General features: G+C 38.8%; 4 protein-coding genes across 8 annotated transcripts; 3 read left to right on the top strand and 1 right to left on the bottom strand.

The window, feature by feature from the left end:
* The first annotated feature begins 100,081 nt into the window (after positions 1 to 100,081).
* KIF2A (kinesin family member 2A) lies at positions 100,082 to 157,741 on the top strand. Of its 4 annotated transcripts, none has more exons than XM_058824336.1 (21): positions 100,082 to 100,272; positions 123,643 to 123,737; positions 124,980 to 125,099; positions 125,533 to 125,587; positions 127,590 to 127,712; positions 128,266 to 128,366; positions 130,737 to 130,832; positions 131,578 to 131,632; positions 134,566 to 134,728; positions 138,038 to 138,128; positions 138,276 to 138,339; positions 138,746 to 138,837; positions 139,078 to 139,220; positions 139,939 to 140,143; positions 143,102 to 143,212; positions 147,413 to 147,480; positions 149,165 to 149,248; positions 150,401 to 150,551; positions 152,018 to 152,119; positions 154,114 to 154,249; positions 156,034 to 157,741. In XM_058824336.1, exons 1-21 carry the CDS (start codon positions 100,209 to 100,211, stop codon positions 156,117 to 156,119), a joined length of 2,205 nt encoding a protein of 734 aa, XP_058680319.1. In that variant the 5' UTR covers positions 100,082 to 100,208; the 3' UTR covers positions 156,120 to 157,741. The 4 variants fall into 4 exon arrangements, with proteins under 4 accessions (XP_058680319.1, XP_058680318.1, XP_058680321.1 ...); XM_058824335.1 differs by having other exon boundaries at positions 149,165 to 149,278; XM_058824338.1 differs by lacking the exon at positions 149,165 to 149,248 and having other exon boundaries at positions 127,590 to 127,655.
* Positions 156,915 to 164,630, bottom strand: DIMT1 (DIM1 rRNA methyltransferase and ribosome maturation factor). 2 transcript variants are annotated; one of them, XM_058824339.1, is made up of 12 exons: positions 164,464 to 164,630; positions 164,251 to 164,324; positions 163,837 to 163,923; positions 163,409 to 163,470; positions 163,204 to 163,297; positions 163,053 to 163,102; positions 162,141 to 162,264; positions 161,932 to 162,024; positions 161,167 to 161,231; positions 160,834 to 160,897; positions 160,253 to 160,359; positions 156,915 to 159,524 (listed from the first exon to the last, which is right to left on the bottom strand). In XM_058824339.1, exons 1-12 carry the CDS (start codon positions 164,516 to 164,518, stop codon positions 159,482 to 159,484), a joined length of 918 nt encoding a protein of 305 aa, XP_058680322.1. In that variant the 5' UTR covers positions 164,519 to 164,630; the 3' UTR covers positions 156,915 to 159,481. The 2 variants fall into 2 exon arrangements, with proteins under 2 accessions (XP_058680322.1, XP_058680323.1); XM_058824340.1 differs by lacking the exon at positions 164,251 to 164,324 and having other exon boundaries at positions 164,464 to 164,581.
* Positions 164,631 to 165,487: 857 nt separating this feature from the next.
* On the top strand, positions 165,488 to 250,024 carry IPO11 (importin 11). The gene is made up of 32 exons (XM_058823356.1): positions 165,488 to 165,554; positions 166,033 to 166,100; positions 172,444 to 172,528; positions 172,815 to 172,958; positions 176,302 to 176,402; positions 185,450 to 185,522; positions 188,810 to 189,013; positions 190,638 to 190,770; positions 191,725 to 191,783; positions 192,579 to 192,627; positions 193,833 to 193,903; positions 195,250 to 195,442; positions 196,196 to 196,348; positions 196,576 to 196,619; positions 197,517 to 197,607; positions 198,782 to 198,829; positions 199,463 to 199,568; positions 203,492 to 203,618; positions 205,606 to 205,639; positions 205,821 to 205,861; positions 206,915 to 207,031; positions 208,404 to 208,517; positions 209,659 to 209,774; positions 211,236 to 211,312; positions 216,198 to 216,277; positions 216,859 to 216,939; positions 219,261 to 219,356; positions 220,857 to 220,970; positions 221,856 to 221,977; positions 241,090 to 241,185; positions 244,562 to 244,646; positions 249,523 to 250,024. Exons 4-32 carry the CDS (start codon positions 172,821 to 172,823, stop codon positions 249,685 to 249,687), a joined length of 2,928 nt encoding a protein of 975 aa, XP_058679339.1. The 5' UTR covers positions 165,488 to 165,554; positions 166,033 to 166,100; positions 172,444 to 172,528; positions 172,815 to 172,820; the 3' UTR covers positions 249,688 to 250,024.
* LRRC70 (leucine rich repeat containing 70) lies at positions 231,495 to 235,124 on the top strand. Its single transcript, XM_058823358.1, has 2 exons — positions 231,495 to 231,621; positions 232,122 to 235,124. The coding sequence occupies exon 2, from the start codon at positions 232,160 to 232,162 to the stop codon at positions 234,056 to 234,058; it is 1,899 nt and encodes a 632-aa protein (XP_058679341.1). The 5' UTR covers positions 231,495 to 231,621; positions 232,122 to 232,159; the 3' UTR covers positions 234,059 to 235,124.
* Positions 250,025 to 288,358: the final 38,334 nt, after the last annotated feature.

Genomic DNA, 288,358 nt, shown 5'->3' with positions numbered 1-288,358 from the left:
CTCAAAGGGAGGACAACAAAGGGGACAGCTGTATCCACAACTCACTGGATGTCTGTAGCAGTTGCAGCAGTCTGTGGGTCTGCCCAGGTTCACAGGCAGAGGAAAGAAATTTGATGTGTGGGACCTGCACAAGCATTCTACATAGAGGAGGAGAGCAGATACCTTGCATTCCTCTTCATGGTCATTTATAACCAGACAGAGCTGACCACAATCCATCCCTGAGTTATAAAATAATTCTCAGGCATAAGGGAATAACATTTCTTGGCCAAGGTAATTAGATTTCAGCAGTCTCAGCCCACAGGACAGTACTGTCTACTCTGCAGAATACTTACTCCAGTAGCTGTAATCAACAAACAACGCTGAAAAAATTCTTGCTTGAAATAATATATATTAATATAGGAGCATAATAAATAATAAATACTCTTAATACTGATGTAAATAATATATCGTGCTAGATTTGTGCAATAAATAATGCATAAATATATAATCATCTTTTAAAATTATAAAATTAGCAACCCTGATCTTAACTTATTAAGGTGCTCCAGGAGAAGAAACCTATAGGTTATTCAGAGCCTGAATCACTATGGTAATTGTGATAGTGTAGCTGAGAGTAACACCAGAAGCACCACATGAGGAGGCAAAGGAGTAGAGAGTTGCCTGGTGCATCACAAAACAAACAATAATGTACTTCTCAGTTTTATGTTCAGGGCTAAAGGTCAGTTGATCTACTGGGTGTGCTATGTTTTTTTGTTTAAAAAAGTTGATTTATTCCTGATTCAAGGCCTTGAGCAAGTTGTTTTCTAACTAAGATGAAATAGGGCAGCACATTCAGCAGCAGATTTAGGAGAATAGAAAGATCATTCCTGTGATAGACCTGCATAGAGTTATTCAGGGCTATATCAGGGAGATACGTTTTGGCTCCATTCCCAGAGTCCTCATAACACCTTTTATCTCAAGGCGCTGTACAAATTTGGGCCAATTAACATGCAGGCAGTCCCTTTGGGGTCGGCCTGTTTAATTTGGTCTGGTTACCAGAGGAAGACACTGGTATGTAGATTTCTGGGGCAGATTGGTAAAGATTCCCACTCTTCTTCAGAGTGTGTTAGTATGGAGTAGCTAGTGAAGCCATTGTATCTCTGGCCAGACTTTCTGAAGACTGTGATCAAAATGTTTTGTACTCTTCAGCAAGTGTGCCAGACAGTTTTCAGTGCTCACTGGTGAGAATAGTGTCTGAATGATTAATTCAAAACCACAGCAAGACATCACTAGAAGAAAATTATTTATGTAGCTTAATCATGGGTAGTTTTCAAAATTGACCTATGATTTTTCAAAGGCATTTGAGCTAAAATTGCAGGTGTGTACCTGGCAGTATTTTTGCAAACATGTAAGAGAGGGCTAATTCCTTTCCCTCAGGTAGAGCTGTTAATTGTGGAAATGGCCTGTGAGAAACACACAAACTAACCATCAGAAAACATCACTTGCTACCAAAAAATCCAGGTCTAAAACATGTGCTGCTCTCTTACATGAGCAATGAATTCTGTGACTTCCAAGCTCTACTAAGCAGCTAAAGGAATGGAAATCTCCAATATTGTTTCAGGGTATTTACTTGGCAGCCACAGAAAGAAGCAAAAGGTTTCTCTCCTTTACGAAACCATGTAGGCGGCAATAAGGTGACTTCAGTGTTGTGATTCACTGAATCTCAAATCCCATAAAACCAGAAACAGGGGGCAGTAGACCAAGATCAGTTTAAAGCAGATGAAGGATAACATTTCTCTACAAGGTGGGTGTAGGAATTTGTTGCTACAAGAGATGGCAGAAGTGGACAGTGCTGGTGGGCCCCATGTGGGGTTGGGCAAATCAGAGGATGGAAGATTCCAGAAGTGCTGCCAGAAGAGCTCCACAGGGAGGTACCTTCTGGAGTCCCTTCCACCACAACTCTCTCTTCTGGGGAAATCTGTGGAAATCTGCACACAGGGGCAGGAGTTGGCCAGGCAGGTCATGGCCAGGCTCACAAACCCTCACAAAGACACAATGCAGGGAGGGGTGAATTGTCTCTTGTATCCAGCAGGACACTTCTTATGGCCCTGTCTCATGGTGCAAGGCAGGTCTGCGGAGGAGGCACTGGCATACCCCCCTGCAAGAGGGAAGCAGCTGTGTCTGGTTACGTGTGCTACAGCCCCTCATGCAGTGGCAGAATCTGATGAGAGGACTGCAGTGCCAGAAGGCAAGCCACGCTGCCTGGGGAGGCAGCATGAGCTCTGCTCCTGACTGCTGGAGCACTCACCACCCTCTGGGTCTGCTGCTAAACTCTCACCACAAAACAGGCTCTCAGCTTCCAGCCCAAATTCATGGGTCAGAGTGTAAATGGCAGTGCCACTCTGCCTCAGCAGGAGATTCATTTCACCTTGCTCACATGGAGCTGGGCTAGTCTGGACACAGTCAGGGGTGCCTCTGAAGAGAGCCAGGCTCAGGTTCTCCCCACAAAAGACTCAGATCCAACACTGATGAGCTGAAAAGCCACAGCTGGCTCCAACCAGCTTTATCTCTCTGAGGTCAGTTAGTGAGCTACTGAAGTAGGAAGGTCACTCAGGTTGCTTTGCTTTGTCTGTATGCGATTCTCAATTAAAACTAGAGAAGTTTTATTCTGTGTGAGACAAAACCAGATCCTGATGCCAAGGCCAGTGACAATTGCATAGTGCATGAAGGAGGTACCATCCACAGAAACCCATGATCTACAGATTGCTTTCTTAGAATTTCCTCTTAGATATGATTCAGACAGCCTGTCCTGGGGGCAATAAAATGGCATTTTCCCCTCTGGAACTGTTTCAAGTAGGCTTTGAAATTGCTGGGTCTCTTGTGTCTGGATTTTAATTTCTGCCTAGACCCTTACCATTTCATCAGCTACAGAAAGCAGAAATTGCACCAAGTCATTTGTCCTACTCTCATTCTAGCGTCTGAGGAAGCAGAACATCTCGAAAGGCTGTTGAAAGCAGAAGGCTCAACATGATCCTCTGCTGCTGGCTCAGCCAACACTCCAGATATCCTGACAGTCAGGATCTAAATTGCCTCACTGTCATCTGTGAAGACTTAGAGCAGTCCAGCAGGCAGTGGGGTGAAAGGCACAGTGCCATAGTATGACATTCATCAAAGACTGGCCTGGTGTCTGGGACACCACTCAGATGCAGTGATAGACATCAGAGCAACTGGAAAATAGCCTTGAAAAAAGGTGTACTTCTGCAGAACAGGAGTGCTTGTGGAGCTGGGGAAGAAGCAAAATGGAAAGAAGACCCATCAGCCAAACATTTCTTCGACACAATCTTGAGGGAAGTGAAAGAGACATGGAGTTTTGCAGAAAGATGTGAGAAGTATTTAAGTTTGTAAATGGAGTGATCAAAGCATGAGAAAATTGAACCAGGTCTACCAGAACCAGTTCTGTTTTGTTCAGTAAAGATTTCCTGAAGGGAAGTCATTACACTGCTGATTCCTGGCAGCTCCAGCTCCTCTCTGTACCAGATCCCATGCACCATGAAGGACAGGGATTCATTTGATGATTGTAAGTAAATACACATTACATCTGGCTTTCTTCACTCCCTGCCACTCAGGAGTGTGATCACTGCACTGTTCCCATGGAAAGCAGGGCCTGTGGACCTAGGCTGCCTGAGGGGTTTCTGGGCTCCTTGCAGCTAAACTTTGGGGAAGCAGACATGCTGTAGCTGTTGTGCCTGAGCAAGTAGAACCATGACTTCCCTAGGAGCTAGCACAAATTGCAGGCAAGGCCCAGAACCCCTGTTTTTCACGCTTTCAGGTTTCAGTGATAAATTAATTCAGCTCCTTAAGATAAACTGTAGCCTACTGAAGTTCGTGGGAGCTTTGCTACCAAATGAATGCTGCTGAGATCTCACGTAGGGAATGCAGGCATTTTTGAGGTAAATTGATCTTCTTTTCCCTGAGCTGAAGACTTTTGAGTATATTTTGAGAGGGAACCACATTTGCAGGGAGAATGTAAGAAAGGGACGAAAAGAAAGCCTTTATATTTGTTTCATTTGAGCCTGTGTGCAAATTTATTATTAACTTTTAAGAACTCCTCAGCATATTACTTATTTCTGAAACACCTTGGGATACATGTTAAGATCCAGTTCTAATTTTTATTGCAGTGATGATTGATCTTTCTGAGTATTGTAGCTTGCCTCCACTGGGTCAGTTAAAACTTGGGAACAAAATATTATGGTATTGCTCTTGCATTGCAGTTTTGCTCTTTTGTTAATTTTGGATGTAGTCCTAGATGTAGCAAAATTATTGAACTTGGTTTTACTTAGGTCTCTAATTTCTGTAGCTCCTCTATTACCATGTAGCAGGGCACCATATAGGCACAATAAATAAATAATACAACACTGAGGGCTGTAACAAATCACAAAATACATTATTAAAAATTAGGAAATAAAAATTCCTCTGTTACTTAAATAGAGATTGATTTTATAATGTGGAATGCTGAGGAGAACTACTGGAAATTATATGTGAGCCTGGAGACACAGAAAATGCACTGTAATGGGTGATTTTCTCCCCCAGTTAGAAAAACAAAAAATCTCAGTGAATGGATGCATTTGTCAAATGGAAACTGAGTTCATGGCCCAGGTAGAGTGCAGTGCTTGCTTCAGTCATGCTTCAGTAGGATGGTGTATCTGCTCAGCCAAAACACCAAAACAACACAAGCTGGTGCTGCAGGCTTACTCTTTATGCCTTAAACTTAAACAGTGGGATATGTGAAGAGGTTTCAGGAATGAGGCATAGGCACTGCCCTCCCCTGGTTACTGGGACACCTCTCAGTGGTTTTTCTCAGACTTTGGGAGAGGGTCCTTGGCAGAGATGGAATCACACCTGGGACAATGATGTGCTGTGGGTCTGGTGTGGGTCCCAGCATGTCCAGCTTTTTGCTACATCCTTGGGAGAGGTTTGATCACTGCAGAGCATCAGGTGGAGCAGCAAAGGTTTGTTTGCTCCACCTTGTGCCCCACAGTGATCAAACCTTTGCCCAGGTCGCAGCACAGTGCCAGAAATGTGGAGCACTGCTGAATGATCAACATGCCTTTCTTGTTTTTCAGTGAAAGGAGGGAACCATATGCTCAGTATCTCATTAAAAGGCTCACAGCAGAGTCAAGTCCTGTTCTCATTAAAGATCCCTTTCCTTCTTGCCTCAGGTACCTTTTTACCCTTCCCCATGAGCAGGAGGAAAAGAATTACTTAGGGAGCTGGGCAATTCTCCTCTGCACAGTGGAAGGACCTGTGACATATCCCCACCTTGCTGGATGTGGCCTCAATGTGCCCATGCTTCTTTTAGAGTACAGCATCCCTGCTGTGAAATCACGGAGCTGTGCAGAGTCATGTTGAGTACAGCTGTTTTCCATGCTGAATACTAAGAAGTAACACTCACTTCTTTTTCTGTCAGTAGAGCTGCTTTTTAGCATTTTACCCACTCATTATCTCTGACTCCTTCCAGTCGTGAAAACGTTCAGGGAGGATTTCCAGCCTCCCTGAATAGCCTGCTTCTGTGCTGAACTCCACACCTGGCAAAGAAATCTTCCCGGTGTCTCCTCTGATCTTCTCAAGGCACAGCTTGCAGCCATTGTTGTTTTCTGTGTCATCTTTCAGGAGGGGTTTGGCTCTCTCTTGTTTCTACATTCCCTTTGAGTTGTTGTAGGTGGTCACTCCTTTGCCCACTCTCTTGTGATTGAATATCAGCTCCTCAGGCTTCTCCTTGTCAGTCATATCTATCCTGGTAGCCTTCTCCTGGACCCCATTTCCAAATCCCTCCTTATCTGGGCTCTATCTTGGGAGAGCAGAATCACTGAGTGGAGGGGAATGAAAGCATCCCTTGACCAAAAGCCTTACTCCATCTGATGCACCTCAGTGGGCATCTGGCCTTGCTCACAGCAAGTGCCTCTACCTGCAGTCCACTCCAAGTCCTTTGGTCCATTTCAGCAGGGTGGTGACATTGCCTGGCACTTCCCAGCTGTGCTGTGCTTCTGACTGTCCTGCCCAGTGGACAAGCCTTCTGCTTCTCATGGCTAAGCTTCATGGGGCTACTGGTGGCTTGAACCTCTGCCTGGATTGACACCCTCAGGTATTTTATCTTTAAGGTGATTATTGAAGTGTTGCTCTTCCCTGCCTAGGCTAATCTTCCCCATTTCGTGTCACCTGCGGATTTGCTGAGGGAGGGGGTTTCTCTGTTGCCATGCAGGCCACTAATTAACGTACTCCACAGTTTCAGTATCACAGAAACTAGACCCTTCTCATGGCTGGGCTTCAAGAGGCCACATTTCAATCTGTTAGCACATTGGAGATTGAAGAATGGTGGCTCAACCTTACCATCCTCACCAGGACAGTGCCCAGCTTTACCAAACACAACTCTATTTCCCTGTTCCCTCCTATCCTATTCAGCCCTTACCTCTGCACAGCCTTTTTCTCTGTGAGTCAGAGTTGGTTCTGCATCCCTGTACTGAATTTTCTGCTGAGAGTGCCATGGAGAGGGTGCAGTGTGGTAGTGAGGGTGGTCTTCTGTGAAAAGGACTAACACCTCAAAAAGAAGACCGACACCATTTGCCCTTAGAGAGTAGGGGCACTGAGCTGCTCTCCAGGTTCATTTGGAGGACAGAAATTACCTCTTTCATATATAACTACTATTAACTTGTACCTCTATTTGGTCTTCATGTTAAAGTTGGTACTTTCAGTTTACAACATGAAACAGTGCTGAGTTGTAATGCACGTAATTAAAATGGGGGAGAGTGACATGGGGGACCTTTCAGCCAAGCCAGCAAACCTCCTATTGACTCTGCTATATGATTTATGAGCTGGAAAACACTGACATATGAATACCTTAAAGTACAACTACCTGCAGGCTATTTTTGTTCTTCTATTTCTATGGACAGGCCTGAAAGAGCTTTAGAATAGCCAACTTGGCCATTGCAAACATTACAGTTTTATGGATGCCACCTGACACAAATTAGTTCCATGGATATTCCCTCATCTCCTGCATGGATTTCACAAGAACACATGAATTCCTTTACTGCCCCAGCTGCATCACCAGTGGTGCCTTCTGCAAAGCTGGCTGGAAGCTCCATGGCTACACAGGGTAGACATGCCTCCTGCGCCTCTGGAGCAAGGATATGGCATCCCCACAATGCAACTCAGCTTTTATTTTATGTTCCAGAGAGGTGGCCAAGAGACAGCAGCTCGAGCTGTGGGGGTCATGAACAGCAGTCACTGACCTCACTGAACTTATTGGAGAGTTGGATAACTGGTCTAACACAGCTCCTTCCTGCTGCCCCTGTTTCACAGCTCCTTTTTCATCCCTTCTTGCAAACTTCCCTGTGGTCAAGCTGTATTTCTTCATACAGACATGTTTAATGTTTATGCATATGGGTTTTCATACTATTTGCCTAGGAAGTAAAAGGATTAAAGGGACTGCTTTATTTACTGCAACCCAAATTCTCTACATCAGCAACAGCATTTTTATGTATTCATATAGCCCCCATTTAACCACTCACAGACAGTTCTTACATGCACTAGAATTGGGATGTACTTTGTAGGATGACTGCCACTGACAGCACACCAATCCTGGCAAGCCTTTTGGTAACACATTATGGCAACAATTCATCATAAATGTCCCTTTGTTATGAAACCATAACCGTATGGTTATGAAACCATTTTGTTTTGAACTCAGTGTGTTGCAATATTGAAACAGGCAGCATGACATAAAGGGTTCGGAGAACCCTGATGTGACTCTTCTCCTTTCAACTCCCATTGTCCTGCAGTGCTATCAGCATCTGAAGGGATGGACTTTGCTATTTTGATGTTGCTAAAGAAGAGAAGAAAACATAATACTCTTTGTGATGCAAACAATAATTGCAATATTTGATAGGTATTTATACAACACATGAACTACTTTTCAGGGCTTCAAAAATAATTATCGTTGGAAGTTTAAAACGTATACTTTTTCAACTCCTATTTTTGCAAGGTTTTTATTTGCTTAAAGACCTTTGTTTTTACAGAAGATGATATTTAGCTGTAATGTGAAAATATTATATACTCTTTAACAGGTCATTCTAAAATTAATTAACTGCTTAGGTACAAGGTATTTATCTGAGGGGATGTCTTGAAGGACTAGAGTCTCTTAGGGTAGGGTTTCTGCTTCATCTCAACAATGTGAGAGTGGGGTCAGGATGATTCTCCGTGTGATGGAGCCTGCAGCTTTCAGTGATCCAGGACAGGGACTGTCATTGCACGACCAGTGTCATGCTGGCATATCCTGCCAGCTCTTGGCCACAAGAGCTATGGGACCTTGACAGCAGCACGTTGCGAGCTGCCTGGGGTAACCAACCCAAGCTGCCCCCTTTCTCATGGGGCAAGTGCTGCAGTGCTGGATTTCTTCAGCCTGACCAGCTCCTGACACTGACTATGAGAGTGGGCCACCCCCAAATAGCCATCGAATTCGGGGTGAGGCTGCAGGGCACAGCTCTCTACGGCACAGCTGGGCTGCACTGGGGACAGGACTGTGCCAAGGGTAGGGACGAGGAACAGGTCTTCTGTATGTTTTCCAAAGGTGTTTACTCCCCCGAGGGTCAGGGACAGAAAGACATTGAATCAAAAGCACTCATCACCTTATAAACAGGGGCGGTCCCAGAGGAGGATACAGTCTTGAACCAGTTGGGAGAAACTGGGGGAGGAACACAAAGCAGGGAATACAATTCTAAACCGACAGGGGGGTACAGGGGAGAATAACAACTCAAATAATCCAGTGGGGTTTCAAAGGATACAAAATTGATAGGGAAGTTTCTAAAGAAAGGGGCAGGCTTGGGGAGGGATTTACATTCAATGGGAGGAGGAATAGGAACAAAAGGGCAGGTCTTTGGTGAGATGGACAACTAGGGCAAAACTGACAACACGGGGGGGAAAGGATCAACCCATGGATAGTAAAATATGTTATAACAATGCAAAATAGGAGGGGGTTATAAAATTGACTACTAGGACCAAATTACAATCAAAAACACGCACCACAAAACGCAATAACTTCATTGACAGGGAAAATTTACTGCAGGGTGGTGAATGAAGAGAGAATAAGGACAAAATAACAATTCAAATATGTATAGTGGAACAGAAAATGAGCAGCCTTTATGGTCATGATATTGTCATACAATGCATGAATCCAACAGGTCCGTCAGAAAGGTTATGCCTGTCTCTTGGCCATTTACACATCAGTGCCATAGAAGTGTGCTCAAGAGGTACACAATAAAGACTGTCCTCAGAAAGCTGTGTTGAGAACCATGAAATCAATTTTCACATGAAACAGCAAGGTTAGGCTTGCATGATCAGTCAAATCTGATTTTCTCTGCTTGGTCATCTTGGAAGAGTGAATCAGGTAAATGTCTGGGGGGTACCTTGCCAGCAGTCTGATTGCAAGTCCCATTTTCAAAGGACCCACGTGTACTTCTCATTTGTGACTGAAGGCAGAGTGAGGGTTCCTTCACTGCACATGTGCCCACCCTGCTGCTGAGCAGGCCTGGTGAGGCTGCTTGTGCTTCCTCTGACAAAACGCACACTGGGGAAATCAGGCTTTACTCACAGCCTGGCCTGTGGGGGAGAACTTCCTCTCTTTCACCATTACTTTACTGGTTTAGTCCTATTATTTGGGCCTTCCTAGTCTAGCACCATTTTCACAACAGAGCTGACCTCTGCCTGTCAATAGAGATGGCTAATTAGGAAAACTTGTTTTTGTGGACCAGCTGGCTCACATGGATGCCAAGTTGAGAGCAGGAGTGGGTTCTGTCAGCAGGCTGCAGTGACTCAGTAGAGTGAGTCCCTGCTGCAGGACTTGGACAGCAAAGGCAGCCTTTTTGGAGGAAATGCATGGAAAAGATTTGAAGAAAATTCTGCAAAATTCTTCCTATTCATTAAAATGAAACCAGTACTTTGGAACAATGTTTCAGGGAGAAGAGCTGCTTTAGTTTTCACATATTTGCAGAACAGGAAGTATTTGTCATCCTGAATAAGCTGTGAAAAAGTATTTTTAACTTGTTTAATTACAACTGGCACAGCTAAATGCTAGAGGTGGCCAGCTCTCTAAAACATGATCATTACCAGAATGGCACTATGGGAGCTCTGCAAGGGTAACTGTAAGCCAGTTCGCAACTCTCTTTTATCATTAAGCCATCTTTAACAGCTGAGCTCCCTGCTTCATTTTAAAAGGCTGAACATTAAGGATTTTACTCACAACAGCATTAAAAGCAGGAATAACTTGGTTTTTACCATCAGGCAGATTGTCTTTCCACTTAGCAATGATAACAGAATCGTTACCTTTGCCATAAAGTGGTTATCACCTTCCATTTCTAGTTATAAACCACATATATACATGTACACGTATATGAATTCCACTTGTGTGATTTGGGGTGAGAAGAGCTTCTTATTTTCCAAACTCTTAGAATGAGACACTGACAACAATTTTAAGTCATTTTCTCTTCATGGACTAATTGCTGTTAAATCCCCCTGCGCCCCAGTGCATGTGTTTAAGACTGTGGTGGATAATAAATTGTCATAGAAGTAGATCATTTGGGGATTTGTCCCTATATTCATTGTGATTCTAGGACCTCTCTCCCAATACCAACAGGCAAGTGTCAGTTGCTTCTGTCTCCATGTGGTCCCTTCCTCATCTCAGAGATGTTTTCCTCACTCCTGCAATAAAACATGGCAACAGAAATTAGGAGCTGTGAGTTACTGTCCCAGGCAGAGATTCTTTGGCACATACTGCTGGGTCGTGGTCACATTTGCAAGCCAGCTCCGAGGGCGGACAGAGCCTGCATGCACACAGGCATCAGGGTAACATGATTGTGGTTTAAGTCCAGTGAGAGGTGTCCTAGGTGGCTGTCCCATGAGGGAGCCAGGCAGCTCCAGCAGTGTCCTTCTGTGATGCTTTAGTCCCTGCTTGGGTGCTCCAGGGCACACAGGGTCAAGCAGAGCTGTCTGACGCGGTGCTGCACCATCAGGCAGAGTGTGCCTGGAGCTGTGCTGTGCTAAAGCAGCGGTGAAACAGCTTGAAGGCTGCTGCCAGGAGCTGCTCTGGCTGGGGATGCCACAAGAGTGGAAGGAGGGTGTTAGTGATCACAACCATTTCCGCAGGAGAGCTAGGAAAACAGTTCCTGAAGGGATGGACAAAGGGAGCATTTCCTTGGACCAATTCCCCTGGCTGGCTGTTTTATTTATTAGCATCCATCATTACAGATTTTCTTTCCCCTTCAGACTTACTCTTGTTTCAGATTTAACAAGATTGTAAAGTGTTAAAATTACTAAACATTGGACCAGATTCATATTTCTTTTACAACTGTTAATTCACCCTGTCTCCAGAAAGGAAACTACCCTTCTACAGCAGCATAACCAGATCAGTATCTTTCTGGTACCTCTACAGTAGTTTTCATATCATACTTGTTTTCTACAAAAACAAGTCTGTTATTCAAATAAAGCCTTTTGATTTCTAAGTTTGGCACAACAATCAATTCAAGTTACAATGTCTTCTGCCATTATTACATTTTTATTGTAAAAAGTACATTAGCTGTTCTGGTTACAATCATGAAGAATTTGTGAGAATGAACACATTTTGTACCACTTTGTCCTCATTATAGTTTAATGATGCTCTCAATAATGGATTAATTCAATGTCACTTTCCACAATTTATCCTGAGAAAAAAGAAATTCAAATAGTTATGCAGCTTCAACAGGCAGTATTCTCTAGCTATTTTGGTATCAGTCTAGAGATTTTATCAAGAAGAAAAATAGTAAGAAAATGTACAGTCCTGCTTGAGAGAGAATGTAAAGGGAATGTGTAAAATGGTGCAGGTGACCCAGTCCTTGTGACTGCCTCAAGGTCAAAATCTCAAGTCCAGATGCTATAATTAAAAAGATCTAATTTTCATTTATTCACTGTTTCCAAAGTGGAGCGAAAACAATTATTTAAAAATTAATATTTGAAAAAATTAAAGCTCTGCCAGTCAGATTCCTCACAAATGTATCAATTTCTGGTCATCATGAAAACTTGAAATAAAAAATAAAAAAAATACACAGACTATATTCAAAGAGCAGTCAAATGTATTAGTAACTGATGTATATATATACTTATCACAAACTACCAGGAAGTTACACTTCTGTGGTTTTTTGCCATATGCTGTCTACTACAAGTCCTGGATACCTACCTTGCCTTACCTACCTAACCTACAGAAGAAGCAGAGCATGAAGAGTAACTGCCAGGTTGCATCCAAGATGAAACTGGACAAGAAATTCAAGTTTTGGTGCTCTGGCCTTTGGAGATTACTTCTGTCTCCTCAAAACCTCGACTGTGATATGAATAAACTGGAGCAAGAGGAATTTTTTTTGCTGCAGACTACTTTTTTTAATCTGTTACATTAAATAAGCTAGTGAACCCAAGAATGATTGATATACCTAGTTGGCATCTTCTTAGAAGCCTATTATTGAACTAAAAGTGAACTTTATTTGATGTACTCCTCCAATAATCCCTTTTGCACCAAGAGTTTGTCTGGACAGACTGGGGATCTAACTCTTGTGCCCAGGGCTGCTCTTAATCTCTTCAGTGGCTGGCTCAAGGCATTTGCTTGGTCTGAGATTACATAAACTCTAAATCTTTTAAAATTAATGAAATAAATGTGTTTTTCCACATAGACAGCATCTAATCCCTTATTTTTAACTTTTTAAATGATTAAACATAATTACAGTGTTTCTAATTAGTAATATTTACTATTTAAAATTGTTATAGCCTGAAATTGCATCTGGCTTGCCACTATATGTTTTGAAATATTTATAGGCCCAGATTTTCAGTGCTCCCTGGATAAAAAGGAGAACAGAGAGGGGGAACCACCCATGAAAAATCAACAGGCACTGTCGGGGCCAGCAGGGCACTGCCAGTCCTCCAGTGCCTGCCCATCCCGTCCCGTCCCGTCCCGTCCCATCCCTCATCCAGGCAGTCCCCAAAGGATGCCCAGTGCCCAGGACTGTCAGAGCACTCCTGGGATCAGCTCTGGCAGCCCAAGAGACACTCAGAGCAGACAGAGATGTCCAGTGTAGCTCTTCTGTGGCCCTTCACCAGTATTCAAGGTGCTCATTGTGCTGGGCCGAGGTGCAAATATGAGCCTGAGTCTTTGCTGGAACAGGACTTCATCATTGCCAGTGGACAGGAAAATGTTTGAAATGAGCAAAGATGCATCATTTGATCTTGCATGCTTGCTTGCTTTGATGAAAATCTTAATTTTTGAAAAATTTCTTCTGTAGATATTGTCAGAAGACATTCTGGGTCAGCAAGCAATTTATAAAGAACAGATGTGGCATGAAAATATGAGGAATTCGACTGGAAGTGATCCTGTTTGAACTATGAGCATAAATAACACCCAGCTTGGTCCTGCAGGGTCTGGACCCTGCAGGGATTGCTGCATCCAGGGACCCTCTCCATCCTGTAACCTCATACATGAGCATGGGTACTGTTTTCCTGCTCTCCTTTTCCCTAATGTTCTGTACAGCTGATTCTTAGCTTTGGTTTGGTTTTTAATAAATATTTATAATTAAATAAAGACATTAGACTTTACTGGAGGTGTGGCTGATAACAATTATGAGAAAATCAAATGCTCCTCCAAACCATTTGTGAAGTTAATGGGATTCTAATACAGGGCCAAAACTGTGACTCAAAGAGGCAAGTGCTGAAGTTCAGTTAGTTAAAAACATAATCCAGCTTTGGCCATCTGTCTGCCCTGTAGATTTGGAGACAGGAATAAAGGAGAAAAACCTGCCTAACTTTGTAAACTGCTATTGCATTCATATTCTGCACTGTGTTTGGACTGACATCAGTACAGTTTTCTGCCAATTTATGTGATTACAGTTGCCAAAATGCTTATTCACACATAGACCCGACTTGTCTGCATTAAGTCCTATTTTTAATTAGTATTTGAAACCAAAAATTACTTCAACAGGAAAAGGGGCATGTAAAAAGACATTTCAATGCATAATTTTCATTAGTATTTTACATATGTTTCATGTTATTATTACCTATTTCAATCTCTGAAAGCTCTCTAGTTCTTTTCCTAGTCTGAAAATTTTGTCTGAGATGAATTCTAGGCAATCAATCGGTTTCAGAAGTCTGGTGTACTCACAGTTATGTTCTGCCATAAATTCCTTTGTATTCTCTCTGCACGTATTTTAGTAAAGTTTTTGTTGGTGATTCTTCTCTGTTGCCAGCTTAAACTTCAGCAGACCCTTTAGGAGATCATAAAAAGGAAAACTATGTTCCTGGAGCAGGATGTGAAGGTATCACAAGCTTCTCTACCCCCATAACATCAGATCTACCTTTATCTGCCAGTCATGCAAATGCAATCATGCGGTGGGACTGACAAACCAGATCAATCACACTCCTCATCATTACAAGGTGATGGAAATGTCCAAGAGGGCTGAAAAGATGCTGGCACTTGGGAGGAAACTTTTTTCAAGTGAGTGCCTCTGTACATCTTTGGGCAGATGGGTCTTTCTTTGCAGGGCCTGGCTGGTGCACCCAATGTGAGAGTTTTGTTACAGGGCCCGTAATTAACAACTAATGAAATCCCCCTCGTCCCCAGCCTCCCCGTAGGCCAGCAGCAGGTGCTCCTATTTTCAGACATATGCGAAATATCTGCCAAATCATTTGGCACATCTCAGCGAGAAATGTGCCAAATTACCTGTCACCGCTAAAATGCCTTTTTAAAAGAAAGACAAATGCTCCCACGGCTCGGTTTGCGTGGAACCAGAGTGCCCTCCCGTGGAGCCGCGCTGCTGCCGGGGACCCCGCAGGCGCTGGGCACCGCCGGCGCGGCCACCGCGGGACGGGAGCGGAGCTGGAGCGGGGCTGGGAGCGGGGATGGGAGCGGGGATGGGAGCGGGGCTGGGAGAGGGGCTGGGAGTGGGACTGGGAGCGGGGATGGGAGAGGGGCTGGGAGAGGGGCTGGGAGTGGGACTGGGAGCGGGGATGGGAGCGGAGATGGGAGAGGGGCTGGAGCGGGGCTGGGAGCGGGCATAGGAGCGGGGATGGGAGCGGGACGGGAGCGGGGCTGGAGCGGGGCTGGGAGCGGGGATGGGAGCGGGACGGGAGCGGGGCTGGAGCGGGGCTGGGAGCGGGCATAGGAGCGGGGATGGGAGCGGGACGGGAGCGGGGCTGGAGCGGGGCTGGGAGCGGGGCTGGAGCGGGGCTGGGAGCGGGGCTGGGAGCGGGCATAGGAGCGGGGATGGGAGCGGGACGGGAGCAGGGCTGGGAGCGGGGCTGGGAGCGGGCATAGGAGCGGGGATGGGAGCGGGACGGGAGCAGGGCTGGGAGCGGGGCTGGGAGCAGGGCTGGGAGCGGGACTGGGAGCGGAACGGGAGCGGGGGTGGGAGCGGGGCTGAGAGCGGGGCTGGGAGCGGGGATGGGAGCGGGGCTGGGAGCGGGACTGGGAGCGGGGCTGGGAGCGGGACTGGGAGCAGGGCTGAGAGCGGGGCTGGGAGCGGGACTGGGAGCAGGGCTGAGAGCGGGGCTGGGAGCGGGGCTGGGAGCGGGGCTGGAGAGGGGCAGGCAGCGGGCGGGCAGCGGGCGGGCAGCGGGGCTCCAGCCGCGCCGGGAACGGAGCTGAGGAGGTGCCCTGGGCTTGGAGCTGCCGTGCTGCTGCTGCTGCTGCTCCGGTGCGCGGCTCAGCTCAAAACCGCCGCGCAGGAAACCGCCGGAATCTCAGGATTCCAGGCACGCCATCGATCTTAGCAGAAGGCGTCTGAAAGAAGAGTGGATTGAACTTTTCCATAGGACAGAAGAAGAGGGAGGCGTTTTACTGCTGATGGTGACTGATGAAACTGGTGAAATTCTCTTTCATCTAATGTTTTTGACTGACATGTTTGAGGCGTTATTGTTGGATATTTCCTAATTTTTATTCCCTTTTATCATAATCCCAGGCTCCCTCTCTGGAGATTTTAATTACCTTCCCGTGTGTTCTTTCAGTATGAATAAATTGTTGTTTTATTTATAGCCATCTTCATAAAAGATACCTCAAAAACTTGATCTAGCAGAAACTTAGCTGCAAGTAACACTTGACAGTGTTCTTGCTGTGCTCCTTTCTTCCAGCTAACAACCCCATATGACCAAACTACAGAAGACAGAAAGACAGGGTTGACTGTGTCCCTAGAAAAGTCATCACACCATGTCAACAAAGCTTTGGCTTTCAAATCCATCTGAGTAAAGGAGCAGCCCCCCCAGGGTAATCTTGTAATTATCCACAGCTCAGTTATTGCAAAGTAGAACACAGCCTGAGCTCACTTATCAGCTTTTCACTTATCTATGATGAGTGTTTTAAATACAGTGAAGTCCCTAACAAAAAAGAAAAAGAAAGACATTTAATCCAGTCTTGTGACTATACCAAGCAGGATCTTGGTCTGCATAGCCTCCTCTGCCTCAGACATCAGCAAAGTCACTGAGCATCTATCTTTTGGTCACACACCAGGCAATGTGACCAGCATTGTGATCCTGTTTGTTTTTTCCACTTGTACTTGGGGGACAGGTGTCTCTTTGACTTTGCTAAGCCATTTCTAGCCTTTTCTCAGCCAAGTGTCTAACAGTCAATTGCTAACTGCCTCAGATTGTGGCTCACTTTAAAATTCCTGCAAAGTTACTATCTACTATCCTTACTGTTACTATAGCAGCTTACCTTTCCAAGGCACCTGTCAAACCGAAGCAAGACAGTGAATGAGCACTGAAATGAGACTTTTGGGGGCTTGAAGAGTGGCTGATGTTGCACTGCACACTACATGAGAAATGACATTTGGGCAAACACACAGGGAGCAGTTCCACCAGTGAAAACACCTGGTAAGTGCCCTGAGAAGATCGCACCACTGTCTTTTTCCAAATTCTTTTTTGCATTGTGCAATGAGGACCTTACTTTCTTTGGGAGATGACGTACTCTGTTGCTCCCACAGAGAAACCCTGTTCTCTGGACTTTGCTATAAAGCAAAGCTATCCCTTCTCTCTTCCCATGCTGCCAGCTCTGAAAGGCACATCAGGCAGACGTGGAGGGGCTGTGTGCATGTGAGAGGTCTGCGTGTGCACGTGTGTTTGTGCACATGCATTGGGTGCTCGCAGGCTGCTCACAGGACATCTCCAGCAGCTTCTAGGAGGTACATCCACAGCTGTGATTCAGCACTTGGCAGCCCATGAAAGCATTTCTCACACTCACTCTCTCTGTACTGAAATGCTCCATCTTTCCAGTCTTAAAAGATTTACCATGTTGTCTAAATGCCCCCTGTGACCAAAGTGACGACAATGTTTTCCCTATGTGCTCATCCTACTTTCTGGAAGGAGCTATGGGGCAGCTGAGATCTGCCCAGTGAGGATGAAGGTGCAGCCATGGGAAATCTTACGCAACAGTCACTTTGAGCTCTGAACCACATCAGGTTTGTTGTTATTTTTCTTGTCTGTGATGCAAAAAGGTGCAGCTGTTTTGGTTTTGTACAATAGAGAAAGAGCAGAAGTGGGAAGGATCTCACTATGGGAGACATTAACCACAACTGATGGCACTGTTGAGCCAAGTAGGTCAGTCAAAGCCCAAATTAATTAACTTTTCCAGCAGGACCTGATGCTTAGTGTGCTTTGAGAGACACAGATCAAGCCAAAAGTCTGGCCTTGTCCCAAGCTGTGGCTGCAAATGATTCCTTCTGCTTGGGTGGGAGTACCCAGGCTCACCGTGCCACTCACAGTAGGCACTCTTTCAGCAATTTGATTTTCTATGTGGCATGCCATGCCTGTACTTCCAGAGGGATATTTCACAACTTTCACTGCAAGTTATGAAATAATAATAGGTGCAGCATGGTCCTCAGGCACCTGAGCAGGTGCAGCTCCAACAAGATGTCCCAAGGGTGTGTGCTGCAGCAGGAACTCTGCCAGGGAAAAATGAAAGCAGGGAAAGGCAGGTACTTGTCACATGTAAGCAAGCCAGTGATTTGCCCATTGAAACAGCAGTTCTGGTTTTAGCCCTCAATTAATGGAGAGGGGGAGGAAACTGCACAACAGGCCTGTAGCACGGAATTGGAAGATGAGTAAATTATATGCTTCAGCTGAACACATGTAATTGCTTCCTATGCTCCCTCTGCCTTCCTTATTCCTCTCCTCCCTGCTTGGAAGCAAGGATGGGAAGGCAAGGAGGACAAGCCTTCCTCCTGCTCCTGCAAATACAAACAAGCAGGTAGGTATCTGGATGGGTTTTTCCATTTGCCTAGCAAAGGGCTCACAGTGGCTTGCCTCAACTAAAAGTTGGTGTCAGCAGTTAACTAGGCTTCTCCCATTGGGCAAAGGCACAGACTTGGCAGCAGAAGGAAACAAGGACTGTTCTTGCATTTCTTTTGCTCTGAGCGGTGTGGTGAGTCATTGACAGTCCACAGTGATGTGTGTGGCATTTGCTCTTTTTTTTTGACTGGAGCTGAATTTCTTATATGGACACACACAGGCACTTGCTCGCTTTGGATCTGTTCTGAAAAACCCAGTACATTTTCATCTCCTGCCAGTCCTGGTAAATGCAGGAATGGAGAAATGGAGAAAACAGTAAGGCAAATGTTTTCAGACTCCTGAGTCAGTGACAGAGAGAAAATGCAGAATCAAGAAATACAGTTCAAAGTGAGATTTGGTGGCATATGGACATTAGGCTACCCAGAGTGTATTGAAAGCGAAGGGAGACGACCCATCCTTTGATGCACATCGAACTCCAATTTATTGATCTACCAGCCACTTTTTATAACAGTGTTAATTAAGCTCATACATATTGCAAAACCCGAGCTCACCATAGGTCACAGATTACACATTAACCCCTCCTTTTGTTTTCAATACCTGTGGTTTGTTATTGAATCCAAGATTTATTCTCTCACCCTGTTATGAAAGTTCTCAATGCCTCCATGTTTGTCAACTTTTGCTTTCCCAAATCTTATCCAAGGACAAGATATTTACTTGTTATTAAAAACAACCTGAAAACTTCTGCTGTTTACATAAATGTGCCTGAGAACTTTTGTTGTTTACAGAAACAGGCTTTGAGAATTTGCTCCTCACAGCTGCCTTTTACTTTTCCATCAGCTGTATATGATTATGGCATGTCTGAACAAAACTCTATAAGCCATTTCTGAGCAAAATTCTCCAACAAGAGTGGCTGCAGCTACTGCTGACAAATATGTTTTTAAAGCATGCCTTCCAAGCCTGACTGCCAGTGAGCAGGCTCTCCTGTCTCAAGTACAGATCCCATAGGTAAAAGGTTCCTATTGCCTCTCTAAAAGGTTCCTATTGCCTCTCTTGAAAAGCTGATATCAGCCATAATTAAAGATGGAGTTCGAAATGAGATGAAGCTTGAGTCTGACTGAACAAGGCAGCTCCTCCTACAGTTGTGTCAGATACCAAGTCTATGGAGGCAGACCAAATGAAATCCAAAAAACTAGATTCAAATATCAGAGTAGCCTTTAGGTAGCAAGGTAGGGATAGGCGCTGTTAATTAAAATAGTAGCCAGAAGTGCACTTGACCACAGTGAGAATTCATAGTCATGAGCAGAGGGTTTCTAGCCTCCAGGCATCCATCCATTGGGTGCTCCCCTGAACCACAGGGGATAACCCCTGCAACACACTGAAGGTCCCCACAGCTGTCATGGTGGTGGATGGGAGACGTCAAAAACTTTGACTCTGAAACCATTTCAGTGCAAAGCAGAGCAGTTTTTAGGAGATTTACACTTTGTTTGGCCTAAATGGGAACAGCCCCCTTGCTCCTGCACTGTGGAATGGCCTGGACAGAGGGAAGCAGGGCATTGCTGTAAAAGCAATTCCTGTTAATACACATTGCTCTTGCTCCCCTTCCTGTAATAGCTGGGAGTTTCTTTTGTGCAGCATGGTGAATTCAGCACTACTGAATGTGGAGAGATCAAATTAAGTGTAAATCTGTTCCATCACTTAAGGCTTGTTTTTATCAGCCTTTTTTTGTTGTCTGAGACATGTGAGGCAATCCAATTACATGTGAATAGATTTGTGTTACACAGAGCTATTTCAATAGTCATGTACCTCTCTTCCTTCCTGAAAAACGTATCAAAACAATTTATATGTACATTTGAATAAGGCATTGACACAAACACTCTCCTTCAGGTAGAAATTTAACTTTTTCCCTAGCAGGCTTTTGTTGCTATACAAACATGTCTAAGTCACAGTTAATTGCATGGCTATCCCTGAACTTTTCTTTTGAAAGCTAGGGAAGTCATTAGAAAATATTTGTGCATTCCTAACTGAAACCAAGATTTGGTAAATGCAGATATTAAAATTAACCTTTAGAGAATTTCAGAGATTTCTTCAGAGATTTGGCATCTTTAAAGAGGGATTTCTCTTACAAGTTGTCTCTTCCTTACTCTTGCACAGCTGAGGAGCTGTCATTAAGATTAGCTCCGTGGAAGTCACATGAAACAGAGCTCCAGCCCTTCCCTCCTGCATGCACAAATCTTTGCTCAGAGGAACAGGCAGAACAAACAGATTGTTCTGGAGGGTAATTATATAAACATGGGACCCATCTCAGTGCGAGAACAGGAATTAGAGGAGTCGTTTCACATAGCATGTGCAAACTGGGGAGGAAGGGCACTGGGTTCCTGGCCTTGCTGAACAAGTTCACAGTTACAACCTTGCTATAGGCTGACAGGAGGTAAAATGTGATGTCAGCAGGTCTTAAAAAAGGAACTGTAGAAGCTTAATGGAAGGTGGAATAGGGCAAGGGGCTGTGAGAAATGGCCTCCCCTGATGATCCCTGCAGAATAATATCTCCCAAGGGGCATCTGGGATCTGGGAAGATGTGGGTCTCAAAGTCTCTCTGGCTGAACCGGAAGGGTCAGAGCAGTGAAGAAACACAGCCTCTAAAACAAAAGGAATTAATGCTTGTAGTTCCTGTGCAACTAAGTTTGATTATTAACTACAATAATTATACACCTGGTTTTTCCAGTCTCCTCAAGGCCTCACTTTGCCTGTTGAGAGCCTGATCTTGCAATCATTGCTCAGGCTTGAAACTTAGTGCCAGAACTTGTCTTTTTTCCCAGCCACTCAGTTGTTCCTAAGTGCAGTTTCCTGCCAAGTACCATTTCTAGCTTGACCATGCAACATCTCCAGTATCTGATATCAGCATCCATCTAGAGCTGCTGAGAGCTGGGATACAATCTGGGATGGGCTGTGACACACCAGGGCTTGGATGGATGGACAAAACCTGTTAGCATTGATTGGTCACAAGCAGATCTGGCAAGACAGGAGTCTCTGGGATATGACACATAGATGTCTTCCCAGTGGTGAGATTGGTGTGCACAGGTAGGGTCTTCTGTGTCTCTTTGTCTGCCTGGGAGACATACAAAAGTATCTTCCTGTCGTACCCCTAGAGAGACGGATGCAGGAACACAATTCAGGACACACTGCTACAGAAGTGTCCTTCTATTACACAAGATCAGTCTTTTGGCTGGGGATTTGCTGGGCTGCCCCAGAAACTCACTGCCCTCTGTTCCAGACCCTCAGCCATGGATCACTTTGTCCTGCTGTGTTCATTCCATATGGTTATCCCCTATGGCACTAGATGTGCACGGACAGTAATCAGTTTCCTGAAGTTGCATTGACAGTCTGCTGGACAGACTGCACCTGCTCCATGCAGTGACTGAAAACAAGAGTTTGATACTCAGGTATCTCACTGCCTTTTCTAAGTGTGTTCCTTGGAAAATACAGGCCTGTCAGCCTCACTTCAGTGACTGGTAAAATTTTCAGCTGGGAGCTGTTGAAAAAACAGCTGAAGAACAGCAAAGTCGTTGGTCACAGCCAGCGCAGTTTCATGAGAGGAAGTCCTCCTTGTCAAACCTAATTTCCTGTTATGACAAAATAATCCCACTTAGCTGATCAAGGGAAGGCAGTTATGTAATCCTTCTGGATTTCAGTAAAACTTTCAGTACTGTCTCTCCCAGTGTCCTGCTGGACAAGGTGTCCAGCACACAGCTGGATAAGCAAGCACATCGTGTGTTGGGAGAGCAGCTGGTTCGTGGGTCAGGCACAAGGGGTTGCAGTGAGTGGGGTGACATCAGAGTGGTGACCTGTCACTAGATGGGTTCCATGGGGCTCCACCTTAGGCTCTGTGCTCTTCAGCATCTTCAGAAATGATTGGGTGCAGGACTGGGAGGGATCCGAAGTTCACAGATGATAAAACTGGGAGGAGCTGTTGGCTCTGGCTGGGAGGCCTTGCAGAGAGGGCTGGGCAGTCACCAACCACATGAAGTTCAGGAGTAAGGGGAAGGTGCCAGGTTATGCATTGATGTGGGGCAACACTGAATGTACAGACAGATGGGAATGAGAGGCTGCAGAGCAGTGCCATGGAAAGGAGCCCTGGGCAAGCTGATGGCAAGCTGAATATGAGCCAGCAGTGCCCTGGCAGCCAGGAGGGCCACCCGTGTCCTGTGGGGCATCAGGGACAGCATCAGCAGCCGGGCAGGGAGGGATTGTCCTGCTCTGCTCTGCTCTGCACCGGGGCAGCCTCACCTCCAGCGCTGGGGGCACTTTGGGTGCTGCAGTGTAAGAAGGACAGCACTGGAGAGTGTCCAGCGAGGGCATGGAAGGGTGAAGGGCACTGGGGGGAAGCAGGATGAGGAGTGGCTGAGGGCACTTGGCCTGTTCAGCCTGGAGGAGACTGAGGGGAGGCACCATTGCAGTTACAGCTTCCTCCTGAGGGGAAGAGGAGGGGAAGGCACTGATCTCTGCTGTGTGGTGAGCAGTGACAGGACTGAGGGAATGGCCTCAAGCTGTGTCAGGGGAAGTTTAGGTTGAACATCAGGACAAGGTTTTTCACCTAGAGGATGGCTGAGCACTGGAACAGGCTCCCCAGGGAGTGGGGTGGTCACAGCACCAAGTCTGCCAGAGTTCAAGGTTTTGGACAATACTTTCAGGCACATGCTAGGATTTTCAGGGCTGTCCTGTGCAGGCCCAGGTGTTGAATATCGATGATACTTGTGGGTCCTTTCCCTGTCAGGACCTATCAATGACTCTGTGAACTCATGTTCTTTCCTGTTCAAGTATTTTCTCACAGCCGCAATGGCAGATCACAGACCTTGTAAATGCAGGAAGAACTAAAAGTACCCAATACTGTCCTTGGATAATAGGTTGGGCAAATTGATGCTATAGAAAGTGCTCAGTCTGAATTAGATTCTTATTAAGTAGGTTGGGATAGAGTGACCTTGGCCATATCTTTGCTTTCCTTTATACAGATATGTCCTTACTTCAAACAATAAGCTCTGATGCAAAGGCAGGAGTGAGTCACCTCCAAGGGCCTCTCTGAAGAGGTAATACAGCGGAGGCACAGAAATTACTTCAGCTTTTCCTCAGAAGTACAATAGAATTAGGTTCATGCAGGCCCTCTCTCCAGCCAAGGGCTGCACGTTACCCTTACCAACACAGCACTCCAGCTTGCTCCAGCCTGCCATGGCTGCTGGCCCTCACATTTGGCATAAGTCACCAAGTCTTCTGTTCATCAGCATCTTCTGGAGTCAGATATCACCTGTACAGCATTTCTTGTACATGTGATGGTGCCCAGAGACATTTAGTGCCTGTACTGACAGCTGCTTTTTCTGCACCCAGAGTAAAAGTCAGTAGAGGAAGTGAAAAGAGTAAAACCACAGCCATTAGCATCTGCTGTCAGAATTTAACTTTCAGCATTTATCATGGTATGGGGATGGGGATCAATATTTGTCACTCTTTTTCTACATCCTCTACAATGAGGGACTGAGCCTTGCATGGCGTGTTCCCCCTCCAGCCTCCCTTTGCACTAAATCGGTGCCACTCCAGTGTGTAGTCCTGTGTTCACCTGAGGTTCAAGGACTGTAGTGAGATGAAAACGTCCAGAGGAGGGGACCAAAACTGGTGAGAAGGCTGGGAGGAATGTTCTATGGGAAGAGTCTGACGACATTGTTCTTGTCTAATTTGGAGAGAAGGAGGGTGAGGGGGGACCTCACTGCTCTCTGCAGCTTCTTGGGGAGGAGAGATGCAGAGGGACACATTGATCTCCTCTCTTTCCAGTGATGGGGCACATAGGAATGGTTCAGAGCTGTGCTGTGAGAAGTGGAAGGTTTAGGAAGTATTTCAAGAGAGTGGTCAAACACTGCAACAGTTTCCTGGAGAGGTTGATGCTCCCAGCTTGTCAGTGTTTAAGAGGCATTTGAACAATGCCCTTGATAACATGCTGTAGCTTTTGGTCAGACTTGAAGTGGTTGGACAGTTGGACTGGATGAATATTTGATGTCAATTCTGATTGAAATAGTCTGTTCTACTGTATACTAGAGAAGCACTGAAGAGATGTAATTTTGAAAATGCATGGAGTACCCATTTAAGGCTCTAATAATCCTCTAGAAACAAAGAGAGAAAAAAAAACCTGAAAAGCTGTCTACTCTAAATAAGAATTGGTTCTCCACAGTTAGAGATGAGCCAATATAATAAGGTGATACACAGATCCTGCCAAGCCTGGTACATACAAAATTAGATCAATTTTCTGTTCTTTAGTCTGCATAATCTAAACCAAACTGAGTGAGCTTCTTGTGACCTGATTCTCCCTGTTCATGAATGAGAAGAAAACCTGAGATCTTCCACCCAATGATTCTAAAATTCCAGCAGCACAGCTAAACTGCAAACTGCAGCCTACATTATTAAGTAAGAATCCAAATGACTGGGATAAAAATTGAAATCTTAATTACCCTGGCCCTTTTTGACCCAAAGACTTTGTGTTAATACAAAAAGCCCATGTAGATTTTCCATCTTTGTGGATTTTACGACTTAGTACATCTTTCTGTACCTGCAATTTTCTCTTGTGCAGTGCAGAGATATGTGCTTTTACATGATGAATCTCAGGATAAAAATCCAGCAAACAGTTTCCATTGTGATTTATTACTACTGCCATGAACAGTGTTAGAACTTTATGAATAGCAGCATCTGACTGAGATTAGGCTGGTTTATTTTTTTAAACCATATAATGCTTTCTTTTTTCTGATTATGTGTGTGTGTGAAACATTCTTTTAAACATATAAAATACTAGTAAAACTTTATAAAACAAATAATTTGTAATGAATATTATGTTAAATAATCTAGGCAGACATTCTAAATTAATTCTTTGCACAGAAATAGCTGTTAAGCACCAGAGAACAGCAATTCAAAGAATCATAGAACCATAGAATCACAGAATACGCTGAGTTGGAAGGGATCATCAAAATCCAACTCCTGTCCCTGTGCAGGACACCCCAGGAGTCACACCTGTGCCTGGAAGCACTGTGCATGTGCTTCTTGAACTCTGTCAGTCTTGGTGCTGTGGCCACTTCCCCGGGGGCCTGCACCAGTATCCAGCCACCCTCTGGACAAAAATCTTTTTTCTTGATATCCAGCCTAAACCTCTGCTGCTCATTCAGGCCATTTCTTCAAGTCCTGCCACTGGTCATGAGAGTAAAGAAATTGGTACCTGCCCCTCTGCTTCCCCTCGGGAGGATGTCAAAGAGCTCACTGAGGTCTCCCCACAGTCTCCTCCAGGCGGAACAAACCAAGTGACCTCAGACACGTCTCATACAGCCTCGTGCCAAGGCCCTTCACCATCCTCATGTACTCCTTTGGACACTATCTAATAGCTTTATGTCCTTTTTATACTGTGGCACCCAAAACTGCTCCCATAACCCGTGCTGAAGCTGCCCCAGGGCAGGACAATCCCCTCCCTTGCCTGGCTGGTGATGCTGTGCCTGATGTACCCCAGGACACAGATGGCCATCCTACACCACTTAAATGTTGAGGGTTGATACAGATGTAACTTTAAGTATTTCGTTGCTTTTATAAATTGATGAACAGTATTTACAGTATTGATATTCCCAGTACATCACCCACGACCACTGTTGTTCACTGCTTGGGAAGTGAATAGTAAAAAAACAAAAAAGTCTGGAAACAAATTACATACAAGCCTCAAAACAATTAAAAATGCATGCAAATTATGGCACTCCAGAAGTTAATCACTCCAACAGATGGCTGGTAGCTTGTTAATAAGAGTGAAGCAGACATTTGTCTTTTTTTTTTGAATCCCGTATCTTGAAGAGAATAGGAATGCCAAGGGACCACCAAAAATGGGATTACTGAAGCAAAGGGATTTGACTGGAAAATAGTGATTAAAATGTCCCTGGAACACCAGAAAAAAACTATTTGGGGCAATTCCAATCCAATTTTCCACTCTTCCTTACTCCCTGACTTGTTATGGCCTTGAATGAATGTAATCCCCTAAACAAGGATTTGGATGTGCACTGTGAATGTGGGCTGTGGATGTGACTTCACAGGCTGGCCTAAAGCTGGGCTTGCACCTATGCTAACAGCCACAGAGACTTTTCACTGCAGATTTGCAGAGCAAACCCTGGTGAGCAGAGGCAGCTCTTGGATCCTAGACAGCAGAACTTGAGCTTGCTCTTAGCAAAACATTCTGAAGTTGGCTTTAAATGTACCTGTGGGGCTGAGAGGACAAGGTGCTGGTGCTCTAGAAGAATGTTTGCTCTGTTGTGCTGTTGTGTATAATCAAAAGAGAAAAAAAAAAAAACAAACCTTGCAATAGTGTTAAAAGAGTAAAGCAAAAAGCAGATCCTGTTTTGGAAGCTTCCAGGTGTTCTGGTGGTGATGGGGCATACATACCCAGCACTGATTTTCACAATTTTATAGGTTGGTTAATTAGGATGTCTAACAGGTACGTCCAATAGGAAATTCAGTCGCTGCAGTAACCCAGCCATGGGTCAAACTCTGTGAGTTGGTCCAAGGGCTTCTTTACGTCACTTTCTGTTATGACTTCTCAGACTGGTGGGGAAAAAAATGTTCTTCTTGTAGGTCCTCTTCCTGGCAATAAGACTCTACAATATTTGAGGAATGTGTTTAGAAGGTCAGCTTGTTGTTCTAAAATCTAAGAGAAAGGATAGGAAACATACCAGAGTTAATTAAGGAGATATGTAACTATATATAGTAATATAATAGTTGCTTACAGAGCTACAAATATATGAAAATTGTATAAAAAGCAAAAATCTTTTTGGCAACAGTGCACACATGAACACGCATATTATGTACAGTGATTTGTTACGTCTGGTTATTGTATAAAGAATATTTTCACAGTCACTCCAGGCCCTCAGGCCATGCTGTGTTGAGTCACAGGGCCAAGGGCCTGTCCTATATAAGGAGTGTAGGAGAAAACCTTAAGCCAGCAACATCTGAGCTACCTGCAAAAGAAACATAAAACCATCAACATGGCAGGGCAGAGCTAATTAGTAAATCAGAGTGTGGATGCCTCTTACTGTTGCTTCTAGGATCTGCTCTACTGTTTTCACTGACCATGGTCCTGTCCTCTGTAATTCAGTGTGGGATATTGTGGGTTTTTATTCTCTATTTTGGGAGTTGGTGTGGCTGCATATTCCTGTTTCAGGCCTCAATATAATGTGGTTGTGCATCCCAAATTTCTCTCTGCACAGAAGACACAATTTTTATCACAGAAATTTCCAAAATTCAAAAACTCAGAATTTTATTGATGCTGTGAAATTACTAAACCAAAATCCACAGTCTAAATTAAAGATTGTGAACAATGGATGACAGAACCAAATTCTAATAAATAACACGCCACTGTTGCAATGCCTATCTTGCAAGATTGCACTTCTACCTTCTGAAATGACAGCTCACAGATAAATATCACTCTGACAGTCTCTCTCACACCACAATGCATGTGGTTATTGAAGCCTCCCTTTAGCCAGCATGCCCAAAGGAACCTCTTAGAAAGTACAGAGGTTATAAAGTTTTAGTCCATATTCAGATAGGGGGGATATTTGTGGATAAAAGGGACGGGAAGAACTTCCATACATTACTACTGGGATGATAAACAGTCCTTCACTTTTCATCTCTTTTCTGTCTCCCTTGCCAAGACTTACAGTGGTGAGAGGTGGTCCAGGAGATGCTAAAACCTATTTCAGAAGGTTCCTTGATGAGTAAGATATTTAAACCTGTTTCTAAAATCATAAAGTGAGTTTCTAAAAAAATTCACATCTCTGTGATGCAGCTGTAAGATAACGAACTAATTTTTACTGCGCAAAAATACTCTCTTTTCTCTCTTAGCAGCTTTTCCTGCATCTCTGAACTTCACTGCTATGCATCTCTTCTTCAGTCACTCACATCTCTAGGTTTAGTTTGTAAACAGTTTTTTTGATGCCTGAACTTACTTTGACTTTCACCAAAATACATCTGGAAACATTGACAAATCTCAGGTAAATTGCAAATAAAGGAAAACCTCTACCTCTTGAGCAAATAAAAAAACCTTTCTATTGAGCTCTTAGGAGAATATCGCTCAGCTCTTTGCACAGCTTTATACAATTATAAGGTTACATGACTGTAACAGTCTCTCCTTCTATTCTGGTAATTTCTGTTATGTCTTACTGGAATATTAACATAATAATCACAATATACTTCATTGCGACATATTACAAATGAGTGTAAAAAATATTCACTACTTCACCTTCATCCTCTACATGCAGATCACTAGAATTCAAATTGAATGGTAAAAAACATTATTATTTAGTTCAAGTAAAGTAACTTGCTGTTTTCATGCTCAAGTAGAGTTTCCTCTGTATTAGGCATCTAACACCTAAATTTGATTGTTCCTGTTCACCATGTCTGAGATAAGAATCTGACCAGTAATATACATCCTGGATAGTTCAGAAGAATAATTCATTTGCAGATTTCCTCTGTTCATAAAATTTTCAATACTTTAACAACACAAAAAATATCTATGTTTTATATAAACCAGGAATTGGCATTTCTGACTGGAGAAAACTACATCAGACCATCTTACCTTGTTGCCTATTTTATGGAAAGGCATTTGTGTTGGAGAAAAGCTTGGAGGATTTTGAAAATGTAAGCAGAGGAGTCACCCAATAAAAATCATCTGCGCATTATAACTGCAGAACTCTTGACGCATAAGGCACTTGAAAGGGTTACAATGATGATACATGAATGTCAGCATTACCAAGGCTAAAGGGCAAGACATTGCATTAAGTTGTTTCTTATTGCATAAAAAAATTACTTCCCATTTAGAAAATGCTTCAAAATCTAATTATTTTTCTATAATCTGACACTTCCCCTTTTCTTCCTAGCTATGTGAACTACTGGAAGAGGATTCTCAGCTTATATGGATTTCAGCTAAATAGGTTGTCTAATCTTTTCAAGAAAATATATTTTTATATATAACTTTTGAGCACAGTGCCTTAATTATCAGCAGGATTGCTTGTGGACTGAAAACAAAGCCAGTTAGCAAGCTTTGAAATTACATTCAGAGCAAATTACACTGGCAATAGCATTCTTGGAACTGAAGTCAATATCTAGTTCCTGAATTGTGTGCAGCACCCCATGTATCAGGAATTCAAACATGGGTTAAAAAGTTGGAGTATTACCTTCCCCAGGAGCATGCTCTGCACATGGCAAGGCGAGCCTCACCTCTATTGCATGGTAGCTCTCCATCTCTCCATCTTTTCATTTTCTTCCCACAGATCATGGGGAAGGACGAGGTGGTGGGCTGAGGATGAGAATACACATTTTTTCAAACATTGTTAATGTCCTTTCAAGGATCAGGGGTAGGTGCAATAATTTTTTTATTAATCTCTCCCAAATGCCCACAACTTTTATTTTTTTTTTAATAGGCTCTGTGGGATTTATTTCAGTTTCTGCATTCTCAAGGGGTTTTACACCTTTTCTACCTGAGCTTTTCACCTGCTGTGAATAGTCAAAATTTTGGGAAACATTGCAAACATCCCGTGGCAAAGTATAAACTTCAGACCAGTTGACATCAATGCTTCCAACAGTATTACTTCCGAGACCAGCTTTGCCAGCCTATGGCTGGGCTGGGAGTGGAGTCAGGATCAAGAAACAACATAGCCACAGACTGCATGCAGCGCAGTGTTCTAGTTCTTGCAGGAAAATCCTTATCTTCTTGCTGGAGACCCATGGGGTTTGCTGATGCTCTCCATGATGTCTAAAATAAACTGGCTCAGGAAAACCAAGAGGATCACTGTGCTGTGCCCACTTCCCTAGGGAGCCTGTTCCAGTGCCTAACCACCCTCTGGGTGAAGAATCTTTTCCTGATATACAGCCTGAACCTCCCTGACTCAGTTTCATGCCATTTCTTTGGGGTCCAGAATGATCAGTGCCTGTCCCTCCTCCTCCCCTCACGAGGAAGTTGTCAACTGTGGTGATGTCTCCCCTTCTCCAGGCTCATGTGACATCAGTCACTCCTCCTACAGCTTCACCTTTTCACCATGTTTTTTTGCTCTTCTTTGGACACTGTTTAATAGTTGTATGTCCTTTTTACATTGAGGTGCCCAAAACCCCACTTAAGGACTTGAAGTGACACCTACCAGCTACACTCTGACCACATCCACAGCTTTGGTAACATCTGTAGATTTTGCATGGGAAGGTATGGTCTCCATCATCAAATGAAATTTATATGATCAATCTGTTTCTGTTCAAAGGATTATCTGTCTCTTTTCCTCACTGTGCCTATAATGAGAACTTAGAGTGACTGTGGATCCACCCTTCAGATTTCCTTTCCTGAATTAAGTTATGATGTTGTAATGAGAGGCCTCAAAGTCCCCTAAAGGAAACAAAATATAGCATGAAAAAACACAAATCAAGTCCATCCTCAAGAGTCTGAGTCCTACACATGTAATGCTATCAAATTTTCTACTGGAAGCAATCAGGCCTATAGCTTCATTCTGCACAAGGGAACTCCTACTGCAGTGGCTGAGAAGAGACCGCCTGGCACCTCCTGGGGACACTGTCTTTGTCTCGTAGAGACAAGTGGCCAGGCACCTCCTTAATTGTCTTCCACTTCCCCATTATCTCTTACAGCCTTTCAGGGTTAATATGCACTTATAAATGTGAACCACTCCTTCCTTCTCCCGGTCATCAGCATTTTTTCACTGTCTCTATTTTCTTTCTAATGAGCAAGTTTCTTCCTCACAAAAGGGCAACGGTTATTCTTTGCTCTAGAAACAATTATATGTTTGCTTCTTTCACGTGGTTATTAAAACCTCAGATTATTTCCTCACCATTTACTCAAAAGATTTAACACACAGTTCTTCCTAGAGAGGGCAAAGTCAGCTTTGGCTGCTTTTATTAGTTACTTTTCTAAATTAACCAGCCAACTCATTTCACACACTGGTATTTCCTCTTTCTTTTGTCCTCTGTGCTCTGCCTCCAGGTTTCTAAGTACCAACCTTTACATTTTCACCTTCTCTGCAGAAGGGCAAGATACCAAATTCACTGACGTAAGTAGGTGCAGCTTCCAATTAAGTCAATGAGGTTACACCTGCCTATGTCAGCAGTGAATTTGGCTCAACATCCCTAGTGAGCAAAATGTCACATTTCCTGTGCTGAGCAGGACATTTCAAATAAAACACTAGCAAAAACAATTTGGTGGGATTAATTAAACCATTAATTCCACCAAAGCTACATTCAACCTCCCTAGGATTGAAGTAAATTCTCACTAAATGTCTTTGGCTTAATATATAGTAAAGCTTTGGCATGAAATATATTGTTGAGTAACACTGAATTAAGTATCATCACACTGTATTTCTATATATAAATTATATTCATGAACGCATCTGACAGCTTTTAACTATAATACTTAAGGAACTATCAGCAATGGAGCAGATCACGCAGATCTTTAATCTTCATGAATTTTGTGTAACATCTCTAAATTTTTGCAGAAATATATGACGTTTATATCTGTATATGTATATGTATTTGTACAGTTCTCACAGCACACTTGTGTATTCCATTAGCATCTCATTTTGCATCAACAGAGATGGAAGGTTTACAACAGCATTGTTTCCTAATTAATTTTATTTGCACAGAACAGGTAGTGACAAATTTGCATGAGTGAGAGGTAAGAATGAAGTCTTGCTGTCAGCACCTGCACTGCAGCTACAGAAGAGGTCAGCATGTAATCTAAAGAGATTTAAAGCCCAAGTTCAGCTCTGTGATAGATTTCCCTGAACAGCACATGGCAGCTCACAGCCAGGTACATGTGGACCAGAATCTCCATTCTTTGCACTCTTGGGTGTCCTTTTGCTTTGCAGTTTTCATAAAACCCAGATAGGATACACAGCCTCTCACTTCAGAATAAGGATAGAATTACCAATTCTTGTAGGCAAAACCCCACTGCAGCAGACAGAAGGAAAAGCTGGAGATAGAGATAAGGTCCCTGGGGATGAGAGGGAAATGAATTTCTGCAGTATATACTGTTTACAGTAATATTACTAACAATAATATTGTTAATAATATTAACAAAAGACTTCCAAAAATACAAGGTACCAGTTATATTTGGCCATCAGGTGAAAAAATATTGAGCCAAACTTGGAGCATAAGAATAGCAACGTTGAATCTCTGCCTCATTCAGTTTTAGTCAAAATTTTCCCAAGGAGGGAAGACCTTGGTTGCCTTAAAGTCCTCTTCCATCTACTCAGAGAAGTCCATGGAGAAAGGAGGTTTGTACATAGCAGGTAGATGGCCAGACAGGAAAACTGTCTGCCTAACTTCTGTATTACAGGACACCATTATTTTTCTCCCTTGAAAATATAGCTGAATATGATAATATTTAATATTGAATATTGGGCTAAAGATTCCTCAGCCATTACCTGAGTTTGGCTTTATATCAAATCAACTGAAGTCAAAGTCAGGCTTATAATCAAAACCTAAATCCCATCACACAATAGCATAAAACGTGTTTCAGCAACTCTTCCCACTTGAGGAGCAGCTGTCATTGCTGATGCTTGCAAAGATGGTTCCACACACCAAGTGTGAGTGCGGGTGAGTGATTTCATCTCACAGTACACCTTCTCCTGAAACACACTACTCAGCCCTCCTGCTAGAAATTCAGGACTATTACAATTTTCAACAGCTCTGTGTATTCTGCAGGGATACAAATAAGTTTTGCTTTAGTAATTATTTCTGACGTTACTTAAAAGGTTTCTTACTTCTTTGAAAATAGATTAAATGATCAATCTCTGCTAAAATTACAGCAGGCAAATGAAAACCTCTAAACTCCAAGCACTGCTCTGGGCTCAACCCTAAATGTTCTCACAGCTGAAAACTCATGATGATTTTAGAGAAGCCTTGCTGGCATGAAGGATTTGGGACAAGGTACCGAGACAAGCTCTTAAGTTCAGGGCCAGCGTGCTTCATCTCAGCTCATGAGTCAGTGAAGTGGCTGGGGTAAGCCCCCAGGCACAGCACCACTGCAGGTGCCAGGATGAGAAGGTAACTGCAGAGGGAGAGGAACATGTGCTCTCAGTTTTATCCAGGGGGCCATGGCCAGAGACACCCTCTAGGATGCTGTGATTCCAGTGCAGACTGGCAGCACGGCTGTGCCTGGTTTAACCAATCAAGGAACATTTTGCAGCTGATTTCTGGGGTAGTTTCGATAGGTTGTATGGTTTCGCCCCTCAATTGCTTTAACACTCACCTCATTTTAAGCACATTAGCAGCTTGATTGGCGTTGATGGTACAGTTCAGATACTTAAAATTACTTATGTTCTTAAGAATTTTGTTGAATTGAGGCCTTAATGAATATAGTTAATGAAGGTGGGATTCTCTGAGACTTGGACCATCTTTAATCTCACAGTTTACACTGCCAAGTCACTTGAATTCAGCAGAAGTCATTGTCACCAGAAGGAATATCACCTCCCTCTTTCCTAGAAGATGGTCTCCACCACATCCCTGGTGCTGGGACCTGCAATCATATGCCTGTTCCGCGCACATGGCTCGGCAGGCAGCAGGCAGAAACAGGGTGCTAGGGGTGGTGATGGAGGTGGTAGGTGGTACCCCTTCCTCTGGCAGTAGAACCAGTATGTCCTAGTTTGACATATAACCAACAGCACCACCAAATCAAGGAGAAAACCGCTTGTTAAACCACTGGAGTGATTATCTGATAACTAAGTATTGAACAATTATGTCAGAGGTTTAACAAGCATATCAAAATTCTTTACCAGGGAGAGCCTGGAGACTTCAGCATTTACGTCAATTGTCATGAGTGCTTTCAGAGCAACCTTATCTGCAAACAAGAGCATGTACAACTGAGAAACATAATGTGTGTACCACCTAGTGGCAAAGGCCTGGGGTTTCAGTGTGTTATTTCTTATTGAAACAATATGCACATTCCAGGAAGGAGATTCTGTTAACCAGGTGTGCAACTATTTTGGATTTCTCTTCATTAGTGTTTTAATCCATTAGCCTTTTTCATGCTGTATGCCTAAACCCCACACTAATGTTGTAAAGAGTTTCTAAAAATGTTTAATGGCTCTGAACCCCCTGAATATGCTGCTGGTATATGCTACAGTGGGGAAGGAAATTAGATAGTAAATGTGACAGAATCAGAGAGGGACAGACAAATATTGCAATCAGGTATGTAGAACAAGCCCAATGGTTTTAAGGTCAGTGCCACTGCACACCTGTGGCTCATTTGAGGCACAATTCTGGGTGTCCAGAAGCTCAGATGAAAAGGAATGAAATTAAGGGAAAAAACACAACTGTGTTTTCTGCTGGATCAGGAGAGATGACAGCACAGTAAGAGAAATCCAGTTTTCTGTGTGGTAACTCTACAACTATTTAATTCATGTGTTGTCCTTAGAAGTCAAGGGTGAATGCAATATTCTTTTGTATCCTTTGCCATGAAAGGTGAATGGGCTTTCACATGGAAAGTGCACAAAAGAAAAACTCTGGATGGAAATGCCTCCAGACATGGCAAATCCTTACTTAGGCAGGAACAGTGAGATCATAACCCAAGAGAAAATAAATCCCGTCATATTGAAAACATTTTAATTGATAAATGTTCCACTTGAAAATCATTAGACATTATTTTTTATAAGCTGTACAATAAACTTTTCAATTATATGAAGCATAAAAGTTATGCTTATCCTTCACAACCATCCAGTCACTCTTTTCTGAGCAGGTAATCCCATGCCCACACTTTGTGACATTTTCACTATCATCACTAAGCAGAAATGGGCCCACAGATAGACAAAGAGATGTGGCAACAGACTGTCACTTGGGTTTGGAAATGGGCAGAAGCACAGCAGTTTTTCCTAGCCAGGGTGAGGAAACCTGCAGGCAAACCAGGCAGTGAGGGTCTCGTGGCTCTGCTCACACCAGTTTCTCACTTGAGGTAAATCAGTAAAAAGTTCCACCTGAGACCAGGCAGGAAGTCCTGACCATGGTGAAGTTGATACAAAAACCTCTGTTAGCTGCACTTGTGGCACAATTTCACGTGGTGCTTCCAGTGATTTACAGCTCTCCTGAATTGGATTGTGGATTGATACGTTTATTAATCTCACAAAGCTGTTTACAAAGTGAGGCTGCTTGATGAGACTGCAGCATGCATTGTGTGGGGATTATTCCATACCTGTTTCATCATTTCAGTCCTATTGTTGATTATCTTGTGAATATTGCATTAACTTCAGCTTTGTAAAAGCTGCTAATAGTTGCAATTCATGAAGTTGTCAGCTAATTCTATATCTAATTACTTTTTAAAAACCTACACAGCAATAGGGGTGGAAAAACCCATGACTGATACAGCTGGCATTCTAACAGCCAGGGCCAGGGCATCAGCGCAAAGAATTCTTGCACCAATGAAAGCAGAAATGTAATAAATTTAACTACAGATTTAGGGAGGACCCACGGATATCACCTTAGATTGACAAGAGCCAAGCTCTCTACTGAGAGCCTGTTTGAAAGTGATTTGTCATTTAATGACAAAAATAATGACCTGTACAAAGCCATTAAATTACAGGTCCACTAGTGACATGTGTACTGCATAACAAGACCACAGTGTATTTTCTTCTGTGACACTGAATTTCAGATCTGTCTGTTAGACAGATAATAAAAATCCTTTGGAAAATAAGCTGAATGCATCACTCAGTGAAGGGGACAAGTCCATCCATCAGATCAGCTTCCCTCACAAGCACCTGGAGCCTGCCCCCTGGATCTCCACACACCCTCTCACAAGTGAAGCTCCTGGAGAGAGAGCAATCAGGTGAAATAACAAGGGCACACATACAAAACTGCAAAACTCTTGGTTGAGACAGTATATTCTTGTGATAAAAAAACCCGAACCATCTTGTTCTCCCTTAAGAATAGAGAGTGCATGAAATTAAACACTTTTATTGTAGGAATAAAGAGTCTGTCTTCATTAGCAATGTATCAAGAAAACATGAGTTTTGCCTGAGACTAAGAATTACTGAAATCTGTCAAATTTCATAAAATTCAGTGGGTAAGGCTGCCTTTCAACCATATTATGAGAGACATTTCTGCATTGTTTTTGTCCAAGTTGATTTTCCTGAGCTGAGTCCCTGTACAAAGATTTCTGTCTTTTAGGCAGAACTTCCTCTTGCTTAGCCCTGCCACCTCCCATCAAGGGAGAGTGGATTGAGTTTACTGTGGAAAAGGGCAGGCCCACAAAAGTGATCCCACGGCAGGCTTCTACGTCCCATGCACATTCCTCCATATCCTGAAATAAACTGCATTCAAGTCTGTGCCCTTTTGTACCTGCCCACTTTGTTATCTCCCTTTTCTGGTCCTACAAATATGGTGACTTCAGACCAAATGACATATAAGACCTTAATGTCAGACTGAAAAACAGCACCAAGTATTCCATTCATGTAAAGAGGCACAACTAAAGCATGTATTGATTTTAAACTATAATCACGAAACAGCCATGCAGAGTGAAGTGTTTTTCTGAGAAAAAAATACTACATGAATGTACTTTACTGAAGCTGCCCCTGCAAGTGTCAGTAGTGATAGGAAATAGCTGGATTGGTAAGAGTGACTTCTGAACTGCTCCCTTCAAGTATAGGAGAAAGTTTCCATCAGAATTCCACAATTCATCTCACATTCCTATTCCTGTCTTGGAAAAAAATATTCTTCCAGCAGAAAGGGAGTAGCTGTTTTGTCTGGACAAGCAACCTGAAGTGCCAGACCATAAGGTGTCTTCCTACAAGTTACCTCCAGTTCAAGGAAACTTGGCAGCATTTCTCAAGTCAAATGTCAATACTGTCACTTGGCTCTGTCAGTGCAGCAACACGCCCCTTTACAAATATAAATAAGCATTTTATAAAGTTGTGCACTTCTCAATCACATAAGTACATTTATTTTGTTTATAACTGGTAGCTTGATATTATTCTTGTATTGCTTGGATAGTGTTCCAACTGGTTAGATTTTCACACAAAGATGTGAATCAAAACCTCGGGCAAAACAAGAACTGTCTGTCATACCTTTTACTGATTTACAGATAGTTCATGGCCTGCTAATGCCATTCTTAATTGGACTACACTGTGAATAGCAATTAAGACTAAATGGCCACTTGCTGAGAGCTGGTGAAAAAGAAACTGCAGCTTTAGGCATTCACGTTCTCCAGATAAAGTGCAGTTGCCTTGCTTTGATGATAAAGAAAGAAGCTTAATTTTTTAATGTATTAGTGTATTAAAAAAGCATTATTCAATTCACAGCAGGGAAATTGATTTTGGGTAGAATTATATTTTTTAAAGTTTTTTTTCTAGGACCACTTTGAATATTTAAAGGCTCCTGATTGACAGCACTGGAGGTGGGACTCTCCAGTCCTAGAGCAAAGCAGTGACAGTCATAGCTGCAATAACTTTGCCACACTGCCTCACCTATAACTTGACAAAATCATCCCGGGTGATGCAGTCCATGCACTGCTGATCTGTCAGATAAGTACTGGATGCATGATTTGTCAGTGTAAATGAAATCTGTGTAACTATTCACATCTCTAAATAATCCTGAAGTCCCTAACAGCCTATGTAAGATCCTCCCTCCTCAGAGATAGACCGGTGTGAGCGTCATGCCCTTCCTCTATAGTGGTTAAAATAAATGCCTGCAGCAAACTGAAATTATCTTCGGAGGATCACAGGTCCTTACTTGAGGGAAATGTCACATTCACTCCCTTATGGCACCAGAGGAAGGAATTTGCTGCAGTTAAGAGAAAATTTTATATTCCTGAATGGCTGAGCCCGAGGAAGACCACTGATCCTCCCAACTAGCAGCCTGCTGCCTTTCACTCAGGCTAAAGTTGGGATCCTGAGAGTTTCCCAAACTGTTTCCTCCTCAAACCTTTGCCCCACCCTGGCAGCATGCATCATTCCAACTCTGATCCCATTCCTGAAGCACTGCTGAAAAGCTGGTGCCTGGACACCATCTCTGTGGTTTAGCCACAACAGCACTTGGCAGGCCTTCAGCCACAGAGTTGTCAGCCTGCCTGAAGGGATTTTGTCACTGGAAGCCTTCTGCAGTCCGACTGGGAATAAATCCCCTCGTGGGAGACAGACTCAGAGCAAACTGGCTGGATGGGAACAGTGAAAAAGGCAGCTGTAGTCTCAGCTGTGGTCTCAGCTGCTTCATCTCACCCTAGACAGAAAATACAATCAAGAAGATATCAAATTTTATGGGAGGGAAGCCTATATTTATGATGGTGGATCGAGAGCTCAATCAAGGTATCAGCCGTAACCTCTAAATGTGTTTCTGAGCTCTGAATGACAAGACTTCCACATTGGCTTGAACATAAGGAGATCTGATAGGTTTTCTATGAACAAAACTTGTTTCTCTGATACATCCTTACTGAAAAAAGGTCTTTGTGAATCCCAGTGCTCACATCAGTTCCATATGGACTTTAAAAGCTTGAATGCCTAAGGATTTGTCTAAACCATATCACATGCCAGGAATTTCAGCATGAGTTTTTCCTTGTATAAAACATTTAAAAATAGGTAATGTATCAGTTCACAATGATATGTGAACTGTACATACTGTATGTACATTTACATTTACATACTTTTAACAATACTGTATTTACATACTTTTAACTTCCTAAGTCTATTCTTTTCCTCCACCGAGGCCAAGATCTGAGAAGGAAAGGAAGTTTCAATTGCAGGAAGTCTCAATAGCATTAGCTCATTCCATCACAGAGTATTATCTAGCATCATCACTAGAAGGACTTAGCCTGATGAAATAACACTAGCAATAATGTTATTTCATTTTTCCACTCCCCAGAAGGTATTTCTTTACCACTGAGCTACTACTTGGCAAAAATACTGCTGAACACATGCAGGAAATAAAATAAATTTAATCCAATTTATTTTGCAGGTGCAGAGTGACAAGGTCCTCTGCCACTCCTGCAGCTTAGAGATCAGTCTTCTGCACAGTGTAAATAAGAAGCAAGTTGTTTGCCTTGGTTGTGGTAGTGATATAAACAAATGTAGTCAGCCTTTCAATGACACTGTGTGCCTGGGACAGGCCAGAGCCTATGTGAGGGAGGTGGAAGCACAAAGGTCTCAAAGAAGCCAGGTATAAATCAGTAGCAATGGAGAAAGAAGCTGCTTCATTGCTTGTTCCTCTATCCACTTGTGCATCTGAGGCTGGTCAAGGTGAAACAGAAGGGATCAAACAGAAAGCCACTTCCACAGCAAATGATGCACACTGGGAACTAGGCTCTGAAACACAGTCTATAATCTGCTCTGACTCAGAGACCAGATGCAACTAATTGGCACCGTTCCTTAATTAGCACAGAGCTGCCATCCCTGCAGACAGTGCAGGAGTGTGTGCAGTGTGCTGCAGCGGAGCACAGCACCTCTCAGTCAGGACCCCTCTCCTCCCATAATGATGCCCTGGCTGGGAAAGTTACCCTGGGCTAAGAAACACTGGAGAAACACTGGAGGCCAGAGGGAAACCGTGAAATGTTTTTTCCCTACATGCAGGGCCTCATGCAGCTGAGCAGCTCTTGTGGTTCTCTCCAGGCTATGTGATAAGGAGGCTGTCCCTGTTTGTCCCTTTCAAAACCAGAAAGGAAATGTGCAGGAGGTTCCTTACACTTGTTACCTCCTCACTACAAAGGAAAAAAGGCAGTGCTTCCTTTGACATGCTTTCACCTACATTCTCTAAGTGCATTTAGCTGTGCAAACCTTTCCTGTCCTGGAATGGGCGGGTGTTTTCACCTCTAACCCCCAGATTTCATTGTCACTTCAGTACTGCCACATGCAAACAGTTACTCTGACTGCATATTAAGCACATTTGACTAAAAGATTTTACTAAACAATTTGTATAATAGTGACCTACATAATATAGATAAAGCAGCAATTTTTTCTTAACTACCAAAACAGCCTTCAACAGGCAAACTAGCGATTTTTCATTTTTGGTTTCTTGGGAAGAGGAGACATTTTGCAGAATACTTCTGAGACCACATTTGCAGAGGCAGTTATATGTTCTCTTGTCCAAAGGGATCCATCCAAAGTGTCTTCTGCCACACATCCTTTTCATGCTTACTACTCCTCCTGCAGCTACTGAAGCAAGGGACTCTCCTGACACTTATGGTGGTGGGTAGGGATGCAGAACAGTGACGCTTCCAGGGCCTTATTCAGAGCCCTGTCACACTGAGGGAAGGCTACGGGCATAAATCTAGTCTAGTTAGGTTATCCCAGGCATTTCTCCCTCCCAGAAACAAGGCAAGGAGATGCAGAGGCACTTGCATAACATATATTTTGCAGGCCAGATTCTTTACACTCTTACCGTTTACCACATCTGCAGCAAGTCCAGTTGAGCCAGCTTTCAATCCTTTCAATGGTAAATTACATCTCTTTGCGGGGTTATTCTGGGTTGGCATTGCTGCACAAAAACAGAATTTGTCCCTTATTATAAACATTTTATATATATATATATATATGTGTGTGTGTGTATATATATATGTGTGTGTGTATATTTATATATATATTTATATGTTATATATATATACAGAGGGCAACAAATATAAAAAATGCAATTTTTTTTTTGCTGGAAAGGGCTATACTGTCCTTGAAGATACTAGGAAGACCCTAGGAAATCTTCATGCTAAAATAAAATTTAAAATTGTGTCAGACCTTCTCCTTCCTTCTCCTGGGAAGAGTCGCTACATGTAATTACAGTCCCACATCTTAGGCCCAAATAGCTTCCCATATTTACAAGTCTGTGTGCCATCATTGTAGAAAGTTTTTATCCATAAAAAGCCAGTCTTTGTAGCTTGTGCTTGTGTTTCTAAACCGAGACACAGAGTTATGCTTTACTGGCTTTTATCCAGAAGAGATAATGCTGCCAAGTTAACAATGTGTCTGTGAGCTTTTTATTAATTTTCCAATGTACTTTGTCTTAGTGGGCAATGTTGATCTGAAGTTCAAAATTTTCATGGAAAGAAAATAAATGCCTATTAGGAAGTCAGCAATTAATTGGCTCCAAATTTTACTGTAATTTTATGAGCTCTGTGCAAATATATTTGCACAACAAATCCCAATGGACTGAGATAAGGTAAGTTGTATTTTGGATATTTTTAAAATTTGGAACATTCTTGGTAGAAAAAAATTCCTCTCTCTCTCTCTTGCTGCAGTCCTTTACACATGTACAACTTGCAGACATTATGTGCTTCATTCCATTTATGCCACTGAGGCTGCCCACATGCCTAGGAATGAAAGGGCATTTGTGTAAGAATCTCTGCAAATGTTAACCCAAGCAGCAGGCTTGGTTTGGTTTACAGCTCCTCCTACTCGTGGGCTGGAATGGTAGATACTGAGGAAATGATCTGTGGCTGCATGAGAGAGTGCACGAGAAGATTCAACAGGAATTTTCCATAATTCAAACAGCTTGGGATGCTCTCCCCATCTTGAAGGGTTCAGGTGATTCTGATGATATCCAGGGAAGGGAAATCAAGGCTTCAGGGAATAGGAAGGGCCTTGCTCATGACTGGGTTCCTTCATATCCAGCAGCAGACTGGCTGTTTCAACATTTCCTGAGTACTCAATTCCTAGCTGTGAACAAGTTCTCAGATGGGTTTTTTCATAGTCTCCTGAAAAGCTCACTGTACTCCCACACCCTAGACCCTATGGGGCTTATTAAACTCTTTGTAATAAATGCACAAAATATGAATTATGTCACTCAAAATACAGTGTGTCTCAATTCTGACATCAGTCATCTGCCATAAAAACAGTGTGATGCAAGTGAGAATAATATATTTTTCACTGGCATATTGCTGAGAATTGTGAAGATTGTTTCAGCCTGATGATGATAATAATACAGCAACACTAGAGACATGATTTCCTGCTTGTTTGAAAACAATGGAAAATGTAGATTGCCTAGGGAAAAGATGAATTATTTCACATAAATTAAATGAGAAAACCTCTTTGGGGTCCATTATATCTTCCTTCTTAATGTTTTATGGTTTTTATTCTGCATTTTAAAAGATTTAATGTCCTGGCATGGGCTAACTCTACAAATGTCACTTCCCAGGTGAGCTTGTTCCTATGAAATTAAAAATAAAGCACAGAATCCATAACAGACAGAACTTCCACACAGAATAAAATCTCCTTCACTCACTTTTTCCCATCCAGATTATGTTTCCCACAGAAGAAACTTAAGAATTGAATCAAATTAGAGCTAATCAACCATAGCATTTCATAGTTAAGAAGAAGGCCACTTCCCATATGGAATGATGGAGTTTGACAACCTATTGACAATCTTGTGGCTTTTGCACCCATTAATCTGAGTCAAACTGTTTTAGGGAAGAAACGTGAGTGAGACGGAGTCACTCCATATTTATATACTATAGGAATAAGTCCAGAGTTGTTGTTTTGAGGAGCAGATGCAGGTTAAAGACAATTCAGCGCTGTGACAGCCCATTACAATGGACTGTTGGAATGACCTGTGGTTCAGGCTGTGTCTCCCCTGAATGCTCCCATGGGTGTCACTGCATCCATCATCCCAGCATCGTTACTCCTGCTGGCCTCCTGCTGTGCAGGAACAGAAGGAGCTGAGGTTGTGGTAACTCCATCTGCTAAAGCAAGGTCCTTCTAAAACTCTAGGAAGAAGCATAAGAAATACAGGAGCTCCCCTTACTCCAAATTTCCCATGTGAGCAGCACCCAGTCTCACTTGCCTCTGAGCGTCTACAGAGAATTCTCCTGCAGCCCTGAGACGGCCCTGAGGCGTCCCACAACAGCACCAGCTGTACCCTGCACCAAGAAACAACACTACCTGTACCCTGTGTCAAGACCCCTTTGTTAGAAAGAAAAGAAGGGTAGCTGTAATAAGAATTTCTCTTATAAGGGGAATGGAGGCCAGGCTCAACTCCCAAGAAAGTCTTCTGTCCCCCACGAGCTGGGGTAAGGGACATTACTGAAAAACCTTCCAGTCTAGGAAGGCCTTCTGATTGCTATCTCTTACTGCTTGTTTAAACTGGCAGCAACCAAATAACAAAGACAAGTCTGAGGGCAATCAGAAGAGACTTCAGGGCCCTGGGGTGATTGGTAGAGGAATCAGGAGCAATGGTGTTGATTTCAGAATGGGAGTGAAAAGTAGCTGACAAGAGATGAAAGAACGTTTGAGAAATATTAAGACAGAACTCATCTGATAAATCTCCAGACAGCAGAGTATTAAATGAGCATCCTTATTGTTAATCCTTTTACCTTGCATTGTCCAGACCATCATCTTCTGGATGCATACCATGCCACTGTATTGCAGTGATTTTATTCTGGTCCTTTGTTGGATTTTGACTGTCTTCTAAGCAGAAGTAGATCAGTGGAGATATCACAATGTTTACTTTAAAACAATTTGTTCTTTTATGTGAAACAGTGTAATCTTACTATTTCTCCCAAGGCTGATTAGTCCAAAACTTGCTGCCTGAGTTGTTTCATAGCATAGTTGTGGTAATTGCCTGAGCATGAAGACAATTTGTTTTGTTTTGGTTTTGGTTTTTTTGTTTGTTTGTTTTTGTTTGTTTGTGGGTGTGGTTGTTTTGGGTTTTTTGAGATTTTTGTTTGTGTCCAGGAATGACACTCAAGGGCACCTTAATTTACAGGGAAGAAAAACAAAAAGGCATCTATTGATAAATCAGATCATATCTTTCAGACATATAAACTGAAAAATAAACTGGTACACAAATGGCTTCACAGAATTATTGAACACTTAAACCAAATAGTGGATGAGACCAAAGCCGTAGAATGCTTTGTCCCTCACTTATTTCAAAGTCTTTTTCTTACTTAAAGAACTGCTTTCTCTAAATGAACATCTGATTTTTCATAGCAAGTTAGTGTGTGTTCAGTTAGCTCAAAGCAAACAAGAACTAAAAAAAAAGCCCTATCACACTGTTTCATATTTAAAATGCAACACACTATACATAAATATGTACAGAGTCAACAAAACAGTTGCCTTTTATGCAAGAGACATGCACAGAGTTCCTAGAGGACTGTTGTTCTGAGGTACTAAATTTCCCAGTAGGTTCAGAGTACTTTTCAAATGGATAGAGATATTCCCTTCAATTAATAAAATACTGTACAAATCTCATTGGCGTCCATAATTTTTAGGAATTGTCTTACTGAATTAAATGGGAATGCTAATGGAAGAACTAGTCTTAAAATACTTCTAGGATATCTTTGTTTTTAAAAAACAACATGATCTTTAAACCAAATTTTTTGTTTCTCCTGACGTGTTATGCAGATTTCAGCTGTGTCTACCACCCAGACACTGTGAAAAGCCCTGTCATTCTCAAGGATGTGCCTGGAATCCCGATACAGAAGGAAAATACTAACCAACTGTCAGTTGTATTCATTTTTGCAAAGTCCTTGCCAGAATACAAATCTATTTATTTGGAGAAAAACACAGTAGTGTGCTCCTTAAATTCTAGGGTGGGTCCTTTTTCTGAGTGTAATTCTACAGTTGTTATACTGTGATAACTGTTGCTCCTTGTGTGAGTTGTGTTCAGCCATTTCAGAAAGGTCAGAGGAACCAAATAATGTCCAGCTATTCCTCCAGTGAGGCTCTCCTGCACAGGCACTCCCACTTCAGTATCTCCATCACTGAGCAAAAAGTCAGAAACTGAAAGGGAGCTTTATAGAATATCCCGAATTAAAAAGGATCCGCGAGGATCATATAGCTCCTGGCACTACACAGCATCATCCCAGAAATCACACCATTTTACTAAGAACATTGCTCAAACGCTCCTTGAACTCTGTCAGGCTGGTGCGGTGACCACTTCCCTGGGGAGCCTGTTCCAATGCCCAGCCATCCTCTGGGAGAAGAACATTTCCCTAACAGCCACCACACACCTACCCTGACAGAGCTTCATGCTGTTTCCCTGGGTTTTGTTGCTGATCATAGCAGAGGAGAGAGCCCCTTCTCTTTCATTTGCAAGGAAGATATCCACTGCAATGAGGTCTCCACTCAATCTCCTCTTCTCCAGGCTGAACAGGCTGGAGGTTCCTTGTAAGTCTTCACCTCAAGGCCCTTCGCCATCTTCATGCCCTCCTTTGGACACTTTTTTAACAGAAAGTTGTTTTTTTTTTAACAAAAAGTATTTATAGATTGAGGGTAGAGCTTTTCTTTTTAGAAAAAGAAAAGTCTCAGAAACACATATCATTATTTTTGTGGGTCACAAACTATCACCAAAACCACAGAGTGATACTCCAGCAACTTTGTGTTTAATGCTGGTTTATTAGGGATGGAGATAACTTCCTACTCTTCTCATTGAGGACCAGCTCTGCTGAAGACTACAGACATTAATTATAGCTGTACCTTCATTGTTTTTTATGGCACTGACACACAGCTGAATTTTTGTTACAGGTTGTGACTGCAAGGGAGGCAGCTGTCATGAGGAAGGAATTCACCTTATAAGAATACCACTAGTGGTCATGCACAGGTATCAAGCATTCAGACAGAGTCCTGCAGCTCTGCACACTCAAACAAAGTTTTCACATAATTTTTACTCAAAAAATACCTTACAGCAGAAGTGAGGAAAGGCTGAAGATAATGGTAATTATCCAAATATAAACAGAAACTGTTAAAGAAACATCCAGTGTTATAGCTTTTTGGTTGACAAGCATAATCCAATTACTCAAGTTTTGTGCTAGCATGAGTCCAGAAAATAATTATACAAATTAACGTAAATTTTTCAGGCTATTATTTCAGAAGACGTAAAGTAATTGCACAACAATCTAAACTAAATTTCTCCTCTCCAAAACCTGAAAACATATATAAGACATGAGTTTTCTTTTGTGTGCAGAGAAATGAGAGAGAATGAAATGAAGAATGGGTCTGAGTAAATTAGGAGAACAGGGAGAAGAATGGTACAGGGAGAAGGGCTGAGAGCAGAAAGGAAAAACATAGAACAGGGAGGACATCAAGAGGGACGAGGTGAAGACAAGCAAGAGCTAAGGCATATTCTTCATCAAAATTCTGATGAAAATATTTCCTTGAACAGAGCATGAGCTTAGCATGGGACATCAAGAACTATGTTGAATCAGGACAGTTGAGATTTTCAGGAAGAAATTAATACCTGGTGCTCTGTTTCCCTGAAATCTCTACACCCCATAAATTCAAGGGCACCCACAGTGGATAAACAAGCTCTTTCTAAACAGACTACCTGACTAGGATCTCACATCATGCAGGCAATTATGCCACTGACATTCATATACCTTCTGCTATACAGAATATCCCCAAATCCTTTTTGACAGAAATAATTTCTGAACTGAAGTGGAGTTGAGGAAGTGGTACAAGTGGAAATGGGAAGGTGGTGTTCTTGACTTTCAGTTAACAGGATTAATGTCATTGAAGAAAACAAAATTTCTCCAGATCTGTACTGGTGTAATTGAGGGCAGGACCTGACCCTGTGCTGTACTAACCTGACATTTAAGAGGTCAGCGTACTCTTCTCCAGCAGTAACTTTCATGATCTTTAAGTCTAACTGAAGTAGCACAACAACTTTGAAGGAAATTTTCTGGTCCGAGATGGAAATTGAAGCAAAGAGAAGGGAGGCATTGGAGGTAAGATTACCCTATTAATTATAGGGTTCCACTACGTTTCTGAAAATTCATATGTAATCTGGAAGTTAAAATAGCCACTCACTATTTCAGAGAGGAAAAAAATTATTTCTGTATTATGCTGACTAGCAGCTGGCAGAGGTCAAAGACAGCATAGCCATGATACTATTGCTCTTCTCTGAATATGGAATGAAATCTGTTGTATACATGGCAATGCACTCAACAGTGAAATTACTTCCAGTTGGGTTGCTGCTATTTTTACTAATCTCAGCTAGAGTTTAGCTGGCTGTTTTCTCCTGAAGAATCAGTGTAAAGAGGGGGAAGATAATACACTGATGAAAATTACTGTTTCTGTTCAACATCCTATACTCAATAGTATTTTCTAGACTCCTCTAAATATAGCAGTACATGTTTGGATGTAGATGCTGCACACAGTTCAGATTCACGGTGCTATGTGGGAGCGGTGACCTTCCTAAATGCCTTGTGTGCAAATCACTCCCACAGTCTTCCTCATCATCAGCTGCATCAGTTTCTTCTTTAATAGTGAAACAAATTTGCAACAGGGAATTAATTTCCACTGGCAATATTGTTCTTTTTCATTCAAGTATTTTTCAATTTTAAGCACACAAGTAAATTCAGACTCAGACAGACTTTTAATTAAAATGACTGAAAATCCAAGGATGAATCAGATGTGTACTGATGAACAAAATTTCCACAAAAATTGCTTAACTGAACCAGATAGCTTCCCTCCAAATGTCCCATCTTGATCCTTCTGCTGGCCCCAGAAGCAGATTTGGTGTCCCTGACACTCCCGTGAGGATGCCTGGAGCAGTGTAGAGGAGCCAGGCTCCAGCCCTGCCGCACCTGCAGGGTGCTGGATGTGTCCAGTCCCTCCCAGCAGCAAATCCCAGCTTTGCCCCAGAGCCACAGGTGATTTCCAGAGCCCCTGTCCATGGCAAAGCTAGCAGTGACAGTCATTCCAATGGCAGGCTGCTGAGTTGAAGGAGCCTCTGCTTCACGTGAAATTTGGGTCAGAGAAAGATTTCCTTTCAAAATACTTAAAACAACTACAAATCCATAAAGCTGCACACCTGGTTTCAGGACAGCTCTGGTACTCTTCCAAGGTATGAAAATCACTGTCTGTATCAGCCATAAGCTTTGATTAAGAGACTAAGGGGAATCTTATATCCACATGAAAATCCTCACAGCCCCAGCCCTGCAGTTTATAATACTCAGGCAGACTACTGTGTTCAAGTGGAGCAGTATTAACTTTAATGGGGATTCCAGCCTAGCATTTTAAATTGCCAGATCAGAAGCTGAAATTATACGCACACAGGGGCAGGTGTTGACTACTGCATCTTCTACAGTGTGGAACATGTGAGCATTTAACAAAGGATAAAAAAATCATAGAATAACAACTATAACAATACCAATAGTAATTATGACAAAAAATAATAGATAACACTGTCCACAATATTCAACTTCAATTTTCCTTTGATGCCTTAAGTTTTAGCTTTTTTAGTTTTCAGATTCTGTGCTGCTTTAGTGTGTAGTTCTGAGCTTCATATTAAGTGTTGGTAAGCTCTCTTCACAGACTAGCTAGACAAAACAATTCCTTTTCCAGCTTGGGACCAAGGACAATCAATACAAGTTACAGGCCCAAGAGCATTGGGAGTAATTGGAAAATTAACTCAAATATGCAAATGGACCAGAACTTATGAAAGTGAGAGACCTTGTGACTGGTCCTGCTCTTTGTGACCATTCTGGGTTCATCTTGGGTGCAGCCCTGGCTGGGCTCTTGTACTGCCCAAAGTGGATCCATTGAGGCCTTTTAATAAATACCTGCTTTATTCTTTAATTCTGTCCAGCATCTGTTTCCAGGTCAGCCTTCTCAAGGTATCAATTTGAGTAAAACACATACCAATTTTTATTGGAGTAAGATTTGTGACCCACTATGCAGCAAGATGAGCCCAGTTTGAGAAAATTCCTCCCAGAATATTGAAATATTTTGCTGAATAGAAAACATCTTTATACAGAGTTGTTCAAATAAGAAACTTTTTATACTTTGTGCAGCTTTCAAATTTCAGATCATAGTCTAGTGATGGATGGACCTTTTTCAGGACTGGAGGGACTCAGATTCAGCAGGCTCTTGGCTCTCTCCCCAGCACCTAGGCCTGGTCCATTCACCCTTTCCAAGGCCTCTGGATCACCTTTCCCCAAACTCCAGAGGTATGTGGGCAGCACTCGGTCAAATCTCTCCTCTGAACCTCTTGGTTTGCTCAGCCTGGAGGAGAGGAGGCCCCACTGCTGTTACAGCTTCCTTGTGAGGAGAAGACGAGGGGCAGGCACTGGTCTCTTGTCTCTGGCAAGCAGTGACAGGACCGAGGGAATGGCCTCAAGCTGAGCCAGGGGGAGCCAGGGGAGGTTTAGGGTGGATATCAGGGAAAGGTCTTTCACCCACAGGGGGGCTGGGAAGGCTGGAACAGCATCCCCAGGGAGGTGGCCACAGCACCAAGCCTGACACGGTTCAAGAAGCATCCAGACAGCACTCTCAATCAAATGGTGTGATTTATGGGGCTATCCTGTGCAGAGTCAGCAGTCAAACTTTGGTGATCCTCACAAGTCTCTTCCAACCCAGAATATTGTGTGACGCTATAAAACGTAGAGAAGCAAAAATTTGCAGCCATCCCACTCTGTTGTCAACTATTAAAACCTGAATGTAATTTGAATTCAGTTGGTTTCAAGGTAACTGTATCTTTTAACTGGAAAACATAAGAAACTTATAATGTTTTATATTTTCTCCCCTGTAGGCACCTATATACCAAATAATTTTCATTATTGATTTTAGTAAGGTAAATAGCTCAATCTCCTGAAGTTTGTTCTTTACAGCGTTTCTTCTATGCATTTGCTGGACCTGGATAGGATACAGAAGTATCCAGAGGACTGACGCTCTTCTCAGAGGGATGCAACCAGCCCCAGCAATGCCACACTGCCAGTTTAGTTAATCTTCTTGCTCCTTTCTGACACTTCCATGCTTGCATATAAGGACAGTTCAGGGTGAGAGATGTCTTTTTGTGTCTTTCCTGAACACAGTTTAATGACTTCTTATTTTGCCTTCCACAGATTTTAGATATTTGTAATGTTAGACTTACCTACAGCTGACCAAGAAGAACATTCAATAAATCAGGCGTAATCGTGATTCCTGCATAATTACCCCAGAAAATTCCATGATGTGAAAATCCAGAGACTTGTAAAAACCTGCTTGTTTCTGAAATATCTATGTCCTTATGAAAATTGTTTTTCAAAGCTGGTGTGTTTGTTTTCATTGAAAAACAATGAAAATTGTTTTTCAAAGGTGGTGAACTAGTATACGTATATACTATTTTATTTTATATCTATATCTATATCTATATCTATATCTATATCTATATCTATATCTATATCAAAAGAACTTAGAAATAATCTGTATTTTTGACCACCACTCTGGATAGATTCAGTGTACTCATTTTTGGGCTTCAGGAGGATATTGCTTAGAAATATAAACTAGGACAAAATTAAGAAATTCCCTTTGGTGTGATCTAGAGTCTAAATCCAGAGAAATCTTCTCTATCTATATATTTTAGTTTACATATTCACTGGAATTGCCAAGAGGAATTATGTCTAGCCTTGCAGATCAATTAAAATCTGAAATCCTGAAAGACCACTTCCCTAACCACATCCTATCACAGCAGATTGTGACACATTATAAGAGATTCTAGATATTAATTCATTAAGACTTTCTTAAGTGTGTGATATAAAAGCCTTCATAAATCATTATTAAATTCTAGCAATTACTTATATCTTTGTTATTAGATTACTTATGTTACTTAATATTGGACCTGGAATTTCTATTTCCCACTTGAGAACTTGGGGGAGGGCATAAGGACGTATGGAAATGAATAAAGAAATGGAAGAAAGATATTATTAAAAGAACAAACCAAAAACCAAAAAACTAGCCAACCAAAGTATAGTAAAATCAAGTGAACCAACAACCCAAAACTAAACAAACAGGAAATGCTCTTAATCCTTCATATTCTTGGCAAAGGCCACGACTCAGGAGGCCACTTCCCCAAGAACGTGTCCCTTGCTGGTGCTGCTGCCCTGAGCAGTACTCAGGAGCCAGCAGCATTGAGTGGCTCCAGACACTCAAATTTTGCTTTAGACAGCAGTAGACTTGTTTTTGTTCTTGCTGAGGGCTTTGATCTCAGTTTGCCCACCAGTCTCTGTTTTTGTACCGTCCCAGAAAAGCCGGGTATATTCTGTGAAGCTACTAATTGGTGACCCATTAGTATTAATGTGTTTACTACAAGCCGCTTGTTATAATATGAGAAAGACCAACTTATCTCTAAGCAGAGATAGATTATACTTCATAAATTATCTATAAAATTAAATTTCTTGCAGACTATTATTTTTTTAATAATATATGTCAATTCTGTAGGAATATGTTGCCCATTACAAATCTTTCTTGAAAGGCAATAATGTAACTAGGTGAGAAAAAACTGGCCTAACTTGAGCATATGTCCATAACCTTTGAGAAGAGCAGCATGACCTTAGAAGTTTGAAATTGTGTCTGTCTTCCATTAAAGAGACTTCCACAAAGCAAGCACATTTGTTAAGGGCAAGCTACAATGAAGAGTGCATTTCTGAAAGTACAAAAGCAGCAAAATGCATAAAAAGAAAATTCACAAACAGTGAGGCAGTTGAAGGAGAAGAGAGACCCTTTCAGTAAGCCACTCAGTCCATCTGATAAGCCCATATGATTTATCTTGATCCCAGCCTTTGCTACATAACTTCTTTGTGAGTATAGTTAGCTCTGTGTTTTCCCCCTTTACTTAATAGTAGCACTCACCTACAGAATACAGGTCTGTAATGGGATTACTCCCTTCAAACATTTAGAATCTCTTATCCTTTGAAATACAGTTTCTCCTTTTCTCTCTACACACTACGTGTTCTTTCCTCCAGAGTTGTAAAAGAAAGCAATACATACTCTCATAGTGATGTAATAGTTGTTCACTTGTAGCACCCAACCACATTATTTTCTTACTATTTAAAATATTTTCACATTTTCTGTCTTAAATAATTATTTGTTGAGGTATGTAGCCATACTCCCCTGCCATATGTTGACTTGATGAAGTAGTGTATGTTTCATATTGGGAGATACCAGTTTCTTCCTCTTAAATTGTTGGCAAATATCTAGTGAAGGATCCTGTTCTGTTCAGATTTTTATCCTCAATATAGTGCCAGTGCACCATCTAGGAGCTGATGGAGGAATGGACCTGACTGTCTGACATCCCAGGGTTCTTGCATTCTTGACTAGGATGATGTTAATTGATGCCAAACCATGAGTTGTTTAATCTACTGTGTATCTACTGTGATTGTCTAGATTAACTTTTATGCTCTGGCTCCCTGACGATATAATTAAATTCATTTATTCATTAACTTCAATAATTTTCTGTTATCTGAGCCACTTACACCATTACAAGCATCATATTATTGATTGGGGAGAAAGCCCTAGGTTACAAAGACCATCTACTTCACCCCAGGAAATCTGTTTACATACTGTCAGAAGTCACAATTTTCCTCTTCTGGCTCATTTGGCTCAGGAAAACCTGACAGCCCTCTCAGATGAAATGGAAGCAGAAGCACAGTAAAATAGAAGGAAATGAGACTGGGCTACCATGGATCAGCTCATGGACCAAGCACATGTTCCCTTCAGCCAGTCATCCCCTTAAGGTAGCAGTCATCAGCTGGAAACAAAATCTGTTTGGTCTGTAGAGTGCCAGGAGCTCTCTGCTGAAAGCTCACCATCCAAGACACAGTGAAGGTGTCAGTAGCCCTGGTGTACTTCACAGAATTTGTCACCAGACTCTTAGATAAAAAGGAAATCATAGACAAAGAGAATACGATTTAGATTTGTGAAGTCAAGAGGTTTAACATCGTGAAATGCCTGATTGAAGATAGTCATGCAGTGTTGTACTTTGAGACAGGAGCTACAGGGAGGGCAGTCAGAGGGTGGCACAGGTGTGCTGGGAACAGGTGTGCAGTACAGGTGTGCACTTGTCTGCTTCATGGTGTGTGGTGTCCAGTGTCCAGTGCCCTTTCCAGTTAACTGATTTTATCCCAACCCATGATGTTTGCTTTTTGTGCCTCCAATTCTCATCTCCAGCTCTCCACAGAGAGAGAGGCAGAGGAGAAAGGGGCAAGCAAATGGCACAGTTTGGAGAATCTCAGTGGGAGCACTAAACTGGGTAGCACCATTCCTAAAACACATCAGGGTGCAATGGCCAATATGAAGGTTTAGATGCATGGTCAAGATACAAGTGTTAAACCTGTTCGGGTTTCTAGGGAACCTTGGTACTGTTCATCGTGTATATCCACAACCTTTCTGTCAGCTTCTGCCCCATTCATCATGCATGAGTGATATGTAGCCAGGGGTTTAAAGACCTCAGTGCTCTGACTGTTTTCTTCCTAAACTTTGCAAGCAAAGCAAAGGGCACAAAAATGTAGAACAGGTGTGATGATAGTTTTCCCAGTAACCATGCACCTTACTTAGGCCTCCTTTGTATTAAGGACTGTGCAGACATGAAGAGCGATACAGCCTCTTCTTGTGAGGAATTGGTAAATATGACAATCTCAGAGGAAGGAGGATATGTGAGTGTGATAAAAAGCATGTGAGGAGAAAGGGTCTGAGATAGCATTTCAAAGAGCAGTTTGACCCAAATTCATAGTGATATTCCTTCATATCTTCCCTTATGATTCACATAGCATGATGACCTTTAAACACAGCTTCCTTATTCTGATAAGTGTATGTGATAAACTAAAATAGGTAGGTTTAGCATGTTCCTTTTTTTTTGCTGCTAACAACACAATAAAAGCCCTTTATTTGGTATAGTCATCAACCTTTTCAAAAACTGGCTGTGTGACTACTGAAGAGCTCTGGCTACCCCTTATCTCCTGAGCCTCTTTTTGTTTTTTGAACTGCCATATCTTTTCTTACCTTAGGCGTATAATCCCTTCAAAGAAGGTGTTCTCTTTCCCTTTTTTTTTTTTCCTGCTTGTTGCTTCAGCCTATTTGAAATTAGAAGAGACTGTATTCCTGACAATGAGAATCCTTATTTATGTGAGTGCTTTTATTCAGAAAACATTCCTAAATATTCTTGACATACTTTTAACTGTACAGGAACAGAAAGGGTACAACCCAAAACCTAACTAAAGCAGCAGCATTTTATCCTCAGCCCCTATAATTTTATTATTATCACAGTTTTAACAGTCAGACACAATTTATGTCACCCTGTTTTAACACAAAACCCACTTTCAATAAAATTAACTTTATCAATAGATGGTCACAGAGTGGGTGTGTTGTGAAATGTTTGCAAGTTAAACATGTGAGGGCACATCAGAGAGTGGTAGAATGCACAGCCTTTAAAAGGAAGTAAGAACACCTAGGCTGCAAAATTATCACTCTGAATAATTTGAAACCTCTAAAATAAATAAATCTTATATTTTGAGGTAAATAAAATAAATATACCTTATAACCCCATGCAGCCATTGCAGGTGACTTTGTTGTTTTGTTCTTTTTTCTGGATTTTATTTTACTGAACTATATCTTAATCCATGTATCTGCTATGCTTTCTTCTTTAATTTATGGCAGCAGTTTGAGTGCAAGGAGCAGTAGGGGACAAGAAGGTAACAGTATTTGTGTATTATTGGGAAACTGGGTTTTCAGAGACATCATCACTAAGATGATGAATATAAGGCAGATGTAAAAAAAGGAGCTCTAAAAATGAACTTTCATATGATGGTGGATAACAAAAAATTCACTGCAGCTGAGAGAAATGAGTTCATCTGTTCTATGAGTGCTGAAGTATTATGCCACAAGTTTGGGAAAGGCCAGAAGAAGGGTAATGTATCCAAGATCCATGCAGGTAATGAGCTGACTGAAACTGTTGAATAAGAAGAACAGATAGGCAGAAGTAGAGTCTAGAAAATGCTGGGAGGATAAACATAGCTGAAGGTATGTATGCAGAGGAAGCAATAAAGAAGTGTTAAAATTGTAGTTCAGCTATGAACCATAACAGAAAACAATAATAGCATACTCCTACACAAGCTAGCTGGCCGTGGTCTGGATAGGAATACCCTTTGCTGGGTTCAGAACTGGCTGGATGGCCGGGCCCAAAGAGTGCTGGTGAATGGTGTCACATCTAGCTGGCGACCAGTCACAAGTGGTGTCCCTCAGGGTTCTGTGTTGGGACCAGTTTTGTTCAATATTTTTATTGACGATATGGATGAGGGCTTAGAGTCTTTTATTAGTAGTTTCGCTGATGATACCAAATTGGGTATGAGTGTAGATCAACTAGAGGGGTGTAGGGCTCTCCAGAGAGACTTGGAACGGCTGGACAAATAGACAGAATCAAATGGGATGAACTTCAATAAGTCCAAGTGCCGAGTATTGCACTTCGGCCATAATAATCCCCTGTACCGATACAAGCTGGGGATGGAGTGGCTGGATAGTGCCCAGGTGGAAAGGGACCTGGGGGTGCTGGTTGACAGTCGATTGAATATGAGCCAGCAATGTGCCCAGGTAGCCAAGAGGGCCAATGCCATCCTGGCCAGTATCAGAAATGGTATGGCCAGCAGGAACAGAGAGGTCATTCTTCCCCTGTACTCGGCACTGGTGAGGCCTCACTTGGAGTATTGTATCCAGTTCTGGGCCCCTCACTTTAAGAGGGACGTTGAGTTACTTGAGCGTGTCCAGAGGAGAGCAATGAAACTAATAAGGGGCTTGGAACACAAGCCATATGAAGAGCGACTGAGGGAGCTGGGGTTGTTCAGCCTGGAGAAAAGGAGACTCAGGGGTGACCTCATCACTCTCTACAACTTCCTGAAGGGTGGCTGTGGTGAGCTGGGGGTCGGCCTCTTTCTCCGGGCGACAACGGATAGAACAAGAGGACACAGTCTCAAGTTGCGTCAAGCTAGATGTAAGTTAGAAGTAAGAAGGAAATACTTCACAGAAAGAGTGGTCAGAAACTGGAATCATTTACCCAGTGAGGTGGTAGAGGCATCATCCCTTGAAGAATTTAAAAAAAGACTGGATGTGGCACTTGCTGCCATGATCTAGCTGAACAGTTAGAACATCGGCTGGACTAGATGATCTTATAGGTCTCTTCCAGTCTTGAAAATTCTGTGATTCTGTGATTCTGTGAATACTGGTGTGATTCGCACTTAAGAAAAGCATGGAAGTTGGCAAAGGATTGAAAGGAACTCACTTTGACCAAGTTAATTTTAAACTAATCATCAGAAAAGAAGAGAGAAGAGAGAAGAAAAGAAGAGAGAAATATTTTATTTGATCAAAGGAGTTTATGTATGGGAGAAATATTTTATTTGATCAAAGGAGTTTACTTATGGGTGACAGAGTAGTTTAAAATAGTTGCTTGGTTTTTGAAGGTTAAATGTAGTAGCTCAAGCATATTAGGAGAGGATATCATCAAAGGAAAGGTCATAGAGTAGACAGGGACCAAGAACTGTTCTTCAAAGGAGAAAAAGGAGGAATTGCCTAAAAGAAATTTTGAGCTGGTTTTAGGGAGGATGAATAGACCCAAGGAAAGAGAGTAGCACAGCAAGGATGGTTGGCAAGAGCTTCAGGTGTGGAGCGTACTCAGCAACATCAGAAAGAGTAGAGAGATAAAGGCAGGGGATGAGGTGTTTCTCTGTGAGGTGGTTAATACAGATTTTAGTCAGAGGCAGGAAGGACAGAATGAGGGCTAGAACTGAATATAAGGCTGGGATCTTCACAATGCTAGGCAGGGTGCACTCTTTCAGAAAGGTGTCAGCGAGTGGCAGGGAGACTGTGAAGCACTGAACAAGCACTTTGTAAAGCCTGCTTTCTGCTGACATTGTACACTTCATGCTTTCCGTTTTTAAGCACATAGTGCTGCATGCAGGTGCTGCACTCATACTTTCAAAAGGCCTTTATAAATGCGTTTGTTGTACCACTACCTGCACTCTTCATGCTCTTGCATCTGCTGGCAGAAATGTAGACTGGATCTGCCAGGGCCATAGCCCTCATGTCCTGAGGGATCCTTCATGCTCCAGCATGGCCATGCAGCAGTGTCTACCATTTTTTGCCACTGCTTTCTGTTTGAGTCATTTAAAGACTGATGTGTTTCACTGGTCATATTTTGAAACTTTCTGTGCCCCTCACTGATTGGCATAATTTAATTAACTGTACATAATTTGACAACTTCAATAAGGAATATTGTAGTCTACATTATTTGAATTCACTCTTTGGCAGAAGATGTCCTCATTCTTTCAGCTTCTGTAATATATTTTCAATCATGGATATTCAAAATTTTTGGATGGATATTCAACAATTTTGAATACCATATTTATATATTAAAGAGTGTTTTTATGGATATTCAGCCTGAAGCTGTCAACACATTGACCATTTGGAAGGTCTTCTACTGAGCTGCTGAGTTATAAATTAATGATTCATTTGCTTAAGATTTTTCTGTTGCCTTACAGTGCCCTTTTCCTCCTTACTGCCTTTGTCATCAGCTAGTGCTCTTCCTTACATTCCCCAAAATTTGCACAGCTGTAAAAGGAACTTTCAAGTGAATCAGATGTGTCAATTGTTATTCAACAACTTGTGAAGAGATCACTGATGCAAAGAATGCCTAATATGCAAGATGATATGTTTATGTGGTTACAGAATCGGTGTCTGAAGAGTTAAAGCTGATGATGAAGAGACCCAGCCTTGCCATGAAAGGGACTAAGGCAAATGTCAGACCAAGAGGTGTTTCTGAAATGCTCAGACACTGGGAGGCTTGATCTTTGACATTCCAGAAAGAGCCTTATTAAAGCAGGAGGCTCCCCAGTGATGGGGAGCACATGGTTCTGCTTTCTTAGTAGTCCATTGCTCAGAGTAATGATTTGGAATCTGAGACATGGAAAAAGCAGAGCTAGGCAATGGATCTTGCTGAATTCAAAGCAAAGCACCTGTTCACTTACAGAGAAAAGAAGCTGCATTTTCAGGCATATTTATTGCTGACATTGGCAGTGGCACAAGGGAGAAAATACATGTCTTGGAAACTGTTTTCCACTAATCTTCTGTTCTATGGATGGGAGCATTTGTCCGTTGTTTTATGAAAAGAGGTGGTGACCTAGAAAGAATTTAGCAGGAAAAAGTAGGACATAGCAGAGTTTGGTTTACTCTTAATTACTACTCTCCTGTATTTTCTCCTTCTGTTCAGTCAACAAAGAAATTGCAAAATGATAATAATGTATTTGAGATAAAAATTCAGCTGAAGAAGAATTATAGAGTAGTAGAAAGTGCCTCATAGTGGAATAAGATTGGAAAAACAGGAACAAAGTCAGAAAATACAAATATTTATAACCTATATTTTGTCAACAGACATTACTCTTCTTTGTAATAACAAATATTATCACATAAACATTTTGTTAAGCAAGAAAGTAATTTACTAACATAGTGTTCCAAATTTAATTCTTGAATGTTTGTAGAGTTTCTATGGAAACTCACAATCCACAGCATTGAAAGGACATATATGGACTGAGCCTAGACCTGAGCATTCAGTGAGTTCTAACAATTTATTACTTCAAAGTTGCTCCTCTGTTACATAAAAGTCATTTCTATAGGCCAATTAACAGAATAATGATCAGGGAGACAGTATTTAATTGGCTTAATTAGTAGCATGCTGGCCAAATTTCATTGTGCATATTTATCTGAATTCAAGCTTTGAGTTTTACCGAGTAGAGACTATGACAAGTTATTACAGTGATTCTCTCATACAGTTACTTACACTTCATTGCAAAACACGAGGATTTTAAAATAAGCCTAACATTGTGCAAGCTTTTATGCAGCATCAAAATCACACAAAATCGTGCTCACAAATAAGCACATACTACCAAAATGCTTAATCATGCTGTGTGGAAGGGCAAAGTTCTTATTCCATAGATGACATTGGAAAAATTCAAATGGATTTGCAAACCACTGTAGCTTAGCTCTGCTATTTCCTTCGCTACACACATTTAGCTACCTGAAGGATTTACATTGTCACTCACCACCTTTGTTTACAAGTGCCTTCCAAATCAAATTTTGAACAGCAGTGCAATACCTAAAGGAACCTCTGTTTCAATGAGACAAGAAGAAAGTCAAGTGTCTGTTTCCAAATGACTCAGTCTCATTGCAGAACCACTGTGACTTAGGAATACTTTTGTCCATAACTATTACTCTGCTGTGAGGCCCCTGGTAAAGTTTATTAGAATGACTTCCAGTTCTCACCCATGAGGAAGAAAATGAGCTTCCTCTCTCATTTTCTTCTCCCTTGAGCTCTTTAACATTTGAAAAATAAACATATGGCATTAAATTCTCATTGGGTAAAATATGATACATTCACATAGCGTTATTTCTAGTTGCTGAATTAGCCAGAGACAGCTGCATGAGATGTCTGTGTCCTTCATCTGGAATTCAGCAACAGCATTTCAATCAGTGCAATCAGCTTCCTTCCACTGTCTGCCTCAGAGGTCACTGCAGATGCCTTAAAAATAAAGCCGGTCATTACTATCCAACATAAAATATTTATAGCAAGAAATACCTTCACCAAAGGCATTTCATATAGCACAGGGCAATTAAGTTTAATTCAAACACCAGCTTGTGAAGTTACTGAAGGCTTAAGTGTTTTTTTGTCTCTTACATTTATCTCATGGTATCCTCCCTGATAATATTGTTATATTCTGATATTCTTGATAATTGTTATAGTCTGAAAAATATTCTGTTGACACAACAGAATAGTTGCACTAGAATCCACAAAAGTACAAATACTGTATTTTTGAATCTCACTGCTGATCTTTGTTATTTAATCCTACAGGAAGACCATGTTTTTATAGCTTGGATTTTTGCTGAACCAAATTAATGAAAATATTGCACTGCAGAATACCTGGAAACAACACTGGAGGAATTTAATTTTCTCAGCATTTCATTCCTAGTAAAATTGGTGTGGTTGCACTATTCTGCAGCAGTGATTTGAAAAGAAAATGGTGAGGCTAAATGTACTGAAAATCTGACATGTTCCCTGAGCAACAAAGGAATTCAAAGCAAATGTTACAGTATTACTGACAACATCAGTAGTGCTTGTTTAAGCGTTAGCTTCATAAACATTAAAATGGAGCATTAAAAAAGAAAAAAATTCACACAGGCTGCTCTGCCTGGATCAGCTTACTTGTGCTGTTTTTCTCGATTCTCTTTTAAAATAAAAACTTGTCTGCAATAACTGCTTGTGAACTTTGGTGTCTCTTCAGTGGCACCACCTGGCAGATGCCCTTGTCCTTGAAGGTTTTCTTCTTGACATGAGATTTTTATTACTACTTGCCTTCCAATATCACTTCCCGCCCTCAGTAGCTGCACAATGAACAAACCATGGGGAAGTTTCTGACCTGAAGACAGTATATTCTGTCCTGTAGCACTGCAGAAAAGGCACATTACTGGCAGGTGAGAGTGTTGGGTATGTTCATTCATGGGAGTTTATGTGGTTATGCATTTTATCCAGTTCACTGGCAAGCTCAGGCTAGATGATCTGAAGTCCCATGGCCAGAGAGACTGGATATACTGTTTGCCCAGTGTTGGATAGCCTGGGAGAGCCCTCAGATACTGTGAGACACTGGACTGCTGGTGATCAATGACTCAAACATTCAACCACTCCAAGTAACCACCCTGGTGTCCTGAGAGACAGGACTGTAGGTGCTAATGGTTCAAACAATTGGCTGGGTGCTTTTCTATGGATGCATAGTGGCTCCTAGGTGCAGAAGGGCTTGAGGCTACAAACCAGGTTTCCCGATAAGGGAAAAGGCTGATAAGAGGAAAATCCTTCCAGGTGAAATAAATCCTTCCTATCAGGCTAATATCCTCTCTCAGTGATAACGCAGCTGTGAAAACTCCCCTCCCAGGTACTGGGACATTCCCTGCTAGGATGAAGGATTCACCTTGCCAATGGGCCATGATTGATTCAACTACACTAACTTCAGAGACAGCGGCACCGTCTAGGAAGATATAAAAGGGAAGATGATATAAAAGGGAAGATATAAAAGGGAAGATATAAAAGGAAGATATAAAAGATGCAGGAAGTGTCCAGTGATCTAGTGTTACCTCATTCAGGGGAGGTACAGGGGGCATAATCAACCCCATGGACTTGGTATTTTGCAGAATTTTCCCTCAGCACTTACTGGATACTGTCTACAACCACCATCTCAACAAGACTGCAGTCACTGAGAAGACTGGGAAAGGACCAACAGGACATTGTTGGAATCTACAGAGTCATGATATTTTTTCTACTTCATATGTTTCTCTGTCACTCTCTTTTTCTTTCTCCCTCCCCCACTTCCTCTCCATCTTGTTTGCTGTCTTCCCTGCAATCCTTAATGGCAGCTGAATGCACAAGAGCTATAATCATAAATCAGATCCAGCATTAAAAAAAAATACCTTCACATTTATCTCCTGTTCTACTGGTGCCTGCCTGCAGAGGCCAGGTGAAATCCTCAGGTTTCATGATGTGATCCTGTAGCAGTTTTACACCAAGTGCAGTGTTACAAAATTATACCAAAGTGAGAGACTGAGCTGTGTAAAACATCCTCTCTCAGATCTTATTTTGCTTTCATTTTCCATCAGTTCTGTCAATATTCTGTCTTCAGTACCCTCATAGATTTTATTCAGCTGTGATTCATGAAACAGAACACAGAGGAAAGCCTGCTCTCTCCTAAGGAGATTGGAAAAATCTGGGGAGTTTTCCAAAGAAAACTGACAGGAGAGTTTAGGTCATTATTTGAAGTGACAGGAGGTAGACATACTCATTCCAAAGTAGCTGCAATGGCTAAACCTCTGACTGTCAACACTTTCAAAAGAAAGATTGACTACTTTTCCTCATGTGAATTTTTGAATTTTATAACCAGGAAAAATCAGTGGCAGCTAAGCACCATTGGTGGCAACTGTGTAGCTGCCTATTGGGTCTCACAGGAGTAATCAGAGTAAACTGGAATGCTAAGTGTCAAGACTAGGGAGACATGTACAGAGTTTAGTTGAAAAGCTTAAGAAAAAATTCTGGTACCATGAAAGAGATTTTTAGTGCTCTGAAGGGTTCATAATCTCAATGCACATTTGAACACATTAGAAGTGGCTGAAATAAAAAAGAAATGAAACCTTGTGTCTTCAAGTGCCCAGAAAATAAGCTGAAGGATAAGAATCCTTGAGGTACACTGAGTCTCCAGGCTGTAAAGCTGCACAAAGAAGTAGCAACTCTGGTTGTGGTTAGAGCCAAAGTTTCACAAAGGAAGCATCCAGGGGACAGCCAGTGCCAGCACTGCTCAACTCAAACAACACTCAATGCCAGAGAAATCTGCAACAGCTCAAAACTGGCGGGAAATTGATTTTTGTTCTTTTTATAATTTTTTTAAGGATAAAAGTGAAGGCTTCTTTTCAAGACACTGAGAGAATGTTTGAAGAAAAGGTTTGAAGGGCAGTATTAAGGAAGAGAAAAGGAAGAAAAGGGCAAAACGCTGACTTCTCCAATTCTGGAATGTCCTTTCACAACATCTCTCTTATATTTCTCCACCACTGAAGAAGTAGCTACAGCACTTAAGTCAAGAGTAATTGAAGTTATAAGGAGAGCAGAAACCAGACCAAACTAGGTATTATCCTCACAAATTAAACTCTAGAAAATAAGACATCCCACATGTATAAAAGGGCTAAATCTCAACAGCAAATCACAACCAAGTATCTTGTGCGCCCTGGGTGCTAGCAAGTGGCAAAGGAATGAAAAGCTTCCAAGGCTCCCAGCTGCAGAACCAAGAGCAAAATCAGGTAGAAACAGGAAGAAAACAGATGGAAAGGTATCAGTGGCTGTGTACCTCCGGACATGCAGTGCAAGAGCCTCCTGGCCCGTCTCAGTTTGACTCATTCCCTACTAGAGTTCAGAGACACCAAGGCTATTCTGCTTTTGATAGAAGTGACCACGTCTTCACCTCCAAAGAGGCATCTGGAATCATGTTTTGGATGACACACTGGTGACTCAGCAACCACAGCCCTAACTCTGGAATGAGAGCAATTGTCTGATAGCAGTGACATGCCTCATCAGCTTCTACACCCTATGGGCACAGTTTGCCTTCTGACTGGTGGTGTTTATGTGCATGGTCTCCTCCCTTCAAAAAGGAGCCCTACACTCTTTTTCAGCAATGAACTTGAAATACCAGAAATTATGAGAAAGGAGGGGGGAACTAAACCAGAGAAATTAGGTTGTTTATATCTATTTAAAGATGGATGTAGAAATTCAGACTAACAAGTGAAAAACTTACTGGGTATTACAGAATTTGTAAATTATATTATTACGAACGAAACAAACAGGTTTGGATTGGGGCTGGTTTTTGGTCGGTTGGGGTTTTTTGTTTGTTTGTGGGGGTTCTTTGGTTTTTTTTTCATAGCATCTTAAAAGCTAGAGAAAGTTGGATATGAGTATTATCTTTCTCACTAGCCATGAAAATGGGATTGTTCCCAACTGAGACACTGAAGGGTGGCAGTAACAGACTTGTGTACACCAGGCTTCTAGTACATCCTGCTGGACACTGCTGAATAATATTGCATGCTCACAAGTGCAGGGGTCTTTCTACTATTAGCTCAGCTTCCAGTTCTGATTGTTACCACCACTCCCCTTTGCATATGTGTAACATTCCCCAAAGACCATACTTTTCACAGGTTTTTGTTTGTTATCATTACCTAAACAAACCCTACACATTTACCTCCACCTATCTTGCCTGAAAACCTCCAACACATTTGCCTCCATTTCTTCTCAAGTCAGCCTTAATGATTTCAAATATTTGAGAGCATGCAGTAATATTCTACAACACATTTCTGACTGTAGGAGTCCTAGTAATGTAAAATCTCTGTACTGCTTCTGCTTTTGCAGACTGAGAAATACTTAATCTATATCTTTATGTGAATCATGTAGAAGTGGAAGTCCAACTGAGGCTTTGGCAGAAAGGAAGGATTGCTTCAAGTGCTCTACAGCATCCTGACACGCTTAATCTGCGTTTGTTTTTTGGCCTGTTAAAAGCTGATGATTCCTGTCTGTGCTACTGCTGCCTGTTTCATTCCCCCACCCCCTCAGAACACTGCAGTTCATTTTTTCAGTCAATGTGTGGAGACTTTCATTTATCCTCATTGAATCACAGCCTATTTATTTCAGTCCATTTAAACTTAACTAGATCTCATTTTCACTGAGATCCTTTTGAATGCCACCCCAGTTATCTAAAATATTTTCAATCCTTCCCAGCTTAGACTTACATGAAAATATATCAGCCATCCTCTCTCATTTTTCAACCAAGTCTTCATTTGATGGTAGGCAACACAAGACTGAATATAAATACTAACGCCCCGCAATATGCGTGACCAAGCTGGAGGTGAAGCAGTGATTGCTGTGGTTGGTTTTCTCTGTGTGCCATGAGTTTTGGTATTTTCCCTTGCACAGCACTGCTTTAGTCTGCCTACGAGCATGCTGCAGGGACAGTGCAAATAAACACACTAAAGCAGAGATATTTCATCTCTACTTTAACCCTTTGCCACAAAGCTGTTTACACTGTCATTGAAGGAACTTAGACTGGTCTGACATGATCTATTCTTGGCAAATCCATGTTGCCAGTTACTTATGACTTTATTAACTTCTTGGCATTGTCCCGGAATGTGTACATTAGCAAACTGCTGGTAGCAAAATTTGGTTGTGTCTCAGTGGCAGTAAGTCAAGAGAGGACCTCCGGTGCCCTTCTGTTTTTCTGTATTTGCCATCTCTATCAATATCATTACTCAAAAAGCCCCATGACTGCACTCCCTCCCCTCTCTTTGAAGAAGAGCAGACAAAGCAATGTGGGCAAAAGTTTCAGTGTGACTCCTCACCTCTTTTAGCTGAATGTTCTCACCCACACATGGGTCACTCGTACCAGTAAGGACATTGCTACTAAGGACATTCTGTGTGGAGAGACCTTTGTGTGCTGCTGCTTCAGAAAAATTGCAGCTACACTCTGATATTTTCTAAGGTTAACAGCTTGACTGACAACTTTATTTCATTTCGTGTTGGTGGCATTGAACCAGCTGTGCAAACTCTTTTTTGGTGGTCTGGGGATAAAGATGGGGAAAAAAGGAGCATGAGGAAAAAGGAGAAGATAATAAAATGTTAAGGCACAGGAATGTGGAAAACACATGGGTAATATGCATCAGTAGCAGAGATATCAAAAATGCCTATGGAAGGCACATAGAAGACAAAAATGGCCAGATCTGTGTGTGAATTGCAGAAGTGCAGTGAACACAGCCATAACTCATACTTATGTTCATTTCTTTGTTAATTTTAAAAATGTTATGCCCAAATGTCTGGCTTTTATCTTTCTGAAGAGAGGAAAAATACTCCAGCTGAATCCATGTGGTTTTGTGCTTTAACAGTAAGGGCAGACAAACCAAAGTGGGTCTGGAGGTGCTTGGAAGTGGATCTGTCTTCTCCATTAAACAGAGTTCTAATCCCACCAGCATAAATGCCAACATGTGAAGAGTGGATTCTATTTATGCTGCTTCTAGTCAGTCAAAAGAAGCCATGGGCACAGCTTGTGGGGTTCTGAGCCTCTCAGGTACATCTTGGTTTTGCCCAACTGAGCACAGTACCAGAGCCACTGTGGGTAGCAGCACACCAACAAGAATAAAATCAGTACAGCCTTCTTCCCACTGTTATTCCCCTCTGTGGAAATTTTGGAAAAGGAATTTGAAACACAATCCTACTCCCTTTACATGAACATTCTGCCTCTTCTCTTCTCTCTTTTTTTTTTTTTCAAACTACAGTGATTTGCATTTCTTCCCATCCTTAAGCAATTTGAGTGAAATACTGAACTGATTAATATGGCATTTTCCACTAAACTGTTTCAGGAAATGCTGCACCTTACCAGTGGGATTCTTTTGAATAATTTAATCTCCTTACTATAATTAAATTTATATTCTGAAGTTAGTACCTATTTTCCCTGGAGACACTCATCAAAATGTCAAGTGCTCCTTCTAGTGGAACAGCAGTCCCATACTACAAACAAATATATTTATCCACTATTGCTTGCAAGTAGGAGACCTTTGCCTCTATTCTTTGTCACTTCATTTTTTAACATAAGCAAATATTGCATGAAATATCAAACAGTCTTTATGCACAGAATGACAGAATATTTTTAAAAGCTTGAAGAAAAGAAATCATAGTTAACAATTATTAGAAGGGGGTTTTTTGTCTTTTACTAGTGATTTAAGTGTGACTCTTCAAATCAAGTTTAACTGTTTATTTAAATACAGAACAAATATTATGAAACAAAATGTTTGCTTCCCCTAGCTTTCTCAGGGCACTATTTTGCCTCAGAGAAAAGCAGGGTTGTGGTGCCACCACCTGGAGAGCTGCAACAATTTTGTCAGAAGCTCAAGTTTCTGACAGTTGCTGGGACCAAATCCACAAATTTACATATGCGTCTTGGCAAAACTCTATTTGAAATGATAAGGACTGTCCTTTTCCTGCAACATTCAGCTCTGGGACACATGACAATAATTGTCTATTCTGAAATCCAAAAGTACCAGGTAGAATGTATGTCCACAGCCATATTACTTCATACCATTGGCCAGATTTTATAGAATGCATTTGAGATTCTTTTACTTGCTTTTAGTAATTTGGAAAAAAAACCCAGCTAGAAGTTATGGTATGCATTTTGGGAACTGAATAAGTTTCAGCTAGAGTTCACATTATGTATGAAAGACTTGCATCTGTTCAGCATGTTATTACTATTTATTATTGCTCTTCTTGTTCAATTTGGATGTAAAGTACAGTACTGTTTAGCTAGAGATAAAGATAAGACAGTTAAATATCTGTTGATCATTAACTTTGTCTAAACTGAGCTAAAGATAGAACAGTCAAATATTGTTGATCATTATCTTCCTCCTCCTAAGCTGTCATATATAAGCCATTGATGTTATTATAGGAAACAATGCATGTGCAATAAGCAACGCAAGATCAAAACTAAATATTGTTCTATATAACCTAGTCACTGGGAAGTGTGCATCTAGTCTAAGCTCATCAGGAAAGATCCTCCCCAGTCACTGGGGACAGGAGACACTGCTGGAATGCTTTCCCCTGAAACAATTTCCTAACCCTCATGCAGCAAACAACGCTCTGGAAAAGCCCATCTGTCCTCACCATCCCTGGACACAGCCTTCACACAGTAGGTAACCCAGCTTGCAGATGGCCAGATGACTGGTGGTTCTACCTCATCCTGCTTCTAACAACATAGAAGGATCATATGAGCCTAGCAGAAGCAATTTCTCTATGTTCTACAACAGAAATTAAGTGAATGGGCGCTTTAAGGTGCATCTTGGGAGCAAAACAGTTCTCTAACCAAGAGTGTATAGATGTTGCCTTTATTCTCAGTGGTGGGATTTACATGCACATGTATTAGTCATAACTGCTCTGCACTTCCTGAAGCTAATCCTCCTGTTTATCACTTTGCTCACAATGCTCCTATTATGAGATCACCAGACAGGGGAATGACTGTCTGACAACACTGATCAGTTTAATGCATAACATAACTTCATTAGTATCCTGTAAGTACACTTGATGTTTAAACAGTCCCGTTTCATAGTTTGCAAACATTTCCACCCTAGCACATCTACGCCATGCAAGCTTAGTTGCTCCTACTAATCCACTAAAGGAAGCCTATTGCTTTTGTATATAATGGAAAACCACAACAAATGTCTTTCATTTATTGGTCTATTGTATGAAACATGCACAGTCTTTAACCTGCTAACAAAGTTTTAAGCTGAGCCCCCTTAAATCCTACGTGCTCTTATTTTGTATATATTCATAATCTATTGAGTCTGAACCCCACTGCGTTTAGCAGTTGCCCCTGCCCAGGCAGACTAATAGCAATGCAGCCACCCACTCATGCCAAGGATGCCTTTGGGAGATTTTGCCACCAAAATGCATGAGCTTTCTGTCTTCTGATAAGCCAAAATCATCAAGGATCAGTTTGGTGGGGTTTTTTAACCCTTTATAAACAAAATAAACCTCTATGGTTTTAGTTGTTTAAATAATCTTGAGCGTCATTCATGTACCATTATGGTGTCCAAATGGCTGTGTATGGCATGATTCTGAAGGATGAGTTACACGGTATGGTTCTGGATTCAGAAGTACCACAAAACATGTTCATCACAGCAGTTATTAGCTGCTAAAAGAGCTCCTGCAGTGCTTCTGTCATGGGCCAGCCTAGACCCTCTTAAAGGGCTCCTGGAGCACGTTCAGCCATCCCTACTGCCACCCTGCTGAGTATCTCAATTGGTCCTTCCCATCTGCACCTGGTCTGGGCATGGATGTCCCACGTCTCTTCCAACGCAGAATGTAAGAAGTGTCTTGGCTGGCATGGCCCAGAACCAGCAAGCCAGCCTGCCTTCATGGGCAGATCATAAGAGAACAGCCCAAAGTGGGTAGGCCACTGGGAACAGGCTCTTGCGATTTTTTTCATTCCTCAGCTTCATTGGAGAGGTAATGTATTTATTTGCAAGCATTTTATTTTTATTATTTATTTAATTTTTTGCAAGCATTACAGTATGTCCTACTTGTACAGCTCATGTGGAGAGCAAAGTTGCTTAAATAGTGCATATTTGTTAAGGGATGTGTCATGATTTAACCCCTGCCAGCAACTAAACATTACATTTAGTCCCCCTGGCGGGAAGGGGAAAAGAATTAGAAGACTAAAAGGTAGAAAACTTGTGTATTGAGAAAAAGACTCTTTAGGTAAAGCAAAAGACATGCACACAAGTAAAATAAAACAGGGAATTAATTCAGCATTTTTCTTGGGCAATCCAGTGTCCAGCCTTCGCTGGGAAGGCAGGGCCCCATCACACATATGGAAGACTAGGGAAGACCAACAGCATCCGTCTGAATGTCTGCTTCTTCCTTCTGCGTCCCCCAGCTCTATGTACTGAGAATGATACCATATGGTACGGGATCTCCTTGTGCTCATCTGTCCCTGCTGGGTCACCTCCCAGCTTCCCATGCTCTCCCAGGAAAGGATGGGGCTGTTGCAATAATAGGCAGATGAGACTCATTTTCTTCATGCAGGAAAGCCCCTTCTTCGTTAACATAATTCATTGGTACACATTTTTCACCTCGTGTTGAATTCTAATTGGCTAGTAGTTTTTTTGCTATTCAGTTCATTGGTTAGTAGTGGGCATTTTACCTTTCCACCAAATCTCTCAATTTTTGGATTGTTTACATATTTTCTTTACTGATTCTCATGGGACAGATTCATTGTTTATGCAGGTGCAGACTTATTTTGCTCTCCAAGAATGGGTTGCTATGTTTACGGACTTTTCATTCCTCTGATTTTTTCTTATGGGAACTTAAAAGCTACTGCTAGCTGAGCTAAAGTAGCAGGGCCTTATTTTATAAGACCTTATTTTTGTAATATCTCTACCTGTCTGCAGCGTGGGGGAAATGTTTTGAAGATTTATTTCTCTTCACATTATCCTACTCTGAGTTAATTTGTAATCAATTAAATTAACCAAGTTATGTCTGTTTTCTGCATGAGAGTGATCAGTGAGTGACCTCTCCCTGTCCTTTTCTCAACTCCTGAGACTTTCATTATAGTTTCTCTACCCTGTTCACTTGAGGAAGGAAGTGATAGAGTGGCATTGGTGCACACCTGGCTTCCAGCCAGGGTCAAACCACCACAAGCACAATTCCAAAACATAGTCATATACTACCCATTGTGAAGAAAAATAACTCCAGCACAGACAAAACCAGCACAGTATGGTATGGAAAAGATGGATCTGAACTCTGGGGTAGGGAACTAGCTATGAAGTAGAATATTTTTCTCCTTTCATATTTCAGCAATTTAGCAATGCATGACAGGAGCACTAATCTGTAAGGCTGAAAATACCATGTCCCCCTGTAATAAAAAATGAATCTTAAGTGTAGAAAAGCCCAGAGTAATGATATCACTATTGTCCAAATTCATACGGATGTCACTGAATGTGGTGTCATTGAACATGATGATGGAAAATGGTCTTTCCCAGTGGGTACAAATGGTACATAAATCACTGCAATAGTTGCACCACATCCTGCAGCAGAGGAAACCTGGTCATTTTAAATACACCTACTGTACTTATGTGAATTTATTTCATCCTTGAGGCTCTGGTGACGTTTCCAGTTTTTTTTAACAGGACACTATATAAGCTGTTAGACTTCTCAGTGTCACATTTACAGGCTTGCAGTACGAAAAAAAAGGGCTCAATTTGCTAAATTTAACATCAAAAGGTCTAGAGAGAGACAACATACCAAAATAAACTCTCACTGTTTTAATAAATGAAGTGTCTATAAAGTACACTTGGATCTTCTTGGAACTACTACTGAGACATATTCAAAATCTCTGAATTTACAATATAGAATGAAGAATAATCTAGAAATAGAAGGGGTTCTAATGAAAAAATGTTGTGGATAAAAATTGTTGAAGATGCTGTGACCAACATACTTTTAGTTATTGTGTTCTTATCAAGAAGTATGATATGATAATGTTCCTCAGAAAGGACACAGAGAAAGTCTGTGACCTTTTAATTTGAGGGAAAGGAAAAAGAAGTATGAATACTTTTATTAGGAGTACTGATACATATTTTCCTCTAGCATGATGTGAAAGCCTATTCAGCCTTATGCAAAATTGATTTTAATATTTTAAAAGATGCTTAGCTTGTATCTGTTAACTTTTGGTTTGCTTTGGGGTATTTTTTTTTTCTTATTGCTATTATTAATTTCTAGGATTTCAATCTCCTGAGCCTATTCAATGGCTAATTTGCAGAGCCAGCTGTAATTAGCCCTGCTGGGTAGCAGGCTGGTGATGGCAGTGCTCTTGCAGCTTGGGAAGAAGAATGATAGGCTGGACATAATCTCACCCATTTCCAAAGAGGGGATCTGGATTCTCACAAAATCTGTGCTGGCCAGTTATGGAGTCACTTTTTATAGACTCTTCTTCACCAGTTTGGCACTCTGCAGCTGATATGTGATTTGGAAAATGAGTATTTATATCTCATCCATATCTGAGATCTCTCTAGTGTAGCAACAGAGGTTCCCATCCCAAGAAACATTGGATATTTCATAACTATCATATTATTCTTATGAGTGCAGTGGATGTCTGTTTTATACTGGATCTTTTAAGGTGGATAGAGGGAAGCAAAGACTTTTACCTCAAAGAAGTTCATATGTTTATGTCATACAAAATAGCATTTTACTTTTTCAGCATTTTTTTCCCCCTGGATTCCTATCCTGACTGCTTTGTAAAGATGTTTTGTTTCACATCTCAACAATGTCTGCCACGCTGTTTGTACAACCCCAAACCATGTGCCTTGGCTTATTGCTGAGCATGGACAAAACATGCAGTGTCCCCTGTGCAGAGGAAGCCACCCCAGCCTGGCTCTCCACGCTCACAAATGGTTCCGTGCGCCCAGAGCTCCTCACACTCTCCCTGCCCTTGGCTGCCTCCAGCTGCTCTGAGTCACCCACACAACCAGACACCCACACAGTTAGAGTTCCACCTTTGTTCAATCATTGCCCAGAGTCCTTTGATCTGAGCTGTCTGCCCTGTGCACTTCCAGGCACGGATTTACGTGGGCGCAGTACACAGTCACTGCCGAGCAGCCGAGCTCCTGCCCTGCCCACTGGCAGGATCGCTTGCCTGTCTCTTTTTCAGTCACTATTTCCCTTTATGTGCATGCAACAGTTTTCCTGTACTGTCTTGCTCCCCATGGAGAACCACAGCCTTCCTAAGGTATTAGGTTCTGCCTAAGGTTGCTGGTAAAGCTTTGGTTGGTGCAGGAAAAAAAAATCTTGCAAAATTTCATGTGGTATAAAGCAGTATTTAGATACTGCAAGGGTGAATGCCATGAAAATACACCCAAATCAGCGCTGATTTTTTTTTCCCGCATGGTCTATTGGAGAAACAAAGCTAAAATCTATTCCTTCACTAAAGTAAGCATCTGCAGTTAAAGGGCTGATTTATTATAGTACTGCTCATGAGCATTTAGATTAGTAACATTTAAAATATATTTTAAATTTATTTTAGGAAAAATTATGAAATTTGAGAAATGAACCTCTGAAGATGAGATTAATTTTGCATAAATATATTCAAATAAACAATTTTTCTGGCTTCAACAAATTTAGTTTAATAAGGACATTTATGATTATGCCATATATCAAGAAAAGAAACCTGAATTACTTAACTGGGCTCTAAAACTCAGCAAATTGTATGATCCAGAAATATTTAAGTTCCCACTGTAATATTTTTTTAGCTATAAATAAAGAAATGCTTTGAACTGTCTATAAATCTATCCTTCCAAATGTTGAATTCAGCTGTGAAAAATGGCTCATCCAAAAAGAAATATGGGAGAGTTTTTTTTGAGAGCTGAAATCCGTACTCCTCTCAGCTTCAGTGTAGAATATCACAAGCAAGCACATACTTAAGAACAGCCACCTCTTTCCAAATATAAAGCCTAAGCAAAAGATGTCTGACATCTGCTTTCACATGAGGTCTGTACAAAGCAATCGTACAAAGCAAATGGCTCTGAAACACACCCATTTTCACTCGCAGTTTTCACCATTTTGCCATGGCTGTGCACCAGCATAACCAAAAATAGATCTTATCCCCTAAATTCAGTTTTGATTGCAAGTGCCTGCCTGTAAGAGGAAACAACTTGGAGAACCTTTGAACCTTTTACTATACTTTTCAAAAGTTCAAAAGGTTCAACCTTCAAACCTTTGAACCTTCTACTCTACTCTTGAAAAGGTTGTCACATCTAGAGTTTCATTGATATCATTCAATGTCACTTTGGCCCTATAATTCTTTGGCTTAGAATACACTCACTGAGGGGGAAAATGACCAATGGTTTATGCAACTAGTTCCTGAAGAATTTATTAAAAAAAAAACAAAACACAAAATACTTAATTTGTCAAGCTTGAAGTTGCAGGATGGGTTTGAATTGGCAAGTAATATGGGATTATAGACATGAAAAAGGTTTATCGGATTATATTTTCTTTGTAAGAACAAATAGTGATTACATTAATAAAGACTAAAATTCCAGAAAAAAATACATCCATAAAGTTAAAAACAAGACATACAGGTCAATTCTGACACAGAGTGTCTACTTTTAGCCTGGGCCAGATAACTTCCTCCTCACAAAGAGAAGTCTAGATGGTGGGTGACACTACAAGCCCAGTGCCAGTCCTTCCTCATGCCCCTGCCCATCTGCCACCAGCCCTCATCCAGAACCCAGTCACTGCAGGGTGGGTATGGAGCATGTCTCCAGGCACACACCAGAGGCAAAGATGGTCTGCCTGTTCTCAGCATCCCCATGCACTGTGTGCATCAGCACAGCCTGTCACATGCTGCATGATTTATCTGACGCTGGTGAGAAACCTTGTCACCAGGACAGAATACTCAGGATCTCATTAATCCAACTTGAAACCATCACTACAGACACCAGAGCTTCCATGAGGATCGGGGAAGACCATGCCTGGAACTAGCTGTATTTCCAGTGCACAGCAGCACAGTGCATGATTTCTGAGCCTACATAGCATTAGCATTGTTCCTCTGAATGGGTCTGGTCAAGCCCCCATATGCATCCTTTTCCAAAATCCATCCTTTTCCCTGGCCTATGTGATGGTGTGCTACCCCAGCAGCAGCCCCAGCTGAAGCCACAGTCACCAGTGGGGCTGTGCTGGCTGCACCCAGCTCACTCTGGACCTTGGGGCATGGAAGGAACCTGCAGCCAAGGGCTCTTTGGGGCAGTGATCCACGCAGCTTGCTGTAAGCCATGAACAGTGAGAGCTCTGGGCTGCACACCAGGATCTCCTCCTGCCCAGGAACGCCTCAGGGGTGAGCGATTCCTTGCAGCAGCACATTCTCAGTAAGAGATTAACATGGCTTTAAATGTAACTGCTTGTTAAACTTGGACATGTCAGCCGAGAGACACAAAGGATCGATTGTGTACATACAATCCTCCGGACACAAACCACTGTCCATAAACCAAGTCTGTGCTGCTAGGATTGGATCCAGCCCCACCTAAACTCCTCTCTGAGAAGTTTCGAAAGCAAGGGGGCCCTGTCAGGAACTCATGGCTCAAGGAATGGACTTCCCTGACATCTCTGTCTGCCTCTGCCCTCTCTGCTGTAAATAGTTGAGTCTACCTTGCCATCGAATCTTGTTAAAACAGGCACATCTACAGCTGAAATTTGTTACATCAACAAAACATTTGGTAACTTTTTCTTAGTGAAGTGCATGACACCTCCTGCAACAGACTGTCTTCAAAAGTGCAGTTTCATAAATTCATCAGCAGTTTCTCTTCTTTCCTATAATTCATGTTACCTGTGTGCTTTCCTATTGTATGTCCTGCCTCTGGAGTCCTTCAGGAGGAAAGAATGACAGCAGGGGGAAAAGGTCCCAGTAATGTCTTAAGAGCCAGGAGGTCACAAATTTATTTATTCCTTCAAGAACATTACAGAATTGACCATTTTTGGCCTACACCAAGAGACAAAAAATAAAGAAATTTTGAGGTAACATGCACATTAAAAGTCATCATGGCAAAGTATTAGCAACAAGATAAGGCCAGAAGATGAAAACAACATCCCCTTAGGAAGCTAGGAAACAAATGTTTTCTAGGTCAATAAGCTCTATCCCTTTCCACGAGGAGCCCAAACTACAGATGGCATGTTTTCAGTATTGGAGAGGCCACACATTATCTGCAGCAGAAAAAGTCAGTAAACATGAATTTACATGAATAGTGAGAACTTGCCTTTAATAGGTCAGGTAAGATCCAATAGAGGCTCTTCATTTTACACAAGATCAAACAAAATCAAATAGAGGGTTCTTGTTCCTTTTTTTAAACCCAAAGGACTTAATCAGAACAGGTTTCCAGCCTTTTGCAGTTTGTTAATCTTTCCCTTGCAGTTTGCAAGTTTCTCATGGTTCTGTATGGCAATGTAAGATACCTGGCAATAACCTGCCAAAGATATACAAAAATTACCCTGAGACCTTGCTCTTGATAGTTCTCATCTCCTGTTCAAATCCAGAAAAATCAAATAGAAGAGTCCAGGATTCTCCTGCAAATGCATCTGGCACAAAATTTCACTTTTCAGATTTTGGAGCAAGGCACAGTGTGTGTAGGGCAAGTCCTATTTTCCTTGGTGGTGTTCCATCAGCCAGTTCCCTCCGCGCTGGATGTCAGAGATGTCCATAACACATCAGAAAAAGGCCTGTAGCCAGGGAGTGATGATTCACCTCCTCATCTCACAGTGCATACCTTCATGCTTTCCCAGTGTCCTGGCCAGCCAGGCAGCTAACCCTTCAAGGGCTAAACAGACATGGTTAGAGGAACTCCCTCTCCACCAGGAAGGATGCCAGGATTTTCCTCTTATGAAAACACTGTTCTGTATAACAATAAGGTTTTGAGCCCTAAAGCATGGTCAGTATAAGGGCATATGGCAAGGGAAAAAGGTCTAAAAAGCCAAGTTTCTACAGTGAGGGAGTCAGTTGGCTCCCACTGGATGAACTAAAATTGCAGACATGTAAAAAATCAGTTATAGTGGCCTAAAGTTGGAGTTTGATGCAAGTAAAGATGTAGTAATTGAAGAATCTGACTAAAACTCTAAAAGTAGCTCTGCATGCCAGACACAGCACCAAAAGCATCTCCCAAACCCAAAAGGGTGGTTACACAGTTGAGCATTGAAGAAGTCTTGTCATGGGCTCTGCGTGTCTAGCCATGGACCCCTGGGTCATGGATAGAAAAGGATGCAGCTTTTATTTTCTTGTTCAGAAGGAAAATAATTAATTCATTTCTTTTGAAGAGATCTACCACTGTAAATCATAGAATCACAGAATGGGTAAGGCTGGAAGAGACAACAGTGGGTCCACAAATGGGGTATTGCCATTTTACACATAAGCCATAGATGTGCAGGAAAAGAAAGGAGTGATTGAGTGATTTTTTGTCATAGTCAGAAGAGACTATGTCACATGATGCATTCTCTTAGCAGAGGCAATTTATAAATGGTGGAGTTTCTTTTAAGTATCCATTAGTGACCTACCTCCTTCCTCACTCAATTGTATTTTTCACTCTAATTCACAAATTATTTTTCCCCAGCAGCATTAAGATTTAAAGAACCAATGATTCTCTTCAAAGCAAAAGAATAAATTTGAAGGATGTGATACATATCATTTAAAAGTTTAAAACAAAACAGAATAGTACATTATATTTTGAAGTGAATGACTTGAAGAAATCTTATTATAGAGGGCAATTTGCTTTTTGTCTCATACACATATTTTGCACATATTTTGGAAATGTCTGCAGTTCCAACAAAATACTAACATCCCAGGGTCAGGGTGTCTTGTCTCAGGGCTGCTATGGTCTCTGCTCACCATGGGATGGGAGTAGAGTGTGCCTAGCACAGCAACAATCTGGGAAGCTTAAGTACTGCCTGCTTAAATGTAAACAATGTTTCTTTCCAAATCCTTTTCTAATCCCTGTCTGATAAGACTGAGCAGTAAAAATTCTAGTTTGACCTGTCCAGACTTACAGATATTTTCTTGATGCTAAGCACAGGGCATTTTGAGGAATTAACTTTCTTATCTGTCCTTTATTTAAGAAAATTCCTATAAAACCAGTATAGCTGAAAAGTGCAAAGTGAGTGATAAGTCTAATACACTTCAATGATTTTTTTTTTTTGCCCATGTTTTTCTGATGGAAAGATCTTTCCTTGTTCATTTAAATCTTTGCATGAAACAAAAGACAAGTGAATTCAGGATTTTTAGATGTCAGCAGTCACCACTACAGGTCTAGATATCAGCAAGATTTTTAGATATCAGCAGTCACCATTACAGATAAAAACAACTTTAAAAAAATGGCAAATGTCAACATGGCTGATGGGATGATGGCTGAATTAACAGTTTAGTGAAATTATTGTTTCCTTGTGAGAATTAGTACAAACCTAGTCATATATCAGTTCTTTCCTGGAAGTAGGATTGTTCAAAAAACATTAGCCTGAAATATATCAGCTGTCACTGAAAACACAGTGTGCTGAAGGAATGATGGTCTCCTTCAAAACGTAGCTTTAGAAGAGAATATGAGCTTAAACTAACCAGGCTACCTCTATATGGGCCTAGAAAGAGAGCAAAGTCTTAGGTTCTAGATTTCGCTGGGTTTAAATCTTTCAGATCAGTGATTCCCAATCTCTTTCAAGTTATGGAAAACTACCTATACTCAAGACCTTTCAGGGAGCTTCAAGAAATTGACAGCAGTCTCCTGGACTTGAAACTGAAATTCTGTTGTTCTGTTTCAATGGCATCCTGTCTGTCACCCTGCAGCAACCCACTGAGCTGTCATAGGAGTGGCAGAGAGGCGGGAACTCTCAAGCTAGCCAAAATGACATCTGTCACTGTAAGGATTCACAAAAGAACAAAGCATGCAGCAAAACAAAAAAGCACTCTCATAGATGTATGAAAGGATAATATATGCTGGCAGAGACTGAAGTTCTGATAAGCTGAGACAATATTTTCTGACAAACTTCTTGCTCACATTAGTCCACACACATCTGGCCTTCAGCGAGAGTAGCACAACATTTCATTTCTTTTAAAAATTAGTTTAATTTTAAAAAATCATTTATATGGGTCTATCTGCATCAGTGAGTGTATTGGGAAAACGATGGGCACTTTCAAAAGCAATGAAAAGGAAACTAGGCTTGCAGGATTTTCCTGTTAGTCGCACATCTGTTTTTACCAATCCTGTGATGTGTCCAGGTGTTTGGCTGAGTTTTTGCTTGGACATACAGATACCAAACACATGTCAAGTGACCCGATTATTCTTCTTTAAGGAATCCTGCCTGCAGAGCCCCAGCTCCTCCCATGCCTTGCTGCTGCTGCGGGGGATTACAGACAGCCCTTTATTAGCCGTGACTCACGTCAGATGGGCTAATTGTACAAATGCAGCCAGTGTATTGTGCAGCGCCTGTGGATCCAGCTCAACGCGCCTTTGTTCTCTGCTCACTGCGGGGCTGTTGTCCCATCTCTTGGGTAGCCAGCGTTGCATACAAATACCTTGTTTTCTGCCACTAACTCTGCAGCTGAATTGCTAAATATGGGTGCTAAAACCTCACTCTGCTACAAGCCAGTGAGGTTTTCTTACTGCTTCCAATGGGTTCAGGTACATGTGCACTCCCGGATGCTTGTTCCCTCTCAGGCCATTGCTGCTTGTCATGGTTTGACACTGGCCAAATGTCAGGCACCCACAAAAGTTGCTCACTTATCCTTCCCTGCCACAGCTGGGCAGAGGAGAGGAAAATTTAATGAAAGCTTCATGAGTTAAGGACCAGGAGAAAATACTCCAAGGGCAAAACAGGCTCAACTTAGTTGTGCAAAGTGAGTTTATTACTAACAAAATCAGAGGATAATGAGAAATAAAATAAGCCCTTAAAAACACTTTTTCTTCCCCCAGACCCTCCCTCCTTTCCACCAGCAGTGCAGAGAGACCAGGCATGAGAGTTTGGTCAGTCCCTCACCTGAAGTTTTCTTCCGCTGCTCAGGAAGAGGAGTCCTTCCCCTGCTGCACTGTGGGGTCCCTCCCACAGGACACAGTTCCCTGTGAATTTCTCCAGTGTGGTTCCTTCCAACCTCACGAGCAGCACCTTCTAATCTCAAGACCAGCAGTTCTGTCAAAACTGCTGCAGCCTGAGTCCCTCCTATGGGCAGACAGTCCTCCCAAAACTGCTGTGGCAAGGGTCACTTCCACAGGTGCAGTCCTCCAAGGACAGGCTGCTCCAGCCTGGGAGCAGGGCCATCTCTCTCCTTGTGACAGTAGTGGTAATGTCCAGTAAAAGTGGGCAAATAGCACACCTAAAATTCAACTGCTTCATTTTGCTTTCAAATAAGGCATGTGAAGCACGTGCTTCTATACATGAAGCCACAGCAACCCTCTGTGAATACCAACCCATCCCCAGGAATATGCCTAAGGCCCAGGGAGAGGGCTGCCTTGCTGTCCCCTCATCCTGCCTAGCTCTTTGGCTGTGAAATTGTAGGAAAGGGTCAGAATAGTATGATGTCACTCTAAGACAGAGAAGAATGTATGAGACTGATCGAGAAAACATGAGCTGGATGCCTTGTTGATCTTTCACCTGGCTTGAGCAAGGACTATTAACTGAATGATGTCTGGACCGCAGATGAGGTCTCACAGCCCAAGGTTGTTTCATCTGCCCCTCTGTACCTGTCAATGGCCACACGCCCCTCACCATGAAAAACAAGCCTTGTTTGAAATCTAGTTCATTAATATGAAAATGATAGGTGCAATGACCCTCTGATGAGAAAGCTTTAATTGCCACTTCAGTATGTGGAGTAGGATCAAAGTGTTTGTTCTACTTTTTTTGTCAACTGTAAATCCTTTCTGGAAGTAACTGAGATGCTCATTAATTCCCGTTTAGATTTTAATTTACATACCCCTCAGGATGCAACTGAGGGAGAACATGGGCCATGTAAAGCAAGCACATCATGTGTCTCCAAATCCCACCTATGACATGTGGTTGCTCCATTCCTGTGGGACAGGCCAGAATCTGTGGTGTAAAAGGAGAGAGCAGAGAAAACACCTCTGGAGGAGGAAAACATCTCTGCCGGGTCAGGATCTGTCAGTGGGCTGTGTCCCTCCTCCCCTCCTGAAGAAGCTCTTTTAGGTGAGCTTTTTGCCTCTGTGTTCCTGTAGGTCCATTTGTGCATATGTATACAGTGTCAACAAATCTCCCTGGCTATACTTTCTGTTACATCCGTGCCACATGTTAACACTCTCTAATTAGTGTATCACCATGTATCACCCGCAATCCTGAACTTGCTTTCCTGTTGCTTCAGTAAACTGGGCTCTTTGTCAATCTGGATGTGCAAATCCATATTGAATGCGATCACACATGTAGTATTAAATTGGTAAATTGGATCATTTCTGCATCTGTGCTCATGCAATTTTTTCTTTTGAGCTCAACCAGACTTAGAGTGCTAAACTGGCTTTAATGAGAAATTTAGCCCAGCCACACCCAGCTCTTCCGGTATCTGTACAACAGCTGGAACATAAGGAGGTTTATTTTCTGCTGAATTCCTATACCCTTAATGCAATAGCAGTGAGAGAGCCCTGGCTGTGAAGTCCTGTCTTGCTGCCCTGGGAAATTCCCATGGTCCTGGCCCTGGGAAGCTGCTAAGCCCTACTGTGCCCTGTAGGTCACAAGAAACAAAACCCTTCTGAAATGCAGCTGTCCATCATTGGTCTGTGTCCAGCATCTCCACAACAGCTTTCTGTCAGCTGAGGTGTGCCAAGACCCATGTGCAGCTTGGTGACATCAAGCACAGCACACTGAAAGAAGAGGATTCACAGAAGAATCTTCACAGATTCACAGGTTTTTAACCTTGTTTTAAATGGCTCTAGCACTTTCACATGGCAATCTGTGAATGCCATAAAAAATGGATTTGTTAATCAGGGGGGAAAGATATTTAGCATTCCTTTGTTTCTACAAAAAAAAAAAAAAAAAAAAAATCTATCAAATTGCGAGAAGAAAACTCCAAGCACTCCACAGACTTACATTATCAAAGCTCAAACAGAAATAAGACTCCATGAGAAAATCTCAGAAAACCTTAAAAATATTCCACTTAGTGCACTAAAAAATCTGAAAACCTACCAGGGCCTGCAGTGCACATTTTATTTTTATGGACTACCTCTGAAGTGGTATTCCACAAGACACCAGTGAAGCCAAGGTTTGGCATTAAGGATTAAAAGGAGACTGATTCCAGTCACTGGCTCCACAAGAGTTATATTTTGTAGTGTGACATTTTGCCATTTGCAAAACAACAGCAGATCTCACTATGGCTTCTCACATGGAATCAGCTCTGTGCAGTGTGATGAAGGGGAACATCCTTCTCACTCAACTCCTCATGGCAGTTCAAGGAAGATGGATGTGATCCATCCTTGTGGATGCCAAACTCCAGTGCTGACCAGCCAGAATCAAGGTATGGCCCTGCTCTCAAATCTCTCTTCATTAGGATGAAGAGAGTTACACAGATAGACAGTGCTGTCCTGCCATTTCCTGTGGCTGGTTTGGGCCCCCACAAGGAGGCATAATCCAGCAGGTCAAGCTTCCCTCCCTAGCTACCCCAACCCAAAGATCCAACTTCAATTAAGGGAGAACACTTCTGCTCATGACAGTGAGTGCTGAATCACAGACAGGTGCTCTGTTCTCAGGCACTAGGACTGCATCTCTTCTGGCTGGGGCTCAGACTGGGAAAGGGAAGCTGAACACCAACCATTCCAATGACTTCTTCTCTCCCAGGCAAAGGACAGACAGAACCATGCAGCACACACTGTTACTGCGGAAGTCAGAAGAAAAATGCAGCAATGAACTGGGAAAGAACAACTTTAATATTTTAAACCACATAGGACTAAAAAGTAAGTTGGTGAACTCATAGCTTAAGCCTCTCTCTACTGCAAATCCAGTCTGTCAGTTTTGGAGTCCTTTTACTTTGTTATGAAACAGCAGCTGTATTTCTTGGCATTTACCAAAAAGGTATTGCTATGCTCTGCCCCATCTTCAAAAATTAAATCCTCATTTCCAGAAAAATATTGTGACTGTGCCTGCGGTAATAAATTATGTTTCCTGCATCATTAATGCCTCCTTCTTGCAGATTGCCTCATCCCTAGGTAACAGCTCAGTCCAAGAGAGCAAGAGAGCCAACAGTAACATAGTACTCATATAGATTAAGCATTGTGGATTTCTTCTTCATTCCCTTATTACTTGTTCATGACTGTGGGTTTTTTCCATTCCATTCCATTCCACTCCATTCTATTTTCCATTACATTTCCATTACATTTCCATTACATTCCATTTAATCCCAAATCTGTCCACATTTCTCATTAAAAAAAAAAATAAAAGAACAACAGAAAAAAAAAAGCCTGAAAGACATAAGCAAATAATCAGCTTCATCAGATTTGAGGCAAGCTGGAAATAAAATTGTGTGCTGGACCACGTTATTTTAAAAGTCCCAAGAGAGCAAAAGCTCTTAATTTGGCAGCAAATTTCAGTGCATCTAAATAGTAAATAAGCTGTAGATAACACTAATCATGAAGATGCTTCAAATGTTACTGCTGCAGCTGCCAAAACACTTTCTATAGCTCTATTCTGTGACAATGTTTTTATCAAGAAATTGAAAGAAATAGCATCATTTCAACAGCTGACTTACGTGCTTACATGGCTATATTTAAACAGACACTGTCAAGCTTCATTCCAACAAAGCTTCAAGAATACTACAGATTTCTGAGTGAAAGAAGTGGAACACCTAAAAAAAGTCACAATCACAGCAGAAAGACCTTTTAAATAAATTATTCTTAGTCAACAAAGATCCACTGACATATGAGCACACAGGCATATTTTTGTAATTCTTGGCCTAAAAAATAGTCTGTCAGGTTTAAGGATTCTAACTGAGTCCACACAAAACAGAAAAGTCATTGCAAAAATCCATCTGCATAACCATGACCATTGTATACTTCATGCACCCAGAAGTTAAATCACCTTCCTTCCTTCCCCAGTAGTATTTCAGCAGCTACTGTGGTCCTGCTTCTTTTGTGCATAACATTTGAAGTTTTTATAACTGGTATTTGTGACTAACAAATGATATTTTCCAAATTGAAAGAGATTAAGTAGCATTGTTCAAAAAATGAATGCAATATCAGAAGTGATACATTCCTGACATTAATCTGTCACTGTAATTTCTTTCACTTAACCGTTCCTTGTATAATAACAAGGAATTGGCATTGGAATAACTCCGTGGCCTTTGCCATTTACTGCCTGGGTCCCTGCCATAGTCTAAAGAAAGCACTCTTGCCTTAAAAGGCTCTAGAATTTTGCAGCAAGTCCATCTTTTTCCAGACAATTATCCCTGGACATTTCAAAAGCCATGGACAGACATGGTGTAACTCCTGATTAGCTCTGACAAGGGTAAATGTTAGGTTTTTTCTTCATATCCTACAAAAATATTGGGTTTTGATGAATATTAGTTCTATTGTAACACAGAAAAATCCAAGTCAGTCACAGTGATGGTTTTATTACACTTGTTTTGCGTATTTTGTTCATTTGCTGTGAAATTGTCATGTCCACTGAGCAATTATCTACAGAGCTTTAGAAATTAGGAGATGGGGAAACTTTCAAAGTGCTCTCCCACTGCTTTTATAGGTTCCTTGTTTAATTTTCCTCATTTACTCTAAGCAAAGAATGGGATAGAAGCAAGCTTCTCAGAAAATTCTTCATTACACTTCAACAAGACATAAATCATGACAAGTACATTAATGGTGTATTGGGGAGATGGTTATTTACTTACAAATATTGTTATTTATTATTGTGGGATATCTAACCAAAGGCAGAAAGCAGGAAATGGAACTTTCCAGGCTCCACTTTGTAGATTTTTTTTCCTTATTAGCGCAAAACAAAATTGGTTCATTCTAACAGAAGCAAAAATACCCTCTTGACTATAGCAACCTCATTGTGCTGTGTTTTCAGGGAAGCTTGTCAGCAGCTGTGTGATCAACTCTGATCTTGATTCCCACTGTAAACATCAAAGATGCTTTTTGTGGTTTACCATAAAAAAAGTGTCAGACTTCAACAAGGGCTCTTTTGGGTTGTAGTTTTCTGGAGACAGCAAACTGCAGAAGTGCTAGAAGATATCCAAACCATTTCTGCAGCTTCTGCTTCCCTGTTCCAAAAACCTTTGGTTAATCCTCTTGTTTCTCTTACTAAAGTTGCACCATGTAATCTTTTACACAGACCAATTTACCTCAAAACTTGTAGAGTGGCATGAGTGCCAAACTTGAAACACTTAATATTAGACACATAAGCATCTGTCCAACTCTCCTTTCACATACTGTAGACCAGACCTTCAACAGACCATAACAATACAATGGTTCTATGGATTTTGTGTCAGATTCTGTACTTCCCTACATGGGTAATGATCACAGTGTTAACCTACCAACACAACAGAGTGGGGTTTGAACTGATGAGAACTGAACACAAACCTGCATTCTTAGAATTTCTGAAAGTGTCACAGCTTCCTTGAATGTCTCTTTAGCAAAGAATAATCTTAATGCTGTGCTTTATTTAGGCAATATTGACAGTCCCCACTGTTTACATCAATTCATTCCTCAGAGAAGACAATTAGAAATCCACTTTAGCCACAGTAGAATGGTATCTCTGTTGAAAGGTGTATCTGCAACAAAAATTGTAAAGGTTGTGACATGTCCTCTCCGCAGTTACCAAGAAGACACAAAGACCCATGACCTATGTACAGGGATATTACAGCACCACATATCTTAGTATCATTAGGCTGTTCCCAAAGTAATAAGAAAGCCCTCAGCATCACAGAGCATCAAAAGCTTTCCTAAAATATTAACGGTATATGTACTCCAAAGACTTGCTCCAAATCTGTCAAAGGTCAGGAAAAAAGGAATTTAGGAAGAGATTAACTTTTTCTTTTAATGAACACTTCTGTGTAATCCATTTATTATTGTGATATAATTGTCACTTGCTTAAAGAATCACTTCCCGTGTTCAACAAATGAAACAGTTGCTTAATATATTGTATTTTTATGCAAATTTGTTGAAAAAGTAGTGACTGGGATTTGGCTTGTAGCTGGTGAGTTGTGACAGTGGTATACAAATAAGACTTCATTTTACATGCGTAATGCATTGGCCAAGCTTGTTTGTATTTTTAAAAACATTTTAAAAATCAGATCCATAAATAAAAGATATAGATTTTAGGTACTAATGAGCACAAATACCTGTAAAATCTACAGCATTTCTGCATAAAATAACTAGTTAGTGCTGGTTTGCATGGATTAAAAGTCAATACACCTTTTCTGGTACAGTGATCGTTTTATATAACATGGTCCCCATTGCATCACAAAAATGCGGATGTCCTGAGGAACTCTCTGAGTGTTTTCATGAAACAACTTGCCTTGAGGCCAGTCTTGCCCTGCAGCAAGGGAGATGTCTAAACACAGTCCCTCTGTCTCAGAGAGGATGCCTGTGAGCCAGGTTCACTGCTGAGCCCTGAAGGGCCGGGGTTTGCTCTCCTGGGTGCTCACCACGATGCGCTTCAGTGTGCCTGCTGGAAACACTGCTGCAAAACCACCCAGCCCAGAAAGCTCCCCGCCCACCACGCCACTCTGAGCTGAAAACCTTATGGCAATTTCATAAAATTGATCAAATAGCACAGGATTCTAGGTGTCACTGCTGGAACAAGTCCCATGGAGACTGTTGTAGCAATGAATAATTAACAGTAATTATGCTTTGTATACACATACCATTCCTGTAGGAAAGTAAACAAAACAGCCTATGTAGCCAGATACCAGGCAAAATGCAAAGGGAAGAGAGGAATTATTGCCTGTAGCTTTCGTGGTATTTTTTCCTATATCTTTTAATAGTTTTAGTGTTTAGAGTGCCAAAGTATTTTTGAAACTCATAAAATTGCATTGTATGAAGTTACTGCAGATACATTCATTATTTCTGATTATCAGAAAAAACAACTTTAATCTCAAAATATATACTGTTAAGTATGAGTATATGAGTGTTGAGGAAAAATCTAGGGCACAAGAATGTTCAGAATAACTTTAAGCTACAAGGCAATGACAGTTTCTTCTCCATCTATAAAAGAGGATTTCTTTTCATGTGTCCAAGATCATACCCTACCTTTCAGCTTTAAAGTTCAACAGCTTTTTCTTATAAAAAAGAATAAACCTCTCAAATTCTTTTCTAAAATATTAACTAGTAAGTGGATTGTCTTAAGGTTCTGTGAGTTATCTCTTGGGAGATGCCATGACTTCCCAAGTTACACTGCTGCCAAATATTTTTGCCGAGTGAAAGGAGAACTGGCATTCACAGTCAGGAGTGGCATTTTGTCAAAATTTATCATTGCCACAGTAAATGTTATCACTTTGGTCAATCCAGTAAACTGCAATTTAAAATATTAAAGATATATAGATATATTGAAGAAGCTGAATTTTTATTTATTTCTTAAACTGTGTAGAAATACATTCTGTAAACTCTTCTACATCTTTCATCTATTTATGCCTTTTATAGTAAAGTCATCACTCTATCACCTCTCTACGAAACAAAATTACTATAATAGATTTTATGAACAAGGACCCCAATTCTGCTGTACTCCCTCTTTAAAAAAGAATTTTCTTCCTCTTCCAGACCCTGTAACCTTCCTTTCATGATTCTTGCCTTTTATTGACAGAAAAATGGTATGTAACATAAGAGATAAATTGATTTCAGATTTTATAGTATTCTGAAGTCAAATCTAATCTAACTAATCTAAGCAATTCCTTCCCGTGTAAAAAATATGATGCTTAAGGAATGCTTATTTATGAATATGTTAGTGTTTTAACCTGGGCAAATGAAGAACAGCAACAGTTCATCCTTCATCTCTTCTATTGCATGGAATTTACTGTTGATTTCAAATATGAAATTATTGGTATGCACTGCATGTAACTCTAAACTGGAGTAAAAATATGCTATTCAGTTTGGCATAATTTCATTTATTTTTATATTAGGGTTCTATTTTCTTTTTTTCCCTTAAATTCTGGTGTTCTTTTAGTTTTACAAGTCCTAAGAGTTTGCCTTGCAAATGCTGTCAAATTCTTAAAAAGACAGAATAAGCACACTTCAAGGATTAAGTTTGAATTTAAATATTTAGCACTTTGCATAAAAGTGACCCAGTTTCAGAAATATTATCAGGAAAATTCCACATACAGCTGCAAACCTGGCATTGTTTTCTATGTGTGGTTACTTATACCATGAGCAATTTCCAATCTAATTCAAGAGAATCTATGAGAAATACTAGAAATATGTTTCTCCACATGCATCTTTTAGGAACCAGTTTAGGGTATTTCAGAAACATGCAGTCATACAGGAAATCAGACTTTAAAATTTTTATTGATTCTGGAGACTAGACATCTCCATTTTGAATGAGATACATGGCTGATGTATCACTTTCATCATTATGTTAGTGATTAACTAGGAAGACTCCCATTTCAAAAAAACGTCTTTGATGGTGGCCTCACTGAAGATAGTAAAAACAATTTTCACTTTGAGTAGCTAGGTTTGAGATGGAAAGATTCTGAAATGACAGGAAATATAAATCATTGCTCTGGCTTAAAAATGAAATTACTGAAGAATATTATGACATTGGAGTTTTAGGAAAGTATTTATTACGTTTACTTCAACAGATTTTGACAAGCACTACCACCAGGATTTTCAGAGGAGCTTGTCTGGGCAATAGCTGGAGCTGCATCACAGAAAATGCAATGGGATGCCATTCAGAGTGACCTGGAAGAGCTTGAGAAGTAGAGCATGTGAACTGGATCATGAGATCCAGTCAGACCAAGCACAAAGTGCTGCATCTGGATTGGGGAAAGCCCCTCTATCAACACAGACTGGAGATCCCAGCAGCCCTGCCCAGAAGGGCTTGGGGCTGTGGTGGCTGAGCGGCTGCACATGACCCAGCCACGGCACTGCCAGCCCAGAGAGCCACACGTGTCCTGGGCTGCATCCAGAGCAGGGTGGGCAGCAGGGCAGGGAGGGGATTCTGCCCCTCTGCTCTGCTCTGCTGAGACCCCACCTGCAGGGCTGCATCAGCTCTGGGGGCACAGCACAGCAAGGACAGGGACCTGTTGCAGTAGTTACAGAGGAGGGCTATGAGGATGACAAGAAGGATGAGGCACATCTCCTGTGAAGAAAAGCTGAGAGACCTGGGGCTGTTCAGCCTAGAGAACAGAAGGTTCTGGGGAGACTTTCCTGTCCCAGTACTTAAAACAGGCAGATTCAGACTAGATTGTTGTATTGCACTAAATAGTTATTTAGTTGTTTACATAGGGTGTTTTGGTAATTTGCACTGTTCACATGATTTGTATCTTATGACCTCATGGTCTTCCCCATTTTCCCCTACCAAGCGCTATCCCTGGTGGTCTCTTCCCTGGTCAGTCCTTCCCCCTGTCCCTCCCCCCGTGTATCCCATTGGCTGTGATCCTCCTCCTCTGCCCCCCATTCCACCAGGTGTAAAACTTTCCCACCATCAGGCAATGGCCTCTTTCTCACCTGGGGAGTCACCAGAGTCTGAGGTGTCTCCTCACAAGTCAATACACAGAGGACATGCGTCCCCACATGGAGAAAAGCGCTTCTGATCTTTTGCTTTCAGCTGCGTAAGATCACGTGGGCTAAGGTCCATAGCTAGCTGGATTGGACCCAAACAGCCTGTCTGAGAGACAGTCTTACACTAGACACAAGGAAAGAATTTTTTACCATGATTATTGTGAAGCACTTGAACAGGTTTCTCAGACAGGTGGAAGATACCCCATCCTTGGGGCTTATTCAGGCGGGACCAGGCTCTGAGCAACCTGATCTAACTGAAGGCCTCCCTGCTAATTGAAGGGATTAGCTGACCTTTAAAGATCCCTCACAGCTCAAATGTTGTATGATTCTACAAAGAGAGGAGATACACTGTGCTGCAGTTTTCCCAGACCAAGCTTCACTTTGCAGAGGCCCATTGTGCAAAGAGGGATTCAAAGCACCCAGTAGGTGCTGGAAAGGGGAGCTGTGTGGCTGAGGTGGAAAACTCTGAGCTGGCCCGCAACAGCATGCACACTATGCACACTAGTCACTCCATGGGGTTCCTGGACAATGCATGTTTGGTAAGTGGCTGTATTTCCTTATTTAAGGCAAAATTGCCTGGAGAGGTGATAAGGTTATAGTGAGAGGTGATAGTTATTACAAGGACAGGTTGTCACATCTCAGTTAAGTATTTTCAGGGAGAGAGAAGGCTCTAAATGCATGTGGAAGAATTACAGACTAAAAGGAGGGTACAATGAATATGCAGAGTTGCTCCTGGTGGGCATCACAGAAAAGGATTGAGTTTACTTCTGGACAGGGCACCTCAGAACACATCAGGATGAGGGTGAGCCTGCTGCCCTTCACTCTGCAAGGGCCTTGTAAGGACACGGACAAGAAAGTATGAGTACATACAAGTATTCACATGTGCTGAATTTCTGATCGTATGTTTTCATCTGTTAGAAACATATCAATAATCTTTAATAATAACTTTATTATTGGTATTCCATAGCACATTTATTCTCTGGTCCAATACCAATGGCTTTGTAAGGGTTGATAAATGTTTGCACTTTGGATAGGTATGATCTCATAAAAATACTAAGTACAGATGTAAAAGCTGGGGAGCAACATCTCATAGAATCATATATATCTTGGGCAAGACCAGAGAGTTTCTTACAAGGGAGAAATCACATAATTTTTCTATCTGGTTAAAATGTTCTATATTCTGTGTTCTGCAGAAAAATGCTATCATTTGGAAATGCATTCCTGTTGACATACAATAGAAGCAGAGAGAAAAATGAAAGCCACAAAGGAAAAGATCAGATGAAAATCAAACTGAAGATTTATATCCACAAAAGGGTTAAGAAAGAATATCAGAAATTGCAATCTGACACAAAATTATTTTCCAGACAAATCCTTGAAATGTTGACAGACTTTCAATAAAAGGAAGAACCTTATCTTACCTAAGTGATTTAATAGTACTCAATGCAAACTGCTGAGCTTTGTAATTCGCAAACAGGTAATAACCCATATCCTTGAGCCAATACAGGTACTATATTTGTCCACTTGGACTAGTGGGATTACTTAGCAAAGCATTAGACTATGACCTGCGAATATTTATCTCAGCAAACAATACTGCATTGTACCATATTTATTCTTGATTGTCCAGCAATAGAAGATTATTTTGTCACTAGGCTGACTGGTCTTTAACAAACAGCTTTCTATGTAGCACCAATTTCACATCAAAAGACATATCAACTGTTAGATTAATTGCTGTGGTTGTTCAGCCCTCAGAACAAACCCCCATGGAAACACTCATAGAATAGGGAATATGGGGAATGCTGCCCTTCTGCGTGTCCTTGTAATTTTTTCTTACTCAGTGTATTTGTATTTGGATTGGAGGACTCCTCATGCCTCTAATTTCCTGGAATACTAAGAATCAAATATGGACCACAGAAAAAAATTCAGTAGTTAGCTTTGCTTTCTTACATACCAGTTTAGGTTGGAAAGACAAGCTTTTGTAGCAGAAACAGAACAGCAGAGATGACAGTAGGGTTAATGGTTTTGTGCTTGCCTTCATGGAGATCTCCTAAATATTGACGGCCTTTGAATACTGATGGTTTGGGGGGGGCATAGCTCTGCACATTGCTGGTGTTCTAACACCAGCTAAGGTGTCTAAATGCCATTGGTCTAAGTAAAAATTAGTGTATAGAGGATGTCTTAATCCCAATAATGGATTACTAACATATTTTTGCCAGGCCTAGGGTGAACTCTTTTTCTACACAGCAACAATATTTAGACTTATCCACCTGGAAGCTGCCTGGATAAGGTATTACTGAGCCATCGTCTTGACACAACTTCTTTCAATATGCCATTTTGTTGCTTTCCCACAGTCTTACACAATTATTATCAGTCTTCCAGAGTAGCAGGTGTTTTGCAGTGATGCAAGTTTTCTTTACCAATTATTCTGATATGAATACTTTACACTTGCGTGTGTAATGACAGGTCACTGTCAAGGATTATGACAAATTAAAGAGATTTCTGTGAACACAGTAAAACTTCATGCAAAAAAATCGTTACATTGTTCACCACGAGTCTGTCAAGCACCACCATCACCCAGAGTCATTCTATTTGCCTCTTTTTTGGTGAACACTGGAAAATCATTGAAAGCTGGTTTAATCAATATATGACAATCTATAAGATAGTCGCAGAATGAAGATATGAGATGATCTTTTATCTCTGAGGCACATAAATTGAGCCTTTTATTACAATACATAATTTGTAAAGTGTTTAGTACCCACACTTGTCTCCATAAGACAAATAAAATCAAATTCTTCAAAGATTTTTAGTTAAAATAAGAAATCACAGCTGAGGGGGAAAAGTTACAGTTTCTATAAATTAGCCACCATGAATTAAACACCATTCTCTAAAATCTGTGGCAACTTTGTGAGTAGATTATAACCCGTAGAATAAAAAACTTATACGATCCCTATTTCAGTTTTTCTCAATATGTTGGGATATTTTACTAATTTATTTTACTCCAAGGATGAACAATTTGTGTAAAAACCACCTGTTTATCTAAACTTCTTTTTGTTTCAGAAGGAGATTAATACAAAAATTTGTAAGTTATGAGGACAGGAAAGTTACAGGACAGGGATTTTATTCTCATCATAACTAGGTCTTGTTATTTTTCTATTTGCTTTGTATTGATGGCTGTTGACATCTGAGCAACAAAAAACAACTTGTCTGGGAAGTTTCTGACAGAGGTGTACATGTATTGCATATCCTGAAATTGTCTGGGTTAGCCTGGTTTTTTCTGTTTCTGATTTCCTTAGAGGAGGTTATAACCTCAGAATGAGAAATGAAAAATGCTAGTAACTCTAACAACCTCAGTAATTACTAAGTAAGTTCATTTTAATGCCACTGAAGGGCACTTAGATGGTTTTGGATATAATTATATAGAAAAAACCCTCCTCCACCTCTTCTGTCAGCATATTGAAAGGCAGGGATTCTTTCTTCGAGTTCTTTAGCTGCATGCTCAGGCCACCAGGTAAATAATTTTGGTGGTGGTTGAACACACAGCATTAAACTTGTTGCTAAAATTATAACAGCTATGAAGTTCACATGAAATCTGTTAATCCAGGTGGGGGAGAAGGTTTAAGCAGGGGAAAAAGGATTTGTCATGATTACAACAGAAATGTAAGGTTGCAAGGATCTGAAAGAGGTCATCTAGCCCATCCTCCTGCTCAGAGGTATACATCATCTCTAAGAGATACTTAATCTCTTCTTGAATCACCTTCACTGGAGAATTATGACAAACACTTCATATAATCTGATCCAGGGTTTAACTGCACTTAGCAGAAAGGATTTTTTTATCTACAACGTATCCCATGCTATTCTTCAAGAATACATCCAGCCTGAACTGACCTCTGTTTCTGCAAGAGCAGCATGACACCAGGTCATATTAAGTGTCATTATTGTATATAATATGGGAATTTTCAAGACACTACTACTACTACTACACATTTCAATATTTTACTTCTCATTTGTATTTTAATATTTCAATTATGACATTTATTCTGACATTTATTCTGACATTTATTATGACAAATATTAATTTTTGGGAATTGTAACTTTCTTCTATATGCCCAGTATATCTTTTTAAAAGCATGTTAAGAAGAAGGAAAAAAAGTCTCTTTTAAAATGAAACTTCGATAAAAAAAGTCATGTCTATGAGCTTTTGAGGGCATCTCCTTCTTAGAAAGTCCAAAGGAAATAAAATAAAACTTGCTTATCTTTCAGAAGCTTTTCTGCCATTTGCCTGGATGGCACTGTTGCGCTAAAAAGGAGAAAATCATGTATACCTTTGCCAGAGGAAAGAAGAAAAATAAGAGAGGATCTGTCTTAGGGTAAGCTCTGAGACTCAGCTGGTACTTTATAGCACTTACAAGTATGTCTCAGAAGTTTAGTAACCAGAACCTAATACAAATGTATTTCTTTAACCTGACAGAAGAGCACAACTTCAAAATATTTCCTACCCACCTTCAGAGCTAAAGATATAAAGCAGTTTTCTCCCCAGTATATTTTCACTGTCTGTATACTACTTAGTCCTGACATAAAAAGCTTAAATATATTTAAATGTATTTCACTGGGTGGATCCAAAAATATTTTAGGTGTTTCTTCCTTCATGCATTTTATGTAGTGAGCTTGGAAACTTTGGAACTCAATTATGAATATTCAGGTGAAAAACTTTACACTACATTCACAGTGTATTGAGGCATGTTGATATTTTCAAATAACTGCTCTCCTGAGCCACCTGCAGCTGGCTGTGACTGTAGCCATGCCAGGCCCTTCAGCCAGCCACTGGATCTTCTTCAAAGGTGCTTCTATCAATAGGACAGATTTTATGCCTCTAGCTTTAAAGAGATGGAGATCTCCCGCCATCTCCTCCAGAAGAAAAGGACTTGCCCAAACATTGATGCCTGCTGGAGTCCTTCCACAAAAATATGCAGCTTCTCCCCATTTATATTTTGATCCTGAGAGATGTGTGTGCCACAGAATCCATTCTGGTACAGTTTATTTCTTAAAAATTGGTAGGATTTCACTGCCATAAAATGCCTGTGAGTTGCCCTCCTCCACACTGAATCTAAAGGAATCCTTGATTTCAAATGATCTCAAAGTAGTAGGTCAGCTGCAGCTGTACTGAGGCAAACATCTGCTTTGACTGGGAAGTTACGGCAATGCATCCTTCAAATCATAACATTTCATTCTCATTGCTTTGGCAAAGTAAGAAGTGGCAAGACATTTGCTTCGGGACTGGAAGACAGTAGGGCTTTTCAATTTTAAAAGTTTCACAATTTCTGAAACCCAGAAAAAAGGAACACAATTTGACCATAATCCTTTAAAATAGAAAAATAACATATGGGTTGTTTTACAATAAAAGGTAGGGTATTAATAGCTTTCAGCTATTGTGGTTTTTACAGTAAGTAGTTACAATGTCTAAGATTATTTTTTAACTTTAAAGACAAAAACATCCTGCTAGCTGTGCTTATAAATTATAACAGCACCCTAAAAACAAAAAACATTTGTTACAATACTCCAAAAATTCTTCATTTTGATACAGACATAATTTTTCTAATGCACAATTGATCAGAATTTTCTGCATGTATCAATTCTCTCTAATTTCCAAGATAAATAAATAGGAAATGTAGTGAGATTTGCAACGATAAAGAAGTTGATAAATATTTTCAAATTTATATTTTCTCTGACATTAATGAAGACAAAAACATGTATGAATCAATTTGCAAGCAAATTTATAAAATTTTCCTATGAATCTGTCAAATTATTAGACAAAAAATGCATTTTAAGAAAATAATTTTATGTAGTGTTTTTTTAATAAAACAATTTCTACTATTTTTTCTTTTTTAGAAGACTTGATGAAAGTTTGTTTTTTGAAAAAACATAGGGAACAAAAATGCACCTGCCTGTTTTGTAGGAGGGTATGGATGAAAAGTGCTGTTTTAATTACTCTGATTTTAAAAAAAGTTTTCCCATGATTTTTACTTCATAAGATTATTCATCATTATAGTTACAAGTGGGCTCCAGTTGCACAATCCAGGTAGTAGTAGAAAGATATCTACTATCAGAAGTCTATGCTAGTGCTTGGAAAAAACCTTGGGATTGCTGTGCCATCATACTAATTTCAAAGTTTCTGTCTTCCAGAATTTGTATAACCAAATCCATCGCCTGACTTCCTTTAGAATAAATATCCTTTTAGTTTGAATTTAGGCCCTGGCTACTGTATGATTGAGGAACTACAAATAGCTCTTTTTGCATTTTTTTCACTTGTATGTTGAGGAACAGGTATTTTCAGGACAGAGCTCTGTGTCCCCCAGGCATATTACCAAGCCTAGTGTCTGTTAGGATGTTGACACAGTATGATGCCATGCAGTACTAGCTAGTTGCACAAATGTTACACTGGACATATGAAAGGACATCAAAAAGGGGTGAAACCACAAAACGAGCACATTGACAATCTACATTAATTCAAATTTCAACATAACAATGTGCTAAAGAACTTTGTGTTAAGACAAAAATACCTTATGTATGAATACCTGGTTTTACTAACACTGTGTCCTACTAGTGCAGAAACCTATGGGCAGCTACCGAATAACCTTTAAGGACAAGTAAAGAAATCCCCCAGTTTACACAAGGTGTAATAGTTCTACATGATTTGTTGCAGAAGCCTCTGTGGTGATGGTGCAAAGACGGGATGAAAAATTAAGGTCTAAAATAGATGCATACATGCTAAAGTTATTTTCACAGGTAATATGTCACTGGATATTTCCTTCTGACAGAAAAGTGAAACTGGGTAGTAGAAGGGTGTAAGAAATGTGTGTTTATCACTCAAACTGCCTGACTGGAACACCATTTTACCATAATCCCTCTGAAATTTTCCATGAAGACTTGGAGAGCAGTGCAAAGAGAGGAATGGAAGAAGAGGAGAATGAAGGTTAAATATAAATAACCAGAGTTCTGGGCTAACCTGTAGGCAGCAAGAAGCTTGGACAGAGATTCATTTTCTCAGTTTTTCTCCAAAGCAGTTTGCTATCTATTAGGAATACTGCCTGTCTTTAGTACAATCAATAGGGAAGCATAATGAAACATGACCCCAGATAGATAGCTGCCCTGGGCCAGACACTCAGCAGCAGCATATGGAATGAGTAAGAAAATAAGTAATGTATATGCCAGAGCTATAATGACCTCATTATTGTCTACTGCAATAAGCACACCCAGCTTTCTTATTCTTCAGTGCTTCCCCTATTATTCTGTGACTTTTGAACTAGTGTAGTTTTTCTTGGACTGCCATTTTCACCCTAAGGACATATTATAACTAATCCTACCAAGTGCAGAAGTAGCTATAAATACAGGGAAGAGCAAAAGATGTTGCCACCATTACTACAAATGCAGAGTTGGAGTGAAGGGCACGGTGAGAGAGGGAGGAGTGCTTTTCTCAAAAGCACTTTGCTTCTCTCGTGTCTCCTGGTTTGAAAGGATTGAAGTACATTCACACTCTTTTCACTTCTTGACTCTATCTACCCAGCAATGCTGTGATTTTATGCATGCAGAAGCTCTTTAGAATGCAGCTCAATCTGGAATAATAATGCAGTAAGAGAAATAACAAATTTATTTCTACAGTTGCATTTGGTTTGGGGACAGCTTTGCTCAGTTATTACTTTTCTCCACACTTTTGACTGACCATTGAAACCAATAGAATGTATTAAAACTTGAGGAGTGTTGGCCTTTACGCATGTGGAGTGTGGTGCCTGAAAGGGCAGAGATCAGTGATCCTGGGTAGCTCACTGACAGCTCTATTAAATTAGACACATGACAAGCATGTTTGAGCTTCACAGCAAGGGTTTCAGCGCCTACATTCCCTATACAGAGCAAGAACGCTCTTATGCTTAGACATATTTGTTTAAATCTGAAAATCTAATCATCCATGTTGTTTCTAATATACAAATGGTTAATTATAATCCCCAAAGAATTGCTATTCAAATGAGTCATCTGCTAACTTGATTACAAGCAGATTTGTAGATATTTGAGCCAATGGAATCTAGAATGCATGTCTGGAAGATAAAAGGTTAGTTACTAAACTTTGAATGACCAGTTGAAAATATTTTGACTCTCAGACAAGGCAGCTATGAAAAATTATTGATGTTACAATAGCTCATTATTCAGAGGTAGTTGCATCAAAATCAGATTTTTATATAGAGTAATGCAGTTGGAAATGGATTCGAATATTTTATCTTCAAGTAAGGCAGTTCACTTTTTATTTTTGCCACTCTTGTACAGTGCATTTACTCAGGAAGTGCTGTGTCCATCGGGGGTAGCTTTAAACAGTGATACAATACAGATGAAGAGATGTTTGAATGAAAAAAATAACAGGGAGGGATCTGAGAGACAGGTCAGCTGAACTGTTTTCACCAAGGTACTGAAGTGGACAAGATGTGTCTATCAGTCTAAGCGGGAAATGGGGATGTCAAACTAGTTCAGACTCTTCTTGCACATTTTCTTACCCTTAAGTGAAAAAAAAAAAAATCTACTATTATTAAATTTGCACTTTGTTTTTTTGGTAATAGGTTCTCATGATGACCTGAGAAGATATAGTTGTATAATGTCTCCTTTATTTGTTTCTTTATAATAGATATGCTGGCTTACTTTTTTAATCTTGCAAGTGACCACACGTTACTTAAACCTGGCTGCCCTGTTTACACATTTGATACCAGGTGCATCAATGGAAACAGAAATGTATTTTCAGATTTGAGCTTTAAAAAGAAGTAATTTCATATCAGTATGATTATAAATGTGTATGGTGATTAATCCTATTTTTTCCACTAATGCTGTGAAATAGTTAAAATATTTAATAATAAATTACTTCTAAGTTATGAAGCATGTAGACCCATATTAATAACTCAAGTTTTATATTGAAATACAGTAAACTGAAATTTTTTATTGCTATGACTGTGTCTGTATGAAATGCAAGCCGATGTTAGTGTTTGTTAAAGACGGAAGAATTCTTGCTAACCATTGAAACATAACTGGTGCATGATCATTTTCCAGTATTTTGGATGACTCATCCAACAGCAGTCAAAGTTTTGAATGGAGTGCCAAAGCTTCAGTAATTGTCTTATTTTTCTGTATTGGCAAGAGCAATATGTCCTAGTGCTCTTAATGCATAAAAAGTAGACACATACAGCTCTTGGAATTCTGTAAACATTACTTTAGAAGCCTTTCTAAAAAATGATCTGAGTAATTTAATGTTGGGAGCCAATAAAATGTTATATTCTATGTAATAAAATTTTCCTGTACCTCAATTAAAAATGTGTGACTAGATTTTGGGAACTTTATTCTTCTCTTTAAAATTGCATTGAATATATATTAATGAAAATTTTGAAGAGATATATATTTAGAATACTTGGTATTCAAGAGTAAGTTTTGCTAGCTTTTCCTTAAAAAAATGAAAAGAATACATTCTTACAAAAAGTTAGGAATCTTTAATTTCTTAAGAAAACTTATCATGCTTGGTCATATATTTTAATTATTTTGAATTTATTTACTATTAGCACTGTTCATTTACCAGGCATAAACAAGAAGTTTTCTGGGCTTTGCTGACCTGCTCTACAAATGCTCCTATGTGTATTTCATGACAAAACCAAAAAAGATCTATTTTAATATAGAGTAAAAGCTGATTTTGTAAAAACTTAAGCTTGTGTATATTTTTCTAGGATACACTTTTGTTTTCTCACTGGCATGAATTTTGTAAAAGTAGTCATCTCTTTCTGCCACAACAGGAGTCAAATAACTTTCCAGAAATGCATATATAGTTTACTGCTCATATGCTAACATTTATGGAGTACACAGAGCACGTAATATGAAAAATAATATCTTGTTTCTTATTTAACTATTTCAAATGAGTCACTTTTCCTTTACTCTGCATCTGACCCGAGAACTGGAATGTTTTTATTTTCACATTATATAAAAAGATCAGGTAGGGTTAAAACAAGCTAATCATAAATAAAGCCTTGCAAGTGAGCACCAAGGGTCTCACAACTGCTGTGAACTGGGTCACAGGAGAATGGATTTTAGAGACAGCAATTCTCCATCCTGGCCAAAATTCAGGCCTTGAAGGCTCAATGACAAAAATGTTGTTTGACTTGGGTTGTCTTTCAGGCAATAAAAATGAGTTTCCAAGCTTATTGAATAAAACACAGGAGCTCATTAGTCCAGGTAAGTTCCTGAGAGCAGACAGTGTTTCTGATAAGCTCAAGAGCAGCTTAGTTCAGGTGATCAAGGCCTAATGAGTATTTCTGAGACTGTAGTGTGGTGGGGGAAAGCCGTACCACCCCAGCTGCGACTCTACATGTACAAAGGTTGTAGGAATTGGGAGCCCCGCCTCCTTGACTCTGACTTTCCAGGTATCACACTGATTTCAGTATAAAACTGACAGTGAAGGCAGGGAGGTGAGGCAAGAGTGACAGGCTGGCTGGGAGGGCACAGCCCTCGGTGGTGTGGCAGGGTGTCAGCTGTCATTCCATATAACCAGTTGATGTGTGGATTGGGGGATTATTTTTACTAGACTAGCTTTTGCTTGGCAAGTAATTAGGGAGTTTATTGCGATGCTGCTCAAGGTCACCAGAAGCTATGCAGGAAGGACGATTTTAAACCAGTGGCGGATTCATCACATCAGGAACCACCCTTGGAGGAGAAACCCGAGGGCAGTGTGTAACACAGTGGCCTGCCTGGGATGAAGTCACAAGAGGAAAATGTGTAACATGAATTGAGTTTTATTTTTATTTAAGCAGTATAAAGGCAGAGAACATGAAACAAAGGTCATAGAATCATAGAATGTTAAAGGGTTGGAATGGACCTTAAAGAACATCTGGTTCCAAACCCTCTTGCAAGGGGCAGAGACACATCTCACAATACCAGGCTGCTCAAGGCCTTAGTCAACATGGCCTTGGTCACTGCCTGGGTGGGGACAGCACCTACAGCCTCCTTGGGTAACCACTCCAGTGTCTCACCACTCACAGAATTTCTCTCTAACATCTAACCTAAATTTCCCCTCTTTAAGTTTGTACCCATTGTTCCTTGTCCTATTACTACAGTTCCTGACAAAGAGCCCCTCTCCAGCTTCCCTGTAGGCTCCCAAGATGGATGGATGCAGTTGACGGTGTGACCTTCAAAGATTAATGAAATATTCCGAATTGGAAGAGATCCACAAGGATTATCTAGCCCAACTGTTAGCCCTGCACATCCCCAGAAACCACACCATGTGCCTTCCTGGGACACAAGAGCCGCGGGCAGGCTGTGGAGCAGGACGACTGCTCCTAAGCTGCTCTGCTGTGCACACGGGAGCCGCATGAGCAGGCAGCAGGTAGATAAAGCTATTACACTAAGGCTCCAGAGCAGCTCGGCCACCATCTGGTGCTGCAGGGGAGTGTGTGTGCTGTGTGTGGTGTCAGTGCGTGCGCTCCGCGGTGAAGGCCGGAGCAGCGCCCCAAGGCGCAGCCGGCACTTGCGGGCCCGGCCCCGCCCGGCGCCTCGCGGGGTGCCCGCGCCCCCTGCGCGCGCCCGCGGCGAGGGGCGGGGCCACAGGGCGGAGCGCGCGGGCTGCGGCCGCGCGGCGCCCCCGCCCCCTCCCGCGAGCCGGTGCCACCGTGACGCCGCGGAGGCCGCGCAGGCGCAGCAGCGTCCACAGCGCCTGTTGTATCCGGCCGTTGCCTTTTCTCCGCTCCCCGCCTCCTTCTTCCCGGCCGCCCGTCGCCCCCGCCCAGAGCCTCCGCTGCCTCTGCCGTGAACGGCCTCCTCTCCCTCTCCGCGGTGTGGCCGGCCGGCGACGCCTCCGATCTCCCCCGCGCGCCCCATGAAGCGATGGCAGCGGCCAACTTCGGCAAGATCCAGATAGGGATCTACGTGGAGATCAAGCGCAGCGATGGTGAGCGGGCCGCGGGGAGCGGCGGCCGCGGACACCCTCCCCCCTCTCCCCCCCCCCCCCCACCCCCCCTCGTTCCCCGCATCCCGGCCGGGCGGTGCCGCGCGCGCGGGGCGCGGGGGGCGGGCGGGGCCGCGCGCTCCGGGGCCCATTGTGTGCGCGGGGCCGGGGCGGGGCCACGCCCGGCGCGCGCTGCGGTTGTCAGGGGAGCACGGGCGGGGCCGGGGGGGCCCGGGGGGAGCCGGGGGGGACCCGCGGGTGGGGCGGGCGCCGAGCCCGGCGGGGTGGCCTGCGGGGGGGGCGGGGTGGCGTTTCGGACGTGGGTCGGTGGGAGGGGAGCCGAGGAGCTTTTGGCAGGGAGGAAGGAGGGCCTTCGGGGAGGGGATGAGGTGATGGAGAGAGGGAGGGAGGGAGGGAAGGCAGGCAGGCAGGCAGGCAGGCAGGCAGGCCGGCCGGCCTTTCGTTTGGGAGAGGTAACTTCTTGTCTGCTCCGGTGCCCTGAAAAATGACACAACGGTAATGCCCTGACAGGAATGCCTTTGGACATTTCCATCACTTGGCAGAAAGCGTGATGTTATTATTTCAGATGTTCTTTGTGATTAAAATGTAGGAAGAGTACTTGCTATTTATGCCCGTGAGTTGTAATTTCTCCGTTGGGGATCCAGTGTTTCTCGTCTTGCCCAGCTTCTCCTGGTGGGAGGATGTGTGATGCTGTCTGAAAATACATGTGAATCAAGAAGGCGTGTGTGACAGGTTTGGGGTGGTAACTCTTCATATTTGTCTCGGGAGATATTCAAAGCCCACCAGGATGTGTTCTTGTGTAACCTGTTCTAGGTGACCCTGCTTTGGCATAAGCGTTCAATTAAATGATCTGCAGAAGTCCCTTCCAATATCAACAATTCAGTGGTTCTGCCGTTAGGAGACAACTGACATGGGAAATTGACTGAATCAATGGCAGGTCACTCATGACTTCAGCTCTTGGATACGAGTTGGGAATATGTAATCTGTTTGCAGCCTCTCTGAGATCTGTGAAACCTGCTAAACTGGGGTGGGGTCCTGCTGGGATTGCTGGGATTTTCTGGAAAGGTTTTGTTGTTGCTGCTGTTGCTGTGTGTTTTTGATTTTTGGTTTGTTTTTTTTTTTTTTTTTTTTTTTCCTCTGGGATCTAGAAGCTTGCTAAAGAGTAAGCAGATGTTTCTAAGGGAAAAGAGGTCCAAGACTCTGAAGGTCTAGCATGGTTCTGTCATGAGGCAGGAAAAAAGCAGCCAACAAGCCTTATGCAGCTTGTCTTTCTTGTGTTCCATGCTGCAATTCAGCCCTACAATAAAATAATGGTTGGTGTTGGCTGGACACTGGATGACACCCAGCAATTCAGCCCTACAATAAAATAATGGTTAGTGTTGGCTGGACCCTGGATTACACCCAGCCCCTCAATTTGTGCCAAGTGCCCTGTTTGCCACGTGATGAATCTGATCAGTCTGGCAATTATTTTTGTAACTCCTGTGCATCTCTGTCTGGGATTTCAAAAAGCCTCGCAGTAGCATCTTGTAAAACTTTTTCTGATGTCTCTGTGAACTCCTAAGAAACATTACCGTTTGGTTTTGGAAATCATGCCTTTGGAAATTAGGCATGAAAGTGCTTTGCTCCTCTTGTTTTCTGCTCTGTAGGGTTGTACACACTTTTTAACATCAGAAGTGATTTTGGTAGCTCTCAAATAAAATAATACTTCTTTTCATTACTATTAATGGTTTATGTATTTTGCTGTATCACTGAGAAAGGTGATGCAGCACATTAAGTATATTACTCATCAGTAATACTCATCAGTAATAGGGGACTAGGGGGATGTCTTCACAGCAGTTGCTCAAACTGTAGGGTTTTGAGAATTCATGTTAAATTGGTCCATGTGTGAGCAAGACTGCAGTGTCATAATTAGTGGCAGGTCCTAGTTATTGTGATGTGTCCTTTTTTTTCTTGGGACTGGAAGAGATGTCCTGTTCTTGCTCAGACTGCTGCAGCTAAGTGTCATTCTCTTCCCATTAAACTGTAGGAGAAACTGTCCTAGGTATGTGGAAAAGAGCATTTTGAGGGATATATGGAGGGACAGCCAGGACTAGATTGCATTGCCTCATAGAAGGCAGTTTATAACCTCAGCTGCGGATCTCCACAGCAGTGGAAATCGGTCTTGTTGCTGATGACAAGGTGAGGGTCTTGCTGCTTGTTTCTCTGTCAGCTGAATTGTTCCTACAGACTCTCTGCCCTCCAGTGTGTCTATTGATTTTTTTCTTCTGATTATTTAATACGTTAATTGATGATTTGATTAACTAAACTCAGTAGAAAACTTTTGGATGTGCTAGTTTTCTGCACAATTAGTGTGTTCCAATAGCTTGTGGAGGGATCTGTGACCCCAGCAGTATCAGTATGTAGCAAATATATATAGTCATAGTCAGGATGACATAGAAGTCTTTACATGTGATCCTCTGGATCTGCTCTCCCCAGAGCTGTATTCTAGGAAGAATCAAGGCTGTCTGTCATGTCAGCTGCTGTTGGCTGAAAACCATTAAAACTGTTTAGGAAACTTTTGGAGAGTGGAATGTGTTCATGTGGGCTTTTCTTTTTACATATTTTCTTGTCTGTAGTGAGTCCGTTCTTAAAACTAAAAATTGTTTTGAGCGGTGGAGATAGGAATTCTTTCAGTTTTTCTTACTTACCTCTTTATTTGCTGAATCCAGAGAAGAATGGTTTTACTTAGTTAATGGTGTCAGTGAAAAAGTGTGTGGGTTTTTTCATCTATCTGCCAGTAATCTTAAACATTCTTTGCTGAATACAGAGTTTTATTGATTCCAGAGGACTAATTTTCCTTAAGTAAAAAGGAAAGCTAAAAGAAATGCTTTTTTTTTGGTGAAACGTGATTGTTACAAGTGAGACCAGAACATTCTGGAAAACATAAGTCACATATTCTGTCATTTTGACAAGTTCTAATTAGCCTGAAGTGAGAGATTTATTGTAGAACTGAATAGAAAATGAATGTGGTACAAAAGAAGGGCATTGTTAGAAGTCATGGCCAAAAGCACATGCTAAGCAGTTTGGATAAACCCCTGCATTTTCAAGAGCTGATGTTGCAGAGTTGCTTGCTGTTTTTTTCTCAGTGGGTAAATATCCTTATAACTGTTACCTACAGCTGTTGATAGTATTTCCAGTTACTATCTAGTAAATACTGGTTGTTCCAGTGGAATAACTAGTTTTGTTCATGTATCATAAAGAGGTACTCAGTGGTCACCTAGTTCAGGTTTTTATAGTAACTTCTGATACTGAAATTTACTGCTTGGTTTAATTTATGCACATGGCTTGAAATATGACTAGTCTGTCTTGGAAATGGGAAAGAACTACTTTGTGTTAGTTTGCAAGTTGCTAAGAATGGAGTGTATTTCCACATTTGAAAAATGTGCCTTTTGACATGGAAACTTAGGGCATTTAGTAGGAAACCCAAAGGTACCTGCCAGACTCACACTATTGATCCTGTCCAGAAGATGTCCTTTGTTGAGGTCTGGAGATAGGCATTTTTCTGTTGATCAATTCCCTTTACACAAATAATAGCTTGCTGCTTTATGTGTGAACTTACACCTGTATCTGCACTTCCTGTGCATTATGCCATTAATGGTGACAAAGACCTGTATAAGTATTTGCAGAAATAGTCTTTCACATTTTTTTCTCCATAAATGCAGTCTTTTGCTGGAACAAGATAAATCACTTCTGCTCTGCATCCCTTTAGTAGGTTGATGAATTTTTTTCTTTTTCTGACCATTTCCTCCTCTAACTGTTCCTGTTTTGTCTTTGCATATCTGAAATACTACATAGAAAGGCAGGGAAATTAATTATATATTTGCTCATTTTGAAAGTGTGACGGGAGAGAGGGAGAGGCAAATACAATTCTGACTTCACTCTGTCGGAAATAACATACAGACATGAGGAGGACACTCTTGTAATTAGGAGACTGACTTGAGATTTGACTGAACTTTCAGGAAAGGAAAAATGCTGAATTTTTAAGGATTAACCATCAAATGGTGTAAAAAAGAAAGATCATGAATTTATGCCCATGTTTTTCACAATACAAGAATAGGAGAGCTGTCAGTGTTTGAAGAGGAAAACTTGAAATTGTTAAAAGAGGAAAGGACTAGGTACAGTTACTAGGTACAGTACTAGGAAAATTGTTACCAGAGGAGATTGAATCTAGAAGCATAGCAGAATTTCAGGAAAGATGGTAGGAATATCTAGTTTATAATAAAAACTAAAAAAACTACACCAGGAACTGTAAATACCTTTTCTTTTTCCTGAGTTTGTAGTTTTAATAACCTCTTACTGATGTGAGGTAGGAAGAAATCTTGCCCATGGATATGATGTTTTTAATTGCCTACTTAAGAATTTTCTTCATTTGTGTCGGGAACAGCTGGAATGGTCATGGTAGGGGATGGTCCATTCCGTCTGAAAACCTCCTGGGAGCTTCTTGCTGCTTAGTCTTCTAAAACATCTTGGAAACTGTTTTCATCTTCAGACACAAATGGAGCTACATTGTAGCAACAGTTGGGGCCATACTTTGTTTCTTTAAAACCCAGCTTCTGTGAAATTCTTGTTTCTCAGAGTTGCGAGTTCCGTAGCATCCTCTGTGTTCTGGGTAATCTTGTATCTTCGTGTACAACTCCCAGCAGCAAGAATGATTTTATAGCAGGAGAGAAGGTTTAATAATGCTATAAAATTTCTGTTCAGGTTTAACTAGTCACCCTATTTTACAAGCTCTTGAGGATAGATTTAAATGGTAATGTGTTTTTACTCTTTCCTTTGGTGACATACATCTATTTGTGTTCCCTATAATTAAGGTGTTTGTTACCACATTTAAATCATTTGACTGAATTACCTAATCCCTATGTAATATGTACAGATACAATGTGTCTTTGTACTTCCATAATAGCCATAATACACCCATGGTTTCAAGTCTGCTGTTGCTAGTCCAGCTATTGGGTCCAACATTTAGGCTTATCTGGTGTAGGTTCTCATTGTTACCTCCAAAGTTTCTTGAGATTTTTCCCTCAGATAATTTGACCAGGAGGATATGTTAAATTTTCTGTCTCCTTTTTGGAGTCACTTTTTACGTCTTCAGCTTTCATTAAGCCATGAATTTTTATTGTAACTCACAGATTATCAGATATTTATGTAGGCTGTCTGTATTTTGTGGAAATAGCTTTTTTTGCAAGATGAATAACAAGAGCTGAGTTCTAGTCTTCAGAGAAACTTCTCATCTTTGTTCTGTAAGTGTGTTTAATACAGCATTTTTTGGCACTAATGTCTTTAGTGCTGTATGTGGGAGCTAGGATCACACAGCTCGTATTGCATGTTTTTCCCCCAGTAATCATGTTATGGGGGAGTGTGTTCTGAATTTAATAGGTAAAGTTATTGTTCTGAGCTCCTATGCTCTCTGATGGCCTGTTGCCTGAGCATAGTGTTGCTCGTCTTTCCTTCTTAGGGCTTTATGGATGGAAGACTTCTCTGTGCTGCCATGGCACCAAGTATCTCTTTTCCTCTTGTTAAGGTGGGACAAGACTATAAGTCATGGGGAAGAAGTCATGCTTGACTGAAGAGTAATGTCCTTGCAAAAGTATCTCTTTCTGTTTACTCTAGGAAACAAACTAGCCTTTTGAGTCTTTTTTTGTACATCCACTTACTGTGGAACAAGGTAGAGAAAAGAGTGAGGGATTTACCAGGTGAGCTTTTTTCTTGGAGACAAAATCTGTAGCATATTTATTGTGTTGACCTGTGAAGCGCGCTTTTATTATTTTTTTGTTGTTGTTTTTTTTGGGGTTTTTTTTGTGTTTGAGGAACAAGTAACAGAATGGAGTAAATTAACTTCATTGCTCTGTTACTATGTAGGTTCCTTGTTTATAAATATCTACTGCTTATATCATAAAGTGGGGTTTTTTTCCCCAGCTTTTCTTCCTGTCTTATATTTTTTTGGGTTATCTTGTCTTCCTCACCATACTGTATGACAGGATTTGGGATCAGGAGGAGAATGCAGTGGTCAACCCATGGTGACCACTAGGTGTGTTCCCTATAATTATTCACTGTGTGTGTATTCCATAGAGGAAAATAATTCATTTACTTTTGATGCATTAAAGGTTTATGTTAACTTCAGAATTAAGTTAAATTTCTAATGTGATACAAGAAGTAAGATGTAGAAGTTCATAGTAAGAACTACTAAGCAATCTTTACCTTGTCCAGTAGTGAGAATATATACAAAATATAATACGTGGTCAGGCATGGTGGTGTTTGTGATTTAAAATTGAGAAGTTTTTAAGAAGATATTGGATTTTAATAGTCAATTTATCATTATATGTCTATAGCGTAGATAAAACTGTTTAAAGGTGTATATGCTTTCAGTGTGTATTCCCGGATGTAGGATAGAAGATTTTTGTGTAGCTGCAATACATTCTCTGTTATATCTCTTCATCTATTTCAAAAACACAAAAAAACTTTCAGATATATGAACAGTTCTTTTTCATTGCTTGAAATCTTGTGTGTGTTTTCCAGATTTACAACTCATGTCTTTTCAGAAGTTTTTTTATGTTTTTGAAGATCCTTCTAACAACTTTTTAAAACATTTGCTTGTAGTTGTACATTTTAAACCTTTAGATTTTACTGTGACTTGGAATTTGGGATTTTATTTAAATTTCTCTTTGTTATGGACTGAATATAGATATAAAACCAGATATTCATAGCTACAGTGTTTGGACCAATTTTTCTTGCGTTTGGGCAGGTGTTTCCCTACTTATGTAAGACTGTTAAACATTTTTCATAATTAAGTTAGCTGCAGTTAGTTTTGACTACTAGGATGTTTAACCTGAGACGGCTTTTTGCTGCCTGCTGCGCTGGGGTTAGATTTTAGTTGGTTGTCTTGTAGGGAAATGAAGATGGGAGGGCAGGGAACTAAAACTGTGATTTAGATATGTCATTTAGATAGAGGTTGTCTAATACTGCTATATCCTCAAACCTATTCATACTGTGTATGTATGGACACATGTGCTGTTTTCTTTTCCTGCTCAAGTTCCTCTCCTAAAAACCTTTATAGTGGTTATATTGCTTGTGGGTACAATATTTTAAATTTTTCATTTAAAGAATGAAACAGTTTGTATTTTCTGTTGTGTTCCAAATACATATATAGATGGGTGATTGTCATGATTTTGCTACACCTTTGACTTATGTAAACAGATCCTTTGAATTCTGTATTAAGTGTTTAGCCATGAGACAGTGTTGCCTGTGTCTGATAGCCTGGAAACATGCTTTGTTCATATCCCCAAAAATAAGGTCAATTTTGACCTTAGAACATTCACATACCATTGCTGGAAGTCAGTGAATTCATCTGCCATTGTTAAATGCTTTCCTGATGTGGAGTCCCCTGTGGAGGTAGAACAGGGGGCTTGATGTTGGTCTCTTGTGCCACCCTTCTCTGTGCCATGGGTAGTAGTTCTCAGGTGGGTGTTACAAAGATGGCATTACCATTTCCGCATTAAAAACGTGTTCAGCAAAGCTAATTTTGCTGCGTTTGAATTTGGTCATTGCTAAATATATAAAACTAGGGTTTGCATGTGTTAGACAAAAGGCAATAGTGCTGTGCGTAAAAATGCACTACCTTTACCTTTCCTTGATAAGAGTATGAATTTATCAGACTATGCTTGTGTGCTTTTTTTAATGTGTGTAGGGCACTGAACCATTTACATGAACACCACATGTTTAGAAGACTTCTGATAACTCTACTATTACTGTCTAAATTCAGTTGTTTCTTGTTGCTAGGAACTCAATTTTAGAATTTCTTAAAAGGAGTGGGTAATGGCTCTTAAAGACTACTCTGTAAAACTGTGTCTAACCAAAACTTTTAATGATGGTTTTCAAAAATGTGAGTTATCAATTAAATTTAAGTAAGCCACTTGTTCAGGTTTTCCTTTTGCCTTTTTTTAATTGGATCTTGTTTAGCAACACTAGATCTGATACTATATTTTGACTCTTGAAAGATGGATGAGGGATTTTGTTGCTTTTAAGGCTTGAATGTGGTAGTAGATTTTTTTATTTTATTCAAATAAACATGCCTTCAGAGTAGCTTAGTTTTTATTTAGTGGCAGTTCTTATTCCATCAGGCATAAGCTGCTTTTATGTTTCCCAGGCTTCTCTAAAGGGGACAGTCTGCTGCATTTTCTGCCACTGATGTAACACCAGCGCCACGTAAAACTAATTTGACAATCCCAATCAGTAACAAAGTGACTTGTAGATAACAAAAAGTTTTTTACTGTGTTTTCATTTTTAGGAGTGTGTGGTAATTCTGTTCACCTAGTAGAATGTTGTTTACTTCAAGTTATCAGAAATCTCATTAAGGCTGTGCCAAGTTTTTTAAGTTTGATGTTCTCTTGGCTCTCATCAGGCACTTCTAGATTTGTGTAATCCCAGGTATCAGAAGTGTAATTTTTGTCTTTTAATTATAGAATTGTGTATTTAGCAATTGCCTTCAGTGGACAAGTACACTGGATGTGTGGGTGGAGGGAGATGCACAGTGGTCTTTGTCTAAAACTTTCTCTTTAGAAGTGTGGCGTGGCACATAGTTGTGCCCTTGCAGAATTTGGCTTTAGAAATTTTGTTGCACAGGGCTGCACATTTTGCAGTCACTAAAATGTGTTACTTCTATTCTGTGGCTAAACTACATAGGGAGTTAGAGGAGGATTTCCAGCTGATCTGTAGAAGTGTTTGCACAACTGATCTGTAGAAGTGTTTCATTTATAGAGATGCAGGAATGCATAGTGATGTGCTAATGAGGATCTCTGGCTGTAGGAAGAGGGCAGTGGAAATAAATTCAGCTTGAAAAGCACATAAACATGTAGGTTTTTGAATACTCAAAATTTCTAATTCCACTTTGGCTTATGTTTTCTTGTACTTCTGTATTTTTATTATTTGAACTTTTTTGTAAATTTTGGCATTTTAGTACAATAGGAATTCAGGTGGTGATGAATAGTGTCAATATTTTAATCATGATCAGAGGATTTTTAAGTTATGATAAGCTTTCATCAAACACAGAAGAATTAAAATACTTCTTAATGTTTTTCTTGTTGGTTTGAACTTCTAGAATTTTGTTAAGCTAAAATACAAGCTTTAAATTTGCATGAGAATGAACTCTTCTCACCTTTGAACTGGAGCAACAGTTGGCAGCTCAGTAATGAATTAAGTAACGGTATATATATTCTTACTAAATACAATTTTGTGAAGGGGAAAAGACTGTGATGGGATGGTGTTGTCATTGTAGTGCAAGAGTTCTATTGTCATTACATTGCAAGGGTTCCATATTGCTAAACTTTCACACCTCCTTGATGTTTCTTGTAGGAAGCTCCTCTAAGCACTGACTCTTCCTTGTTGTCCTCACAGTAGCCAACTGACTCTAGCGCCTACCATTCCGCTCTTTTATAACACTCTTCTTATTGGCTACAGGTGTGGCCTGTTAACATCATGCCTGCTCCTAATCTTTAGTAATTGGTTCAGCTGCAACTCTTAAGGGGATAAGATTACATTCTATAACACCTTAATTTACCCATATGGTATCCCCCTAGAGGATGAGTCATGAAAAGCAAAGGATACCATTTTGAAAATATCTGTAGAAGATGCTGTTAAACATTTTCTGTATGATGCAGGAAGCTGTTGCTTTTAGGCAGGTATGGTTAGCTTTAGAGAAAGTAGAGAAAACTTTCCAAAGGAGGTCTTGGCCATTTATTCAAACAATAAAATTCATTTTTCAAATAAAATGGAAAAGGAGGAAAGAGAGGGAGAAGACTTGCCAAGTCACGTGAATCTTTTGCAGATGATATTCACCAAGTTAGTTTAATCAACCACAATCTTAAATCCTGTTACTAAACAAATTTCAACAACCACTAAACCCAAATGCTGTTTGAAAGACTGTCAAGGTTTAATACCAGCCAGCAACTAAGTACCACTGTTTGACTGAGCTGTTTGCTCAGTCCACACATCTCTTACCTGTGGTGAGATGGGGAGAAGAATTAGAGAACAAAAAACAAATTAAAACCTGTAGGTTGAAAAAAGAGTTTAATGTTTGAGTAATAATAATAATAGTAGTAGTGGTAAAATTAGTAAGGTAATTGTAATGAAAAGGGAGAACAATAAGAGAGAGAGAAACAAAATGTCAAAAAAGACAAGTGATGCACAGAACAAGGTCTCACCACCTGCCGACCAATATGCAATCTGTCCCTGTGCAGCGAATTGGACCCTTCCAGCCAGTTTACACCAGTTTACACCAGGTATTGAGTGACAGGATCATAGAATGATTTGGGTTGAAAAGGACCCAAAAGTTATCCACTACCTCCATGTCATTACCCCTGCCATGGGTCTTTCACTAGACCTGGTTGCTCAGAACCCTATCCAGTCTGGCCTTGAAAGCTTCCAGGGATGGGGCGTTCACAGCTTCTCTCAACAACCATTTCCAGTGCCTCATCACCCTCACAACAAAGAGTTTTTCTGAATATCCAGTATAAACTTACTCTCTATGAGTCAAAGACTGTTACCCTAGTCCTACCCCTACCTGCTATTGTATAAATACGGAGTATGCCTTTAGCTAGTTCAGGTTAACATTCCTGGTTATGCTTCCTCCCAGGTTCTTGTCACCTACTCACTGGCATGGGACACTAATATGTCCTTCTTTTGGGGTAATGAGTAACAACCAAAGCACGAGTGTGTTATCAACATTATTCTCTTACTATGTCAAAAACACAGCAGTATACTGGCTGCTAGGAAGAAAGATAACTATCTGAGTCAGTGCCATACCAGGACATACCTGAACTGAATCTAAGTTTGCTTACATGTCAGAAATGTAAGGAAATTGATATGTAACACAGAGGGTCTGGATCTGTAGAAATTTATGAAGTATTCTGAGAGTAACTTTGAGAAGCAGCTTTAGAAGTTTATAGAAGCTGCCTGCAAAATTGTTCAGTGGTCTCCAAAGAAGACTAAATGCACAAAAATATGTCAAATTATATTCAGTTTTACAAAACTATTAAAAAACCCACGAACATATAAGATACTGAACTATTCCTGCAAAGTGTTTACAAGTTATGAACTCATTGGACAGGTAGAAATGTTGTTATCAGGAATTGAATGGAAGCTTTCACTTATGCAGCATCAGTAAAAGAAAAATTTGCTAGAGGACAGCAAATATAGTCCTGTTATACATTGATGTCTTGTTCTCATTTGAATAAAGTTTTCATTGCTGTTTAATCTTTCTTAAATATGAGAACTGGAGAGGGTTGGTGTGGGCTATGGGAGGCACTGGCAGGTGCTGGAAAACTTTGCAGGAGTTTTGGAAATTGATTATTATAATTGTTTCATTTTGGGGATTTTTTACACTTTAAAAGGGATATTGATGTGTGAATATGTAACCAAATTTTTCTTTATGAAAGGTGAATAAATACTTTTCCCTTTTCTCCTTATAAGACTTACTGAAATTGGAGAAAGCTGGGTTTTTTTAAACTCTTCTGAAGTATCTTTGCTTTTTGGGGAGGTTCTTCAGTCTCCTTACCACTTATGGTACTTGCAGTAAGCTGACCACCTCTATATGAAGTACACTAGTGAATCAGATGGGTGGTTCATCTAGCCCAGCAACCAGGGGCTATTTAGGGAAGCACATCAGCTTTGTCTCTTTCCGAAGTCTTTGTCTTCCTTCACTATGCAGAATTCTATCTAGGATGTTCTATCAACTTTCCCTAGTTCTAGCAATTTATAGACCAGTTGTCTATGTATTTATTGAATACCTTTTTGACCAGACTTATACTGCCTGACTCTTGCAGACACAAGATCAAGAAGTTCCCTGTTTTCTGTGTACAGAAATACACTACCACTTTCATCTGTCTGTAACCTATGCCTTAAGAGACCACTCTCAGCTTTAGTGTTGAAGCATTTGGTCAATAATAGTTTTCACTCATTTTGTCCTTTACGATTGTAAAGCCCAACCAAGTCCACCGTCCGTGTTCTCCTTAAAAGTGAGCAGTCTTTACCTGCTTAATATCCTCTTTCTCTTTGTTTTCTTAGTTGTCCTTCCCTTAACGTCCTCTAATTCCACTACATATTTTTTTTTGGTGTGTCATTGTACTTGAGATGTGGGTGTACCACAGTCTTATTTATATTTTGAAAAGGATACTTGCTTTTAAGTTTCAACAGCTTTTTTTTTGTCATTGCAGGTGCATGTTTAGGCAATGATGTTTTGAGAGAGCTGTGTCAACTAAAGGATCTCTAGAGCTATAACTTCTAGTTCCAGATTCAGCATTATAAACCTGTAATTAAGATTTCTCTGGATGTGTTATCTTTCCTTTAGCATTTGTCTTTGATTGAAAGACAAGTATCTGCTAAGGAGAACAGGAGCCTCCCTTGGAAGGGAAAACATGACCCCCCCTTCCCTCCGAATTATTATAACTTTGAAAGGAAAGAGCTTTCAGGCAAAGAGATGAAAAAAGGATTAACAGTTCTTTACTAGTGTGTGTATGTATAACAAGGCAAAGAAACAACAACAACGGCAGCAAGAACAAACAAGAACAGGAAACCCAACAAAGTGTCTGCGCTCTTTAGGCACTTCCCTTTTGATGCAGTTCCGATCCCAGCCAGCAGGGGCGCTGCTGGCTCTTGGCGGGGCAGGGCGGGCGATGACTCCCCCGCGGCTGCAGGAGGCGCTGTGCCTCGGCTCCAGCTGGCTCCCTCACGCTGTAATGGCGGACCCAGGCGGCAGAAGGGATGGGAAGGCGCTTCCTTTACAAACCCCCAGTGGCAGCCTATCCCAGTGCCCATCCGGAAAGTGAAAGGAGCTGCAGCAGGAACCTTGGAGCCGTGACTGGAACGCAGGGGGTCTCACCCTGGGCACACCCAGCAGAAACTCTGCATTTGCAGCTGGAGCCACAGTGCATCCCGGCAGGCAAGGGGTGTGCGGCTACAGTGTAGTGGAAAACTGGGAGCAGTGGCAGGAGAACTGGATAGAGGCAGCCTGACTCTAGAACAGGGCAGGGAGAGAGGCTTGGGGATCCTGGGATTTCCCCTGAGGCACCCCAGCAGATGGTGAAGGATCCTTGTTTTCCAGTAAGCAGGGTTCCAATAATGTCCAGTTCAGTAGCTGCTCTCATGTGCAAAGGCTCACCCACAGCACAAGAAGCAGGGCAGGGCTGGGCTCTGGCAGCAGCAGCGAGTTCCCACGCCGAGCAGCAGCTTGACCGTCCCCTTCTGAGGCCAAGAGACCAAGGCACCTACCCAGGAGCTGTGCCTAGTCCCTTTTCCCGCAGCCCAATTCTCACTGTATCTCTGCTCCTGGGAGAGAAAGTAGTTACTTCTTTTGTCTCTCTTAAGTACTGATCATTATTGTTAGCAACAAAAATGGAAGAAAATTCCTTTAGAGAAAGAATACAAAAGGAAGAAATCCTAAACCCCAACAGTGTTGAAGCTCATCTGCCACTTTTTTCTGTACTCCTGTATATTTGGGGTGACTCTTCTGGAGTCATCTAACTACCCAGAAAGTTGTCTTGTCAAAGGATCAGATGGCAAATTCAATATAATGTAGTGTTACTAAACACCAGGCTCAAGATGTTCTGTAAGTTTGTTGCTAGTGTTGTGACAGCCCCATATAATAAAAGAAAACGTGCTTCTCTTTCGGGATGCCCTACTTCATTCCTTGTTTGCATGCAATCTCCTCGTACACAGGATTAAAATATTTCACAATTTGCACTGTTCTGGCCATGAGTTTATCTTGTACCTCATTTTAGTCTAATGTCCTGGTACCATGATAATTCTCAATGCACGTGTACTAGTTCACTTCCAGCCTCCCATCTGGAATGAACCTAATGAACTGCCTCCTAGAGAAAACCTGAACTCCTGTGTCTGATTCTTGAGGAGAGGCCTGAATTGCATCATTTTGTCTGTCACTGCTTGGGCAATCTTTTATTTTAGTAAGCATCATGCTTTCATATTGTTGTGATACTCTGTACGTATCCATATAGATACCATTTGGGACCACGGGTGCATCTGTAACAAGGATTCAGCTCAAATAGTAAATGGACTTTGGACACATATCTTTGATCCTATTTACTTTCTTTTGCTGTGCTTTAGTTGACACAAAATTCCTTTTGGATGAAATGTAACTGGAGGGTATGTGCAAGAAGAGTGCATGATGCACACTGGCAAAGGGTATTCAGACTGTGGTGCCAGACCAGTCCTGTGCAAAGCACACAGTATGAACGGCTGATCCCAAGCACCACCAGCTTTGGTCTGCAGACCTCTCTGTGCCTGGTGTAGTAGTGTGCTACAGGCACAGCTGAGGGACCTGAGCTGAGCACTGAAGTGCCGTGCATCCAAGCAAAATGCCATGTAAGATACTAGTTCAGGCAGCTGTGAACATGAGCCAACACCATACCAATTGTCTTAGGTTTTCTCTCCACACTGTGGTCTGAAAGAAAGGCACAGAATTGATTTTCAGGAGATTTTCTCTTACATCCTAGTTCTGTCTGATACTTGAGAATGAAGATGTTGGTCACGGGTTATGCCATGCTTCAGTAAGACCATGGCACAATCTACCTTGACAGCAAATGCTAGACGCTTGTCTGAGTTCCTTCCCCTCTCCACAAAGAGAAAAACTGTTGTGGTACCCCAACAACAAAACCAGCATAACTGAATAAAAAGATTTTAGGCCATGGAGCAACTGGTGATTGCATTAATATCAATTTCAGATGAGATTACAGCTCATTCTGCTTGATCTTGCCCTAAAGTAAATGGAAAAATTGCAAATTAAATAGAATCATTCATACAGTAATGTACAATACCTTGACTAAAATTAGTAGCAAGCAGTGGAGGACAGATTCTGAAGTGCTTCTAGTCTCTGTGTCCCAAACTAGTGTGATAGAGATGAAGCAGGTTAGCATGATGTTGAATCCCGGAGCTGAGTGTGTGGTGACCTGAGTTTGTCCCTGCCAGAGCGTCAGGGTAGGAGAGGCTTTATGCAGCACTGCCAGTATTGACCATTTTGTGAAGGCAAGCCGTAAGTTTCTCTGAATTTAATAAACTGTTTAGTAGACTATGAAAAATGATTCAGATGAAGTTTAACACAAGAAAGGTAAGGTGCTTAAGACAGGTGATGATAGTTTACATAGTAATTTTTAACTAACAATATAACTCCTGGGATCAGTTTTGGGACTGGATGGCTAGTTTTTCCCATACATTAAAGTTATTAATTCCTGGTCATAACACAGAAAGTAACACTGCTTTTGGGAAGCTTCATTACTTCACTAGAGTGTGATTATCATGTATCTGGAGATGTATGTTGTGTCAGAACATTAAGAGGTATTTGACCTCATCAAAAATACAACAGAAGAGTGAATAAGAGAAGATAATACAGTGCAGGGAGCACTGCAGGATTCTATCACCATGTGCTCATCCGCACAATGGATGTTCCACCCTTTAACCCTTTAGCCCCTCCCAAACTCATGTCAATTGACTCCTTCTTCGCTTCCAGTGGCAGAGATCATATTCTTACATCTTGACTTGAGGCCAGGTTTTGCCATAGTAAAAAGCCAACCCTCCCAAATGCCCCAACTACCCAGGCCGTCCTGTGATAACAATGTAAGGAGGGGGGACATAACTGTACATCTATAAAACTTCTCTTAACATATACTTAATGTTTGCCCTTTAACTGTGAGAATCAACCGTCACATTACTCATCTATGACAGAGGTGTAGAGCAAAACGACTGGGGTAAAAGTGGCACAAAGTTAACATCCTATTGCTACAGATTAAGAGACCATAAAACGTAAATGATAGGTGCAAAACCTTCATATTCTCGCTAGTCACAAAGTAAGTGTGGGCAGGGTGAACTGCCAAGAAGAAAAGTAAGTGCCATTTCAGAATTGCTGTTATTTGGTTATGAGTGCTCCTGTAGAAAGTGATCTGGAGCATCAGGGGTATTTCATCTTTCGGTTGATGGTGTTGGAAAAGCAGATACTCTTAAAAGACAGAAACAGGTAGAGATAGTGCTTGTACAGGTGTGTTTGTATAAGCCATAAAATAGAGCATAGAGTACTAAATGACTGTGAACACATGAAATCTTTAAAAAAGTTTATATATATTGACATCAAAGTGCTAGTTTTCAAATATTTCAAAGTGAATTTTTTTTGGTTTATTGAAAATTTTCTGGGGGACTTATAACAGCATGTATTAGATATGACTTGAAAGCATTTCCTTCCAAATAATTTTTTCTGTGGGTACGTTAGTAAGCTGAGAGCTCACCTACTCTTAAAAATGATAGGATTTCTGGCATGATACAGATGAGATACCTTGATGGCAAGTATCAAGGTATCAGTGCATATATTGGCATAATAATAGGAGACTTTGTTATGAATTGAGCTGCCTTAGTAACATGTATCTTGTTTATTAACATGCTTCTCTCTGACTAGCACCTCCAGAGGCAGTATGCAGTGCAAACTCCCCAGTGCCACCATGGTCAGATGCTATTGAAAACCTTTTGTGAAGCCAGTGATTTCACTGCCGTTGATTTCACTGGCAGTTAAAGCTTCTAAAGCAAATAAAGACAAGATGTTTTAAGCAGAGGTTTTTAATGTAAAATAAAGCCCTTTGAAATCTGCTTAAAAGGATATTAACACCCTCCCCCCAAAAGAAACTGGACCTGCCTTGAAGGGAAATAAAAAACAAAGTGTTCCTTTAACTGGGGAAACCACAGAAAACTTGTTTTGAATGTAAAGGGAAACTTTAGAGATCAGCCTGCAAAATGAAATGTCAGCAGAAAAACCAACCAAATCAGAACATGACAAGACTGGAGATAGAAGATTATTAGAGAACCAAAGACCATGACAGCAATGTGGGGATGCAGCTCTTGGTAACTTCTTTAGAGGAGGTGCTTCAGTATGGATAGCTAACAAGCTCTGCTAGGCTGAACACACTCAGTTGTGATTTAGTGATTCAGAGTGGTGTGGTTTGTTAGTGTTGAATGGCTGGAAAACCAAAAAGTCACTTATGTCCTGCTTGCTGTATGAGGAACATAAAATGTACTGTTTGTATTTTGAAGCTAAATGTTATACACAGCTCAGTCACATGTATTTCTCCCCTCCTCATTTCTTTACGGACTGTCAGTAATATCTGTGAACTCTGTTTTTGTAAAGCACTATTTTTGATTAGTACTTGCACAGAAATTACCTACATACCTAGCTTGGGATATTTCTGAGTTTAGTAGGTTTTTATGTAGGGACAAAGATTAAGTTAGATTTTAATTTAAAGCTGGAACATACAGGCAGAAATGGGAAACTTGATTTGGCTAATATTACTTTCTGTCCTCAAAATCCCTGTCTCTTACATTGTAGATGTTTACAGAGATGATAAGGTGTGGTTGTAACATATGTATGAAGAACTTGAGTATTGCTGTGATAATTTAGATAATACAACAAAATGAGTTGGTAGCAGCTATGAAGTTATATCTTAATTTTAGTATTTAAGTTCTTAAATACTAAAATTATATATATATATATATATATATAGTAGGGACTGTGTATATTTAGTGTCCATTTGATACTGTGATAACACTGTAACTAAGGTAACAGACAAGACAATAGGGAAGGCTGGCAGAGCTGAAATAAATTTGTATGATTTAAGAAAACAAAAGTGGTATAAAAGTAGTAGATATAATGAAAATAAAATAAGATATCCACTGATTTGTGGATGAATGAAACTTCAAAACAAAATAAAATCAAATACATTTGGTGTTATGGAGCAGGTAGCATCCGTCAGCAGTAACTACTGGTTTTTCCTTGAGGGATGAGCAGCAGGACTGTCTGTGTAGTGCAGGGAAGCTATGACAAATGATGATTTGTGTGAATAGGGACGTCCCCATAGTTGACACTGATGGAGACACCAAGCCAGGAATTCTCTTTTTCCTTGGGATTCTTTCCTTAAAGTTTGCTACAGGCATTATTTTGTGAGGTTTTTTTGCCTCCTTGAGCTCTGTGAGAGCAGGAAAGCTCTTCCACCAGCGTTACCAGGAATTGGAACTTGTAGCACAGAAGATAATTTTCTGGACTACAGTAATTTCGTCTGTTATGTGCTGCTTCTGTATTTGTAGCCTCATGCTTCTCTGATTTTTTTTTAATATGTATTTAACTTGGAGTTAACATTACTTATAAGAAAATAAAGTAAATTTTGCTTTTTACAATTTTAATTTTTGATTATCAGTTGACAGAGGGTGAAGGTCAGTCATGTCCAGGTGTCTCTAGATGAGGTAACATTCACATTAGTCACTCAGGAACATGAATAGGAAAATCACAGTAATTTCATGAATGTGTATTATAATCTTTTAAGGCATGAGTAGCTTCTGTTGCAGTGGTCATCCTCAGCAAGACTGTAGTAGGTGTGAAATTGTAGTATATTTTTACATTCACCTAATCTGTTGATGCACTTAAAAAAGCTACATGTTTGGCTGATGGCCCACTGCCAGAGCTAATATAACATGTTAGTGCTCCTGAAGATGTGGCAAATACAAGCAATGTAAGGTGACCAAGCCCCGAGTCAAGGTGGGGTCTGTTAACATTGCTATATCTGGGTCCTGCTAAAGATAGTTTCCTGTGTTTGGGCTGCCAAGACTTAAACTATATGATGGTCATAATGTAACACTGCAGGGCACGATCCTCCTACTGTTTTTGGGGTGGAATGAGAGGATCATTGTTGAAATTATGAACCTGTCTTCTCTGTAGCCCAATACAGAGCCTGTAATTTTTAATTATTACAGCTCAAAGCTATTTCTAAGATTTCATAAAGCTTGTGCATGAGATGTGTGAGTACAGTGTTTTTCGAGGCAGACACTTCAGTTATGTGGGCGGGTGGGGAAATAGAGCTGTAGTCCAACTCTATTTCTTGGGAAAATACGGAGGAGTTTGTCACATGTCAGCCACTGCTGTAGTCCAAACTGCAATTTAGACACCAACCCATATTTCAGACTGATAACTTATGTCTCTGAAAAATAGTAGGGAGATGAAAGGGCCGTGGGTTTATTACTCTGATTGATCTCTGCTTCAAAATTGTGGTGGTTTGGAGAAGCTTGATAGGTAGAAAATGTTTTCTTTCCTTAGAGGGAAGAATCTAAGTACACTTGGTATTTGCAATGAGCTGGCGCTGCTAGCTAGGCTCAGGATTAATTAAAATGTTTGATTTAGCTCTGGTTATTTGCTTTCACTGCTCTTCATGAACCTTTTTGTGCACCATTAGCTGCCATAAGAACTTTCCCAATAGAGAAGATTTATATTGTATGTTTGCAGATCAGATCAGTATGCTTGCTTCCTTCTGTTTGTCAAATGTTTATCAGGTGGCTAGGAAGAAAGGGAATGGGAAATTGATGTTTTTCACTTGATTGGAGTGAGAATATTGTAATGTCTGTGTATTTAAGGTAATTGTAAAGTGTTGGCATTGCATGTTTTTCTCTTCTACTGCTGTACTGGCAGCAGTATTTTCTGGTTGCTAAAGATTAGCCAGATGTCACGTGCTGTATGTCAGAACTTACCCAAATAATTGTTTTTTCAAATAACTTCTCCATTAGTTTTGAGACTCGTAGAATCATAGCGTATGCTGAGTTATAAGGGACCTGGCAGGATTATCTAGTCCCACCTCCTGGCCCTGACAAGGGACATACGACAAGAGTCATAGCATGTGCCTGAGAATGTTGTCCAAACACAAACTCAGACAGACTTGTTTCTGTGACAGGGAGCCCTACAGAAATGGAACAACTTTCAGAAAAAGAAAGTTGCTTGTGGTCTGAATTCTAATCATGTGAGGAGAGGCACTAGAAATTAAGGAAATGCCAAGTGAAGAGTTGTTGTATCAGCTCTACTTCTCTTGGTTTTAAGGTGCATCTTCTTGAATTACTTGCTACTTCTTCAGCTTATAATGCTGGTTCATGTTTACATGGACATGCTTATATGTCAAATTTTGATACCAGCTCTTAAAATGCACCAGAAATTAGGGTTGTTGCATTGAAACACTCTCTGCCAGTTGGCTCTGACATTTTAGCATTTGTAACTTGGTCTTGCTTTATATGCTAGACGAGGTTTATGCCAGCCTAATTGGTTGCTGGCATTCCTGAATTTCCCAGCTGCTGTATTCAGCTGTGTACTAGAAAAATATAATGGAATACTGTTTCCAGAGAGCAAGAGGCAATTGTAAAAATGTAAATGCTTTATCTGACGCTTCAATAACATGTAAACTTTTAGTAACACAAAGAATTTTTAGGAACAAATTGTATGAGTACATTGCCAGTGTAAATACTGTAGTGAACATTATCTCTTTAAGCTCAGAGTATTTGGAAGATGGACATAACTTTTATTTTTGTTAATATGTGAGTTTTTATGGGTATTTTTCAGCCCTGACTTTTTTGGCCCGGGAAGGGATGAAATCTGGCCCAGAGATGGAAGATTTATTGTGATTCTTTTGTTACGGCATGCTGGCTTACTGTGTTTGTTAGAGTGGGGGCTATTTTCTGTTCATTCATCAGCCTGCTTTGATCTCTTCTCACTCGTTATGGCAAAAAACATGAAACCTTTTTTAAATATTACTTGTTCTCTGTCAAAAGTAACAGAGCACAGAAACACATAGTAGGACTTATATGGTGGCTTTGTGATTATTTGCAAGCTGAAAAGTCGGTGACGGTGTCACAGGTTTCAGCTGTCAATAGTGTTTTTCTTCAAAATTTTAAAAATCTGCTAATGTACTAAGTATTATTGGAATATTGTATCAAATATGTTCTACTAAACAGATATTTTTCATACATTGTATTTTGTTGCAGACAGGTAAAAGATGTTATAAAAGAAAGGTCTTTTAAGATATGGATTAGGCTCTGCTGCTTCAGCTAACAATAGCTTGCAAGTTCCCAGGCAAAGTAATCTTGGGAATGAGAGTTCATTAACACCGCAAAGCATTTGTGGGTGAAAAACAAGGGCACCTGTAATAATAGGGGATCTGTCTCATGAGAATCAGTAGAAAAAGTATGTAAACTAATTAAAAATACAGAAATTTGATAGATATTCAAAATACCATGTACTGACCAATGAACTAAATGTGAGTGTATTGTCAGCCAATAAGAGCTGACACAGTGCTTTCTGATAATCCTATAAAATATGACCTATACAATAAAGATGGGGCTTTTCCTGCATGAAGAAAATGGAGTCTCGGCTGACTTATTACAGCAGTTTTTCTCTTGATTCTGAATTGACAGCTGGGTCAGGCCTTAAAAAAGAAGCAGAAGATTATACCAAAGTAAGCTTTAATTCCTACTTCCCAGAGTTTTTGTGTCCTTGCAGCCTGGTCTCAGCACACTCTTTGCAGAAGAGGCTGGAATGGGATTAGTACAGGAAGATAGCAGCTTCTGTTGCTGCTTTGCTGAAGGACCAGACAGCTCATTGAAACAGTTCTACAACAGTGTTTTTGCACAAAATTAAGTCCCTAGAGGTTATTAAATGCTGAAGTATTAATGGAGAGGTGTATTCAGGATGGTGAGAATGGTGCTCAGGAAGCCCAAATGGAAGGGTTTGTTCAGAAAAAGCATGGGTCAGGGAAATAAAAACAAGAGAATGCCAGAGGACAGAAACTAAGTGAAGCAAAAAGGGGAAGCTTTTTATTTAGAATGTAAAAAAACTACTTAACTTGCTTTATTGTGGGAGCGACTGTTGTGCTTTGGGCCAAGAGAAGAGTGTAGGCTGTAAATGCATGTGTAACGTGTGCTGCCAGTGAGGCAAGTGCTGCAGAGGTGAGGGCGATGCTGCCCAGGGCTGCCGACTGCTCTGCAAGTTCCTGACTGCTGCACCTCACCTGAGCTGCTGCTAGTCTCTTCCTCCACACACTGTGAGACAGTACAGGGATTTGCTGTTACCTTCTGTGATGCTTGCCTGTTTTCTCCCTTCTTACTAAATCTTAACTAGATGTGAATATTTAGGCAGCCTTTGTAATAGAAGTATTAAAGGTATACATTTGTTACTCTCACTGTTAGCTGAGATAATTTGGGATATTATTCAAGGTTTTGCTTTCATTCTGTCCCTCTGCAGGCCCTAGAAGGCTTAGACTGTAAAAATCCTTTTTTTTTTTTTAATTTGGAAAACTGTCAGATTGTGACTGAAGTGGCTAAAACAAAAAGCTGAAACAGTCAACGGAGCAGAAAACTAAAAGGGGTTTGTGGGGCGAATAGCTTTAGAAAAGAAGAAAAAGTGCAAGGCAGAGGAGGCCCAGACTGATGCATCTGTGCTGATTGTACTGCGTTTTACCCTGAGAAGGTGCCTAGCAGCAGCAGCAGCAACAGTGTATGCTCAACTGCTCCAGGACGATCACTCATGCTTTGGGAGTGCACGTAGTCCTAGGGGGTGGCTCATGGCAGGTGGAGCAAAGGATTACTTCTGCATAGTATGGGCATCATTACAGGAGGGTGTGCGAGGAGCAGATGATTTGGATTCATGTTCTTTAGAAACCTCAGTTCTTGGTACTTGAGGGCAAAGCTCGGATGTGAAATCAATGTGACACTTGGGTCTTGATCCTTTTGCGTCTGTGCATGGCTGTCCTGCTCTTCCAGTTGCTCTTCTGTACTGTGCATAGGAAAGAGGCCACAAAAAATTGCAGTGTACTATATATTTTAGAAGAAAAATCCTTATTCCTACTGAAGGTTTACTGGTTTTATCTTACTTTGTGGGGACTTGCTTCCTTTGGGTCTTGCAGATCTTAAGCTCAGCAATCTGTGTAAGTAGCTCTTTTTAAAATAATATATGTTGTTCCAGGCAGTTTAATTTTAGTTGGAATACCACCTAATTGTTGCCTATAAAAAATGAGTATCAGAACACAATTTCAAAGGGATTAATTTCAGTGTTGAGATGTCTGATGTTGTATCAGTCTAGAAGGGGGGACAAACGAGCCTTTGTGAAGGGCACCTAAGGGACCTTTAGCACCTGTCGGAATCTTCTGGTATTGGACTTTTCTGTTCTCGAGGACAGAGAGTCTGAGTGGTGTGGCTTTCCTGAGAGGTTCTGTTTTCTGTTGATTTCCTGTTGATTGTGATTTTCACTTGGATGTTGACTGTCCCCATTACAGGCTCTACTTGTGGATCAGATCCGAGCCACTTCACACTGGGTGGCCTACAACCACATTCTATTTATCACATTTTTTTTAACCATCTTCTTCCTACCTCTCTGTATATGACTAAGTGCAGGAATGAAAATATATTCTGGAAATTTTTTCCACCAGATCATTTCCATCAATAAATGATCACCTTGTGTTTGCTTTCTAGGCCGAATTCACCAAGCTATGGTAACATCTCTAAATGAAGATAATGAAAGTGTAACTGTTGAATGGATTGAAAATGGGGATACTAAAGGGAAAGAGGTAAGCTCATTTATTTAGGACTTTGAAACAAATGTGTAATCTATTTGGAATTTGTGCTGGAAACAAAAATGAGACATAAATCTTAATTTACTTCATGATTCTTTGCTTACAGACTGTTTTGTGCAGAAAGTGTTGAGCACATTGTTTTCTGTTGTAAATTTGAATTCCTGAGCTCTGTGTCAGAGGTTTTAGACAGATGTTTTCATCTATTGATTTTGAACCGGAGTACAAAGGCTGACTTTGTTACCCAGTTTTTACAAGTAGAAAAATAAAATTTTTAAGAGGGAGAATGACACACAATTCAGACAGGAAACTAGTAGGAGAGCTAAACTAGAAATTTTCTTGTCTTTATATTATTGAGGAATTTAACTGCCAGTTTGTTTGCTTATTCACTTATTCTTGGCAGCAATTTTCCAGCCTTGCCTTCCTTATGAAACTATGTCTTTTTGTGTAACACTTTCCATCCGCATCTTCCTTTAAAATTTGGACCATGTTAGCCAGTTTAAGTTTGGAGAAGCATATCAGAAGGAATTGTACTTTACACTTCACTGGTTTTGTGAAAACACAGGGAAAAAAAAGCCATGAGAAAGTCCCGAAGATTTCATCAGCTGAAGACACACAGAATTTATACAGCACTGAGGTCTTTGAAAGCTTCAGCAAAGAGAAATAGAAGTCTATAAAGACCAAAGCTCATCAACATTTTTATAAAATCATAATTTTACGATCCTGCTCCTCTTCCCTTACATTTTACAGCAGGTTGAATGACAGTCAGTAATACTTTAAAAAAAAAAGAAACCCATGATAAATTTAATATGATTTCAGCTATCGTTTGATTTTTTTTTTGGGGCCTCTGCAATTTATTTCTTATGCACTGTCTGGGAAATTTAAGATAACTGAGATCTCCTTCTTTTTATGTTACAGAATGTCTTACATATTTTGCAATAATTGTCAAATTACGATAGTAATACTAGCTATTTCTCTTTTAGTTTGATCACCTTACAAAATTATACTATCTTTTGGTCATTTGTAATTCATCCTTTTACTGAATGAAGTGTTTTCAAATAATACAAAGACCAAAGATTCATCTATTTTTAGTGAACAGAAAATAATTCAGATCTTAGCATGAACAAATTGTGGGGTAAAACCACTTAATATAATTACTGTTTACTGTCAAACATAACAGGGGATAAAGAGAGGATTTATGTCAAGTGTCATTAATGTGTTTTATGCTCTTTTTCACAGATTGATTTAGAGAGCATATTTTCACTTAACCCAGATCTTGCACCTGATGAAGATATTGAGCCTAGCCCAGAGACACTACCACCACCTGCTTCATCAGCCAAAGTAAACAAAATTGTGAAGGTTGGTAATATCTATGCAATGTGTTCTTGGTAACTTTACAGTAGTTCTATACATGATGTCGTGCTAGAATTTTTAACTTAACTTTTGTGTCTGTGGTGCTATTTCATAACAGTGTTCTTTTCTTTTTCCTGTGTTGAATAGGGATTTCTGTATTTTTTTCAGAACAGTTTTGAGGGAGAGGAAGTTGGGAACTAATATTTGTATAACTAAATGTCTTAATGAGGGATAAAGAAAAGGTTTTGGAGTTTTCTGAAACATTACAGACAGTTCAATCAGCCTTCATCCCTTCACTTTTCCTGCTGGGATTTGCAATCAAATCTCTTTTATTGAGGCTGTGTTATTTTTTTTATTCACTGGAAAGAAGCACAGGTGGGGTGCAGTTTATGCTTTCAATAATATGGTGATCAAATAAGAGAGACTTCTTTTTTTATAGAGTCGACGAACTGTGTTACCTAATAAGAATGACCCTCCTGCCAGAGATAATAGAGGTAAAAGTTATTTTTCCATTTCAATGAAGTTAAAAATATGGTAACATTTTAACCTTCTGTTTATCTTGCATTCCTTAATAGTTTTGCATTTCTTATTTGGTATATAGGCCTGTGACATGTAAAAGATATGGTATATAATTCCTAAAATTATTCCTGTGTATACTTAGGAATTTACAATATACAAATAATATTTATATGCAAGTTTAAGCAATATATAATTATAAAAGTTAAGCTGAATTAACTGATGGTGCAGAAATTTGAAGATAATTAATTATGCAAGGGTAAATCATGCATGGACTTCTCATATATAGGTGTCCTCAGCTTATTTGAATGTTTCAGTATACACTAAGTATCATGCTTTAAATTTTTAAAATTTTCAAATTTTAAACTATTTTTCTTAACAGCCTGTTGTTTTGTAATGGTCTGTGTGTGAACAGTCATAAGAGTATAATTCTTAAGTCCTATAGATTTTTTTATCACTCTACAGTTAATAGTGAAAAAAGGTGAAAAAAATTGCTGAACTGCCACAAGAGAATGGGTGAAAAGTATGTATTGGATGAATACAGATAAAATGTATCTCTAACTTGTGGAAGAATAGTTAGTCTTTATTGTTTTCATTTTCTCTCCTACATTGAACTTAACTGACTTGTACTGATGATAGTGATGATGATGATTCTTCTTCCAAATATTAATCTACTAGCATTTCTTCAGACTAGATTCCAGTCCATCTGTTTAAACTTGGAAAACAAGTAGGCTTGCAAGTAATCAGACTCTTCTGATGTGGACCACTTTTGCCCTTCTGCCATTTGGCTCTGGGGGTATTAAGCAGATTGAAAATACAAGAGTATTTTGGGTTTTTTTTCCTATATAGTCTGGTTTAAATATGAGATGTCTTACTGATGGAATATCCTCACATCCATACATTTTTTCATTTGTAGTAAATTATCTGTTTAGTATGAAATAACGCTGTAACTTGTATATTAATGTGTACCTTGCGTCTTACCATTCACTGTTGGCCTAAATATTTTTCTTTCTGGCCGTATAATTTAGCTTTTCTCAGCACAGCACACTGTCTTATTTTATCTAGTCAATTTATACTCTAAGCTAGATTTCCTATGATATGTGGAATGATGCCATTCATCTTGTCTGTCCTGTTCAAAATTTGTTTCTGTAGTTGTTTCTGTGTTGTACAGTGTGCTGGCCTTTGCTTGGAGTCTCATCTCTGGCTACTGATCAAAGCTGATACCTTCACTTTAGTACTCTTCTGACACACTCTGTTTTAAGTGTGTGCAGGAAATGGGCCAGCTGAAGCAGAGCTGTTCAAAGCAGCTATTTGAAATACAATTTAAAGTATTCAGCTCTATCACACATGCTTACATGCTGACCACTCCCACTGCATTCACTGGAAAAAGACATCACAGCATTTTCAGAAGCTGGCATTCTTAGCACATATAGAATCAATGCATAAGTTTAGACATATTGGTTGTATCTGTATCCCTTCTTCCACTTACAGATTGTGCTGCACTTCACTGGCCTTAATTTCTTTTGCTTTGCTCCTCCAGTGATCATAGCCTTAATGGGGTTGGGGCATTTTGTGCAATCTAGAGAATGTGAAACAGCAGGACTTCTTTTCTTATTAGTCTTTTGGGTATAATTACAATATTAATAAAATTTAAGCACTTTATGCTTCAGGACTGCGTATCTCCAAGTAAATTATTCATTCTGTGTGTATAGTAAGTTGTACTAATTCTGCAGGATTTAAAAATATGCACATGCAGCATTGGTACTTAATAATCATGTTGTACAGCACTAGGGTAAAAAAGTCTGCATACCAGATGTTTTTATTAATAGACTTTCCATGAGTATGGCTCCTCCTCATCCACAGTAAATTGTTGTGTTTGGAAAGGGACCTCATTTTATCTCATCTTAACAAAGCATTTCAGAAATGGGTAGAAAGATTACTCCTCCATGTCCAGATGAGCTTTTTGCCTTTCCTTTGCAGTGGTTGGTTCTGCACGTGCACGACCTACTCAGCTTCCCGAGCAGTCTTCCTCCTCTCAACAGAATGGTAGTGTTTCAGATATATCTCCAGTTCAAGCTGCAAAAAAGGAATTTGGACCCCCTTGTATGTAAATCGTGTATCAAGGACTCGTTCATTCTGGGCATTACATGTACATTCTCTTGGATTACGTTGTTATCCATAAATGACAAATGGTCTACATGTTCATTTGTCTGTGAACTTCCTTGAGGAGCTTCTCAGAAAGCTGTGGCTAAACATATGTTCATTTTCATCATAATTGTACTAGTATTTGGAATTTACTTTTCCTTTGTTTTCTTTTAACCATGGTAGTATTTTTTAGTGCTCTTTTTTCCAATTTTTTTTTAAAATTTGTCTGGGCTTACTTTTAATTCAAACCAAGAGATCACATGTATCTGTCCAAGTATTTTTTCAAGGTCATATATTTTTGTTTGTGTGATTATTGTCCCATTCCCATGGCATTTTTCTAATAAATTTTATGTATTTTAGAAATTTAAATGCCGTAATGATTCTTCACTAATCAGATTTGCTTGAAAATATAGTAAATAGTTAATGCATTCTAATTATTGATACATTAATTTAATTGAAGTTTACAGTGTAAATATGGAAAGTATTTTTAACTTGCATCTTTTTCCTTAAGCACGTAGAAAATCTAACTGTGTAAAAGAGGTTGAAAAATTGCAAGAGAAGCGTGAAAAAAGAAGGTTACAGCAGCAGGAACTTAGGGAAAAGAGAGCTCAGGTTAGTATTTTTAGCTCAACTGAAAATCATACATCTGCAAGAGAAATCTGCAAAATTATGCTTTTTTCTGTCTTTAATAACTTATGGACTGTGATAATCTTGAAAATAAGTGTCAAATTTGTCAAGATTTGAGAATATTTTGTTGTTTCATAGGATTGTTCTCATAATCTACTACTACTACTTTAGATGGTTTTCCCCCTCTTTTTTTTTCCTACAGAAATCATTGCTTTCAATTGCTGTCTTGCTGCATGTTCTTTAGAGAACAACTACTGATCATAGCTATTTCTTAGGGAAAATGTATTTTTGAAAATAACCAACTTTTTGACTTTTAGAGAAGTCTGTTATTCTACAGGAGGTAATACAACATTTTGATAAATTGTTCATTATAATCTTTGATACTTTATAGGTCTATTTGAGGCTCATGTTGTAACAGTGACTTCTAATGTTTCTTTCTTTAAACTAGTCTGTACATTTGTAATTTCTTCATGCTAGCAGCTTGGTAGCCAATTGTTAAAAACTTGTGTGAAACGAATGAAGTTGCTAATCCTTTGAGAAAAATCTCTTAATATGAAATGATTTTCTGTCAGAATGGTGTAAAAGCTTTAGCAAAGCTAGGAGTGTAATCTTGTTGGCAGCTGTGTGTGTATGTGTTAGCCTCTAAAGAGGTAGTACCAGTCTGCTACTGACATGACAATTGCCACCATCAAGTAAATCATTCATACAATTTACTTTTCATGGTTTAATGTTTCCTAAAGTTGGCCTAAAATCACCTATGTTAAATTTGTGTTTTATAAGTTACATTCATTTACACAAAACATTATAATGTCCTTATGTGTGAAGAATGACCATTTCTGGCTTTATATATTAAAATAGTTTGAAGTGGTGTTACTTGTAAAATTTTCTTTTTATTGCTTCTGTGAACACCCCTCTTGCATCTGAGTCTTAAACTTTTGTGTGAGTAGGTTGTTGTGAAGCACAGCAATAATTCACCAAGCAATGCTAGTGTGCAAGACCTTTAAACAGGGCTTGAAAAATATTAGGTAAATCCTTTCTCCATGATAAACAATACTCTTTTCTGAATGTTATAAAGAAGCATTTTGTGAAGGCTTACTGTCAGCAGTTTTTAATTCTGTGTTGTGAGAGTGAATGACATCAAGGTACAGTCAGCTTCTGATCACCAGGACACAGCTTTTTCTGAGGCGAGGATTGGCTGTGTCACAAGTGCAAAGAATGAGCCAGCTCCCTTTCAGTTTAGCAATCCAAATCTGTTGCTTCCTGAGAGTGCCTACACTGTGTCCACAGCCAGCTGTGATTCAGAAATTTTATATCATGTGGGGGTAGCCATGCAAAACTTAGTAGGGTCTGAGCACCAGAACTGGCTATATTTGGCATCAACAGCATGTCCTGAAGTGTTGTAAAACAGGTATTTGCAGGGAGAAGTGACTGGAAGTTGTTTCATCAGTTCTGCAGAAAAGAGGATAGGCTGAGGCTCAGCTTATTGGTGCTCCATGCATGGCCTCTTACATGTCCATTCACTCTGGTATTGGTTGCTCCAGGTTTAAGGATGGGTTATCTTCTGTGCCTGTGTCATGGGGTCAGCTGTCCTGGCTGTGTTGACTGCCTTGCTTGTGGGGTGGGATGAGGACCAAAAAGTGACTTTGCTATGTAAATGCTGCTCAGGAGTAGCTAAAACATCCATGTATTATCAACCTTGTTTCCAGCACAAATCCAAAACAGAGCTGCATATCACATTCTTCTATGGAGAAAACTCTATCTCAGCCAAAACCATCACAGCCTGGATGTAGCCTATTGAGTGTCCTTGGGATTGCTTCTGCTTTGCTGTGGGTGTGGGAAGATTTGCAATGCATCTAAATATGTGTGTAAATTAACACAGGACCAATAGTTAGGACCAAGCTGCTTTAACTGGCTTGTATCTAGCAGGATTGTGTTTAGAGCAACTGGGGTTCCTGAACTGTCCTCTCTGGTGTGTGTTGTTCCTGTATAGTGGAGTATCTGTGCATTTTTCAGAGTGCCAGACCTGAGATAAGGAAGTGTTGACTATATCTTTCTTCAGTGTGGAGGTGCTGGCAAAGGCAGGACTAATTTTTCTTGAGTAGACTATTAATGACTCCTCAAATAATAAGTATTTTCTATTATATGCCAACCAAAATGACATGGGAAGCATATAATTGTTTCCTTTATGGTCAGTAAATTAGCTACATCAGAGTGCAAAAAGGCATTAAACTTTTATTAAACTTGCAAGAGACATTTCTGGTGTTTTGCAGAAAAAAAAGATCATAGTTAATCAATTAAGGCCTTTTCTGGAAACAAAAAAGTATATTAGAAATTCTGTTGCTTACTTTTTCCTAGGATGTTGATGCTACAAACCCGAACTATGAAATTATGTGCATGATAAGAGATTTCAGGGGAAGTTTGGATTATAGACCACTCACAACTGCAGATCCTGTAAGTATGCCAGCAGCATGGAAGTGTGTTACCCTTCTGTGTTTTTGCTGTGTGTTTTCTTTTTTTTTCCCATGCATACTTCTGTTAATGCAAAAAATAGGTATTTTAATATATATTAGTATTTAATATAACACTGGTTTATTTTTCTAGTAATTTGTTGATACTGAAATGAGTAGGTTTTGGAAGTTGTACTTTACTAAACTGTTATTAAATTATTTAAATATATTTTTACTATTAAATAGTGCCAATATGTACTAAGTAGTCACTCGGCCTTTGTATGGTAAATTTTCCTGGGATGCTAAGGAATGTACACACAAAGCCATGAAACTTATTTGAAGAGCTGTCTTCAACATAATGATTATTATTTAATCTTTGAAGGTGATGTGATTCTGGTTTGCAGCCAAGTCAGAGGAGTGGAATCCTTAAATGATCAAAACTCAGATTCTGTGGAAATCAGAGAATGTGACAATTTCTGTCAATAGCATATTTACCCTGTTAAAGCTAGATTTGCTTTCCTAATCCAATAGTACCTGTTGATCTATTGGATTAGATCACTGTCTGTGGGGAGTTTTGTTAACATATGGTTCTCCCTTTTGGGTTCTTGGCTACTGTGCAGGCACAAGGGGTTTTTTACATTTTCAGATGACTCACTGTCTTGGAAATTTCACTTTGTTTAAGTCAAATAAAGTTAAATATTTTGTAACTGGAATTGAGATACAGTTTACTGAAAGACTTTCCTTTGCAGATTGATGAGCACAGGATTTGTGTTTGTGTACGAAAACGACCACTCAATAAAAAAGGTATGATTGTTGAAAATATGGTTCATTTGTTTATCTGAAAAGCTGCTTCTGATAGTAACATTATTTGTGTTAAACAACTCTAGAAATACTAGGTGAAGAGGTGAAGCTCTTATATTAGACAATATGTGTGACAAACCTAGAAAATTCATAGACTTGTCATAACCTGGGGAGAAAAGTAGTTTACCTGACACAGTTTTATGTAGTAGGAGGTGAGGCGCAGGAAGAGTGTGATTTTTTTCCCAAGATCATCTAGGATGTATTTAGTTGATCTGGAAATTAATTCTGCTGTAATCTCTTCACTATTCTTACGTTGTATTAGGATCACTGTCTTTTTGAAGTATGCTTCAAGTGATCTCCTGAGCAGAGAGTTACACAGTGAAAACTTTCATACATGTTTTTTATATATATTTTTGTACTTCCAAATGATCTTGAATCAGACATCAAGGAGGTGTCTTATGATGTGGCTGGTGCCTGAACTTGTCCAAGACATCCTCACAGGGCTAGTGGACTGCAGGCAAACAGAAGACTTGTATCCCCTGGAGTTGTTGCTCAGGGCTGGCAAAGTTACTCTAGAGCATATCAAATGCCACTAAAAAATGGTTAGGTACTTAAAAGAACCCCTTAATGACTTTTAATTTTATGTGATGAGTGTTTGAGTTACTTTTCTTACTGCCTGCTCATCAGACTACAGTCTGTATTAAAAAACAAACCAAACAAAACCAAACAAAAAAAACCTGTTCAGCTTTTGATTCTAGTTAAATTGAAATTTTGACTTCCTAGGAAGCTTTTTTTACTTTCAGTGGGAATTCAGAACACAAATGCCTACTGGATTGTAGCCTGTCTGAATCCAGTGCTGCAAGATGTTTTTTTCCTTCTCTTTCTCTTATATTCTGTTCAGATGAAGGACTCAAAAGAGCACCACTCTGATGCTGATGCAATGTGGGATGCTATTTATTGTTTTTGTACTGTCAGAAGTACACATTTAGGATTATCTGAAGCATGCCCAGAGGAAAGTGGGAGAAAGATGTTCCCTTCCCATACATATGTTGATACCCGTATATAGTTAGGTTTTGAGTTATTTTTTCCTTTCACATTGCTGCTTCTATTTTTTCTTTTAATTTTTAACTTTACTATTGGGAAAAATGTGACTTTCTACCTGTGCTGGAGGTGAACAAAGCGAAATCACAGTAAATGAAAATAGGTTGTTAAGAGACATGAGTTGGGATTCAGATGCAGGATTTGATTTTGTGAAAGTTGAATATATTTGATATTAGTGGTTTGGAGCTATTAAAAAAGTAGATCAGAGGTGTTTGTAGAAATATGAATGTCTAAGTAAAAATGAGATTGATGCTTACATCTGTTTTGCATTTTTAAGAATAAACAGTAATAAAAAAGTTGTTAACTAAATAATCTGTGAAGGGGATGATAATCTAGTACCCGCATGATACAATCTCCTGAAAACACTCAGTTCACAAGAAACATTATTTCTCATAAAATCATAGAAAAGCATAAAAGAATTAAAGATGGTAGACTGTAATCTTATGATTAGAAAAAATAAAATTAATTTGTTTTGTCATCTCAAAATGCAGAATTATCACCAAAAACATTAGGTATTCTCAGCATTAATTGTTCTCTGGATTGACTTCACAGGAAGTAGGTGTTCAGAGTGACACTTTGAGATTTTAGTTCAGTGACATGTATTTATAATTGTGAAATGTATGATGGGTTTCAGAGATGTTATTCCTAATTTTCATCAGCAGATAATGCAGCTTCTCATACCAAATGGATAGGAGGAAGTATATGTCTTACTCCAAACAACTTTTTAAGAAAAATCCTCTTCTGGCTAGTTAAACTAAAATGTTTTTACTGCAAAGAATTGTCCATCATACATTTCTTTTTGTCACTGTTCCTTATTTATTACCTGTGATTGCTGCAGAATAATCGCATTTCATTTTATTGCAGTGCAGTTGAAAAATTCATTATACGTTGACTGGAATGTGCATTTCCATTGGTGTGTAATGTAATGCAATGGTAACCATCGTACTGTTTGATCAGGATGTTAATTCATGAAAAGATTTCTATCTGGTTGTATAAAGTCATGTCAAATTCTTGAACTGCATGCCTTAAGAAATTTTACAAAGAAATGCAAGTAGGATGCATTAGTGAATCCTGACTGTATACACAAAGGGTCTTTATTTTTGTGCATACTATGGATCATTGGGTTCTCTGTTTTGCTGACTCACATACCATAGAACAATTAGTAGTAAATTGCAGTCCAGTATAGTAATTATAATCTAGGATCTCACTGTTGAAGTCACAGTGATAGGAAGGATCATTATAATTTTCAGCTTATTCTGCTTACAAGATAATATTTTGAAAGTATTTTACTTTAGAAGAATTATATGTTAAAGATATGTACTGTAGGTTCCAGGAGGAATGCACAAATGAAAATGTCCCTGAGGAATGAAAGCGAAATTTAAAGAAAATACCAAGATAAAATTGGTATTTTATCTTGGTATTTTATCTAATTTCTCCACTAGAGAAGATATTTTTAAAAACTCAAAGGATATGGCAGTGAGCTGTAGAAGACTATATAATCACTGAGGAATAAGACCTCAAGTCCAAGAAAGGTGTTATAGACGGCATAACAAGTTACAATGATAGTGCTGTAGTTAATGATCATAGTCTTTAGTCCAAACAGCTTTGTACTTCTCTTTAATTTCTAGCAATTGGTAGAATAGGATGCTTAGACTTCCAAAATGAAATCTCTTGCTTAGCAGACTACTATCTAGGCATCAGAAGCCCAAATCCATTGCAGTGTTGTTACTTGGAGGAGCTGTGTTATCTGAGATGTTATGAGAGTGTAAACAATGGGAAAATGTAAAAAATAATGATGTATTGTTAGTTAAATTTATATTTCACTTATTTTATAGAAACTTTAATGAAAGACCTTGATGTAATAACAATTCCTAGTAAAGATGTTGTGATGGTACATGAACCAAAACAAAAGGTGGATTTAACAAGGTACCTAGAAAACCAAACTTTTCGTTTTGATTATGCCTTTGATGACACGGCTCCTAATGAAATGGTTTACAGGTATGTGTATATGCTTTTTTTTGGTAAATCTTTTTTCTCATGTTTTTTCCATACTAATGACTGTTACACTTACATTGGTCTTAGACTTTATTCCTATTCTCTTGTTACCAGTTGGTATATTGCTACCTCCATTCTTTTACCTGTTTAGTATTGTTTTAACTCTTTATCCCTAATTTTTCACCTGCACTATCATTTCCACCTCTGTTGACCTCAGTCCTACTCCCAGTCCTCTTCAAAGCCCTGCTGCATTCCAGGCTCTAGCAAGTATCGCCTGCCTCCTCAGCTGCTGATTACTTAAGCCATGTAATCAGTTCTCCATTTGCTTCCAGGTTATTGTCTTATTATTAGTGTGTGTGCAGCACCTGAGAAACCTGAGTCATGGCTTTTGGTCATCAGGGAACCTGGAGGAAAAGGAGAGCCCTAGCACCAAAGAGCTTGCAGTCTGAATATAGGATAATTAAGAGATGGAAACAAATCAGTAGAGGGTGAGAAAAGAGTACAAATAAAGTCAGAGAGTGTATATTGCAGTATTGCCAAGATGCCTGAGCTAACATATCTTCTGGAAGCAATCTGGCTGATGTAATGTGGAAGTGCATAGAGCTCAGTTATTATGCTGTAAATGCCAAATCCTTCTAATTTAAAAACAAACAGCAGCAAAGACACATATCCTTTCTTATAGGCCAAAGATATTTGGGTCTCCATTTTGTTCTTTGCTCTTCTGTTTCAGTTCCACTGTTGGTATGGAATAATTCACACAGCACTTTTAAAACCATGTTTAGAAGTGGCTATTTCCCTTGAACGAGTCACTAAATGAGGTACATACAGTAGTGGGCAAGGTTAGACACTGACATAATATTGGTCAGAATCTTAGTATGCATCTAAATAACTTTGAAACTTTTTGCAGGAAATGTTGATATTAAAAAGGAATTTGGTGAAGATATAATTTTTCTTATACTTGGGAAATGCTTCCCATAGTCTTAAAAAGTATTGACAGAGAAGTATCTTACTTGTTGTTTTTAATCCACAGCTAGGAAGTCAAAGTTAGGATCATGCCCTGATTGATAGTGGATAGCAAAAGAATTCTTAAAAGGTTGTGAAAATAAAAACTTCTATATTATGTTTGTTATAATTAGAGAAGGGCGCAAAAGGAAAATCTTATGAAACTAATACTAACAAAAGAGTTGTAAACAGCAAAGCTGTATCCTTGGAGATTTCTGTCTTTGCTGGTTGTCTGCTGGAAGCATCTTTCCTTTCCTTGATGCTGAAGAGCTGTGGGAGAGCCAGCTGGTTGATGATGCATGAAGTAATTATCTTGCTTGACAATCCATTCTTCTAATCTCCCTCCTTCCTTTATTTATCTGTGTGAACATGATGTTTAGTGGGAGGGGTGGTATATTTTGGTATACAATGTTGTTGTGTTTTGTACTGAGTTTTTTCAGAGTTTTTATTAGCTATGTAATACATTAATGGCAATATAGGAATATATTTTAAGATTATTGTATTCAAACTGAAACAGTAGATCTCTAGACTTTCTCCTTCTCCCTCACATGGCACAATAATGATCATTATTTGACGGGCAATCTGTTTTAAGGTCTTCCATAATAACAGAAATAAGAGTCGGATAGGTGTCATCATGTGCTCTCATCAGAGCCTCAGGGTCATACTGAGAAAAAAAATATTGTGTCGAGATGCTCCAGTTTTCTCCAATATGCTAAATTTATGGTATATCTATGCTGAAAAAATGTTTAGTCCAAGGTAGAAAAGTACATACTCTATTACTTCTACTACTATTATTATTACCATTACTACTACTGTTATTATTTTGCTTAACCTGGATTTTAAGTATTTTTATCCACGAATCACAACACAGAGTTGCAAATCTTTGTTAATATTAAAAAACACTCACCAGTTGGAATGGATATGCCATATGAGTTTTAAAGGACAACCAGTTCAGGTTTCTGAAAGACTAAGGTTGCAAATAAAAGTTCTAGTAAAAGTAAAGTTGGACTCTTTTAACATAGTCTCATTTGGAGTTGTGCAGTACTTTATGAAAACGTTTTAAGATATATTTCCATTTTTTTTCTTACTTTAAAATAGATATATTTAAGTCCCTTTTTAATAAATCAGCAAAATAAAGAGTTTCAAATTCAATCAAACAGAAGTAATGGAGTGTGCTTCTAAGGTGGCTAGACTTTGTGAATTTTTCAATTTTTATATATAGAAAGAACAAACATCAAAATACGAGAATATCCTCTTGAGAAGACAGAAGACATATACTTAAAAAAAGCAAAGAAAGAAAGGCTAAGGCTGTTCAGTAATCTTTGGTGTATTCTTGATGAAAATTCATGATTCAGCTAGATGTAGATTCTTTATATAACCCTGGGTTGCTGCTGAATGGCTCAGTCTTACCCATATTGTTTTTGTAAGTGATCTTGTGTTTGAAAGCAGAATGAAGGAAGGTTGTAGCATCTCAGTGTTTCTGCAATTAATTTTTTTCCTTTATTGGTCACTATCAGGTTATTTATATGTAAACAACTGGAAAAAGTTTAGAAAGAGTTTTGCAGAGAGAATCATCTCCATACATAACTCACCAAGTTTACCCTTTGCTTTTGGAGTCTACAATGAAATCATAGTGATAAGCAGCTGAAGTAGGAAAAATAGCTCAGTGTTTCTTAAAATAAAATTAATTATCTAAAAAAAGAAATGATACTTTAGATAATACTTTTGATACAGCAAATAGTACCTCAGAGATAAGTAGATTTTTTCATTCTTAAGAGCTTGGGTATCCATTATCTTGACCCCTTTCTTAATGTATGCATGTTCTCAAAAATTGAGCAGTGCTGTTTTGGCCTCTTCTCTTCCAAATTTAATCCTGGAAGTTGATTTGAGGAGGAAAAAAAAACGACAGCAGACATTTACTATTGACAAAACTCTTATCTGCTACACTGTTTCACTTCAATATCTTCATATTCTATCATGTGAGGGAGCTTCAGACTGTTTAGTAAACTGTGGGGTGTTGGATCATTAAAACAAGGACATCATTGTTTTAGGGTTTAAAGAAGGATAACATTGTTGTGAAACAAATGAGAGAGACCTCAAATGAGAAAGACCTTGTAGCTTGTGATGGTTTGGAAAATTTGAATACCTTAGAGCTGGTATTACTTTAGAAATTAATGTATAAATGTCCTTTGACCTGTCAAAGTATAGGATCAATTTTGTCGCTACTGGCCTTAGCATTTTAATTTTCCTTGGGGTAGTGGCATCTTAAAGTACTCGAGTTTTTTAAGGACAGTTTTTTTTGCATTTAAGGTTTACAGCTCGACCATTAGTGGAGACCATATTTGAAAGGGGAATGGCCACTTGTTTTGCATATGGACAAACAGGCAGTGGGAAAACCCATGTAAGTAGTTCTTCTACAAATCAGCAATACTCTTTTTTTACATTACACACTTAGATGAGTTCTAATAAATAAGAAATATGTAAACTACAATTATGTGACTTTAATGGTGCTTTTCTTCTTTTCCTTGCTTTTTTCTTTTAAATTTAGACTATGGGTGGTGACTTTTCAGGAAAGAACCAAGATTGTTCTAAAGGCATATATGCACTAGCAGGTGAGACTTCATTGATCAGTTGGCTTTGGGCAGACCAGTTGAGATCAATAAATTTTCTACTCTTTGTCATACAAATATAGCAGTTTACTTTCTTTGCATTGCAGTGGAGCTTTGGTAACATCAAAAGTTGTCCCTAGATATGTTTCCTTTACACACCAATGTAAATATAGATTACTTAACTAAGATGCACTAACAGATTATTTAAGTTTATCATTTTGGGGTCTTCTGCATCTTCCAGTGTAATGTGGCAGTTTAGATTGTGTTGTTTTAGGCTTGGTTGACTGACTCTATTTGTCATTCTTGCAAAATATGAGGTGCTGTAAAATAGACTGTTACACATGAATGACTCTTCACTAAATGAAAACACATGATGAGGTTTCTTTTTATTCTGGAAATGTATTCACAGCTCGAGATGTCTTTTTAATGCTAAAGAAGCCAAACTATAAGAAGTTAGAACTTCAAGTGTATGCAACGTTTTTTGAGATCTACAGTGGTAAGGTAATTACCTGATCTTTTTCTGAGAAAGAAGGAGTTTTTCAAACTTTTGACAAAATTTTGAGCTTGTCACATAAAAGAATTTTCCCTCTTTGTCTTAAAAGCTGTATTTCAAGGGAATTTTACATTTTTCTTCCAATCACGTATTTCCATGGAATGTTTTGCGTTATTTGAAATGGAATTTGAAAGAGGATTTTTTTTAAAGCTCCTCTTTTAAGTGTTCTGTTTTCCTCCTTTCTTAAGGTTTTTGACTTGTTGAACCGGAAGACAAAATTAAGAGTGTTAGAAGATGGTAAACAGCAAGTCCAGGTGGTGGGATTACAGGAGCGAGAAGTCAAATGTGTTGAAGATGTTCTTAAGCTTATTGAAGTAGGCAACAGCTGCAGGTATCTTCTATAGCTTGCACCGGTTTTTCATAGTACATTAAAAAATCAGAACAAGATTTTTTGGGGTGTATTTCTAGTGATGCCTTTCCATATTCAAGTAATTTTTTTGATGTTGTTGTCTGCAAGTAAAGAATCTACCTATGTTTTAAATAGAGATGTTTAGAGTTTCTCTGTCTCCTAGAGAGAAATAACTGATTGTTCAAGAGGATGTGAATTGCATGCATTATGTAAGCAGCTTACTGACTTAAATTCACATAATTTAAAAACTGGAATGCTGCCAGGTTCTTCATCTGTAAAAGGCCTTGATGCATACTGGCAGAGGTTAAGCACAATTTTTTTTTTTTAAGACTTCAGCTTCGTTGTTTTTAAAATTAGCCTTGAGCATAGACTGCTGCATGATCAGATAAAAATGCCATCAGCATTTTTTATGTAAGCTCTCTGATAATCTGTAATATGTGAAGATCTGATTTTAAAAGGGAGGCAAAATGTTACTAATCTTCCATTTCCATTCAAAGAGATGGAAGAAGAGGCATAATTGTACTATGTACATCCAAATATTAGTGTTCTATGTCTAGTGTTCACAAGAGTGCTAGACATTCTGTCAGCCTGTAAGAAAATAAAGGAATGTGCCCTGAAAAGCTATCATTGTGAGGTTAGTGTTTAACATGTGTGGTCCTCTACTGGTTAACGTCTTTCTCTGCTTGTCTGTTGTTTAAAGGACATCTGGCCAGACATCTGCAAATGCACACTCATCTCGAAGCCACGCAGTGTTTCAGATTATTCTCAGAAGGAAAGGGAAGTTGCATGGTAAATTTTCTCTGATTGATTTGGCTGGCAATGAAAGAGGAGCAGATACTTCGAGTGCAGATAGGCAGACGCGACTGGAAGGTGCAGAAATTAACAAGAGCCTTTTAGCTCTCAAGGTAACTGATATGTTTCTATTGCCTTGGAGTAGGTGGAAGCCTACATATAATAGCAATGACAAGTAAAGTTAGTGTTTTTGCAGGCTTTGCTTGTCTACATTGTCTATTGATATGACAGGTATAAACCAATTTAGTAATTTTTCCTCTACATGCATGAGGGAACACTTAGTAAGTCCCAAGTAGAAGCAATGCAGAAACATTGTGCTATCAACTTAAATGTAGTTTTTGTAAAATAAAATCAAAACACCCCAGCAAAACCAGCCTACCAACCAAGTGAAAAACAAAACCAAACCCCTAAACAAAGAAAACACCCCAAAAAACCAAGTTCTCTAAAAGTCTCCAGTGGTTGAATTTGTAGACATTTCTGATGCATACCTAAAATGGGAAGGCAAATTATTTACTTTGGTACTCAGAGTATGACATACTAACAGGAAGTACTCTTACTGATCTCACTATTTATTTTTTTAATTAAAAAATAATACTACACTGACAACATATTTGCTGCTATTAATATATTGACTAAAGCAAAACAACAGCAGCCTGTCCAGAAAAAACTAGCAAATAATTAAAATAAACCTTGAAATGTGAAATCCATTTTTGCCAACCCTTCTTCATAGCAAATTGTCTGATACAGTCACTTTACAGATTTTCATACATCCCATTCATATAAACAGAAGAAATACTGAATATAAAGAAATACTACTTAAATATTAATCTGCCTTTTTTGTTTGATGTTTTATAGTGATTAAAAGAGGCTCAGTCTAAATAGGGGAAGTAATTTTTTTATTTCAAACTGGAGAAATGGTAGTTTTTGAGTGCCTTAGAATTTGTCTCTGGTTTTGGTTAGTTTTGCTTAGGTTTACTACTCTCAGCACCAACACTTTTTATATAAAAAATCTGAACCCCAAGATCTGTGTGGTTACCTTTTTATTCCCAGTACACACGTGGGACGAGACTGGTATCTGACTACATAGAACTCACAACACACGATAAAATTGTAATGTATAATATATCATTACAAAATTCTATGGCATGTTGAAAAACTGGAAGCAGCAGTTCCAAAACCTTTGCTTTTAACAGCCTATTCTGCTTTAACGTCAGAGTAAGCATTGTTGGCACCATTGGGTTGATGCTACTACTCATTTCCAAGTGAAACTGAATAAAGCTATTTTGTTTGGGGGGTTTGGTTTGAGGTTTTTTTTTTTTTCAGTTTATTTATTTTGTACCGGATAGTGCTCATACAATGTATTTGGTTAATTTTTATATAACTTGTCTTTTTAATTATAGCAAAAAGTTCTGCTGCTGTACTAGTGATTTTCATCAAAATTATTTGGGGAAGGGGAAATAAAAATAAATATACATCTTGCAGCAGTCTAAAAGGTGATACAAAACCATAAATGTTTCTCAATTACATTTTTGCCATTTTTCATCTATCCCAAAAACGTTATACAACCTTTGCCATTTGTGTTTAGAAGCCATGAAGTTATTTTCAAGTTCCAGTTAAACTAATATATTCTGACAAAGTGGTCTTTGTTGATAATCCAAGATTCAAGATTTGCTCTTTCCATCTGGATATCAGTCCTGTCTTAACCTGTTCAGGATTTTGGCACCGGAATTTATTTCTGTAATGTCTCTACATGGGAGTAGTGTTGTGTCATTTTGTTACCTGGTTTTCAGAGATGTAATGAAAACTGAACGTAGCTTAAAACTCTGTTACAAATTTAGACACTGGTGGTGTTCTTCTATAATCTTTTACTAGTTAGGAGATAATCCAATTCTAATTTTTCAGGAGTAAGGAAACTAGGTGTTATTATAGTAAATTAAAATTCAAAACATGGTGATTGCCATATCAGTAATTCAATATAGAATATGTCTGCAGCTGGAGGATTAGTTGAACTTCTGTAGAATTATTAATGTAAGACAAAGGCCTATTCCATCTATTAATGCAGCTAAAAGCAAAAAAGCTCTGATTTGAAATACATTTGAAGTTTGGTTGGCTGTAGAAGTTCTGTGTGTAGATACTTTAAAAGTGCACCAAGGAAGCCTTGCATCTGAAGAGATGTCTGTTAAGGAACACGCAGAGTCTGGAATTAACAGTCAAAATATTATGATTGCAACAATACAAAAATCTAAAATTAAAAGTTCTTTGCATAGGAATAACTTATTAGACAGTATTAGAGTGCTGAGTGGACAGAAGTGATGGTTAGAGTAATGGTGTCTTGGTGTCAGTAAGTTGTACTTAGTTGCTGCTGTATCTTCTGTAGTAATTTCGTAATATTTACCTCTATGCAGTATTGCTCACTGGAACCCAATCAGTTGCAAATATTAGTGTAGCCCCTTGCCTCTGGACACGGAAGAGAAGATCTTATCCCTGTTTCTTCACATAAAGACTATTTTAAAACAGGGAGCGACCTAATGTTTCCAGGTTTCTTCCAATGCTAAGTAGAGAGCTTGCTTCCAGTAGAGAGCTATGCCTACTTCGTTTGTGACCTGTAGAACTTTCAGAAAGTTTGTTTTCTTCTAAGCTGGAAAGAAAGACAGTGGTAAAATCGGAGTTAAGGCCACTGCTTTTAACTGATGCAGTTAACCCATATCCCTGCCCACACTGTTGCTGCTGGCAGAGGTTGTAGCTCATTCAGGCTTTTGTAGCTGATAATCAGGAATAAATGTTAGCCTGAACATTTCACATCAACACTGTTTAGTTGTGTTGTTGGGTACAATGGGTGTAAACAATTTGGATGACAGCTTTTAGGCTTCTAATCCTTTAAAAATTCTTTCCTCTGTACTGAGCTTAACCAGAAGTAGAACCCTAATGCTTATTGAATTCAAGCTTTTAGCAGTACATTTTAATGATATTTTTGGGGGAGTGCATCAGATAAGGCATGTATTTTCTGATTCTGAGTTGCATTTTTATCACCTTTATTTAACCCATGATAAAGAACCTCTTTGTTCTTTCAGGAGTGCATTAGAGCCTTAGGCCGAAATAAACCTCATACACCCTTCAGAGCAAGTAAACTTACTCAGGTGCTAAGAGATTCATTCATTGGAGAAAACTCACGTACCTGTATGGTAAGTTGATTTGGTTAACTGTTCTAACAATTACAAAGCAAAAAGACACTGCAAATTTAGGCTTTTATGTTTAAAATTGGTTGCATGCTACTGGTAGTGTGTTGGACTTACATTTATTTACTAACTCACATTATATGTGAAGGGGGGTTTCAAAAGAGACATTTCTCAATGATTTAAATTGAATATTAGGAGAAATTTCTTCACCAAAGGAGCTGTCAAGCATTGGAACCAGCTGCTTAGGGAAAGTGGTCTAGTCTCAATCCTCAGAGATCTTTAAAAGGTGCATAGATGTGGTAATTAGGGACATGCTCATGGGCTTCCTGGGGTTAATGGTGGGACTAAATTATTTTAGAAGTCTTTTCCAGCCCATATGATTCTATGATTATGTGATTTTAGATAACTTGTTTCCTTCTTACTTTTTTATTGACCTTTCTTATTGCTGGTTCTAGTTTTCTAGCTAGGCTGGCAGCTAGAGACACTTCTACCTTGAGAAGCTTGTTTGTTTTAGCAGTGTCTTAATTATAAAAGAGTCTTGGGTTTTTTTTGCAGAATTCTGGAAAAGAGAGTGTAGACTGGAAATAGTGATGAGTTGTGGTTTTTAAATGACAAAGATTAAACTAAAAGTTGGTATTAAGCTCATCAGAGTATGCTTCATGCTGTTGAAAAGGAAGTTGTTGGAATAGATGGCATTAATAACTGTTGTAAATACATTAAAAATATATAAGAATATATAAATGTATAAAATAGAATATTAATCAAAATTATTGTAAATATTATAAATTATTAACTATTATAAATATTAAAGTATATATACTTATGTAAATAATTGTTGAATAGCTGTAAATGTGCATTTGTGCCAGTCTGAAAAACAGAATTCTTCTGAAAGGACAGATAAAAGTCCTGATGCCCAATTGTTTTATTTGTGTGTCTGTGACATTTCTCTTTATAAGAATGTGAACTCTCTGCAGTACATACTGATTACAGGCTTATTTGTGTTGGTTACTTTTTACAGGCTCCTTTGAATTAATTAGTCTAGAGCCTAGAGAAGTCTGCAGGCCATAATGTGTAAACCATGGTCTTAGGAAAGCTTGGTCTTCCCTTTAGCTGTTAGGTATGGTTCAAATACAAAAACGGTGGTAAAATAATGTTTTTATTAACTTTTTTCCCTTCAGTTCTCTAACGAAACAACAGGATAGTTTGCTTTCCCACTGAGACATAGCTGACCAAGCTGAAGATGTCCCTGCTCACTACATAGGGGTTGAACTACATGACCTTTAGAAGTCTCTTCTGGCTCAAATCATTGTATGACTCTGTAACTTCATTAACCCCATGCAGGATTAGATAGCTAGATGGTGCAATTCTAGCATGTGTATCCACACTGCTGAAGGAGGTTTGAAAAATTAGCCTGTTGGAAGTTACTCTCTGCACATCAAATAATTAACCTTTGTGAATATTTCATGGAAGTTCTTAAATAATAAAAATAATCCCCTCTGAAAGTGGAAATATGCTTGAACTATTTTTTTTTTATTTTCTCATTCACATAACTGCAGTTCACAATTAAGCTTAAGAAACCTCGTTGAGGATAAGATACTGCCTTCAAATTAATTCTTCTGCTATTTTTCTTAACAGTAGTACCACGTGTGACATACTGGTTTTAGTGTTTGTTTACATGAATTTTTAAATTAAGAATGTAATCAGCAGAGTTTCATATTAAGATACTGTCATGGTTTAACCCCCAGCCAGCAATGGGGGTTATTACTAAGGTCAACAAGAGAGATTTTGTCCACTCTTCAAATGTGCTGTTTGAATAACATGTTTTTAACTATGTGGTGCTTTTCAATATGGAATGCATATAAAATGATGTAGTAAAATCTTGTGATTTTTAACTTACCAAACGATCCCTGAAATAATAAAATGTATGTTTTCCATTTGCTTTCTGATATATGAATCCGTAAGGAGGATATATGAGTAAAACTCATTGGCTGGTTTCTACACTTCATTTTTATGTGATTTTTCCTTTTATTATTAATGGATATGTTGCAGTTGTAAAAGTTACATCTTTAGGGATGGAGTATTCTCTCTGTATATAATATTAAACTATGGTTTGGAAACTCTTTGTTTTTTCAAATTTGTTCAGAAAAATATTTTGAAAGCTCATAAAGTTTTGAAACTTCATAATGTGGAGGGTTACGACTAGGATTTGCTTCCTTCAAAAGAAATCCAGAGACTTACAATCAGCATAAATATTTTTTTTTAATTTTATCAGTCATTGCAGTTTTACTGTTCTTGTCAAAATAGTTTGAGAAACCATTTAAAGTTTTTGAAGAGTTGCATTGTAGGATAATGGATTGACATTTGAAAGTTGAGTTGCAGTGTGACTACATAAAATAGTCTCATTTTTTTAACCAGTGCTGCTCCTGGACATGTTGCATCCTTTGTGTGCTGCAGTCACAGCTGAAGTGGTCAGACCCCTCAGCCCTCCAGTGTGGGAGTGGGAATCTGCAGACTTCCATGTCCCAGCAGGGCCATTGATCGCATTGTGATGGCTTACAAGCAGCGTAGGCCTATTAGTTCAAAATAGGAAGAATGATTATTGCAGATCTTAAAGATGCTCCTGTCCCTAAGTAGTGTAGCTTCTTCCATCCTCATTTGAAATTAGGAACAAGAAAGTGAGCAACAGAGAGGTCTGAGTCCTCCTATCCTGCCTGGACTGGCTTTGTTGGGGCCTGAGGAGAGGTCATACACAAGACTTGTGCGCAAGTTCATGTGTCCTGAACAGGATATTCACACAGACCAAGGCATCTACAATGGCACTTCTCTAGAGCAGCTGTACCTTATTCTCTTTAAAGTGTTGGAGTAGTCTCCTAGTGTTACAGCAGTGGTAGTAAATAGGTAAAACCAAAGCCACAAAGACAAAGCAAAGGAAATCATGGAATTAATTCAGCACTTCCAATTGTCAGGATAGTTCAGTTGTCCCTAGGCTGTATCACGTGTAACAATGACTTGGGAAGCCAAATACCATCTATCTAAATGTCACTGTCTGTGGCATGCTCTGAACATGAAACTGGTGGAAGAGATGTATGCATTTTTCACATTATTTCAGTTTGGAGGTGTTTTAGGAAATTTTAGATTTTTGTTAATTAGCACACAGAACAAGAGACATGCAGCTGTGTGATCTCAAATTTAAGATTGTTGTTTTCCTTCGTAATTGATGTATACCAGTATTAGAGTTATAGACTTAGATCTGTATGATCACTTCCACCGTATAGTTTTCCTCTCTCTCCAGAAGGAGAAATTCCTCTTGGGATGTATACCTCTGCTTTTATACAGAAATGTCAGCAGCAGGATGAAAGAGAAGACAGGGACTATTTAATCACCATCAGTTTCAGTCTCCTGAGTCTATGATGGCACAAAAACGTTAGTGTGTAGGATCATAGAAGTATTTGTTCTGGGCAGAGCCTTTATGACTGCTTAGGGAAGAAAGTGGGTGGAAAAATTGGACTACTGAGAGAAACTAGGAGAAATAATGATCCCACTTTTCCTAATCACAGTTTTAATTTTTGCTGATTTCAGGTAAGATGGTGCTATCTTCAGGGTAGTTAATTTAACTGGAAAAAGAAAGACCTTTACATTCCAGATAGGTCTCATGAAAGATTTGCCATCAAGTACTGTTTACAGATAGTTTCTAATTGAGAAAAAATATATCTCTACTTAGGAAAATAGTTAAGCTTATCTTTACTACTATCAAGTTCATTTCTGATGTGGCCAAAATCAGCATAGAATCTCCTTGAACAGAGGAGAGGCTCAAAGAATACATAAAAAAATAATGTGGTAATTGTTTGTAGGCTATATTAGACTTAAGGTCTCCTCAGTTGTCTATTTTCTTTTTTGAGGAGTGTGTTTTTTAAGTTACAATTTCACATTTGCACAGTATGTTACCAAGATGGTTGGGGGAAAAAAAAAATTGAATTTCTATGAATTCTTGGTGTTCCTTGTAGGGTTAAAAAAATTAAATTGAAGCTTTCACTAGACATCTAGTGTGTCCCTGAGATGTCGTTGTATAAGGACAGCTGTACATAGCAGACATTTTTTGTAGAAGATCAGAAATGAAGCCGGAGATGAAATAATATATACATTTAAATTTATCTACCCTTTCGTCTGTATAAAGTGATTTGCTAATGTGTGGCTTGTTTTCTCCAGATTGCTACGATTTCTCCAGGGATGGCATCATGTGAAAACACTCTAAATACATTGAGATACGCAAATAGGTATGAAAAACATTATTTCTTAAAACTGTACTGGCTGTTGATGACTGACATTTGAAACAGTGCTGTTCCATGATGTATGATTATTTTAGCTACTTGAAGAATTCAGTGGTAGTTGTGTTTCTTAATAAAATTAAAACCAATTTACTGATCCAGGCTCATATTCAAGTTAAATTGTCACTTTGTACAACCACTACAAAAGAATCTACTAAAACTGAATGTATGCCATTAGCCAGAGATGGATAATATGGATTGCAAGTTATGTAGGACATCCTATTATTAGTTTTGCCCTTTGAAAGGCCATCTTTTGCATTAGGGATAGTTGGTGTTCATGAAGATTCCCTGGAGTGTTGGCTAAATACCTTTCTGTGACGTGATTTCTTTTCCCCACCCCTTTTGTGGAATTGTGTGCAGTTGCCAGTCTGTATTATATATACATATAAAATTTCATGCTTCCCAAATTCAAGCAAATATCTGAGAACACTAAGTAAAGGCTTAAAAAGGCAGAAAATCCAGCAGACTTTATGATCGCTGTGGAGAAATTAGCACCTCCAGAGGCAGATGCATCACTGGAGACCTGTACTGCTGTAAAAAAGTGTTCAACTCTCTCCAGTGAGTGTGTGAATGGAGCCCTCACCTGCTGCAGTTCTCCTGTGTTTAAAGTCTGTGGAGATGGTGCAGTCAGGTCCTGTGTGTCCCTGCAGCCAGACCTGTGACTCAGAGATGCCCCACGCTTTCCTGCCAAGGACAAAGGTGGCAGACAGCCTCTGGACCATCAGAAGCCCTGGCTTTGTCAGAAGAGGCGGCCACCATCTGTGGGTCTGTTTGCCCAGTGAGTGGTCAGGCTGAACCACAACTTCTTCTACTTGTCAAGGCACAAAGGCATGCTAGGGAGGCTTACTGCCTGCTTGCCTCTGTCTCGAAATGTCCTTGTGTCTGGGTTAATGGAGCTGGTAGTAAACCTGCCTGGCTTGGACCAGCCTGTCTCATTTCCTCCCTGAAGAGAATGAGGCATCTACTCCTCTGCTTACAGTAACATGATGCAGGACCTTGCACATTCAAGACTTGTTGGAACTTCTACCCCTTATAATCCCTTATACAACTTAGATTACTGAAGTGACTCTGTAAAAAGTCACTACAAAACAAACAAGCTCCTCTTTCTAGTGTACCAAATAGTTGTACTGAAACTGTTTCAGTACAGACTTGATATGGAGTATTCACCAGTCACTGTAATGTTGCTTCTTGTGTTTTGTATAGATTTTTTTTTTCTAAAAATACATAATATTCATTGTAGTTAGTTTTAGGTGCTGGACACTAGTGTGTAGACAGTGACCACAGGAGGTGAAATAGAATTTATGCTTTTGTATATTGATATTTTAAAAGGAGTGATTTAGTGGAATATTGAATGTAGACCAAATCATATTAACCATACAAAATGAAATCTGGAATTACTCTTCTCAAAACACTGCTGTTATAGTCTCCTGCAAATTAGCAGCACTGGTTTTGTTCAGTTTTGCTAGTGATCTGAACTGTTTGCAGAGAGTTTAAAGATGTTGAAACACTTGTGTTATAAAAAATGATTTTGTAGTTAAACAATTAAAGAAGTATGCTAAACAAAGAGTTGTCATTTTAACTGTGTTTATGAGAACATTTTCTTTTAATTTGCCACTGTATTTTGCTGCTGCAGAGTAAAGGAATTTGGAATTAGTCCTTCGGACATTCCCTTCTCACAGGGTAGTGGCAGTCGCTCTGATCTCTCTCCTTCCTATGAGTATGACGACTTTTCTCCTTCAAACACCAGGTCGACTTCATTCTATACATGGAACTTTATTTTTAAGTTTTCTTTTTGGCTATGTAATTTTACAGACCAACCTTTCATTAGTCCCCTTGCCTTGAGTCACACATACTTTGTTTTAATTTTGGTTTGGCAGGTGATGGTTCTGCATGATATGCAATCATCTTCCCAGTATTTTGTTTACCCTCCTTAAACATCCACATTCTGTATCCAGGCTTGCTAGTTCCCTTCATACATTTAAAAAAATAGAAATGGTGATGTCACCTTTGTACATTTAATGGACCAAATCTAACAATTCTGTGTTTAGGGTAACTTGAATATCTCTGAAAGGGAAAATTCTCTTAAATATATGTATACGTATGTTATTAAAGCTTTTCAGCGCTCTGAAGATAAATGAAAAATATTTTCTATTGTAGTAAATAAATGCTAGTTGAAAGAACATTTTTCCCTTAAAAGAAATTGAGAATATTTTCTAAACCTTGCTCACAGACTTCCATGCATCTTTTATAAATTTGATTTTAAATAAGCTTTTTTTTGACAGAATCATGGTCAGTCTTTAAACTACTTACATGCTGTGAGAGCCTAACATTTTATTAAAATATTTTCACCTTGGAAATTAGTGAAAGGATCTATTTATTCTCTGAAATGCTTGGTTGCGAGTTATTATTTTCTTCAGAATTTCTTGGTTCATTTGCTTATAACAGCAAGTGCAGAGCTGACTAACTTTTTTAAAGTGCAGCTGTATATAAAAAGAAAAAGAAATATTGTCAGGTCTAGGGTGCTAAATGTCCTTCTCTTTGAAATATCACCCATTGAGTTAATGTTGAGGGGTTTGAAATTTTTGCCCTCATAACTGTTAACAAATAGTAAGATTTCAATCAGAAAATACTTCTTGGTAGATTTACTTTAATTCGCATGCAAGTAGTAAAAATGCAAGGGTCCATGCCTTTTAGGAACTGGACTAACATCTTTTTGTCACTGAAAGTACATTAAATTTGTGAAGCTGACATCACCATCTTCCTTATGAAATGAACTGATTGTGCATAAACCTGTAGAGCTTTACTTTTGGTTGTGACTCTTTTGCACAGGAGGTCACTAATTTTCAAATGGAACATTTTCTGCCCATAGGGTGAAGGAGCTGACAGTTGATCCTAGTGCTGCAGGAGATATCCGTTCCATTATACACCATACTCCCAATCAGATGGATGACTTGGAGACACAGTGGGGTGTGGGAAGCTCTCCTCAGAGGGATGATCTGAAACTGCTTTGTGAACAAAATGTGAGTGGTTTACAGAATTATATGGAAAGAGATGATGACATACAGTGGGCAGAACAAATCCAGATCGATAGCCTGTTAGTAAGATCTTAAACACATAGAGCATACCTCTTCACCTTTTCTGTTTATGGTATTACACTCATTTCCTTACAAAGACAATGTTTCTTGATTGGTTTCTTTATCTTCCCTGCTGCCTAGGGCTTTTAATGTCTGTCATGTATTTTTTCCACGATAGCATCACATTTTTTAGGCAGTTGGAAGTATCCTAAAACTCACCTGTTTTATTTAACCCTTTCTGGTTTTGAGCATTATTTTCCCTGCATGCAAACCTCATTTCAGTTGAGTTTGCCTTTCCCTGCATGTGGAAATCTGGCTACCCATCCTGGTTTTCCTAGGGTGAAACCCCAATAAACTGTTTGGCATGACAGCCACATGATGTTCCCAGTATGTCTCCCTGGGCTGGAAGAGTAGGGAGCTGAGAGATGTCTTCTGAAGGGCATTCTCCCTCATTGCTGATTATCAGCTTTAGTCTTGGTCCTTAAATTTCAAAAGGGATTAAAACTCTATTTGTGAAAATGCCCATGAAAAATAGAAAGGAAAAATCCTTACAATCCTAACATTTCTCACAAGACTCTCAGTTTGGTCAGTCATCTCTTTGCGATATCTGTGGTATGTCTCACTTTAATAAATTACATTTTTTTCCAGGACTCTGTTTCATAAGAACATAGTAGTGATTCCTAGAGCTTCCTATTGGATGTTCCTTACAACCAGATATCCCATCATATCTCTTGTTCATAGCACATGTCTTGCTAAACATTAATTCCAGCCTACAGTACTTTTCTATTGCTGACTATTCATTTCTAAAGAAGCCTTCTTTAGAAGGCTTCAGTTTGTAAATCGATGTGTGCCTTCTTTTAATTTATCAGTCCGTAGGTACATTTTAGATTTCTCCCTTTCCATTTATTTAACTTTTTTTCCCAAAGGTTTAATTTAATTTTGATTTCCTGGAATCTCTTGAATGTAATTGCTGTTCTCTTTTTTTGGAAAGTTTTTTCCTGTCTGTTGCAGCATGCACAACAAAAAGCCCTGACAGAAACCTGAAGTTTTCTGTGGGCATTAAAATCTGTTAAGAATTATAATTTTTCCCTTGAGACTTCTTATTCCCATTATTTTAACTTGTTATTTTTATGTGGAATAATCTGATTACTGGTATTTGCTAGTATTAGTGACTGGAAATTTTTGGTGAATATATTTAATTCTGTAAATATTTTGAATTTATTGCCCCTTCTGTTCATTCCTGGAGATTTTCTTAATACTGCTTAGGAATATTCTATTCTAGTAAATTCTATTTGTGACAGTTTTGCCTTCTGCATAATTTTTTTCATGTTCTGTGATGAAATGGGTCACATTCAACATTTTTCTGTAGCCACAGTTCTTTCCAGGCTAACAAGGTTAACTGCTGTTTTTAGGAAGAAGAAGTTTCTCCACAGTTGTTTAGTTTCCATGAAGCTGTGTCACAAATGGTAGAAATGGAAGAGCAAGTAGTAGAAGACCACAGGACTGTGTTCCAGGTAAAAGATGGACCTCCACTTTGTTTTATCGTAATTCGGGAATCCAGGTTTTCCTAATGAAAGTGCATGCTCTTGAAGATGGAGGAGCATCTGATCCGTAGTCATTCTGTCTGTCAAAGATACCTAAACTGATTTATTATGTTAAGCTGATTGTATCAAACAAACAGAAACAGATTCTGTAACACCCAGTCTTTGTCCCTATGATTTCTGTGTCATTCCAGAAATTAGTAAAATTTTCCTTTGATGGCCTGATAATTAATAGTTATGTGTCTGTTGGTGTCATTTCTGTTTGGTCGTCTTCCTCCAAGTATTGTGTCTGAATCTGAGTATTCTTTTGTGACATCTCCCTCTGAGATCAGAAGAGGGACATGTATTTCAAACTGCCTATTTGATTCCATGTTACAGGTACATAAAGATTTCACTCGCTGTTAGTCAGGGCCTTTGGAAGCAATACTTCCCATGTTGAACTGGTCAGTGTTATGGAACCTTTTACACTCACAAAATCATGGCAATAAGTTACTTATTTTCAGAAGGAAATGTGGATTGCTTCTGTTCATAACCATAAAGCCTTTAGGCAAGCTGTCCGTTTGGCAAATCTATTCCTAGAGAACAGTAGCCTATAAAACCTGTAGGGAATACAAATTATCTCCTCAGCCTAGGTATCTAGCTTAGTGGGACATTCACAATAAAGTAAGATGCTAAATAAAACATCTTACAGCGGATGCAGAGGTCTAGTTATTATGGAACATTAGCCCTGAAGTAAAACATACAGAAGTGTGAAAGTCATGTGCCATATGCTGAGGCTATGTCCTAATGCGGCTTCTGGAGAGACAAGCTGCATTAGTTTAAGATGTAATTGCCTCTGTGTGTCCATCTGGCTTTCTGCTGGAGATTATTGCCCCTTCTGGCAGTCTCTGGGAGGAAATGTGTCCAAGCCTAAGGTCCCTTCATTCATAGCATGGCTTGTTTATGCTGTGTGTGTAGTTGGACTGCACTGATACAAAATCCATGGCTGTACTAGGCATCTTCTGTCAATGTTCTCCTGAAAGCAGCTGATACACAACATCCTTTCCTAACAAAAATGGCTAAAATACACCAGTGCAACTCAGAGTGCTCTATGTGTTCAGGAGTCTTTGTCTTCAATGTACAAGGTTATGTTAGGTGAGATGAATCTTACCCCAGTGTAAGCTCCATCTCTTCTGAAAGCCAAAAAACGGACAAGGGGTTTTGACTACATTTTCAGTTTTGCTTGGGCTATGGAGCACAGAGGGAAGGACTTCATCCTAATATGTCAAACCAAGCTTTCTAGTATGCCTAGAACTGTCAGCTGCTTTCTTTTTTATTTTAAACCAAAGCATTTCCAATGGGCTCAGTTCTTCTGATCACAATTTTGCATGGTTCTATAAAATTTAAACTCCTGGCTGCACTCTTCTTTCTGCAAGCTTTTTTTTCCCCCCTCTTATTTTTTTGTAATGCTCAGAGTGCAAAGATAAGCTTCTTTAACCAACCTTTATTGTATTCCTGTATGTGGATTTAGATCATATAATAGTGAGTTTAAAATAGGTATCCTTTTATACAGCTTCTCTCAAAACAGGGCAGAATTATCTTGGCTCCTTGAATGTAATAATGACTCTGTGACTATACAGTGGTAAGCAGCTCAAACTTAGAGCCTGACTTCTTGTCTAAGGGGAGACAAACATGACAAAATTCTGTTCCCTAAATTTCTCATCTTTACAACCATCTAATATTCTGAATTTGAAGACAACTGGGTAGCTGGGGTTTGCCTGTGATGATGTGACACTGAAATTAAAAAATAATGTAAAAAAATGCAATTTTGCTGCATTAGTAATAAGGTTTCTTTTTTGGATTGAAATCTGGTTTACTGAGGTTGCTAGGCTGTACAATGTCTGCTAATTGTGTGAAAAAGTCTTAATCAGCTCTTGGTCTTGACATCTTGCTGATGTATTTTGTTGTATTTTTAAACTTTTATCTAGGAATCCATTAGATGGTTGGAAGTTGAAAAACTGCTTCTTGAGATGACAGAAGAAGTAGACTATGATGTGGATTCTTACGCTACCCAACTTGAAGCAATTCTAGAGCAAAAAATTGATATTCTGACTGAACTTAGAGGTAAGTTGCTTTTAATAATTTCTCTGTACATTATTAGCATATGCCATGGAGACTTGCAGTCAAAACAAGAAGGAAATAAAAAGTGGTTATATTCTAGGGTCTTTTTTCCCTGCTTATGCTGGCCTTCAGTGGAAGGAGCATTTCTTCTGCAGTCTAAGACCAAGTTCACATCTAAGATCAGTTCATCCTAATGTAAAGAAGGAGTCTGTGCTTTACCTCCAGGAAGTACAAACTGAGTCTTGCAACTTTTCTTTTTTTCAAAAACACTAAAGGAAAGTAAGAAAATCCAAACCAACTGTATGCAAAAGAACAGAAGGCCATGCAATGAGGAAAAAGCAGTAGGAACTCCCAGTCCCTGATGTTGTGTATTGTAGCAGGGAGCCTGCTGTCATTTTTAAGACTGCTTAAGAGTGCCATCAAGCTCTGAGTATTTTTTTTTTGGTTTTTTTTTCTAACAGCCTTTGTTTGAATTTTGTCAGCTCATGTTTGTTGAAAAACAAACTGCAGCTAATTTAGTGCCCAAAATTAACTCTTGTCTTCCAAAATGAGCTTCTCAGTTGGTTATATCCTGGAGATTAATTTTCCTTTTCATTTTTTGTTAACTGTTTAGACTCCAGGAGACATACTGCTCTACTGGCAGAAGCTCAGGGGTGGGTTGGGGGGCTCATGGAGCAGTTTTCTTATCTATGTTAAAAAACTGTAAGTTAAAATCTCACTTTTTACTCAGTCTGAGTATCTGCTTGGAATACGAGCAGATCAGATGTGGCCTGCTTGCCTCCTAAGCATGCTAGTTACACTTTTGCTAGGAATTAGAGTTTCCTTTTGTTTTTTATGGATGATGGCTTTTGGGACACCAGCAGTGAAAAAATGCAGTTTAGATGACTACCTGTTCTTCAAAAACGTAGAAGATACTGTTTTTGAGAAACCTGCTGGAGGTAAAATGCTAAGAGATCTTGCATCTTTACAACCAGCTTAATATAACTGTAGTTTCACAAGAGAAAACGTGTATTATGTTAAAAATGCTGTCTTGGTATCGTTTATGTTGTGCTCATGGCACGTAACGGTCACTGTGCAATTGTTCAGCCTTTACTTCTGTCACTGTGCAATATGATGACATATTACTGCCATCATTTTGGTTTCCTTCTTTCCATTCTTGGGCATATTACTGGGGAATAGAAGGGATAAGAATAGAAAAACAAGGATGCTACACTTCCTTAAGTTTCTCCCACTTTTACTGAATTACAATGAAACTAGTGAACAGTGCATTTTACTATTTACAATGAGTAAGTTCCAAAACTTATTCACAAATGTTTTTCACATTCATAAGAAAACAGAGGGAACTATAATTTACTATTCTGGGTTTTGGAATGTACTAGAAATGGCAGACTGTACTCTAAATATGATTTTGTATGTCCCTAAAAGTGGTTTGGAAGGTGCTGGGAAGGAATAGGATAGTGGTAGTATATACCTCCCTAGACTCTCTAAGATAGAAGGAGAATGGAAGTATGAAAAGTTCACATGCTGGGAATATAATCGTGCTGTTTACAAACCTATCCTGCCTAGAGACAGGGGTAGTATGCAAGAAGACACTAAGTTGCTAAGCAACTTGTTTGTATGGTTTTGAATGCAAGCGTAGCTCAATCCCCTGGTAGTTTGTAGTGTCAGCTATTTTTGTGGAGGAATGTTCTTTGTTGTTTGTTAGAGCTGGAGGATCAGGGCTTAGTTTCAAGATCTGTTGAGCACAGGCACATCAGTTCTCATCCTTCTGGTTTTTTTCCTTAAAGACAAAGTGAAATCTTTCCGGGCAGCTCTACAAGAAGAGGAGCAGGCCAGTAAACAGATCAACCCGAAAAGACCGCGTGCCCTTTGAAAAGGGCCTCTGCTGCTAAAGGAACCTGTACTGCTGTAGCACACATTTGTTACAAAACCTAGTGACCGAGAGAACTCAACTACTTGAAAGCGTAAAAATGTTAGCAATGTTTGTGGAAATCTCCTGTTTCTTATTCACCTGAATGACATTTTCAGTTTTATGTGAAATGCTCCTGATGTCTACAAAATGCTTCTAGACCAGACAGCACAACCTGCAGGGTTCAGATCTGTGAAGCACTTTGTTTAAATATTTCATTTATTCAAATAGTGAAATGTTTGGAAATACTTGCCATATTTTTAATAAAGTAAAACTGTGGCCATTAAAAAGTCACAGCACTTCCTTCTGACCATGTTCAATTTTATGACAAAGACCAGCTGTGCAGTTTAAAATTGTGGCGTGCATGCACACCTCACTAGTGGTTTAATGTAACTTCTCTTCCACAAACAGCTGTGCTTAACTCTTCCCATTCTGTGCCTTGATGAAGGCTACTTAACCCTAAATATCCTCTTTCTGAAGCACAGCCTTAAAAAATACATTCCTTATTTGTCAATATAAATTACTTTAGTGTGTGTGTGTTTCAAGAAGACTTATTTTTTGGTGGATAGTTTCATTTCACAGGATGTGCCATATCATTTTAAGAGGAACTGCAGGCTGTTAAGAGTAGACGAACAGCTGGACATTCCATTTTTAGTGTGAAAATCTGGAATCTTTGTTTTATTTGAATACCATTAAGAATGGTTATATAATTTTAACATTTTATCTGTAACAATTAAAAAAAACCAAAAAAACCAACAAATCAACAAAAACCCACAAAAATATAAATTAGTTGATGTATATTAAAGGGTAATGTTTTAAGTACTGAGGAGAGTTGTATCTTAGGATAATGCAGATAATATGATATGTGGTATGGTGTGATAATGCTATGTATGGATAAGTTAACTATCAAACTTTGGGGATAAATACATCCATACTGGCCTTTCACATACTGTTTTAAAAACTTGGATTTTGATGCATGACAAAGTTACATGTACATTAACCGTAGTTTGCAGGTAGCTTGAGTAGTTATGTTGCTTTAAGAAGTAGCTAATACCTATTTTTCCCTTTGTACAGTGCCAGCAGCTGAAAAGTGGGGTGAAATTGCATCATTTGACGATTTTGCACAATACCTCTACCTAGCGCTAATAGAAATCCCACAAATACCTGAATTCTCACAAATGGCGCCATGTGTATCAGCACTTTTTAGGTGGTGGCACTCAAGTTATTTTTGCAAGTCAGTATGCAAAAAAGATTGACCTTCCATGTAAGAACTGTAGATCTCTCTAGGAGTTCTCCCCCTTTCCAGGAGTTTGTATCAGCAGACTTTCCCTTGGGGATATTTAAAAACTACTTTTGGAATACAAGCCTGTTTGTTTGTGCCAGGTCTGGAGGGGGGGAATAAAGGGAAGGCAATGAAAAGAGACTTAAATGAGCCAGAACTTCTTGTAGTGTTTAATGTTTGTATCTCCCATAGAAAGGTAGGCTATGGGAAGCTCTTGTCGCATCATGGTCAAAAATAAAAAATCCTCTTGTGTGTAAACATGAAAACTGAAACAATGTAGATTTTACATAATGTGTTTAATAAATTAAGCTATTAAATGAATTACATCTGAGAATTTCTGTTATGCTTTGGGAAGGGTTTCAATTTGTAAGTAGATCAGTTACATTTTTGAAAAGGCCTCTGATTTCAAAATAAAGCCAACTCTTTTATACAAGTTTGTTATATGGAAGGAAGTTCCCCAGACCATTGTCCTGACTTTAATTTTGCAGCAGAGCTTACAAAAACATCACACCTCTTTCTGAACATTTTTTTAAGATCATCACCCATCACAGCTAAAAGAAAAAAAACTAATGGAACAGAAGGCAATAGGTTCTGTTGGCAGGTGATAGTACAGGCTATCATATAGTATCAGAGGTTCTCTCTCAAGCTGCTCTAGACAATTCTCACTTGCTCAGAAACTTCTGAAGACTGAGACATCCCACAGGAGTAACAGTAGCTTCCATATATCTGTCCATGCAAGCCTAGCACCACAGCCAGGCTATGGCTTACTGTGGGTCCCACAAGGACAAAAAGGACAGTCAGTTTTCAGCACGTTTTTACAAAGCCCTGTAAATTACATGTGTCCTGTCAAGTAGCACACGCTAGCTGCAACTGTCTACTCTCAGTCTTTGTGCCAGAGCCTGCTATAAGTCAGATCTACACCTGATACTGAAGCAGTTAGAATAAAGAAAAATTGATAAGGCTGGTATTCTTTGGGGCTGTCTACCTAACTCATCATTTGGCTCACTTCACTGCATGAAGTGAAGCAGCACTAGAATTACTGAATAATTAAACTGTGAAATAAATGTGCAATTCAGTTTTTTAAGCTGATGCTTCAGGATGCCTGTTTCTATACATGCTTCTGAATCAATTACTTTTAAAAGCCATTGGGATGTCAATGGCTCTGCTAGCTGGACTCAGGACATCTTTTCCAACCTTAATAACGTAATGATGTGTATAAATATAAGCTTTTCTTAGAGGAGGTTTTGCTAATTTGCATGCATTGCTCTAAATCTCACTGAAAGCTATGATCTGTGCTAAAACTTTTTCCTGCATTAACAGTGAAGGAGTTACCTTAAAAAATAGTTACATGAATTTAGTTAACAAAAAAACCCATCCTGCTGTCTGTCTTTGAGCCCTGGCCCACTGGTAGTTTTTTTTCCAGTTCCTACAGTGGAGGAGAGGGTAAAGGCAATAATGTAAAGGATATCAAGCCCACAAGGTAAATTCTTTTGTTTTCTGAGAAACACTCTCTGGGGTTCTCTAAGAGAAGCAGATTTTTAACATGCTTGTTAGTTACCAGACGGATGAGAGAGACAGGCATCTCAAATCAGAAGGAAGTGTTTAAATACACTTAATAACAAACACACAAATGAATGATACCAAAAAAGGAATTGCTACAACTTTTTTTTTTGTTGTCCAGACCCATTATGGGTTGTACTGTTGAGTACTGTACATGAATATACTGAGGTGAAGTCCATCACTGGAGAACAGATTTCAATTATCATCAGTCCATGTTTTTGGATATATATATATATAGGAAAACACAGTCATGAGGCAGTCCAGCACCTCGCTTCAGCTCTGAAAGAATTTGCTGCTTTTAAAAGACAGAGCAGCAGCTCCTTGCCTATTGTCTGTGATAAAATCACATCTAACATTCTGAGTCCAAGCATACCCGCTATATTCTGTTCATTGCTTTTATGAGGAGCTTGTACCATTGCACTCACACTGGCTTGGGTAAAACTTTGGTGAAAAAATACAGCATCTTTCATTCTTCTAGGAGTATCTATGAAAAATGAATGCCTTCTGAATTGAAGCCATGTAGCAACCTGAAAGATTGAAATATGTGTATTATAACTCTAGCAATTTAAACTTCAGCTTGAGGCATTTTTAAGATGTGGATAGAAAATAGCATGAAAGCAGCCATCAATGATCAACTGCAAAAAAAGAATTTTAACAAATCTGAAACTAGAAGTTATTAGCAAATTTGCCATTTTAGAGATGCAGGTTTATTCTCAAGGAAGTTACTTATGTCGGATCCTACCAAGATCACTTAGTTTTTTCAGAGATCATTACCTGTCTTAGCTCTCCAAATGAGAAGCAGATAGGAACTTTTGTCTTGAATTACAACAGGATTCACAATGCCACCCGAGGTAAGAGTGGAATACAGCAGTTAATCATTCATATTTAAGATTATGCTATAGACTACGGCCTAATCATCAAGGCAGAGAAAGGCCATGTGGGGCTCTAGAAAAATTTTAATAACCAGTTTATGCTATGGCCATTCTTAAAGGAGACACAGAAGGGTCTAGTACAGAAACACCTGAAACAGGGATCCTTACCTAGTTGCTCTCAATATTATAAACAGCATTTGAAATATATAAGTAGGCCTTAAGTGTTTGCTCATGTTCAGGTGTGGAAGCAAGGAGTGTCTGGTACTATGAGGGAAACCCTACTATTCCTGTGCAACCCAATACTAATCTGTGCTACACAGCTACAGATGCAGATAGAATTTCAAGAAGCTTAAAAGGAAGGCATAAAGAGAAAAAAAAAATACCGAATGAAATCATCTATATCCATTGAACGGGCTCGTTTTTCAGAGTAACCTGTATCTTTTAGGACTGTCTGTATTTTCTCTGCAATTTTGAAGTTCTCAGGAATTTCCTGTCAATGAAAAATGGGATAGAAATGATTTTCTACTCAAAACACAGGAAAAGGTTCATTTAAGTAATTATTTCCTGTTCTTAGAACAGTTCTTGTTTCAAGTGAAAAAATGTAAGTTATATTTTTTCTATTATGGATTATTGTATTATTCTGTTGAATCTGAATTTTTGTATCTCCATTCATTATATATGAATCACAACAGTATTGAAAAGCAGACAAGAAATGTTTTATTAAATTAGTAAAAGACCTTGAGACATACATATATGGACAATATACTTAATTTTAAGCTTTTTTACTACAATTTAATTACCCTTTTAGATTTTTCTCTACAAAAGAGGCAAGTTCTTCCAACCTTTAAACTCTTTTGGAAAAACTTTGATACATTAAGCTTTTCAATGTTAATTTTTTACTCTTATAAAAGTCAGTATGTAGGCCACAGAACACAGAAGTAGAAGAGATTAGGAAGGAACTTACTGTATTATGTAAGGAACAATGAACTCGGTAATTATGATCCAGCAACTGCTCTACAGCACTTGATCTGAAAGAAATACATGTTTAGCATGAAAACTGAACTGTGACTATTATTCACTCAATTGGTTGTGTTCACTCACAATTCACTCTACTATAAAAAAATGTAACGATTATGCAGAATTGTTCTTTATAAAAAGCTGCCTAGTTTTCTTCTAAAAGAAAAAGCTTGTGACATCAGTATAAATCTTCAACCATGGTTTATTACTGACTATGTAACACTGCTATGCATTTGCACAAAAGAAATGGTTAACAGGTTCTCTGACAGAAGTTACTTACTTAAATGCTGCAGAGAGTGTCTTGTTTTTCCTAACAAAGGCTATCCTTACCAGACCATCCCACTCCTGAAAATGAAAATTTCAGAATTTTAGAAAGTAACATAAGCTATGACAAACAAAAACAGTCACTACCGACAATTTCAGAACAATACTGAACACAAAGGAATATCCTTCATGGACATGTCCTTCTAAACAACAGAAAACCAGCTGTATCTTGGGACAAAGCAATACAAATGGAAGAGAAAATACTTTTCCCCCAAAACCCTTTGAACTGTACTTTTTCATGCCTAGGTGCTATTACGAGCAGAGAAGGCAGATACTTGAAGAAAATCTGGCTAACCTTGGGGAAGGCTGAAATGGTCTTGAAGTGTTTTACAAATTAAGAATACTCTTCTGTAACATTTGTCTTCTGAGATTACACACACTTGTCTGAAGACAAATCTCATATAGTCCTTTGATCAAAACCTGCAAAATTATCAGCCAGAAACATCTCGGGGAGACGTAAACCATGATAAAAGGGACATTATTACTAACAGTTCTCCAACTGACCTTGGTCTTATGAGAGATACTGTACACAAAGCTGCCCCCATGATGGTGGCATGTTCTGTTAATGTAACACAAGCCTGATCAACAGAGAAATCAGCATTTTGGAAACTCCAATGAGTAGCTGGTAGTTTGTACTAGAATCAGCACATGGAATTGAATAGTCAGTGGGAAGAAGTAGGAAATTATCACTAATATGTTACATTGAGTATACACTGCTCACCTGGAAGTTGATAGGTGGTGGTGGGTTCTTTGGCTCTATTCTGACAACACTGGATTCGACTTTGGGAGGAGGCTTGAAGTTGTTCTTTCCAACCTGTTAGATAAGAGCAGTCAAGCAGCTGTGTGAATAAGCAACAAACTCCTCACATCCCTTGCAACACTCTTCTCTTACGTTTGATAGCTGAGTTACCCAAAGGCAGAGTGACGTACCTTCATCAGATGGTCCACTCGAGCCAGTAGCTGAGTGTTAATAGAGAGTCTGCAGTACAGTTTGCTTCCTGGTTTGGCAACCAAACGAAGTGCAAACTCCCTTTGAAACATAAGGATTGCACACCTGAGAATAACAGAAATGAAAAAATCAATTCCAAGTATTCAATTTTTATGTCAGAAGCCAACTAACACACTTGGAAAACACACAATTTGCCTCAGCACTTAGAAGAGTAAACGTTCATAATAAACAACTCTGCCTTGATTGGTGTGTTGAAAAAAAACCAAAACCCATCACAGAACTTGGTGAAGCCATCCAAGTCTCCTTAAAGCTATTACATAATTTGATTATTTATACTGCTAAATGGATCAGGATCAAAGAGACAATCTAGTGTCACAGTTGCCTGACTGTAATGAATCATTTAGAGTAACTCTCTGCTGAGTCCTTCAAATCCAAGCTTTCCAAAATTGACCGATAATGTTACCAATGTTCCTTTGAGAGACATCATTGATGACTGACACACAGACAGAGCAGTTACACTTTTAGATCAGACAACAAGAAAGTGACTTGGCATTGATTCTACCCTTTCCAGCCTAACTTAGACAGGAAGGTATTTGAAATGCTATCATGCCCTGCTTATCCCTGGAATAGTTATAATACTAAGGAGATGTAACTCCTGTTTTTATCTGCTGGGCACTCACTGTTCCCAAGTTTAAATTTTCTCCTCATGCTCAATACATCAACATAAACTTAATTTCCAGGCACTGTCAGACTATGTATCACAGAAAAATTTTAGTGCAACTCTGATCCATCAAACTTGTATCTTAGGAACTAAAATCATAATGGATTTGAAAATACTTTTTAAAATATTTTTCTTCCTACCAAGTAATACAGAGCTCTATTCTTCCACATACCTGAAAAAAGGTCTATGAAGCAATAACTTGAAAACAAAAGGTGAAGAAATCTGAGAAAAAAGAATTAATAATGTTAGTATAATTCCTGGGAAATCAGCATTTAAAAATAATTTTTTTAATGTTTTTGTATGCTATGTTGTTTGTCCCATACCTGGTAAGGCAAGTTAGCCACACATGCATCAAAGAATGGTAAATCTGTTTTCAAGACATCTCCAACCTTGATTTCAAGTTTGTTTGCTAGACACCTGGGGGAAAAGATACATTGTGGTTATCCTCAGAAACGCAGTGTTGCCAAAATTTGTACCAAAGTAGCTCCGCTACTTTAAGTGCTCCCTGTTTCCATAATCGATACTTACGTGCCCTGGACTCTCTTCTGAAGCTCACCAACAAGTCTAGGGTCAATTTCACATGCAATAACCTGAAAAAAAAAGTATATATTTGCAACTCCACGTATCTCCTAACTGGAATTTATTCATAAAAACCCCAAACCTGTATCTGTTGCTGTGGGTTTAAAGAATCCTTTCAAAGTCCCTATTAGGCTACGCACCTTCTACCCTCTCCAAATACAAGCAAGCTTTACCACATAAATGGACAACAGCAAGGGATAAAACCACACAAAATTTATGTGATCAGCTAAAAACCCATTGGAATTATTCATATGTTAAGGAAAATATCAATGGAGTAATTCTACTTATGTTCATCACGCCTATGAAGACTCTTCTGTTTGTTGTAGTCTAAGCCACGGCACAGTCAGAGCTTCGGAAGTGAGAGAATTTGCACTTACTTTTTTGACTTTCTCCAGCATCTTTACTGTCAGGTTTCCAGTTCCCGGGCCCACCTCCAGAATGACATCCGTGCGGCGCAGGGCAGCCTAAGGACAAACAGCATTACGGGTGCTTCCACAGCACCAATTTCGTTCAATCATTTGACTTTAGAATGAAAGTAAGCGCCTTTGACACAGTAAAAAGTTGGAACTGAGTATTCAAGGGAGCACGAGAGTCGTTTAGGAAGGAAGGAGTGGGAAACGGGGAGACCAGGAATGTCCTGGCGCTGGCTGGCCACGCGTGAGCAACCAGCGAGCACGCACGTAAAGGACAGACGAGGGCCAAGGCCACCGCACGCTCCGACAGGCGGCACCCGGCGCGGCGCCTGTCCCGGCCGTCCCGCCAGCCCCGGCTCCCGGGCCCGCCGCGCCCACCTTGTCGATGATGCTGTTCACCACGAGCGGGTTTTTCAGGATGTGCTGCCCGGCCCCGGTGTTGAACAGGATGCCTGGGGAAGAGACTGCTGTGTTACCGCGGGCAGCCGCGGTCCGCCGGCACCCCGCCAGCTCCGGCTCGGGTGCGAGCGCCGGCCCGGCCTCGGCTCCCGGGATCCCGCCCGCCGCCCGCCCGCTCCGCTCCACACTCACCGCCGGCGCGGCCCTCCCGGCGCTCCGGCCGCTTCCCGGCCCTCGCCTTGGGCATGGCGGCAGCTCCGCTCGGCTCCCTTCAGGCCCGGTCGGTCCGGTCCGGCTCGGCTCGCTCCGGCCCCGCTCCCCACGCGCCGCGCGGCACCGCAGCTGGCGAGCGGCTCCGCGTGCGGCCGGCGGGCGGGGCAGCGCCCCCTGGCGGGCTGGCGGACCGCGGGCGCTCGATCCTCCCGGGAACGGCCGGCCCGTCCCACCCTTCGGGGAATGGGAGCAGCCGTGAGCCCCAAGTGACCGTGGGCTACAGGGGCGGCGGGTGTCAGCGCGTCCACAGAAGCTTTCCAAGGTTTATTAGTAAATGGCACACAGCCTAAAAATGAGTGTGTTTAGTGCCCCGCAGTGGGTTTTTGATAAATGGGCAGGGTGAAAAGGAAAAGAGAAAATGCGAGATGAATGAGAAGGGGAGAGGGAGAGAAAAAAAGGGCTAGAGGAAGAAAAAAATAGAATAAAGGAAAGAAGTGAGGAAGGAAGGAAAGAAAGAAAGAAGGAAGGAAAGGAAGGAAAGGAAGGAAGGAAGGATTTTGCACGGCGATCCTCATAAATTTCTGTCGAGAAGAAAACGCGGCTCTTTAATCCCCTGACTCCGCACAAAGCGCCCGCCCGCTCGTGGCCTGGAGTCACAGTACAGGGGCAGTCATTCCCAGCCGCTGCCACGCCAATAAAGTACACTCATTTTTTTAATCCTTTCTGTATTTTTTGCTTGACTTTGTCATATATTTAGCGCTATGTTCTGACGCGAGCACCACGCGCGTCCCCCGCGATGCCCCGCCGCGGGAACGTCTCAGGGAAGCGCGGCACACTGCCCCGCGCGCCACACCGCCCTGCGCGCGGGCAGCCGCCGCCTGACGTCAGCGGGCTGCGCGCTCCGAGAGCCCCGCCCCTGCCGCCCCAAGCCACGCCCCCACCGCCCCAGGCCCCGCCTCAGCGCTTTTGTCGGCGGAGCGGCGCGGGTAGCGCTCTGGCGTCGCGGGGACGTGACGCCAGAGCCGCGCGTCGGGGAGGCGGTGGTGGCGGCGCGGCGCTCGCTGGTCCCGGTTCGTGCGGGGACGGGACGGGAGGGGACGGGCGGCGCCGGCGGCTCCAGCGGGGCAGGAGGGGCACGGAGCCCGGGGCTGCGCCGCTGCGGGCGGCGCCGCTCCTACGCACTTGCTTCGGCTGCTGCTCTGCCGGCTGTGCCCCCGTTTGCGCTGCCCGAGCCGGCGCGGCTCCGGCGTGGAGTGCCCGCCACGGTACCGGCTCCGGGGCACCGCCCCCGGGGTTAGGGCAGCCAGGCCTCCTTTACCTATTATTGCTGGCCGCGACAAAGGGCCTGGTCGAAGCAGGAAGTAAATAACTGGTGCCTAATTCCTGGCAGGCAACAGTTTCCCGCTTTCTCCTTGGAACAGTTTTGAGTCAGGCTGGAATTAATGGAAGGCTTGGGAGGAAGATGAGGCGTTAACCCGAGAGAACTTGTTTTGGGCGGGAAGAGGCGCGTACTTGCCTTTATTTCAGGTGGTTGCTTTCTTCCTGCAGGCTGAAGAACAGCAATTTTTCTGCCGAGCAGTCTTCCCTTAATCAGAGGCAGGCTCAGTGCAGCACTGGTGAGTTATTTCTCCAGTTTGTTACCGTGGAAGACAGCACTATGTATAACGTACAAGAACAAGGCCCTAAATGCAATGTTGTTGCTGCTTCCCACTTACACTTCCATGTGCCTTGTTTCCCATGTCTCCTACATGAAGTCATATCTGTAACACATTTGGTCTGGCTTTTAAATCAGCTCACACAGCACATCAGCAAAATGCTGCTGAGTTCAAATTTATATGTACATAAGATATATCCAAGTTTTTGCTAAAAGTGTATTCCTTATGGAGTTTGGTTTCTTCAGAGCTCATGGCAACACCAAATTTGTTACTGCTCTCTGTTTTTCTTCTCATTCTTTCACTGTACTGTTCTCATCAGGGACATTTATGATCATGTGTATAAATGATAAAGGTGTTTGTCACCCATGCTTTACATATAACGTTTTGAAACTGTATCATCAAGAGTGGGATTTAACTGTAGTTAAAATCAAAGTGTTTAAACCTGTTTCAGAACACTAGGACTGAATGAAACATGCGTATCCATCTCAGCTGTGTGGCACTATTTTGTTTTAAGTGGTCTGTCCGGTCTTTTTAAAAATCCATTAAGTTAGGTAAATTAGGAAGAAGTTAAAGGAATGAGATTGACCTTGTAGTATTGGTCATCCTAGAAAGTTACTATTAAATGTTAAAAATATTCTCACCTTGTCTCTGTATCCATTTGTCTTTTCCTGTGTCATCAATCACTGTGACAGAGTAATTTTTGAGTTAATCCTTGGAATTGTCTCACTCATTTCTTTGCTCCCTGTTCTTTCTGTTGGGAATTTTTGGTCACTTTGGTGGTTACTGTTTAATATCAAAGTTCATTCTTCTCCTCAGAATTTTTAATATAATCTGATTGGCTTTCCTTAACATTGTTGTCAGCCTTGCTTGTTGCTGTCCTTTAATACTGTGGTCCTTGCTGTTCTTAGTTCTTGTATCCTTCGTGTCTTCTGCATGCTTTTTTCCAACCTAAGTTTTAGTTTCAATGTTAAATTTTTGTAAAAATGAAATTTTGGAAATTCTACTTCTGTGTTTCTGTTACTAGCAGTATGGGAAAAAAAACACCTCTAACTCTCTTTGCTGCTCAGACATTTTGTCTTCTTTATCATGGCTTAAAAATTGAGCAAACTTTACATAGCTTGGTTCAGTTACATAAAGAAAAATTAATATGTGGGTTCTGAAAAATTTTAGTAATGCTTAATATTAGTAATTGTGTTGGTTTTGGTGATTGCTGTAGTTATTACTGAGTTTAAGTAGTATCTTCAATAACCGGGATAGTTTCAGTTCTTTTGGGTGCATTCCTCAGTAGGAGTATGAGCATGTGGCATGATTGATGCAGATACTGCAATGTTAGAAAAGAGATTCATGGAGGAGTTTGTGGAAGGCTGGAGAAAAATCAGTGTAACTACCAACTTTTCCTGAAGGTCACAGTATCCTTGGTAATGTATCTTATCTCTATGACTGAATGCCAGTGTTTGTGTTACTTATTTCAGGAGTTCTTGTGGCTTTTCAACATGGAAACTTTGTTTTTCCTGTTTCCCTTGAAACAAACGTGCTGTAAACGACAGTCCCAATTTTCTACTTGAGCCTTCTGAGCTGCAGGGTGTAGCTTTATAGTTGTTTGTTAACCGACAACAGTATAATCTGCTGATAGGAAGCAGCAAGTTGTCTTTGTAAGCACTCTTCAGGGAATTAGTTTTAGGTGTCTGCAAAGTCTTCCTTAGGTTCCATTGTCATAAACAACATTAAACTTTACCTCCTCACAGATAATTTGCTTTAGACCACAGACTATCCTAGTAGCTCTGACCTCTCTCCAGTTTGCTCCTTCTTGAACTGAAGAGAGGGAGAACTGTGAGAACCAAGCTGGAAATGGGGTCCTAGGAGCCATCTCAGACACTGGGTAAAGAAGGATCACAACATCATCAGAGCCACTGGTGCTCGTGAAGTAGCCCAGAATGTATTTGCACTATGATCAGAGAGAGCACACTGTATTTTGTGTAATGTGTTTATGGCTTTGTCGTCTTCTGATTTCATAAAATCTTAATTTTTTCTTGTACCTTCTTACAGCTGGAAGGAATTAATTGAATTCTTAACAAAAGAAAACAAAAATACACAGAATTAATTATCTGGATATGAGTGAGTTGTTACACTGCATTCTCTCAGAAAAAGTGAAGTAGGGAGGTGTTTAGTGATGAAATCCTTTGTTTTGTACCCCTTCAGATGTTTAGTAGTTGCCAATTTCTTTTGGCACATGTGATTTTAAAATTAGGATACTTTTTAGTGTGAAGGGAAAATAGTACATACTTATTTGTTAGTATCAGAAACATTGGCTGTTAAGGAAAAACATTACACTGGCATGGCTAATATAAAACTAGAACATTTAAGACATTGAATACTTTCTAGTAACAAGGAATTCTTTTCCTTCCTGCAAAATGTTTGTGTGCAATTTTGTTGTTATAGCAATGGGTGTGGACCACAGAAAAGCAGGAGAAGGCAGTGAACATTCCTGATACTGCTCAGTGTTTATGGTGAAGACACAGATTGATGTTAGTAAATAAAAAGGGGAAATGACACCCTTACTCAGTAATCAAACCTGGAAATTCTGGCTATTGTGACACAGATGCAGACCTTCAGACCATTCCTACTAAAAATTGCTTGTTGTGTTGCTTATAAGGCAAAAATTTATATAGGTGCCTCATGTCTCAGAAAGTACCCAAAAGACAATAGCTATTTAATACTCACCTTCTGAGTTTCATCTCTAGGACAGTCTTGTAGATATAGTTCAGTAGTGAGTAAAGCTGTAGAAGTCCCATGAGCTGTGGGGAAAATCCTTGTCCCTGTGATTTAACCAGTCTCTGGGGTAACCTATGTCCCTTTTGCCTTTCCCATGCAACAGGCGAAGTCGGATATTTAAATAGTGAGGATTGTCTCTATCTCGTCAATTAAAAAAGAAAAAAAAAGAGGGCAGTGTGAGGGTATCACAACAATCTAAGATTGGAGAGATCTGGGTTTAAACTCCCAAGGTGCAGTTGTGTCTGTCTACAGGAATCACTTTCACAAGAGCATCTGTACATGGCAGTAATTAAAACAGTATTTTGAGCAGATCCCACTAAGATAGGAGCTGGTGCCCTCCCTGAGTCAATTGTCTTTACAGGGAGCATGCAGGGAATAAGCTCCCTGTAGAAGTCCTGTCAGTGAGAAGGGAAGGTAGGGACTTTGTCAGAGTTGAAGTTACATGCTAGGACTTGAACCTGAATGGCTTGACGTTGTTTGAAGTCATGTAGTCGTCCTCGCTCCTGTAATGTCCTCTAATGTTTGTGGAACAGTGTGCTTAGATGGCTTGACCTTTTGGCTTGTTTGGGTTTTTTTGTTGTGTGTGCCCCTGGGATCCCACCCCTGCCTTTTGCCTTTTGGTGGGCAGTTATGGCTCAGTCACAGTTCGTAAGCTTATTCTAAGTTCACATCATATTTTGCCAAGAGCGTGAAATAAAAGCTGCTTGCTGTTCTGTCTGCTTTTTTATACCTAGCACATTTACCTGTCAACAGTGTGGTGTGAAAATTATTGGAAAACTTGATCCAAAGGAAAACCTGCATTTTTCCTGTTCCTTCCATCTTTGGGTATTTAAGTGGTATGATAGTATATAACCCTCCTCTTCTGGGAGAAGCAGAGGGTTATACTATTTATTTTAGCCACTGTAGCTCTTTGTTTTAGCTTAACTAATTTGTAGCTAGCTTAAACTGCAAATTCGAGTTTTGTACAGTAAGGATTGATTCAAAATATTTTGTTGAAATTTTAAAATTTCTTTTTATTCTCTTTTTTTTTTTAAATTCAAAATTAATACAAGTTAAATAGTGACTTACTAGAAGAAAACAAACTGTTCAGAGGAATTTTTAAAAAGCAGTAGCAATAGACAGCTTTTTTGCATGTCTGCCATTTGTGTTTGCTACATGTTTATTGCATGTTTTTTCCAGTTAATTTTTTGCTATCCAAATCATACCACTTCACTAAATATTTTGCAGTATTTATAAACATTATTTGTAGTTGACCCATGTCCAGGGAGATTATTTTCTGATTCAGTTTTGCTATTTGGCTTGTGATGGCCTCATCCAATGATCTTTACATGGGATCAAAAAGTGACTGTGCAAATTCATTGGAGACTAAATCTTGAGGGCTGTTAAATTCCCTGCCTCTTAATAGAAAATTCTTGAACCAGAGTTTTCTGGGTGGCAAGCCGGCATTATGTAAAATGTTCTGACCTGAGTATCTGCAGTGGTTTTGACAGAGCAAGAGCATTGGATTAAATAAATTTTTGTTCTGACCCACTAAGCTGTTTGATTTTTCTTGAGTTTTTTTTTTTTGAGCAGTAGCTGAAAACCATAGCTGCTCCAGTTTTTACATGGAAGTACAAACCTTTTCAAGAATGAGAAACATTATTAAAAAAGAAGCAAATATTTCACTTTGATTTTTGTTGCTGTCCTTTGTTGTTATCTTTAGAACTGTCAGCTAATTGTTTTGAAATAAGAAACTGGAAAAAAGTCACCTGTTTTTTTTGCTTGCATTTTAGTAACTTAAGTATGTCTTCTAATGAGAAGTGTTCTAGGTGGAGTATATAAATTTCCAGTGGAAGCCAAAGCCTTTAGGTTTTTCCTCCCTCTTCTTAGACATGTTATCCTAGAGGTGCCACCACTGTTGCTGGTGGGTCCAGTGGCAGATGTGTCTTGGGGCCATCTGGCACTGCTTCTGTCAGACATGCAGGAAGCTTCTTGCAGCTTGTCACAGAAGACACCCCTGTAGTAACCCCCCCTTCTGCTACCTTGTGCACAACTGGTTAAAGCAGAAAGATTGGAAGGTTCTTCACATGGAAAGTATAAAGCAGAGATGGAGTCAACTGAGTAATTATTGCTGTCAGGAGAGATGTGATTTTGTGTTTCATGGGTTTAAATGTAGACTTTTTTTAACCTTAGGACCTTCAAATTTTAGTCAACTTTTTTAGAGGATGGTTGGAGATTTGGAGAGGAAGAACTTTTTTTTTAGGGGTGTAGTACTTGTTTCCAGTATTGTGTCTAGTTTAGTTAAGGTGATTTTTCTAAAAAAAAAATCAAAATTTTTAAGCCTCTGTCAAAATAAATTTCATGTCTTCCACTTTCTTACTATTACTGTAGCAAATTTAATCTTGATCTTTTTCCTGAAGGTGGAAAAATAAACCTTTTTTTCCCATTAAACAAAAGCAAATCACAGAAGTGATTTCCAATCACGATATTGGAAACGACCTCCAAGACTGAGTCCAGCCTTTGACGGATCACTGCTTTGTCAGCTACACCACTGCACTAAGTGCCACATCCAGGCTTTACCTGACCACCTCCAGGGATCACAACTCCACAGCTTCTCTTGGCAGCCCATTCTGATGCTTAGCAATCCTTTCCATGAAGAAATTCCTCCTGATGCCCCACCTGAACCTCCTTCTCTCTCCTCTTTGAATAGAAACTGTTCTTTGTTGTTCATTTAGAAAACCTAAGTATATGAATATTCACTGTGTCTGTTATTAAAAGTTAACAGGCTTTAAACTGACTTTTTTTTATAAGCAGGAAACAGCCTTCATAGTTTCTTTCATATATGAGTCTTTTTCTTCTTGTAACATTGTTTCTGTGGTCATTATAAGTGTAATTTCTATCATCTGGAGAGCAGGGTTTTGTTTTGCTTTCACAGAGTACAAAAGTGCAAAACCATGTATATAAACTGGAAATTTGGCATTATGCATTCGTAGTTCAGCTGGTTAGCATTTGTATGTCACGGTGCAGGGAAACTCAGGACGCTCAATGTGAGAATCAGCAAGCTTCGTTTATTAATTAGACCACCAGACATTTATTTACAACAAGTAATAAGCTCATGCATGTTCTGTAAGCCAAGCAGTCTATTGTTTATACTACAATATCAGCTCTTCTTTATTCTTTAGAAGTCACATGTCTCTTTTCTCATGTCTCTTTCTCAATTACAGCATCTTGCTATCACAATACAGCTATGCTTCAAGGACACAGTGTTTTTGCAGCTGCAGGGACTAGATTAGCCATGGCCTTGTACTTTTCCAATTCCTGGTTAGCTATTTTTCCAACATTTGTATGATAAATAAGAAGGAAACCAAATACATTGAGGAAAATTCTGTATCATGAAGACTAATTGTGAGACTTAATGCTTTTTTTTTAATTAATATGAATTGTTTGGATGAATTTGAGTTATAGAATGTGGCTATATGAACGTGTAATTTTCTGTCTTGAAGAAAAAGTAATATGCAAAAATGTTAATAATCTGCATTTTTGCCTCTTTCAGACAACCCCATGGTTTGCTCTGCTTACAGCTGAGTAATTATCTCTAGTTGCAGTTTTGCTCTTAGCTGCTGTGCTTCACAAGAGAGGTAACTGTTTGCAATCAAAATATTTCCTGCAGTTCCTCAGATCTAGCAAATATGCTTGTAATGATTGATTTAATGCCTGCTCCTTCTGCTGAGAGATTTCTGAAAGCAAATAGTTCTATCCCTGTACCTCAACTGCCTGTGAGTGGGTGTCGTGCTATCTTTACACTGTGTAGTCTAATGAAAAATGAGTGTGGGGTGTTTGGATAATAAAAATGGAAAATACCTGTCTATGTTTGCTATCTTTTACTGATTAGGTGTTTTTTTTCTCCTTTTTAAATGTTTTCAGATTCTCATGGATCTCAACAGTGCTAGCACTGTTGTTTTGCAAGTCTTGACGCAAGCTACTAGCCAAGATACTGCAGTGTTGAAGCCAGCTGAGGAGCAACTGAAGCAGTGGGAGACACAGCCAGGTTTTTATTCAGTCTTGTTGGTAAGATACAGTGGAAAAGTGCTCTTAAGTAAACTCTGAATAATTTTGAGTACTGGTCTCTAGAACACGGTTGAGCCATGACCTCTGCCTGAGGGAAGCCCTGAGTTGTCATGGTCCAGGAAGTAGAATCCTTATGCTGAAGGATAGGGTAGGTAGGATGTGTCAATGCTAGGCATTGTCATTACTGTATCTCAAAGTAAGCTCTTTCCCTGGGTATTCAGAAGGTGGAAATCCAGCCTCTAGCAGTATGAGTGGGCAGTAGTGCTAAATCTTTTATTTACCTGTTGTGAATTGTGGATGGTGAATTGTGAAAAGGCCAAGAGGGCCCTTCTCAAAGGAATTGCCTTTACTGCCTCAAGAGGCGGGGGACCTTTTATATATCAAAGCAATGAGGACCTTTTCTTTTTTGGGGAGATTATGCTTTATGATCATTTTAATAGGCATTTCCTCCCTGCTTTCCATTGAATTGTGTGATACCTCTCTGGGGTTACTTTCCTTTTTGTTAGTGGAGGGAGACTTCCAGGGAGACTAACTGACCTGGCTGTGGTAGTAAGGTCCTGGAATGGGGAAGGTGAATGCTTCTAGAAGTGCTATGACCATTCATGAAATTGATGCATTGATATGGTCAAAATGATGACAACACAGTCAAAAAGGAAATGAACCTGTTTCAGCAAAGACACCTGAAAGTTAACACTGTTGTTATTCTCCAATATCTCTGCATATGTTTATAGTAATATTAAAAACAGAGGTAAAATGTTTTCTCTACAAACATCTGTCCTCAATGCATAGATTGAATGCCTCAGATTTGCTGGGTGATGTGTTCTGTTCTCTATAAACCATCTAATTTGTTTGGAGAGTTGAAGGTGAGCCCGAGGATTTAGGGAAAGGAGTAGAAGAAGATACTTTGAGCTGCCAAGTTTCCTTTTATGTACTGCCTTTGCAATAGTGTAGTTGTGGTGGTAAATGATCTTGATAGAAACCAGCGGAAATTGCCACTAGTGATTTTTTTTTTTCCTCTGCATGTTTGGTTTGAGACCTTGCACCTTGGGGTGTAGACAAATTGGGCACTCACAGGTAACTGGAACAAATATGAGTTAATTTTAAATATAAGGACTAAAAATTTAGGTGTTTAGATGCTTATTAAAGATGTATATGCTGGCACATAATATTCAAATGCTGATAAATTTTTTTAAGTGGTTAGGTGGATTTGTTGGGGCCACATCAGCCTTTCTTTAAGAGTGAAATATCAAGATAGTCTTCCAGACGAAACAAGTGAAGTGTCTTCTTCTTTGTTTAACTTGATCATGACAGTTGTGCTGTCTGGGAGAGAAAGTAGTTGACATCTTCTTGGTGGAGCAGAAAAGGGTTCAGGGAAACAAGTGAAGAGTGGGTAAGACAGCTGATATCTGTGGCTTGTGGCAAGTAATATAATTGCTTACTGTGAGATACACTTGCTTCTGGGACAGAGGAGAGAAAATCGTAAAGAAGATCATGAGACATGCATCCTTGAACCTACCATTTTTAGTACCTAGTGGAGTTGCTATCATTACTTTTCTGTGTTTGTCTTTTGAAGGTATTACAAATCTCTCTTTTGATTCAGAATTGGATGGTTTTGAAAAGAACCTCCGTGCAAGTTATATCAGTTTGTATATTGGCTTCATTCCTGTTCTGTCTATGACAGCATTACTGTGTTATATTAAGTACTTCATGTTTTAGGAAGTTCATACGAAGATAAAGAGTGTAATGAGAAGTTCTTCTTGTTTTTGTGTAGATTGTTTGGTCTATTTTTTTTCATTTTTTATCTAGGTTTGGTCTAGTTTTAGGGTCTTTATCTCTGGAAGCTTTGTTTCTGCTAAATATTTTAGCAAGGAGAGGAATATTCAGTATGAGTAGTTTGGGTTTTCCATGTTTCATTTATTTTGAAATGTTATTTTTCTAATATGGAAGTGGTGTTTGAAGTTAGCTGTTAGTATTTTAATATGCTTAAATTGCATTTGGGAAAGGTCAAGTCTTTTAGAGATTCAGTCTGTCTTCCTAAATGAGCTTTGGGGAAGGAGAACATACTACATATAGATCATTTTTGTGTTGTGTGGTATTTTTGGTGGGTTACCACCTTTCTGATATTTTTCTACAGTTGCTAGTTTTGAAGTTTATATCATTGTTGGCATGTAAATCTGTCTACTTTCTAGTGATTGGAGTGTGTTAGGTTTTTTTGGGTTGGCCATTACCTCTAGAAACATGTTATTATTAATAAAGGTAGATTTTGAGAGAAAATTAGGTTTTGAATTCATAGTGAAAATGAGGTCCCAGGTTTCTACTTATAACTGCTGAGTTACTTGAAAGGTTTGTTTATGCCTGTGTTTGCAGGCATGCTGCCCAAAAGTAGCTGATACTTTTGACCAGAATCCCTGCATTTTTCAGGTCCCTTCTTACTGGACTTCTAAAAGCAAGAAATACAAGTGGTACACTCTTTCTGCAGTGTACTGCATAGTAAGAACATACTTCACACATGCTTGCTCTCTAAACGTTGGAGTAATGGTGTCTCGCCCCTTGAGAGGGATCCATCTGATCCAGTAGAAAACAGAAGGAGAGCTGCTGTTCAGAGTAGTGCCTGTGCTGAAATTCAATAGCCTACCTTTATTTTAGTTTCTTTTGGTTGATTAATTTTACACCATTACCATACAAAATAACTCCTCTGTGTTTGTCTGTATGTACATACAGATATATAAAAGTGTATATATATGTATAGAGAGATATATATGTATGTATCTACAGATATATAGCTTTTTATTGGTAGAAACTAATTTCCTGATTTCCTAAGCATAGTCAAATTTGAGAACTGCAGACCTACCAGGTCACTATTTTACAAACAGTATTGCTAGATAGGATGGTTCTTGCCATATGAATAAATAACATGAATAAATAATCTGAAGACTGGATTCTGACTAGAATAAGGAATTAGCCTGTGTTCTGCAGTGGCACAAACTTCTGAGAGCTATGTCATTAAAGAATGTAAAAATTGTCTGATTATATTAATTACTACCCTTATATTTCCTTCTCTGCCAGACAAGATTAGCAATACATTTGCCTTATGTGTTGTTTTTTTAATAAATCAAAATTTGGGCTAGTGATAAAAATTTTTTTAATCTCTAAAAATTTATGTTTAGAACAGTGTTTTCACTTCCCTGTCAAATGATGATTAAGGCTTTTTGTTTATGTACACCCATATCACAGTGGTGTGTGTATTTCTACATATACCAGGGCATGCGTTGATACAATTTCTGTCTTGCTTGTGGTATCTTGAGAAATTTTTAACTTTTTCTTTTTTTTTTTTTTTTAACAGAATATCTTTACAAATCATAGCCTGGATGTGAATGTAAGATGGTTAGCTGTACTGTACTTTAAAAATGGAATTGATCGCTACTGGAGACGGGCCACACCACAGTAAGTTTTGAGATCTTTCACTTAACCATCTTAAAGTTGGCTTTGTTATGGTTGCCAGGCTGGAAAAAGAGGAGATCCTTAATTGGTAGAAGTTACTTTAGAATTTGTGGTGGAACTGACAATATGCTTCAACCTTCAGGACTTGCTGATAAAACATTTTGTCTTTATATTGCTTCTTATGACTGTTCATGATTTACTTTTGAGAGCTGAGTTAGAAGGCTCTTTCATAGGTAATAGGTTTTGAAGTGATGCTGTATGTGTTGCAACGTTAACACCTGGGTTTACTGAAAGTGACAGAAGTGAAAGGTAATCTCTTGGACAGTGAGAAGGAACTTTAATTTTGTTCATGCTGGTATGTATTGAATATGTACACAGGAAGGAGGCAGCAGTTATCATACTAAAAAGTTCTGGTCTTCTTTTTTCATTGTTCTGATAATGTATGACAAAGAGTTCTCCAAAGAAGATGAGAAATATAGGCACTTTTCATGAGTAACATGTAATTTACTTAAAATTTACAAAAAGTGCCATTTTAATATGTAACCTGTAGAATTATATACTTCTCAGTCTTTTGTGTGGAGTGCTTATTTTTCCTTTAAAAACAGGTGTGTTTTCACAAAGAGTTTCAATTCCAGAACTCAAAAGCTTACAAGTGTTCAGTCTGAAATGCTTGTAATAGGTGGGACTGTCACTGTCAGATGTAGGGTATTAGATGGAATTCTAGGTACAGTTTTTCTGGATCACAAATCTAAGTTCGTGTTATGATGCAAAATATGACTTTCATTGTTCATTGTTTGAGATAGTTCAATGTGTTTTGCCTTGCATTGTAAGCCTTTCCAAAGATCTACCAAAGGAGTGAAAACTTTTAAAATTCTGTATCCACAGCACTTTTTAAGTGGTGTAGTGCTCCTTCATTATGGCATAGAGCACTAGAGTATTTGTATGTGTGAATTAGTATATAATTGCAAAACATCTGCAAGCATTTGGATTCTTTTTTATGTAACAGGAAAATAGCATCTTTTTAATGAAAGATGGCATATATCTTTGACATTTCTGGTTAACAGGATTCAGCTTACAACACTGGTACTTCGCAAGAACTGTTGGAAGAAGTTAAATGTTGTTTCAATTTGTTAGTATTTTTAGCCACTAGTAGTATTTCTGGTAAAAAAGTGTAGTTTATTTCTTGCAGAACTAAAAACTAGAATTTTACTGTTTGAGGTAAAAATTAAATAGAAATATTTTAATGTAGCTTCCCTGTAGTTTTAAATTAAATGTAATTTAAAAAATAATTTTTTCTTGACTGTTAAGGATTCCATGAGTTTAAATCTATATTAAATTTCCTATGCAACCCTATTTTTCCCCATTTCTAACTTTTCTGCCACTAATTTAGTGCAATTAAATGATAAAATAAATTTTAAAATTTGTTGGCTGCTGTTAAGGATTCAATGGAGTAATGCATACTAAATTTTTACTCTGTGTCCAACTGTTTTTCTTTCTAAATATGTTAGATGTGACATTTTGTCAGCACTCAACCAGATCACATTTCTCTTAGAATATGTTGAGGTAATTTTGAAAAATCCTGATTTAAACTAAATTTTTAGTTGATTATTTTGTGAATCAATCATACTTTGAATACCATTATTTTTTGAAGACTTCATTGTAGATGCTGCATTTTTGTTGTCTTTGCAAAATTCTTGTCTTTTGTCTTGTATCTCACTTCAGCAGCTGTCTGCTCTCCATCCATAGTATCACAGAATCACAGAATTACAGAAATTCTAGGTTGGAAGAGACCTTTAAGATCATTGAGTCCAACCCATGTTCTAACACCTCAACTAGATCATGGCACCAAGTGCCACATCCAGTCTTTTTTTAAACTCTTTGAGGGATGGTGACTCTACCCCCTCCCTGGGTAGATGATTCCAGTATTTGACCACTCTTTCTGTAAAATACTTCCTCCTTAATTCTAGCCTGTATCTCCCTTGGCGCAGCTTGAGACTGTGTCCTCTTGTTCTGTCTGTTGTTGCCTGGAGAAAGAGACCGACCCCCAGCTCACTACAGCCACCCTTCAGGAAGTTGAAGAGAGCAATGAGGTCACCCCTGAGTCTCCTTTTCTCCAGGCTGAACAACCCCAGCTCCCTCAGTCGTTCTTCATATGGCTTGTGCTCCAAGCCCCTCACCAGCCACGTTGCTCTCCTTTGGACACGCTCAAGCATCTCAATGTCCCTCCTAAAGTGAGGGGCCCAGAACTGGACACAATACTCCAGGTGAGGCCTCACCAGTGCTGAGTACAGGGGCAGAATGACCTCCCTGCTCCTGCTGGCCACACCGTTCCTGATACTGGCCAGGATGCCATTGGCCCTATTGGCTACCTGGGCACGCTGCTGGTTCATGTTCAGCCGACTGCCAACCAGCACCCCCAGGTCCCTTCCCACCTGAACACTGTCCAGCCACACCGTCCCCAGCTTATATCGTTGCAGGGGGTTATTGTGGCCAAAGTGCAGGACTCGGCACTTGGACTTATTGAACTTCATCCCATTAGATTTTGCCATCCATCCAACCGTTCCAAGTCCCTCTGCAAAGCCCTCTGTCCCTCTAACAGATCAACACACGTTCCCAGCTTAGTGTCATCTGCAAATTTGCTAATAAAGGACTCTAAACCCTCATCCATGTCATCAATAAAAATATTAAACAGAACTGGCCCCAGCACAGATCCCTGAGGGACACCACTGGTGACTGGTCACCAGCTGGATGCAGCACCATTCACCACCACTCTCTGGGCCCGGTCATGCAGCCAGTTCTGAACCCAGCAAAGAGTGCTCCTGTCCAAGCTGTGGGCTGCCAGCTTGTCTAGGAGTATGCTGTGGGAGACAGTGTCAAAGGCCTTGCTGAAATCCAGGTAAACAACATCTACAGCCTTCCCTGCATCCACTAGGCGGGTTACCTGGTCATAAAAGGTGACCAGGTTGGTCAAACATGACCTACCCCTCCTAAATCCATGCTGACTGGGTCTGATACCCTGGCCATCTTGTAAATTTTGCGTGATGGCGCTTAATATAAACTGTTCCATTATTTTGCCAGGTACTGAGGTCAGGCTGACTCGTCTATAATTACCAGGATCTTCCTTTGCACCTTTTTTGTGAATGGGTATCACATTGGCCAGCTTCCAGTCATCCGGAACCTCACCAGTGATCCATGACTGCTGGTAAATGATGGCGAGTGGCTTTGCAAACTCATTTGCCAGCTCTCTCATTACCCTGGGGTGGATCCCGTCTGGTCCCATAGATTTATGAATATCCAAGCATTTCAGTAGTTCTATGACTGCCTCCTCTTGGATAATGGGGGGACCATTCTGCTCTCTGTCACCATCAACCAGCCCAGGCGGGCAGGTGTCTTGAGGGCAAGTCATCTTCCCACTAAAAACTGAGGCAAAATAGGCATTAAGCACTTCTGCCTTTTCCTCATCTTCAGATACTAAGTTCCCTCCTTTGTCCAATAAAGAATAAAGGCTGGTCTTACCTTTCCTTCTACCATGAATGTATTTGTGAAAACATTTTTTTTATTATCTTTTACAGAAGTTGCCATTCTAAGTTCAAACTGAGCTTTGGCCTCCCTAATTTTTTTTCTGCATGCTCTAGCAGCCTTCTTGAATACTTCCTTAGAGACCTGACCCTTCTTCCAATGCTGATACATCCTCTTTTTATTCTTAAGTTCCTCCAAAATCTCCTTGCCCAGCCAGGCTGGACGTTTACCCCGTTGACTGATCTTTCAGCACACAGGGATGGTCTGTTCCTGTGCCCTCAAGATCTCTCTTTTGAGGTATGCCCACCCTTCCTGAACTCCTTTGTTTTTTAGGACTGCTTCCCAAGGGGCGCTCTGAATAAGTCTCCTAAACAGGCCAAAGTCTGCCCTCTGGAAGTCCAGTGCAAGAGTTTTACTGGTGCTCTTCCTGACTTCACCAAATATTGAGAACTCTGTTATTTCGTGATCACTCTGCCCCAAGCGACCTCCAACCACCACATCTCTCACCAGCCCATCTCTGTTTGCAAACAGCAGATCTAACATAGTCCCTCCCCTGGTGGGTTCACCCACCAGCTGCAACAAAAAGTTGTCCTCCATACATTCTAAGAATTTCCTGGACTGCCTCTTTATTGCTGTATTAAGTTCCCAGCAGATGTCTGGTAGGTTGAAGTCACCCACAAGAACAAGGGCTGATGATCTGGAAACATTACCTAGCTGCTTATAGAATAAGTGATCTACCTCTTCTTCCTGGTCGGGTGGAACGATAACAGACTCCCAGTATGGTGTCAGCCTTGTTGGCCTTCCCCTTTATTCTTACCCATAGACATTCAACTCCATCTTCCTTAGTTTCAATTTTGATGGCATCAAAAGTTTGCTTAATATAAAGGGCCACCCCTCCTCCTCTTCTACCTTTCCTGTCTCTCCTGAAGAGCTTGTATCCATCCAGTGCAGTACTCCAGTTATGTGAGTAGTCCCACCATGTTTCTGTGATGGCAACTACATCATAGCTCTGCAGTTGCACCATGGCCTCCAGCTCTTCTTGTTTGTTGCCCAAGCTGCGTGCATTGGTATACATGCACCTCATCTGGGCTACTGACTTCACCCCTAACTCAGCCTTGCAATTCTTGGGCCTGTTTCCAGATAGCTCAGCTGGTTCCCCTTCCCCCTTCAAACCTAGTTTAAAGCCCTCTCAATGAGGCCTGCCAGTTCATGAGCTAAAAACCTTTTGCCCTTAACAGAGAGGTGTACCCCATCTGGTTCCAGCAGAGAAGATGCTGTAAAAGTTTCCCCATGATCAAAGAATCCAAAATTTTGCCGATGACACCAACCCTTAAGCCACTTGTTGATGATGTGGATTCTTCTGTTTCTTTCATCATTTTCCTCCGCCACCAAAGGGACTGAGCAGAACACTACCTGTGCTCCTGCCCTATCAACTACCTGACCCAGTACCCTGAAGTCCTTTTTAATTGCCTTGACACTCCTCTTCTCAATCTCATCACTGCCAGCCTGGAGTATCAGCAGTGGGTAATAATCAGAGGGCTGAATCAGCCCAGGAAGTCTCTCAGTGATATTTTGTACCCGGGCCCCAGGGAGGCAACAGACTTCCCTGTGGGATGGGTCTGGTCGACATATGGGGCCCTCAGTTCCCTTCAGAAGATTCCCTTCAGAATCACCTACTACGATTACCCTTCTTTTCTTCTTGATGCTAGAGGTAGTGATCCGTCTTGCAGCTGAATCATAATTGGGGGGTTCACTGGGCAGGCAATTTTCTCCTAAATCATCTCATTGGGTCTCTCTATCCAGGATCTCATACCTATTCTGAAGTCGTACTTGGCTGGATGATGATGGGGAGGGGAAGGACTTTTTGCTATTACCTCTCCGAATGGGGACCCGTTTCCATTCCTCTTCATCTACCAGGTGCCCTTCTGTTGCCTGAGAGCGGGAGGCATATAAGTCCTCAGTCTCTTGGTCAGAAGCCTCCCTTAAAGATGGTAGGGCTGAACTCTGCCAGTCTATTTCCCTTTCACTTTCCCTGATACACCTTAACCTTTCGACTTCCTCCCTAAGCTCAGCCACCAGTGAAAGGAGGTCATTCACTTGTTCACACCGCAGGCAGGACTCCTCCACAACACTCCCTGATGCCACCAATAAGCTCAAACACTCTGGACATGGATGGGTCTGTACAGACACATCCTTTTTGGAGGGCCCGACTTGGTCACTTACACCAGCCACAGCTTTTGACCGTGTAGAAACCATTACTGACAAACACCTCAAAAATAACCAGGCAGCAGAAAGACCTCAAACAACACAGAGCACTCCTTACTAGCAAGAAAGCTGGCAACCCTGCCTGCTTGACCTGCCTGGGCGACCTGCCGCGCAAACTGCCTTGTATACTCCCCAGAGACTCACCACACCCCTGTGTGCCCGCTCCGGGTCGCCGCGCTCCCCAGACACCTCCTGTAATCAGCCACTCAGCAGCAACTGAGGAAGCTCCACCCTCTGCTCCTCTCTGACTCACAATGCCAGTAGTACATCAAAGCATGTTCTGATGTATAGATCAGGCTTAAAACTGCATTTTCCAGTGAGAGTGATTTAGAAGACGAGCCTGTGAACTTCCTCCCTCCTTCTTTTTCAGGCAGCTTTTCATATAGCTGTGGCAAAGAGCCTAGAGTTGTCATAGACTCTTTTCAGGCACAATTTGGCTTCTTTTGAAATTTGTTGTCAGCCTCCTCAAAAGCTGGTCTCACAGGATGATTTTGTATGTGTTTTTATTTTCTTCAGAAATGGTTTGTCTTGATTTCAAGAGCTGAACGTGTTTTTGATTTTACAGACAATTGTATCCCGTCTCTTGTGGACTTTGTTCTCTTATTTGAGTACTATGTTAGCAACACAGTGAAATACTTTAACAGTACTTTTCAAATATATATTTTCACTTGTGTGATTACTTCTCATAAGCCATAAATCCAAATGTGAAATATCAGGCTTTTTTTAAAAAAAGCTTCAAAATAATTTTTAAAGTATTTGGATGTATATATCTCCATACCACAAACACAGAGAAAGATCAAAGTAATGTTGAATTTGCAAATTGTGAAAGACTACAGCATAGTAGATAGTACTTAGAAGTTCATGTGTAGATGAAGTTGTTTTAATTTTTGGGCACATATAATTCAATGCTGAAGGGAAAGAACTGGCTGAAGGAGGCTCGTTCTTCCTGACTTCTCGCCTGTCTGTGACTTTTACAGGCGGAATTGTGGAATTGGCTTTCTTGCAAGGCATTAAGGGAGGCTGGGGCAGTGGTGCGGGTCTGTGTCTCCTTCAGGGGCTGAGGGTGTCCCTGTTCTCCGGCAGATGTCACTCTCGTGTTGTTGGAACGCGGAGTTCCTCCGCCCACGGTCCGGCAAACCCTCAGGAACTCTGTCGCGCAGTGCTTGCATCGACATTGATTTCTTAGATTTTTTTCATTACTGTTTTCTAGTTTTGTTTATCACAAGCTGGTGTCTTTAAGGCATTGATCCTCATGAATCTGTTTCTTTTCTTTCCTTTGTTTTGTCTGCAATGGCAAAAGCTTAATTACAGCGTTTTTATTTACAGTAAGTAATGAACTGAATTCTTGCTGCTCTTAGACTGTGCATATGATAAGTTTAATATAATTATGAAAAAGAGTTTAAAGCCAGGGGTCTTGTGAGCCCAGAAACAAAATAAATTCAGTAATATAGTAAAGTGGGGTTTGTTTTTTTTTTACAAACCAGGTTTTACATGCTTTCTCTTGTCTCTGAAAGTGAGTTATTATACAATCTACATTTAATTGATTATACATTTTTAAATTTTATTAATAAGAGTTTTTAAGTTTTAGAAACCACTTAGACGATGCCTGCATGTGTGGATATTATATACTGCACTTTCATATTATAAAAGAAAAACCCTCAAAAATTTATTGTCATGGAACATCATCTCATGGCTTTAGATTAATAAGTAAAGTAGTTACATGCAGAAAAGCTGTTACTGTTGCAGAGATCTCTGTAAATTTTAACCAAAATACTTTTAGGGATAATTTAATTTTTTCAGAAGAAAACTTAAAGCCTATGTTTTGATTTAAAATGTAAAAAATAAAATTGTGGCTCCTGAATGCTAGCGTTACCTTGGAAAATAAGACTTAGTGTACAGTTCTGAGTCACCAGTGAAACAATGGATTGCCCCCCTTTTGTACTATACTTCAAATGATAAGTCTTTGATCGAGAAAATAGTGAATACTTGTGTTTTTGCAGAGGTGAAGACAAAGTGAAAACTAGAACATTTTTGTAAATGTTTGTTTTTATGGCAATTCCTGCCTCTATTTGCTTATTATTTTGAGATTAATACTTAGTATTTGTCTAGATTAGAGTAAAAGCTATGCTTTAGGGAGCTTTAGATATAATTTTAAACCTCAGTATATAAAACTAGTCAGTTAATATCTGTGCCTGAGGTCAGACAAGAGGAAGTTGTTGTGTTGGTGTGCTTAATCTTCTTAATTTCCAGCCTCTAGCCTTCACTGAGATGTGATGTTTGCATGCTTCTAAATCATTGCGATGTTAGGTGAAACTTTAATCTGAACGACCTTGTGTGATAACTTACAGGCTTTTTATGAAAGAGAAACAGCTTTCCAGGTGCTGTCAGTAGATGAAAATTTGTTGGGGTTTTTTGTTTAGTTTGGTTTGGTTTTTCTTCTCCCCCAGTAGTGTAATCTATAAATACCAACAAAACCTTTTTTAGAGCAGTGTGTTGTGTTTCCTGCCTGGAAATTATAGGAAAATTGCATGAATGATATAAAATCCGAAGTAATACAGTAGGGATATCATACTGTAACTTGTAGTCTTAAAGTGATAGAGGTCACTTAAAATTAAGTATTAAGATACCACAATGTTGCACTTGAATGAAAATTAACCTTTATGGCTTAGAATTTTTTCCCTGCTCACTATTTTCTCCTGCACTTTATGGCAAATATATCAACATACTTTTCACACAAAGCTATAATTTTCAGTGGATCTGTACTTTTAAGCGTAAATATATTGCTTTATTATAGAAAAGGGTTTATAATAGAAAAGACTTAACTGCTTTTCCAAAAAAGCTGTCATCTGATATGATGATTGCCTTATTCTGGATATTTTTTGGCCACTGTCCATTAGTATACATGGGCAAATTTATGTTCAAATCCTCTATTCTGTCAATAATAACTATATGACAATTGTCTATGAGAAATCCATTTGAATTTTGTACAGTTTTGTGTTTTTTCATTGTATATATGTGTATTTCACTCTGTCAACTCTTTTGCCATTTATCTTTGAAAAGGTCGCACCAAGTCTCAGAATGTGAGACTAAAATGCCTTATAAGTATTTTTTTCACAGTTCCCTCTCTTTTTAAGGATATTTGAGATAGTGGAAGAGCAAATGATGTTCTTTTGTTAGTTTTGATAGTTTTTTTGATAGTTACAAATGAATTGATAGTAGTATTTTAATTGAAAATAAATAATATTTTGATAAATGTATCCTGGCAGTGCTCTTTCGGAAGAAGAAAAATCTACATTGCGTGCTGGACTTATCACCAACTTTAATGAGCCAGTGAATCAGGTTAGTGGTGATTGTTTATTACTCTTCCAAGAAATACTTGTATTGATAGATATCTTATTTTCTTTCTTTACAAAGTATTTAATTATAATAATGAAGTTGCAGTTTACATAGTGCTTTGCAGACAGACCTTGAAGTGAGATTTTTTACCATCAGTCATAACTCATTGAATTATAGAACTACTTTGGCCTGAAACAACATTTTGTCTCTGTGGTTTGTTTCTTTTGGTGTTGCCATGGCAGTTTGTTGTCCCTTGTTGTTTGTGCAACTATTTGGTGAAATGGTTCAGGGAATGGATGTAGCTGAAAATAACCTTTCCCTGAGTGATTTTGTTTTTTTCAGCTGTGTCTGCTCTCTTACCTGACTCCCAGTGTGGCCATGCAAGGAAATGTGGCAGAAGCAAAGCAGGAGCGAGCTGCTGATGTTGCTGCTGTATAAACCCACCTGAGCAGTATTGCTGTCACAATTTAGTGAATTTAAATAAGCTTAATAAAGCTTCAGTGTGATAGTGTCTTTTCTTACATAAAATGACTAATTGTAAGCCATGATTTTGATTAGGATAAGAATTTATTATATTGAGTCCAGAACTAATGTTAGGGGCACAGAATATGCCCATACTAGATGAATCAATCTTACCTTTGATAACTTCTTCCTCATGTAAGTATAAGATTCTGCAGGGAAGTATTTGCTAATATTTTGAGCTGGATCTTAAAAAACTTTGTCAAGGAAATACAGAAATGATGGGCTTAAGGTTAAGATTGAAAACAAAAGGCATTGGGAATAAACTTCTGTTCTGCAGACAGTTCAATTTTAACTTCTTGGGATTTCTTGACAGGATTAATGTAACTTCTAGGATTTGGAGCATTTTATCAAAATTAGGGTCGTTTAGTCTTTGTAGAAGCCCATTGTGAATGACAGTTTTGAGTAGAGCTAAGAATTTTCATTGCAAATGCAATTTTTAAAAAAGCATATAAAGTGTTTTAAAATTTGTTCTGCAGATATAGTTTCAATGTAAACAATATGACAAATACTGCTTGTTTCTGAATGTTAACTAAAATGAATTATGAAGTATGGCAAGCTGAACCATAGTGTGTGTCATTTATACTTTACTAGGTGGAATATAATTTATCAAATATTTAATTTTGAAGTTTGTATGGTTTTTTGCATATAATAATAGGTAAATTAACTATGAAACTCTAATATTAAGTATATTTTTTGCAAACCAAAACTTTTTATCAATATTTTTTTCCTACATTCATACATTCATTAGTATTTCATCAGTTTGCCTGCTAAGATGATAGCATAGCATTTTTCATAGTTAAGAATGCTGATGAACAGTTCTGGAGTTGTCCAACTATAGTTGCAGTTGAGATTGGAATGTTTTTAACTGACATTTTAAAGAGTTGTGGCTTCATGTTTTGGTTTATACGTCCTTATGACATTTTTTGGGATGTCATTTTTTAAGATGTGGAGATTTTTATTTGTTTTTATCACAGCAGTCTAAATAATTGCCCAAACAATTACATGTGATATGGAAATATGTTTCCATATCCCTTTCTTTACCTTTGTTCCCCAGTCTGTCTTGTAGGTATCCTGAGGTGTCCTTTCCAAGGAATCTTTAGTTCCCAGCCTGCTTGATATATCTGAGTGTTGATATCCTGTGTTCCTGATAACTGCACTTTTCCAGTCACTGGCAGTTCATAACACAGTTGCTATCTGCCTATGTTTTTTGCATCACTGAAAGCAGAAAAAATTATGACTCTTGTATAGAAAAAAAAACAACACAAAAAAGTGAGAAGTAGGCATAGTATGGAAATGTGATGATACAACTTGACTTCCAGGGGAGGTGTAGGAGAAAAAGAGAACATACCATCTGCTGAAAGCATAATTGCCATGCCCTCTGAAGATATTTAGCATATGGAGGGAACAGTGGAACAGGGTATTTTTCAAATGTATTACAGCAAGTTCTTTTTCTTCTTTCTCCCCATTTAAAAAGCCTGTGCTCAACATAAAAGTACTTTTGCCTTTCCTGGGAGGTTGCTTCTTGTGTCACATAGGGAGAAAAATCTGTTTGCTCCCCCTGTTATGTGAATTGACGTAATTTGATATAGTAATAAGTAGGACTCCCAGCTCTTCACTGTGAACCTTGACATCATTTTCCTGAAGCAATTCTTCTCACTAAGTAGCATGGTAGGAATAAATGTTGTGGAAGACTTGGTGGGGTTGTCAGACTCCAGATGAAACAGCTCAGGCGCCAGTAAAGAGGGGCATTGCTCTATCCGTCTTAGGCCTGAAATTCCTTGGATTTGGATTCCTTCTGGTAGCCTAAGAAGGTGACTTCTTCCCCAGGCTGGAAGTGTGGTTGTTCTAGTGTGCTGAGGGGAGAGAGTGTCTACTTCACCAGTCCAGTCAAGGACCTTTTCAATTAGAATGGGAAGAACAGGGAAAAGAAGAATGTGAAATTTTTGGATGTTTGAGGTAGGGTTTTGGGTGACCATGCAAAATATGCTAAGGAATGTTTAGGGGAAGGGAGTTGCACAGCAGCCAAGTGTGGAATAGACAGAAAGAGGGCATAAGAAGGGCCAGTCGTGTAAACATGAGTGGTCTGTACCTGTGTCTGAACAAACCCTGTGCCTGATGATCACTGCCTGTCCTGTGTTCTGATTGCATCACTTACCTGTTTTACTGTGTAATCTCACTCTGTTAATCATGCATGTGTGCTCCGAGGACCAGGTTCCAGCTGCTGGCAAGACTGGTGCCAGTGGAACTTGGGCCTAGCAACCAAAGTCAGGTGGTGTGAGTAGTGCAGGTGCTTCTGGCCTGAGGTTCTGAAGATCTGGAGCAAGAGAGAGTCTCAGGGCTTAGTGTACACATCTGTGTTCCTGGGCCTAGGGATGGCTCTATGTAAAAGTCAGGTAGAGGCAAACTGTGAGTAATGCGTATTCAGCAGTGTGTGCTCATAGAAAGTGATAAAAAAGATTGCTAAGTAAGAAGTGGTTCCCAGATATTTGTTTCTTTATGTGATTTCTAGAATAAATACAGTTACTGGTCTTCATGTAAAATTTAAGCAAGGTATTAAGTTTAGTATTTTACGTAATGCTTGCTACAAATATAAACTTTTTTCCCACATTTATTTGCATTCAGCAAACTTAAAAACAGCTTGAGAAAAAGCACAAAAAATGTATCATTCTAGGGTTTTTTTTGTTCAGGCTTTATTTGACTGTGGATCTTGTCATTATTCATTTCCTAAATGCCCTTTGACTTAGTGGTGTCTGTGGTATTTTTTGCAGATAGCAACTCAGATCTCTGTATTGATTGCTAAAGTTGCCAGAGTGGACTGCCCAAGACAATGGCCAGAACTTATACCCACTCTTGTAGAAGCTGTGAAGGTGCAGGATGATCTTCAGCAACACAGGGCGCTACTTACATTTTACCATGTTACGAAGACCCTGGCATCCAAACGGCTTGCTACAGATAGGAAGCTTTTCTATGATGTAAGTAATGTGATGCAGTATTGTACAGCATGCAAACTGGGTATTGCACATGCTTGCTTCTTCCTGAGTTTAGCTGGCAGGGCATTAATGGCATGTCTGTGGACTTAAATATCTGCTCTTATGTTGTGGGTATCTGTGTACTATGGAATAACTGGAGGCCATTTTCTGGGTGAGACGTTTGCGATCTTTATTAATTTTGCATACAGCTTGAGCATTATCTTAATTTATGTAAAGATACTGAAATTCATCTATAGAACATCTATAGACCTTTTCTAGGAATTTATGGAGTTTTTTTGGAAGTGTGTTCTGAATTTTTAAGTCAGTATAGTCTTTAAGAAATACTGGGATTTAGACTTCTATACTACCATATTTTAGTTTTTACCACCAGCAGGAATGTGTTAGAGATTTTTCCAGGCCATCTCTTCAGGTTAATTAAAAGGCAAGATGTGAATCCAGTGCCAAATATCGAGTCATTCATCTTATATTCTCCACTGTAAAAATGCACTGATTAGAACGTGGATGTAATTTTGGCTGTAGGCCATGCAGCTCCAAACCCATTTGGAGTTGGGCAACAGTGTAGTACCAGCTAACTGAATTTAATGACTTAAACATTTTTTCCAAACATGTTCCTCTGGAATTTTTGAAATTTCAGTTTATTCCTTCATTTTAAAGGAAGAAGTGAGTACTGAAAATGAAGACTGTTTATGAATGTTTACTTACTTATCTATGTAGAAATTTCTGTCTATGTAATCAATAAGATGAAATTTTAAACATCAGGAGTCTGAGGCATTCAAGACTGACTTGTAAATAGGACCTTTACTAACCTTTACTCATTCAAAGCAACTAAATAAACCGGTCATGTGCTTATGACTCCATTGATTTAAGGTGTAACAGACTAAATTCAGATTTATGTAATTATGAAGCCATCCATTGCTACCATAACTGAGTGAGAAAATCTTCATCTTCTGTTTGTAATTTAGAAATCTTTATCAGTTAAGCACTGTGTGTGAACTGTAATGTGAATTAAGTTAGAGATTTGTTCAGTTCTACCTGATTAGAAACTGTTTGTCATTCTGTGTTTTAAAAAAATTACTATTTGCAGGTATTGACAAAGTAAAGTTAGTTTTGGAGTAGGCATTGTTCAATACTATATTGCATCTGTAACTGCTAAGTGTGTCCCAGAGTAAGATGATTCAGACATTAATTTAACTGTAAGATGGACAGCTTGTCCTTGTCTTTGTGGAAGAAGAGGTGATGAGGAAAGCTGATAATTTTTTGAAGCGTCATAGCATATTATGTACCAGCAGCTGTATTTACTGAAAATCAGGTAAGAAAGGAGCCCTAAATAGTTTTCTTTAGGGTCAGAGTCATAGACCCAAGTAGTCAGGGACACCAATGAGTCTATCATAATATCTTCAAATCAAGACAAGGTATTTTTCTGGAAAATGTCTTAAGATTAGTATGACTCATTACAAAGAAACAAATTAAACATTGTGGTCCACGATACATACAAGAAGCTGTATTAAATATTTTAATAGTCAAAACAAGCCTTTAAAATTTGGGGATTTATTATGGTATAGCAAAATTCAGGAAGCAAAATACATTCTACATCTTCCTTTTGCAGCTTACATCAAATATTTATAGCTTTACATGTTCCTTGTGGAATCACCATACAGATACATTCCTACAACAGATTTGTAGAGGGGATGACGCTGCAGCTGCAAATTCCATAGAAAGGACCTTGTTGTCATCGAAAGGTAATAATATAGAATGATGTTAAGTGTAAGGAATCAAATAACTTTCTTCACAGGGAATGCATAGAAGTTCTTTGGTAAATAGTTCCCATTCTCTAACAAAGCCATTCCCATTGGAAATAACTGTATTTTTGTTTTGTTTTACCTGTACTGTTAGCCAGGCAGAAGGACTATTGCTCATGCAGAAGGGAGAGAGAGTGCTTTTGTTTCTCAGTATGCCAGAAACTGTGCACTCCACTGTGCATGCTTTAAGAAGTCAATGTCTAGGAGGTTGGAAGGTGGGTGGCATAACAGGATGTTTTCTTATGTGTGTTGTAATTTAGGCTTGCATGTCTTCAGCACTTAATTGAGGAAGCTGAGCTACAAGTTTCATTCCATTAAGTTCACCCTGTGTCCACTGAAAAGCTAGCCTTAGCAGTTAGTTTGTCTTAGGTTGATGCTCAAGGGCTTATGAGTGGAGTAAATGCATATCCTGACTACTTTGCTGCTTTTAACAATTGGGATTTTATTCTCTGCAATTCTTGCAATGTAAATAATACATGTCCTGAGTTGTTTCCGAAGATGCAGCATGCAGCTTTTGCTGGGTTACTGGCAGTGATAAACCAGAGAGAATTTACCAGTGGCTTATGTGCCTTACCTGTCTATACTGTGCCTTACCTGACTGTACCTGCTATTGCAGGATCTTTCAGGAGTTTAATACTTAAGAGTTTTGGCAGAATTCTTCCTGATGGAGTAATTGTTAAAAGTTCTCTTCATTATTTCACACAAGATATATTTTAAAGTAATTTCAACAAGGTGAATGTTAGATATGGGTGAGGCATGCACAACCGAAAATTATGTGTATTTTTTAAAGCGTTGAGTTGAAAGAAAGGCACGGCAAGTGGAATTTTTATTGTGTTCTGAAATCTGTTGAAGCAAGAGCTAATAAATAGCTACACAAGTAATTTTTTTTCCTAGTGCTTCGGAAACTAACAGTCCATGGCTTTGTAGAACCTCATTGCAATGCAGAGGTGATGGTAAGTGCATTTCTAGTTCTAGATTAGAAAACTTTTGTGATGATTTCAGGTATTATTGGAGCTATGTCTGGAAATCATTGAAAGGCACGCATTTGTATTATGCAAAGGAAGATCAAGCAACATCCTCTCAAAGTTGTCCTCCTGTCAGCCAAGGGCTCTCAAATCCTAGATGGATTCTAATGGCATCATGTTTATAAAAAGAAAGGACATCCGTTCCGAGTTACACACCACACGGTGGTCACGCCTGTTGCTTACTGAAAGGTGTCTTACATGTGCTCCCCCCCACCCCAGTTAAAACCATTTCGTTAAGTGATGAATTTGATGCCATGCTTGTCCTGTCACATTTGAGAGAGATAAAAGCCTGTAGTCTGCAGCCCCTGGAGAGGGTAGGGTCAGACAAAGAGACCCAAGCACCTTCCTTAACCTCCAGTGCTGCCTGTGGAGGAGTTGAGTACCTACGACCTGCGGCCTGCACTAGGAAGTTGAGAACAAGGTATAACTTGATAAACATATTTTAAAGGACATGTCTCCAGTTACTATCTTTCCTTCTACTAGAGTTGCAATGCCTTTAAGTTGTACTGATAATGTCAGTTTGGATCATCTGTGCAGTCTGCTTGCTAGCTAATTGTTAATTTCTAGAAGAAATTGTTTAAAGTAATCAAAGAGTTCACTTCAAAGTTATGTGGTCATGTCTGAGCTGGTAACACAAATGAACTAACTTTAGTCTGACATAATTTTGTTCTCATAATACAGTACAGAATAAGCTTCACCTTTAAAGACACGTTTGTTTTTCAGGGTTTTCTGCATGCCGTATTTGAACGGCTGAAACAGTTTCTGGAGTGTAGTAAGTATCTGAGCATTTTTCTTTGTATTTATTGTTAAATGTTAGAAGCTGGATGAAAATATACAGGCTAGTGCATGATCAGTAATCATTTGGGTGCAAGGTATTTTTGTAGAAGTTGACACTATTTTTTTAAATGCTGCTGAAACTATTAAGGAGGAATTCAGTAAAAGTGTATTTTTGTATCAATGGGCTAAAATCACATCAAAATTCTATTTGGTGTAATATTTCAACAACACTTTTTACAAGAATAGATGTCTAAACTGAATAGGAAAAATTTTTTTTAGATAAGTTATATGCAGTTTTGATATTTTGGTGAAGTTCCTGGATTCCGGAGACTGTACTTCAGTAAGAGGTCTGACTGGGGCTTTGAGCCTCATTTTTAGAAGAGATGGAAACTGCCTCCAATTGTCACTTTGGCTATACTACAGTCAGGCTCCTTCTGGCTCTTATTTCATTTTTGACAAGGTGCAGAGTTGAATAGAAGGGATTGAAGGCCATCCCATACTGAGGTTTGGTTTAGTCCCCTAGAATAGGAGGACTTTAGGGTTTCTATGTCCTAAGACAAGAACTGAGCTGAACCTTCCCATTTCTACATTTCTAATCAGTAGATTGTTTTGTTGCAAAAGCAGGTACAACTAGCTTATAGGATTAGTGTTTGCTTTTGTTATATTGTGTTTCTGCCTGTATGCTTTCAATATGGCCCTTTCTGGTTTTTCTTTCTTTTAATAAAAATTGTCTGGTTTGTTTTCCTAATTCAGAATGTTTTCTAATGCCCATAATAAATTATTCTTTAAGGTGGTGTTTCTAGAAAAGCACATAACTGTATGTGGTTTTATTAAAAGGACATCTTTATATTTTCAATGCATAATTATTTTTTGTCTGTACTAGCATTTGCTTGCATTATTTTAACTGCCTTTTATCATTGAATTTTCTGTATCTGTAATGATGTCACAGTTTTTATAGCCTGATCAACTGCAGTGAATTTCAGTACACTTGAGAGAAACAGTTTAATATTTCTATTCCTAGTCATTACCTTGAATTTGATTTAGAATTTATTTTGCCTTAAAATTTTTTTCAGGCTTAACTTAATCTCTTAACTACAGTAAAAATAAGTTCTTCTCCAGTGTTAATTATTTAAAACCTAGCTATCCAGAAGGAAAATGAAAGTCTAAAAAATGATAGTGGTGAAATGTCTGATTTACCAGGTAGAATTATAAGAGCAGAAAGCATATGCAGAGATCGTCTAGAAAAGACCATAATTCTGTTCACTAAAGTGGTAAGTAAAATCTCCTTTCAGTTGTTGTATAGCTTATATTTCTGGAGGAGCAGTCGCCATTCAGACACTTAGGTGCCTTAAAGTGAATCTGTTTCAGACCTTTCAAAGAAGTTGAAGGTACTATAACTTAAGACTTCTTTGTTAGGAGATGTATTTTTGAAGAAAAGGGTGTCTGTTTACTCGTGCTGTTGTAAGTTGCAGCAGTGAAGAGTACATTTTCTTAGCTCAAACAAAATTAAGTGCATTTCATTAGTAAATTATTTATCTAGGATTTGTTTAAAGAAGAGTTGGGGAAGCATTGGTTGAACAATGGTTCTGGTATTAAGGAATAAAGAAGAGATAGGCTTTGCATCATACCTTTTATAGGTAGTTAGATCACTGTTTCTATGGCTTTGTTATTTCTGTGGAATTACTGGCCACGCTAATTAATCAAAAGAAAATGACCAACATACTCTTCCCCTCTGAGGCTTGTATTGTCTAATACACTTGGACTTGTCAGCTGATTCTGTGCAAGTCTTAAATGCATATTGTATTGAAGGTAATGTAAACATAGACACTTGGTCTTGTTTTTTTGGGGTTCTGTTATTTTTTTTAAAGTTACAAAACCTACAGAGTTCCCACTGTTTTCAGATTCTATCTAGAGGCCATGGATGTATTTTAAATATTCAGCCTAGTTATCAGAAGTAAAAAGCACCTATCAGCTTCACTAAAATTGAGCTGAAAATGCTCTGACACATTATTTTTGGTCTTTGTCATACTACTTAGATAGCAAATGTGAATCTTTTTTCACAGACCTGAAGAGAAAGTAAATTTGATTAATCTACCACCTATGGAAATTCACATGCAAGAATGTAGGTTTAGGCATTTTTGCAGTACTAAAGGAGATTAAAGGAATCCACCAGTGTATTTTAGATCACTAATTGGAAAAGCTAGGTTGAGGAACAAGTGCTTGTACTGCATTGGTTATGTTGGGGGAGGAGTTATATAGCCCTCATACTGCTTTGCTTACACTGATTCCAATAGGGATTAATTATCTGCTGAAATACTCACTGTTTTAAGTATGGCTGATATATTTTATTTACTACTAGTAAGCTGGTCCATTTGAAAATTGGTATTCTTCCCCATACTTAAAAAAAAGTAATTTTGAACCAAAATCAAGAATTTTGCCATTAAATAATGCTTCATTAACAGTTGATACTGATCTCTTCCTAATTTCCTGTCCATGTCCAGTTTTCTATAGTTTTATATGAATTGGCACCTGTTTTTGATAACTAGTTTACTAAAGCATTTAGTAAGACTTCACCAAAAGTGTTTTGATTTTTCTGTTTCTACTTCCTTTTTTTAAGCTTTTGGACTTCCTGGATCAACATCCTTGCTCATTCACTGCTTTGATTCAGAGATCACTGGAGTTCTCTGTAAGCTACGTTTTCACAGAAGCTGGTGAAGGAGTTGTATTTGAGCAGTTTATTATACAATGCATGAATCTCATTAAGATGATTGTAAAAAATTATGCATACAAACCATCCAAAAATATTGAAGGTACTGTCATTACTAAAATAATTTTTTATGTCTTGAGAAATATTTTGCTAGCTATTCTCAACAGTTAAACTCCTTTATTAATGTTTTAATAATTATTGAAATATGTATGGTTCCACCTCTGTATGGAGAATTGTTATTTTAAGTTTTAAAGTATTAATGTATACAGATAATGACATTCCAAAGGACTTTTAAATGCAGAAGGAGCACAAATATATTTTCTTTTTTGATTGTTCTAGTTTCCATTGAACGAATTTTAAAAAGTACTGAGGTACAGAGTTTGGTTTATTATCATCAGCTAGTTTGTTGCATCTTTCCCATGAGATATGTTTGATAAAATGGTGTATTTTCTGTAATTACTAATACCAGTACAATGAAATACAGTTGATTGGAGATGCAGTTGTATATAAAGGAATTCATATGTTTTGCTTTGTAGGACTGTTTCATTTTGAAACTTCATACATTTCTGTATGGGTGAATTAAAAAAAATCCCTCAACTTTTCACATTAGTGGCAGTGACTAGATAACAATTAGCATTCTCTATGAATTTGAAAAAAGTTTTAAATACATACTGGTATGTGTCAGAATCAATTACTTGCTTAAAAACCTGTCTTACGAGCTGAAAGTCTCCCATGTAAGTAAGTTTTTTCTGTTTTTCTCAGAATATAATAATTTTTTATTGATTGATTTTTATAATTTTACTATACTAGTCTTTGATCATCAAACCACTTGATTGTCCATCATGTTTTATTTCAGACAGCAGCCCTGAAACTCTTGAAGCACATAACATAAAGGCTGCTTTTTTCACATTCCCAACACTAATGGAAATCTGTAGGAGATTAGTCACTCACTATTTCCTGCTGACAAAGGAAGAATTGACTATGTGGGAAGAGGATCCAGAAAGCTTCAGTAAGAAACATGCTATATACTTGATAGTAGTGTAATTAGATATTTGCCTAAGTGCTTCATTATTGGCCATTTTATTTCCTGCAGTTTTCTTGGACAAATATTCTTTCTGGACATTCTTTCTGTAATAAAAGATTCTTGATAGTCTATGATACCCTTAACCTACCACTAGACTTTCTTTGAACCATAGCTGAAATAATGCTTTTTTTCTTGTCTTTGTGGAATAATAGCTGTAGAAGAGACTGGAGGAGATTCTTGGAAGTACAGTCTCAGAGTAAGTGTTCAATTTGAAATAAATCCATTAAACATTCCTGAATGCAATTCTCGATAGTTTTGTTACCAAGATGGATAATATTTGGAAAAAATCCTTTTGCTTCTTCAGGTTTAGTAAAATTTTACTTTATTCTTTTTTCAGTATTCAAACTTGATGAAATACATGGGAATCTATGCACTTCATATTTTAGAAGGGAGGGAAAAGGAGTTTGCTTCCATTTGAATTATGTAGCATCTGGTTAAAGCCAGCAGTAGTTGTCTCTTTTTTAAACTGGTAATTAATGTAATCACTTATGACTTTGTTAGTAGACATGATGAGTGAAGGAAGTTGCAGGTGCATCTTTACTAGTTAATTAAATTCATTAATTAATTATTTTATTAGTTAATTTAGTGTTCAGATCAGAAATATGCTGTCGTACTGTATCTCCCAATTGTAATTGCTGTGATTTGCTTTGCAGGAGATCTCAAAACTTCTTTGCTGGATCACTTTTATTTTAAAACTAAAAAACCTAGCATAGTGCACATAATATGTTCTGGTCGTAGAATGGTGTTCAGACCAAGTCCCTGGCCTAGAGCCACTAAGCCAATACACCAAGAACCTGGGACATACCTGCAGTGTGGTCACTGGCGGCACAGCAACAGCTGTTTCACTCCGCAGATTGACCGTTCTTCTGCCACAGAACTGGTTGATACAGATACAGCCATCAAACTCATGCTAGAGTTAAGCACAAAGTATAGTAGAAAAAAAGTGGTATTTCTTACAATATTAATTTTGCTACTCTTGTGTTCTAAATTGTGACTTTCAGCGTGAGGTATTCAGCACTTAAAATTTTAGCATAAAATGTATTTTACTTGCCTTTATTTTGATAGATTCTAACCAGATCTTTTAATTTTTCAGCCATGCATGGAAGTCCTTTTTATTGATATTTTTCATGAATATAATCAGACTCTTACCCCAGTTCTTTTGGAAATGGTTCACAGTCTACAAGGTAAGTTATGGAAAAAAATAAGAGAAGTATAAAATGTATAATTGTTTACATTCATAACATACTCTTGTCAACTATTAAACTATTTGACCTTGTAACATCTAATTTTTTATAGTGCGTTCTGTCTGTATTTTTGAAAGTACATGTTAATATTCCAAAATTATTTCTAAACCTACCATAACAGAATGCATTGTGTATCCAGGAGGAGGAAGTCCTAAAGGGTCTTTGTTTTTATAGTAACTATTCTAGATAATTGACAAATGTTGTGGCATTTCTAATTTTAAGAGGTTTCAGGCTTTCTTAGCAGTGATCTACTCGCAAGCTTAATGAATTCTTTGGGTTGTTAATAGTTGGGAACTTCCTGTTCAAATGTTGCAAGGTAGTTCATGCTTTGTCTCTGCTAAAATCTTGGAGGGAGAAAAAATTTTAAAAGAAAAACTTTAGGTTAAGCTGTCATTTTTTAGAGTCTAGATGACTTTCCAAATCTGAAGAATCTGCTTGAAAATTTAGGGGTTTTTTGTATGAAGACTAAATTATTCATAAGTTGATGAGTGATTAATATTTTCTTTGTTTTACCTTATGATTCTTTGCCCCCAAACTAAGTTTTATAATGGCCAGGAAAGATAATAAGTGGGAGTGACTTTTTTTTCCCCTGTCAGTTCAGCTCAGTTTGTTTCCCCCAGCTGTCTTAGTTGAGTTACAGTATTTTGTATTTGAGCTTATCAGAAAGGATCATTACATTCTATTAAAATAAAATAAATAATCATTTTCTGAGAGTGGTTTCTGCCTTCACAAAATCTGTTCATAAAGTACTTTGTGCGTAGGTTTTAGGATGCCTTCACAAAATATTTAGTTTTAGGCACACATATATAAAATATCAGGGAGCTAGGTCTATGACCTTTTTGGATGTGGTACTATGTGATTGACAGTTGTCTGCAATTTGCAGGTTTTGAGTCTTTTAATTTAAAATACTCCCTTCTGACTTATATGTATGTTGTGTTATTAAAAATGTTTGTCTCCAAAGAAGTAAGTTTGTCTCCAGAGAAGTAAGTCAAAAATAGGGTGTGAAAGCAGAAATTTTGATGTAGTCACTGAACAGAGTATCAAAACTGAACTGCCAAGTTGCTTGCATTCCTTGTTTTAGTGACACTTTATTTATTTTAACTTTGGCTTGTAGGATCTACCAACGTGGAAAATACCAATGCTATACTGATTAAAGATGCTGGTAAATTAAATTTTACTTTATCTTTGAAGTAACAGAGCCACTTTCGTGTATGTGTTTTACTTCTTAAAAAATGCATGAAGAATTTGCAAGATTTTTTTAAAGTCATTTGGAAAGTGGGACCTAAATCCTAATTCTCCTTTCATTGATGTTGGTTTTCACTTTTGAAAATGTTTATGTAAAAATACACTGCTTTTTGGTTTTTTTCTGAAATAAGCAATCTCCTTTACTGTCCTGTTCTTTCTGCTGTGCCAAGTAAATGACCTTCAATATTTTCTGAAGAAAATAGAGATACTTTGTCCATTTTACAAGTGAGGAGATTTTATGGCAAAAGAAAATAATTGTTTCTTATGGAACTGTCCTTGATGATAGAATAAGATCCTCATTGTTCTTTTGACTTCTATTTTTTTTTAGAATCTAACCTTTCTTCTGTAGTGTCTTTCTTTTACTAATAATTTGCACCAGAGTTCCTTTCATCATGATCTGATAAAACTTTCTTTAGAAAGATAGGCTTTGGTTTTGTTTTCTTTATTATGTTCAGGTTATGAAAATGTGGTCTGAATATTAACCTGATTATTCAATATTAAAAAGTTAACATTGAAGTAAACAATATGCATAACTATCATTTTTCCCCAGTGTATAATGCGGTTGGACTGGCTGCCTATGAACTATTTGATAGTGTGGATTTTGATCAATGGTTTAAAAATCAACTATTAGCAGAACTACAGGTTTCTCATGACAGGTAAACACTTTGATTTGTTATGCCTTCATCATTTAAATATAGACGATTGATACAAGTCTGATAAGATATAATGCCTAAAAATTGCCAAGCTGCAAAATACTCAGCTTGAAACATATCCACTAAATGAGGAGAGGTATGAAATGCCTGCAGATAACTGATAGCAGTCACAGAAGTGACAGTGTTCTTGATAGTTCTTATTTAAATTACTGTGTGGTGAATATTTCAGGGTTCTGTAGAAGTACATTGTCTGTCTTCTTGCATACATTAGAGTTGACTAAACCTTCTCAGGATAATCACCTTTGCTTGTTTAAAAAATGATATTTAGGCCTCCAGAGACTTCTAGGCAGCAGAGTTCAAATGAAGTCTGTGGAAATCATCCCTGTAAAATGGTAGTTTAGCCAAGATAGTGATTTGTTCTTCTCTTTAAGTTTAAATTGAAAATTTAAAATTAAAGAGAAGAAAAATTAAATTGAAATTAAAACTGATCAGTAATTCTGATCAGTTAATTTTACTGCAATAAAGAGGGGAAATAATGGTTTGGGTTGTGTTGTAAAGTGTGGATGATTGCACCTTCTTCTGCATGAAGAGTTTTATGCAGTCCATCTGCTGTGGTGTTTCCTTCTCACCAAGGTCACCCTCACTTGGATGGCCTTCACAGCAGTACCTCTATTGTTCAGTGGATATCATGGGGTATTTTGAAAGATCGTTTTTGTCATCTCAGTACAGACTGAGCTGTCACTCTTTGTAACTATCTGGAAGACACTGTTCCTCCCTTTCCCTGAAGCTTACTCCCTAGGGGAAGGACAATGACCACTATTGTGCATGCTAATCCTTATCAGACAAGTTCAAATCAGCCGTTGACTCTAAATAAGTATGTCCTATTTTTCTCAACACAGTCATCAGCAGTGACCTGAATGTCCTTTGAAGACTGTTACTATGTTTTTCTTCTACATTTGCAATTCATCTTACCAGTGGCAATTTTTATGTGAAACATAAACTAATTTGTTTCCTTATACCCTTAGGAGCTACTATAAATTGTAAATGATTTTCCATAATGAGTCACTAGTCGGGTTTTTTATTTCTAAATGCTCTTTTTACAAAGAGAGTTCAGTTTCCTGTAGAGTGGAACTTAAATTGCTTTTTTCTACTACAATAAACTTTGAAACAATTAATTACTTATTTTTGGATGTATAACTTTATGTTAGTGTCAAAGAATGATTGCCACAGTTGTTTACTTGCTGTCTCCTCATGCTTTTATTCTTCTTCTCATTAGACTGTTTTTTTTTACTAAGATTTACTTACTATTTTCAAATTGCCAAGTACTCTAATGATTAGGCTAAATGTCAGAAGAGCAGGAAAAAATGGGAGATCTTGTGTAAGATTGTTCATTTGCTGTTGTGCTCCTCCAGCAGCAGTCTCCAAATAAAGCTGCCATGATCTTAGAAGCCTGTGCTGGCTATGGCATTTTTATGGTATTCACCCATCTAGCATAAGTGAAACTGATAAGCTTTTTGTTGTTGATACAGTTGTATACAGTCAGGAAGACACCTGATTTAACCATTTGGTTGGCATTTGAGATATCCCAGAATGAAGTAAGTTCCTGTGGGGACAAAAGTAGAAGAAGTTGTAGTAGAATTGCAGTAGAAGTTGTCTGGAATTTTGAAACCCTGTTTACTTTAACTGCTTTTACTGCCTTCGTCATAGGAGACCACCATGGCAATAAGGGAAGGCAGTGTTTGTGGGTTCAATGGAGTACTGCTTCAACAGCAGCTTTGGGAATACATATGCAGTTCAGATAGAGTGGGTTGGAGAGCATCCTCTGCTGTCCCACAGAATGTCCCATGGTTTCTTGTGTGCTTGTTCAGAACTGGTTGATGTTTGGAAACACAAACCTATGTGTTGTCAGCAGTGAGTGTGGAGTTTGCAATGCTTTGTTTTCTCTGAATGTTTCATTACCCCTTGATAGTAAGCCCATCAACCATGACCACAGTAATAGAAGAAATATGGAATTAAAAAAAAAGTTCTAAAAGATTTTTAGAAATAGTGCACTGCCAGATTTATCACTTGCAATGATGCTTTGTGCTGATTAATGAGAAACTTTTCCATAACATGAAAGTATGTTACTGAATACATTTTTTTGTTGCAATTACTCACTTGTAAAGCAATATTTCCTCCTGAGAGAGAAAGTAAAGTACTTCTGACTTGGACAACCTGATGCAGTCCAGACTGCTTAAAGGTACTGTCTTATGACTAATGCAGCAGAGATGGCCATAGTTTTCCTATGTGAGCTGTAGGTCCACCAGGCTTAGTGGGGGACCTATATTCAGTCACTGTGTGCTCTTTTTATAAAAGCTAATCTTCTGGAAAAAAAAGCTAAAAAAACAGCTAAGCTTTTCCCAGAAATAGTGAATGTAGAAAAAATAGGACCTCAAAAATGAGCACCTATGAGAAACTTCAGTATTAAAAAACAAACCCACAAAAAACCTCCAAAAAAACCCAAACAAAACTCAACCCAGACAAAACCCAAACACACACCTACCCCAAAAAAATCTCAAAAACATGTTGTATTTTCTCTACCATGTAGAGAGAGAGGAATAATATAGATATGCAGAGGTAGGATATATGTATTAAAAGTATAGTACCTATGACCAGACCTGAAAATCTTTGCTGTCAGCACTCAGTTATGTACTTAGATCATGTAATTTAAAACTTTTCTTTGTGATATTGGTCTATATATTAAAAAATACAGATATATATAAAAATCTCAATAAAATCACTTAGTTTTTAAAATACTCTGATGTTTGCAAGATTAGGTGTCAGATATGGGCCTTCTAAGAGTAAAAAAAGTTGTATCATCACAGCTTCTTGAACAAAACTAAGGGTGCATTAATAAGGCAGTCTTTTGTGTAAGTCATGCTTCGGTATGTGTTATTTATGCTTCACTGCCACTCAGTAAACATAAAGCAACACTGGACTGTTACTCCATATTAGATATGTGTTCCAGTCTAATGAATTACTTTATATATGCCATTTCCACAACTTTCATGTTCTCTGAAGATGTTTTTTGTTTATAGTCTTATAGTTATGGGAATGCTTAATAAAACACACTTACTAAACGTAGAGAAACCTCAATAACTTCAGTTTAAATGTCTTTTTGATGGCTTACAAGGGAGTAATTCTTCAAGTGAAAACCACATTTATGATAATCATATATTAGTTAAAATTCTGTAAATATGGTTTGTCTTTCTTTATACATCTGTAAGTTAAATATATAAATATGAGTTATTCCATCAGTGGAGAAAAATATTAGCTCTGTGAAATGCTTTTCTCTATCATTGTTCTGGTTTGTTCTTCCCATCGACTCTAAAGCTGTTTGATTTGTGCCCTTGTTGTGGCACTAGTGCAAGATTAGGTAATGTCTGTTCTTAGAATAGTTTTAGACTGATGAAGTGAACTACTCTGACAGTTGCTGTAGTGCAGTCCTTAAGTTTGCATTTTTAAATTGTATCTGACTTAAAATTTTTGAGCATAAATAGGATATCAAGGGAATTGCTGGGGACTGTAGTGAAAGCAGTAGATACCATGACTGCAGTAATAAGTGTAACATTTATTTTTATTTTTTTAATTGGTGGGCTGCATGTAGAATGAACTGCATCCCTAGGGAGAAACATTCAAGATTCAGTCATTTAGGATGAAACTTATCTTTTTCAGACTAAGCTGATTTTTCCTGAGCCTTTTTGTGAAGAATTTTAATGGAGAGTTCAGTTTTTGCACTGAAGTTGATATTGAACAATTAAGTGTTTTAATTGTTTTGGGCAATAACATTTTCATCATGATTCTTGGATTTCTTTTTCATCAGAGTACTCTATAACAACTAGTGTAATGAGTTAACAAGTGCAATTTTTTTCCTCCTACTTTTAAAGGTATAAACCAATACGCCGACGAGTAATATGGCTGATTGGACAGTGGATTCCTGTAAAATTCCAATCAGACTTGAGACCTATTTTATATGAAGCCATTCGTAACTTACTTCAAGACCGTGACTTAGTGGTAAGTATAAATAGCTAATCTTTTGGACTACACATTTGTTGTAATCACAGATGAAACAGAAATACCTCACTTTGTGCACACTTGATAGAGAATTTCATGATGTCATGCCTTTAAAGTCTGTTGTGTCTTGCAGAAGGTAAATAATTGGGAAGATGTGCTGATGTTTAATTGTGGAGATACTGAACAGTAATGTCAAATACATTAAATGAGGCCTGAATGTTCAATAAGTGATGACTTGGTGGGAAAATTAATTCCAAGAGCAACAAACTTTTTGTTTTATAGGAATAAAATGACAAAATGTCTTACAGTGATTTATGAACTAATGTAGCTAGAACTGAGTTATTCTTTGACTAGTACCTTTAGTATACAGCATTGATGAAGTGAGTTTGCAGATCACACCAAGCTGGGTGGGAGTGCAGATCTGCTGGAGGGCAGGGAGGCTCTGCAGAGGGATCTGGGCAGGCTGGATCATGGCTGAGGCCAATGGTGTGAGGTTCAACAAGGCCCAGTGCTGGGTCCTGCCCTTGGGTCACAACAACCCCAGGCAGCTCCACAGGCTGGGGCAGAGTGGCTGGAAAGGAGCTGGGGGTGCTGGTGACAGCAGCTGAACATGAGGCAGGCTGTGCCCAGGGGGCCAAGAAGGCCAATGGCATCCTGGCCTGGATCAGCAATGCTGTGGCCAGCAGGGCCAGGGCAGGGATTGTCCCCCTGTGCTGGGCCCTGCTGAGGCCACACCTCCAGTGCTGTGTCCAGGGCTGGGCCCTCACTGCAGGAAAGGCCCTGAGGGGCTGGAGAGAGCCCAGAGAAGGGCAGTGGAGCTGGGGCAGGCTCTGGGGCACAAGTGCTGTGAGGAGCAGCTGAGGGAGCTGGGGGTGTGAGACAAGGAGGCTCAGGGATGACCTTATCACTCCCTGAGAAGGAGCTTGTGGCCAGGTGTGTTGGTCTCTTCTCCCAGGCAACTGGTGACAGGGCAAGAAGAATTTGCCTTGAGCTGCACCAAGTGAGGTTCAGGTTGGACATAAGGAAAAATTTCTTCACTGAAAGAGTTGTCAAGCATTGGAACAGGTGGAGTCACCTGGAAATGTTCAATAATGTGTGGATATGGCAGCTGGGGATATGGTTTATTGATGGTGGTGCTGGTTTGGTGGTTGGGCTAGATGATCTTAAAGGTCTTTTACATCCATAATGATTCTGTGATTCTATGGTTATTTAGGCTTTAAAGATACCTGCTAACAGGATATGATAAATGGCATTGTTTGCTAAACTGTTGAGTACAAATCTGTAGTTTTAAGCTACAACTTCAGTTTACCAGCAGGTGAGATGAAGTCGAGATGCTGGTTTTGCCATTGTTTATTTTGTTTTTGTTTTTAAAAACTGGGCTACCAGCCCATTAAAAAAAAACAAACAACCAATAAGTAAACTTTGCTGGTTTGGTAAATACATTTAAAGTAGCAATTGCCAGTCATAATTATAATTTCTGTGATTCCTAAAGACAGCTTTAGCAGACCAGAGTGTGTTTGTTTTAGCAGACCAGAGTGTGTTTGTGTCAGCTGTTTTTATTTATTGCTTTCCAAGGCATTTCTAAGCATCTACAGGAAGAACAGTCTAACTTGTTGAGCTTATTAGTTTCTGTGCTTCTTGGTTGACAGCAAGCTGTGAGATAATTCCATGTAAAATTCCTCCTCTATTGCAAGAGTTTTTATCATAGTCTGAGTAGATATCTTCTTGTTTAATTACGTCTTGTCCTTGAACGTTATGCCTGAGTAGTTTTTTCAATTTCTACCACTTGAGCAATGACAAATAAAATGTAAAGGATACTCAAATGAAACTGAATGAAAATGAACTCACTACATTTCTTAGAGGATGATAAAACACAGAGTGATTCCATTTCCAAAACATAAAGTGATTTGATATTGTCAGGTACTCTCTGGGTAATCAAAATGTTTAATGGACGTATGTATGATGCTTCTTGACTTTTGTCTTTTAGGTCCGTATTGAGACAGCTACGACACTGAAGTTAAATATCCTTATTTGCAAAGCTGTTTGATTAGTTCTTAATTCTGAATTACTGGAAAACAACCAATTTTAAGCTTACTACCAAATTCTTTACATTATGTTTTTTGAGTATCCATGAAATATTTGCTCATTTGAGTCTTGGTATCTATCTTCAGTCTGTATTATTTTTCCTTAATGTTTGTTTACCAGTAGATGACTTTGAGTTCAGAACTGACCAGTTCTTACCAGTAAGAGCATTTACATATTCTGAAGAGTATGAATACATAGAGAAATATATAGAGAAAAGCAGGAAAATATATTTTCCAATTTTATTTTGAACTATGTTATTTAATAATTGATGTGTGTGCATGTTTGTATTGTATGTTCAGTCTTCACAGACCAAATATATACTCATACTGTTGCTGTTAAAGTTGCTAATGTGTAGATTTTAGTATTATGCTATTACAACTTTTTAGCAGTGTGTTTAGTGCTTTATATACCAAGTGTTGCCAGATAGTAAGTTTCTTTATGATAAGAATATATTAAAATTGTATCTAAGAAATACATCTACACAACTCTGTGGCTCTTCTACATGCTTGCTTCATGCAGTACTTTCCAACCTCCTGCTTCTTAAAAATATTAAATACAAGTGTGTGGTTACAGTAATGCCTTTAAAAGGCACCACTTTCTAGTTCTCCTGTGTTTGTGTTCTTTACCATAGTCATTATTGTTGTCAGTTAGTAAAAAGTGGAACGAGATAAGTATGCCAAAGTTTTATTTTGGTCACTCAAATCTAGCGGATGTGTTTCCTCATTTCATTTTGACTTCCATGTTAATCTCAACTCTCTTGAGAGCAAACAAACCAAAATGCAGAGTGCCTCTAGACTGTAAACACTGGAATTTTCTAAGATGTCTTTTTTGGTTCAATATTTAACTTTTATTTACTGGCGCAAAAGCTGGAAGACTACTTTTGGTTTGACTCTAATAAAGTGCTCCTTCTGGAGAGACAGCCTGTTTTACCTGTGAAACCACATTTACACTTACCAAAACTTGAAATGGTGTATGTTCAAACAATTCATGTTTGAACTGGTATGTAGGGGTAGATCTGAATTTTTTTACCTTGCTTAGTCAGGGATTGGGTAGTGTGCTTTTTTGCAAATGAAAGAGTAATATTTTTCCACACTTTTTAAGGGTTTTCAAAGTTTACATGTTAGAGTTTTAAGCATATGGGAAAAGTACCATTTCATGTGACCAGTTATATTTTTGATAGTCTAATCTGTGGTTCTTTATTTTTCTTTTAGTATCTGGAGTCCATGTTTACACTGCTCTTTCAACTACTTCAGGAAGTAACTCAATGTGACACCAAAATGCATGTTCTTCATGTTCTGTCCTGTGTGATTGAAAGAGTCAATATGCAGGTATATTTTAATATATGTTTCAGTTTTAGCTTTATCCTAAGAACATGGAGGAGGACTTGTTGTGGAAGGAAAATGTCATCAATTAATAGACTGGTTGTTGTTGTCAGAGATGCCTGCACTGTTGGCATTACTTGGTCCTCTTCTCAATTCTCATTTATCTTTTGTGTAAAATATTAACCTAATTTCCTCAAGTTATGCAAATAATGTATTTTTTGTATTGAATCAGCTTTTAGAGTATTGAAGGAGTTTTGCATCTTGTGGCATTTCTTGCAATTTTATTCTTTTATTTGTGATTTATTCTAATTGTCTTATATCTAAGCAAATATTTTAATCTATCTTACATATTAAAAAAGGTATTTTTGGGGAAAAATGCTTTGCACTCGTAGGGAGTGTGCAGTTAAATTTGTAATTTCTTGTTGATACTGATATGGGTCAGCATTGCCTCTACTTTCCTTAACTGCATGACAGGTTTCAAATACACATTATGATTCTCAGTACTTTAGTGTTAAATTATGTGCTTCAGCTTTTACATGAAGAGTTAGAAGATGGTTTTGCAGAATTAAGCAATGAATAGTTGGCTCCTTTTGTCTCAGGTTCCATTGTGGTGGGTATGGTTTGGGATTTTTTTTCAGCGTTACTGTATTAAGGACAGAGATAATGCATGTCTTTGAGTTTATCTCATCTTTCTATGAGTAATCCTGTCTGAGAGCCGGATGAAGCTTTCGTAATTGTCCCTTGAAGAAAAAGTCAACATGACAGCAGATTTCCCTGCAGTTTAGAGATGCAGCATTAAAAACAAGTTGAGAAAAAACCCCTTGAATGTGTTTAAGTTAATTCCTAATTAAATACTTTCAAAGACAAATAGATTAACCTTTTAGTATTGAAGACCATAATAGAAAATAATACAAGCTAGGACAAAGCTCTCAAAGTTACGCAGTCCAACTTCTGCTCAGTGACTCCAGAGGTTATTCCGTTGTTTGTGTTTTTTGTTTTTTGTTTTGTTGTTTTTTTTTAACTAGGACTGTTTCTGGTTTTAAAGAATGCCGCTTAGGAATCCTGTCAAAGTTAACAATATACTAATATGAAAATACCTCTGTGTATCAAGCTTTATGTACTTCTTGTGTCCTATTTACTACATAAGCTTGCTTGCTGTGCACAAATATCACCATAAGTAATATGTTTGTTTGAGACTACTCTGCAGTCAGAAGTTACTTTAGCCACAGATGAAGAATACAGTGTTATAAAAAGATTTAAGCAAACTGTGTTTTTACTGAGACAGAATCAGCTCCTATATTTTTCAGAAGCTATGCTTTGGATAAGTTATTAGTCTTGTTTCACATATTAAGAAACCAGTTTGTGTTCTGAACTTCAGATACGACCATATGTGGGATGTTTGGTTCAGTATTTACCACTGCTATGGAAGCAGAGTGAGGAGCACAATATGCTACGTTGTGCCATTCTAACCACCCTAATCCATCTCGTCCGGGTAAGGAATCTGAGTCACATAAACATTGTCAGTACTTGCTACAGTTGTTTTTTGATGATAAAACAGCACGTGGTTATATTGCCTGCAGAATCTGTGCTATTGGATACTTCTTTAATACAGACTATATGCTGCCTTCTCCAACCCCTGCTGTGTCTTAAAGAAAATGTAGTAGGACTAGCAGAGACCAAGAGAAGTCTCCTATGACAGTGTCTGTACAGGAACAGACTTAATGAGGTTGAACTTGTGGAAATGCATGACTTAAAAGGATGGTATTGCTGAGGTTAACAGTGGAGAGAAAGTGAAAGGGAAATATTATGAAAGGAGAAATAAAGGTTCTTTCCAAAGTGGTGTAACTTTAAAGGAAGAGGAAATAGATTTTTGCCATAAACAAACTGTAGAAATGCTTTTTTAGTCCCCTGTGGAGACTAAAATATTAGGGTTTTTTTTTTTATAAAAGGTGTATCTCTTGGTGTAGGTAGTCACAAAAAGATGAGACAGATTTGTAGAAAAATCTTTTTCCTTTAAGGCATGTTTGTTTAAGTAAGTAGATAAATACACAAAGAAGCTGCAACTTAAAAGTACCAAATATTTTGAACTTTTCCATTATCAAAATACAGGAATTATGCAAGCTCAGCATTCCACTAGCCTCAGCTCTCTTGAATAGTAATATTACAGTACTCTGTAATGCTGTTCAGTGATTGGCAGTTGTTCCCAGTTTACTCTTTATTGTTCAGAAGTCTCGTGGATCATTTAAAAACTGAATGACTGTCATCGGCCTGTGAATCTTTGGGTAGCTATGAAAATAAACGCATTAGAATATGGCACATATTTTTGTAAATTATGAGAACCAAAGAGTAATTTTTTTCGTAACCTGTAAAACATTCAGCTTTTAGTTGTCTGGTATTTGTTAAACTATTGACCTCTCCAAGAAAGAGAACGACCAGTGAATGTTTTTAGGAATGTATGTTCTTTATATTTTCTTTTTGCAGGCTATTGGTAACTGGATTGTTTAAAAAAACAAAAGTTCTCAAGACATGTTGAGAGATAGCTTAGGAATATTGGGCTATTTTATTGTTATGTGAAATGGAAGCAAGTTCCACCTTTGATTTTCTTACTTACTTTACATTACTTACTTTTTTAGGGACTGGGAGCAGACAGCCAAAATCTCTACCCTTTTCTACTTCCAGTTATCCAACTAAGTACAGATGTTTCTCAGCCTCCACATGTCTATCTTCTGGAAGATGGTTTACAGCTGTGGTAAGAATGTTTTCTTTATTTTTGTATTCCCAGGAGAAAAAACAGTTGTAAAAACCTTTGAATTTGATATGTTCTTGTTACCTTACCTTGACATCTCCTATATCATACCTTTTCTCAGAGGAGAGGAGGTTAGGAAATTTATATACTCAGCTATTTTTAGTCGTGTTTTGTCTTTTATTCATTTTCAGGCAGTTGATACTGAAGATACCGTTCTGTAGCAGGACAAAAAGTCTAGACTCACTATGTGTGAGACTCACTCACACTCTAGACTCACACTGTGAGCTAATTTAACAATTTGGTGTGCTTGACTTAGGGAGAACAGTGAGCCAGTGGATCAGAGCTGGCTGCAAGAAGAGATGTCATAATTACAAGGATAAAATGTGGAAGTTACTTTCTGTATCTCAGACTGTCTGGTGACTGAAGGGACACTGTGCTCAGTTTGCCATGAACCTGATTTATTTGTTTCTGATGCAGCTGATGCTGTAAGAGGGGACCAAATTCTGAAGAATAGGAATACATAGGGTTTGTCTTGAAATTGTGAGCAATTCCTTTGATCTAAATTATAAATGAGCATTTAAATTACAAAGAGCCTACAAATGCTCCGTTCTATATACACAGCAAAATTGAGATTTATAATGCTGGTGGCAGCAAGTAAAGGTGCAAGAGTGTCTCAAAATATAGAATTGGGGCCTTTTATCTGTATCAGTTCAGAACTTTTATATCTTCTTAATGATGCTGATCTTGAGGTTGCTCTTCTGATGTTGGTGCAGAAGAATGATATTCTAAGATGTCTCAGAGCATCAGAGAAATCTGGGGAGCTGGCAGAGACAGTTAGACTTTGAGGGCTTCTTGAACCAAGAGCAGGAAAATAACTAAGATATTTCACATAACCAGACATGTTACTTAAATGTGGTAATCCCATGCTGAAGATCTAGGAGAAAATGGAGTTTGTTGCTGCGGCTTCAAATGCAAGTTTAATTTATAACTACTGTTTTCAAATGTCAGGAATTTTAAATTGTTATAAACAGTGTAAGATAATGCCTCATTTCGGACTTAAAAAAAATATAAATGAGTGAGCTGGTCTGTCACAGCTTCTCCTTTGAGGTTTAGAACACAACATGTGTTGTCCTTGCACTGTAAATATCCCTCTCTACCCACCTTCTCCAAGTTCCTTGGCTGGCTACTTAGACATTCTCACTGTTGCATTTCAGCGCTTATGCTGTCTTTATAAAAACACAGTATGGTGTTGTTCTTTGTTTTCCTTCCTTGGCAAGACCTGTGCCTATACTGATCAGTGTGTTGTGAGGACTATTGCTCTGCTTGAAGTATGCTCTAGGATAATTGTTACACATTGTTGATAACATAGATGGTTACTCAAAGTTGAAATATTTACATCTGTCAAAATGATTGTTTAATGTTACTTATACATCATCTTAAACATTTTGTTTGACCTGTTCTTAGGTTAGTGACATTGGAGAATAGTCCATATCTTACACCAGAGCTCCTGAGAATATTTCAGAATATGTCTGCCCTTCTTGGTAAGTCTTTCACTAATAAAATTTCAGGGTTTTTTCCCTGCTACTTGTTGTTCATGCACTAAGCAATGCTTGTGTGGTTGCAAGTACTAAGGGAGCTTGCAGAATTGTAACAAAAATTGAGGAATAGGTTTTTGTTTTCTGACTTATGATCTCATATTTTATAACACTTATGATCTACATACCCTTCTTTTTTAATAAATTGGAGCTGCTGTACATGAGAGATAAGACAGATTTCAGAGAAAGTTTATAATTTCAGAGGTTATTTTAAGAAGTTTCTGAAATTGAGCACCAAATGTGCCAAGTGTTATTGATACTGATTATCTGGAATATTTGCATGTTCTGCTTGCAACCAGAGTAAAGTTATTAGCTTTTCCCTTATCCAGTTAATAGCAATGTAGGATGTTTTCAAACTACCTAGATATGTCTATAAACACTTGGGTCAAGCACTGAAATGCAGTGCTGGCAAAATATAAACTTAGTAATGAGAAATAGGATTCAATGCTTAGGAAATACTGATATTTCAAGTACTTTTGCTTCATAATTAAAGGGAGTATAAAAATTCAGTGGTTTAATTTTTTGTTAATATGTTTGTGTTTAGATCTTTAGCTGTGCTTTTGAGGTTTCAACACTACTGCAGAAAATGGTTCCATTTTTTAAGAGAAATGTGTTCACAGAATTACAGAAGTTAGCTTTTTAATTGATAATTGTTTTCAGGACTTAATATTTTATTCTATTTCTACTGGTCAGTAGAAAGTTATGTCTTGGCAGGTAGGTGGATTATGATGTCTTCTGTTATTTCCCCTTGTATACAAGATCTCTAATGACAAAACTGCTCTGTTTAGTAGTAGTCGCTTTATGGTGAAGTACTCCACAGCTACTGCTAAAATTCAGTGTCTGCTGAGTCCTGATGACTGTTGTGATCATCCATAACTACAACTTCGCCTTCTGCCTTCTTTTCTGTGTCACTCAGAGGTGGTGTCTGCTGCAGGACACCTGCACTGCATGAATGGCTGTGATTTTCATGGTTTATCACACTGCTAATCTGCTTGACTTAAATTTAGAAGTACTCGGTATTTGTGGCTTATTTGTTTGCTACTGATATTTTCCCCCCAGTCCTCATGTGATACTTTTCAGAGAGTAGAGATGAGTAGAAATGGAAACCCTGGCATACTCTTAGAAAAGAGGTACTCTGGAATATTCTACACTTATAATGTTTTCCTTGTTTTATGAATGGATCCTGGAGAATAGTGATGCTCTCCTTTGGAAAAAAAAATACATTCTCAAGAGAAATTGTTTATTCTGAAAAATGAAAGCTGCGTGATGCTGGTGTAGAGTAAGTAGTACAGTTAAGCTGGGTAGGGTTTCCTTAGGACAAGCCTTCAAACATGCTTATCTCAAACTTTTTTTTAATCAGGCTTGGGAGTGAAACACACCAGCTGATGTGTAATCACCCTATAGGCTTCTGTACTACTTCACTTCCTGAGCATATTTCTGAAAAACTGTTTTTGAGTGTCATGTTTGTCAAAAATTTTGATTGCTACAAATGATGCACATTTTTCCAGGTGGAATGGTTTCCAGTGGAAACCATTCTGATATGCTCTTTGCCTACAAATACTGTTTATATCAGGAGAATCTCACAAGACAGCCTCCACATGACATAGCTATGGTATTGTGATGCTTAAATAGAGCTGGAATTTTGGATTAGCGCTAACCTTATTTTAAAACATGGTAGTTAGAAAACCAGTACAATACTGCCATCTGCTACCCATCATGGAGCTACTTCATTCAGGACACTTGAAAAAGAGATTCTTCACTTAAATCAAGTGCAACAGTATAGTTTAAGGTGCAGCATCTTGCAAAAGAAAACATATTAATCACTGATGATCAATAGTGCTGGTTAATTAAATAACTGTTCAGTTTTAAACATGTAGCAGAATTTTTCTAGTACACCAGTAGCTGCATTCAGCTGAAACTTCCAGCACTTTTAAGTCAGACTCTTGTGTCCTTCTTAGCATGGTGATGTAGCTGTCAGAAAAGGTGAGAAGTCAAAATTGCAAAATCTTGTGTGCCTTAAGTGTCTGAGATAAGGGGAAAAAAGATAATCTCTCCAAGACTGGTTTTCAATTCAGTCTGAAGGCATCAAAGTAAAAGTCAAAGGACAGATGAGGTAAAGGGAAGTTCTGAATAGGTAACTACCATGTTTATGTCTTGTGGGGTGGGGTGGAGAATTAGCAACAAGATGCTCCAGAAAATTAGTTCTTGAAAATACAATGTAAGTAGTATTAACCTCCTGACCTTTATTTTCTGAATTTATTTTTACCGAATGGAATTACTGTAATATATAGGTAATGTAATGATTTTGCTGGTGTGTTTAGCTTCTATATAAGTGTGTAAGTCATTCAGAAAATATGTCAGAGGTGAACATGGACCAAGTAGAAGAGCAGAGGGCAGGGGAAGAAGAATTCATATGTGAGATTTTTGAACTTGAGAAGGGGAAAGATATTTGTAAATATGTTTTTGATTTTCCTTTTTTAACTAATCTGAAAATAATGTGTAGTTGTTCACTTCCAGATATAATTGTCATTATGAAAATATCTTTTTATTCCCATTTCAAGATACTGCTGTTGTTGGAAGTGGATGTAAGAGGAGTTATACAAGTCAATTAGATTTGCCTTTAGAAGCAGAATGTTGCATTTGATATGAAGGCTTGATTTCACTTGCATAAGTGACCAGCCTTCAAAGATTATGGTGTTGTCACTGATGTATAATAAATATTCACAGCATAATAGTCATACCAGTTCAGTACTGGTGCTACTGTTTAAACTCTGTTGAACTGTAATTGCCCTGTAGAGGGATTGCGCAGTCTCTTTAATACATCTCTTGCAATGTATTGAATAATGTGGAATGGAGAAATACATTGATTTTCTTAGGATGGAAGTATTTCTGCACTGAGGCTGCTTAAAATGACAGTTGAATTTGGTACAATTTCAGTTTGGGAATACGGTCATAGTCTAGACATACCTATTCCAAGAAGCACTAAGATTAATGTGCATGTGCTGTATTTATAAAGGTACTGGCAAAAACCAGGTTACTGAAACTGGTCTAACTCCTCTGATCCAAACAAAACTCAAAGGAGCACATTAATGAATTCAGAAAAATGTTTGATTCAGGAAATCCTGGCAAGAGAATTGATGTATAATTAGCTTCTAAATGTAGTTAGTTCAACATGAGGTCTTTCCAGAAAATTTTGCTAAACATTGAGCTGTGTTTGAGTGACTGAGGTTCAGTTATTTCTGTTGCATCTGTCCTATCTGTTTTCATTTTGACCTGAAGTACAATTTTTGCTACACACATTTTATTACCTTTTATTGTTTATCACAGAATGGGAAGTTATGGAAAACTTAGTAGTAATTAATGTTTATGTGACCATTTATTTAGAATTTATCTACTTGCTTCAGTGTCTGAAACTTTAAATATTATTCTATCCAGTAAAGAGAAAAACACAAATGCAGACCTCTAAGAAGAACTCAATGTGTAACTGTAGTAATATGCTACTTAAACTAAACTCATAGTTATCTTGTAATCTTTTGATGAGCATTTTGGATTGATAGGTGATCTCTTTTCAAGTTAAGAGACAAAAATACTCTTAATAAATATTTACAAGATATGACCTGTCTGAGTACTGACATATGAACATACACAGGAATGCAAAACTGTCCTATGGCCATATCCAATGGAAGAGCATCAATATTCACCTAATGAGTGGGGGAAAAAAGAAAATCTGCTGAACCTCCCCAGAACTATACAGATGTTATAATGGAAAAGCAGCCACAGTCATGGCGATAACTGTTTTTGGTAGAACTTTTTATATATTAATATTGCTAGGTGTAAGCAACACTTTCATATGACTGCTTTCATCTAAGCCTTGGGAGACATATGAGGTCTTAGCCAGATGCTTGTTCCATCTGGTGAAGGAATTTTATTTAAAATTAATGTAAAAATATTTTCCTGTTGCTTCTCCATAATGGTTTTATTAGATATTTAAAAGCTGATGGAACTGAGGTCCAACTCTTTTATCCAATGATAGTTTGTCTTCCAAACTGCTTTAAAGGAAATTTATCTCTTTGAGGTTCTTTGGTCTTTTGCCTTGGTTTTACACAATGTGGACTTTCTGCACTATTATCAACATCCATGTGAAACTTTGAAACTTTTCATTTTGCTGTGAGTTCTGCTTATACATGTTCCAGAGTGATTTTTTTTCCTTTAACAGTCTTACAGGTAATGCCTGAGGATATATCATTTTTTCTCTCTTCTAGCTGCTGCTGTAAATCTTCCTCCATGTGTGTCTGTCTCTTAGGCTGGTATTTCTTTATTGAAATACTCAAGCTATGCCCTACAGCTCAGTGTGTGTCAGCTCAATGCCATTTGATATGGCATCTGGGTCAGAAGAGCAGAACTGCAGTCTTTATTTCATTCTTTTTGCTCAGCATTTACTGACTCAGTGTGAGAGAGACCATTTATCTGTAACTGCAAGTCTCTAAAGTACATGTTTCATTTATTCTGTGTTTAATATCTCCTTAACCCAGTATTGCATCCAAAACCTGACTTTTGTTTGTTTGTTTTTCATTTTTAGTTGCCATTGGCTTTTGAGGTTGTAGGATTTCTTGTGCTTCCATTTGAGCACGAGAGCTGTCATCCCACACTAGTAATTGTCTTTGGAGAGAGAGAGAGCAAGCCTGATTGGCACTGGATCTAAGATCTTTTTTCTATTTGTTGGTATCTGGCACTACAAGCTGTGAGAGGAGAAGACTTTTAGAAGGAAATCATCTTGGTTGTACTTCAGTTTGATGATCAGGTTCTGAATTGTGATTTCTGTTTCTTCCAGAGCTGAGTTCAGAAAATCTCAAAAATTGCTTTAAGATCATCAATGCTTATATTTTCTTATCTTCATCTGAATTTTTGGAGGTATGTTACCATTATATAAAGATCCATACTACCGCCTCAGGTCTTTACTGGCAAACTGTTTTTTCTCTCGTCTTGGAGCATGCCATACACACAAACATTTATACTCTTATTCATATATGTGTATACAAACATACTGTTTTAATGTTAGCTCTTTATGGTGCATGGTGGACATTCAGATTTGAGAAATATTATTTAGAATTAATGCTTTGTGGATTGATTTAATAGTTTGATATCTTTATGGTCCTGTGCTGGGTAATAATAGTTACTGTTATTATCCTACCAGATTAAAATTATGAATGTACATGCTAGCAGGAGTTGAACAAGATATTATACCTTGTTGTCACACCTTCTTGATTAGAAAATTCTTCGAGATTGTTTCGATGTCCTGCAATGTTAAAAATGGAACAAAATGCTTAGATTAGATTTTAATTAGTTTAGAATGATGAACATTTTAACAGATACAATCTTTGAAGAGAAACTGGGTCTTTAGGCATATGTAAACCCCTAAGGAACTGAGTTTTGAAATATATACCAATATATAAAATGCATTGCATAACACCTTCGTTTTCATTTTGTTTCAGATGTATGCTGCTGACTTATGTCAGTCATTTTGTGAGCTTTTGAAGGACATAACTATTGAAGGTCAAGTTCAAGTTTTAAAGGTGGAGTATAATGAAAATAATATTCAGAGGCTCAGCTTGTACATGTAATGTTTTCAAGTAGAATTTAGAACATGTAGAAGAAACCAATGTATTTAGCAGAATTTGACACTGGAGTTAAACTGTCAGTGGTGGTTTAACTACTTACTTGAAGTGAGTATAGAGCAAACTTCTCCTATCTTTATTGAATGGCATATGTATGTGGTCTCCATGAAATTCCTTTGTGTACCATACTTCCATTTGTACCAGACACAGAGTTCAAACAATCTTTGTTTGCCTTTGGCATAAGTTGCTGTTGTAATGGCCATAACTGCTTAAATGAAGTTGCTAAAGGTTTTTCAAAGAACCAGAAATTTATATTTTTCACACTGCCTTAAAATGATGTTGTGGAACTCATAGGCTTTTGAAGTGTTAATAACAATGATTTGAATATGTCTTTTAAAGAATTTTGGGAAATAAAGTTGGAATATATGATTGCAAGGTAACTGACTAGTAGCTGTAGTGTACTACTAGTAACAGTGGTTGCACTAACAGGAGGCTCTGTGTTGTTTATGAAAATTTGGACTTGAATTAAATTAATTGTAAATGTGATGGGGGATATAAATCGGATCCCAGCTGTCCCTTTGGTGGATTCACAGCTGGTTCCAGAATCCAGGACAGAAAACAACTGGTGAAGTTCAGAGTCTCCCCTGTTTGTAGTTACTTCTGTGAAGAGCATAAGACCTCTAGGTCTGAAATTTAAAATGTCAGTTCCAGTCTATTCAGTGATATTATTTAAAGTCTGTAGTTGAGCAAATGTTTTATGCAGCAGCTTTTAATCAAATTTATAAAATGGAATTATACTGCTAGTACAGAATAATTTATTCACTTGGGTCCCAGTGTGGCCTTGCTGCAAGATTTGTGTAGTATACTTGGAATACTTTCCTAGCAATGCCCTCTTGATTCCAGAGGGATAACTGAGCTATCATCCTTGTAAATATTTTTAGAAAAAGTTTTGTCAGGCTTCACTGTGCTGACTTGTGAAACAGAAAAACCCCAAAATCTAGATAAGCATTGGGAACAGAAACACCCGGGGGTGTTCTCTGAAGTAGTTTCATTCAAACAGCTTTCGTGGATTGTAAATGGATATTAGAACAGTAATTAAATTAATAAGGTTGAAAAATACTAATTTGGACTGAGAAGACAATTTGTTGCAAGATTGCTGAGGCTTGATGTGACTTGATTTTATAATTATCTTGACACAGACAATAAAAGATTTAAAAAGACTGTGCAAGGAACAAAGTAGATGGCCAAAACTTCCAGTACCCAGAAAGAGTAGGGAAGAAGTTCTGTTTACCTCTGTTTATAATAAGCCTTTTTTATACCTCTGCATATTAAAGGTCTACAAAGTTGAGAGGCATTGAGAAAGGTCAACTGCTTAATAGTTTTCTCAGTGCAAAAACTAGAGTATTAAATGAAGGTATTGGGAACAAGGTTCAAAATGGAGAAAAAATATTTAGGACAATTTGGTCAAGAGCACAGAATAATTGGTCCTTGTTGAAATTCCTCTGAGGTGGAAGTAAATGGAGACTAAGAGTGTTTAGGTGTGGTACCTTTATGATACCTTTATGTGCTTGAAAACACATCAGTGTGTTCATGCATGTGGCATCACTTTCTCTACCTGGAAGTAGGAGTGAGGAGCCCTCAGCCCATTATTCTCACAGCCTCTGCCCATCTCTCTTGGTACAAGGGTGGAGCACAAACATCTGGGCAAAAGAAAAATGGAAGAAGGCAGGAAAACAAATTACTTCAGGGAACAGCACATGAGGGGAAAGGGATCTGAAAAACAAAGGGTAAAGATTTTAAACATTGGGAACCAGAGCAAGGTGCCCAGAATAGCACCTCTGAGAGCACACCTGCAAGGAGCTGGTAGATCCTAATCAGCAGGCTCTCAAAACATGACATGACAGCTATGGAAATACGCTCTGAACTGCTGGTACTTCACCCTACCAACCACCTCAATCCTCTGCTTTTCCTGGAACCATAACAAGGTCCCTTTTTCCAAACCACCTCATCAACTTTGCCTGGGCCATGGGGAGGCTTGTGAGGTGCTTGGCTAGGTGGGTTTCATTGGCCTGTCAGCTTTAACCAGGTGTATTTATGCAAATCAGGTTTGCAGAATATTTTACTAGAATATAGTTTCAGCAATCTTGGATTTGCTGGTATTTAATGGTAAGCATCCTCTGAGCACTTTATATGTGTACACCAGTTCACATGGGTTTAAAGCTTTGGTTAAGGTTTATGAATGTACTTTGCTAATGGTCTAATTTGCTTTTGTTCTTAAGGTTGTAGAAAATGTCCTAAAAGTCAACCCTGTGTTGGGTCCTCAAATGTTTCAACCCCTTCTGCCATCAGTATTCAGGGGGATTATAGAAGGGGAGGTAAGAGTTCCTTTAACTACTCTCTACTTTTCATTTGGAAAATGAAAGTACCTTCCATTATCTCCAGCTTTTTCATACTGATGTTGTATTTTCTCTTGTTTTAAGAGCATCAGATAGATTTTTCATATCTACTTTAAAAATCTTTAAAGGTAACACAGTAGCACAAGAAAAAACAACCTGTCCAGCACTTGTTTTGTCATGCAGTGTTTGTTTTAATAAAATAACAGAAATTTAATTCTGCTGTTCCACTGTTTCTTCACCATTAACATTTTTAAGAGTTATAACATTAGGCCTAGTGTAACCCTTAGTCAGTGATGGAGTTTTTTATTGTTGCGTGTTTTTTTTTTTTTTAAGACACATACTATTCCTTTTTAATTGTACCTGGATGAGAGAAAAACAAACTGAACCAGGAGAAGATCAACTTGACCTTCTTTTCCTAACTGATATATCTAATATGAAGAGCTGAATGAGTTGTGTGAGATAGTCTTTAGGATTTTGCTGGCTTAAGTGTCGTAACATCTCCATGTTCTCTCTTTGTAGACAACAAATGAGTAAAATCAAATATGCTTTAACTGTGTTGAACCTTTCAGTTTCTAGCAGGAATCAGTGGGTGGAATTCTTTCAGCTTTTTTACATTTTTGATCAAAATCTTTGCTTTTTTCTCAGTTGAAGACCTTCAAATATCAATAAGTAGCTCCAGTATCTGAGCTGGATAAGATTTCCAAATTTAAGCAAGTAATGCTATATAGCAAAGTACATTTTGCTGTTCAAAGCACAAGGATAGAGAGTGGATTTTTAAAATGTCTTCTGATTTATGACTAATAAATTCATTGTACCCCATTTGAAATATATTACTCTGGGTTAGAATTTTCAGGTAAATGTTAGCATTTTGTTTTTCAGGTAGGCTATTTCACAAAATACAGTTATATTGTTATGTGCTGAATTTAATATGAAAAAATCCATAGCTTCTTTTAAAATAACCAAAGATAATATAGTAGTGAACTTATTCCTCTATCCAGTTAATTTTGAGACACCTGCAGATTAGTTTTTGGCAAATGTATTATGGCTTCTATCTGAAAAAAGTAAAAACATCAGAGATACTAAGTGTTCTTAATTTTACTGAAATTGTAAGCAGTAACTTGGAACCAGCATCAACTTCAAAAGTGGTGTTTTAACAGTACAATAAACTGTTAGTTCCTTAAGATACAGGTTTTGAAATTTAAAGTAAAATCACCCTGCAAGTTGAGGGATGAGTCTGTTTGGATGAAATAGACTTTGAAATTGCTTTAGTTTTCATATTGTAAGAACGGAAAACTGGTAAAGATTGCTCACTCAGTCTTCTGTTCCTAGAGGCTCTTAAATGGCAATTTATAATTTAAAATTTCATGAAAGACATAAGTGATGCATACAAGTATTTTCCAGATACTGCTGCTGTGTGTGTCAAATATTTTTCTTTTACTTACACTAAGCACCTTTTGTTTTGGTTTATTTTAATTTCAGAGGTACCCAGTGGTGATGTCTACTTATCTGGGGATCATAGGTAGAGTTCTACTACAAAATGCAAGGTTTTTTTCATTACTTTTGAGCCAGATGGCATGTGAATTGGGTCAGGAGGTAAGGTTTATTGTCCTTTTTTGTCCTTTCGGGTTTTTTGTGTCTTGGTATTTCAGCTGTATTACATAGAGTATTCTTGCCTTCTTTTGATCTGACTAAACTTTTCCCTCTATTATCCATGATTGTTCCTGCCCAGTTAATCTTGAAAAGGGGCTCTTCTCCCTCCTTCTCTCCTTTCCCTGAACACCATGTAACAACTTTTACATGTTCCCATAATTACTTTAAAAATTTTAATGGGATGTTTTTAGAGTCCCTAAATTCTCTTCCTGCTTTATCCCACAATTAGCCATGTAAACCCCCTTAGTTCACATGCAGTTGTAGGGGGAGAATTTCTTTCCTTGTGCCATCTTGATGGATCTTGCAGCCTGGAGGATGGTCTAATGATTCTCCTCTGCATTTCTAGAGTATCAAATTCAGTGTGATTCAGTTTCACTGAGGGTCTTTTGCTTCAGGTGTTCTATTATGTCTTTCAGTGAAATTTGCTTTTTGGGGTATAATACAGTTTTCAAACAAATAACGACCAGTCTTTTTTTTTTTTAATTGGTTGCTGTGTAGATAAAACAGAATAAGTCCATGTGCTCTGTTTCTATGAGACTGTTAGGGAAAAACGGAATAATTTGCTGTCCTGAATTAATTCCCTCTCCATAAATGAAATACATTTCAAGCATCTAGGTTACAGCTAATGGTATGTAGGGTTCAAGGCCTAGAAGCATTGTCATAGAAAATGTAAAAAGTACATGTTGCTTATTACTTCTGTCAGGTATACAACTGTGTAGTGTCTTTCCAAGACTAAATAATGTATTCATTTGCTAGAAAAATTAAGTTCTTTTCTTAACACACTGATGTACTTATAATTGAAAAAGAACATGGTGTTTCCCAATGCAGTCGGACCAAATTCTTGGTAACATGATTGAAATGTGGGTTGATCGGATGGATAACATCACTCAGCCAGAAAGAAGAAAACTTTCTGCTTTGGCATTGCTTTCTCTTCTGCCATCATTAAATAGGTAAGCAAATGTACAATTTATTAAATAAGAATACTTCAAAGACCCTTGGAATTGTTTTTAAAGTATTTCACCATTCTGCAGCTAAATATTCCAATACAAATAGTTTTATTTGCTTGTTGTTCTCCGCCAAGAGAAATTGTATTAAGACAGAAATTCCATGCTACATTATATTAACTTCTTATTTGGCTTCAAAAGAATTACAGTAACCTTTCTTCCATTTCATAGGAAATGTCATTTAGGTAAAGTGAGGAACCAGCAAATTTTATTGTTGGTTCTCATATTAACTTAGAACTATCTGCTTCTCTCATCTGTGATTAAGTAGTTGCTTTAGTTGACATGTTACTATTTTGGTGTCCCTTCCAGGGAGCAGTGTTCAGTTTTCTTTCCTGTTACAGGTGATCTGAACTTTCATTCTGGTTTTCTCCTTTATGACATTAAGTGTAAGAAAGAGGTGCTATGGAAGACTGTGTTGTTTCTGTGAAACACTATAGGTTTTATAGCAAGGAGATTATCCTATTATCATTTCAGTAGCCATTGTCATTCCTGGACATACATAGAAAATGCAAGTTTTAAATGAAAATGCTGAATACACTGACTTCTAAGTTGTCAATACTAGAAGTCATGTATAACACATGTAGGTGAGAGTTCAGTCCATAGTTACCTTCAGATTATTTTTGTGTGTTTGACATTCAGGAAGACGAGACTGAATGAGTTTACATTTAGTCTGTTGGGTTTCCTGACCATTCTTGTCTGTTGTATTGTCTGTCGAGAATTTAGATGTTGCTCCCAAATCCTAAAAGCTACATTAGTATCTGTAGAATATGTAGTATCTGTCAAAGCCGTAGTCTATGTAGTCACTATCTAAAAAAAAAATCAGGGAACACTTATGTGTAGTTTAGAGGCTTCATTGCTTTTTATATGCAGAGAAATTTTTCTTTTTTTTTTTTGATCTGATGGGTAGTCAGGATAACCATCTAGCTAAAGGTGAACCGAGCAGCTGCTTTGAAAGGTTTTTTCCCAGTAAATGTAACAGTATTATGTTGTTTATAAGTATATTTGAAATATTTTAAGGAGATGTTAGCTAAAATGTAACGTGCTGAACTACATCTGTCTTCATGTGAAGTTTCTGTTAGAGGAAGGAAAAAAATTCCTTTAGATAACCATATTATTTTGAACTATGTTCAGCTGTTCCAGATTTCCTGCTGCAAAAGCCAATTATTTCTGGCAGTCCGTAACTTAATAAAACCTTCTCTAATGACAGCTTTATTTTTCAGTTACCCATATAATTTAAGAAAGCTGCTTCTCAAATAAAAAGTCTCTCTTTAGTGACTTTTATTTATGTCAAGGCTATGAAAATTTCACTTATACAATTGATAGACTGCCAAACGTAGCTTCAGACTGAGTGTGTGAAATGGATTCTGTCAATTGATGGTTTCTTTTACTAGAACAATGTGAGTCACTCTGGTTTTGCTGTATCTCAGGGATTATACTACAGATACTTGCTGCGTCCTGTCTCTTCAGGCTTCTTGTGCAACTCCATTTGCACAGTTGAAACAAAAAAAAAGTTTTAAATGGAATACGGTATTTAAACAACGTTTGGATTAATGTGTTTTCAATGATTAATGTGTTGTAGTAATTTTTCCTGTTGGAATGCCACACTAGCCAGTTGCCTTACTAGATTTTACTTTAGATATCCAAGGTAAATGCAGGATTTCTCAGCTGCAAGGCAGAACAGAATTCTGTCTTATGTGGACGGCTGATAGAGGGTCTTGAGAATGCCAAAGTGAGAGTGAGATTCTTCCCTCAGCTTGCTGCGCTGTGGTGGCCAGGATTGGTACCAGTAGCAAGCTCAGATTTTCAAGGTTCTGCTGAAAGGAAAACAGGCGTCTGTGCTGTGTCTAACGCTTTCTGAGAATTTTTTTCCTTTTGCCAGTTGTTTTCTCTAGCCTATAGCTGAAGCACTGGTTTATTTTAGAGAGGAGAGGGAGGTAGTAGACAATAACAGTGGGGGGAAAATGAAGATTACATGTATTCTCATTCTTCCCTCAGAGTTGTTTTATGCATAAAATGTTGGGGAAAGTTTTAAACAGTCACCATTTTTATTCTCCGTGTAGTATTAGTTCATGGATTTTAATTGTTTCTCTAGTTAGTGATCAAGTTTATAATTACAAATATGTGGAACTCTGGACTTTCTGCATTTTAGGGGAAGGTAAAAGGTAGGTTCCAGCATTATTAATTTAAAACAGTTTGACACAAATAATTTTCTGTTTCAAGAACAACACCTTTGACAGTGTCATGAGTGAAGGATTTTAGAGCAGATAAGACAGGACTCAGTGCAGAGCAGTTGTTCACAGTGGCTCTTGGGCTGACTAGTTTGACTAAGCAGATTATGAAGTGACAAATTGTTAGCCACACTAATTTTCTCATCTAGGCAGTACCATACAGAGATAGACGTAATGGCATGCTTTTGGTATCAACAGTAGTGCTGCATTTTAATCATGCGTGCTTGTCCTTCAATCTAGCATCCTGTTTATCTTCTCACAGCTGCACATTGCGTTAATGGTTAGAAATTCACATTAAAAAAAGAACAATAACTGCTACTTTCCTGATTAGTGTGTTGCAGCACCTTTTCACGGAACAGTAATTTCCTGGTATTACTTAGGGCTTTGCCCAAATTAAATGTTATATAATTGTCTGCTTTTGCTATCCAGTTAATGTTAGCTTGTTTTTTGATGTTTGACAAGTACATGCGTTGGCAATATTTTCTGTATTTTGTATTCTTACTGCCTGTTTATCACTCATCCATCCATGTACATTTTCATTAATTTATTAAAAAAATCTTACTATTTCATAAAGTAGGTTGAAGACTTCTGTCTTTAAACTGCTGTGTATAACAGTGGGGACCAATAACATTCAGGCAGGAAGGATGCACTTGTGGAGTGAGTAGCTCCATGTTAAATACATGAGAAAAGTGTGGGTAGACACACAGTAGTTCTAATGGTAATGGCTTTTTGAAAAACATGCAAGGACTTGAAGTTTTTTGGAGGAAATTTGTATTTAAGCTAGAGTGTGACAGGAACCTGGATGAGTAAATTCACAAATGTTGTGATTTTCCTACTGTTATCAGTCATTTGTGCTTGTCTACAACCTTAATGACTTGTTCATGAACATACAGCTGCAAGAGTACTCTTCCAGGCTGAGTTTAGTTTTATTAGATGTGCCCTTAGTCCCTAAAGTAATGACTAGTGAATATGGTCAGTGGCAGCATTCTACCTCTTGTTTGTTGTAGAAAATGTGTGGGCCTCCACCACTATCTAGGGTTCTGCGTTTTGAGCTCTTCAGCATCCTTTGTCATCCTTGTAATTCCTGATGCCAGAGTGGCTAAAATAGTACTATGGCCTCTTCTCCTACCCATATCTATCTATCTGGAAATAATTAGTTTGCTTACTGCAGTGTAATGTCAGTATTACAGTGTTTTGGAATGTCCTTCTCTGGAGATATTGAAAGCTTTTAATGATTTATTTAGCAAAGTAGTTATCTTTTTTATTCCTACAGTTGTGTGTATTTTAGTGGAATGCAACACTGAAAGATGCTAGAGAGTGATAGGAACATTTCTTCTCTAATAAGAAAATGGAAACAGATTTTGGGAGGATTATAGTGTCAATGATCAGCTTTGTTTCGGGTGGTGCCTGATTGTACCCACAGGCAGCATTTGACACCATGTTGAAAGCTAAGCACTCCCCTTCTGCAGGTGAATGTTATTTCCATGTCTGTCACTCTTGAATGGGAGATTGCCGTGTTTACTTTTACTCAGTCAGTGCTTTCCAAAACAGGCCACAAACTGTGGTCCTTGAGGATAGGCTTATTTTTGGTGGAACTACCTGTGTAGAGTGGTACCATTCTGAAGTAGAGGAGACTTTACTGAGCTTAAAATATGAAGTATTTTAATTTATCTTTCTTCATTTTGGTTTCTGGTACACGAGTAGTTTTCATTTTACTCCTTTGAGTTAAGTATGTTTATGTATTGTGGGGAAGGGGTTAAGAGGTTCCCCAGGTTTCTAGTAATTTGTAAATGAATGTCTGCTTTTTCTCATTGTGTATCAAGTCTGATATGTCAGCCAGTATGAGTTCTGCCAGTTAGGTAATTGGCATTTTGTGAGTGTAAGCACTTACAGTATGCAATTATAAATCTTCATAGATTATTATAGAGTTTTGCCTCTGTCATTTGTTAAAATTACTTAGAAATTTTAATTTTCTTCTCAAAAAGTTGTCTATATGTAATGTTAGCTCAATGGTAAGAAAGTGCCTAATAAATGTCATGCTGTCCTCATGATAGTTATGTCCTCATTTATAAAGTCAGAATTTCTTACATAATTACTTGTACATCCTCCTTTCTTTATAGGGATGATTCTCTGAAGCTATTTTATCTTCCCCTCCATTTTTTTAATCCCTTTAGTTAAAGGAATGCTCACCCACGCCTCTAATAGACTATTAGCATTTAAAGGAGCTCTTTAAAATATGATTTTGCAGTTGTCATCAGTGTTTGGCCGTGGATTTATTTAGCTTGCCTGACAGGTAACGGTGCAATTTTAATGATAAGAGTGAAAAATGTGGCTTTAGTCTTAGTCTGACTATCAGAGTCTGCATAATTCAGAAGGTTACACAGAGCAATGCCAACTTCTTTAATTGCATGTCACGTTATGGCATTGGCAAAAGGATGTACTCATTAAACTTCCCTTGTTCACAGTCTCCATTAATTTTTCTCCTACACTTGATGGCTAGTATGGACTGGTCAGGAGCATATTATCTTTTCCCCTAGGACACTTAAGCCTTGATTTCAAGGAAAAATGTACCAAGTGATAGCAAAAAATTGTCATTAATTGCATCTAAACTGCTGCGAAAAAAATAACCTACAGTCATAAGGGTTTGGTTGCTGCTGCTATCTTGATTTTGTTTATGGCCTATATAAAATATTTCAGAAGTCTTTCCTAAAACTATTCTAATTAGATTTACCCTAAAATTTAAGATTTTAATTATATAAAAGCAAAAGATAACAGACTAACTAGTTTCCTTCAAACTCTTTGCAATGTATGGTTTACATGTTTGCAAATTAGATACTGAATAAGTAGTGACTGAAGTATAGCATATTACTAAAAATGTGTAAATATCACAAGATTGTAACAAAAGTAAAAAAAAAAATAATTCCCAAACCCAAAACATAGATTTACAGCTGTTTTTGCACCTGTGTGTGTTGGAGCCGTTTTGGTATATCTGCTTATCGGTCTGTGCTATACTCTGTGAAATTTGAGACTGCCAGAGAGTAGCTGAGATTTTTCAGTGACTTTCTTTAACAGTGCCAGACTACTATGATGAGATACCAGAAGTGATAAACACCACAACCCATGTCACTACAGGACCTTCTGCAAATAAGTACTGTCTTGAAAAATGATGTTTCATATTCAAATAATTTAAAGAGAAAGTGTGTGTTTAAAACAAAACATCAGGTTTTGATATTAAAAAAATGCCCAAGTATAAAGGAAGCTTGTATTTTTAAGAAATAGCTATTATATTTTGTGTGTGAATATTCTCTGTAGTAGTTGTTAGGAACTGTTGATGTTTTCTCTGTTGAATAATTGGAGCTATCAGTTGTAAATGCCAAGTGTATGCCCATCCTGTCTCCTAAACTAGCAGGCAAAGTGTAGTTTTGGAATTGAATTTAGTTTTGATTAAATTTCTAGAATTTGCAATCTGGGAAATTAATTTGAGTTCTTTGAACCTTTTGGTTTGAACTGCATTCATATAGAGTATATTAATGCTTTTATAGTTTGAGCAGAATTGCTAAATATTGCAGTGAAAAGTAAAGGCTAAAGCTGTAGTGTTATTATCAGTATATCACATCTGTGTGTTACGTTCATGGCCACCCTTTTTATATTACTGTTTTGTTCACAAACTTGGTGGTTGCTCCATAGAAGATTTAAATTTCTGAATAAAGAGAATAAACTACTTTCTCTAAGTAAGCTTTTAGTTTCATGAGAGCTTTCTGTCATATTATTTTACTGGAGTCTAAGGTCAAATTAGGTTTATGGAATGGAAACTTATTTTTATATCCTCAATGGGAAAAATAATTTTGTTGTTTTTACGCTGTGGAAGAGAGAAATTTTCAGTAAATGCAGCAGCAAGTCAGGAATCTTACTGAAACAGAAGCATCAAATCCTAGAAGGAATCTGCAATATTTGAAACGATCAGAAATGTTTTGGTAAACTAGATAATGAGAAAAACAGAAAAGTGTTTCGGGATCTGATAAGTTAATAAGGTGTCAACAGTTCACCTGCCTACTGGATGTTAATTAAATGTTGATGTCTGTGCTACCTAAGCAGTAGTTTAGTTTCTGAATTGCTTTGATTTGGGGTCATATCTAGACATGATGTGGTCAGAAGGAAGTAGGGATTTGAAAAAATAAAGTTGTACACTAGCCTACTTGTGGAGAATAAAAGTATCAGGAAGGAAGCCCTGCAAGAGCAGATGGTTGCTAAATACATAATGGGGCAGCAATAAATAGTTTCACTCAAATAAGCTTAAAAGAATAATTACAGTGCTAAAATTATTTGTCCTCGTTTGTGGGCTTTAACAGAATTTTGTAGTAATTATAAGAATGAAATCCCTTCTCAAAAATTCACTTTTGACCCTGGTTTTGAGCTTCTTGCATGTTTTCTGTTGTATGTAAGTGGGATTTGGATGACTACTTTCTGCCGCCTAATATTCATTATATTGGCATTAATGTAACATGGGTGAAGTGCTTGTAATGTTCTTTCAGTTACTTTGACCTGTCATTTTATGCCCAGTTTGACAAATTGCTGTTACTCAGGCTTCATGCTTGTATTTACAAGGAGTCATAGTTGAACTAGATTTTAATGTTAAAAAGCCAATAGCTTTCAATATTAGTATATTAAGATGAAATTCACTTGTTGGTTCAAAAATAATTTTCTGTTACCATGTGAAGCTGTATTCAGGTAAAAAACAAGTAATGCTCTCTCTGCAGAAGAAAATTTGCAGTGAATGAAATATGAGAGCAGCCTAAGCTTGTTAGTGTTTCCTGGGTTTTTTTGTACAGTTTTCAAAAAGTAATGGATTTTATTTCTAAGTATGAGCCTCTTTGACTAATGCTGATCCAAGTTACGTATGTATCCCACCTAGCCTTTTTAATGGTTTTCCCCAAAATGGTATCAGTTATGTGGCACATAATTTTGCATCTTGTTCTTAACAGATACTGCTTTCAGATACTTTAACGATATGTAGTATTAATGAAATAATAACTCTAAGATACATTGCAATTAGATCTGCAGGCAGTGCAGGCTGCAGTATTGACAAAGTATAAAGCAAGACTTCTCTAGATTTCATAGTGCAGAATGGAAGGAGCCATGACCTGGATTAAGATTTTTTCCCCCCTGTTTTGGGCATGGGATTCAACTATCAGAAGAGTCCTTAGTGTGGTCAGAACCACAGTGGAGCTAGGGTTCAAGCAAAAGTTTTGTGAATATTCATAAGGTACCTTCAGTGCAAGACCACAGAGACATTTAGCCAATTAGTTACTGGTCATCAACTTTCTTTTATCTGGCCACTGCTCTACTGGTTCCTCTAATTTTCATGCTATCTGATATACCGTAGAGCTTCATTAATTGCTTTAGTTTTTCAAACTGTGTTGCTTCTGACATTTTCAAAAAGAGAGCTCTATGAACATTTGCCTTTAAAAACTTTTTTAAAAAAATTTACTTACTTTTTGTAGCTATAAAGGGTTGTTTCATATAGCAGACCTTGGAAGAATAATTTTTTTTGTCTGGGTTTTTTTTTACACATATAGGTTTCAATATAAAAGGACTATAGGCAGTGAAGTCTAGGTAGAACATAATTTCCTGTTTGAAGTCATTTTGCATTCTTTGCCTGTCTCTGATTTTCCCCTCATCTGACTCTATTGATAATCCTTTTCCTTTACGCTTACTGTTCTGTCCCCCACATCCAGGATGCTTCACCATTGTTCCTGTGGACTATATGGTGTTTTCCCTTTAAGTAAATGACATGACATTTTATTTTACTTTTCTCATAATGTCAACAATTATGTTAAATACTGTGAAAAAATATGTGTGAAAATAGATATTCAAATCTAAGGAAGAATTAGTTTTCCTATTGATCTGTTGGTCTCAGAAAAAAAAGAAACAAATGTAGTTCTAATTCTGGGTTGTAACTGATACAGGCTTTGTCTAAAATGGCCCATGTACCAATTTTACTTATTTTATTTCTTATTTTAGACTATGTATTTGGAAGAAAGCTTCTTCAAAAGCATGTCTTTGTCTATTCTGCTTCCCTTTCTCATCTGTGTCCTGCATTTCAGATTGGATTATATAGACAAAGACATTTGTGTTACATTTCACCCCTTATGTGAACTCAGGCTTCCTGTGTGAGATCATTGTAGCGGAAGGGACTTGATTCTCCTGCTGCTGTGCCTCTTTTTTGGCTGTGGCTACTGATGGGCTTTGTCATCTTTCTTTTGCTGAGCAGAAGGTCTTGTTGCAGTAAAATAATGGAGTTTTAGTTATGTTGCTATTTGTAGGCTTGATCTCCCCTTTCCCCCTTTGATGACTGATGTGACTGAGCTTTGCAAGTATTTCTTGACTGTGATGGATAAACTGAGGGTGTAATCTCTGGTCCTTAAGCAGAGGGATGTTTATAGCCCATGTAGTCTTTTTCTGCACAGTGGACACTGCAGGAAATGAAAGCTGTGCATGAAAGGTGTGGCTCTCAGAACCGGAAACTATCTCATAGTCCTCTGTGGATAAATTTGGTTTTAAAAGGGTGGCCTAAAGTGAGACTTTACAAAGTGCTTGGGGTCAGGTCAGAAATACAAGTACATAGCAGCTTAGTGCCACATCATATGAGTCTCATATCCTAGGATTTCATAGGTTTCTGTGGGATTGCTGGCAGATTGTGCCTTGTCAGAGGGCAGGAGACACTGGGCTCTTCCCTTCAGAGTGTTTCTTTTCCCTCTTTTCCAGGCTACTGGAATGTCTGTGCATATGGCAGCAGTTTGGTTCTGTAGGCAGGGAACAGTGTAAGTGCTGCTACAAATTTAATAAAGCTTTTCAGGTTCTGGCTGAAAGATAAGGGAGTTACAGCTAATGCAATAGTGCTTTTACAAATAGTTGTGCTTTATTCTGAAAGTTAGACTTAAGATAATACTCTTTTAAGCTCTCCTAGTTAAGTCAGTGGACTTTAAAAAAAAAGGCAAAACAGAAAAAGAACAAAAAAAAAATCCCCAAACAACAAAACCCAGCAGTTACAGACTAAGATAGTTCTTGGTTTTCTAGAAACAAATCATTGAGATTTCCTTTCTAACAATACTTCTGAAGCACAGATAAAATGGCTTCCTGTCCCAGGGTTTCCTGTATCCATGGCAACCTGAGTTCAGGCACTTCTTTCCTAGTTTCCTGAGCAAACTGTTGCAAACCCTGGGGCAAAAATGTCAGTGTTGTAGTACACAGCAATACTGCCTTTACCAAAGTTTCCCAGATGAGTGTAGTTGGTCAGTTTATAACATAATCTAGCGGATTGCAAACAGCAAAATAACGGAAATAATGAACTTCAGATTTGGGGTAAGGAAATGCTTCTATTTCTTTTAAATGTGACTCAGCTTTATAAAAGTAAAATTCAAATTGTAAGTGATCTGCCAGTAAAATGTAACTTTTTTACAGTTGGCATTTCTACTTGAATGCTTTTGAAACATTTCTTAGTGATTGTTAGCTATAAGAAGTAGAGAATATATAGTATTTTTAAATTAATAGAAGCTGTTATTTTGGCAGCTTAGATACTTTTATGCTACATCCAATTGAATATTTTCTGGCTAAGTTACCGGTATATTTATGTAATTGTGCATTTACTTTGAAAAATCTTTTGCAGTGAAGTCCAGTTAGTAAGTTGGAGTTCTAAACTCCTTCTTTGGCATGAAAGAATAATATGTAAAATACCAAATTTGAGAGTAATGCTAATATTTTTAAGACTGTACACATAGATCCAAATAATTATTAATGATTAATATATATAATAAATATATTTTAATTAATAATATTTATATACTTCTTTTTATCTCTAATAGTGAAGTCCGAGAGGACTAAGAAGGCCAAAGACAGGGATATGTGTGTTCTGCAAAGTTCTTCATCCTGCCCAGGAGCATTCCTGTATATATTTAATTGTTTTCTTTGGTTGCTGCTCCAGAAGGAAGCTTTTGGCTGTCCATCTGCTTGTCAGCTCTGCACAGGGAGACAAGTTAGCTGTCGTAATGCAGGGCTTTCGAGCATCCCTTGGAACCTTCCTAAAACAACAATTCTTGTTTACCTCAGTGGGAATAATATATCACATGTCACTCCAAATGATCTAAGAGGCTTTCTGAAGCTTGCTGCACTCCACATGGATAATTCCAGTATTTTGTATGTGCACCCAAAAGCTTTTGTGGAACTCCCCAAACTGTGCTACTTGCATCTAAATAGCAATCATATTAAACGCCTGGATCCAGGAATCTTTGAAGGCCTTTCCAATCTTCATTGTTTATATCTTCAGAATAACCAAATAGCTTTTCTTCCCAGAGGATTATTTAGTGATCTTCTTTCTGTTAGATATTTAACACTTCAAAGAAATCGTCTCAGTGTCCTTGGAAGTGGGACTTTCTGGGGAATGATAAGTCTCCAAACACTAAACCTAGCAAATAATAAGATTTCACGGATATCAGATGCAGCATTTCATCATCTTGAAAATCTTACATATTTGTTTCTTGAAGGTAACAACTTACCACTTGTGCCATCAAATGCCATTGGAAGGCTCAAAAATCTTGAAAGACTTTCTTTGTCTCACAATCCCATTGGATCAATTCAGCCTTTTGCATTTAAGGGACTTAATAAGCTTAAATATCTGTCTTTGAAAAATGTCAAGCTAAAATGTGTTGCTGTAAACGGATTTTTTGGATTAAACAACCTTAGCCAGCTAATCTTAAGTTATAATGATTTAGAAACTATAAATTCCAGCACTTTTACCTTATTGACCAATTTAATGTATCTACAGCTAGACAGAAATAGAATAGGCAGTATTGGCAATGGTACCTTTGAAAAAATGGGGCGGTCACTTAAAGTACTCAATTTAGCATTTAATAATATCACAGAGTTACAACCTGAAGTGCTCAAGCCCTTAGTATCTCTAACTCATCTGCAGGTACATTCTAATCCTTGGAACTGCAGCTGCAAAATGCTTGCATTACTTAATTGGCTAGCATCATCTTCTGTTTCTGCAAAAATCCACTGTCAGCATCCTCATAGTATGCGTGGTAGACCTTTGCATTATATGAAATGGGCTTGGTTTTCAAACTGCATTGGCCCCACTGCCAGCCTGGGCTCTGCCCCAAGTCTGGGTTCTGTCATGGTGCGTCACAGCGCTACCACTCTGCTGATGGCCTGGCATAAAGGGAACAGGCACAACACATTGGAGCAATTTGTCACTGCAGAAACTAAGTATATTGGTTTCTGGGAGGGAACTGCAGCTACATCTTCTACCCCATTACCTTATCAGGAATATGCTGTTGAAGTGCCATCACAGGCAGCTACAGTGTTATCAACATTACCAGTGCAAATTCCAGCAAAAATTATACCTACTAATGGAAATGTAGAAGAAGAATGGTTGTTTACAACAGATCCTTCTCCTGTATCAGTAAAAACAACCCAGATTTGTACACAACAGGTTGAAAAGCTGAATCAAGCTTTTGATATTTTACTAGCCTTTTTCATTCTGGCTTGTGCTGTTATCCTGTTCTTAACCTGTAAAATTATTCAATTTAGCCAAAAACTAAAGGTGCTGGAAAACTCAGGGGAAAAGAGTATAGAATATTATGGCTTTTATCAGCCTGGCAGATACAACATAACTGACTCAGTGCAGTCTCTAACTCGGAAATCAGTGGAACATTCAGAACTGGACCAAATAAGGCTGCTCAAGCGAACAGTATCAGAAAGTCAGGCACAGGTCATCTTGTTCGAACATTCATCATTGTAATTTATCTCATTTGATTTGGTGTTAACTGTGATATGAAAGGTCAAGAAATCAAGATTTCAATTCTGTAAAAATACCTCTACCAATTAAAATCAACTGCTTAATAGAACTGTGGAAAATGGCACAATTTGGGTTCTGCATCAACATTTGCTTACTGAATGTTTTGAAATTTATTGATTATTTCATTATATGTCATTTCAGTCTAACATGGATAAGTTTATTAACCTAGGTCCCTGTTTGTAGTAGTTTTTCACCTATGCTCAAGTGTACATGTAGTATGAAGTACAGTTTAATTTATTTTGCCATACTTAATGATGTAAGTTCCTATAGAAATTCCATAGCTCTTGTGCAGCAAGCAAAATATCAGTTCTTAGTAGGATCACAAAGCCAAGAAATCTTGGGGAATCAGAAAAGAGTGTTTCATGTGTTTATTGTAATAGAGTTTATACTCTTCCTCTATTAAATAAAGCACAGGGGAAAACCCCCCACATTTACAGTTAGCATGTTCAAATTCTTGTGTAAGAGAAAAATTTCAAACTATACAAATTCTATTTATACATATAGCATATTGTAATATACAAAGTTGTGTGTTCAGTCTGTATAATGTATATATTAAAGTGATTTTTATTAGTGTGTATATCTATGGTTTTATGAAATACCCTAAATTGGAAAACCAAAATGCTGTTGAAATTTACCAGAGTGTGATGACCAAATTTATTACGTCTAAAGTAATAGAGCTGGTTAATTATCGTCAATAACAGATCATCATCTATGTCATCTATGTAGTAATATTTCTTAGGGACTTTTTAGCTAGATAAGAGGTACAAATTGAAGAAATACACTACACTGTAAGTACATAATGCTAAATTAAGAGCTGAAAACATTTACATATTGGTTTTTATTTGAAGGTGTCAGGTCAAGATATGTGTTCTTAGTTAAAGCCTAATCTTCAAACTAGGGATATTTTCTTTTATAGTTTGCATATAACTTTTTATTTCTATTTCAAATGTTAGTGTTCTGTTGTTGTCAGGGCATGTCTAGTATGCTGTAGCTTTATTTTCAACCTGAATGTCTGCGATTTTTGTTTTTCTGTTAATACTATAATTCAAACTTTTTTTCTGGAATTAAATGACATAAAACTATGTGCCAAATAGTCTGATGTTGTAAAATCTACTTATTTTTGTAGATGCTGTTTTTCTTGCACAGGCTGTGCCCTAGAGATTTCGGCCACATTTATAAGTTACACAGTTTACAGCTAGACCATTTTCCTCAAGGAAAAGTGGGGAACAATGCTTTGGTAGACTTTCCTCTGTGGTGTTGATTTAAATTGTGTAGAAGCATATTGCTGTTCCAGGCTCCAGCCTGGAGCCTGTTGCATTCTCCAGCTGAGCCAGAGCTGCCCTCAGCATTCTTGTTCTCTCTCCTCTCTTTCCTGCTGCTGTAACTCTGGGCTGTGCAGATCCCAGTCATCCTGTTTGTCCATCTGCAGTTCTTTTCCAGCAGGGAAAAAAAAATCTATTTTCTACTACCAGGACATATAGAAATCTTGACTGCACTGAGTGTGTGAAAGTGCAAGTATGACTTCATTATTGTTTGTTATTAGTGTAATGAAATAATGTTGTATTTGTGTGTAATTTATTGTATCATAGATCAAATACTTCTAGGGAGCACACAATTCAGCTTCTTGGACAAAAGCTTAAACTGTTTAGTATTGCTTGAGTAGAAACTATTTTTTAAAATGATTTTCTAACTTAAGATCAGATGTTAAATATAATGGGCAAATGCTTTTAGGAAGGGAAAACACTGGCTGTAATTTATGCACCTTTCTCCAGAGGCTAATCCACTGCAGTCTCTTTCTCTTCAACTCATTTTTGTTACCATCTGTGTCTCCTACATAATTTGTTGTGATAAATATTAATTTTGTTTTCACTTAGTAACAACTGCACAATCAATGATTGCACGCAGTAAGTTCTGCAGTTTTATGTGCTATATTTTTAAATTTTTAATTTTATGTGAACGCCTTCAGAAATAGTGGACTTCAAATGCAGTAGAAACTAGTTAAGTTTCTCTTGCTAGAAATGCTGCTATGCCTTTTTTACAGAGGAGTTTTGCTAATTCACAAAGGTTAAAAACTGAATAAACCTAATTCTCAATTCTCAAATCTGGCAGAGAGCAGCTCTGTTTTTTTAGGCTCTGATTTCCACAGCTGCTCTTTACAGAAAGGCATGAGAGCTTCTCTCTGTAGGTGCATCTTTTTCACTGACAAGCTGCTGTGGGAGTTGTTTGCCCGGTATGCCTCTCACCATCTGTAGTGGGGGAACATGAAAGGAAACTGGTGTCACAGCTGTTTGCGCAGCAGAGAGTTAGAGCCATTGAAAGCCATCCTTTGGAGAGGAGATATCCTCGAATTACCAGCTTGCCGACACAAGGGTTAGACTGACAAGGCACTGAGAGATTTATTATGCAGTTGTGAGGGAAAGGCCTTTCTTTAGCAGCCAGTATCTTTTGTATTTAAATGTTCACTTGAGGAAGACAACTCTTTAATGTACACATGTGGTTCATATGTCAATTAAAATCACTAGGGAATAATGAGAAGCCTTAGTGAAATCTGCCCTCGTGAAGCAAAGTGGTGCTTCATGAAGATCAGGTTTATGGTCAGTCATAGGACTCCCCTGGCAATACTGTCTTAACTTGTACTTCACTGCTTTAGGAGCTCTCTAGAACTGTGCAGCTCCTAAGGGGGTGGGTGTGTGTAATAATCATTTATGTCACTTACAATATGTGCAGAGTAACCTCTGCTTGTCCCACTCCACCTCTTTCCTTGGCTAATGAGATAAGAAAAAAGAATTAAAGTTGCTCAATATGTAAACTAGTAAATATATGAATTCAAACTCTTCTTGGTGTTTGCATCATCCTGGTGAATGTAGAAAAGCAGAAAATGTTTTGTTTTATCTCTGAAAAAGTCTTTTTTCTAATACAGATTTTTTTTTCTCATTCTCTGAGGGATATGCAAAGTAGATATGGGATCCATTTTATTTAAGCACCACTAAAAATATGTCAGGACATGTTTTAACATGATGACAAACTTTTGTCTCCAGTAGTTTGCTATGTAAGTGAAGTAAAAATTAGGAATTTTCACATAAAACCTCAGGATAATAAATTGTACATAGAGCTGTGTGCATTAGAAATTAAAACAGAATGAAAAAAACCAAACAAAGTATGTTTTTTATTTTCAGAATAGATGGGGTCTGTTCTGTCCTTTGCAAAGCCTTTATTCTTTTATTTAAAAACTTATGCAGACTTCTATTTTGAAGTTTTGAGATTATTCTTATGGAAGCTGCCTTGAATGCTAAATTTTGTTTTCTGTTGGTGAGGTGAATTTTATTAACAGGCAGCATAAAATATCCGTTCTGTAATAAAAAAAAAAGTAGTGCTTATATCTTTGAAACTGGATTATGAAGTGTTTTAGTCCCAGTTGTGGGCCTTTTACTTTTGCTGCGTACCAAAACATTTTTTGTGCCAATAATTTAGGAAGACTGGGTAGATATAAAACCAGTTGTAGCCTGATGGTTTTGTTTGTTGCATTGCTAATCTGGATTGTATGCAATTCAATGGGGGAACTGCTTAAATGGTGCCTTCCTCCAGGTTTAAGATTTTAGTATGAAACATATTAACTGCTCTGTTCTGAAAATTCATCTAAATGCAGCATTTGTCTTCTTTGTATCCACTCATGAATTTTCTAATTATTTCTTTAAATAAGTAGGCTAATTTTAGTCTCTTTGAAAAGGTATTACTTTGAGTGACATGGCATGCTTTCTTATCTATGAAAATAAGGCCTGATGCGTTTTATCGTTTTATATTGCCACTGAACTTTGAGGTTTCTTTTTTTAAAGCGTGAGTCTGTGGTATCTTTATTTTTCACCAGCATGTGTCTTGTGTTCTAGGAATAGTCACAGTGTTTAATGGCTCCATACTTGGTAAATATTCCAGTGGGTCTTTGGTAGAAAGAAACTGTATGTCCCATTTAAAAAGGAGAAAAAAGCAAAGAAAAGGAATTATATTTACTGAAAGCTGCAAGCAAATTACATTTTGAAAGGTGCTCTACATTCTTTTTTTTCCTTAAAAAAACCCAAAAACACTGTCATGAATCTTCCACTAAAGAAGTGAAGTACTATTTCTCATTTATGTCATAAAATAGGAATATTCTTTCCAAGAAATCAGTGATTTCCTTATGAGCTTTTGTGGTAACTATCAAGAACAATATTTTTGCTGCTCTGTGCTGATGAGACCACAGCTGGAGTGCTGCATCCTGCTCTGGGCCCTTAATGTAAGAAGGACCTGATACTCCAGGAGCAAGTCCAGGGACCACGAGGTTGATGAGAGGAGTGGAACGCTCTCCTATGAAGACAGGCTGAGAAAGTTGTGGTGGTTCAGCCTGGAGAAGAGAATGTTGTGTGGAGACCTGACTTCAAACTTCCAGTCTCTGAAAGGGCCTGCAAGGAAGCCAGAGAGGGACTGTTCATCAGAAACGGTAGTGATAGGACAAGGGGGAATGACTTAAAAGTGGGAGTAGGTTTTGATTAGATTTTAGGGAGAAATTCCTTACTGTGAGGGTAATGAAGCACTGAGTTGCCCAGAGAAGCTGTGGATGCTCCCTCCCTGAAAGTGTTTAAGGCCAGGTTGGATGGGGCTTTGAGCAGCCTGGTCCATTGGAAGGTGACCTGCCTATGGCAGCAAGAGTCAGAACTAGGTGACCTCACTTTCAACCCAATCCATTCTGGGATTCGTGCAACTTGGAAGGAAGAAATAATACAGATATTGGACAGCATCCTGTATTATTAATAGAATAGTGTGTGTGAACAGGGCAGAGTTTACTTCTCCAGGGCTCAAAGTGTTCACATTTTTCTCCATTGAATGCTTCCTATCTGCTATTGATGTGAATCTGAGGGCAGCTTGTTGGGGAATACAAACCTTACTCATGTTGGAAAATATTAACTGTTTTAGGTATATTCTTAGACATGTGTTTCAAAAACAAGGATGAGGCAAAAGAGTCTTAATGGAGGTGTGCTAGGCAGGACCCTTGACTTGGTGAAGAAACCTGCTCTGTCTCAGAGGGCTCATTGTGCAGGTGACTGAGGCACTCTTGACTTTCTCAGCTGTGCTGTGAGGTCAGTAGGTTGTTTGCTTGCTGTGTGCAGAACCTGACAGATTCAGTCTCACAACATGTAACATTTTGCTGTTCTGAATGTGATGGGGAAGCCTTTTGGCAAAGAACTAAATGTCTTTTAAAATACATAACTGGCAATCAGGCAGTAGAAATCATGTCAGTTTTCATTTTGTGGAATTCAAGAGTTTCGAGACTGATGTGCAAAATACACTTCAGATTCTGGCATACAAGAGTAGCTGAATTTTAAAAAGGGAACAAAAACTAATCCCTTTGAAAGAAAGGATCATGAATGAGATTACAGTTTTATCAAAACAAACGTAAAAGAAATACTTTCTATGATTAGTATTCTAATGTGGTAAGCATTTTTTCTAAGGTATCTATTGTTATTTAAGTCTTTGTCATATGTATAAAATGTTGTTGTGTGTCCGATAAGAAATTTTTCAAAAGCAATTGCTATTGTGTAAGGGGCTACAGTTCATCCATGTCTTCAGTTTTCACCCCAAATAAGAAAAGGAAATAAAAGAATATTATGAAATAGATTTGTCTGTGTTAAAACAATTATCAGCTACAAAGTACAATATATGTTCATGTTCGATGCCTATAAATAAATGCAATGTGTCTGCTTCTGCCTCTGCCTCTTAGGGAGCAGCATCAGCAGCATCTTTTTGGGAGAATTAAGCCTGAAATTCCAAACAGGGAGCAATAAGGTGCATCAGTCAGTGGCAGTCCCAGGAAAAGGGTTGTAGTTTATGATCACCAGTTCGGTCCTTTCTCTTTCTTTGCTGCATGTAGCTGGAGGTATTACTGAGATGAACATCTTTTCCCTTGCAGTTTGTCATCATGCTGCAAGATTTTCACTTGCAGTTTGTCGTCATGCTTTTGCAGTTCATGGAGTAGGAGTCTGAGAACCCATGTTCTACAACAGCATGTCTCTGGCATTAGATCCACAGTAGCAGGAAATGGAGCAGAAGCAGCAGCTGGCTGCTCTCCATTAACGAGGAGCTGGTGTTGCCTACTATGTGTGTCAACGGGAGATCTTGTTGCTATGCCCTTACCCTACCAGCACATCCTTTCTCAAGGCAGGGGCAAATGTAAATGTGTTCAGTGTCATTTTGGGCGTTGTGGACCTGTCTAGTCAAGCCCTCAGGTCATGCTGAGTAAAGGTACTCGTGTCTTTTAACTCCCAATTGATATCTACCAGCCTTTTGCATTAGTCTTAAATAGCTTTATGTGTCAAATGGCAGAAGCTGTCTGTGTTTAAACAGATAAATCCTGTTGCCCTTTCTCTGTACAGTGAGGAAAGTGACTTTCTTGCAGAACTGGTTGCAGGGTTTTTCCACCCACTCTGGGGAGCTGACTCCCCAGTCAGCTGGAAAGTGAAGAAATACAGGTAAGTAGGGGAGTGTACCTTCTTTACAAGCAGCCATTGCTCAAGGGGTTGTGTAGGTTTATGTGTTGAAGAGTGACGGTAGGAAAGTTCTAAATGTTTCGGGAGTAGAAGCCACTACTCTCTTCCCTGTTGGCAGGAGCATGCCCTTCCCACTCAGTTTCTTGACTCCTAATATCAAGGATATTGCTAATGTGTATTTTCTTCTGTTCATTTGCAATTACTTTTAGGTTTTCAGTGGCATACTAAGTTCTATTATATATAAAAACAATGTTTCTTGTATATTTTGAAGCCTTTTTGTAATTAAACAATATACTGAATTAGCTGCTTGATAGCATGCTCAGCTAAGCAGTAAACAAGGGAAATACCTCTCAATAAATGTACTCCAAAATTGAGCAAATTTCCTGTGCAGTTCCTTTAGCTAAGTCACTTTCCTGTTCTTTTCCAATGTTATCCAAAGTAAATTTTTTTCTTTTACAGTGTTATCCAAGATAAATTTTGTGGTATCATCAACATTTCAGTGGAAGGACTGAATGATGTTATGACTGAAGACCCCGAAACAGGAACATACAAAGAGTAAGCGGAAAATCTAATTTAAACAGGGTTTAACAGTAGCAGTACTGTTTTATATGAAGTATTTTAATTTGAAAATTCTGTAGGCAGTTAAGATATGCTTGTTAGAGATCTATTTTCTCAAGAATGAGTGTTTTAGGAAGACACGGAGCTTTTGGTCTTAAAAGAAAATATTTGCAATGGGGAAAGAGGTCTTAAAATGATAGTATAATTTTATATTGTTCATTAAGTTATATACTAAATGATGTTTTAAAACATTCATATGCTTAGATTTGCTTTTTGCTTACTTGACTTTTGCATTAAAATTTCAATATAACAATCTTGTGTATTGATAGGGACCACCCTTGCTTAGAGGTAGTTCAGAGTATATTTGAATGTGACATGAACTTCATGTGAGTTTACCTAGTGTACAATATTTCACAGCCTGGAGAACTTAGAAGCATATCCCACAAGAAGAGTTCTTCATTTGTTCCATGTAACACATGTAATTGCTACAGAATATATCTCAAAAGTTTCCCAAGCTAGGAGTTGGAGCTTGCTTGTGGCAGGAATGTGGATGATGGAGGTGTCCTGGTGGTGTTCTGCCACCCAGCACCACACTCATTCATCTTCTGATGGTTCCCTGGTTACTGGTTGGAGCCCATCAAAGCTGGGGGGAAAAAGCCAACCTAATGAATAGGAAGATGTTTTTTGGGCAGACATCTTAATGTCATTTTTATCTCTGTAATGATTACTTACTTTTAGAATGGAGAGTTGTAATAACAAAATTTACTGATGCTCTGATGCAAAGAATCAAGCATTTTCTTTCAGATCATTACATGGTGATTGAACAGACTCTATCTGAGCTAATTAATTTACTGCTTAAGGGGATGTTCACTGCCACTGAAACTAGGTGGCACAGAACAGCCAGAATGCAATCTATTTAGTTCTTCTCCACTTAAAATTGGTGGTATGCACACAACTGTGTGTTCAGAGCAGTCCACACTCACACTGAGCCTGAACTATGCGTAAGAATTTCTTGCCAAAGTACTTCCGCCAAACTCTTAGTAAAGAAGATGTAAGTCCAAAGTCTGGGAATATGCACAATGTCTGGCACTGTGTTTTGTTTACTATTAGAGAAAACCTTTCAGAGCCCTTCTATTTCTAAACATGTTGCTTTGCCGGTACTTGTTGAAAATAGTTCTCAACTTTATCCTAGTTCATTTCAAATTTTAAACCTGAAGGCTTGTAGAATTTGTCACTACTTTTCCGAAGTCTGGGCATTGTTTTTACTTCATAAAATATAGTCACACTGAACCAAGGACATATTTATGTTGGCAGTTTCTGAAAGAGCTGTTTGAAAGATTTTGACTTTTGCATAATATATCTTGACATCATTTAAAAGTAAAGTGAGAGCAGTCATCTGAAATCATGTGCACTGTTGTGGCTCTCCAAACTAAAGAAGAATGGCTTAAGCCCGATCTGCTTCAGAAAAAATATAATGTGATGTCCACTGATTATCATATTAGCTAAATATTGTAGTGCAGGAAATAAAATTATGTGCATGTTTAACAAGGGGAGATCAAAGCTGAAATGCTATGGAACTTTACCCACTGAAGGGTGAAGAGTGGGGTAAACATGTACAGGGAAGATTGTAAAGGTTAAACGATGGCAACGGCTTAAGTGACTTAACATCTTCAAATGAATACATTTAAACTGGAATTTTAAAGAAACTGCTGTAGTTAGAGCAGTGAGATTTTGGAAGCAGTAAAAGCCTTGTGAGTTTTTAGATTTATATTGGATTTTAATCAGGTTATGAAAATGTTTACACTGTCTTATATTACAAAGCGATTGCACTTAGCTGGGTTTCATAGAGTTCATATTTCATGTTGTTGGGATAATTATGAGAGAAATTTACAAAGCTCAAATTTTCTGGAATGGGGAGCATTCCCTTGCTCTAGACTTGTTTCACCAACACTCAGATTTTTCCTAATTGTATCACCATCTCTTCTTCTATTCTCTCCTCTCCTTGTGTTTGGGATTCTGTGGTACCTAAAATTTATGAAGATCTGAAAAAGTTAATTCAGTCTTGTATGTTGACATTGACAGTTTTTTCTCCTTTTCCTTTAATAAACTGAGATGCAAGCAGCCCTTTGTAAGCAGAGGAGATATGCAATTTGATATACTATTTTGAAATAACTAATCCCTTTATTAAAAATGGCTTCTGTGTTAGTATTTGACCCTGCTTGTCATGCTGTTTAGCAAGTGTTTTACACAGCTCTAAGTACATGTTAATAGAACTAAATATGTAAACAGAAGTCTGAAGATTTTCATAAAAAGTCATATAAAAACACATAAGATCACAACCTTTTTTCATGTTAGTAACATTAAAATGGGTTCTTCATCTTAGTTGATGGAGTATTTCACATGCTATTGGAATGCAGTAATTAAAAATGCACAGTAATGCAGGACTGAAAATGAACAATAATCTGCATCTGTCTTGGTGCTTTGTAATATGTGAATTATGTGTCCTTTGTGTCTTAAGTCATACCTGATACATGGTGGCAAGTTGTCATCACCTGATTGTTTTTAAATAGTTTTGGGTTTTAAGGCAGAAATTATAGGAAAAGATTTGATAAAATGGTGGAATATTTGTCTAATGTTTCAGCATAGAGCATATAAAATTAATGAAAGGCATGCTTTCTATTGGATAGCTGTCATTAATGTCTTTATTAAGTCCATTCAAATAATTTCAGCAGGCAGGAAAATCTCTGGCTTTTAAATTGAATTTTTTTCATATTTTCTGGTTTTATACTTCAAAAATAAAAGTTAAAATATGGCTGTTAATTTTACATATGGGTACCTGCCACTTGAGGCATGTAAAAAATGAGTTTAAAACCTTTGTTCAGTGTCTTGCAGATTTTACTGTAGAATAGCACTGTCCTTACTAGTTTTCAGGTCCTTTTGACAAAGACCTCACAGAAAAACATGAATACCATGAGACATCTTTGCAATCTTTGTATATGTTTAGCTACTATGACTTTGTATAGAGTGCTTGTACGGCATTTTCTTGAAAAGGAGTGGAAATTTTTTGTAAAGAACAGTAGGTTTTCTGTATTTTTTTTAAAGCCATGTAGTCTGTTTTCTATGTGCACAAATACATTTAAACCCACAACTTAAGCTAAAACATGAAGGATAACTGAGATTGTTATATGGGTGGAGGTGACAGACAACATGCATTCCAGGCTTCCTTAGATTCACTGTTCTCAGGAAAAAATTACTTGTGATCAGATTGCCTGACTTTCAGCAAACTCCTCTATCTGTCCTGTGTTTTTAAAAGTGTTTTAAAATAATTTTTAATGATAATGTATATTAAAACTCTTCTTGTTCCCATTTTTAGCTGCATGTTAATGTTTCATTTTGAAGAGCCCAGAGCTACAGAAGTTGAGGAACCTCCCACAGAACAAGACAAAAGGAAAAAAATTGTAAGTTTTAGATCTGTTATTCAGTCATAGACCTGATTATGTGCTGCACTTCTGTCACACTAAATTCTTTTTAGGTTTGGTTGATCTGTTGTTCTTGGAAAATTCATGTTTTGAATCAAAAAAAAGGAAGTTTACTGCCAAACCTTGCCACCACAACACTTAGGCTTCTGCTTGCCTTTTGCATCTTCATAACTGTTATCAAAATAAACATCATTTGTCCACAAAATCTGGGTATTACAATACTAACACAATACAGAAGGAATTTACTGAAAAAAGAAGAGAGCTAAACTTTATTGAAATGTCATGGCAGGCCAAATTTCTATTTAAAAGAATTAATGTGCCTGCATAGATTTTTTTTCTAATGTGAAGAACTCTTACAAAGAAGCCAGTGTATACTTGTGTAACTTCTTTTACATATAAAAGCAATATAATACATGTCTTTTTTAAAAAAATGTAAACCTTTCCATATTCTTCTGCTATTAGAAATGCCTTAAGAGAAATTCCTAGTGTCTTGCAATTTCATATTTAAACAAAATGCAGAAATGTAATTTTCAGTGGTCCTTAAAAATGTACTACACAGTTCTATAATTGTTATTCTTAAAAGCATCTCTAGACTCTGTTAAATTTCCTTCTTGATTATGAGCTTAAATTCTAGCTGTTTGTTGCATAGTGATATTTATTCTTTGTGGTTTTGTATAATCTCTCGATATATATGTGTATATTGTTATTGTTATGAATAGGGATTCATATATGTATAGATCAACAGTGAGAAGAAAGACATGTTTTGTTTGTTAATCAGATGTAAAAAGCAAAAGTTAATTTTCATTACTTTTGAGTGTACTCAGACTACATTGCTGTCTGGCTAAAGTTTTAATAACATTGTGTGTCAGATGTTAAGTTTTCTGTTGCAGGCTAACTTCAATAGTTTGGATATGTGTTGAGGAATTTAGACTTGTTAGATTTGTGATGGATTACCTTTAGTGTGGATATGTCAGGCAAAATGAAAAGCAGGGCACATTGAATTATGCTATATCATTAAATTACACAACATACCAATATGCTGCCGATGTACACAGTTACAGTGAGGGGACTATTCTGGGGTGACATGCAGTATGACATCAGTTGTCATTTGAATAATGACAAATGTGCTTGGATAAGGAGGAGCTTCACCAAACTAAAAGCCACACATCAGAGGTCTTGATTTACTTCCCTTGTGTCTATCTTCCCTTACATATGTCTTCCTTTGCATGTCACTTTCCTTTTTTCCCTAAGGAATTGCTTGAGCTTTTTTCCTCGTCTTCTCTTTAATGTTAAGCTTAAACACATTTTCAGCCTTTGTTTTCTTGTAAAGTTTACTGAGAATAAATTATCATACATGAACGTCAAGGCTTCATTTTCGTTTTGAATCTCATAGTCTAAATTTAACTATTTCCATGGTTGCTGTTTTCTAGATTGCTAAGCATTATTCTTTGTTTTTCTCCTTTCAAGCCTTCTTTGTAAGAATAGCTGCCTATTTTAGTCTTCTCATTCTTATATTTAGTTAATTTTTCCTGATATATTTCTCACTTAAGCCTTCTACACTGTCATTTTTTCAGCTAACTTTAGTATACACTGTATTCTTACTCTTTTTAATGTAATTTCTTGCAGCTGTGAAAGCAAGTGAACTGCAGTTGTTATGAATGTTTGCTATAAATTCATTCTGAATCCCAACTGAAATAGTGAGATATATAGCATTGCAGATGGTGCAGAAATTGAGACACAACACTTGGCTATTTACTTCAAAATTGTACGGGTCCTTTGGGCTGGTCACTAGTAGCAGAAGTGTCAGATAATAATCAGAATTGTTAATCATGGCTTCAAAAGCAACAGCTAGCATTTGATTTTAGAAACACGATTAAAAACAAAACATTACCTGGGCCCATTCCTACCTCTGTGTGTTGGAAGGTTTTTCCTCTCTGTAGTGCACACACTCACATGAAACTTAGAAAACTATAATAGCTGGTACCATGGGTAAAGTAAAAGAGGGAATAAATATAAAATTTGATAAGAAAATCAAGAACAACCTAAAGGGATTCAGCAAAACCTCTGAACTGTTTGTCTGCTTCAAGCCCATGTTTACAGCCAGTGCGGTGGAAGACTGGTTTCTGCAGTCCAGCCAGTGTCAAGATCAATTTGTAAAGTAACAAGATTAAAAAATTAGTCAAATCCATGTTTCCACCTAGCATCATAAGGCACATTTCAATAATCAATTACTTGCCAAATTTTTGTTTCCTGTCTGTAGCTGTTTTGACTGAGGTGTTGGAATTTACTTGTGGTTTTTTTAACTGGAAAATAGATTTGTTTTGTCTTATCAGAGTCAGTCGCATTTCAATAACTCAGCTATGGCCACACACCTAGGAACTCAGCATACATACTTAGTATATAGTCCTTCGCCAACTATGCTTACTGTTCTTCCAAACTTATGATTTTGTTTGCTTAATCAGTGAAGACTGCAGCTGTCTGTCGAATATTCTTGACAAACTCATTATATCAAACTATTTCATTTGTTTTGTTAGTTCTGAATACTAGTTACAAAAAAGTAGAGGAAAAGAAAATCAACTTCTTGTTGCAGGAAACTCTTTTATTTACTTGAAATACTTTTGATATGACTATCTGAATGAAAACAAGTTAGTGTATTAACTCCTTAATTAAGTCTGAAGACTCTTAAGTCGCATTTGACTTACAGATGATAGCAGCAAGCATTACTCATACTACAGAAGTCTTTACTGGCTTCAAGTGCTACTGCTTTGAGCAGTGAGGCAGCCAGGGAGCAATGAGATACATGAGAGCAACAAATCTGCAGACACTGAGGTCAGGGAGAAAGGAAAGGCAGGAGGTGCTCCAGGCACCAGAGCTGAGGCTCCCCTGCAGCCCCTGGTGCAGACCATGGTGAGGCAGCTGTGGCCCTGCAGCCATGGAGGTCCCTGGGGATGCAGAGATCCATATGCAGCTCAAGTTGGAGCAGGAGCATGTCTGAAGGAGTCTGACCCTATGGGAGGCCCACACTGGAGTGTGGCCATATGGAGAGAGGAGCCCACACTGGAACCACCTGTTCCTGAAGGACTGCACCATACGGAAAAAAAGGGATCTGCCCTGGAAGAGTTAGTGAAGGACTGCAGCCCATGGAACTTCCTGTGGGAGAAGTTCATGGAGTACTGTCTCCTGTGGGTAGGACCCCATGATAGAGTAGAGTGAGAGTGTGAAGAGGAAGAAGCAGCACAGAAAACATGTGATAAAATGACTGCAATCCCCATTCCCTTGTCCCTCAAGCTGTTCCAGAGAAGGTAGAGGATTTAGGGTTAAAGTTGAGCCCAGGAAGAAGGAAGGTGTTTTAAGATGGTTTCATTTCTCATTACCCTATCCTGATCTGGTTGGCGGTAAAATAACTTCTCGGGGTCAAATCTGTTTTGCTCATGTGAGAAACTGGTGAGTGATCTTTCCTGATCTTATCTCAGCCCATAAGCTTTTCATTATATTTTCTGTCCTGTCCCAGTTGTGGAGAATATGATTGAGTGGTTTTGGTCAGGGTCACAAGGATGAGAACACTTGTATTTAAATACCTGTTTTTCTGTGCAGTCTTTCCTAGAGTAATTTTATACATGACTGTTCAGAGCTATGAACTTAGAGAAACTACGTATAAATCGTATAAATGCATTATATGTCCCAAATTACAGTTTTAGATGAAAAAATGCAAATCATTCAGAAACTGGCAGATTCTTTGCCTGGCAAGGCAGGAAAAAAATGCTACTAACTTGGGCAAATATTGATTAGATTAGTTGTGATTTAGAAATTTTGTTAGAAATGTCTATTATATTCTACAGATTCAAATTACATTTACTGAAAAAAAATCCTCCTACAGAGTACCAAAATGTTACTGCACTTACTTCCCCTTTCTAAATAGTGTTATGGTAATCATAGGTAATAAAATTATCAAGTCTTACCGTGAAACAGCAAAACAGTTTATATAGTTTGCCTTCCAGCATAAACAGTAGTGTTGTTTGGGTTTGACACTAAGATGAACAGATCACAGGTCTACATTAGTTGCCGTTAATTTCAACATCCTACTTCTTTGATACAGCAAGCACCAGGTGTCCCCATCTCCCATCCCCTTCTTCCCAGCCCGGTGGACTGAGGGACAAATGTGGCATAACTGTCAGTGCCCTGAGCCTGCCCATGTGTCTGCTGACACTAAAATTAGCAGTACATCCTCTGTCAATGTAGCTGACATTTTTTACCTATTTTTGCTATTAAAAGGCAGCTAATGTGGGAAAATAGTAACAAATATCCTGTCTTTCCCTGCTCAAAAGAAAGTTGTATAACCCAGCTAGATTTTTGAGGTCTACAGGTGTCAGTACTGAAGTGTGGCTATTCTTTATACATGTAGACAGTTTATTTTGTTTGTTATATTATCTAAACAAGTTTGACTTTTTCGGTGTTTTGTTTTCTTACTAATAAATAAAACTGAGCATAGTGCATGCCATCATTATAAAGTCCTTGATAAGATCTGATCTGATTTTTAGGAGTTACAGGAACCTCATTCATCAGTAACTAATAAAGTAGCTTTGAAATTATTTTATCTGGTAAAAGCATTAAACCTTAGAGCAAAGTGTAAGACTCATGATTTGACACTGTTTCAAATAGTTTAAAACTGATATCTGCCTTGATAATAATTAATTTGATCTTTGTTTTGCACTAGTGTTTCCTCTTGTTTCTCAAGTAAATATGAAGAAAATAAAAGTAGATTTCTTTCTTGAGCTGGGGTTATAATCAAAATGTGTAAGTCATATAGTAATATTTTTGCATTGTTATCTATTTTTATTTTACGTATTTTCCACAGCTTGCGCTGAGGGACCCAGTACACGCTGTGTCACTGCAGCAGTTCGTCTATGAGAAGTTAAAGGCACAGCAGGAATTACTGGGAGAACAAGGTTTTCACACCCTTATGGAAACCGTGGATACAGAAATAGTTGCCCAGCTACAAGAATTTTTACAAGGCTTCTAAATAAGCAGAAAAAAGATTTTCTATGTCAAATTTATATTTCAAAAATATGAAAGAACTCTAGCCTTGGGTCTTGTATGGATGAGTCTAATGAAAGGAGAAAATAACTTGATACAAAAGAATAAAAAAACTTGCTGCTGTTGCTCCTAAACTATGCTATTTTGATTTTTTTAATGACAAAAGGTTAATTAAGGCTTCTATCATTAATCTAACATTTCTATGATTCCTAACATGGTATATGCTGCCCTAGGTAGTACCATTTTTGGTACCCTTTACCATGCTATTGGTTCACAAAGGTACGTCATAAAGTCAGCAGTCTGAAGGAACTTACTAATGTATATTGAAGGGAAGCATCTGTTAATTCAGCACTATAATTCAGTCTCAGGAGCTGCTTCCTTTAATACTGTAGATCTGTAACTATCCCTTTCTATTGCTTTTTTTAGACTGTATGTTCAACCTTACGAACAGAAGGATTTAGAAAGCTGTAAGACTGTAAACAGAAATATTCCTTCATGAGAGAAAAATAATTCCCATTTGAGTTTATTGTCTCAGAGAAAAAAACTTTGTAACACTTAAATTGTGTTCAAATTGTTAGAGAAATCAGTATAATATATTTCTGTCTGAAAATGTGAGTTTTCATTTTTATCACCAAGTTTTCTTTTTTTCTGTTACCAAGAAATTAATTTCTTGAGTTACTTCTATTTCACTTTTAGCTGTCATAACACAAAGAAACTCACCAGAGGTAGATGAGCAATTAATTCTAGTTAATTTGTGGCCGTACCTGGACTACTTAAGATTACCATGTACAGTATCTCAATTCTTTCTGTTTTTTCAGCAACGACATGTCATGAGGATACTTCAGAATTGTTACTAAAATGTTTAAGCCAAAATGGTCACAGTTATAACAACTATTTACAAACAAGAGGCTCACTTTCAATTATTTATTAGTTACCTGCAGGGTAAAGCTCCTCCTTTCTATGTGCCTTTGTCTTTTGTACCTTGCAGGTAGGAGTCGGAGGAAAAATCTGATTTCCATTTTCAGATTTTTCCTTTTAAGTACTAATCTTCCACCTTTAAAGTTGAAGTTAACTTTGCCTCACTAAGGGATGATTCAGCTATTAAATCAGATTTTTTTTTTTCAGAGGGGATTAGCTGTTTATGACACCTACAAGCTTTTGACAATCTTACTAGATTACTAGATGCTTTTAAAAATATGAGCCTTTTTTACTGATCTTTTTGGAGTAATCTCTCTTGAAACCATCTCTCAGTTTGTAGAGGAAGACTCATCTTTCTCTCCTCCTTTGGCATTACTATCAGAGACTGTTTGGGCTCTTACAGTTCTAAATGCGAAACCTCCCCTGTCCCCTGCTGCCAGCATCTGTCAGGAGAAGTTGTGTGAGAACTCAGCTCGTTGTTTCCTGCATTTTAGCTTAGCATAGGGAGGTTTACCAGAAGAATTGCTATTCTTTGTTTGTATGTTATACGTATCTCATTTCCTCAATTATCCGCCATCATCATCTCATAATTAAGAGGTTTATCTGGTTACATTTGGCACTTGCAAGGGAGGAGACTCAGTGTGCTGATGGCCCCATTCAGTTGTGAACCACAATTACCAGAACCTGGCAGCTTTTGACTGTGTTTGGATTTGTTGCACAGTTAATCTGCAGACACCCCAAGCTTTTAGCTCAGTATAAAATCTCTGCAGATCTGGTCACCTTTGCTAGCTTTGACCCCACCTGGCATGATGGCCTGGTGTACAGAAACATGTCCTGGCAGCAAGCAGTACTGCTGCCCCTCCACTGTTCTGCAGAATCTCTCGTGCTGTGCTGAATGGCGCTCCATGGAGTTTCAGAGGGAGGCAGGTCCTACTGCTGTAGCCCAGCCCTGGCCTAAAGGCTGCTCTCTGCTCTGTGGCCAAGCCACCCTGCTCCCCATGCAGCTTCTCACAAGTCTGGTCTCTCATCCTGGCTGAGGCAGGCCTGCCTGCATCATTCTCAAAGCACTTCCACCCCCGTTACCTCATGTGGTGGAGTGTTAACTGCAGTTTATGTTAATGCACGATGGTGGCTGAGACCCTGTCAAGGCTGATGGATGTGCTTTCAGCTAATAACAGCACAAGAAGTTGTGATTAACTTTCTGAGTAATGTCTTTGTATAGTGCATGTGTTCATTTTCATATGCATTAGGGAACAAGTTAAATTTGTTACTAGGTGTTTGGCTTGTGATCTTGGAAGATATTTCTCTGAGGCTTGGACTATAATTGAAAACAATCATCGTTATCATAATTCTTTATATGACAACCATTGTCAATGAGCACAATGCCAAACAAGTGTCCATCTGCAGCCATAAACAATCTAGTACTCAAAGTGGAGAAATTTCAGCTTGAAACAGCAGAAAAACTATTACATACAATCATTATATATTAAACCCTTAGACATAGGATTAAATTTTCACTGGAAGAATATGGGTTATAACTGCAGCAAGCTATAGCCCTTTTTCAATTTGATAGTGAAATTTTTAACTTTAGGCTCTGGGGAAAGAATGGAAACCAAATATAGCAATTAGCCTGATGCCAAAGCAGTAAAGTACAGTTTCTGAAATTCTCCTGAGGAAGGATCTTGGATTCTCTTGTATTCTGGGCTTTGATTTTCAAGGTAAAAGTAATTTCAGTTGGGGTGGTTTTTTTTTCCTATGGCACACTGAATACTTTAAAATGCTATCAGTTTACTTTTCAGAAAAGGCAATGATTAAGGTGAAGAAAAACTTTCTGCCTCTGATAAGAGTAAATGAGAGGACTAATTCTGCTGTTTCAATCTTCAAAACATCAGCTTTGCTGTATCAATGATGCCCATTTTTATCCCCCTGGCCTAACTGAAGTGTTAATAACTCATGTGCTGTCTTTGCAATCTGTTAAATCTTTTTCAGCTTTAGAAACTAAATTTATCCAAGCTGTAACTTACTTCTATTTAATAGTTGAGGTGTTTGTCTCATGTAAAATACAACTGGACTAACTTCCAAGGATGTTTTCAGGTTGGATAACCTGTGAGCATGGTCTTATGTTCTCACAGTGCCTTTGCCTTGCCAGCAGTAAGGCCATGGCCTCCCACCCTCCCTGCAGTGAAGTGGTGGAGGATTTTGCCTCATTTGTGAGCAAGTGCTGGGATCAGGCTGTGTGCTTGAGACCTCAGCCACGGTTGTGTCCCAGGAGGTGCAGAGGGAGCGTGGGGTGCCTATCCCAGTAGCCCTCGTGGGCAGGGCTGCTGGAGAGAGCTCCACTCCTTCCCAGGGAAGCGACTGCTTGTTGCACAGCTGGCAGATGGGCAGGGAGTGTTCTGCCCGCTCTGCCTTCACCGAGAAGGGCTTCCACAATTCCAGAGAAGAACATGCCATGCAGCTGTCCTGGTTTAGGGCAAATTTGGGTGAAAACTTCCAAAACAGGCCCCTCATAAAGCCAACCCACAAGGCCCCTCTCCCCAGCCGGTTCAGAAAAATTTCCTCAGAGAGACGTGGAAAAAAAGCCTGCTTATTTAACAGGCAAGGCACTCCCCAGCACACAAAATTAACAATACCAGATGACAAAACTCATTTGCTGCTCTGAAGAGATGACAAATTCAGAAAGTCTCTGCTGTGGGTCCTCGCTCTGTTATCAATCCCTCCGGTGCTGGGAAAGGCCACTGCACCGAGTAGGCCCCAGTGGTCACAATGTGCAAGCTCTCGGTGCTCCCCATGTCCTGGCCTGGAGCAAGTTCAAATGGTTCCAAGAAAAGGGAAAGAAAAACAATCCAGGGAAAGCTTGGACTGCCTCAGCTAGCTAAACTAACTAACTAAAAAGCAAAAGCAGCACTGTGTTCTGCCTTGTCCGTGCCCAGACAACAACAGCGGAGTTCTGTGTTCCAGCAGACTGTGGGGGAGAGTGCAGCAGATAACAAAACTGTGCTCCTTCTTCTCCCCCCCTCATAAACAGAGCGGACAACTGGGGATACCAACATCATAACGTCACCCTAGCACAGCAGGTCATTCCTGTCTACTTCTTTTTCCTCAAAATATTTGCATACACAGATAACTCATCAGCTTTTTCCAGTGTATTTTCCCTAAATAACTGAGACTGTTTCAGATGGGACTCTGAGTACCCTGGTCTAGTGTAAGGTGTCAACCCATGGTGGAGGGATTGGATCTAGATGGTTTTAAGGTCCCTTCCAACCCAAACTACTCTATGATTTTGATCCTCCTAAGCCTTAGAGGATTTGCAGGATGGAAAGTCAGGTGTTCAGACATGTTCTGCCAAGGAATCTGGAGTGAAGGCCAAAGTCCTAAGCAGAATCACAGGTCATAGCTAAAAATTGTAACAGATATGGTTTTCTCTCTGATGATTCGGCAATGATGAAATTGCTTCTTTACATCATATTAACACAGATACCAGTTTGGAGTTAATACTAAATACTGTTTAGTATGCTTGACTTTCCTTAATTTTTATTCAATTCCAAACTCTAGTAGTGCTCCTAAATTGCAGCTTATAGTGTTAGAACATTGAACATGCCACATCTTTTTAGAACAAGCAGCACCTTAGTAACTAAGGTACACATTTTGAAGGCTCTTCAGACTAATTTACTTGCTTCAGACTCGTTGTCTTGCTTCAATGCTGCCACTTCAAAAAATAAATTATTGCTAACACAATTTCCATTTTACTGCTGACTGTGATTAACAATCTGACTAATCACCTGGTAGTCAGATTTGACTACCTCTGTAGAAACATTTCATAAGGTTCAATGGCTTGTTCATAACATATTTTGCTGATCCTTGGGGAAATGAAATCTAATTGAGTGGAGACAACCCCCTTAAAAATATAATTGGGTATTCATAAGTAATGCTTACAAATGTTACAGGCTCTGCTCCTCATAGTGGCCAGGCCGAGCTGTTTTTTAAGCTGTGTGTACTTCTGCATCAACTGGTGTATATATGGCATGCTTGAAAATACTGATTATGAAGGAGTTAATTTTCAAATTTACACAGAATGGGTGATCAGTTTTGGTCTAAAATGAAGTGAAAAGGACTAAAAGGATTTGCTGCAAACCAGGAAATTCCACTAGCAAAACATAAACATAACTAGAACATGCCTCTTCGTAGTTGATTATAGGAAATAAAATCACAACCCAGATCAAGGTGTGTGTCATTTCTGAAGTAAGCAGCAGATGTTGGCCGGTGGCAAAGAAGTTTACCTGGGCTGGAGTTGTGCAAGCAGTTGACTTTTCATTCCATTTTTGAAGAGGGGAAAATGCTTAAAAGAAGCGTATTACTTGACCTAAGGTTTAATGTTATATTTCTCTCTTTTTAAAGACTTCTTAACTTGCTTTTAATAAAATACCAGCCAATTTTGATGTCAGGCTGTCACTTCTAAACCTGTGAAAAGCCCAAAACATTGACAATAAATACTCATAGATAAAACAATTTGCTGAATGTGCATATTGGTTCAGGTAGTATGAAAGTTTTCAGTTGTTAGATTAATCTCTCAAAAACATATCCAATTCTATAATGGAGTGTAGTGCTAATAAAGAGATACTGCTTAAAACGATGACAAAAAATCAATCACGTTTACTGTGACTGCAGGTTGTCAACCCCTCCCACTGGAATTTTAACCAGCAAAAGTGGTTATTGAAGCAGCATGTAGAAACAGACAGAAAATGTTTCAGTGATGTGAATATTTGACCCAGGAGATATATTGTTTTTTCTAATATTTGCACCAGCACAATATTTGGTGTTAATCAGAGAAAGTAGCAGAACATTGTGGGGCCTGTCCAATAGACGGTAGTTGTGGTTTAAACTTAGAATATTTCCTTAGTTTTTAGGAAACAGTTGAATCAGTCATACAATATAGACAAATGCCCAATAACTTACCACCTTGAAAAATGGGAATTGCTGATAGGTAAATTCTGAGCGGAGAAAGTGTACACCTTATTTTGTTGCATGGCAGTGTTTCGAAAATACACCATGAGTAATTTCAAAAGTATTTTAAACCAAGTAGTCTTTATTTTAATGGCAAATGATCTATTTATTAATTGTTACAATTTGATTTTTTAAAACTAAAATGACAAAGATATCTTACAGATTTTTTATAGGATACTGAGAAAAACTCATAATTCTTATACATCTGGGTTGTGGGAGTGACTGCTGACTAACTAACTGAGCCTTCAAGGGAATAGAGACTTAACTATACCTTCACCCTGATGCTTCACCAACCCAACTTTAAACATTGTGCAGGTATGCAAGGAAGCTTACAGACATAAACTACATGCACAAACAGCTTTTCGCCTATTTCAGCTGTTGAAATACTCTGCCCTGTATTTCCCCACACTTTACACTACCAGGTGTATCTTTTTGGTTTACTACATCTGTAGCAAGTGCCTGCTGTTTCACAAGCACTTGTGTTTTTCAGTTCTTAAATACATAAATGAAATCCTTGTATGCTGCCTGTTAAGCACTCTGGTGAGGAATAAGAGATGCAGATTGGTTTGTCCAACAGCTGTGGGTGAAGGAAGTGGTTAGTGCCATATTCGCCTATCTGGCTTTTAAAGCTATTTAATAATTTTATTTAATGATACTGTAATGCCTCATGTGTGGGTAGACCCCAGATCCCAAGAGTCCTCATCTAGGTTTTTTGCTGCTAGCTGTACTCATTTGTTGAAACATTTTGATGCATTATTGTCTCTCTCCTGAGAATCGATCCGAGAGCCCTGCAAACAGAATTGTTCTGCTCCACAGAAGTTCCTTTTCATCCTCCAGCTCCTGAAGTACTTGTGAAGAAATCAACAAATTTATCTCAGCCTCTTTCTTGAGATTCTGCAAGCACAGTGTCAAACACACGGCTGAATGAGAGGAGTTGGTCTTTCGGAAGGCTGCAGCACAGAGGCTCCTGGTGAGGCTGGCTGGTGGTGCAGTCAGACGTGAAATGCTAACTTCCAAGTAACAGGCAGTAATGAAGAGAGTGAACAAGCCATTTTCAGCCTGGCTGAAGAGAGATTCCGCAAAGTTTCTGTATCAGGGCTGAGTTTTATCAAACTTTATGGATGGTTTAGGAGCACTGATGAAAAAAACTGCCAGTGAAATAGAAATGGCAAGAATGTTACTGAGCAGAGTGCAGTAGTGTTGCAGCTTGTCACTGGCCAGACTGCCACAGCAGGGCAGAGGAGTGAAAAATTTCACAAAGGCTTCATGAGTTAAGGACTGGAGAAAACACTCCAAGGGCAAAACAGGCTCAAGTTAGAGACACAAAGTGAGTTTATTACTAACAAAATCGGAGGATAATGAGAAATAAAATAAGCCCTTAAAAACACTTTTTCTTCCCCCAGACCCTCCCTCCTTCCCACCAGCAGTGCAGAGAGACCAGGCATGAGAGTTTGGTCAGTCCCTCACCTGAAGTTTTCTTCCGCTGCTCAGGAAGAGGAGTCCTTCCCCTGCTGCACCGTGGGGTCCCTCCCACAGGACACAGTTCCCTGTGAATTTCTCCAGTGTGGTTCCTTCCAACCTCACGAGCAGCACCTTCTAATCTCAAGACCAGCAGTTCTGTCAAAACTGCTGCAACCTGAGTCCCTCCTATGGGCAGACAGTCCTCCCAAAACTGCTGTGGCAAGGGTCACTTCCACAGGTGCAGTCCTCCAAGGACAGGCTGCTCCAGCCTGGGAGCAGGGCCGTCTCTCTCCATAGAGTCTCCCACTGGACCACAGCCTCTTCCAGACAACCACCTGCTCTGGTGTGGGCACCTTCTGCATGGGCTGCAGATGAATCGCTGCCTCTTCCATGGATGCCCTTCGGCTGCAGGGGCACAGCTGCTTCACCATGGTCTCACCACAGCCCGCAGGGGAATCTTGGCTCTAGCACCTGGAGCACCTCCTGCTCCTCCTCCTCCGCTGGCCTTGGTGTCTTCAAGTTTCCATCACATATTCTCAACTCTTCCTCTTGTCTGACTGGAATTAAAACCGAATCACTACTTTTGTTTTGTTTTCTTAAATATGTTATCATAGAGGTGTTGCCATCATCTCGAACTGGCCCAGCAGCATGTCCATCCTCAGAGCCATCTGGGATTGACTCTGCTGGACATGGTGGAAGCTTCTGGCAGTTTCTCAGAGAAGCCAACTCTCTGCCACCCCCCCCACCCAGTACCAAAATCAGGCTATGTAGAACCAACACGAGTAGCAACACAAAGATGGATGAAGCTCTAGAGCTGGAAAATGCTGATTTGCCTTGTGGCAGATGGTTCAATCAGCCCTTGTGTGTCATGTTTTGCTTGGGGCTTGTGAAATGGAAATCTAGAAATAGAAATCTAGAGGGTCCCATTGTTGAGGAAGAGCATTCGAACAAGTTCACACAGCTGGAAATGAGATTTCACAGAATTGTATAGGTTGGAATATTCTCTTGAGGTCACATAGTTTACCCTCCTGATAAAGACAATCAGCTGCAGCAGATTGCCTAGACTCATGTCCAGTTGGTTCTTGAGTACCTCCACAATGATGAGGGCTCCACAGCCTGCTGGGCAGCCTCTTTGACCACGCTCACATCTTGTGCTCAAACAAAATTTCATGTTTCAGTTTTTGTCCACTGCCTCTTGGGCTGTGAGTGAGCATGCCTAAGAGGAATTCAGCTCCCTTTTCTTCATCTCTCTTGTTGGGTATCTATACATACTGCTAAGATCCCTCAAAATTTGACAGTCTCTATCTGTGGAGTGTGTTTAGGGGGCAAATTCTCTCAAGGAAGATAAAATGGTGAAACTGCAAATTAGTCATAGGCTGCAACTAAATAAAACTCAATGGCATTAGAGAATTTGGTTGGCACTAAATCTTGGAAGACTGAACCGGTAGGTAGAAATTGAAAAGGTTGTCTCAGGCTTCCAGAAGTATTCTGTGTTTGATTCAACTGGCACTTGAGGAAGATAGTGATGGCAGTCAGGTGAAGTCCCACATGACTAGAAAAAGGAAAACATGGTACCAATCTTAGGAGCGGGCAGAAAGAAAGACTCTGGGACCTGCCAACCTGTCAGCCTCACTTCTGTGCCTGGGAAGATGATGGAACAGATTATCCTGGAAGCTGTGCTAAGGTACATGGAGGACAGAGAGGTGATTCAGGACATCCAGCTTAGCTTCACCGAGGGCGAATCCTCCCTGACCAACCCAATGCCCTTCTATGATGGAGTGACTTTTCCACATCAGTGGAAGAGGGCAGGGCTGTGGATGTAATTAATCTGGACTTCTGTAAAGCTTTTGACGCAGTCCCTCACAATGTCCTTCTAAGCTGGAGAGAAGAATTTAATAGGAGGGGTGTTTGGTGGATAAGGAATTAGTTGGATCCAGTAGGTAGTGGTCAGCTGCTCAGTCCCAATGGACATCAGTGAAAAATGGTGACCATCAGAGGTTTGTACTGGGACAAGTGTTATTTAATATCTTCTTAAATGGCATAGAGGAGTCAAGTGCACCCTCAGCAGATTTGCAGATGACCCCAAGTGGTGCTGCTGACACACCTGAAAGATGGGATATCATCCAGAGGGACCTGGACAAGCTGGAGAAGTGGCTCATGAGAACCTCAAGACGAAGTGCTGGTGCTGCACCTGGGTCAGGGCAAACCCCGGTGTCGACGCAGGCTGGGATTGGACAGACCCAGAGCAGCCCTGCCCAGAAGGGCTTGGGGCTGTGGTGGCTGAGAGGCTGCACATGGCCCAGCCATGGCACTGCCAGCCCAGAGAGCCACACGTGTCCTGGGCTGCATCCAGAGCAGGGTGGGCAGCAGGGCAGGGAGGGGATTCTGCCCCTTTGCTCTGCTCTGCTGAGACCCCACCTGCAGGGCTGCATCAGCTCTGGGGGCACAGCACAGGAAGGACACATGGATCTGTTGGAACACATCCAGAGGAGGCCACAGAGTTGATTAGTGGAATAGAGAACTTCTCCTATGAGGAAAGGATTGGGATTGTTCAGCCAGGAAAAGAGAAGTCTTCAGGATGACCTAACCAGAGATTTCCAATACCAAAAGGAAGCCTGTAGGAGAGATGAAGAGAAATGTGCGCATGTAGTCAAAGGACAAGGGAAAATATGTTTATACTAAAATAGGGTGGGTTCAGATTAGATATTAGGAAGAAACTCTTTGCTATGAGGGTGGTGAAACAGGTTGCTCAGAGGAGTGGTGGATACCCCATCCATGGAAGTGTTCAAGGCCTGTCTGGATGGAGCTTTGAGTAACCAGGTCTAGTGGAAGGTGTCTATGGAAGGGGGTTGGAACTAAGTAATTTTTGATGTCACTTCCAACTCAAGCCATTTTATAATTATATGGTTCTAAAATTAGAGGTGTACCTTTGTATTTACTGAATTTTTAAGCTAATTCTCCCTGGCCTGGATATTGGGATGATAGCATGGTCCTCACAGATGCAGATTAATTTTTTCTGAATTGCACATTCCTGCCAGTGACTCAGCAGAGCTTGACCACAACCAGTTTATATTGTCTGCTGTGGGATTTCTCTTCATAGCTTTGGGGTAGAACAATTTTAAGTACCTAACAGAAAACAGGTGAGTACAAGATTTCCTCAGTAGGAACTGAAGAGAAATGGAGTGCCTTAGGGAAGAAGAGGATATAAAAAGTATGTTTAGGAGAAAAAATGTCATGGAAAAGAAAAAGAGAAAAGTGGTGAGAATTGACATGGGAACACACATGAGAAGGGAATGATACTAAATTATGAAAATGATAAACACAAAATAATGGAAAACAGGTAAAACACAAGTAACAGTGTCTGGCTAATAATGTTCTATTCAGTGTGCATGCACTGTCCTGTGTTTCTGTCACCAGGATTGTTTTATTTCTCAGAGCTTGCCTGGTGAAATAGGTCCTTGAGACTTGCACCTGGGGCATTCATGTTTACCAGAACTTCTCCTGTTTTGGAGCAGGAAGCTATTTGTTGCTTGCAGCTGTATTTTAAAGTGGCAGTAGAAATCATGGCAGAGTTGGTATGCTGTTGGTGTAAGATGTCCTCCTGTTTTGAGTAAGAAACAAAACCACATTTGCTTAAAACAGCATGAACTGCTACTGAAGGTGTGTAGGACTGAAGCTTTGGACCTTTACAGAAGCAGATCAGTGGTATGTCACCAAGTGGCAACAATGCACTTGTTCCTGATCATTTTTGCACACCCCAAATATTGATGTAAAGCCTTACTGTAGGCATCACCAGTAAAAAATATGACTTTGATGTTATGATTAAGAGAAGATAAACAAACAAACCTCAGAAGTACATTTGCGTCCCCTCCAGAGAGTGGAGTTTTTTGTGTAATCTTATCTCTGGAGTTGTCAATCTACCAAATACTAAATTTGCTCAGAGTTATTACTTTAACACTTCTTTCAGTAGAAATTATATTAAAATCTATATTATTTCCCTTTGCCCACAGTTATGTTTGCACTTCAAAGTCAATAAAATCTTACAGCAATAAAATTCTAAGCAATCTTAAGTTCAGGCAAGTACAAGGGACTTTGTGTGCAGCTTCAGGTTAAATTGAAGTTCTAACTCAACTTCATTTTGCAGTAAATTTGGATAAAGTAACTAATATAAGCTTTAGTGCCCATAAATATGATACATTTCAGCAGAGGCACTAAATACACAATTTAAAGTGAAAAGGCTGTGATGTTAATAACCTAACATACACTCTTATTATAAGAGATTTTTGGGTACTGTATTAGAGGCAAATTATACCTAACCCAGGGCATCCATTCCTCTCCAGTCTTTCATGATGTGAAACTACAAAGCAGAGGTCAGGTGTAGAAAAAAACTGTGTGTTCTTGTGTAAGGGATGGGAGGATTTGTTTTTTTCCCCACTGAGTTGTTTAGGGGCCCCATATAGCAGAATAATTGCAGTTTACTGCTTGGATAATGTTACTATTAGAGAACACAGTGAGAAATGGTGCAGAGATGTTGTTTATACCACGTGAAGCTTTAGCAGGGTGTTAAGGCTCCAAGTCAAAGCTTGTTCTTTCTCCTGTGGAACTGCTTAGCATGCTGTCCTGCTAGGGCTGGATTTCTGGAGTTCTGCTACCTCCGTGTCTGTGTTGGATACAGTCTCCACTGCTTCCCGCTTTCCCACAACCTGGCTCATATGAAAAGGCTTCGCAAGAATTAGCTTTAGCTGAGCCAAAACTCATTTGTTGAACCAGAGCTGGCTTTGCCACAAATGCCCTTGTGCTGTTGCATGCAGCATTCTCAATTGAAGAAAGGTGACCAGAAACACCATGTTTGGATCTGCTTGCACAGGCTGAGACAGGTGCTTTTAGTTCTGGCTCCTCATAGCACTGATGCAGCAGCCACACTTATCTGTCTGCATTGGCCTGTAATTTATAAATTATTCTCAAATTAGCCTATATTTGAGCTAATAAACCTTTGTCAAGACACGTTGAGTCAACAACATGGCAATTAGGGGTTTCTATACGTGTTGCCTTCTTAATCTGCAGCCTGAATGTCTCAGTAGTGTCTCAACAAAACTAAAGACCAGTTAAAAGCACTTTGAGGGGTCCAATTTGTCCACAATTGACCTGCACTTCTAGGGCACAGGGGTCCAGATGTATGTAGTGTAGTCCTTTCATCTGTAGGCTGCCCAATTCTCTTTGGGATTTAATTTTTTTTCCCCAGAAAGCACACTGAAATTTAGAAGACCTGTTCTGTACTGTGGCTGCTTGAGGACACTGACTCATGCTGGTGCTGTGTGGAGATTTTTTTTTTTTTTAAGTATTTTACTCATTGCTGCTGCCCTCAGGAGAGGCATGTGCCTCTGCTGATTGAGGCTAGGCAGCTGCAGGGCCTTGATGTAATGCACCATGTGGTTCATCCTTGCTGTGGTGATGGTTAAGGCACAGCAGACAGAAATGCTGCTCTCCTCATCTTTAAATTTGGCTTCAGATTTTTCTTGGACCTCATAACTGTTCCTGGGAATAGTATGCTGTGCTCTTCTGTGTGTCATATTTCATAGTAAGAATCATTACTGCTCAAGAAAAATAGTCTGACTATTAGACTCTTATTTGATGATGCTTCTTGTTTTCATAGAGTCATAGAATCCTTAAGGTTGGAAAATGCTCTAAGATTGTCAAGTCCAACCATATTGCTTTTGTGTCACTACCAAACCATGTCCCCACATGCCACAACCACATGTTTTTTGAACACTTCCAGGGTCAGTGACACCACCACTTCCCTGGGCAATGCTTGAAAACCTTTTCTGTGAAGATATTTTTCCAAATATCTAATCTAAACATCCCCTGGTGTAACTTGATATTATCTCCTTTTATCTTGCCTCTCTCTTGTTACCTGGGAGAAGAACCCCACCTGGCTACACCCTCCTTTCAGGCAGTTGTAGAGGGGAATAAGGTCCTTCTTGAGCCCTCTCTTCTACAGGGTAAGCAATACCAGATTATTCAGTTGCTTCTTATCAGATATTTTCTTATTATCACATTAAACTGACAAGCAAAAATGAACTGGAGCATGTTAATTCGAGCTATTAAATGATGTGGCACTAATTATGTCTACCAAAAAACTCAGAAGTACTAAGGCAAATTCCTTTTTTGTTGAATTGCTGTAATTTGGAGTAAACTGTAAATTATAGAGAGAATGTTTGATTTAGGGGTGACAAATGCATTTGTCCTGGATTTATCTAGATGCTGTACAACTTGCTGAAATCATATGTTTGCCTACTGACACTGTGCACAAGCAGAGAACAACCTCTCTTTTAACAGGAGAGCCTCACCTGAGCAAAGCTTTCCACTAAGGAACCTGAAGAAGAAAAGAAAAAAAGCAGTATAAATAGGATAATATTACTTTTTAATGGTAGTGCACAGGAGGAGAAGGTATAATCCTGTATTAAATATAATTATCATAACAGATGAATGCACACCTTAACAGCACAATATGGTTTTCTGTCTATATAACTGATAAATGCTCTTTTTTTGGGTGGAATCTTTCCAAATACAAAATAACAATTTTATCTGAGAGGTTATTGCTTTAGTGGTCAGGAAGGAGGAAAGGGGATAAATCTTATGGATTTGCTTACCTTAGCAGGCTTTACCAGGCCTCGTTATTCAACTCTGCAGCTGAACACGGTCAATTCCATTAACCTCAAGTACCACTAATCTGTCATATCATGTGTTCCACTGCACTGCTGCTGTGGTTCTTCTGCAGTATAATAGAAGCTGTTGGTAGAGCTGAAGTTCTGCTAATTAAACAAAAAACACCACCTGCCCCTGAAAATCATCAATATCAGATACCTATACTTACTTTCTTCTATCTAATATGTTGTGTCATAAATTAGTAATTTTTCATATATCGGAAAAGTACATGATGAAAAATTGCGTCATGAAGATTTCACAGGTAGGGGTTTGGTTTGTCTCTGTAAGTATCAAAACAACTGCTTTTTCTGGAATTACTATCTGAAAAAGACAAGTATTATGCAAATTATATTGCATAATATTTGTACTTGGTTTGGGGTTTTTTAGAAGGTCAGATATATTAACTGATATAACTTCAACCGTTCAAATGTTTCAGCTGGGTTTTTTGTTGTTCCTTTTCTTTCTGTTGTGATGTAATGACCTTAGGAATTGACATTTTGGGACAAAAAGCAAGCTCTGTGTTTCACACGAAGTATCATAATTTGGGTTTTTAATTTCTGACAAATAGCACGACACTCAATTTTAAATTTTTTTCTTGTCTAAGACTGAATTCTGTGAGTTCCATATATATTCTTGGACTGGAGTTATATGCATTACAAGTATATTCTGTGAGCAATGAGAGAAGGATTGCAGAGATATAGCTATACATACATACTGTAGCACATATATGTTTGCAACACCATTGTATTACCTGAGGAAGGATGAATCATGTAATCAGAGAAAAAAACAAAAGCTCTGGGGAGACTGCTAGCAGTCTTTCTGTACCTAAGGTGGCCTATAAAAAAAGCTGGAAAGAGGCTTATAATATGGGCGGGCAGTCAGTGACTGGTTTAGGCACAATGGTTTTCAACTACAAAAGGGTAGGTCTATATTAGATATTCGGAAGAAATTCTTTACCGTGAGGGTGGTGAGGCACTGGCACAGGTTGTCCAGAGAACCTGCGGATGCTCCATCCCTGGCAGTGTTCAAGGCTAGGCTGGATGTGGCTCTGAGCAACCTGGTCTAGCGGGAGATGTCCCAGCCCATGGAAACGGGGTTGGAAATAGATGATCTTTAAAGCCTATTCCAACTCAGAACATTCTATGATTCTATGAAATGCAACTTAAATTTCTAAGTTTAACATTGCCCTCGCTCCAGGTATCCTCCGGAGTCTGAGTTACTGCAGGGTCATTGTTTATTCCAGAATTTTGGACAGAATATACAAAGAACATACAGTTGTTCTTGATAGTAACTTTTAAAATCCTTTGTATATTTACAAATCTCATCTTCAATCTTTAATTCCTGTCATAAAGGATTTCCCATCTCACTGAATTGCACAGCCTATTTGCACACTGTGTAAAAACAAACCATGAAAACTGTGTGTTAAAGAGACTGAGCTTTTTTCTGTAATGGTAGAAAATGTTACTACACACAATGAAAATGCATCTCTGAGTTTTTCAAAAGAAAATTTAAGCACTTTGCTCAGGCTGCTTGCAAATGTCAGTCCTGTGAGCATTATTGAGGCAATAACTATGTTGAGAACAAAGCTTCTGGTAATTCTGATATATTTGAGGTAAATATGAGGGCCTGTCTTGGGTGGAAATAGGAGATATGTTTCTCTGGGGAAAATATTTGTGTCAGAGAAAACAGTAGGCAATGTGAACTAAGCTTTTTACCACCTGCATGGGCTTTTGAAAAATGTGCTTAAAAACAATAACCTGAAACTAGAAGGTAGCATCCCACAGAATACAAGGGGGCATTCAGGAGTCTCTGCACTACCCAGGAGGAATCTATTTTGTGCAGATAAACAAAATAGATTGTTTGATAAACCCTGGATGAAGGCTGGATACCTGTTAAGTCTACCGCTGTCATAGATCAAAGAGATGGTGTTTATCAGGCAAAGCACTTTTGATCAAGATGTCAGGTGTTTTACTTCCCTGTCACTCAATGCCCTCAGGAGTTCATGACAATTGGGGAGAAGAAAAGGTTGTTGCAAAGGACAGTGGGTTGACTTTCATGTTTAGAGACTCATGACTCAGAATCCTGGGACTTCATGTGTGTATTTGTACAGCTTTAGTGCCAAAACATGGCATGTCAGAAAAGAGTTCTACTTTGCATAGTATTTTTTCCATCATAAGCTTAACATTACTAAAACAGGAATTGTCTTAGTTCACTTGATTTTTGGTTATGGCCTACCTGGCCAGCGTTTTCAAATGTGTGAATACTTTCCATATATGCAATTACCTGTGAAGTCACAAAATTCTTATTAGAGGCACAAAGAGTGAGGTGAGCCTTGTGAGCCTGTAGAGTAGATGTGCATACATCAGAATTGGTCATTTTAGGTCCCCAGAAAGGGACAGTTTGAAATAATTAGAATAAATCTGATGCAGAGATGATAGTTTCTCTTCATTAGCACAAATGTGTTCTGAGCTCACCTAAGGTTTTTCATGCAGAAACTGAAGTTTCCTGGGGCCAGCATCCCTGAAACCTGTGAAAACCTTAAGGCATTCACCTCACACTGGTGAAATGTATTTGATTACTGAACCAAACATGAGGCTTAACCCCTGCCCCACCCCCAGTACCTCTTAGCATAGTGAGATTTCAGGTGCAACTTTACTATACTTTGGCTGCTTCACATTATTTTTCTCTTCTCTTTCCTTTGCCTTGAATGCTCTTCTTTGCAACTGTAAAAATGAGAAAAGTAATCTCTATGCTGATGGCAGATCTAATGGCATGAAGAGTTTCAGGAGTTTCAAAAGGGGTTTTAATCTTTTTTAGCGAACAAAAGTTGATCTTCATGTGTAGTAACTGGGAGGTTTTTTTTGTAGGCTTTTGGTGAAAATATGAGCGTAACAGAAGCGTTACAGAAGACTGTAATGATGACAGTAAAGCTGAATACAAAGTATTCATGAAGATACAAAGATGATGCTTTTTTTTTTTTTGTTTTGTTTTTTTGAATGCTGGAGTTTAAATATGCTTATGAACAAAGACAAGGCAGAAATAAAATGTGCTTTTTAAAGCAAAATAAGTAGATATCAGTGGAATATTGCACTTGAGATGCTAGAATTTGCCAGCAATTATTTGAGCCACTATACTAACATAAATCTTAAAAAATTATGAAAAAGACAGTTTTTTGAGATTTGGAAGATCAGCTCTTGTGGTGCTCTAGTACTTGTTCATAGGATGATTTTTCACAAGGGCCTTTAAAAAAATTGTAAGCACTTTGGTCTTCTTACCACTTGCAGCTTCTCTGTAATAATTACAGTGTCTGCTTGTGCATATTCATAGAGGAGGTTCATAGCTGTTCTTCAATTACCTATTATGAATACTCCTATTTTTATAGTATTACATTTAATTACTGAAGGTAGTTCTGAAAGTTTCTGAACTGTTTTCTGTGCCTTTGCTTTATTCTGAATGTTTTTATGTTATGCAGCTAAGAACAGGTGGCATAGAGCCTTAATAAATTTGGTCTTGGCCCTATTTTGGTCATCAAACCTCAGAAAAGTCCTATTCATCATCTGCAGTGTCTAGGAAATGGCATTAATGACTGCACAGTTTAAATCATGTTCTGAGATTAATTTAGTTACTGCTGATGGTGCTGTTTTAAAATAGCCTCCTTTTGACTAAAGGATTTCAGGGATCACTAAATTTCAAAAGGTAATACAAGGTCTGAAGAAACCAGAATTTTCTTTGTTGTTGTTGAACTTTATGTTCACATTGAGCAAAAATTGAGCTGGGCTGATAAATCAGTAAAAGATAAATACAGGTAAAAGAAGTTATGATACAGTTCTGTATTCTATCTGGAGGACAGGGTTTCTGAAGGGAGAAAGAGGATATTAAAATGGAGATAAAAATTATATAAATCCTACTGGTCTAGGTAATGTGGAATAGGAGAAAGTAGAATTTTTTAGGTTGCATCTGAGTAAAGACAGGGAAAAAAAGAATTTTTGTCATAGCAATCTGCACTGGGATTTGGGTCCTGTTTTTCCAGACAGTATGATTGTGTCAAATTTTAAGTAATCATCCAAACTTTTTGTTCTGTGTCTGGGTTCATTTCCTAAACTACTTAAAAGTCACTGAGTAAAACCTTGTGCTGTTCTGAAATATGGAAGCTGAGTCATGAACATTTATCTCTGTGACAGACCAGTTTAGGTCAGCAGGACTCAGGATTTAGCACCAAAACTTTCCAAGGAAGCCACCAAGTATGCACAAGTGTGGTTTCTCCTCATTTTTTTCTAAAATAAAAATTAGTCTCACAGCCTCTTATGATGTGGAGTAGCTTTCATTCATGGTTACTTCACTCTGTAATGCTTTTGCCTGGATAAAATTTTATTTTTAAAAATGCCTTCACATAACCAAACAATGCCTTGAAGGCTAAAGCTGAAGAAATTGTTTTCATGCCCCCTAGAGCCAGTGCAAGAGTTATACATAGAGAAACATTTAGACATTTCTCTCTCTCTCTCAAATTGTCTTGATTTTAAAAACAATGTTCTATGAGTCAAAGGTATATTAAAAAGTAATTACAGAGATCGAATGCTTTTCTACTATCGAGTTTATTTGAAGACACAACATGATATGGGAGGAATGTTAGGAACAAGAGCTGTACAAGCCAGTAGTGAGTCCTCTGTTTTCCGCTGTATTCATTTGTGCTGCTGAGATCTAGTTGTATTTTGTCAAATCCACTTAGTTTGCAGCTGGCAAGGAATGGGTAGGTGTGAGGCTGCCAAACTAAATGTACACGTTGCAGAAAGTAGCACTGCAGATGGTACACCTCCTTATGAACACTTTGGCTTCTTTATGTTGAAGAAGGGGTTTTGCACGGAGGTAGAAAGTGTGAAGGTCACAATGCAGTTGTCTAGGAAACAGACTGTAAAGCTGGAAAGCACGGAAAAATTGTCAGGCTGGTCCTGTCATGCTATGTGAGCCTCCATAATGCCACCCTGGTTCAACTGAAAGCTCATTGATTTGGTCTGTGTTTTGCTGGTTTGTTTTTGGTTTCGGTGTGTTTTGTTTGTTTGTTTGGGGTTTTTGGTTTTTTTTTTTTTGTTTTGTTTTTTATGCAAGTGACTTTGCTCCTACAGTGCTGCTGGTACAAGGGAGGGAGCAGGAGGGGCTGCGGTAGGACAGAACTCATCTGTAGGTTTGTTGTCCCTGTGCTTTTAATATCCCTTCTAAATTTTCCTCTGTCCTTTAGCATGGCTTAAGGAACACTCCCAAGCTGTGGAGGGTTTCCTGCTCCTGCTGAGATAGCTGATATCCCAGACTGACTTCCCTTCTCCCAGGTGCCTTGTTGCTGTCCATGGAGCAGTGAAGACTGATGGCTTTGGTGCCAGGGGGAGCTCCCAGAGCAGCTGGCTCAGAAGTGAGTGAGGGCAGCTTTGGCTTTTGGATGGGTGGCTGGGATCAGCCCAGGAGCTTCCTCTGTCACTGAAAGTGAGGCAGTACTTGTCCAAAACTAGACTGAGTAGGACTTTTCCTGCCTCACTATTACCATGCACAGTTTTGCTATCACCAGGAGTTAGTAGGGAGGCCACTATGCTGGGTACATAGAGAGAAAAAAAATGCTGCTTGCAGCTAGTATTCCTGTTCACTTCTAAAAGACAGTTCCTCTTTTAGGGCTGAAATTGTCTCTGTTCCTATATCCAGGAATACTTTTTTGCTCTCCCTGTCTCTGCTTTTACTTCCAAATACAGTCAGAAAAGTTGTCTGCTGCAAAGATTGGTTCATCTTCCACACATCTGACTATTGACACATCTGAAATTCGTGTTGTGCTTGAAGAATATAGGTGCAACAAAACTTGACTTCTGTTCCACAAAAGAGCCGCCTGGAGAATACCAGCTTTCATTCCTTTGTAACATTGCTTTTGGAGAGAGGTAACAAGCAACTCTTGTTAGAGACAAAAACTTAGAATTTTGTCTTCTGTTTTGTCTGAGAATTGAATTTTGTTCCTATGAGGATTGGCTCAGATCAAAGGAGAAATTTACCACCAGGGAATTATTAATATTGTGACACCTCCATAACAGCCTGTACATTCAGTTTAGTTTTCTATAATTTTAATGTATCTGCGTTGTCTGAATAACAGATTTGTTAGGTATTTTAGCTTGTTAGGCTCCTTAATTTTGAAGGTACATTTTGTCTGATGTAACTGACCATCTTCTTTTTCCTATCACTTACATGCAGGGTAAGTTATTTATAAATGAAAATAAAATTATATAGATAAAACACAGATCTGAACAACTTAGAGAAAGGAGTGTCTGGAGATACACCTCATCTTTTTTTTCAAATTACTAGTTTAAAGGTTGGAAAGCATCAGCATGGAACAAGTTGAGATCACTCAAAAGAACTTTGATATTTCTTTTGTTCAGCTCAAAATGTAAGCAACAGTAATCATTTTAAAAAATGAAAATGCTCTCAGTCAATCACCTGTGCCTTCCTTACCATTTTTCTGATAAACTAGATTATGATTATAAGGGAAAGCAGATAGCTTTTTACAGATAAAGTACAAATAGTTTCCACTGTTCCAAGTGATTTCTTCTCACTGTGCTTCTGACCTCAAAGGTGAAGAGAAAACCTGAACAATAAAAGTAGTGAGAGGTAATGGTTCAAAGTGCTAGCAAGGATATTGAGTTTTCAGGTAAATTAGCTGGAATGAGTGAATAGGGCATTATAGCTCTAATGTCTGTGATTGTGGACTTTTGCTTTGCTACCAGACTCTTAATGAGATATTTGGTTCAGAGGTCTGGCATTTCTTGAGTCTTCTCTGCTCACAAACACGTTCTTCACTCATCTGTCTCAGCAGGATAAGTGTGTATTAAATTGCCAGCTACAAGCACTGTTGTTAGGTTACGCATTAGTGGTAACTGTGGGCTGTGCTTGAAAAACCAGTATGATTGAAAGGTATGCCTGCAGTAATATTTGGTTTATCCAGCTATGAGCATCACATCTTAAATTTGCATACCCATTTTTCAGATATGCCATGAGTGTGCATTTTGCTTTGCGATGATCGGTTTTCAGTTGTGAGAACTAGGTTAAATGAATTTTATATTTAGTTAAACATGATTTAAATCACATCAATATCTAACTTCTTGCAAGTGCTAACTGGAAAAAATTTATCACTTGACCATTTTTTACTGGCAAAATACATATATTTACAATGTTGTTTGTGTCCATGTATGCACATACAGGTTTCTCAGATTTCTCTGAATTTTTTCACTTTTAGCCAAGGTTGATTTCATACTGATGATCCAAACTGGGGGTGGCTGATACACCTGAAGGCTCTGCTGCCTTTGGGCTGGGCCTGGCTGGGCTGGAGAGTTGGACAGGGAGAACCTAACGAGGTTCAACAAGGGCAAGCTGCAGCTGGGGAGGAATAACCCCAAGGAGCAGCACAGTCTGGGGCTGCCCCACTGAAGAGCAGCTCTGCAGAGAAGGACCTGGGAGTCTTGGTGGACCACAAGGTGACAATGAGCCAGCAGTGTGTCCCTGTGGCCAGGAGGCCCAGCGGAATCCTGGGCTGCACTGGGAAGAGCCTGGCCAGCAGGTCAAGGGAGCTGATCCTCCCTGTCTACTGGGCCCTGGTGAGGCCACATCTGGAGTGCTGTGTCCAGCTCTGGGCTCCTCAGTACCAGAGAGACAAGGAGCTCCTGGAGAGGGTCCATTGAAGGGGCACAAAGATGATGAGGGGTCTGGAGCACCTCTCTTAACGAGGAGAGGCTCAGAGAGCTGGGCCTGTTTAGTCTAGAGAGGGGATCTCATCAATGCATATAAATATCTCAGAGGTGAGTGCCAAGAGCATGGTGCCAGACTTCTCAGTGGTGCCCAGATACTGGACAAGGAGAAATGGTCATAAACTAAAACACAAGAAGTTCCACCTCAGCACAGGGAAGAACCTCTCTATGCTGAAAGCGGCAGAGCACTAGAACAGGCTGCCTAGGGGTGTCACGGAGTCTCCCCCTCTTGAGACATTCAAAACCCAACTGGACATGTTCCTGTGCCACCTGCTGTAGGTGACTCTCCCTTGGCAGTGATTTGGAAGAGATCATCTCCAGAGATCCCTTTCAACCCCAAATATTCTGTGATTCTGTGATTCATTATGGCTGAAGAGAATGACTGCATGGTTTTCAAAGGGTGACTTGGGCTTGTTTTGGAGAGAAAGAATTGTTCACAAGTTTGTGATGAGGTTTTGTTTCCTATTACCCTCTATAAAAGTGTCACAACTCTACTTCCTTGACATGATGCCTTTCTCTCCATTAATGAACTTGAAGTGTAAGAGGCTGACTCCTTAGCCTGTGCTTTTAATAGGGTTCTTAAATTTGGAGTTCACCCTGCACATTGCTGAGCAGCTGTACTGGGTACTTTGCCTTATGATAAAGGAACACATTTTCCCAGGCCATTCTTCTGTGTGTTGTGGGCATAAATGCTGAGAGATGTGTCACTAGGCAGCCATCACTGGCATAATTTCATTTGCATCAGAAGGATTAACTGAATGTTTAACACTGCAATACACAAATACAAATAAGACTTGATGCAAGTGAACTAAAGTAATTAATTAGGCTGAGTGGATGTTATGGTAGAATATTAAGTAAACATAGTTTAGAGATTTTTTTGTTTGGTTTTTGGTTTTTTTTTTTTTTTGATTGGTTGGTTATTTTTTTTTGGTTTTGTCTTTGTTCTTTGTTTGGTTGCTTTTTTGGTTTCTTAAGTTTTGTTTGTGTTGTTTATCTGTTTGGGGATTTGTTTGTCCTTTTTCTGTAGATTTTTTTTTTTTTTATTTGTAGCTATACAATCAATTTTGCTTAGATGGGAAAAGCGTGTAACTTAAGAAAAAAAAAAAGATACCTGAGAGGTAGCCCGTATTGTATATATAAGGAAATAAATCTGTCTTAACAACCATCAGCAGTTCTTCAGCTATGGTAAAGACAAAGTTGTTTAAAAGTTCTCTCCCCATTTACTAAAACTATTGCTGGATATTACTGTCCTAATTCTGGGATTTTAGTGGGAAACTTCAGTATGATCCAGTTTACCTGGAGAGTTTTGTCCAAGGATTGATCCAACACTGTTAGTTTCCTCCTTTATGGCAGGACCCAGCTTAGACTTTGCTCTGTTGGGAAAGAAGAATGAAGAAAGGGAGGAGATGTTGGTCGGGAAAAGGTGGCATTGGGAACTAAGCCACTGTCTTGACAGAGAAGGTGGGGGGAGATGGAAGGAAGGAGAACTTGTAGCCAGAGAGGATGGTGTTACCTCCACTCTGGGTGCTGCTATTCTTGAATCATAGACTAGAATCATTTGGAAAAGATTTCTGAGATCAACAAGTCCAATCACTAACCCCATTTTTGACACCATTCTTTAGACATACATAGAACAAGCTCTGGAGATATGTATATAACAAAGGCAGCTTTCAGCAGAAGGAGCCCCGAATTTGACCTGCCTCACTGAAATTCTGACATGAAGTGTTTTAAAAGGGAAAGATTCAAGGGAAAACTGACAAGTAGAGAATTCTTATTCAAATTGTTGCTACGAATTTTACTGAGTAAGTTAGATTATTTTAAAAATCCGAAACAAAAGAAAACCATATCAAGGAAAAACTCAACAGCACTCTAATAATACAAAAAAAAATCACCATCACATAACCAAGCTAAACCAACCAACCAACCAACCAACCAACCCCCCCAAAACAAATAAAAACCGCAACCCAAACCAAAAACAACAACAACAAAATTCCCTAAAACTACCAAAAATAAACAAACAAAGCGAAACAAGAGGTAGAGCCATGACCTAGGATAAATGATCTTACACCAATGGGTTACTTTCTTAATTTAAACAGAGATATTTTTGACTTTGGAGAATTTAAATGTGCAGCTGTTAAAAACTGAACAGCACAAAGGAGGTGTGTTTTCAGTGGGAAAGTTGCTATTTAATTAGAAAAAATCCCACATGTATAATTTTAAATACAAGGGCATTATTTTCCAAGGGTCCTTTCCTGATTGCCCTTTGCTTTAGCATTACTGGCACCCTGGATGATCACACCTGCTGCTCGCTCTAATTCTGTTTTGGTTTCTATGTTATGAAAGTTTACTTTCTTATTCCCAGTTTCCTCAGTCCTAAAGACTTGTGTATTATAGAACATTATATTTTCCTTATGCAAAACTTATGTAAGACAAGCAAGGGATTATAAGGTATTTTTAGTCTTGTTGGAACCTGGAAAGTTATAGGGGAAATAAGCTGTTAACTGGGTGTTTGATGTAGTACTTCAGTCTACTACACTGGATAATACAGAGGGATTATGGTTGCTTATTCTTAAGGCTAAATATATATTTTTTTCTTTAATGCTATGCAAAGACTAAGTCCCTGGGCTCAAAGGCTACCATCAGAAAGAAGCATGCAGATGTGACATGTAATTTCCATTTGCTGTTGCCCCTATGAGCTCTTTGTTCGAAAATATTCTTCACATTCCCATGACAGGAATGAATCACAACCATTTGATTTTTTTATACTGGCTACTAAATAATTTATTCCCACTTAGCCATTCATTCCAGCATCATACTATCCATTCCAGACATTGTACTGGGGCATATTATTTTTATAACTGATGTCTATACCATATGTCCAGGGAGTCAGCTGAAGGTGGTTTGATTTTTATTGGAAATGAAATAAAATTGCACAGCTACACTATTTATAAAGGATCCTAAAAGTTTGGTCTCAGCAGAGGCTGTTCAGAAGAAGTATAGACCTACAGAGATGTTTAAATAGTAATCAGAAATTGACGGCTGTTGAGATTGTGAACAAAGAAAAAGCTTTATTGTTTCTGGTTTTGTGTTTTGCCAGAAATAGAGATGCCTTTTCACAGACATATTTCTCTAGATACTTGACCTCTTTGAATTGAAAGAAAAAACAGAGAAAGTAAGAAATCTTACAGTCCCGAAGAACTGAAATAAACACTTGAAATTAGAGAAGAACATTAAGTAATGTCAGATTTCAGGACTGGTAAATTAATGCTAATGTTATGGTACTCAGTTAAAGCTGAACTGCTTTCATCATTGCTTAAATACCAAATTGTAAATGGTCTAAATTAGCAAATGAAATTTCACACCAAAGTAGGCCCCATCTTGATTCTTGTTCTTCCAATTCTTTCTGGTCAGTCAGGTCATCATTTTGATTCCTGCTCTGGCCTTTTTTACTGGAAAAAATAAAAGGTTTTGTGCCATCATATTCACTTCAACAGTATCAGATTATGAAATGTACAATGCTTGTTTGTGAAGCCACACCATTTTCAAAGATCATTTTTAGTAATTTAAAATAGCTGTTTTATCCCCTTTTTGAACTAATTTCTTTATAACAACAACAACAACGACAACAAAAAATTTAACAAATCATTAATTACTTAAAGAAAAAAAAATGTGGGTAAAAAATAAATAAGTGTTTTTCTTTTTTTTTTGTCTGTGGCAATACTGTTTTGTTCAGAAACTTACATATCCATTTCAGTTAAGGAACCTCATTTGTAGAAACAGGCTGCTGCTGATGTTTAGCTGGATGGCTAAACCAATGGATTATCATTGAGAAAATGATGAAATCTTCTGAGATGTTTGGCTCTCCAATAACGGCCACTGAGTGCTCCGACAATGAATGTGGACTACTTAAATTACCAAACAGCATGTGTTAATAAGGAATCAATGATTGATAATGGGTAACAAAGCTTATTGTGGTGTCCTGTGACTGGACCATTTGGCAAATATCAGCTGTATATATGCTTTCAGAGGAACACTGCAAGATGACTTCTTTGAGTAAGTAGGTATGTCAATATAAGCACAAAGTCATGCTATATTCTCAAGTATCTGGGTACCTTGGCAGTTCTTTACTAAAATTGTTAGCAAAAGACTGGGGTTTGTATCATTGCTTGGGTTGTTTGAGAGGGATCTTTAACACTGCAACTTGCCACAGCATCTGACTGCAGTTATTGGTCCCCGAAAACATCGCTGAAGCTGTTTGTGGTAAGTGAGGGTCTTCCAACAGCACAAGACATTTACCCATGTCCAGAGGAACAAGCCAGTGCCTGTATGTTGCCTAAATCCCATTTCAGTCTTGCAGAATGGAGGTATTAGTGGCAACGTTATGTGGAATGATACTCTTAATTTTCTTGCTGCCAGAATTTGAATCAGGCTAAAAAAATTTGACTTTATCTGAGTGCATAATTATACTGAATAGTGATATCTAAGCCTGCCTGGGACTGAGCCAGGTGGCAAAACTACTGCAGAGGCTATAATCCAGACTGCTCTTCTGCCATTTATGTAAATTGTGTAAAGAGTTGGTATGTTTAAGAGGTAAGAGCTATTTATCCCAAAAGGAAACAAAGAAAATGTTAATATTTAGTGTGAGCACCAAGCCTTCCAATGTAGATCATAGTATTTTGTGCATAAAGCGTCCTCAGGCAAAGGTCCACATCAAGCTTTGAAATATTTTATAGGTAGAGGTACTGCCATGATGACACTTACTGTGCTAGCCAGTGCTCATATCTTTCCGATTATTCTTTTATGTATAAGAAATGGCTACTGAAAAAAAAGAAATACCACTAAGAAACATATCACAAGTTTGAAATAATTGTCTTCTCCATATCTCCTCTTCAGCAGCTTTCCAGTTGTATCATCCTCTGACTTTCTTCTGAAGAAAATGTGAAATATTCCTGCCACAATACCCAACATGTGCCTGGTCTAAATTGATGTAGGCAACATGCATTCAGTAGAACACTTTTTTTTGTTCATATGCTCCCCATGCTGGGATACGAAGATCTTTACACTATTGTTTAATGGGAATGATAATAATTAACTTGCATGAAGGGTTTGTTTAAAAAGCTAAGTATGAATTATACTGTGACCAACTCAATAATCTGTCCATATTTATTATTGATAGATTACTATTACATGCATCATGACCACAGTTCTGGGCTCTATCATGCTTTGTAGAATGACAAAAGATACATACAGCAAATAATCCCCTTCAAGCTGTTTTAAAACATTTGCTTTTGTACAGCAGGTGTGGAATTCCAAATATCTTTCATGTGAGTGTTTTTGATGGAGGCGTTAAAGAAACCAAGTTGTGTCAACTTTGTAGATGTGCCCAGTAATAATATCTTTAAAAACCCATAAAATTATATACTTTGGTTTTCATTTGTATAGGAGATTTAAAATATTAGTTCCCAAGAAACTTGTTACCCTATCTTATAGAAAGAGAATGGAGTGGTTAACTTTAATCTCCTGTCCAGGGATTTTCAGAAGAAATGCCTACAAGGATGCAATCTACTCCCCAGTAGAATCCACATAAATTGAGGGCAGAGAGGCTTCTTTCCCAGAAAGCATTATGGTTGAGTCATTCCTTCAGTTTCCATGAGAGGGTAAAAGCTCTGCACTGGTCTCTCTGGGTTTCTGTCTTTGATCACACAAACAAGAAATGAACTGTTATCATACAATTCTTATGAAAAAACAGATCTTCTGTGTCTGGTGCTTTTTTTCATGTTCCTGGAAAAATGTTTTCCTTCTTTTTTCTGTACAACCTCTTGATGTGGCTTGCTCTTCATCTGTGTATCACACTATAGGAGAATATTTTAAATAGTATTCTCATCAGTGCACAAATCTCAAGTTTTGTGGTTAGTTAGTTCAAAATTGGCACTGTAATAGTACACCAGAGTTTAGGAAACCTCAAGTGATTTTCAGTCGGGAACGACTACTTATGTTGTGTATCTCTTTTTGCAAACTAAGCATCTCTAAGCCAGGGAGAAAGTTCGGATCCTAAGGAACTAAGGTGCCCCTTGGAACCTGTGGTCAAATACCAAATAGTTCAGTTATTGCCAAATTAATCCTATGGTAATTAAAATAATCAAAATGAGCCTTTGCAGTAAGAGTGTCTGATAAATAACTGTACAGAATATACAATACTGTACCAAAAAAAGTACACAACACTGCATATTAAAAATAAATCTAAAAGATGCAGTGACTCTGAAAATTACAGTAATACATATAGACATGTATATGCAATATAGATAATACATGCAGTAAATTGCCAAACTGTCTAACAGTGAGTGTATTTCTTTGTTATTGAATACCTTTTTGCATAAAAATAATCGTCCATATCCAATTCATCTATGAGCATCAATGTTTTTGCTTCATTACTGTTGCACTACAAAAGCTGTTAGGAGGAAGCAGATGGGTATGGAAATGGATCAGCTGAGAAGGATTCTTACTGCTTTTAAAGACAATATTGTAAAAAACTTATAAAGTGAAATTTATTTATAGTTTTATTTATTTGCTTGCTTTACTTGAATCATGCTCTATTCTTCTTTATTTCAAAAATGACCTGCAAGGAAAAAGATAATTGATGTGACATAATTTTCAGCTCCTTTTAAATTTTTTATAGAAAATACAAATATTCTTAAACATACAGCTTTTTGACTATTACCTGTTTGGACTGATATTTAGATTTTACCTGTCTGGAAGATGCACATCTTGAGGAATGCTTGAAATTATTACAATAATGAAACAAAACTTGAACAATTTCTAGGGTAAAGACCAAATTAAACTATTCTGTTCTCCCTGCTAAAAATGTCAGGATGTAAGAAAAAGATTCAATTAAAAGAAAATAAAAAGAGAGACCTTTCATTATTTTATAAAACCGTCCTCAAAAGCTGATGGAAATGACATTGTGGGAAGTCTTCTAAGATTTAGAGAGGTTTTTTGAAATCAGTGGGGCCAGATGCAAGTGCAAGACAGGAGATGTGGGCGCAAATGAAAAATTCCTTTCCGATCACCTGAACATCTAAATGTTTAGTTGTGAAAAAAAGAGATACATAACAAGTTATTTCCAGAAGTAAAAACAAGGAAATAAAAATTAATTTTATTAATATACAGTTATTATTTGTGGTACAGAATCTTCAGAAAATGATGTGTAATAATTGTAAATGTTTTGGGGGTTTCTTCTGAACTCACATTCACAAATGCACCTCTCAAGAAAGGGAAAGTGACCTCCATTCTGTCAAATCAGGGGTTGGATCCCAAGTGCAGAGGACATTTCAGTTGGCTCATTGACTCTGAGTGGGATTGTTTGCATACATAAATATAATACGTTGTTAAATTATGCCGAATTGAGCACAAGCCAAAAGCACTCACGGAACAGAACTTCAAAGGACATGCTTCATCAAAGCAAGAATATATGAAGGAGAGTTTTCAGAATTTTTTGGTGTCAGTATTCATGTCATTGAGAAAAATGAGAAGATGTCAGTGTCCTTCATACAAAGATAATGGAAAGATTATTCTAGTATATATAGAGCATTGTTTGGCTGTATTATTAAAGACCTTGGCTTGCCTGAAAAATTACCTCTGATGCTTCATTTTCCTGTGATCTATGCACTGAATAGAAATCTTTTCATGGACTAGTACTCTTAATGAAGGTCCTAAATATATGGTAGCTGAATACATTAAAGAAGATTAGTGTAATAATGGGGCATGAAAAAGGAACAAGAACTTTTTAAAATCTGAATTGGAACATGGTCTCTTGGTGGAAAAAACACTGTTAGGTAAGTGATCTGCCACCACTGCAATATACTAAAGGAAAATAAAAGGAGTAAAGCTTCAGTATTTCTTCATCCTGGAAATCTGTGATTAAGTCCTCAAAGACCTGATGCTCTGCAACTTCACTTTTTTAGTGAAAATTTAGTCAGTTCTCTTTTCCTTAAGAGAGTTCCTCTGCACTTTGTAAAGTAAAAAAATTGAAGCCTGATGGTATTTATGCCTATGTCACTAAACCCTAATTTGTCTTGGTAGTGGTCTGGTAGGACCAGGAGCATAGAGGTTTACTGCTCTCTAAAGGACATCACCTACTGGAGTAGTATTATCCCCATTTAAAAAAACCCAACAGACAAGAAACAACACCCACCCAAAAAACCTTCAAAATCCAACGCAAACAAAAAAACCCACCAAAAAAAAAAAAAAAAACAACCCACCAAAAAAAAAACAAAAACAAAGAAAACCACCACAAAACAAAACAAAAATCCCCCAAAACCCCCCAAAAATCTCCTCACCCTGGTATAATAACGTCCTAGCTGGGTACTTCTCCAGAGCTTTGTATTGGCTCAGAGTGACTCAGAGTTTAGTTCTCCAACATTTCTGAATACTATGACTGACATGTGACATGTGACCAGATTTATAGAGGAAAAATTACTTTTTGTCAAATCTCCATTTGAAGGGAAAGGAAATATTTCCTGTTTACAAGTGGAAATATTCTTACAGCTGGTTTTTCATGTTCATCAACTTGCCAATAATTCTTTTTTCATCAGCTTTTAGGGTAAATTAACACTTTTCTTGCTTTCTGGCTGCACTTGCAGCCCAGCAGTACTGTGCAATTGATGGATTGCCAGGACTCTGATGGAGCCAGGCTTGGAGGAAGAGGTTTAAGCTTCCTTCCCCCACCTCTTTGCATCCTGCAGAAGTTTTTGAAATCTAGTTTTGTGGTTGCTAAATGAGCAACTTTGTTTTCCAAGGTCTGTAAAACCATTAACCTGGAAAGCAGTTATTAAAGAATAAAAATCACGACACAGGATTAAATTAATACTCTCTTTTCTGTAATTTATTACAAATTTGGTGTAATTGTGTCCCTTCAGGGCTCACTTGTAAAGAAGATTAAATCTTGCCTGACTGTTGGGCCAGCAACAGGTACAGCCAGGCTGAGAGAAAATTTTAAGAAATGGCTTTGTAATTTTCTTTCCAGTTTTGCAATTTTATTTATACTTGATTTAATCAACTTATTTTAATTTGAAATTGATTGCTAAATCAATTCTGCAGAACAGAATACGGTAACAAACCAAAGTATCATGTCTCTTTTGTAGAGCGATGGAGCAGTGCGGTCTCTGGTTTGTCCAGTCTTTGTGAAAGGTAGACTGAGGGGGCACATGTTTCATTTCATGCAGTAGCTGCACATACAGTGTGAAATATTAAACCTGAGACACTGAGCAGTGTGCTAGGATGAGATGCTGCTCAGTGGAGTTCACCTCTGGGCCTCTAGCTTGGGGTGTGCATAACCCAGTCATCGATTTTTGGGGATTTTTAAGAACTTTATTATTAATTTAAAAGGATTTATCTTCCAAAGGAGATTTTCTGAGTCCATTTTTCAGGGGTAGAATTTCTTCAACTCCATTTTGCACTTAGATACCTAAGAATCTGGATAAGGAGAGGGGATGAACATTGTGCTGAGCAAACAAGGGTGTTGTTTCCATGGTGAAGACCAGGCGCTGCTAGCTAAAAGGCTGCTGAGATCAGTAGAGAGCTGAAGTGGTTAGCACTCCAGAAGATTATTTGCACTACAGAAAATAATTGGGCTTTCTTAATTTTTCTGAAGAAGTTAAGGAGCCTTATTACAATATCTTAAACATAGAATTGTAAAAAAAGAAACCCTCTACTTTTCCATGGATCTCTATGGTTTTGCTTTTAAAATAAATTACTACTGTATCTTTCAGTGATAGATCTTTTCTTCAGGAGAAAAGCAATTACATTCCAAAATTTTTATCAAAGTTCACGTATAAATTTGCTCCTACCATCGTGATACTCAACGAATTCTTCAAGGAATAGAAAATATGTCTTTGGTGGAGAAATATGCAGGAAGCTCTGTAAGAGTCTCAGAATGCAAGTTTTCCCCAAAAGAACATGGTCAAAAAGTGAGTGTACAGGAAAAGGACAGGAAAATCTCTGTTTGGGCGCAATCAAATGACATACCACAGTGATGCCATGGCTTAGTACAGACACTGCACTGTCTATTCCGAAGTGCTTAGCTGTTCTCTTATTTTTCTAACTTTTTATCTTTTCTTCATTCCTCTAGGACTTCATTGCAGCTCACGATGGACCAGACTGTTAGATTATGAACTTTGTTTTGGAGACTATGTGCCATTGTACATGTGCATGGTGTTTAACACACTAGGAATTAAGCCCACATACCTTTATGGAGAGCTGAACATTTTTCACAGGACTTCAGCAGTACAAATATGTAATAAACTTGGCTATGTTTTCAAGAATTAAGAATCACTGTGCATCAACACGTGCAAATGTTTCATGTACACCTCACATGCTTCCATTTGCACTATTGTTTCTGTTCTGATCAATCAGAAACAGCCTATAAGGGCAGGTAGTTGTCCATACCTACTAAAGGTATACACTCCTATAGACTGTAACTTCTGAAATTGGGTAAGATCAATTTCTCAGAGTTACAGTTTGTACAAAGTGTTTCTTCTAAATTTTGTGTCAAATTTCACTTAAAATTCTCACAGCTGACCTTTAAATTCATGGAAATGCTAATGGAGAGTTATTAGGAGCATTAGTTATTAGTGTGGGTATTGCCAGACTTATATTGATACTAAGATTGCATTAAATCCCCCATGCTCAGGCATTACAATTCTGAAATAGTTGATGCTAAATCTCTCAGTTGTCAGCAACAGTCTTGGCTAACCAAAAAGAGCACCTGAAATGATAGCTAATACCTTGAAAGGGCACAGTGTGCGAATAGTAACAAACCCACTTTAAAAAACACTCCTGGTCTTGTGACAAGTCATGCTGGAGGTTCTGATGTCCTCTAAACTGTTGTCTTGGTACATGATCATTATTCATTTTATCTGGTACAGCATGAGCAGTGAGTATATGGTATATATTTGTAAATACAGCACGGCACAGAAGAAGGAGGTGCAATCTCCACTTCACCATCCAGTTCTATGGCTCATTTATTTTCAGGGCATTAAAATAGTAGCTCTTAAGGGTACATCACAATGCCTGTTTTTTTTTGCGAAAAAGCTGGGAATAAGGGATGGCTGAAGTTGTGGATTGTGGACTGGTAGTTTTTCAGGGATTTTCAAGGTTTTTTTGGTAGTCAAGTATCTTGTGATGTCTATTCTACGTCTGTTTTTTAGATTGAAAGAAGGGTAAAAGCTATCAGAACACTGTAGGTCATCACTATTCTGGTCTCCTTGTCTTCAAAGTGGAATTTAAAAAGAATATTATTATTAATTATCATGTACTGTAAGTTATTCTACGACATAAATTTCTGCTAAATTGAGATATCTAGACTTGATCCAGCTAGTGCTCAGCTGATGTATGCCAGAGAAAACAATTTAGGATTTTAAAATAAGAATAAAGATTTGAGAGCAAGCTTTAGGGTGCTGCTAGGAATTACTATCACTATTTCATCTGTGTTCTCCTTTTCATGGGGGAAATTATAAGACATTTAAAAAAAAATCAGTTGGCGGTAGATTAATTAAATGGTGCCACCTTAGAGCACTTCTCAATATATTGTCTTGTTTTCTTCATAAATCTCTTCCTGTATATATATAACAAAATTTTTATGAAGTGTTTGGGCTTTTTTGTACTGTTGCCAGAAAAGTATCCTGCTGGGAAAAAAGCTTTGATGCTTGTGCTGTATCTCTCTGTGCAGACTGGAGGCAGGTGAAATGAGGTGGCTGGGAAAACGTAATCACAGTGAAGGGGAGGCTCTGGGCACACTTGGATCTCATCGCTGCTGTGTCTTTACTTTTTAGTAGAGATCCCAGAGCAATGGGAAATGATGGAGAGAGCCTGAAGGACACTGTTCTGATGGGCAGGAATCCTGGGCTCTTCCTGCTTCTCCTCTCTGTACTGCCTTCAGCTGAAATCCAGTCTCTCTCTCACTGTGATCCCTGGGCACTCTGGTGCTCTTTGCCTTCCCAAGCTGGCAGCTGTGATCTCCTGGGAAAGGGGCAATTCTATTAATAGAAAACATTTTACATGCTTGGCTTTCCAGATTAGGAAAAGAGATGTATGTATGGAATCTTTCTTGATCGGATCCTAGTGTCTCATTAATTTTGTTTCACTCCAAAACATGGCCAGTATTTGCTTTGTGCTGATTGTCAGGAAATGAGTTGAAATAGGAATCCTAATGAAAGCAACAGTCATTAATTTAAGTGAGCTTTTGTGTTTCATTTATAAACACCACTGAAAGTAAGATAATGAAGTGATCAATCATTTTCAAATAAAAATATTATCTTGTAAAAATGTCCAATCAATGAAATCAGAGCACTAGGGACTCCTTTTGCTAATAAAACATGAAGCCCAAAAAACTATGACAGCCTTCCTGATGGTAAAAATACACCACAACCACCCAAACCTCTCTTTTAGTTACTCTTTTGATATTAAATTTGTAATTAGAATCCTTGGTTATCAAAGCAAGAAATAGCTTTAGACAATTCCTGAATTGAGTTACAATATTATAAATATTTCTAAATGTTTATCTAAGAGCTTTTGTTCTTTTTTTATAAGCCTTGGAATTTGTCTTTTTATTGGGGGGAAAATGGCAAAGGAAAATATTACTAATAGATTTTTAATATTTACATATATAAAACTTTTCCCAATTAAACAAATACAGGAACTAAAAGAGGAGGAGTGGCATGAGGCAAATTGAAAGCTGATTAACCCACTGTTAAAAGTGACCTCATGTGAGCAGCACACAATCTTTCCAGGACTGATGTTATTCAAATAATATGGGAACCACTTGCTATGAAATAGTGATGTATATTAAAAAAAAATGCAAATAAATGGAAAGTTTATTCTGAATCTTTGTTGAACCACAGAACGAAATAGTTACATAATTTTGTGCTAATGATGTGGCGTAATCACAGATGTTATAAAGGAGGGGAAGATAGGAAATAAAATGTGCAGGTTTTTCAAGTGAGACCATGCAGTTGTGTCTGGGTGGAAAGCTGCCTCTTGAATTTCTTCATTTGTGACAATGCCTACATAGAGCCGTGTTTATCACTGTAGGAGTTTCATAGTTTAGATGCAGATATTTTAACAGTCTGCTGTAGATACTACTGGATTTAGTAATGATTTTCCAGATCAGCATGCAGGTAAAGGGAAAAGAGAAAATGAATGCCATCAATATTATAGTAAAAGGTGAAGTGTTTTGTAGAATACCATACCATCCTCCACAATTTTTTTCCTGCACTATGGATACTCTCTTTTGTTTATTACAGTAGGATGGTTTTCAAGACTTAAGCTGTCCTCAGAACTTTGTTTTGATGAAAGTGTGTGCAAAGAATTCTCAAGTCTGTGCTGAAGTATTACACAGAGTGACAAAGCTCCTACTGACACCTGTGAGAGTTTTGCCTGATTTAACATTTTAGGCTTTAGTTCAAGCAAATGAAGAAATGACTGAAATATAGACAAAAGGAAATTCTGCATATTCAACAGCAGAGAACTGTATTGGACGTGGCTTCCCACAAACAAGACAGAAGAAAAAAATGCCAATACTATCTCGTCTCATCATCCCCATCCAAAGGTTGTACAAGAGTGTTTCAGAAGGGGTCATGATGAAAAAGCTGAGCTCTCAGATATGCTAGTTCATCCTTTCATGTCATGTTTTAGCACAATTATAGGAACGCTAGTACTACAGTGTGTCATATCTTCTGGAAATTTCTTTAAATTCTGTACATTATATTTTTTTCCCAGTTGAGAAACCTTAAAATTGAAATATCTTGAACTTTTTAGTTGAAATATCTTGAACTATTTTATTTATTTCATGAACAACTTCTGTTGTTCATGATTATATACAAATTTCATGTGTGTGTCTCAGTTTACAAGTGAGGAAAGAATCACTGCTTTGCAGCCCAGTACCGTCAGAACAGGTGGACAAAGCAGCCAATGTCTCCCTCTGCAGAGACAGCATAATGTTTCAGGACTCCCATCTCAGTGGGTCTGCCAGTGCACAGCAAGGAGGGAAATGCTGGGGAATGGCATTTTTGGGATTATATATTGTCTCTATTGTGTATCTCCTGGGACCATCCTCTGCTCTGTGGTGAACAGATGGGCAGGCACATTTGGGATGTACGGACAAGTCTTCTGACCTCAAAATGGGACTAGGTAGACCACAGTTATGTGGAACATAACATATTAAAAATTTTAAAGCTGGCTTTATCTTACAGAAGGTAGGTAACTATAGAGTATCTTCTATTTATAATTAACAGGTGTGAAGAAATCTCAAATAGATTTGGATTGCACTTCCCTTTTCCTTGCATTGGGGAACTTAGCATGCTATTTGAATGAAGGGGTGAATACAGAAGCTGGAATGTTATGACTGGTGGAAAACTTTCATTGCAATATTATCTGAAGATGCATGGAGATTTAAATTAACTTCAATGATAATCCATTGCTTAATCCATATCTCCTTAGTGAGAATATTTTCTTGTTCATTTGTCATAAAATAGAAATCTAGAAAAGATTGTACTTATGTGTGTGTGGTTTGATTTCCCATATAGACAGTATACAGATCTTTGCAAAAGTTCCTATTTAATCTGGAATGATATCTTCAGAAAACTGGTAATGAAAGATTTCGTTGTTGACAGATTTCACTGCAGCCTTTGGTAAGTTCTTTGTAATCTCCATTAGCTGAAATTAAGGTACTTTTGCTTATTTCAAATGTAATGACATTTATCCATGGCTTTATCATTATTGTCCTGTCAAAGTGCAGATGCTGCAGTTTTACTTCACAGAGTAAAACTGACTTTTTGATGTTGCTTGTATTTCATCAATTAACATCAGTGGAAATGAAGGTTAAAAGCTTGTAATGTCATCAGAATGTCCCTGGGGAGCAACAGGACCTCAAGCATGCTGGACCTGCAGGAGGTTTGAACAAGGGGAAGTCAGGCAGCTGCTTCCAGTTCCAGATGTTACGACTTCATCATCCTCGTGTTCGGCCTCAGGTGTGTGGAGGGTCAGAGCACCCCATGGTGGAGATGCACAGACTCCATCTAAAAGGGAGAGGACAAAACCACAGAAATAATTAAAACAAAGTAAGCCCCAAATATTTGGACACTAATACTACTGCTCCCAATGTTTGGAGAAATCTAGCAGGTTTTCAGTGTTTTGCACAATGCTGATGTGTAGGGTACCTGCCATCAGCAAATGTAGGGACAATACATTGACCAGGTCTTCCACAACCAGCAGCTTCAGCAGCTGCTCACCAAGCCTCATCTTTCCCAGGGCATTATAGTTATAGCTGAACAAAAGAAAAGGATATGAGAATCATCATCTGGGAAGAAAAAATAACTACAATCACCATTGCTCCAGAGACCTTTTGCCAGTATTTAAAATAATAAGTGGATAACACTGTTTCCAGCTGGGACCCAAGACAGCAAATGCTTCCACCCACACTCAGCTGGTGGGTCTTTGCTGGTCTGGACAATTATCAGTCAGGTGAGGATGCGTCAGTCTTCATTGACCCTGATACATGGTGATCCTCAGCCTCACTTAATTGCCTCATTAGCTTAGTTTTTTCTTTCATACCGTTTCTTTTATACTGTTTATGTTGCATTTTGCTATTTACTCCATGAAAGACTGCCTTACGTTCTATCTTTTTTGGTTTTTTAGTGTTTCATATATTGCCTGGCATTAGCTTTATTGCATTCTGTCACAGCTCAATAATTGGTTTTTAGATAAAGCTAAGCCAAGGATGAACAGCTGTGCCATAGAGGTCAGAGTAGCTGAATGTCAGACTAGGGGTTACAGTGGCATGACAATGGAATTAATATTGTCTTGTACTCTTTTTGTAAGTACCTTAAGCCACCTTAAGTAAGGCTTCTAAAACCTGAGAAAATTTATAAGATGGCATCTTCCCATGGCAGTTTAGTTGTATGATACATGCATGGTAATGCACATGAATTAATGTGTTAAAAACCCCTGGATCTTAAAATGAACAGAACACAAGAAAATATGACAGCTATCAAAATTTAATTAATGATTTAGAAAAATAGTTAAATTCTCTCTTCTGGGATTCCATTGTAGTTTTGTTTTATTTATGTGTGTGTTTGAATTGATTTTGCAGTTCACTACTCAGGTGAAATATGTCATTAGTACTTGGGAACAGCATTTTTGAAAATTAGGATTTGAAATTTCAAACCAGAAAAATCATCACTATAATGGCAAAGGTGGAGTTCAAATGGAATCACAACTCTCTCTTTGTACTTGATATGATCTCTTGAGGTTTTAGGGTTTTAGAAATGCACACTGACTCAAATTGCTGCTAGAATAATGATTTTTTTTTCATATTTGCATAATTAATTCTAGAGTTTTTCACTTTCCTTGTAGTCCTTGTAGTATTTTTGGGCTTTTTTGTGTACCAAGAATATTTATAGATAAAAAAGATCAGAATAAATTTTACTGCAGACAGTGGCAATTATTTTAAGCATGCACAATCAGCCAATTTAAATTATGAAGTAATTGTCCCATGACCTTTATATCACATGGTATTGGTAGAATATATAGATCACATGATATAATCATGATCCTATGATATAAAAATATTTTATTATTTAAAAAAATATAAGTTTGCTGATAACTATTTCCATTTTTCATACATTTCCAAAAAAAGAAGATAAGGCCTTAAGGCCTCTGTCTTCAAAAGCAGCTTGGGAAGTGTCTGCCTTCAGCTAAATGTTAGAACATGGGTTGGACTCAGTGATCTTAAAGGTCTCTTCCAAGCTA

This window comes from Ammospiza caudacuta, chromosome Z (genome assembly GCF_027887145.1).
Source record: "Ammospiza caudacuta isolate bAmmCau1 chromosome Z, bAmmCau1.pri, whole genome shotgun sequence".
Lineage (NCBI taxonomy): Eukaryota > Metazoa > Chordata > Aves > Passeriformes > Passerellidae > Ammospiza > Ammospiza caudacuta.
The sequence above is the reverse complement of the archived record's forward strand: the minus strand, read 5'-3'. Positions and strand labels throughout refer to the sequence as shown.

Bases quoted from the DNA above. Each gene is read 5' to 3' on its own strand.
- IPO11 (XM_058823356.1), top strand. From the start codon at position 172,821: ATGGATCTCAACAGTGCTAGCACTGTTGTTTTGCAAGTCTTGACGCAA. The intron at 196,620-197,516 runs GTAAGTGTTCAA...TTAATTTTTCAG, and splicing joins CTTGGAAGTACAGTCTCAGA to CCATGCATGGAAGTCCTTTT. The intron at 197,608-198,781 runs GTAAGTTATGGA...TTTGGCTTGTAG, and splicing joins AATGGTTCACAGTCTACAAG to GATCTACCAACGTGGAAAAT.
- DIMT1 (XM_058824339.1), bottom strand. From the start codon at position 164,518: ATGCCCAAGGCGAGGGCCGGGAAGCGGCCGGAGCGCCGGGAGGGCCGC. The intron at 163,103-163,203 runs GTATGGGACAAA...CTTTTTTCTCAG, and splicing joins TGGCTAACTTGCCTTACCAG to ATTTCTTCACCTTTTGTTTT. The intron at 160,360-160,833 runs GTAAGTTCCTTC...TTTCATTGACAG, and splicing joins ATTGTTCCTTACATAATACA to GAAATTCCTGAGAACTTCAA.
- KIF2A (XM_058824335.1), top strand. From the start codon at position 100,209: ATGGCAGCGGCCAACTTCGGCAAGATCCAGATAGGGATCTACGTGGAG. The intron at 143,213-147,412 runs GTAAGTTGATTT...TGTTTTCTCCAG, and splicing joins AAAACTCACGTACCTGTATG to ATTGCTACGATTTCTCCAGG. The intron at 149,279-150,400 runs GTCGACTTCATT...TTCTGCCCATAG, and splicing joins TTTTCTCCTTCAAACACCAG to GGTGAAGGAGCTGACAGTTG.
- LRRC70 (XM_058823358.1), top strand. From the start codon at position 232,160: ATGTGTGTTCTGCAAAGTTCTTCATCCTGCCCAGGAGCATTCCTGTAT.